Source organism: Lissotriton helveticus, chromosome 8, assembly GCF_964261635.1.
Source record: "Lissotriton helveticus chromosome 8, aLisHel1.1, whole genome shotgun sequence".
Taxonomy (NCBI): Eukaryota; Metazoa; Chordata; class Amphibia; order Caudata; family Salamandridae; genus Lissotriton; species Lissotriton helveticus.
Genome location: NC_136069.1, coordinates 155,138,722 through 155,427,079, shown reverse-complemented (window position 1 = coordinate 155,427,079; position 288,358 = coordinate 155,138,722). Strand labels below are relative to the sequence as shown.

Sequence of the window (288,358 nt, the reverse complement as noted above, 5' to 3'; positions counted from 1 at the left end):
TCAATTACGAGCCTTCTTAAGCAGGCGCATAGGGTAGCCTCTCTCACTCAATCTAGCAATAAGAAGAGATGATTCCTCAAAGAAATCCTCTTTCTTTGTACAATTTCTGCGTACCCTCAGGAATTGCCCAAAGGGCAAGTTATCCCTGAGGTTACGCGGGTGGTGACTCGAGTATCTAAGGAGCGTGTTCCACTCACTGCTTTTTCTGTATAAACTAGTACATAAACACCCAGAGTCGGACTTGATTTGTATATCCAAAAGGCCTGCTCACTTACTGTAGAATGTACCACCTTCGCATAGTGCAACACTTCACCACCTTTGCCCATGAGCCTGATAGCCTTAAGTGGTGGATAATTGAAAAGGTGGTAGTGAACCAGAGAGGAGGGGACCTCCAGAGTTTCCTGAGTAGAAGGGAATGTCGTTGGATATACCTTCTTGACACAGCCAGCAAAGGACTCAATGAGTTAGAGGAAATAAACAGACAAGTGGCAATTCTTTGAATTAACCGATGTCTAGCTTTTGTGATGGTACTGTATGAGGAAATATTTTGGTAAACATCAACATGTGCTGTATAGATGTAAATTTGTAGAATATGCGTAATATTTGTATGTGAAATGTATATATGTAAATAATGGATCCTACACTGTTGTAATTTTTAATTGTGTACACCTAGCGCTACCATGGGATTCGATACCAATCTGGTTCATAAATGGTAACATATAGAACATCTTCCCAAACCAATGCTATACTGTTGTAATTTTTAATTGTGTACACCTAGCGCTACCATGGGATTCAATACCAATCTGGTTCATAAATGGTAACATATAGAACATCTTCCCAAACCAATATGGCCAACGCATCTCTTTACCGGTTCTTCGGTATATGTACCAGCACTAACTATCCTTAATTTCAAGTTCGAGCCACGGATGACAATTGTAGTTGGTGGAGTTTGGACATTTAACTGAGTACATATGCTTACTAGGGGATACGAAGATAAGATTGTCCCGGGCCAAGATGGCCGATGGCTTTATTAATATCGAATTATCGTCAATAAGATTTTACAACCCTGACATTGACACAGTGATCTCCTTATACTGGCCTTAGTGACTGTGATTAAGTTTGAAAACAAGCGCCTCATTATTCTTTAAGACGCTGTCACTAGTATATGCACAGTCCCATTTTGTTGTTTACTATCGTGAGTGACGGTGATGATAAAGTGCCCGGATTAAACGAGTCGTGTTGCTCGTCAGACGCGGTTCACCTGAGATTCGGGTTATCGACTTTGTATACGGTAAGCGTCCTCTTGATGTAGGCGCCTCGTTTTCTCAGATAGAATTGCATAAATAGCTACATGGGAGTTATATCTGCTGTTGCATTATTACAGCCTCCTGGTGACTTGAAAAAACTGTCGTGTTGGGCACCAGCGATTTGAGGATAAAATTGAAAAAGAAGAATAATAGAGGAAGAAGAACCTCATAACAAATTAGGTAATGGGGGTTTAAATGAGTTTTCATTGCTCGATATGGAATAGTCTATTGTTGGGAATTTTCACATAGGCTGTTTATTCGTTACAGCGTGATGATTATCTCATAAAATGCACTCGACAGAGGTCTCGTGGTAGACGCTTTAAGCCAGGATTGAAGTGTTGAATCACTACACGGTGAGCCCTTAATACATGCAGGCAGTTTTTAAATTACCGTTGTTGTTGCCGTTTGGTTTTTACATCTGCTGTTTATAATATTACAGCTTCCTGGGGGCACGAAATGAAATACTACGGTGTACATCTTCTTATGGTTGAAAACCGAGACACAAGAATTCTAGACCACTGAAGAGGTAACTGCCATTCATTCGTTCTTGGTTGGCTTGGGCGAAATGGTCTAGGGCTGTAGAGTCTTATATAGGCTCCTTATTGTTTTTACAGAATCCTGGTTTAACCATCGTACCAGTACATACAACAGGAATTCTTTTAGAATTAAATTGTTTGATCCATCCAGTGTGGGAATTATAACGACCTAGACTTCGAGAAGGGTAAGCAAGTAAATTCTTGGGCATGTATCTATGATCTATATGCCCGGCAATGGCTCCAATTCACGGTCATCTATCTTCCTTACAGGATCATCATAAAGATCCCTGTTTGCCCCATACATTATGTCCTGAAGGAGACTCGCATGGCCCAGGCATAACTAACCGCAAGGCCGTAAGACGAGTCGAAACGTCGACACTTTACTAAAACCTGGACCACGATTTTCTCTCTCCATGATTATGTGCAGATATTAATGACATATAATTTTGTCTTAAGACAAGAAAGAGAGAGTGTTGATTAATGAATTAAGTGGCTAGGTTGTGCAGATCCGGGATTTATAGGCCTGATACTGTTCGTTAAAAATTATTGAAATTGTATTTCACTTCTTTTGATTTTTTCTTTTTCTTTCTTCTTTAATCACCTTCACAACTTCTTGGCACCCTTTTGCTATGCTGCACGCTCTATACGGGGCAATGTATATATTTTTGTATTGATTTGCAAATTGAAGCTTTGAATTTTATATTCTTGGTTGAAATTGATACAATAGATCAAAATATTGTACTGTTTCTGGAAATGGATGCTGTTGCCTTATTCATGTGTCTATCATTAATTGAGTGGAGCTGATCAATGGGTACATGCTCCTTATTTGTGAATCTTAATTGTTAATTTGTTTGGAAATATAGAGGTCTCGGTCCATTGTTGTTAAATATCGATGTGTGTGTGTGTGTGTGTGTGTGTGTTTCGATTTATATAGCGCACTAATCACCCAGGGGTCTCAAGGCGCTTGCTTAGGGAACCCGTCCTGGTATTCCCCTGTGAGATACCCCGGCAGGGTATTCACAAGGTGAAAGCCAGGCATCCCGCCGCGAGGGGCCGTAGTGGAGATTAAGCAAGCTATTGCCCAGAGTTGCAGAGTGTGACCCCATGAGTCGAGTAGGCACCGGAGCGAGAATTGTCGAGTCCGTGGAATTTTTGAGCCCAAGACCCGCCGAGGTGGGGAATCGAACCCTGGTCCACGGCTGATCTCAGCTTCCGGGTCTGCCGCCTCTAACCACTGAGCCACGCTTCTCCACAATACCCAGGTCCAGTACCTTATGGGTTACCCCATTTTTTTTTAATGGGGAACAGCAGGAAGCAGGGCAGCACAGCAAGGAAGGAGTACGGCAAAGCAGCAGTCCAGCAGAGTGGCAGTCCTTCAGCAGCACAACAGTCGTTCTTCCTGGAAGAGTCTTCACAGGTCAAAGAGTGTACTGAAGTGATGGTGTCAGTGGTCCAGTACTTAAACCATTTTGTGCCATGGAAGTGGAGAAAACATCAAAGACAGGCCTTTGAAGCGCACATAGGTCCTCCCTTCCTGCCCTGGCTCAAGACTCACTCAATGCAGGGGGTATGCAGCCATTTGTGTGAGGACAGGACACATATTCAGGTGTAGGTGTGAAGCTGTGCTTACGTTCTCCCTCCCATCCTTCCAGGATGGCCCATCAAGTCACACCTAGGCTCCCTTTGTCTGTGGCTGTCTAGACGGAATACACACAGCCCATTTGTCACCCACCCCACACATACAATCAGAGACAGGATGCAGGCATACAGGACTAAGAGCAGGAAAACTCCCATTTTAAAAGTGTAATTTTCAAAATTGTAAAGATAAATTCGACTTTACCATTAAAGAGGATTCGTCATTACAATTACAGAGGTATGAAACATGAAAGACCTATCTCCTCTCAATCAGGAATTACAGCTTATTGGGTGTTTTTTTAACACAAAATGTATTGAGTTTTTGATCATAATAAAGTACACGTATATTAATCATTACTTGGTCTAGTTGTCAGCAATGGTACATTGTTTCAGGAACATAAGCTTATTAGTTGGCATAATTAATCTCCAACATCCTCCTATGAGAGGGGTAGGCCTCACAATAGTTAAAAATGAACTTGGAAGTTTTTCACTACCAGGACATGTAAAACGTAAAAGCACATATCCTACCTAATAAGTACATAGCACCCTGCCCTATGGCCTACCGAAGAACACCTTAGGGGTGACTTATATGTAATAAAAGGCTTGGCAAAGGGTTTTAAATGCCATGTGTAACTCTATTTTCAAGCGGCAACGGCAGTCCGAGGACAGGTTTTGAGTGCTATTTAGGTGTGTGGCACAATAGGTGCCGCAGGACCACTGGTAGCATTTAATTTACAGGGTCTGGGTATATGGTACACCACTCTACAATGGACTTGCAAGTACAATAAATAAGCCAGTTCAGTATATGTCAATGCCAACATCTTTAGTGGCTTGGGCACAAGCACTTTAGCACTGGTTAGCTGTGTTAAAGTGCACAAAGTCCTAAGTCCAACAAAAAATATATTTAGCAAAACTGGAGGCAAGCAGGCAAAAGGTTTGTGGAAAGACCACCCTAAGGTTGACAAGTCCAACAACAGAGCTGACTGTAAGCAGTCAGTCATGTCTAAAAAAGACGTAATACTAATATGCAACTAGAAACCATGCAGTGGAGTTTTGGGGCTCTCCCCTAAGGCAACTGATGCATTTGTAAGCAAATGATGGCACTAACATTAATTTAAACATGGTAAAATTTGAAGACTATGTGATAGTGCAAATTGCTTATTGCATGCGGTGGCATGACTGGTATGTTATGTTTCATCCCGCACTTTTATACTCTCTACATTGAGGTGAGGTAAAATAGCTCTTGCATTTCCTTGATATTTTATATACTGCATCTCTCCTTTGAATGTTTACTGTTCTACAGCATTGAAAGAGTAACACCTGTAAATTTCGAACTTTTTGTACAGTGCTCCGACTCCCATGAGACCTGGTGCTTCCATACAAATCTATGTAAATAAAGTAAAAATATAACACGTAGTACATCACTAATGATTTATTCCTTTAGTAAACACATATTTCACTCTTTCTGTTGAGATTCCTTCGAGATTTTACGTTGATTCTTCAGAAGAGAAATGCCCCTGTGATAGCTCACATTGTTTGCTTTCGTTCCAAGAGATTTAAGGTAAGAATTTTATTGGAGTAAATTGTTTTTCCTGAACTGTGTGTAGAAAATACCTTTCATTCCATTGGGTATTTATCGATTGCATACCTAAAACTCTCACTTCAAAATTGCAGTTTCTGAATTGATTTGATTAAAGTGTGATTAATATTGCTACTGCTTGTGCTCCCATTCTGTATTGTGGAGCTATCCTAGTGATTCACCTCCTGTGGTGCTCTTCAGTTGCCACCTGGAATGGCTCTTTGCTCTTATCGGGTGTTAGGTCTCTATTCTTGACACTATTCCTCTCCCTTTCACCCTGTAGTAGCCTCTGGCACTCCCTTCACTCCCCGTAGTGGCACTGTGTGCCTCTCCTCAATGTTGTACAATTGATACCACCTCTCCCTTGCTACCTGTCAAGGAAAATAGTAGAAATGAGGTGATGGCCCATGTGCCTCCCTTTCAATCCATAGCTCCTCATTGTCTTCTCTTCCCCACAACCCTCCCTACCTGGTTTTATAGGCATTAGGTTCCAGGGCAATGTACCAAGCCTCCACAAATTCCCCTGCCTGCCTGCAGGAGGCTGAGGGTGAAAGAAATCACAAAACATTGGACATTTGACTGGGGAAGGACTTGGAGTAAGTAGCAGAATGGTCACTTTCAGCAAGACTGACCTCTATGGTGATATTCCAATAATATTTTAAAATATTATTATGAAATGCCCACATGGTAGATTGCCATGCCACTACAACCCCATAACTGTGTCTCAGATTCCTGTGATCTAAGCATCTACTTGCACATTCAAATTGAAGTTAGTGAGAATAGCTGGTGCCAGTGCACTACTTGACAGCGTGGAAAACAAGTGAAAACAGAACACATACATTCAGACTTTGAGATATGCCAGATTCCACTTCAACAGACTTGGTATGTTTCATGCTCATTCGTCAGTAACTTTACAAAAGTGTCCACAAGCCCTGCTAACACTTTCTCACGCACTACCCTAGGTCTAATGACAGCTGGTAATGTTAAACTCTTAAACAGTGTCTCATCAGTGAGAGACAAATTAACTGTGTCATCTGAAATAAATTGGAATAAAGCCACTATGGTGGAGATATTCAAATAATATTTTAAAATATTACTATGAAATGCCCACATGGTAGATTGCCATGCCACTACAACCCCCACAACTGCATCTCAAATGCCTAAGATCTAAGCACCGACTTACACATTCAAATTGAAGTTAGTGAGAATAGCTGGTGCCAGTGCCAGTGAGATTTACTGTATTCAGAACAAAATAGTTTGCTCTCCTTTCAGCAATAAAAATGTAAAATAATAAATTATGTGGTTTAATTCTTGCTCATAACATCACAGTCACAAGCTGCCTGGTTGGATCCTCTTGTCTCCTGGCCAAGGAGGATGAGCTGAGCAGCTCTGGATCAGTCATGAAGAATACCTACCTCTTAGCCCCGTCCTTTCCCACTCAGTTACAGAATAAGGTATGTCATCAATGGTGACTGAGCACATCACAGACAGTGACTAAAATAGACATCTAATTGTTTCTGAAAACAAAAAAAAAGGTTTCCACATAAAGAGTTCTTTTTCCCTGTAAGTGGAGGTCAATCTTACTTGTTTGGCATGGCCAAGCCTGATTGGGTTATGGATGAGGAAACCCACCTACAGTAGGGCAGACCTCTCTGATATATTCATGGCGGGGACCCTGTGGTGGTGGACCACCTCCTATAGTAGACTGCTGGCAGACTAGAGCTCAAAGTGTAGTACCTATGTACTCTGACATCCAGAGTTACTGGCAACTCAAGTGGAATCATCAGAATTACCAGGTGCTGTACCCCCAAAACTCTTAGGCCTTAAATCGAAAGGAGAACTATCAGTCACGTAGAATGGGGGCTTCATGAATTTATGTAGATTAACTCGCTCTGCCAACATTGTCACCTTTTGGTGGTTAGCTTTAATTTGAATCAGAACATCCATTTTAAACCTACTCCCATATTTAAGCGTCAGTGACACAAGCATACACTCAGCCCCTAAAGTTCAATTTTATTTACAAAAATAATAATATTATAATAAAAAAGTGAACATAACAGAGTGCGTGTTTGAAGGGCATGCTAATCCCACAAGGCTAGTTTTTTGCCCTTGGTGCTGAATGTATCATGGAAGCAACTGCAGATGTCCTGTGGGTGCAGGGAGCAAAGGTGAAGTACTTATTTAGGGTGGTTAGTGACTGCAAGGGGACAGGCATTGTCAGCAGCTCCCACACTATTTCTTGGGGGAGGGTCCTAAGGTTTTTTAATGCCACTGACTCAGGCTGACGAAACGCAACTTCATGCAAATGGATCACAAATTGCAAACAAGTTGAGACACCACAGATAACAACATCTTCAAATCAGTCCTAACACTCTACCATCAGCAGATATGAAAAACCAAGTGCACATCTCTTGTAGATCGCCTTAATGTCAGCACTAACAGCAGCAAGGAAGTCTGTACCATCATTAAAGATTTTACTGCACTTCCTGCCCCCTCCAGCAATATCACTGCCTCACAAGACCTGTAAAACAAATTATCCAAATTCTTCTGTAACAAAATCATTTCCATATACAAGAACCATCAACCGAACCCCGTCACAATCTCAACTCAACTTCCCATCAAAGCCAATGAATAAATCCTGAACTTGTGACCGGCCATCATCATCGTCGAAATCGCTACTACCATGAATGCCCTCCACTAAGAGACTATATCTGACACTTTGTCATCATCATGCCTTCACCAAAGGATTCCTACCAATCAGCGAAGCACTAACACATACTCAATGCCTCCATCGGCTGAGCCACATTCCTGGACAGCTGGAAAAATGCCACTGTCATGTCTCAACTCAAGAAACGATCCGCTGACCCAGCCACCCTTTCAAAAAAAAAGACCCATCTCCCTCCTACCATACCTATAAAAGGTATTAGAGAAACTATTCAACTGATACCTAAATGTCTACCTCAGTAACCGTAACTCCTAGACTCCACATAGTCTGAATTCAAGCCCAACCACAGTATTAAAAAAACTGCTGATCAACTCCACAGTCGACATCTGCATGGTCCTTGACAGAGGATGCATGAAAGCACCTATTTTCTTGGAACTCTGCAGCATTTGACATGGCCTCGGATACCCATCCTCATCAAGCACCTGCATGAGTTTGGGATCTGCCCCTTCTTAGAGGATAGAAAACAAGCTGTCAACCTGGAACTTTACTCCTCAGAAGCCCACAAACTTATCTGCAGAGTTCCTCAATGCTCCTCACTGAGCCCCACCCTTTTCAACGTATACATGATTCCTCTGATCAGCATCATCCAAGCACTTAACATCAACATTCTCTCTAACACGGATAACACAACTCATACCCTCCCTTGGACTTTGACCAGACCCCCAACATTGGAATCAAATTCAAGGCCTGCATTACCGAAGTCGCTAACTAGATGAATGCCACTGCCTCAAGCTCAACACCAACAAGACAGAAGTACGGATCTTCAGCAAAAGCACCACACCATGGGGTAGAGTCTTACTCAGCCCGGGCACTCGCCAAAGACTACGCCACACTTGGAAAGTAGTTATAAATGTCTTTATTCTTCAGCTTGTAAGCAAAACACTTTTCCTTGAGCATTCACTTTATTAGCTGTCAATGCCTATGTCACATGTCTATGGAGTCCATCAGCAACCAAAAGTGTTCTGCCATTCTTCATTTCCCCGTATGTTAAATTGAAAGTTACAACTTTATTTATAATTAAATAAGTGAATAAATAGATGAATAAAAACAACTAATTACAGATACATATATACTTATAACTCTTCAATGAGCCTTCATGGCGCTTAGATGACATGCATGATCGGGTCATCGGAAATTGGGAGCTGGCAGTCGAAGTCTGCATAGGTGAGGTGGAGACAACAGCAGTCACTGATGTTTTGTGAGTAATGAGCCACATGCCTGAAGTAAGAAGAGTATCTTGTAAGGGACTTCCCAGGCCATTGGGCAGTCACCATGTGTCCTTTGGTGGTTGTGACAGTAAAGGGCTCAGCCTTCGAAAGGGGCATCAGATTTTTGCTGTTTGGATTGTCGGACTAGTACTCGATCTCCTCTCTTGAAAGTGAGGTCACTTGTCAGCATAGTTTTTCATTTTTTATTTGTGACCAGAATCCTTGGTGTAAATGTTTTACTCTTTGCTCTCCATTGGGGCAACTTGGCTGTCATGGCTGTTCTGAACATTAAAGTTGCAGGGCTTTCCTTTGTAGTTCAGTGAGGAGTCAATCAGTGAGCTGGAAGAGTGGTATTTAAACAACCTTGAAGATTAGCTTCTCCAATACAGCATACTGCACAGCTTTCTTAAGAGTACTCATGAACCGTACTACCAGGCCATTTGCCTGGGGCCAAAGAGGAGTACTTTTCTGATGCTTTACATTGAGATTGCTGAGAAAGTCTCTGAACTCTCAACCATTGAATGGTCGGCCATTGCCAGATTTCAAGATCCCAGAGACACCCCATGTCGCAAAGATGCCATCTAATGTTTCAATAACTTTTTCATGAATGATGGATGAAAGATCTAAAAATGGAAAATGGGAGTACTTATCAACAATGACTGTTAGATGATGTCCATTCTCAAGAGGACCAAGGAAATTAACAGCAATTCTCTTGAAAGCATGGTTAGGCAATTATGACATATTTAGAGGGTGCTGATGAACGTGAGATGAGAGACAGTTGCATAAATGACACGCCTTTAACTCTCTTTCAACCCTTTCGTTGAGATGAGGAAACCTGACTCTGTTTGGAAGAGCTCTCTTTGTGGCAACTATTCCTCGATGTCCCTTAAGGGCCATTTCAATTATTTGTTGTCGTAGACTTTCCGGAATGACAGCAGGAATCTGGCCAAAAAAGGCAGAGGAGTTTTGTACAGGGTAAATGCAAGCATACGGTCAATGAGTGATAGGAGTGGTATTTTTTTACTGCATTGTGATGTACTATTCGTTAAATAAGTGTCTACAATCTTTTCTAAATTACAGCATTTTTGGGGTGGTGTTAATGTATTTGTTTATTTTCCTTTTTACACTTCTTATTCTTCAGTCTGATAGTATCCTGGATGATCACTCCCCCTTCGAGCCCTCCTTATTTATTGAGCTTGCATGCTTCACTAGTTATCCTAAAATGTTACGCCTCACCACTGCGAAATGTCACCAGATTCCACTGCTTGGTATCCCCCACACATTTCCTGGTGATGGGTGATCCAGGCGACTTTCAGGATGTGCAAAGTTAAAGGGGGCAGTTGAATGCCTGAGGCCTGGCTCACCAATTTCTGGAATTCTCTAGTGTTATTTCTTCTGGAGGCCCGGAAAATGTTACATCAGTACCGGTCTGCTTCTGATTTAGCTCACTTCCATGTGGCATTTTTGTACAGTGACCACAGGTTAGGGATGGTACCCCTGTGTAATTTCAGGCTTGAGCTATTTAAAGTAAACACAGTGCATGGGTTAGTTTCTTTCTAACTGTAATAACTTGATTCTCAGATATTTTGAGAAACCAAAAACAGCTGTACAGAAGAATTGAAAAACAGTGGAGGTCAAACTACAACAAGGATCTGAAAAAGAAATATGCTCTGTCACTGGCTAAATATGAAAAACTAATCACTGAGGAAAAGAGCGAATATTATACAGCTAAAATCTCTAGGGCAAAAAATTCTAGAAAGGAACTTTTTACTACCGTCAAAAGATTAGCTAAACTTCCGGCCAAATCCAAAACTGACAGCAGCCCAGATTTCTGTAATGTGTTAGGCCAGGCTTTTGTCGATAAAGTGGAGACAGTATACAAAACCTTCTTAAACAGAAATCCTCCTCCTAACAAATCCCCTTACTTAGGGTTAGACTACCATCCGACACTACCGTTTCTCCTTCTCCTCCCCTGTGAGGGAACAGATTGTCCAAACATTAAAGGAAACTAAATCTGGAACCCCTAGAGATCCTTGCCCCCCAAAAAAATATTTCATCTTTTTTCCAAAATACTCAGTGAACAATTAAGGCCATTGTTCTCTGGGATAATAGACTCCGGACAGTTCCCTGGAGTCTGGAAGTCAGCATCTGTGCTACCTTTACTAAAAAAAACTCACTTGGACCCAGATGATCCTAATAACTATCGGCCAATCTCTAGAATTCCATTTCCTTCTAAGGTCCTGGAGAAGCTGCTTAATATCCAGCTCACCACCTTTATCTCTTCGAACAATCTCCTTGACCATTCGCAATATGGGTTCAGAGAGGGCAATGGAACAGAAACTGCCTTAATCACAGCGAGTGAGGAACTCAGGAAATCATTGGATGAAGGAGGTAAGGCCACCTTGATACTATTAGATCTATCGGTGGCCTTGATGCCGTCATCATAAAATACTAATTGACAGACTGGCTGAGTTGGGATTACAGGAATCCGCTACCACCCTTATGACGTCATATCTCAGGGAGAGATCTTTTCTAGTCGATATGGGCGTATCCAGCTCCCAAGCCTTCAATCTGCCGTGCGGGGTGCCCCAGGGCTCGTCACTGAGCCCCACGCTCTTTAATGTCTATGTGGCACATGAGGAGAAAATTACATAAGAACAAATTACACAAAAGCAAACATTAAGTTACATGAGGCAAAAGTGACAATTGTGAGCAAAAAAATACAAGAGGTAGCAAATGGTAAAATACAGGAGGAAAAAGTGGCGTGTATGCAAGTTACAAAAGCGCATTGATCAGATAGTTTGGGTTTTCTATAATATCCTATGCAGACGACACACAGGTGGTCGTTTCAATCACCAACAAAGAGGATGAGACTGCCGATCATTTTAACAATTGTATGTCTCATCTGGATGCAATCCAATTGTTTAAAGCTGAACGGTGAGAAGACTAAAGTACCGTTGTTGGGATCTGACCTTCCTGTCTGGTCATCAAAATGGTGGGCGACGGACTTGGGTGATTGTCCAGCACCAGTCTCCAAGGCAAAAAACCTAGGGGTGATTCTTGATAGTAGGCTGACCTTTGATAGCCAAATCAACAGTCCCACCGCCAGCTTTTGGGGCATACTAAAAATGATCAGGAAGATTTGTCCCTTCATTCCCCCTAACGCGCTAAAACATTAGTAACCACCCTCGCACTTTCCAGGCTTGAATATGGCATTGCCCTTTACGTGGGGATTTCAGACACAACACCTGAAAAAACTTCAACGTCTGCAGAATGCAGCAGCCAGATAGATTTTAGACATTCCCAAATATGAATCGGTATCTCAACAACTAGGAGTACTGCACTGGCTGCCTGTGAGGAAAAGAATAATTTTAAAGTCACTGTGTATCGTGTTTAAAGCGCTCCAAGGCAGGGGCCCTTTATACTTGATGTCACGTATGAAATACTGTGCGCCTTCCAGGAACCTAAGATCCGCTCAGTTAAAACTGCTGCAAGTCCCCAGGTACAGACAGGCACGTTGGGGTAGTAGGAGCTTTTTGCTAGGAACTGCAAAAACATGGTCCCTCCTCCCACTAACGATCAAAAACAGCCTGAATCTCAGACGTTTCAGGAAATCATTAAAAACATGGTTGTTTCTTTCCGATCTATAAACATGTTTTCAGTATTTTCTTCTTACACACGTCCTTCAGAGTCCTGAGCGCCAAGACACCCCCGGGCATTCGATGCGCTTTATAAATTTAAAAATCAAATCAAATCAGTCAAAGCCCTCCTGTGCCTGCTCCATGTTGGAGCTGGAGCATTTAATGCCCCCAGGATTGATAACCAGGAGGAGTGCTGGGAGCTGGGCCCACTGTTCCAATGGGTCAGAGGTTGATTTGCAAACAAGCTCCCAGTTGTGTCTGCCTTTGCATTTAACTTGCGCTTTGGATTCTGTTGACCAATAAAGCCTTCTAAAGTTAGCGGTGGAGACTGTGCCTATTGCTGGCTGGGCCTGGTCATACACTGAGCAGTGTGAACATAACAGGGCCCTTTGAGGTAGATGGTCGCTTTTCAGTTGGCTTCCCACTTCATAGTGGGAGATCATGTGAAATAGAGCGAGGGACGCAAAGGTGTAATTGATGATTGAGTTGGAAGTTGCTGAGTGATATATTGGCTGAGCTGGAATATCTGGATTAATGTGACCATTCAAAGCTCTCAAACCCAGATACTCCACATTGTTTGCGAATAACCCACCTGAGCAGCCTTCCTCTGCATAAATGGTTGAAATGAAGGTATGTGGGAGATCTGATCATGTATTTCCACGACTTGATCACATATTGCAGCCTGCTGTAATTTCATATTGAAGTCACCGGTCATAAAATTTATGTGAGCCATGGTTTAAGTTGTTTAGGCAGGAATGTAAGTCAGTAAATTGTTGATTATTTCTTGCTTCTTAGCTGGCGAGGGACTGATGAAGACATTTATGATGAACAAGGGGAAAGCAGTAGTTGATAAGCATTCCGGGAACTTTACAGCTTCCAGGTTAGGGTTTTCAATATTGATCCCGTCTATTTTTATACTGATTTTAGCCGCTACTTAGGTGGCACTCAGCAGGGCGGCCTAGTATGTGAGTTTTGATTGGCGGTTTGCTGCATCCCACAAAGGCTGGAAGGTCTAGAGCCTCTAGCACCCAGGTTTCTTGGAATAGTCCCCTCTGCAAGTGATGAAACATTGTCACATATTAGTGAAACTTATTTCTGTGATCGAAACACAAAGCAATACTAAGTCCCAGATAATTTAGTTTTTCTTCTTAACTTCTATCTTTATATCTTAAATGCTCATAATAGCATTTTCTCACAAATTGTGAACTATTGTCCTGATTTACAAATAGTAGATCAAAGTTACAAATGCTGTCCTATAAGGGTTATCCCAATGTTTTGAGCAGATTTCGTTTTTGTTATGATTCTCTAATAATTTAAATACTAGTCTAAGAAATCTGCTGTGGATGAAGGTCGTCAAAGCTTTCTGGCAGCGGAATTATAGCAGGTGCACAATTTCATCAGCTGTAAATTGTATATAAATGTGCCCAATCATTACTTCTGCAACTCCAGGGTATGTGAGGTTTTCACTATATTTTTTGTGCCATGACACAATTTTTGATTGTGCACCTGAGTTGAACTTATGAGTGTAAAATTATTTATGAATTTGGTCCGTCATATCATTTGAATCATTTTAACAAAAGAACCATAAAAATGTCGCCTGTCCTAATTAAGATGCTAGCAGACTAAATCATAACCCACTGAAAAATACAAATCAATAAATCTAAGCGCAATTGCACCATTGCTACATTATTGACAAGTCTCATCTTCGTTATTCTCAGGGTTTACTCAATAGAAGTCTTGCTTCTCTCCCTTCTAATTACCAGTGCTACTTCTTAGGACTTGCTTCACAATCTCCATGACACATAACATCCAGAGAGGAATGTGGTCTGTTTAGGACTGGGGATCTACACAAACACACAAACCATTGCCAATATCCCCAATGCGCTTTTATCCTCTAATGTGATTCCAAAGTATAGCAAAATAAATTCTGAATGAAACTAACTTTAAAATATACTTTGGAAACAATAAGAATAATAATTGATGCATGAAAACTGAAGGACATCTGAATCTAAAGTTTATATGTGAACGGCATTATGTTGTATAAAAATGAACTTAATATGTTTAACACTTTGATTACTGGATGTAAACTAATATTGAATTGCTCCAAGGTGGAACATTGTTTGGTTTGGACAGGGGGGAGATGTTCCTTAAGACTTTTAAACATAGAAAATATACCTGCCTATTTGAGGAAGTTCAAGCTGCCATCTTCTAAGCTGCTTGCTTTCAGCCACGTCTCTGGGCCAGCTGCTTCTTTTGTAAGCATTCTGTTCCATACCATAAGGTTCATGGTTGGGTAGGAAAAAAGCCATGTGTTCAGACACTGGCTCAGAGGCAGCAGCAGACATTCCAACTATGTGGCCCCTCAGCTGCCACAGATTCTGGTGGAGAAGGTCACTTTCACCAGTTCAGGACTTTATGGAAAAAGTCCTTAATTGCTGTCAATTGTAGCCAATGACTATCACTCTAAATGTAAAAGTAGTTTGGCAGGGGTCCACTTGCTGACCTGGGAATCCCTCAAGTTATGAAACTCTTTCCTGTGTGGTAAAGCTGGGGATTTTAGAAATGGGGAAGATGCTGGACCTAGTATCAATCACACTGGACAAATCGGGAATATGATTCTGCTCCATAATCCTCATGGTGCAAAAAACATCACAAGGGTTCAAGATGGCACTCAATCTTAAGACCCGCAGTGTCTGGATTCTCAGTGTGAGTTCAATATGGAGACATTGCAGCAAGCGAATCACTATGGTTTGGTTTAAATTCTTCATGATGTTAGTAATTCGTAAGGATGGCTATTCCCATGTACCCACATTTATAATTCATAAAAGGTTTCTCTGGTTCCCCTATCATTGGAAAGCTTTATTAAATCAAGTTGTGACCCTGCTGATGGGTCTATTACATGAGGAGGGCATATTGTTCCATTTGTATCAGGACAGCGGAAAGGTGAAAGTTTTGTCTGCACCTCTGACAGCCCTGCATCTGGATGGGTTGTGTGGAATGCTAACTGTTACAACGTGGGTTTCGACGGGCAGAGGTATGCACCCTGTCCAAGCAGGAACCATAATCCTGGTCAGGGTAAGTCACAAACACACCCCAATTTAACATGTGCTCACTCTCTGGTAGCTTGGCACAGTGAAAACACCACACAACAAAAAAATCCAAACCAGGTAAGAAAAATAGCTCTTAATTTAATTAATAACACAAGACCAAAACTAGAAAAACGTAATAATTTGAACTTAAGAGATCAATTTCTAAAGAACAAACTGTAAAATAGTGCTATGAGCAATAAGCTCTTACCTGGAATATCTTGTAATGCTGGACTGAGTCGAAATCGAAAGTTCAGGCAAAACTCATGGACCAAAGGTGATGCAATGGTCACGAGATGCGGTGGTTCTGAAGGGGATGTCCCGAATTTCTCCACACAATGGCAGCGATGCATTGGTTCCGAAACTGTGGATCAGAAGGTGATGAGCTGGTTCTGAGGACAATGAGCCGCTCCTGTTCCTACAACAGGGCTATACGTTGATTCTGCTCTCGCAGCAGAGGATGTGTTGGTTCCACTGGATCAAACACCTTAGGTCCACTCCAAGGATCCAGGACAGGAGTGGTACCACTTGGCAGGACAGACTTACAGATTGCATAGTCCAGGTGTATGAGCATGATGGTTTGAAGTATTTTATGTCCCTGAGGCTTCAGATCAGGAGGAAAGCCAGCTAGCCATTTGAGTCATTCTGAATTCAAGTGATGAAGGTCCAGTTATTCTCACCCAGGCTGCGGAACAGCAGGAAGCAGGGCAGCACAGCACGGAAGGAGTACAGCAAAGCAGCAGTCCAGCAGAGTGGCAGTCCTTTAGCAGCACAACAGTCCTTCTTCCAGGTCCAGGAGTGTACTGAAGTGATGGTGCCAGTGGTGCTGTACTTATACCCTGTTGTGCCTTTGAAGTAAGGAAAACATCAAAGAAAGGCCTTTGAAATGCACATAGGTCCCCCCTTCCAGCCCCGGCTCCAGACTCATTGCAGTGGGTATGCAGCCCTTTCTGTGAGGACAGGACACCTATTCAGGTGTAGGTGTGAGGCTGTGCTCACTTCCTCCCTCCCATCTATGGCCCATCAAGTCACACCTAAGCTCCCTTTGCCTGTGGCTGTCTAGAGGGAATACACAAAGCCCATTTGTCACCCAACCCACACATGCAATCAGAGACAGGATTCAGGCACACAGGGCTAAGAGCAGGAAAAATCCCACTTTCCAAAAGAGTCATTTTCAAAATTGTAAAGATAAATTCGACTTTACCATTAAAGGGGATTTATCATTACAATTCCATAGGTATTAAACATGAAAGGTCTACCTCCTCTCAATATGAAATGCCAGCTTATTGGCTGGGTTTTTTAACACAAATTTTATTGAGTTTTTGATCATTATTTCAGGAACAGAAGCTTAGTATTCTCCTATGAGAGGAGTAGGCCTCACAATAGTTTAAAATGAATTTGGAAGTTTTTCACTACCAGGACATGTAAAACATAAAAGCACATATTCTACCTATTAGGTACATAGCACCCTGCCCTATGGGCTACCGAAGGACACCTTAGGGGTGACTTATATGCAGGGGCGGTGGGTGAGATTTTAAAGTGGTGGGGCGCAAAGTGATTTGCATACAGCACCGTAGCGAGCAAGCCCGAACCCCAAAAGGGGGGTTTGGGTGGGTTACCCCCCCCAAGAAAATTTTGAAGAAAAATCGTGCATTTTCAAGCACATTTGAGAAAGCAGGAAGGTTAATAAAGCAATTGTGAAAGTGTAGTTATTACATTAATAGATGGCATAACATAGGTAGCTGCTTATTCAGTATAACCACAGAGCTTCATACATTCCGTCCTATTATGCTCAGGTACTGAATTCAGACTATAAGACTTTCATGTCGGCCGTGTGCAACTGCAAGCACAATGCACCGCCCAGGTCAGGACTAGCCTAGGAGGCTGGAATGGCGGGGCCGGACAGGGTCTTCTGGTCTTCTATTAATTTATACGTTATTATATAGCGCAGGCTTTACCCAAAGGCGTCAGAGCGCTTCACAATAGGAACAGTAATGAAACATGAGGAGAAAATTACAAGTGAACAAATTACAAAATCAAACGTTAAGTTACAAGAGGCAAAAGTGACAATTGTGAGCAAACAAAATACATGAGGTTGCACACGGTGCATTACAGGAGGAAAAAATGACATATGTGCACACAAGTCCTTAAAAGATGACTGAAGGCAGGGTTTGAATTTTCCAATCCCTGAATGTAAGAGCTTCACATCCACTGTCTGAATGCTAGATGCATTATCTACAAGAGTAATTAAACTAATAACAGTGTATAAAAGCAACTACTACTAATGCGTCTTTATTACTAAAGGAACACTTTTGTGAAAAATTTGAATAATGAAATACTGAGCAAAAAGCACTGTTTCTAAACTTATACCTTGCAGTTACCGTCCATGCAATTCCTTAGAGATGGTTCATAATTCATTAAGCAGGTATATTACAGGTGGTAACCTGAGACCTATCTCACTCAAGAATGTATGCAATGAAAGCAGTAACTCATGAGCTGCCTACGTAAAATACAAATCTGTGACCTGCATGGTGAATGCTTCACTTTGAAGCTGGACATCACATTTAACTCTGTCTCTTTATACTTTGTATGAGTGAGGCCGGCCTGTAACTAGACTGCACACAGATCTCGCCAGCAAGTGTATTCACCACCAAAGTTGTCTTACAGCTACAATGCTTTGGAATTTGTTGGGTAAACGAAGATCTCTCTGCACCAGGTGTCTACAGTCTAATCCCAATAAACTATTTTAAAGTGAAGTCTGCTCGAGAGAAAACAAAGTATAATTAGAAGAGGTAATGTATAATACTGCAATATATGGTAGACACTCGAGCACAAGAACAAACGTTACATTCGTAGGCAATGGTGGTGGCACTTCTGCAAGTATCAAAGCAAACAAAATGCCATTACCGCGCAGTCCCCGGCAACACTCACTAGAAAGATCTGCCAAGGTGCCCTTTTTGTCAACTGGAGAGCATCGTTATATTCCCACCCAGCCAGGTAGATTTGTCCACACACGCCCACTGCGTTAATCTGAAGAGGATCAGCATAAAATCTGATAGTCTTTCTGTAGAGCATGATCATCACCCCTATTGGGCACACCATCACCATGCCATGCAAGGCGTAGATGGCAAGGGGTCATCTCTGAGGGGGGACTCTATGCAGGCAGTAGAAAGCAAGTTGTCTTCTTTTCTGGGCAGTGCTGTGCCGAGAGTAGAAGGCAGGGGTCATCTCTGGGGGGCATGCTACGTAGGGAATAAACAGAAGGCATGGGGGGTGGAGTCTTCTCTAGGGGCTCGGTGAAGTGGTTAGATAAAAGGGAAGTGCTTTAAATGGGTAGATACTGCCCGGTACTGCGTGCCTGCACTACCTGAATGTGAAGGGTAGAGTATCTGCACCCCTCAGCAGCACTGCTGTAACATATTTAATGTGAGAGCACCGGCACTTCTCAGGAGCAAGCAGGTACTCTAATTAGTGAGTGCCTGCAATTCAATATTTCCAATTCACACACTGAGGCCTGAACAAGGGGTATTTTCCTATGGAGGTCGTCTGTCACAATTTCTAGCATATGTCCATTTGCTGTTTTGAATACATCGCCACAGATGTGACTGGTGGTGCAGTTTACTGACAAACGTGACGTGACCGTGACGTCGAAGATCAACAACCGACTAACAGCACACAATTACACTTCAGAAAAAAGCCGTCTTCTGACCGGCAGCGTGTGAAATTGGAGCCACCCTTCAGGGCACCATTTAGGACCAGAGCACATGTGTACAGAGGAATCATGAAGACCTTTCGTTGTATCTTTATTTTTGCTGTTGGCATAAATGAGCTCCTAAGGGTAGTGGAAGCATGCAGGGTTCAAGCTGTGAAATATTCAACGGAGGTAGCCAGTCCAAGCCAATACTTTCTAAAGTAGATGCATTATTAGGTATGTGTATCTCTTACCAACATGACCATTCCTACAAGAAGCACCGTTGCTTGCAAACTCAATCAAAGACATGAACATTATAAGCTCAGAGGAACACTCATAGTTGAGGATGTTCTCCGTGGGGGGGGGCGCGGAGTTCATAGACTTTCACTTCACGGAGTTGCTAAAAAACTCCCCAAGTTTCACGTGTGAGTGGAGTAATGTGGAAGTAAGAGAAAGCGGCCTCAAATGCGCTGCACTGACTATACCATAAGGCCCTGCCTGGCCGATCGCAATATGCCTGCGCATGGCCACAGAAATTGTTTTCAAGTTACCTTACCGTCACGTAGGTAAGGGTGCCGCTCTCTTGTATGATTATGTCCAGTTGTCCACACAATATTGGCATGCTCCAGCAACAGCTTTAGCCAGCATGCATTATCTGTTTTGGTCACTGCAGCTGCACACAGCACGACCCTTAGAAGCTGCGTGGAAGACATGGGCTGTCAGACCTACTGAGAATATCCTCCACTGTCACCAAAGCCCCTGGGGACCGAAAGCGGATATGGGAGTTATGGCAGCACGTGCTGAGGATGAGGAAATGCCAGTTATCTGCACTCCGCCACAGTCACCTTGCTCCTTGGCCTTGGCCTTGCTTTGTTCGCGAGTCTCGACTTAGTACAGACCAGGGTTGGACGGATCCGTGTTTTTGAGATGGAGCCAAGGGACGAGCCTTCCACGCAGCAGCCTGGTATATGCATAACTGGGGTATATGCATAACTGGAATGGGTTTGTGGCTTCGGTTTCGTTTCGTCACACTCACAGAACGAAACCCTTCCCTGGCTGGTTGTGTCTGTGTGAGTGTGACACTTCTGTGACCCGCCCATGACAATGCTATCCGTGCAGAACGGCACAGATGGCGGATGGTGCACCGCACGTGCGATCAGCTGAGCTACAGGCCGGGCCGGGGTGCGGTGACCGTGGTGGTGGCGCGCAGTGTAGATTGTGTCACAGTCACCCCCAGATGGGGTGACCCCCGGTGCGGTCCGCACCCCCCGCACACCCTAGCCAGTCACGCCACTGTTGAGCGGTTTCCGTTTCGGTTTTACCGAGGCCCCCCAGCCGAAAAAACAACTGAACTCAACGGAACTAATGATACTCACTAAAAGAAGAAGTCAATACTTCGTGATGATGAGGACGGCCGACGGGTCGAGCTGGAAAGAAAGGCAACGAACACTGACAGGCAGCAAAAGGCAAGCACAGGCTGCCGGCCTTGATGCGCACACACTGTCTCCACACAAGTCAACTCCACACACAACCACGAGGCGAGTCGGAGTGAACCGGATCCAACGTACGACAGCAGCGCCGTGCGCCAATGGCCAATCACTGCATGACTACAAGAAGTCAGACACAGTGATTGGCCATTGTGCACTGCGGCTCAGCCACCCACGCGCGGCATCCAATATGGATTGCCCCTGCTCTGCGGCGCGGTGACCAGCCAATCCTGGTGCTGCATGCAGGGTCAGGATTGGCTTGGAGGGCACACTAACTTCTCACCCTGTCGCCCTTTTACACCAGGGCTGCCGCACGAATAAACCTGCACCCCCTCCTAGTCACTAGCTAATGTGGGGGGACTTAATGCGCATGCTCGGGCAAGTTTCTGCCCCAAGCTGTACATGCGCGTTCTAAAAAGGAGGACTCGTCTCGTCTCGACTCTCGACTCGCCTGCGGTCAATCACACCAGCCCACCCCCCTGCGCACTCCCGTTTCAGTCGGGTGCTGCCCGGCGGCGCTCGGATAAATATCATGAGAAAAGTTATTTAATACACTGTGAGTCAGGAACATTTATTTAAATTATTTTACTTGGCAGCCGCGGGTCCATGGGCTGGTCGGGCTACGCCCCTACGCCCCAATGGACGCACCGCGGCTGCTTATATGTAATAAAAGGGAAGTTAAAGGCTTGGCAGGGGGTTTTAAATGACAAGTCGTTATTGCAGTGCAACATTGTATTCAGGCTACAATGGCAGTCCGGGGACAGGTTTTGAGTGCTACTTAGGTGGGTGGCACAATAGGTGCTGCAGACACACTGGTAGCATTTAATTTACAGGGTCTGGGTATATGGCATACCATTCTACAATGGACTTGCAAGTACATTAAATAAGCCAGTTAAGTATATGGCAATGAAAACATCTTTAGGGGCTTGGGCACAAGAACTTTAGCACTGGTTAGCTGTGTTAAAGTGCACAAAGTCCTACAGTGCTCCGACTCACATGAGACCTGGTGCTTCCATACAAATCTATGTAAATAAAGTAAAAACATAACAAGTAGTACATCACTAATGACGTATTCCTTTAGTAAACACATATTCCACTCTTTCTGTTTAGATTCCTTCGAGATTTTACGTTGATTCTTCAGAAGAGAAATTCCCTTGTGATAACTCACATTGTTTGCTTTCATGCCAAGAGATTTAAGATAAGAATTTTATTGTAGTAAATTGTTTTTCCTGAACTGTGTGTAGAAAATACCATACATTCCATGGGGTAATTATTGATTGCATACCTAAAACTCTCACTTCAAAATTGCATTTTCTGAATTGATTTGATTAAAGTGTGATTAATATTGCTACTGCTTTAAAGATAATGTGGTCAGAAATATTTGGCTATCAGTTGGTAATGTATTTACTTATTAAGAGGATCAGGATGCGATAGGCATGAAATTAATGATAGCAGTTTCTTTTAGATAAAGTCATCACGTCACGGCTAATCACATGTACAAAAATGTTCTTCACTGCTAACTTGGTACAGTATTTGTAGCTGCACAGATGGTTCCAAATCGTACGTTTCGCTGACATCCTAGATACAGATATGACCTCTTAGTTCTCATTCTCCTCTCAGGTTCATGCATGGCCCTGGCACAAAAATGACAATCAGGTGGAAATTAGTAGGATCTGCTGGTGAGTGCCATGGCCTGGTTCTCCTAGGGCAGGCGAGTGCTCAATTTGAGCCAGTGGATGCCGGTGGGGGACACCGGCACTCATTTTTGAGGACTGGCACTTAGTTTTTCCTCATCAGACATTTCACAAGGGCAAGAGAGGAAAGCATGTACAGATGGGAGAGAAGGAGGAAGAGAAAGAAGGAAAACCTTCACGAAAGGAGGAACATGCAAAAGTGAACTAAAGGGGCAGAGAGTGTCTGGTAGTCTATTAAACAGGCCTGAAGTGGCTTCCAAGCTACTTGGTCTTTACTGCGCTGACATTCAATAGCACTGGCAGCTGGCAGCGTCTGAGCAACTATTTGGAGATCGGCACTTATAATTTTACAAATTCAGCACTGATGCAGGCGGCATGGCAATATCATCTGGGAAGCTTTGCCACATGCCCCTTGGCCTTCTTTCCTCCAACAGGCCTTGGGATGGTATATGAGGCCGGTTGTTACTGCCAGCTGCTATCTCCTGCTCTACATCATTGGTCTTGAAGACGCTGACTCTCTGGCCTGCTATTCCTTGCTGGTCATCCTCTAACTGAGGGTGGACATGGCCCTCATGCTTATGTGGGTATTATGAAAACATGTTCTCCCATTCTGTATTGAGGGGCTATCCCAGTGATCCACCTCATGGGGTGCTCTCCAGTTGCCACCTGGAATTGCCCTTTGCACTTATCGGGTGTTAGGTCTCTGTTCTTGACACTACTCCTCTCCCTTCCACCCTGGAGTATCCTCTGGCACTCCATTCTCTCCCCTTAGTGGCACTGGGTGCTCTTCCTCTAGGATGTATTATTGACACCACCTCTCCCTTGCTACCTGTCATGGAAAATAGAAGAAAGGATGTTGTTGGACCTGGCCCTTTTGGCAGGTTCACCCCAAAACTTTTTGCTTTTTCCTAGCCTGTTTCTGGAACCTAGTGTTGATGGTTTTAGGCCTTTGCGCACTTTTTCACTGTGGTACAGTGTAAAGTGCGTGAGCTCTCTGTGTATGTGTGGTGAGTGACCTGCCCTCCCGTAGGAATGAATGGGGAATATGTATGCCCATGGTAGTTCCTGATGTGTGGGGAGTGCAGGGTCGAGGTTGATATGTGCGAACTCGTGAGATTGAATCCTGCGTAATGGTGTATGCGGCATGATTGTGTCTAGTCTAGAAGTGCCACTTTTAGAAGTTGGCATATTTGTGTAGTCTGTGGCTGGCGTGTGATTGGCTGGTGAGCCTGGCCCAGAGTGCCTGGGCCTGCTTGTGGATTGACTGTCTGGTTTGAGGGTGACAGGGGCTGCAGAGCCCCCAGGAGGTTGTCTGAGTCAGCCCGTGGATGAAAGGCTGCATCTTCTGCCAAGGAAGTGGGAGGAGATGGCACCTAGGAGTGAATGAGGCTGTGCCTGCCTGCCACAATGCTGGCTCCACCTCCCCGCTGGGCGACTGTCACCTCTGTCCCTGATACTGAAAGAAAGAAGGAAGCCAGGAAGCCCAAGGGCTCCAGCAACACCCAAGAACTGGTTTAGACCGGGTTCAGAGCCCACTTGCACAAAGACTTCAAAGACTTTTCTCTGTATAAGAAGGGGCTGTGTCCCCTTCCAAAATGTTCTTGTTTTTGGACTTGAATCTGCCAGGGGCGTGCTGCTGCTTGGGCCCAGGGGAATCCCTGAGCCCTGCCCAGCCCCTGGACTCCTGAAGGACTTTGCTCTGCCCTGGGATCCTTTGGACCATCTTCCTATCCCCCACAGGACTTGCTACATCCCCTGAAGAACTTCGGTGGACCCTTCTTGTTATAGGGGTCATTTCTAGGGGCCTGTGGGTGCTACCAGTGCCCCCAGCGCGATGGAAGCGCTTTATAATATCTCCTAGCGCTTGAGAGCGCTTTTGCTGAAGGGCGAGCGTGTCGCCGTCACGCATTTTGCGTGAGGATTGGCAGGTGCCTACCCTGCGACTTGGCCCGCTGATGTGATCGTTTTGCGAGTGCCCACCTCGCTTCTCTATTTTATTTTAATAGCGAGGGTGCCCACCCCTCGTTATGCCCCTTTGTTCACCGCCGCGGCACGAGCTGTGTTTTCATGGACGCCGGAGATGCCGCGCTGTGATTGGCGGGCCTGGGAGGCTCGCCCTGTGAGGCCGCGAAGTGATTGGGCCGCTGGTGGAGGTTTGTCTCGGAGCGCCGCGCTCCGATTGGTGGATGCTCCAGAAGAGGCTGTGGCGTTGAGAGGGGCTCGTCCAGGAGCCGCGACCGGATTGGCCTGTGTGCTCCGAGCATTGCTGGGAGCCGCCGAGAGCCGTGACGAGAGGAGCGCCTTCGGGGGAGATGGGCCCGAGTGATCGGCGTGACCCGGTGAGTGCCTGAGAAGGGAGAGGGGCGTCGGGGCACATTGCCGGTGCCTGCCCCTCCCCTCGAGTGTGAGGCTCGTGTGGGCTCTTGGTTTGAAGAGCCTATCCCGGCCCAGCGAGGCCGCAATTACTTAATGTTAAGAGCCCAGCGAGGCTCGTGGCCGCAATTATTTAATGTTAAGAGCCCAGTGAGGCTCGTGGCTGCAATTACTTGGTGTTGAGAGCCCAGCGAGGCTCGTGGCCGCATTTACTGTATTTAGAGCCCAGTGAGGCTCTTGGGGGCATTTGATATTTAGAGTCCAGAAGGGCTCACCGCCCACATGATGTTTAGAGCCTAGTGAGGCTCTTGGGGGACACCAGTGCAAGAGCCTGTGTGGCTCCAACGTGGACGTATGTGTTTGGAGAGCCTGTGTGGCTGCAACCCCTGCGGCGCAGTTTGTCTAGGGCCAGTGAAGGCCCTTGCCGCAGTTTGAAGTTCCCAGCTGCCCAGCAATTAGTGGGCAGCTGCACCGTTTAGGTCTTGGGATTGTCCACAGGTGCCCAGCAAGTAGTGGGCACCTGCACCGTTTAGGTCCCTGACATTGAGACACAGGGCGTCCTAGCCCCAACAAGGCCAGTTGGCCTAGGGACTGACACAGGTGGTGGCTTACGTAGGTTTTGCGCAATTGTGTGGTTTTTCCTTGCACCTCTGAATGTTTTAGGCATCATGTGTCTTTCTTTCCTAACGCTGCACCTCTGAATGTGTTTGTGATACATCATGTGCTTTGTTCTTAACACCGCTGAATGTGTAGGTTTATGCATCATGTGTTTCCCTTTACTACTCCTCTGAATGTATATTTATGCATCATGGGTAATGTGTTCTTTTCTAGACCCCTAAACGCTGTGTGATAATAAGGTGGTTGTCCGTACACCTCTGAATGTTTTTAGGCATCCTGTGTTTTCCTTTACTACTCCTCTGAATGTGTTTCATGCATCATGGGTAATGTGTTCTTGCTTATACCCCTAAATGTATTTTATTCTTAGGTGGTTGTTCTTTCCAGTACAGGTGGACCTAGTGAGGTCCTGGTTCCCTGCGTGACATTCTCCTAAGGTGGTTAGGGTTGCGTAGGTGGTACTTACCTGTTCCCAGTAGTTACCGGATGTGATCTATAATTGTTACTTTGTGATACAGTGATTTTATATCCTTTTATTCTAATTTCTGACAGTATTTCTATTTCTAAAAAGTGTTGATTCTGACAGTGGCCTATGTGGCCCTGTCTTGTAAATAATCCCTTCCGAATATTGCCCGTGCCAGTTGGCACAATGTACATGTGTGATTTTTATCTGATATGTTTTGACAATACAAAAGTTATTTTAATATAACCTTGTGTGGAGTTCCTTTTGTGGTGTGCCTTCGATGTTGTTGCTGTTGTGTGCTGGCGCAAATGCTTCACACATTGCCTCCGAGTTTAGCCTCACTGCTCGTGCCAAGCTACCAAGGGGTGAGCAGGGTTATCTTGACGTGTGACTTCCTTGCCCTGACTACAATGGTGGTTTCTGCCTGGATTTGGCGTCAGCCTTAGCCTACCAGAAATAGCCAGTTCTAACATTGTTGGTCAGCGGTGCGGATTTGGACTTGTGTTTGCGCAGTGCCACAGCCACAGCTGGCTACATTACAAAAACTCTGCATTTTTTTCAGATAGTCACATGTTTGGGATTATTGTTTATGATTTTGTTTTTCCTCAAGAGTGTCATTTTCAGATGGTGTTCCTGCGCGTTGTTTAGTGGCAGATGAGAGAAAATGACAGGGCGGGATGCCAGTAGAGGGGGAGGTTCCCATAGATTAGGAATCCCTTGCTAGGTCCAGTGTCCAATCCCTATTCCTGTCCCTGTGTTGTGGAAAAGTAAATTTTGCCATGTTCTGTGTCCCTACGCCTCATCCATCATGTGTTATGTGTGCATGATCAATATGCATATGTTTTTCCCCATTTCTGATTAAAGACGCAATTACAGTTGTGTCCACCTCTGGTGTGCTATTTTCCAGTCCTCGTGAATACTACGAATATCAGGCCTATGTAAGTAATGTTGCCACGTTTCTCCGTGTGCACGTTATTCAATTATAAAATCCCCGTTTCCAGGCCTCAAAAGGGCCCGGACCACAGATTCAGCTCCTGTCTCCTGAAAGCCTCGCTGAGGAGCGATACAGCCCCCACCTGTATCCTCGACCCTTCACTTACTTCCTGCCTCGCAGTGCCCGGTGCACCCCGGCTCTGCCTCTGAGTCTGCCAAAAGTATGTTATAGTTCCTGCTATCAGTTCAGTCCTCCTCTTCTGCATTCCTAAGCTACTGAACTGCATCAATAGTTTCCGTCATTGTCTAGCCTTCTCGGCTCCACGTTAGAGAAATACTGTATTTAATAGTCATTTAATATTCATCACGCACTACATGTAGAATAATGCATGGTCCAGTCTTAAGAGTCAGGTTAGCCTCTCCCCTCATGACTTCTAGTTCATATCAACATGTTCCCTAAACATTAGATACCAGATAGGGTTTAAGTACATGTCGCTCCGACCCTCCAGACTCTAGTCTCTGCTCCTAGCACAGAGTTCGTAGCCCCCAGCTTCTCCTAGTAACACGTCATTGCTAGTTTTCGCGCACCATTAGGTTAGAGGTCCCGGCTCCTTAGGTAGCCCCCTCCTATGTTTCCGCCCATCCATGACATATTCTGTTACGTTCGCATCACATGTCTATGTAAACTCCCAGTTACACCTACTTTTACTGTTATCTCTCGCGACTGCTACACGTCACGCCTTCTACTCCACCCACTGCTACGCCTACTGCAATGTAATGCTATGTGTTTGCGCTATGTATATATGCCTATGTTTTGTCATTAAATGTTAGCGCGCTCATCCCAGACCCAGCCCCGGCAGCTGCCGGGCCTCTTTTCCCCTGCTAGGCCCCAGTTGTCCTGCCGGGCCTTATTGTCCTATTCCTATGCAGGTTGTCCTGATCCTGTCCTTATGCTGTAATAAACCTGCAGAAACTCCTACTACCTCGAATCTTGACTCTTATTTATTGAGCTATCTGTTATTCATTCATTCATCCAAAAATAGGGTATTATTTATTTATTTACCACATAATGGCGCCCGAATAGGGACTTGCCCTTTCCCCACGCGTCGGTGAAGCCACGCCGACCCCCTGACCCTCTGCAGTCGTGACGGAACCATACCGTGCACTGGCAGATATTTCTGCTCCAAGTATCCCTCAGGCCCACGGAGGAGACGGAGGAGGCGGTCCAGCATCCAAACGAGACGGTGGAGGAACGCGGCGAGTCCCGACCAGAGCCCAAGCCGAGAGTCCAAGGTCCGAGGTATCCGGAGGTCCACCCGTAACTGAAGTCCGAAGCCCGAAGTTCGTCGTCACAGTCCAGTCCCGTCCGAGGCCTTCCGTTCCGTGCTGCCCGGTGAGTACCATTGCTGGGGTAGTGTCTAGACAGGGTCAGTCTAAATTGACTCCTGGTCCGTGGGTTGGTGGTACCCAAGCTCACAAACGAAGTGTTCACCTAGGTGGATACGGGTCTTGATGTGTTCCTTTATGGGACCGGTATGTTCCGTACTGTTATAGCAGTGCATCCAGTAACTCTAGTCTGTTCCGTTCTCGAGAATTCTGTTCTGTTTCTGTTTTCAGTATTTTTCAGGTAGTATTCTGTTCGAACTGTTATTTATAATGTTGTTCAATGTATTTCCAATGTCGTGGTATGCCTGAATTGTTTTCCCAATTGTTATTGTTTTTCGTGTATTGTATTGTGTTCCGATTCAAGTTTAGAATGCCGCTCTTTTCCAAGTTACGTCAGTTAAGAACTAGAAAGGGTCTGCTGGAAGCAGCAGTTCCTGTTCCGCCTAGGGACAGTCCAGGTCACTTTATGTATCAGAAACATGGCATAAGCGCCATATTGTATCTAGATTTATGGGTAGAGTATACCAAACAGTTAGAAGAAAAGTATAGATGGCCCGTATCGGGTACATGGGATGCCGAATGTATCATGCGAGTAGAAGAAGCATTATGGAAAAAGAAAGCCAGACAGTCACAGAAAGATGCCATCGAGTTATGGCGTAAGGAAGCGCATAGAAGAACGGAAAAGGAAGTCAGAAAGTCAGAGTTAAGTAGAGAATCCCAAGAACGAGCCCAAGAAAGAGAATTGATCGAGATAGGTGAACAAGTCAAAACCGAACAGTCAGACAGACAGAGGCATGCCCTTATTAAGGGTATGTATCCTCTTCTTGCCGAAGGTTTGCCAAAAGCGACCCCAGAGGCATCCAGTAATTTCCCGCCACCATTAGTTCCGACCAAGCTACGTCACAAACCGACCGCAGCTGATATTTTTATTTCGTCCTATTTGGACGACACAGTTCCCGAATATGCCAATCCTGTTCGCGCTCCGCCAGTCCCTGTAAACCAGGTAATTCATGTTCCTCCAGACACCGGAGTACCTGTTACGGTACCCCCGGGTCAGCCTGTCATACAAGTTCAGCCCACGTTACAATTACCGACCCTGCAAGCACGAAGAATGTCAGTCGACGATTCTAGTCTAGGGGCCGCAGGAGGAGGTCAAATCAGCACTCGAATTACATGCTCAAGCATCACAGCGTACTCCTAAAAGTAATAAGTCGGTTACAGAAATCAGACAAGCCCTTAACGAATGTGTTTATGATCCAGTTCCAGGCGAATATAATATGGTTTTATATTCCGTACGCGTAAGAAGGGTGACCGAGTATCTAGTCACCTTGCCGAATATGAAAGAAGATCTAGACAGAATATATCGTTTCATCCGTACAGGGGATGATCCAGAAAGTATTGGCGAGATTATGTCTCAAAGGAAAGCCGAGATTCAGCTCATGATATTAAAGTTCCTGATCAATTGTCTAATAAGAGAACAAGATTACCCGTCTAAAGATCCCGCCGAAATGAGAATCCTGACAAGGTGGAGTGATAATATAGCCGAGGGTAAGCACAAGACCATTAGTGCCATGGAAAGTATGTACAAGAAAATTCGTAAAGAAATAATAAGGTTACACGAACAGCGTAAAGCAGCACAAGTAAGCGAGAAAGAAAGTATCTCTGATCCTGAAGAGGAAGAGAACGAGAATCCCGCCAGAATAGCGTATGTAGGAAAATCCAGATTTCCAGATCGCCATTTACGTCTAGAACCCAAGTCTGTTTTTCATCATCCAGCACCAGAACAAGGTTCTCTAGAACAAGTATTTCAAGCTACCGATCACATTCTGAAATCACGAGTCGGTTATAGTGAGTTAAGTACCATGCACGAACAAGAACTAGCCCGATCAGCAGTCCGATGGATTACTGATTCTACCACTTTTCCAGACGAAATAGTGGCACAAATGTTTCTGAAACTGCCCCCAGCCGAGCAACGACTGGTGGGTATGTATATGATCCAGCACCTCATTACCCTGTATGAGGGTCAACATTCTGATCCAGGCCCGTTACACGATATCCTGAACGAGTTACTCCAGTATAGATGGAGAGGTCTAGGTACCGATTTAATTATTGTCATTCTAGAACAGCGTCACAAATATAGAACGTTTTTGAACCCGCATTTTGTTCATGTCTCACCCCCAGAAAGTAAACCATTTTACATAGACAGACAGAATCCGTTACGAGAAGTCCACCCAGTCCAAGGGGCGGGTGGCGTAATGCAACGAGTGTTTGTATACACTCCAATTTCAAAGATGGAACTCCTAGAAATGAAGAAATTAATTCCCTGTCATGACAAAGATCCAGCAGGGTTCCATCGAGAATTAAAAGACATGCTCCGTATGGGAGAATACACTTACCCAGATATCATTAAAATGTTAAAGGTCCTGCTACCCGCAGGGGTGTATGAAAAGTTAAAGGAAAAAGAATGGGAGGTGGGAGAGAAAAAGATCGATTGGACAGCTCTAGAAGCTGAAGACAAGGCACGAGTACCAGGTACCGGTCTTGGAGATAAATGTAAAGAATTACCAGAATTATTGATTCAAGTTTTACCCAGATTATTGACAACTAGGAAAGAAGACTGGGATGCAATCTCAGCCTGTAAACAGAAACAAGATGAAGACATTAGTGATTTTTATTCTAGATTCGAGAAATGTTTCAGTATTAACAGTGGTCTTAAGACAAGTAGTGAGTCATACCCTCATCTTTTCGTTACCAAATTAGTCGAGAATTCAAGTCCACAAATTAAAAACCGAGTTTTGAAAGTCGAAAGCACCTGGCAAGCAAATACTCCGTCCCAGATGCTCCAGATGCTCCAGTATCACCAGAATAGAATTAGAGAAGAGCAAGAACACGAAAGAAAACGTATGAAAGACACGAAAATGAAAGTGCTAGTTGCACAATCTGTTCCTCAAGACAGTCAGAAGAGGGGTCCGAATCAAGCCAGTCATCCTGCGGCTCCCGTTAAAGGGAACTGCAATTATTGTAAACAGCCAGGTCATTTTATAAACGAGTGTGCAGTTCTGAAACATAATATAGCTACTGGTAAGACTAAAGAAAGACCACGTCCGCCTAGACAAGAACAAGTTTCACAGACTCCTCAGCCACAGAATGCACCACAGACAGTTACAGTACCGCAGCCTATTGCTGCAACACAGCATGTTACATCACAGATGTACCAGTATGCACAGTCTGAGTATCCAGAGTACCAGTCATATTCATGAAACAGCCTAGAGAGGGAGGTAGGCTTGCCTCTCATCGAGATACCTGTAGACCAAGAAGGTCCCTATGTTCATAGTCAAGTATTAGGGAAAGACAGAAAGTTTTTGATCGATACAGGGGCAAGTAGGACCACAATTAGTCATGCCGAAGTTCCAGGGGCTCCGCTCTCAGGCTCAAGAAATGTTTCCCTTGGATTTTCAGGAAAACCCATAGTTAATGAGATTTCAAAGCCAGTTACTCTAGAAGTAGGTCCATTGTCCCGTACTACTGACCTGTTACTTACTAAGTCATGTCCAGAAAATCTATTAGGCATTAAGACACTGAAAGAATTAGGTGCAGTTATTTGCTGTTCCCCAGAGGGAATACGTCTGTTCCTACGTGACTTTAAGGGTCACTATGTATTACGAGATTTTGATTCAAGATTGTCTAATGTTCCGCAGCATTTATGGGCGCAAGGTCCAACTGATGTAGGTTACATGCAAATCACACCCTATCGTGTGACTCTCAAACCAGATGTAGTGTTACCCCGAATCAGGCAGTACAGATTGCCACCTGAGGCTGTAGCAGCCTTATCCAAAATTATTGACGAGCTCATGGCTCAAGGAGTAGTTGTAGAAACTGACTCCAATGTATGTAATTCTCCGATCATTCCAGTCATGAAACGTACTGATCCAAATGCACCGCCAGTATATCGATTAGTGATTGATTTACGAGAGCTTAATAAATGTATTATTCCTCAGTATCCAGTTGTCCCAGATATTTCTTCCCTGTTAACAGCCATTGATTCCGAAGCCATGTTTTTCACTGTTATTGACCTCAAGAATGCATTTTTTAGTGTTCCAATTCATCCAGACAGCCAGTTTCTTTTCGGATTTTGTTTAAATGGAAGGAGCTATATGTTTACACGCGCTCCTCAAGGTTTCACAGAAAGCCCTAGTATTTACAGTCAAGCACTCAAGAGACAACTAGACAACATTCACATGCCAACTGACACTGCCCTGCTCCAGTATGTCGATGATCTACTGATCACAGCCCGTTCTGAACGTGCTTGCGAGCGAGCATCACTTACAGTCCTGTATTTTCTTGCCGAGATGGGGCACAAGGTGTCACCTTCGAAGCTTCAATTCTGTGTCCAGCAAGTGGTATACTTAGGACACTTGCTGTCCAAGAGGGGTAGGCAGTTGACACCCGATCGTATCCAGTTAATAGCGAGTCTTCCCCAGCCCAGAACCCAGAAGGAGGTACGTGCCTTTATCTGCCTTACTTCTTATTGTAGACAATGGATTCCCCAGTATGCATTCTTAGCCAAGCCATTGATACAGTTAACGACACAGGAGGCAGCCGTATCGACTGTCCTCCCTTGGACATCTGACCATACACTTAGTTTTAACGAGTTAAAGAAAGCTCTATGTCAAGCTCCAGTTCTAGCTACACCGAACTACAGTAAGCCTTTTACACTTTTCGTTACAGAACGCGAAGGTACAGCATTATCTGTTCTCACACAAGATCAAGCAGGTCAATACAAGCCCTGTGCTTATTTTTCGAGCACATTAGATCCAGTCGCCCAGGCGTTGCCTGCGTGCCTCAAGTCAGTTGCAGCCACAGCACTAGCTATCAGACAAAGTGATTCTATAGTTTTAGGACATTCCCTGACAGTACAAGTTCCACATTCAGTAGAAGTTCTTTTAAACCGAACACAAACTCAGCACTTGACAATTGCACGTTTAACAGGTTATGAATTGACACTGTTCCAGCCACACATAGAAATTAGACGCTGCAACGTTCTGAATCCTGCTACACTGTTACCATCAGTTAGTTCAAATCCAGACCCACATGATTGTGTGGAAGTAGTTAACATTACGACAAAGCCAAGACAAGACCTGACAGATATTCCGTTACCAGATCCTGACCTGACACTTTATGTGGATGGTTCATGTATGAGAACTAGTACAGGAGAACTAGTCGCCGCGTATGCAGTGACTACTGACACTGAAGTTATTGAAGCACACCGTATTGATACCCTGTCCGCTCAAGCAGCAGAGCTAGTTGCTCTGACACAAGGCTGTATACATGCCAAGAACCTGAAGGTTAATGTTTACACAGATTCACGTTACGCATTCGGAGTTGTACACGACTTCGGAGTGCTCTGGCAGGAGAGAGGTTTTATGACTTCTCATGGAACCAAGATTCAGCATGGTCTCCTTATTCAAGCCCTGTTAGATGCCATACATTTACCGACATCTATTGCTATCATGAAGTGCAAAGCACATACGAAAGTTACTGACATTATTTCCCAAGGTAATGATCTAGCAGACCGCACAGCCAAGCTTACAGCACAGACTCCAGACATTCCAGTAAACAAGACACATACTCCAGATCTGATTACATGCATGACAGTTAAGGACCCTACTCAAGATGTCATAGATATACAGTCACATGCTACTCCTGATGAAATCAAGAAATGGTCTGTACAAGGAGGGGTCCAGACAGATCAAGGATGGTTAACGAAGGGTAGAGCCACATGGTTTCTCCCCGATTCTATGGTTCAAGTCATTATCAATACCGCACATAGTCCAGCACATTTAGGAGAAAAAGCTATGTTAGACAGTATCCAGAACATTTGGTTCAACAAGCATTTACGAGCTGCAGCCAAGCAGAAAGTCCGTACCTGTATGATATGTTGTCAGTTTAATCCAGGTAAAAGTGTCCCGGTGGAACAAGGTGGTTTCCAGCCCCCTGACCACCCTTTTGAGGTCCTCCAGATGGATTATATTCAAATGGAGCGATGTCGAGGTTTCAAGTATGTCCTTGTAGTTGTATGTGCCTTGTCCAGGTGGACAGAAGCATATCCAGTCCCAGATTACACAGCCGCGACCACTGCCAAGCAGTTGGTTCGTGAATTTTTCCCTAGATACGGACTCCCTAGAGTCGTATATTCTGATAACGGTCAGCCATTCTCATCCGAACTCATGAAACACGTTTCCCTGTTGTTAGGGTACCAGTGGAAGTTCCATTGTGTACGCCATCCAGAAGCAGCTGGACTAGTAGAAAGACATAATCAGACTCTGAAAATCCGTATAGCAAAAGTCTGTAAAGACAAGGGTGTGGACTGGTTAGTAGCTTTGCCAGTCGCTCTGTTTTACATGCGTATGGTCGCACATTCCAGATCAGGTCTGTCCCCGTATGAGGTCGTTTTCGGCCGCCCCCCTAACATGTGGGGTACTCCTAGACCCCGAAGTATTACCGATGTTTCATGTAATATGCTGACAGATTACCTAGCTTCCTTGATGTCTGCCCTCAACTCATGTCGTTCACAGGTTGCTGCCGCATTTCCAGACAATACCGAGGTGGCACCGCACGAGATCGTTCCAGGTTCCTTGGTGATGATCAGAAATTTTGACAGATCAAGTCCGCTGGAACCACGTTGGAAGGAGCCACGTCAGGTCCTCTTGACCACCCGAACTGCCGTCAAGTTGGAAGGCAGGAAGGGGTGGGTCCACCTTTCTCATGTAAAACTTTTCAAAGGACCAAAGCCAGTCTTCAAAGACATTGCCAAGAACATTTCCCAGGATTCCAAGGATTGCCAGAACATTGTTTTAAAGGACTGTCCCGCACCAGACTTTATTACAACCCCTCCCTTGTTAGAGAAAACTCCGCAACAGGAGTATAAGTTAAAGCTCAGGTCTAATAAGTCAGCCAGTTTGATTGTATAAGTCCTCCCCTAGGTGAAACGGTTAAATTGTTTCTGACATGTATAAAATAGACCCCCATAGTGAGAGAGTCAGTCGAAGTTCACTACAATGTATCGTTTTTCTGAGTTTCATATTATTTCTCAGCATAATGATTTCCTGCACCAGCTATGCTTTCTATCTGTGTTTTTCAGTTCCTCATGTAAATATGTCTGCTCATGCTACAGTAGAGCACACGTTTAGTGATCTGCCTCCTCACGAATATTCATACCGCCTCGCAATGCGTAATAACACATTCATCCGTATGTTACATTATTCACACCAGACCAGCAATGCCACTAATTGTTGGGTGTGTGGTCGACTCCCCCCTTTCCAGACACCGAAGGGAGTTCTGCCACTCTTTCCTTATCCATTCTCACATAATGGTTCGTGTGGAGCATGGTCCACGTTAATGTCATCCTCAACAGATATGTCTTTTCTTAACAGTACATGTTTCCCAGACAAGCAAGGTTTCCCCCACAGAACAGGTTTAGATCTAGAAAACGAAGTATATAATATAGGAAATTATTCGTCGAATTTCATGGTCCTGAATGTTCAGTCTGATACTACTCCAGACTCACCCGCTATTTCAGTACTACCAGTCAAAGGCGAATTATGTGTCCGTAGTTATGGTTCTGTACATATAGGTCATAGTGAATGTACTACTGTTATCCAGTATAGTGACAGTAGGAAATCTATTTTTAAAGCTTCACGTCATTCTTATTTTATTTGTGGTCAAACTGCATATGTCCGTCTGCCCCTCGATTGGGAGGGAACCTGTTACATTGCTTTCCTACTGCCACCTGTTTTTCTAGCCCCGCCTGACTATCATAGGAATTCTTTCTTAGTACACACTAGACACAAGAGAAATCTCCCGATTGTCGATTATACTGAAACCGCCGCAGAGCAATTCATTGATATAGATAAAGGTGTTTTCCCTTATTTAGGTACAGTTGTAAATAGTAAGCTAATTCGTAGGTTAACCAGAACCCTCGAAGCAGTAGTAGATGAGACTGCCTCTGCTCTAGGTAACTTAACTGAAGAGCAATCCTTTATGAGAATTGTCGTTTTACAGAATCGTCTCGTCCTTGACGTCATACTGGCCGATAGGGGCGGGGCCTGTAGAATTCTCGGATCCAGTTGTTGCATTTTCATTCCAAATAACGCGCCGTCTGTTTATTCAGCTATAACCAGACTCCATAAAATTGCCCATCTGTTACACCAAGATCCAGGCACCTGGACATGGTCCGGTTGGTTCTGGAATGTAATTTCCGCATGGGGATGGAAAGTTCTGTCCTTTCTAGGTATTGCAGTAGCGATCATATTTAGCTGCTGCCTCTGTATACAATGTGGCCCTGCGATTTGCAACATGTGTGCTACCTCTTGTATTCCTAGTCCCAAGCCCCGTTCTAAATCCCGTTCCAAGACAATTCGAGACGAACAAATGGTACTGTATGAAATGATAGACGGTATCATGAAAATTGATGTTTCCTGATGGAAACGTAGTGACAAGGAGGGAATGTGGAAAAGTAAATTTTGCCATGTTCTGTGTCCCTACGCCTCATCCATCATGTGTTATGTGTGCATGATCAATATGCATATGTTATTCCCCATTTCTGATTAAAGACGCAATTACAGTTGTGTCCACCTCTGGTGTGCTATTTTCCAGTCCTCGTGAATACTACGAATATCAGGCCTATGTAAGTAATGTTGCCACGTTTCTCCGTGTGCACGTTATTCAATTATAAAATCCCCGTTTCCAGGCCTCAAAAGGGCCCGGACCACAGATTCAGCTCCTGTCTCCTGAAAGCCTCGCTGAGGAGCGATACAGCCCCCACCTGTATCCTCGACCCTTCACTTACTTCCTGCCTCGCAGTGCCCGGTGCACCCCGGCTCTGCCTCTGAGTCTGCCAAAAGTATGTTATAGTTCCTGCTATCAGTTCAGTCCTCCTCTTCTGCATTCCTAAGCTACTGAACTGCATCAATAGTTTCCGTCATTGTCTAGCCTTCTCGGCTCCACGTTAGAGAAATACTGTATTTAATAGTCATTTAATATTCATCACGCACTACATGTAGAATAATGCATGGTCCAGTCTTAAGAGTCAGGTTAGCCTCTCCCCTCATGACTTCTAGTTCATATCAACATGTTCCCTAAACATTAGATACCAGATAGGGTTTAAGTACATGTCGCTCCGACCCTCCAGACTCTAGTCTCTGCTCCTAGCACAGAGTTCGTAGCCCCCAGCTTCTCCTAGTAACACGTCATTGCTAGTTTTCGCGCACCATTAGGTTAGAGGTCCCGGCTCCTTAGGTAGCCCCCTCCTATGTTTCCGCCCATCCATGACATATTCTGTTACGTTCGCATCACATGTCTATGTAAACTCCCAGTTACACCTACTTTTACTGTTATCTCTCGCGACTGCTACACGTCACGCCTTCTACTCCACCCACTGCTACGCCTACTGCAATGTAATGCTATGTGTTTGCGCTATGTATATATGCCTATGTTTTGTCATTAAATGTTAGCGCGCTCATCCCAGACCCAGCCCCGGCAGCTGCCGGGCCTCTTTTCCCCTGCTAGGCCCCAGTTGTCCTGCCGGGCCTTATTGTCCTATTCCTATGCAGGTTGTCCTGATCCTGTCCTTATGCTGTAATAAACCTGCAGAAACTCCTACTACCTCGAATCTTGACTCTTATTTATTGAGCTATCTGTTATTCATTCATTCATCCAAAAATAGGGTATTATTTATTTATTTACCACAGTGTGGGTAGATGGAAGACAGGGAGTGTGGAGGAGAAATGGCTTGCTTTGGAGGGTGGTTATCCCCTGAGTGTAGTGTGTGTGTGTCTGGATTCCCCAGTATGGTAGGATCCAGTGGTGGCAGCTTAAATGTGTCCAGTGTGTAAAGTCCCATTCCCAGTTCCCAGAGTATGGTGCCTGGTGCTCAATAAGAGGGGTACAGGTTGAGAGTCAGAGGCAGTGAGGAACTGTCTCACCAGTCTGGAGGGGGAGTGTGGGGATGAGTGGTGTCTTGAACTGGAGGAGTTGGTGTGAGTTTTTTTTAAGGAGCTTGCACGTGAGGTGTACCTCTGGTGGTGTGCAGGAGGTCCTGCAGAGGCACTGGACAAGAAGGTGGATGTCTGGCGGTGTGCTAGATGTCTTGCAGAGGCATTAGGGAGTGATTCTAAAAGTAGTGGCTTGTGTATCTGATGATCCTGTGTAGGTGAAGAGGTTCATGTGTAGCCCAGCTAGGTCCTAGTAGGATGGTAGGGGTGCATGGGGCTCACGTCCTGTCTCAGTGGAGGCGGAGTGAGTGTGGGACGGTGTGTCCCACGTTTGCCCGAAACCCTATCTCAGGGCCTGAAGGGTTCCCTTAGTGAGCGCCAGGTCAGGGGCCTAAGCTGTACTTACAGGTCATTTGAGGAGGATCTTCCTGTGTCTAGAGGACAGGGAGTATCTGTAACCAGAACTCCAGCAGTCCTGGTGTTTGGCTTCCAGAGGTACTGCTCCAAGGTGGGAGGGTGCAGAACTCTGGAAGGGGGTGCAGAGGGACGGTGTCCTTACTTCTGACTCCGGTGCAACCTGAGGGTTTAGATCCTAGGTTGGGAGATTAGGAAGCTTCCAGGTCAAGAGGAATCTCTGCCAAAGTAGATCAGCTGAAGAGACTGAGGAGGCTGCCCTTGCTGTGTGTTCTGGGGCCCACCTGCAGTCTGTTGTTTCTACTAAGGTGGAGGAAAGGGGGCTTTGCTGTGTGCTGTGTCCCCCCACCTGCTGGAAGAGGGACTGTGCTGTGTGCTTTGTACCTCAGGAGTGAAATAGTTTCCAGGTGGTAGACCGGTGATGTAGTGAGGTCCTGATCTGGTGTCAGAGTTGTGTTCTGGGGAGTGCTTCCCTGTGAGGGTGCGGAAACCCAGAAGTAGAGGTAGGGTGGGGCATGCTTGCCCGTGACCTCTGGTCAGCCTGAGGGTGTGGACCCTAGGTTGTTGAATCAGTGGTAGTTGTAGCTACCCTGAGAGGGAGAGTGGAAAGTGGCTATTGTGTGCCAGGGGTTACTGCCCCCCACTGTGTGGATTGGTTAGGACCTGTGATATTTGGATGGCCTAGGGCCTGGTTCTGGCTGTGGATGACTAGTGTGTACCAGTGGGGTATCCTAGTTGTGCCAGAGAGCTCTTGTTGAGAGAAATACATGTAGGTTCAGAGTGGCGAAAAACTGGAGGGTGTCCCTGCCGTGCGGGCCCGTGTCCGTGTTTTGTCGCCCAAAGCAGTGAAACCCATCAGTGGAGTGATTGGTCTACCCTGCGTTTTGGCTGGAAAGGGGTTGTGTTGGACCTGGCCCCTTTGGCAGGTTCACCCTGAAACTTTTTGCTTTTTCCTAGCCTGTTTCTGGAACCTAGTGTTGATGGTTTTAGGCCTTTGCGCACTTCTTCACTGTGGTACAGTGTAAAGTGCGTGAGCTCTCTGTGTATGTGTGGTGAGTGACCTGCCCTCCCGTAGGAATGAATGGGGAATATGTATGCCCATGGTAGTTCCTGATGTGTGGGGAGTGCAGGGTCGAGTTTGATATGTGCGAACTCGTGAGATTGAATGCTGCGTAATGGTGTATGCGGCATGATTGTGTCTAGCCTAGAAGTGCCACTTTTAGAAGTTGGCATATTTGTGTAGTCTGTGGCTGGCGTGTGATTGGCTGGTGAGCCTGGCCCAGAGTGCCTGGGCCTGCTTTTGGATTGACTGTCTGGTTTGAGGGTGATAGGGGCTGCAGAGCCCCCAGGAGGTTGTCTGAGTCAGCCCGTGGATGAAAGGCTGCATCTGCTGCCAAGGAAGTGGGAGGAGATGGCACCTAGGAGTGAATGAGGCTGTGCCTGCCTGCCACAATGCTGGCTCCACCTCCCCGCTGGGCGACTGTCACCTCTGTCCCTGATACTGAAAGAAAGAAGGAAGCCAGGAAGCCCAAGGGCTCCAGCAACACCCAGGAACTGGTTTAGACCGGGTTCAGGGCCCACTTGCACAAAGACTTCAAAGACTTTTCTCTGTATAAGAAGGGGCTGTGTCCCCTTCCAAAATGTTCTTGTTTTTGGACTTGAATCTGCCAGGGGCGTGCTGCTGCTTGGGCCCAAGGGAATCCGTGGGCCCTGCCCAGCCCCTGGACTCCTGAAGGACTTTGCTCTGCCCTGGGATCCTTTGGACCTTCTTCCTATCCCCCCAGGACTTGCTACATCCCCTGAAGAACTTCTGTGGGCCCTTCTTGCTGTAGGGGTCATTTCTAGGGGCCTGTGGGTGCTACCAGTGCCCCCAGCGCGATGGAAGCGCTTTATAATATCTCCTAGCGCTTGAGAGCGCTTTTGCTGAAGGGCGAGCGTGTCGCCGTCACACATTTTGCGTGAGGATTTGCAGGTGCCTACCCTGCGACTTGGCCCGCTGATGTGATCGTTTTGCGAGTGCCCACCTCGCTTCTCTATTTTATTTTAATAGCGAGGGTACCCACCCCTCGTATGCCCCTTTGTTCACCGCCGCGGCCCGAGCTGTGTTTCATGGCCGCCGGAGATGCCGCGCTGTGATTGGCGGGCCTGGGAGGCTCGCCCTGTGAGGCGGCGAAGTGATTGGGCCGCTGGTGGAGGTTTGTCTCGGAGCGCCACGCTCCGATTGATGGATGCTCCAGAAGAGGCTGTGGCGTCGAGAGGGGCTCGTCCAGGAGCCGCGACGGGATTGGCCCGTGTGCTCCGAGCATTGCTGGGAGCCGCTGAGAGCCGTGACGAGAGGAGCGCCTTCGGGAAAGATGGGCACGAGTCATCGGCGTGACCCGGTGAGTGCCTGAGAAGGGAGAGGGGCGTCGGGGCACATTGCCGGTGCCCGCCCCTCCCCTCGAGTGTGAGGCTTGTGTGGGCTCTTGGTTTGAAGAGCCGATCCCGGCCCAGCGAGCCGCAATTACTTAATGTTAAGAGCCCAGCGAGGCTCGTGGCCGCAATTACTTAATGTTAAAAGCCCAGCGAGGCTCGTGGCCGCAATTACTTGGTGTTGAGAGCCCAGCGAGGCTCGTGGCCGCATTTACTGTATTTAGAGCCCAGTAAGGCTCTTGGGGGCATTTGATATTTAGAGTCCAGAAGGACTCACCGCCCACATGATGTTTAGAGCCCAGTGAGGCTCTTGGGGGACACCAGTGCAAGAGCCTGTGAGGCTCCAACGTGGACGTATGTGTTTGGAGAGCCTGTGTGGCTCCAACCCCTGCGGCGCAGTTTGTCTAGGGCCAGTGAGAGCCCTTGCCGCAGTTTGAAGTTCCCAGCTGCCCAGCAATTAGTGGGCAGCTGCACCGTTTAGGTCTTGGGATTGTCCACAGGTGCCCAGCAAGTAGTGGGCACCTGCACCGTTTAGGCCCCTGACATTGAGACACAGGGCGTCCTAGCCCCAACAAGGCCAGTTGGCCTAGGGACTGCCACAGGTGGTGGCTTATGTAGGTTTTGCGCAATTGTGTGGTTTTTCCTTGCACCTCTGAATGTTTTAGGCATCATGTGTTTTTGCGCTATTGAGTTGTGTTTACCTTCCTGGCACCTCTGAATGTTTTTGATGCATCATGTGTCTTGTTATTACACCGCTGAATGTTTTAGGCATCATGTGTCTTTCTTTCCTAACGCTGCACCTCTGAATGTGTTTGTGATGCATCATGTGCTTTGTTCTTAACACCGCTGAATGTGTAGGTTTATGCATCATGTGTTTCCCTTTACTACTCCTCTGAATGTATATTTATGCATCATGGGTAATGTGTTCTTTTCTAGACCCCTAAACGCTGTGTGATACTTAGGTGGTTGTCAGTACACCTCTGAATGTTTTTAGGCATCATGTGTTTTCCTTTACTACTCCTCTGAATGTGTTTCATGCATCATGGGTAATGTGTTCTTGCTTATACCCCTAAATGTATTTTATTCTTAAGTGGTTGTTCGTTCCAGTACAGGTGGACCTAGTGAGGTCCTGGTTCCCTGCTTGACATTCTCCTAAGGTGGTTAGGGTTGCGTAGGTGGTACTTACCTGTTCCCAGTAGTTACTGGATGTGATCTATAATTGTTACTTTGTGATACAGTGATTTTGTATCCTTTTTTTCTAATTTCTGACAGTATTTCTATTTCTAAAAAGTGTTGATTCTGACAGTGGCCTATGTGGCCCTGACTTGTAAATAATCCCTTATGAATATTGCCCGTGCCAGTTGGCACAATGTACATGTGTGATTTTTATCTGATGTGTTTTGACAATACAAAAGTTATTTTAATATAACCTTGTGTGGAGTTCCTTTTCTGGTGTGCCTTCGATGTTGTTGCTGTTGTGTGCTGGCGCAAATGCTTTACACATTGCCTTCGAGTTTAGCCTCACTGCTCGTGCCAAGCTACCAAGGGGGTGAGCAGGGGTTATCTTGGCGTGTGACTTCCTTGCCCTGACTAGAATGGTGGTTTCTGCCTGGCTTTGGCGTCAGCCTTAGCCTACCAGAAATAGCCAGTTCTAACAGATGTGAATAGGTGATGACCTCTGTGCCTCGCTTTGAATCCATAGCTCCTCATTGTCTTCTCTTCCCCACAACTTGTGAACATGGTGCTTTAAGGACAAGGGCAGCTATAAAGGTGATGGAGAAGAGAGGGTGGCGATAAAAGGAGAGAGAAAAACAGAGAAGTAATGGAGATCATGAGAACATTGAACAAGAGATATGAACGATATAGACTAAATGAAGAGCAGAAACAGTGGGAGAAGTAGGGCAAAGAAGATCTGAATAGCATAATGGAAAGATAGCAATGGGATGGGAGAGAAAAATGGAAGATATGAATGAGAGAGAGATGGGAAGGAAAGGGAAAGGCTTTGGGGCTTTGCTTGCATTAGACTTTGACATGACACCCCTGCTACCCCACTGCTCTACACTGCAAGGAAACAAAACCTTCTCACGAGAGGATACAAAGCTCTAATCCCAGTGGGCTAAATGTGCACAATACCATTTTCAAACAAAATGCATTAGAAGCTGTGGGATAAGCATGGGCCACAGGAGGCACAGACACAACAATTAGTTGCTTAGCCTTGCTTAGTCTCCCTTTCACCTGCTTTTACTGCAAACTGCTTTGGGCGTCAGCACAATCCTGCAACCATAACGGGCTGTCATCAGCGAGGGCACAGAACACCGAGCAGCCCCGTAGTCCTCCCGCCGCCGCACCTGCAATCTGCGGCCGCCGAGCGGAGGACTACGTTTCCCTATCGACATCGCGGCAGGAGCCGCCACCGCCGACCCCGCCCGCCCCCGGACGCGCTACTAAAGCGCACGCCAGCGGTCAAGCGGGTGTCTCCCTTTCACCTGCTTTTACTGCAAACTGCTTTGGGCGTCAGCACAATCCTGCAAGCATAACGGGCTGTCATCAGCGAGGCACAGAACACCGAGCAGCCCCGTAGTCCTCCCGCCGCCGCACCTACAATCTGCGGCCGCCGAGCGGAGGACTACGTTTCCCTATCGACATCGCGACAGGAGCCGCCACCGCCCAACCCCGCCCCCGGACGCGCTACTAAAGCGCACGCCACCCGCCTCGCGGGACGCCGGGCGAAGCCCGGACAAAGGGTGGGCCCTCCTAGGCCCTCACAAGCCAGAGGAGGCCGGGCGGGGCCACCTCCCTGACCAGTTGGGCTTTGGTCTACATCCACTGGTACGTGACATTCCTTTTATTGTCCAAAAAACCACCTCGTGTTATCTCATAACCTTTTGCTGTTGACTTTTGTTGAATTCTGCTGGACAATGGGACGGATACTGCGAAAAGACCGCAAAGGGGGGGTTGCAACAGGTACTATTGACCAATTTTTGACATGGGCCAAGGTGGTCATTGAGAAAGAAATTGCACTAGTGGAGAAGCGTTTTTCATTGGACCTTTTAACTGGGAAGCGTTCGTCGCTTGGCAAAATAGCATCTTCTGTAACTCCAGATTCTGCTCCAAACCTTATCCCACTAGTTACAACAAGTCCAATGTCCCGCCCTTTATCAGAGGTAAACGATGGTACTGAGTTGTTTTCTACAATGAACTCCACCCCTATTACTTTGACCAATCATGCCTCCCATGTTTCCTCCCCTGCATTATCTATCTCGCCTGCCTAATCTATATTATCTTCGCGGCCCCCTCGCGCCATTACCCCTGTACATGATAATACTGATACATCCAACACCACCAATAATAGTATCAGCATTGTTAATCCACCTGTATTACTGTCTCCTCCACCTATCACTCCTGTGCATGTAAATACAGATCCCCCGGAGATTACTGTTATCAGTAACATCTGTAACATCGATCCAGCTGGCAAAAGAAAAAGAAGTGTCACCCCACCTAAGAAGGTGTCAGCAAAAAGGCGGAAAAAAGTGCAAAAGGCCCTTCGTGAGCCTTTATTTCATGCCACTTCATCCCTAGTAGTTACCGACAACCCTCAACCACTTCATCAAGGGTATAATGAGACGAGTCTATTGGAGAACATGGAAAAGCTCGTCAGGTCTTTAATGTTACCCTTAATTGAGAGGACGAAACAGCTCATTTCTAAATTAGATCATATAGAAAGATTAGTCACTGGCAACACAACTAGACCAGATGCCACTATCACTGCCTCAGAACACTCAAAGACCTTATACTCCAACACTGTAAAACAACCTACAGCACATAATCCTAAAAATATAAAAAAGAACCCCAATACTAGTACGGCCCCGGTTACCCGCCCTGTGACAACTGCGATTGATAAAAGCACCCCAGAACCCAACTCTAAGGGACCTACTAGCACTTTAGCCATTAGACCAGGCACTACACCGAAGATTCAGCCAAATCCACGTGTTCGCTCAGTAACTAATTTGCCTAAGACATCAGGCGACACGAACAACAAATATATACATCAACGAGCCCCCTGTGTAAATCTCCCTCCGGAAGCGTTCCCCTACACAATCATCATGGTAGGGGTACGCGGAATTGGAAGTGACAAGTGGGAAACATATAGTGACCTGAAGCACAAAGTCATCTATTGGCTAAACATTAATCGATCACTTCCCCCCTCTTCTAACACAGAGATCCTTAATGTTAGGAGGGTAAACTGGGTAGGGAAGACAACTAAGGATTTGGAGGGTGACTGTGTCATTGTGAGCTTTAAAGATCCATGGGTGGTTGATTTCATCCGCAGAGAACCAAGGTTTGGCAGAGAGGGGGATATTCAAACATTGGATTTACACTACTTTTACCCTGACATGAGACACAGACCACCCCTATACCATCAACATGTACACGGTAGAGAACAATATGCATACAGAAGAGATCGATATGCAGGGAATACATTTAACAGGGCTGGGTTTCATCTACCCCTATTAAACCGTTTCGAGCCATTCTCAAATTTAGAGGGAGTAGATTGACCATCGGGCAAGGTGGGATTGGCTGTAATTACCAACTCTAATCCAGATGATATGCCCCAGCGGGATTTAAAAAAAGGAGAGATTGTAGAATCCATAGTAAATGGGCTGGAGGAGGGTAATGAGGTAGGGCAGGTCATGAATATCTGCTACCAGTACCCCTTTGGGGAATTAATGGCTGATACCACAAATCTTTTAACTTTGGCTATGGTTCCCTGTGCAAATCTAAAGATAGATCAACATATAAGTAATCATGTAAAAATTCTATGCACAGAGACACATGCCTTAACAAACACCAATAACACGCCTACCATCGCCAAATTACCCAAAGGCAGTGAGGAGTCATCTGTACTGCATCAACCCCCGTATGTAACAGGAGCAGGTTTGAATTTTTTAACTTGGAATATAGCGGGTATAAAGAGCAAATTAGACACCCCGTTTTGGAATGACTTCATTTTACAAGGGCATGACATAATATGTCTCCAAGAGACATGGTACATAGATCCAATCATTGTGGAAGGTTATACGTCATTTTGTATTCACGCCGAGGAATCCATTGCTGGTAGGGCAAAGGGCGGCCTAGTAACACTGATTTCTACTGGGCTTACCGAATTTAAATTAAGCAAATATATAGAGGTCGGTTCCCATGCCTTAATAACTTATCTCGAACACAACCAAACTAATTACTTGGTGATAGTTAATTTTTATAACAATATTTTTAATTCAAATAGAGATTTAGTGGTACAAGAAGTAGATATAGCCATAGATAACCTCCTTAATAATTATAGAGATTGCCCTGTCATCTTGTGGGCTGGGGATTTTAATCTAGAAGCCTGTGTTGATGCCCAAAAGGGGATCTGTGGAACTATTCATGATATGGAGGATAGAAGTATCCAAATCCTAAACCATTTCCCACATGACAAATATGGGTTGGCTCTGAATAGTTTGGCAGCTAAATTAGATCTAGAGCTCTTGGACTGTTCCAAAAAGAGAGGTGAAATTAGTTGCCCAACTTTTAAGGGCAGGAACTATAACACCAACATTGATCACATTTTACTATCAAGCGGTACTGCTTATCGTGATCTTTGGAACGAGGAACAAGCTGTAAGTGATCATAACAGCATTTTATTGACCTTACTTGGTTGGGGTCCCAAAACTCGTATATTTAGTATGCCGACCCAAGATATTATGGCCTCTAGACCAAATGGCCCCAGAATTAAGTGGGCAAAAATTAACCCGCATCAACTGTTAGTGGAGATAATGGACATATGTGGTGAGGACTTAACCTATTGCCTCAAAGACGAGTACCATCCGATAGATATGTTGTCCCGGTTAAACAAGATCCATGTCACTATAGAGGAATTACTAACTGTCAAGAAGTGCAAACACAGACCCAGCCCTTCTGGCTGGGTCGATAAAGATTGCACCGAGGCATTATCTTCATTAAAACAAGCACTGTCATCTAAACCAAGAGATATGGAACTAATCAGGGAAAAACGGTACGTGTACAAATCCAAGCATGTAATCAGGAAAAATCAACTACAAGATGAGGCATGGGAATAATTAGATATGGCAGCAACCCTAAAAAATAGTAAACTTTTATGGGAGACAATTAATTGCCCTTTCCTAAAAAATTATACAATCCCCGTAGTGACTTCAAATGTTAGTTGTGCAGATTGGATAGAGCACTTTTCAAAGGTTTTTAACACGGATGTTCCGATTTTGCAAAGCTTAGGCACTTGGCCGATTATCACTTTATCCATTACCTTGAACGAGGTCTTGGCAGGTTTGGAAAAAAGCAGTGGCGGCAAGGCCCCCGACCCGGATGGAGTGCCAACTGATTTATATAAACATGAGAAATCACTATGGGCACCCATCCTCACTCGTTTTTTTAATGCAGCCATCGAATTTGAACTCCCACAGACATGGGGTCAATCAATTATAATTCCACTTTTCAAAAAGGGTTCCAGGGCCGAGGCCTGCAATTATAGGCCTATCTCCCTCCTAGACTCCTCTATTAAAATACTAAGTAGGGTCCTTCTGGCCAGACTAGAAACCTGGGCAGAAGAGGAATCCATTTTATCACCAATACAGTATGGGTTTAGGAGGGGGATAGGCACGATGGAGCAATGTGTTAACCTCAATCGTATAATTAATAAATACACTTTAGTCAAGGAAGGAAATATTTTTTTATGTTTCGCCGATCTTAGCTCCGCCTTTGATCTGGTCGAACATTCGCTTTTATGGCCTGTTTTAATTGACATGGGAGCACCGAAAGATATTATATATTATCTGGCTAGATTGTATGAAACTTTGACATGCAAGGTACGCTATGGAATGTCTGGTGAATGCACCCCTTTTTTTAAAGTTAATAGAGGTATAAGGCAAGGATGCGTTTTAGCACCACTTTTGTTTTCATTGTTTATTAATGGTGTAGGTAAGATACTTAGATCTATCGCGGCAGATGCACCTTACATACATGGAAAACCCATCCCAATTCTGCTCTATGCAGACGACGCGGTACTTTTATCGCGAACTCAAAATGGTCTGCAGCACCTTATTGATAACTTTTCTGTTTTTATAGCCTCAAGGAAACTGGTAATTAACAAGGGCAAAACATTCACTATGGCATGTGGCAAAAAGACTAAACACAATAGGACCTTTGTTTTAGATAACGTCAGGCTAGAACCCGTCAAGAAATTTTGTTATCTAGGGATGACTTTTTCTGGGGACGGGGGCTGGTCTAGTGAGCAGGAGTTCGTACATTTAAAGCTGACAATGAATATTAACAGCATTTTTAGATTTGCAACCAAGTTGGGGAACCGGAGAATTAAAGAAATGATCCATATTTATATCATGAGGTGCCTGTCATCTGCGTTGTATGGGGCCGGTGTCTGGGGACATAATACAAGTAGCTGTAAGCTGCTTCAACATCAGGAAAATCTCTTCCTTAACCGTTTATTATGTACCCCGGCATCCGCTTCCATAGAGATTCTACATAGGGAAGTAGGTTTAGCCTACATAGGAGATTTGGCAGCATTACGTCCCTTATCCCTATGGAGATCCATTTGGTCTAAAGCAGAAATGGAGTTTACGCAAACTGTCATCCAGGACTGTCTAAAATTAGACAATCATATGCGTATTCCCTGGTTCAGGCACATTCGGTTCTCGTTTCAGACTTTAAATCGGAAATGGGCGTCCCGGTTTCTAAAAAGGAATTGAAAGATCTGTTTCTAGAAAACGTCAAGAAGGCCAGGTCTACCAGATATGCTTCCCAACAAACATTTGCCTTTTATAATGAACACATTGTCACTGAGGGTTACCAACAGTATCTGTCAACTGTTACCAGAAGTTCTCATCGCTTTGTCTTGACACGGTTGAGATTGGGCACTGTGCATCATCTGGTGTCTTTCCCACAAACTAGAAGGAGTAGCACTTTGCCCTGCCCTTGCGACGGAACATCCAAACAGAACTATTGTCATTTTATGCTTTTTTGTAAATTTTATATTCCTTATAGGAAATTGTATTTAAAGCCTCTATTTTTAAAATGTAACATAAGAAGTACCAAAGATGCTTTGCAGTTAATGTTTGGTTTGAGTAGCGCAGATGTATGCTTCCATGTAGCTTCATTTATTTTAAAATGTGTTCTTAGCAGGAAATCCATCATTATATGATTTATTACCTTGATATGATTCCAGTAATTATTTGTCACTATTGGTGTATTAGCTCTATTCATTTGAACCAACATTTTATTTTAACTGGTTGGACCTGTTATATATTATGAATTTTAACATGCTCCTAAATTTTGTAACGATACTTGAACGCATATGTATCATTCCAACTCTATCTGATAAGTTTTAGAACTATGCACTTTGTCACTTTGTTTATAGGAAATTCTGTAGGCTCTATAAATTAATGTAACTATTGAATTTTGTGGATATTCCGTATATGTAATATGCTAACGGATTGTTTTTATCAAATTTCTGATGTATTAAAATGTATTTTTTTCATGTATGCTATATGGTTATACCTATATACCGAATAAAGCATTTGAAATTTGAATTTGAATTGCTTAGCCTATATCAAAGCTTAAAAATGACATAAGCTTAGCCTGTAGGGTAAACATGCCGAATGTGTGTTCTAGAGTGAGTGTGTCTTGGACACACAGTGAGCCATGCTCTGTTACTCAGCGTTTCCCAAACTGTGTATCACGACACACTGGTAAAGTTCAACACAATTTTTGGTGAGCCATGAAACTTCAAGAAATAAATAAAAGATGCCTTAAAATTCTTCCTATATTGTGTTATATTTGCTGTGCTTTAAAGAAAGAGGTCACATGTCAAGCTGTCTTCTGACAAATTTCAGCTTATTTATTTTACAATGGGGATTGGTGTTTACAAACTCTTCTGACTTTGCAGTCAGAGGAAGAAAAGTAGTGTGAATTGTGTGACAATCTTTCAGGGGTACATGGAGTGTTAAAGGAAAGTCTGTAGGGGGTAATCTGCTTGTTACTCACAACTCAATGTAAATACCTGTACATAAGCTTTACACATTCAGCACTTAGAAAAACAAAAAATGAAGCACCCTTATTTTGTAATTCTGAAGTGTGATGGAACCAAAGATTTTAATAGGATCTAAACACATCAATAAACTTTACTTGATGATGCACAAATGAGAACACTAAGTGAAACCCAGTTTCCATACAATCTCATTTGTGTGAAATTTAGGGGTATATTACCAACAACTAGCGATAGTTTTTGTCTCTACCTTGTTTAGAGACAAAAATTATCGCCGCAAACCGGCGATTTTTATCGCAGATAAACCTTGCTATTAGCAAGGTTTATCGCAAATGCGATAAAAAACGGCCGCAATGCATGAATATCGCTGAAAAGTCAGCGATATTCATGCATTATCGAGCAAATGCTCTTAGCCATGTTATCCACCTCCCATTGGATAACATGGCTAAGAACTGCTCAGGGCAGGTGTTAGCTTTTGGAGATATTCGCGCTTAGCGCGAATATCTCCAAAAGTTGGTAATAGGAGATAGCGATGTTAGCGACTGTTTCCAGTCGCTAACATCTTGGCACGCCCACTTTGCATGTCATTAGTGATAAATATCACTGACATGCAAAGTGGGGCCCATGATGGTCGCTATCTCCTATTAGCTGTCGCTAACTGGTGTTAGCGACAGCTTGGTAATAGGGAGATAATTTTATCTCCGCTTTCTTGGCTTTTAAAGCCAAAAAAGCGGAGATAAAACCCCTTGATAATATACCCCATAGTTTTATCAGTAAAACTGTATTTCTGTACAAATTTAGTGAGCCTTTCAATGGAAAATGTGCTGTCAGTAAGTATGCTACCGCACAATGCTTTAGTTTCATAACAAAATCACCGTCCTGATGTCAGTTAAAGGTATGTGGGTCACAAAGGTTTGTTCCTCTAAAAATTGGGCTGTGGTTCTAAAACGTCTGGGAATCACTGCTCTAACTGCATCTTTCTCAATACTTAACACCACTTTTAACACCTACCATGCCCACTCCCTACCTGATTCTATAGGCATAAGGTTCCAGGGCAATGCTCCAAGGCTTCAAAAATGTCCCTGCCTGCCAGCAGGAGGCCCGGGTTGAAAGAAATCAGAAAACATGGGACATTTGACCGGCGAAAGCCTTGGAGTAAGTAGCATAATGGTCACTTTCAGCAAACTGACCTTTTTGGAAATCCAGAGGTATTTCACAACATGCCGGCATCTCATCTCTAAAAGTCAACAAGGGTTGGAATTGAGTCAGTCATGTCTAGTAGACGCTTTCTAGATGTAACTTATTCTGCCTTAGCCATACCAGCATTTTAGAGATACCAAATCTGCAAATGTTCATTAAACCAAGGTAGCACTACGGGGCGTGGCTAAGCCACCTAAGATGGCGGGCCAATCTTCCTGAGGCTCCTGCTGCCGGCCCACTTCAAAGGCCTGCTACGAGATCCTCCATGAGGCAACAAGGACATTGCAGGCAAATCTAGCCGTCGGAACCTCTGGGGACGGCTGAGAGGTGCCCACAACAATAAAAAACAACCCACAAAGCCACGCTGTGTTTCCCGGGAGCGCTCGGGCAAGATGGCGACTGCGGAGTGAAGCAGCGCCACTGAAGTGTCGCGAATTCCGACAGTACAGAGGCTGGGAGGCCCCGGCCCAACACCGGCGAGGCAGCTGCTGATGGCGCAGAGAATCGACGGTGAGGAGCCAGCAATGTGAATGGGGGGAGCGAAACGCGGACAGACCTGACTTGAAGGCGGCCCCTCCCCCACTGGGCGAGCGCCTCATCGCAAAGACCTTGCCCGCCTGAAACTCTGCCGTGGGAAAAACGCGGGCTGCTCACTTCGGCGGAGACCTGTATAACGCGCCGGGGGCCTAGACTCGGGAGGAAGCGGTGGTGGATGGCCATCTCAGCGCCCTCTGAGGTCTGAGGACACTCCCGACCCGGGAAAGAGACGGGGTGCGTCCCCGTGTTGTGAATAGTAGCAAACCCCTAGCAAGACACCCACAACTGCATGACGGGTGAGGAGGGAGGCGGCTGGGGGGACAAGCGCGCACCATACGCCCCCCCGCAATGGGAGTGGTCTGCGGGACCTGGGCAGCTCGCGCGACTGAAGGCGACCCATCCCCCACGGGCAGAGCCCCTCGCCCCCCCTACCACATCGGCGGCCGGGAGTACTGACGGAGTACAGCGGTGGTCATCCCGGCCCGACAAGGATCCCCCCCTCGGTGAGTCCCCCACTTGAGATGCGGCCCCCGGCACGTAGTCCATAGACCAGCTGCACCGACAGGAGGGAGCACCCAGCGGAGGACTGACAGCGGTGGGGGAAACGGGAGACGTAGGAGCGGAAACCGTCCTCGCTGCGACTCTGGGACTACTCCGCCATTGCCGCCACTAGCCCATCAGCCGCGGCGGCAGATCATTATCGCCAAACCCCAACCCCACAAAGCACGGGACACCCCTGACGCTGGGTGGTCCCCCCATCCACCACCTGAGAGGTCCGTACGGACTGAAACCGGGAGAATACCCAAATAACGAAGGGGTCCACCCGGGACCAAACACTCTGACGGTTGTACCGCACCCGTGCCCACCGCCCCAGGGACGCCAAACCAACGGAGACCCCATTGCCTTACACTATGGGTCGCCGGACAGCGCCGCCCATGCAGGGTGCAGACTCACAACAACTGCAAAGCCAAGCACAGACACGGACAGTACAACAGAACGAACAGGACAAGATGGACTCCACGTCCAGAAAACTGGGCCAAGTGCTTGCAGCAATAGAACACTCGAGAGTGGTGATGGAACAAAAATTCGACTCTTTAGCTACGGACCTTAATCTTCTCCGAGACGATCACAGGAAATTGTCGGATAAAGTGTCTCAAGGGGAACAGGAATTACAGACGCTCCACCCGCAGGTACAACAACACCACCGCGACATTGCAGACCTCCAATCTAGACTCAAAACCCTGTAGTACAAAACGGACGACTTGGAAGGACGCTCCCGTAGGAGCAACATCCACATCATGAACCTGCCGGAGGGGGCGGAAGGGAAGGACCCCATTCAGTACATCACCGACTGGATCACGTCCTTCACACCATCCACAGACCTGACCCCCTTCTTCTCGGTGGAACGGGCGCACCGAGTCCCAACACGCAAGCCGAAACCGGGCCTACCCCCAAGGCCGTTCCTGCTGAAACTCCTCCACTTCAGAGACAGGGACGCAATCCTCCGAGCGGCCAGAACACATGGGCGACTGCAAGTGGAGGATAAGCAAGTCATGCTCTTACCCGACTACTCCCGGGCAGTTCAGCAGCAAACAGCCACCTTCCAAGCGGTGAAGAGGACACTTCGACAAAATAACATTCAATATGCCCTCTTATTCCCAGCCAAACTGAAGGTGATCCACGAGGGCACCACACACTTCTTCACTGACCCGAAAGAAGCAGACACCTGGGCAGAACAACACACTCCGCGCCACTCGGCACCAGTGATCTCACAAAACAATCCACCTGGGCGGCGATCGCGAGGCCAGAACCGCAAATTCACCCTGACACAACTCAGCACCCGCTCCACCCCGCCGGGGAAGGGCTCCCCAGATCACTATCAGATCATAGCGGAACGTAGAAAAGCGATCAAATCCGTGGCTGCACTAGGCCCACCTGAGGAAGCATCGGACTTTGACAATGGACCGCATTTGTTCAGCTCAGAGGAAGAAACCAGTGACGCTCGGGCCTCCCGTGAAGGGTCCCAAACACCCCCGAGGGTGACACCCCAGACCTCAAACTTGCTGATGTAACATTGGTCACAAACGCGCAGATCACCCATCACAGCAGCAGGACCTGCGCTGCCCCGCCTCTCGGACCCTGAGAGGCCCGGACCAGTGTAAAAGACTTTAAATCCGATGGCTGGACCCTGAGCGCAGCTAGGTGGACGTTACACTGCCCCGGACTCACCTGGTGGCAAACACGATACTTATGGAGCCACTTCCATAGTCACTCAACTTCTCATTTGATAGTGGAGCCGGCAGCGCCGGAGAGGAAACCTAGCCACCACCCCTCTGCAATGAATTATCGAATTTACATGTTCTACAGTTTGGACGTATTGCCCCGAGCGATAGGTCCCCCTAGTTGGGAATGTTTCCCAAAGTTACAATTTATTCCCCCTGTATGTTATTATTTTCCTAGTCACAGAGCAGTCAACGGACATGATGGTGTGGACTCGGGGCGGGGATTGCTGGGGCGGCGGGGGGGCCAGGGGGGCCAGGGAGGTCGGGGGGGCCAGGGGTGTGGGGGGTGGGGTGAGGGCGGGTGGCCCACGAATCCCTCACGTGACACAACTACATCATGACACCCACGGAGCCACACTCGGATCTTAGTCATAACATTAAATGTCAGGGGGATGCACACAGCCGCTAAACGATACTCCATCTACGCCTACATTAAACGTCAACAGGCGCAAGTGGCCCTCCTACAGGAGACCCACCTGACAGACCTAGAGGTCGGCCACCTTCACCGTATATGGTGGGGAATCATATGCGCCACGAAATATTCCGCCTTCGCAAGAGGCGCATTGGTGTGGATCAGGCCCGGTGTACCATTTAAAGAACAAACTAGACTAGTAGACAGAGACGGACGATACACCTTTATTAGTGGCCTAATAGAGGGCCAGCCTATACTACTTGGTAGCATCCACGCCCCAATACAGAGCAGGGCCGATACTGGGATGAGCTAACGGGAATCCTGGCCCGCTATACTGCGATCCCCTGGCTATTAGGTGGGGACTATAACTGTGTATTAGATTTACTCCTCGACAGATCGCACCCCCCCCGCGCGAAGTTCCCCGGTGCACAAACAAACTGAGAGTTTCTGTAATTGGGTGAGACGCTGGGCACTGATAGACACCTGGAGAGCGCCACCCAACAACCAGACTATACTCCTTCCACTCTATCCCATACTAATTTAGTGTGCGCCTAGACAGATTCCGATGCTCCTCTACACTCTTACCAACCATACAACACACTGACTACCTTGGATGCACAGTATCAGGCCACGACGCACACGTTGTGACCCTCCGATGGTGGCCGCCCCACCCCCCAGTCCCCACATGGCGACTCCCCCAGGAATGCCTCATTGACCAAAACTTTTGCCACACGCATGGGGACTTCATCAGCCCGCACTTCCAACGCAACGCGGGCTCTGCTTCCTCTCGAGACATAGAATGTGACGCATACAAGGTAACTGCACGCGGACACTCCATCCAACAGATAGTGGGGGTAAGAACACTAGAAAGGGCATAGAGCGAATCGGAACTGACCCGGGCAGGATTATCCAAAGATTTGGACCAGGACAGGGCCTCCCCGGAACGAATAGGGGCGGCAAAGTTGACCTACGCGGAAACACTCCAGGACTTACGGAAATATAACCTCCGTAAATACGCGACCCGCATGCACAGGGAGGGTAACAGGTCGGGAGCCCTCCTAGCATGGATGGCCAAACGGGACACAACTCCGCAGCCCATAACGGAGCTGATGGACGAAACAGGTCGACTCCACTGCACTCAAGCTGGCATCCTTAATACATTTCACACCTACTACACAGAAATATACCGCAACCCAGCGCCGACGCCACACAACGCACTACAACAATTCCTAGGTATTCATAGACTTCCCGCTATATCCCCAGAAGACCAAAGAGACTTAGACAGCCAAATCACAGCAACAGAGATTAAGCATGCCATAGGGTCCCTCGCCTGAAATAAATTGCCGGGGATGGATGGACTCCCGCTGGAATATTATAGCAAATTCAAGTCCCAGATAGTGCCCCATCTTGCACTCACATACGAGGAGGCCAGGTCCACAGGGATTCTACCCGCATCGTTCTGGGAATCCATTATGGTAACGGTTTTGAAACCAGATAGGGACCCCACACACCCTTCCTCATACAGACCCATTACACTCCTAAATGCGGACTGTAAAATCCTGGGAAAAATCTTAGCTGACCGCTACAGCCCACTCATGCCCACATTGATCCACCCTGACCAATGCGGATTTGTGCCCGGACTCAACACCTCACACAATTTGAGGAGGCTCTTCCACATCCAGGACAGTGCGTGTGAGAGGTACCCCCGAGCAGCATGCCTAATATTTGATCTCGAGAAGGCGTTTGACACACTGTTATGGTCACACCTGTTCGCGGTCCTCCAATCACTGAATTTTGGCCCGACCCTGCTAGCATACACGCGGCTCCTATACAAGGGACTCACCTCTAGGGAGCGAATCGGTAAACTAATGTCAGATCCCTTCCCGATCGAAAGAGGCACCAGGCAGGGGTGCACACTCTCTCCCCTCCTGTTCGCACTAGCGGTCGAACCCATGGCCCTGCGACTACGAAGAGAGGGTGAAGACTGGGGGATACCGATAGCGGAGACAATGCACTGTGTCTCCCTGTACGCAGACGACCGGTTAATCTACGCCCGTGATGTGACAGGAGATCTCACCCCCATCTGGGGCACCCTACAAGCCTTTGGCGCTATCTCAGGACTCAATGTCAATTGGGAAAAGTCAACCATTTACCCACTCAGCCCCCTTGGCGCCGCATTCAGTGACGCTAGGCACACAATCGCTCCATTGAAACGGAGCGACCCCCGATACCTAGGAGTACGACTGTATCAATCCCCGGCGGACTTGTACGAGGGAAACCAATGCAAGGCGCTTTCTGGATTACGATCGGCAGTGGCCTTATGGAAGACTCTGCCCCTAGCACCCATCGACCGGGGTAGCACTGGCGAAGATGATAATGGTGCCCAGGCTACTCTATCATTTCGCCAACTTACCGGTGATCCCGCCCAGATCCTTTTTCCGGGAACTGGACACTCTACTAACGACGCTCATATGGGGCGACGGCCGGCATAGAGTAGCGCTCAGTAAACTACAGTTACCCACCACAGAGGGCGGCCTAGGTGCCCCGTCCTTCGAATCATGCTTTTTGGCAGCGCAACTACAATGGCTGTCCCACTGGACGGCAGAACGCCATGTCATGGAAACTATAGCGGATACCGCCAAGATACCTCTCCCGGTCCTCAGACGCATGCTTCTGCCGGGCACCAAACCGTCCCGCACCCACCCACTCCAAGTATCTATAGCACGCAAGTGCATGATGCACGTTCACCGATTCTCCAAAGATGCACCGCTCTACTCCCCACTATTGCCGCTAGTGGGTCTCCCCCGGGGGGAACACCACTCACCACCAGGAGTTTACAAACCTGGACCGATCATGGCGTAATGGAGGTGGCGGAGTTGTTTAAAGATGGACAACTGCGTACTTATGACCAGATGGTGGAATGGTATGACCTACCGATAGGCCAATTCCTCAAGCATAGACACCTACTTGAGAGCACATGACCGCTCTGGGACTGGCGGGATGGGCAACCTCCCACACACCCACTACTACATACAATACTTTGTATGGGCTCCGGCAGACATCTAATAACATGGCACTATAAAGCTATCAGGGAACTAGTAAACGTTTCCCTAGACACCCTACGACAGGCCTGGGAGGACGATGTGGGCAGGGTGTTCCACGACGCGGAATGGAAACGCACCCTGGAATACACCAAAAAAGTATCCAGAAACGCGAGATTTAAAAATGTACAATTTAACATCCTCCACCGGGCCTACCTCACGCCAGATAAGCTTCAACGATACTACCCGGACACCCCATTTCTATGCCCGCGTTGTGGCCTACCTGCAGCACAATTCAAACACATATTCTGGGATTGCCCCTCCCTGGGCCAATACTGGACCAGGATACACCAGACTCTTCGCACGTTAGTCAGCCTACCACAAATAGACACCTGGGAAGTCTGCGCGCTAGGGACCTACAACAGAAAGAAATCGGAGAAGCTGCAATGGAAGTTTGCCTCCTTTGCACTCTCACTGGCAAAAAGGGATATTGCCATGCACTGGAGAGCCCCCTCGGACCCCCCCCGGAAGCAGCCTGGATAGGAGCGGTGCACAAGTGGGGGGCGGCAGAAGAGGGGCTTCTACGGGAAGAGGAAGTGAAGGGAATGCGAAAAAACCCCATCTCTCTAGAATGGGCACAGCTGCTCATACAATTTAAACATGAAACAACCCCAGAAGTCATACCGGATCCGTCTCTCCCCCTACACCCAGACCTCCCCGCGGCACCCCTCGCAATTACCAGACCCCTGAGCCCCCTACTTGCTAAGCGGCAAGGATCGGCCGAGGGTCTCCCCCGCGGCTTGATTGCCCCGACCCCGGAGGATAGCCCCCCCCTCCTTGGCGCCCTCCGTGCGCCGCGCTTGTTGACCCGCATCAATGAGCCACACACGTCCAACACTGCATGTTACACTAGGAAAAGATTCCCCCATGGTTACATGATTTCCCTTTCATTACAGACCGGTAGTTCTGAGGCCGGTGCACATTTTTCCTCACCAGTATTCATCACGGATTACAGGTTACGGGAACGACACCCACACACGCCTCTACTGACACACGAGTACGCACGCATGGAGTCCGGGGCCCCCGTATAACACACCCAAACCTTCACTTTAAATGCTAATGGACCCACTGGTTGCGGCCAAGTCAGGCGAGGTTACTGCTACTTGACACCAGAAGACCACTACATGTACTTATATTCTTTGTTATGATACCCTCTAATGTGTGTAAAGATGTGTAATAACCTTGTGCCTTACCCCCCTTGGGGGACGTGATATGAGAAATCTCAATAAAAAAATAAAAAAAATAATAAAAAAATAAAAAATAAAAAACCAAGGTAGCACTACTAGACAGCATGGAAAACAAGTGAAAGCAGAACACGTACATTCAAACTTCGAGATATGCCAGACCTCTCCTCAACAGACTTGGTATGTTTCACGCTCATTCGTCAGTAACTTTTCAAAAGTGTCCACAAGAAGTGCTAACATTTTCTCAAGCACTACCCTAGGTCTAAAGACAGCTGGTAATTTTAAACTCTTAAATACTTTCTCATTAGTGAGAGACAATATAACTGTGTCATCTGAAATACATTGGAATAAAGGCAACTATGGGGGAGATATTCAAATAATATTTTAAAATATTACTATGAAATGCCCACATGGTAGATTGCCATCCCACTACAGCCCCCATAACAGAATCTCAGATACCTATAATCTAAGCACCGATTTACACATTCCAATTGAAAGTTAGTGAGAATAGCTGGTGCCAGTGCATTACTGGACAGCGTGGAAAATACGTGAAAACAAAACACATACATTCAAACATCGAGATATGCCAGACCTCTCCTCAACAGACTTTGGTATGTTTCACGCTCATTCGTCAGTAACTTTACAAAAGTGTCCACAAGCCCTGCTAACACTTTCTCAAGCACCACCCTAGGTCTAAGGACAGCCGGTAATGTTAAACTCATAAATAATTCCTCATCAGTGAGAGACAAATTAACTGTGTCATCTGAAATAAATTGGAATAAAGGCCACTATGGTGGAGATATTCAAATAATATTTTAAAATACTACTATGAAATGCCCACATGGTGGATTGCCATGCCACTACAACCCCCACAACTGCATCTCAAATGCCTAAGATCTAAGCACCGACTTACACACTCAAAGTGAAGTTAGTGAGAATATCTGGTGCCAGGGCCAGTGAGATTTACTGTATTCAGAACACAATTATTTGCTCTCCTTTAAGCAATATAAATGTACAAGAATAAACTTTGCGGTTTAATTCTTGCTCATGACATCACAGTCACAAGCTGTCTGGTTGGATCCTCTTGTCTCCTGGCCAAGGAGAATGAGTTTAGCAGCTCTGGATCAGTCACAAAGAATACCTACCTCTTAGCCCCGTTCTTTCCCACTCAGTTACAGAATAAGGTATGTCATCAATGGTGACTGAGCACATCACAGACAGTGACTAAAATAGACATCTAATTGTTTCTGAAAACAAAAAAAAAGGTTTCCACGTAAAGAGTTCTTTTTCCCTGTAAGTGGAGGTCAATCTTACATGTCTGGCATGGCAAACCCTGACTGGGGTATGGATCAGGAAACCCACCTACAGTGGGGCAGACCTCTCTGATATATTCATGGCGGGGACCCTGTGGTGGTAGACCACCTTCTATAATAGACTGCTGACAGACTAGGGCTCAAAGTTTAGTACCTATGTACTCTGACATCCAGAGTTACTGGCAACTCCGGTGGAATCATCGGAATTACCAGGTGTTATACCCGAAAACTCTAAGGCCTTGAATCAAAAGGAGAACTATCAGTCAAGTAGAATGGGGGGTTCATGAATTTATGTAGATTAACTCGCTCTGCCAAAATATAAATGAACTGCTTAATTGTCACCTTTTGGTGGTTAGCTTTAATTTGAATCAGAACATCCATTTGAAACCTACTCCCATATTTAAGCGTCAGTGACACAAGCATATACTCAGCCCCTAAAGTTCAATTTTATTTACAAAAATAGTAATATTATAATAAAAAAGTGAACATAACAGAGTGCGTGTTTGAAGGGCATGCTATTCCCACAAGGCTAGTTTTTTGTCCTGTGGGTGCAGGGAGCAAAGGTGAAGTACTTCTTTAGGATGGTTAGTGACCGCAAGGACACAAGCATTGTCAGCAGCTCACACACTATTTCTTGGGGAAGGATCCTAAGGTTTTTTAATGCCACTGACTCAGGCTGACGAAACGCAACTTCATGCAAATGGATCACAAATTGCAAACACGTTGAGACACCACAGATACAAACATCTTCAAATCAGTCCTAACACTCTACAACTAGCAGATATGAAAAACCAAGTGCACAGCTCTTGTAGATCGCCTTAATGTCAGCACTAACAGCAGCAATCAAGTCTTTACCATCATTAAATATTTTACTGCACTTCCTGCCCCCTCCAGCAATATTACTGCCTCACAAGACCTTTAAAACAAATTATCCAAATTCTTCTGTAACAAAATCATTTCCATATACAAGAACCATCAACCGAACCCCGTCGCAGTCTCAACTGAACTTCCCATCAAAGCTGGAAAAATGACACTGAAATGTCTCAACTCAAGAAACGATCCGCTGACCCAGCCACCCTTTCCAAAAAAATAGACCCATCTCCCTCCTACCATACCTATCAAAGGTCTTAGAGAAACTATTCAACTGATACCTAATTGTCTACCTCAGTAACCGCAACTCCTAGACTCCGCATCATCTGAATTCAAGCCCAACCACAGTATAAAAACACTGCTTATCAACTCCAAGGTTGACATCTGCATGGTCCTTGACAGAGAAGGCATGAAAGCACCTATTTTCTTGGAACTCTGCAGCATGTGACACGGCCTCGGATACCCATCCTCATCAAGCACCTACATGAGATTGGGATCTGCCCCTTCTTAGAGGATAGAAAACAAGCTGTCAACCTGGAACTTTACTCCTCAGAAGCCCACAAACTTATCTGCAGAGCGACTCAAGGCTCCTCACTGAGCCCCACCCTTTTCAACTTATACATGAGTCCTCTGATCAGCACCATCCAGGCACTCAACATCAACATTCTCTGTAACAGGGATAACACAACTCATACCCTCCCTTGGACTTTGACAAGACCCCCAACAGGAATCAAATTCAAGGCCTGCATGACCGAAGTCGCTAACTAGATGAATGCCACTGCCTCATGCTCAACACCAACAAGACAGAAGTACGGATCTTTAGCAAAAGCACCACACCATGGGGTAGAGTCTTACTCAGCCCGGGCACTCGCCAAAGACTACGCCACACTTGGAAAGTAGTTATAAATGTCTTTCTTCTTCAGCTTGTAAGCAAAAACACTTTTCCTTGAGCATTCACTTTATTAGCTGTCAATGCCTGTTAGAAATGGGGATTTCTGGCTGGCTAAGGCTTGCGCCAAAGCCAGGCAGAAACCACCACTCTAGTCAGTGCAAGGAAGTCACCCACCAAAGATAACCCCTGCTCACCCCCTTGGTAGCTTGGCACGAGCAGTCAGGCCTATCTCGGAGGCAATGTGTAAAGCGTTTGCGCGCGTACCCAGCAACAACACCCAAGGCCCACCACAAAGGAAATTCCACAAAAGGTTATATATAAAAATAGCCTTTGTAATATACCAAACACATTAGATAATAAACACACAATTTACACTGTGCCACTGGCACAGGCGGAATTTACAGGGCATTATATACACCAAATGCGATGCAGTGCGTTCAACGAAATTTGTATTATTTATTTATATGTTTACTTACCTGTTAAACTCCGTAATCCATACATTACTAACCCCCACCCTGCCCCTCCCCTCCCCATGTCACCGCCCGGCCGGTACTCCCACTACCGGCTGCGGCTGCTTTCAGACCACTTTCGCAAAGGACTTATACCGGATGAGGTTTCTCAAAAAAGTCCAATCACAAAAAATGGAACAGAGAGACAAAACCATGACAACTGCTTTGAGTATAGCACAGTTCCAGAGGACCAAATTGAAAGGCAGATAAAAAAGGGTCGGAATGACGGGGCCCCAGGACCAGTTGGTATTCCTCCAGCTGTGTTCAAGGAGGATCCGGCCTTCTGGTCTTCTAAATTAGCTCCACTTTTTGCTTCAATTTGAGCAAAAAACAACATTCCACTCTCATGGCGAGGTTCGATTCTTGTTCCAATTTTTAAAGGAGGGGACAAAAAATCCCTAGGCAATTATCGGTTAGTCGCTATTATTGACAACGAAGCAAAGTACTTTGCAGTGATTTTGCTGAACTCACTGCGGGACTGGGCCGAGGAACACTCAATAATTCCCCCAAATCAAACTGGCTTTACAAGCGGAACTGGTACTGCGTTTAACCTTATGACTCTATTGTGTCTGATAGATCAGGCAGAGCTTAGCACCAGCTCAGTTTATATGGGGTTTATAGACTATAGTTCGGTGTTTGATAAAGTCAATAGGGCCAAGCTATGGCAGAAGCTTTTCGCACTGAACATCCCATATGGTTTACTGAGAGCCCTACAGCTACTGCAGCAGGACACATGGGTCAGGATTAAGATTGGCGACGGTTCCAGACGGTCACAACCAATTTTTACAACAAAAGGACTCAAACAAGGATGTGTCTCGGCCCCTACACTTTTTAATCTATTTTTATCAGATCTCCCGGAAGCCCTAAACAATTCTCATGCTCCCAAACTAGGCAGATTACAGCTGTCTAATTTATTATATGCTGATGATGTGTTCCTACTAAGTAATACAAAGGTTGTCTTGCAAAGGCTCATGGACGCAACTGCCGCATACTCAAACAAAAACGAGCTCCAGATAAACAACAAGAAAACAAAAATCTTGGCGGTTCGCCCGGGAAGGCCTAAAAAGCTGGCATGGGTCCTAAATTCGGAAAGCATCCCAGATTCTAAATGCCACAAGTATTTAGGAGTCCTATTCAACAACAATGGAAGATGTAATAGCCACCTGGAAGAGCAAAAAAAGAAAGGAACAGCACTAGCATTTGCTCTTAGCTCCATTCATAAGAAACTACTTGGCCCAACATTCGCTCCTACACTCCAGGTGGCACAGGCAAAAGTCATACCAACCTTAACATACGGAAGTGAGGTGCTAAAAGGTCTGGATAGTGCCCAACTAGACACAATTGTAGCAAAAATCTTCAGAACAGTCTTCCAGCTGCCACCTTTTACGTCACCAGCACAAATTAGGCTGGAACTGGGCATGTGTAAGCAAACATTAGGCAGAATGATGAATTTCCTAATGTGCTGCCACAAGCTGAGGTCATCAAAAGAGGGCAGCTTAGCGGAACACCTATGGTCCAAACTGAATACAAAGCTGGGCATTGCTATTTGTTAAGTGGGCTAAAAACCCTAGGTCTGAGTGATGTATGGGACCTACACGTTACACAAAATGAGTTTAAAAGCCTAGCAAAAATAAGTGCAAAAAAACTCTCCTCAATGGAAGACAAGGCTAGTTTTGCAAAAAGAAGCCACGGCTGGATGACCCTCACTTCATACAATCAGCTGACACCTCAGAGCTACCTAACTTGTACTTTTAACGCAGGAACCAAACTCAGTTTTTTAAAACTAAGATTGGGGGTGATCAATTTGCCCTGCCATCTTTCCAAATGGAAAAGGGAACAAGTTTCGGAGCCATGTCGACTTTGTGGCAACCATAGGGAAGATATAATTCATGTACTGTGTCTGTGTCCAAGCCTTCTGAAAGAAAGAAGGTCACTCCTACGGAGGGCCTAGAACAACAAGGAAGTTAGATTGTGTAGAACTACAGTATTGGCCTGCTTCGACCCATGGAATACACACTTAAACTGCGCACTGGTGAGGTTTATAGACAGCGCAGTTAAAAATCTAGAGAGGGGGGGGATTGTTCGCTACCTCAGCCAGAGGCGCAGATCCAAGGTCCTCCACAACAAGGGGCAATTCTGCCTTGCGGGCCCTGTTAGATCTGGGGATCTCTAATTGGCAGAGGTAAGTACCTTAGACCAAGTAGGGACCCTTGCTTCTTGTCAGGGTGAAGGAATACACACAGTAGATAACCCCTGCTTCCCCCTCTAGGTAGCTTGGCGCGAGAAGGCAGGCTTATCCCCAAGGCAATGTATATAATAAATGCCATTAACACAAACAATGACTCCCAATCCACCACAAACTGAGACCACACAGGTAAGTATATTTATAAAAAAATATAACTTTATCTAGTTGCAGCAATTAAAAATTAACAATACACAATGGTTGCTTCTTTGATAAGAGCTTGCACTTAATATTGATGGTTGCACTTGTATTTAGGAAATTCTTATTATAAAAAAATAGTCTTTAGTCTCTGTAAATCCGTGTTAAAAATAATACTACTGGAGGAGCCTAGCGCGCATCCAAGATGGTCGCGTGAGCTCAGATCTCCCGAGACCCTCGCCGCCTCCCGCATATATCCTGTCTTTTATCCTGCCACAGATGACGGGTTATGGAAGATACAACCCTACTGACTTAAATGCTCTTTTCCGAATTTGATTTGGATGCCGGGAACCGGACTTAATCCGTTTGAAAGTTGACGGCCCACACCAGGGAGCAGCCTGGGACTCGGGTCCCCGAAGTGCCCGGGTGGTAATTGAATAACAACGGCCAGTGGAGGTTGCCTTGTGCCCTCGAGGTACTTTCGGTTTCGTTTTTGGACTCTCTGGGCTGAACCCGGTTTCCATCTCGCTTCAGTCGTCTAAGGTCTGTACTCGGCTTATACGCTGGCCCACCGTACCTCGTATTCTGGACTTTTCTGAGATTCACCTGAAGAGAAGCCATTCATACCAGGTCTCAAAGGGCCCTCAGGGGCGATTGGCACACTATGGCGGGCAAGCCTGACAGCGACAAGCGGACAACCAAGGTCACGCACCGAGGAGGTGCCACTCAATCGAATATCAAGGACCGCTACACCCGTCCTAAAGGATCCCCCAGTGGTGCGGGCAAATTTCCGGATGAGATCGGAGATGGTTCTGCGTCGACGGAGGAACTGACCTTGCGGGATGTCATGAGTGCCATTGCAGAAATTAAGACTTCCATAGGCCAGCAGTATGAGACACGGGCCTCGAAGTTGGATACGGTGGCGTTCGATGTTAACTTGCTCAGGACCGACCTGGCCAAGACCAATGAACGGATCAAGACCGCCAGCCTTACCACCGATATGTCTGATCTCTAAACCGAGGTCCGTAATCTACGCTTCGCTAATGACTGGTTAGCCCGCCGGCTGGAAGACTCCGAGAGCCGTGCTAGGCGCAACAATGTCCGCATTATTGGGGTACCGGAGAAGTCCTCTGAGATGACCACAGATCTCCTCGTGGAGGACCTGATACTGAACCATCTAGCCCCCAAAGGCCTCAGTAACTTTTTTGCTGTTGAGCGCGCCCACCGTGTTCCGGGTGGAGATCATAAGCCAGGCGCTCCGCCAAGGCCCATAATAGCCAGGATTTTCAATTTTAGAGACAGGGACACAATTCTACAGGCATCGCGAATTGCTGGCCCCACGAAATTTGAGAACGCCACTATCAGCTTCTACCCAGACTTCACCCAAGCGGTTCAGAAGCAGAGGATGGGATTTATGGGGGTCAAGCGGAGGACGCGGGACATGGGAGTGAAGTACTCTATGCTCTTTCCAGCCCGACTACAAGTTGTACATAACGAACGAACACTTTTCTTTTATCGACCTGAGGTTGTCAGTGACTGGCTGGACTCTTTACCAACGTGTCGAGACCGCCCGGATCATTCGGAGGGCGCAGAAAGTGGCCTGCAGGAACAGGAGTGAGAGGTGACTACCGGCACACGCGGTGAATGGAGTTTGCAGCAGTGGTTTGATGGCTTTCTACGTTCATCCATATGTTTGCTGGGCCTGGAGGTGGCGGGGGGGTACGGAACTCTTTCTCCTTCTGGGGTTTTTCTTCTTTTTGTAGACTAGTTTCTTGTGAGGGTGACAGGCACACTGCAAGTTGGGGTGGTTCTTCGGACTAGCGCAGGGGTGCAGGGCGGGGGGATTTGTGCGGGGAGTTTTCTTGGGGGTGGGAGGGGGAACTTTGTTTGGTGTTGGTAGGTGTAGAGGCAATGTACTACGATTCACTTCGATTCTGATGTCCGCTTCGCTGGAGGGGGGAGCCGATTCTTACTGTTGGGATGGGGGGTAGGGGGCTGAGGGTTATCAGTTGGAATGTCAATGGCCTGGGGGATAGGATCAAACGGGGCATTGTGTCGCAGTTTCTGAAACGTCTTTCCCCTGACGTGGTGTTGTTACAGGAAACGCATTTGATTGGGAATACATGTCATGCAATAAACCACCATTCTGGATTTACCACTGGGTCGAGGGGGGCGGGGATTCTGGTTAGGAACTCCCTCTCCCTGGCGATAGACGGGACCACTCTCGATGATAGAGGCCGCTATGCTGTTGTCACTGGCAGATGGGAGGTGATCTCTATACTCTCTGTATATGTCCCGCCTGGCTTACAAACTACGACATTTGCCGACCTAGGGGAGGTGGTATTGGGACTTCCGGAGGGTGTTCTAATTGTGGGCGGAGACTTTAACTCGGTGGTTTGTGGTAAAGAGGATCGTAGGCCCCCTAGAGACCTTGCGAGATCGCAGTCTTGGTTGGGTAACTTCTTGGAGACACTGGGTCTTGTAGATTGTTGGAGGTTGATGCACCCTGGACAGGCACAGTACACCTTTCACTCCGGAGTACACGGGAGTCTCGCCAGACTTGACTACATACTTGTACCGGCGGCACAGGCCGTCTCGGTGAAGGAGATTAGACACTTAGCCAGGGGCATCTCTGATCACTCTCCAGTGTGGCTCTCCATTGATGCTCAGTTCGGGGCGGAGGGGCGAGTGGCCCCGATTAATCCCTGGCAATTCCGTTATCCTAAAATCAGGGCGGGTGTGGTCAAGTCCATTGATCAGTACTTTATTGAGAATGTGGGGTCAGTATCCTCCTCCGTTTCATTATGGGAGCCTTCAAGACTGTGGTCCGTGGTCAAGCCCTCTCTTTGATTGTTGATGCTAAGAAAAGGAAGAATGAGGAGGTGGAAAGATTGGAGGCTGAACTTGGTGACTTGGAGAGAGAGTTGGAGGCTAGTGTTACACAAGAGAAATGGCATGCTCTGCACCTTAAAGAATCGGACTACCGAGCCCTGGTGATGGACGCTGCCAAGGCCATGAGCCGGGAGCAGAGGGGACGGCTGTATGATGTGGGGGACAAGGCCGGGAAGTTGATTGCCTGGCTGGATAAGAAAGAGAGGGCAAGTCGTGTTGTGCCTGTGGTAGAAAATGCTGATGGAGTGCGGGTGGTTGACCCAGTGGATATAGCGGAGAGTTTTGCGTGTCATTTTCAGAGGGTGTATGCACCAGTCTCGGACAGACCGGAGGAGGACTCGCATCTGTTACTTAGGGATATCGCTTTGCACTGTCTGTCAGATTCGGACAAAGAGCTCATGGAGTCGAAATTTTCCAACGATGAAGTGGCGCTAGCCATCCGCTCCATCCGCTCAGGTAAGGCCATGGGCCCGCATGGTATCCCCATCGAGCTGTACAAGTTACGTCCGGACAAAATGGCGCCTTATCTCCGCAAGATGTTCCTGGAGTCGCGGGAAGCTGGATCACTCCCCCGAGACCAGCGACTTGCGTCCATAGTTACGATCCACAAGGAGGGTAAACCCCGGGATCAATGTGCTTCATATAGACCGATATCGCTTTTAAACGCCGAACCCAAAATCTTGGCGAAACTATTGGCTAATCAGCTAATAAAGGTGATCGGCAACTTGATACACCCTGATCAGTCTGGTTTTATTCCACACCGCAATACCGCACTCAACTTGCGTCGTCTCCGTGGCGTCTTGGCGAGGGCGGGGTCCTTACGTGAGCCGGCCATCTTGGTGTCCTTGGATGCCACGATGGCCTTTGATACCGTGGAATGGCCGTATTAATGGGCCGCCCTTGCGAAGTTTGGGTTCGGCCCTGGGTTCATCGGTTGGGTTAGGCTTCTATATGAGGAGCCGCTCGCCCAGGTCGTAGTGAATGGTAGGGTCTCGAGGTCCTTTGTGCTCGGGAGAGGTACACGACAGGGTTGCCCGTTGTCTCCTCTGCTGTTTGCGCTTGCCCTGGAACCCCTGGCCGCTTGGCTGCGGTGGGAACCGTCACTTAAGGGAATCAGGTGGACCCCTGACTATGAAGATCGCATATCGCCCTACGCGGACAATATTTTGTTGTACCTCACATCCCCACGGAAATCGCTGGGAGTGCTTTTCGATGTTCTTCGTTCGTTCGGCAATAACTCTGGCCTGGTGATTAGCTGGGCTAAATCTAGCATCTACGCACTCACTAGCGATGTGATCCCATTACCTCACACGTGCCCGATACCTATCACGCAGATTGGATTTAAATACTTAGGGATTTTTATATCATTAGACCCTGCGGTGCGATATGAACGCAACCTGCTCCCCTTGCTGCTCCGGCTTAAATCCGATGTAGCGGCCTGGAGTTGCCTGCTGTTGTCCCCGCTCGGAAGGGCTGCCCTCTTTAAGATGATGTCCCTGCCCCGGTTCCTTTACGCCCTCCAGAATACACTCGATCTCGTACCAGCTCGATACTTCCGCGAGGTAGAGAGTCTGCAGAGGCAATTAGTTTGGGGCGGTCGTCCTCGTATTGCCTTAACAAAATTGACTCTGCCTTGGTATGACGGGGGCATCGCATTGCGGGACATCAGGCGCTACTACTGGGCATCCCAACTGAGTGCTATTAACCACGCCACTTATGGCCCAACGCCCAATCCTGCGTTTGAAATGGATAAATGGCAGTTACCAGGTGGGAATTATAACAGGGCCTTATATTCTAAATCGACTCTCATGGCTTTGTTAGGGCCCACCGGGGTGGCTGTGCGGGTGTGGAGCAGTGCAAACGCAGCCATGGCATGGTCTGATAAATTGACCAGGGCGACCCCGCTCTATGCGGCGGAGAGGTTAGGTAGTCTATGGACGACGAAGGGCTTCGAGAAGTGGGACCTTATCGGTATCAGTACTATTGGGGATTTATGGGTCAAAGATAGGATTAAGACCTTTGAGGAGTTACAATCGGAATATGCACTTAGTGATAGGGAGCATTTCCGTTATATGCAGATCCGACATGCGCTCCACTCGGTTTTCCCGACCGGAACTATCATTCCGGACTCCTCCCCCCTCGAAGATAGGGTGCTGGATGGCCATATCCCCGATTGCACCATATCTCTAATATACAAAAAGCTGATTAACGACCGAACAGATCTGCTTCTGCGGATCCGTGAGGCATGGACTGCCGATGGTCTGGAATTGGACGATGAAGATTGGCAGGCAGCGGTATCCTCCCCCAAAGAGGTCGCAATCCCGGCTCGTCTCCGGCTGGTGCAACTGAAGATCTTACACCGTGTCTATGTAACTGGTCCCCGTCTGGTTTGCATGGGTCTCTCTGCGGATGGAATGTGTAGGCGTGGCTGTGGTGCGCTGGGTACCTTCCTACATATCATATGGGAATGCCCGGCTGTGACTGTGTTCTGGAACCGTGTGCATGTGATTATGGAAGAAGTCACGGGAATTTCTTTGCGGCCTGAGGCCCGCCGTTGTCTGGTGAATGTATGGGAGCCGAATGACAACACTGTGGCACAGACACAATGGGCTACTCTTGGGAATATGGTGGCAAAACGAGACATTGCACAGCTATGGGGATCTCAGAGGGCACCTACGACTTCAGCTTGGGAAGAAAATATGGACTGGTGCATGTTCAGGGAAAAAACGGTATATGTTGCACGTGGTAAACCTAAAAAGTGGGGTAGAATCTGGAACCAATGGAATTCGTATCGAGGGGAGATTTGTGCCCCCCCGTTTGTAGAGGCCCCGGTGCTGCCACAATCCCCATGACCTGACGTTCCTATATTACACTGCTTTTTGTATTACATGCCCAATTACCCTGGTGGCCCCCCCTCCCACTTTTCACCTTATCCTTTTCACTTTCTCTCTGTTTGCTATGACTCTTCCCCCCTGAGACGGACATGCGCTGGATTGCCTCTTGTTTAGTTTGTTAGTGTTGTTTTTCTTTTTTATGTTTCTATATAATTAAAATAGTAAGACCTTCATTTTCTCCTACGCCACTACGCCGAGCAGAGCAGACTTTTACTTAGCCCCGGCCGGTCCCGGCAGCCCACCGCCTGCTCTCAGCACTCCAGGGAGCGGCGGGGAGTTAGCTCGGCTCTCCGAGCAGGGACGACAGGCCAGGGGCAGAGATCACTTCTGTGGCTCCCTCGGCGAGGTCGGGTCACTCTTCCCCAGCTTCGGCGCTCGCAACCACGGTTCCAGCAGCTTCCCCAGCGGTCCCGGTGACGCGGACCAATCAGTGCGCGGCTCGGCCGACGAGCCTCCTTGGTGACGTCGCGGCTCTTCACAGTGGAGCAATCAGCAGGCCGCTCCACATGCCGAGTTTACCGCAGCACGCCAATCACAGCGCGGCGCTCGGACGAGCCCTTCGTGACGTAGGCACTTCTGCGGGGGGGCTCAGCCAACCAGAGCGCGGCGCCTCATGACCAGCCTTAGGTCAACAGCCATTCAGAGCGCGGCTCCTTCGGTGCTGCGAACGGACCCTCGAGGTTGATTTCAGGGCCCCGGCCCGCGGCGGTATTTTGGCGGACAGGCTGAATTAACACGCCCCGCACTGGGGAGGCTCACAACCCTTTGGCCACCTCAAAACACGTGTCGATGAACACCTCGATCTGTAACACGGCAGGCAGCAGTCAGGGCAGCGCTCTTAATCAGATCAGAGAGCAGCCAGCGCGCTTTACGGGGCACGCAGCAGGTCTTAGTCGAGCAGCCCCCGATTTCCACCACACACAGCAGCTTCAGGGGACACAGCAGAGCTTTGTAGTCCTTAACAATCTTTCTGTTCCTGGGTTGTAAACAGGAGGCCAGCTCTTCTCAGGCCCTTGGAGATTCAGAGACACACCACACAGCAAAGTCTTTCTATAGGTCAAGCAGGCAGGGTCACAGCACACAGCAAAGTCCCTCTTCTCCTCAGCTTCAGTTGGTCAGCAGAAGAGGTCAGCCTTTAGAGCACACAGCAAGGTAATCTTCCTTCAGTTCTCCAGCAGTCCTTATTCCAGCAGAGGTTCCACTTGATTGTAGAATCTAATTTTCTGTTGTCAGAGGTCCTTCTCTTATACCCCAAAAAGTCTTTGAAGTCTTTGTGCAAGTGGGCCCTGAGCCTGGTCTAAACCAGTTCTGGGTGTTGCTGGAGCCCTTGGGCTTCCTGGCTTCCTTCTTTCTTTCAGTATCAGGGACAGAGGTGACAGTCGCCCAGCGGGAGGTGGAGCCAGCATTGTGGTCAGGCAGGCACAACCCTATTCACTTCCAGGTGCTATCTCCTCCCACTTCCCTGGCAGCAGATGCAGCCTTTCATCCACGGGCTGACTCAGACAACCTCCTGGGGGCTCTGCAGCCCCTGTCACCCCAAACCAGACAGTCAATCCACAAGCAGGCCCAGGCACACAGAAAGGTTAGACAAGAGAACAGCCACTTTCTAAAAGTACTATTCTCAAACACAGAATTTAAAAACAACCTTTCCTAAAAGATGTGTTATTAAATTCTGAGTTCAGGGATATCAATCACTTATGTCCCATCTTGTTCCTATGGGAAGATAGGCTGGTATCCATTGGGGCCAGCCTCCCCCATGTTAGTTCATGGAGCAAGATAACCTTGCAGCAGTGAGCACACAAAATGGCGGCTGCTCACTACCAGAGCATGTGACCTGCACTAGTACATGCTCTACCTTACCCATACACTGCACCCTGCCCAGGGGGGTACCTTGAGCCTTCCATAGGGGTGACTGATGTGCACAGACAGGGAAGGGTTAGGCCCAGCCAGGCGGACATGGCAGTCCACTAACTGCACACAGGCACTGCGGTGGCAGGCCTGAGACACCATTTTAGGGCTACTTATATGGGTGGCGCAATCAGCACTGCAGGTCCACTAGTAGCATCTGTCATCACCAGCCCTGGCACACATAGTGCACTTTACTAGGGACTTCATGGTGATACAAATATGCCAATCAGGTATACCCAATCAATATGACAATTTACATAGGGAGCACTTACACTCTGGCACTGATCAGCAGTGGCAGAGTGTCCAAAGCATCTAAACCAGCAAAAACAAAATCCAGCACAGCATCAAAAAATACAGGAGGCAGAGGCAAAAAGATGGGGGAAAACCACGCCAAGGGTGTCAGGTCTAACAGGCCCACTGACATGAAAATCGTTAATATTGTCAAAGTATATTGATATAAATAAAGGGATGTGCGCATAGGCTGGTCACCTTGGGTCTCAAAATATAACTGTGGACATAACTACCCTAAAGGGATTGTTTCCAGCGCACCAACAAGAGCGCACCCATATGGGGGTGGGGGGAGTGCTTCTTATTACTTGATCCAGGGTTCTATTTTAATCAAGCCTAATTTTTTTTTTGTTTGAATATATTTTATTAGTTTTTCAGCATTCAATTACAGTATACGAGTATGCATTTTGTAAGAGGTAATGGTACATATAACCTGCATAACACCATAACAACAATACAGTACAGTGACTATACATATTGGGTCATTGAACACACATCACGGTTCTTGCCGTAAAACTGTTAGGGTATAGGAGAATGAACGTGCATTTCTGAGAGTGTGATGTTGTATGGTGCTATAAGCAGTGTATCTCGGGGTATGGGGGTGAGATGTGGTGTGGGGCGGCATGTTCTTGCGGCTGCGCGCCTTCCCCAGGTCACTCCCATCAGCCAATGTGCAATGTGTCCCCCAGTATATGGTCATATCAAGAATGTTGCGGATTAATTGTATATCAGTAACTAATATAATATTCATAACTGTATAACAGGCATGTCACAGGTAAAATTGCCTTGACATCCGAACGGAGCCAGGAGGGAAAGTTGAGGTAGGGACAAAATAAGAGGAAAGGACTCACCAACACTGTGAGGTGTGGGAGAAAAATTAAAGAGGGAGAAGATAACTTAAAATGGGGTGGTGAGGGTAGAGGGCTAATAGATCTAGAGGAGTGTCAATGTGTGTCCGTGGAGGTGTGTCTCCGAGTCCGGGGCAAGGGTATATGTCAGGTGGAGCTCCGTTGAGTGCGGGCCTTTCTCAGAGGGGGGGGAGGGGGGAGAGCGGCCCAGTGATGCCCAACAGGCACCGGAATGTCTGTGCCGGGAGGGCAGGGGTCCCGGGCGGCGGTCATGCTGCGTCTCTGCAGCAGCACCTCTCAGTGTAGGTATCGGTTATGCCTTTCACTTATCTAAAATGGCTAGGTGTCAATGGGGGCATGAGGGTGTCAGTCCCATCTACCGGCTATGGCCGGCCTAAAGAGATGTATACTTTAAGTGATTCCTTGATCTAAACTTGCCTGCTGGAAGGACCTCAACGTATCATCCCAAAGTTGCGCAATGGGAAATTTCCTATGCCCCGCCATCTCCTCCCTGTGCAGCATGACACTCTCCGCTCTCGCCCAGTTATAAAAAGAGGCATACCAGTGTTTGGCTTGCAGGGGTTCGCCCTTCTTCCAACGTTTGGTGAGTAAGCGTTTGGCTGTGACGAGGCCCAGTTCCCAAAACCTAGCCGACACCCTGTTGAGTTTTGTCCTCTTATAGAGTCCCAAAATGCAGGCCTCCCAAGTGTGTGGCATGTCTTCGCCGGCACTCTGCCATAGTAGGGCAGTCACTGTGCTGCAGTATGTGTGTACGTTGGGGCAGGCCCAGAGCATGTGTAGTATGTCCGCATCGACTAGGGAGCATCGTGGTGCAGTGGTGGTGATGAGAAGTATTTGTTGATTTGTTGATTTTGTCTGGTGACAGGTATGCACGGTGTAATATATAAAATTGTATAGTTTTGAAGTGGGAGTTGCGAGGGACATTAACTGGGCCAGCCAGTATCATTGCCCACTCTTTGTCCGTCCATATCCTCCCCCTATCTGCCGCCCACTTGTCCCGTATCTGTTGGGTGGAGTGTTGCTTGTGCATCAGGAGAGCCTGCACCAGCCAATGAATCCCATGTGACCCGTTGCCCATAACATGGAGGTATTGTAGGAAGTGGTGTGTTTGCAGCTCTACAGTCATGTGTCCCCAGGGTTGCGCAAGTGTGCGCACTATGGACGCGTGAAGGAGAAACTACCCAGCTGGTAGGCCCGTGTCCCTGGCCATCGCCTCAAAGGGAAGCAGGACGCCATCCGCATATAGGTCGCCCAGAGTCTCCACTCCCGCCTGCATCCATCCCTCCAGCATAGCCACCGTCACCACTTCACCCTCTCGGGGTGTGCCCAGCAGTGGAAGCGCCGGGGCATAAGGCTTCACCTCACGTGTTAGTTTCAAGCAGCGCAGAAAACATCTGCGAGCTACCGCCACGTGCAACTGCGACGGGCAGGGAGTTCTGGTCAGGGGGTGAAATAACGTGCAGATCTGCATATGAGTCCAGATTGTATCTTCTGTGGCGGTATCGCCTAAGTTCCTACCACCCAGCCATCCCGTCACCCATTGCATCTCTGCTGCCAGGTAATACAATTGCAGGTTGGGAACCGCGAGGCCTCCAGCCTCCGTGGGTATATAGAGCTTCGTCAGAGCTACGCGAGGTCTCCTGGTGTTCCAGATGAGGTTCCGGAGCGAGGTTTCCAGCTCCCGAAACACCCGGGTTGGCATATATACTGGGATATTTGCATAATAGTATAATAGTCTCGGTAGGACTATCATCTTCATTAGTGCAACTCGGCTGGGCACGTTCAGAGGAAGGGTCCTCCAAAAGGTCTGTGCGCGCAAGGAGGAGATAGCCCGGGTCAGGTTTCCCTCCAAGATGTCAGACGGGGATCTATATATGTGTATACCCAGGTACCTAAACGTGGTAGGGTACCAGACAAGTCTTCCGCCATTGATGCGGATATCGCACTCCTGTGTATCTGTGCCGAAAGAGTTCGCTCCAGATTTCGTCCAGTTGACTTTGAGTCCCGACATGGTCTCAAAGGTGCGAAAAGTATCAGATAGAGACTGCGGTATACGAGTCAGGTCTTTAATGTATAGGAGCAAGTCGTCCGCATACAGCGAAACCGCATGTAAGCCATCCGCCAACGGGATCCCCCACTCCCCCCCTCGGCCCTAAGCAGGGCTGCAAGAGGTTCCATGGCCATTGAGAAGAGCAGCGGAGACAGGGGGCAACCCTTCCTAGTGCCTCTCCGCACCCGGATGGCGTCAGACAACAGCTTGCCCGTGCGAACACGTAGGTTTGGTTTTTGGTAAAGTAAACCCATCATGTCGATGTAGTTGTCCCCGAGGTCATATTTCTCCAGCACTGTCCTAATATAGGGCCACTCGACAGAATCAAAGGCCTTCTCAAGGTCTAGTACGAGGCACCCCGATCGGGGCCATTGGTGGGTGGCATAGGCCTGCACCCTAAACAGCCTACGGATGTTATAGGAGGTGCTGCGTGTTGGTACGAAGCCGTTCTGGTCATGGTGCACGAGGGTGGAGACTAGGATGGGCCAGACGCTAAGCGAAGGTGGAAGCTAGTATTTTGTAATCGGTATTTAGCAGGGCCAGCGGTCGGTAAGAGTCCATGCGTGTGCCATCCCTGCCGGGTTTTAAGATGGAGATGAGTGTGGCTTCGTTTAGCGTGGCGGGGAGAGAGGAATCCCCCGTGGCAGCCGCGTACATTTTCAGCAGCTCGGGGATCAGAATGTTAGAGCAGGCTTTGAAGTATTCGGCCGGTAGCCCGTCTGGGCCGGGGGACTTACCATTCGACAGGGCGAAAATAGCGGTGCGCAGCTCTTCGGACATAAGCGGCGCCCCTAGGTCGCCTTGCTGCGCGGCAGTCAATCTCGGTAGCTGTATGCCCGAGACATAGTCTACGATGTCCGTAGCGGGGACCTGCAGTTGAGAGCGGTACATAGCCTGATAGTGACCCGTGAAAGCCGTATGTATCGCAGCTTGTGTGTACACCATCTCGCCCCTGTCAGTGCAGATCGCCGATACAGGCGCTGATCGGTCCTCCTGTTTGATGAGCCAGGCCAGCAGTTTCCCAGGCTTATCACTGAGGTGATGTGTGCGCACCGAGTGGGCTGCATAGTTGATGTGGCGAAGCCGCTCCAGTAGTTGCGCATGTTCCGTGCGTGCTGTGAGTAACGGCCCATCCGCTCCTCCCACCGCCTCCTGTTCCCGTTTTGCAGGTCCGTTTCTTTGTGTGTCAGCTCCCCCTCTGGCTGCTTCTGTATGCGCCCCTGCATGCCCAAACAGTGCCCTCTGATTACAACCTTGAAGGCGTCTCATTCAATCTGGGGGGAGGACGCCGTACCGGTGTTATCTTCAAAGTATTGCGCTGTTTGCGCTGTTAGGGAGTCGCGGAAAGGTGCATCGAGGAGCAGAGCATGCTGTAATCTCCAAGTGGGGATGGGCGGGTGCGAGCGTATCCATGCTATGGCAAGTATGTGCGGGTTGTGGTCAGAGTGGGTGCGGCCCATGTTGTATGTGTCCGTGGCTAGAGGGAGAAGATCCGCAGATATCATATATCTGTCTAATCTTACGTGCAAATTGTGCGCTCCTGAAAAGTAGGAATACACCCTAGAGGTGGGGTTACGGGTGCGCCAAATATCGTGCAGGCCCCATTGTGTTGCCCAATGGGTGAGAGCCTTCCTGGGGCCATGCGACGGTGTGCCGGTCTGGGGTGGGGAGGAGCGGTCGAGTGTGGCGTCAAGTATGCAATTGTAATTGCCCCCCAGTATCCAGGGGATGCCGTGCCAGGGTGCTAGCTTCGTAGACAGCTGCGCAAAGAAATCTCCCTGGTCTGTGTTTGGGTCTTACCCATAGGAGCGCTCCGTGGGCATAGGAGGAGTATTCCGTGCCGTAGAGTTGTCCGAGCCATCTGTGGCGTAGCGTTTGCACTTCCGCCTTGTTTAAATGTGTCTCCTGTAGGAGTGCGATGTGGACCTGATGACGTTTGAGGTAGGAATAAATTTGATACCTGCACGATGGTGTGTGCATTCCCCTGATATTCCAGGTGCATATTTTTATCTCTGTCATTTTACATTGTTAGGTGATCCCTGTTACCACGCCCCCCTCCACCCCAGGAGCCCGCCCCCGGAGCCTCTGCGCATATCCACTGCCCATCCACAAAGACGTTTCCATTGACATTAGGATGACATTTTTAAAATAACAAAAGGTCCGTAGGGTAAAGAACAGAACAGACCATAGAAGGCTAAACGAATATAAAATACCAAAAGGTCGGTTGCTAAACATGCCGCCGTCCAAACTCTCAACTGAGATAATTAACCTTTCAGTTCAGGGGGTCGCTATGTAATAGGCATTGCTACGGTGTTCTAGTAGTGTGGCCAGCAAAGGAGGCCTCGCCCTTCCCCAGGCCGCAGGAAGCAGGCGTTATCCGGCAAGATGTATGTTAAACTATCGTAGCCTGGCTCGCTACGCACATGTCTATGCAAGGCCGGTCATGATCAGGCAAGGTATACATGGTTGTACGCCTCGCAGGGGGCCAGGCCACCCAGTGTCGAGGCCCAACTGTCTGGGGCAGCGAAAAGTCATCAGTGGTGCAGCGACGTGGTGCCGTTCAAGCTCTGAGGGTGTTACTCACTGTGTTCCGTGTCCATCGTCCCTCGGCAAGCTGAGGGCCCCGTCTCAGGTAATCGCCAAGTCATACTCCAGCAGGGCTATGCGTTGTGTTCAGAAGTAAAAGCGTTGCTATTCCGATGCTCCCCGTGAGGTCCAGTGGCACCTGTCAGTTGATCAGATCCGCTGTCTGTGGCGTGACGTCCGGCTGCTCCGTCGATATCTGGGAGTCGGGCAGCCCATAGATAGCCTCGTCATCACTCAGGAAGGTCCGAGGGCTGGTGCCCGGGGCAGGATTCGAGGCTGGAGAGCGGCTAATTTCTGTCACTCTGCGGAGCGCATCTTGCTGTTCGAGAAGAACTAGTTCCACGGCTGGGGAGAGGTCCATCGACCCCTGCGACAGGTGGACCGCTGGTGATCAGTGCCTGCGACGCCGTCGCGGTCCGCGAGTGCGGGTCATTGTGGCGGACCCCGGTGCTCGTCTGGTTGCCGTATCCACGCCGCGGTCCAGCCAAGCTTCAGTTTCCTCCGGGCTGGTGAAGAAGTGTGTTTTATCCTGTGCCACCACCTTCAGCTTGGCAGGGAAGAGGAGGGAATATTTGAGGCCTATTTGTCGCAGCCGCTGTTTCACAGGAAGAAATGAGTGTCTCTGGCGTTGCACCTGGACCGTGTAGTCGGCGAAAAACATAATTTTAGAGTTCTCGATCTGGACATCCGCAAGTTTTCTGGATTCACACAGGATTGAGTCTCGGTCACGGTAGTTCAGAATCCGAAGGAGCAGTGACCGAGGGTTAGATCCCGTGGGAAGAGGCCTCGTCGGCACACGGTGCACGCGTTCCACCACAAAATGTGGCGACAGGGCTCCCCCCGGCAACAGGGTCCTCAACCAGTCTTCCACATGTTGCGTTGGTTCACTACCCTGCCATCGTTCTGGCACTCCTACTATTCTGATGTTGTTTCTCCGTGCCCGCCCTTCTACATCCTCGGCGCGATCTTCTAAGAATTCCACTCTGTTCAAGAGATCTTTCACCTGTTTATCCGTCTGGCTAACTCAGGGCTCAAGGTCTGTCAAAGCCCCCTCCAGCGACGTGGTACGATCTGCCAGTTTCTTGTGGTCGGCACGAGGATGGGTGAGGTCGATTGGAACGCTGTCTATTTTGGTTTCTAGAGAGGTGCGGGTGAGCTGAAGCGATTCTTCGAGCCGCTCAATGGCAGCTAGCATGGTGTCCAGTTTAGTCGCCACGTGGTCGGCGTCAGTAGGCTTTGGGAGCTTGTCCATTTTCCCCGTGAGTTGCGCACCTCCAGTGCCTGTGCGTGTCTTCACACCCCCGACATGAGCAGGGTGATAGGCCAGGCAGCCCGCAGTATCAGCCAGACCTCCTGGCCGCAGGGGCTGCTTTAACGGACGGCCCAGGCAGTGCAAGTCCAGATGTATGGTGGCTCCGCAGGGCCTCTAGGGCGGGCGGCGCCCCTGACGCGGCTACCTCGTGTTGTCTCCAGCCACTGATATGTTTGTCCCCTGCGGCTCGTGGTGTCGGGAGTCGCCCACGTCATCGAGGGCGCGTTTGGGGGTCGTGGATAGTTGTTTAGCATGCCTGCAGAGAGTGCCAGCTACCACCAAGTCGTGCTAAGCTCTTGCAAGTGTGTCCATGCGCAGTGTCCACTATTCGTCGGCCCCCCCTTGTTGTGCGAGGCGAAGTACCTGTCGGGGTGGTCCCTGGCGTGGTAGCACCAATCCTGTGGGCCCTGGAAGCCCCCCAGCGGGCGAGGTGGTTTGAGGGGGGCAAGAAGGCGTCCTGCTTCAGCGCCTAGAGCCAGAGGCGGCTACAGCGTGTGCATTGTGGTGTTCCGTGGCCTTCGCAGCATGGGCCGCAGTTGTGCTTCACCTCTTCCAGCGTGGGGCTCCACCTCGGCTGGCAGCGTGGGGTCTCACTCCTGTGGAGATCACGACTTCCTCAGCAGCAAGGACTTAAAGGTTTCGGGGGGTAGCCCCACAGTTCGGTCTCCCACCAGGAGCCAGGCGGCAGGAGTTATGGGGTGCAAGAGCGTCAATGCGTGTCAGCAGTCGCCGGGACCCCCGGGGCGCAGCGGCGGCCGCCCAGATTTGATTGAGGGTCTCTAAGAGGCCTCCCGCACCTTGTGCTATAGGCCTTGCCCTCAGGCCCCGTTTCTCACTGTAGGTCCCAGCGTCCCGTGGTCGCGTCAGCTGGCTAAGCGATATGCGGCGTGGCAATGACACCCACCGAGCACCACAGCCGACAAAGGAGCAAAGGATGGCGTCTGTGTGCTCCGTCCGCAAGTCACAGGCAGCTGCGGTCCGCGCTGCACATCGCGTGGCAATTGCTGCGTGCCAAGGTGTCGCACCACGCCCTCGTGTGCACGGGACTCCAGCCCGGTCTGCGACGTGTCACTGCACTCACCGGATGCTTGCGCCACTCACAGCAGTGGCTCCTCGCAAATGTTGTGTGTCGCTTTGTTGTAGTGTTACTCTCGTTTGTGGGCCTCAAGCGTTGTGGGGTACAGGGGCGCTGGTATGTGCCTTTGAAAGCTGGCTCCCCAGAGTGTCGGCCTGTCTGTTCAGGTTCCGAGTTTAGGCTCGCTGGAGGCCTCCGGCATCTCTCGGCTCAGGCTCCGCCTCCAGGCCCGGTCTCCAGGCCCGATCCTCGACCTCGCGTGATCGCGCTCGCCGACCAGGTGGCGCGCGATGTGGCTGAAAGGCCTCTGAGGGGCCCGGAGCGGCTAGAGGCGACCAACTTGCACCAGAGCCAGTGGAGGGGTGGAGGACGGTGTCCGGTCGCTCCGCTTGTAGTTTAATCCGGTTTCGGATAATAGTGTCGCAGGCCGGAGCTCTACCCGTGTGCTTCTGCAGCCATTGTGTGCCTAGCCACGCCCCTATTGTAATCAAGTCTAATAAGTGTTATCTTTTTATCAATTTTATTAAGTGTCATCATTTTATCTTTTGTACCTTGTAAAGGTTTCTTTTTAAATCATGCCTCCTGGGCGTTGCACTTGGGGATTTTAGAAAATGGGAAGATGCTGTCCCTGGTATCAATCACACTGGATAAATGAGCATTATGATTCTGCTCCATAATCCTCATGGTGCAAAAAACATCACAAGGGTTCAAGATGGCACCCAACCTTAAGACCCTCAGTGTCTGGAATCCCAGTGTAGGCTCAATATGGAGACATTGCTGATAGTCAATCATTATGGTTTGGTTTAAGTACTTCCTGATATTAGTAATTCTTAAAGATGGCTATTCTCATGTTCTCATATGTAGAATTCATAAGAGGTTTCTCTGGTTCCCCTATGATTGGAAAGCTTTAATAATTCAAGTTGTGACCTCCTGATGGATCTCTTACATGAGGAGGGTATATTGTTTCATTCGTATCTGGACAACGGATAGGTGAAATTTTTGTCTGCCCTCTAACAGCCCTGCATCTGGATGGGGTGTGTGGAATGCTAACTGTTACAAATTCTTGTTTCTACTGGCAGAAGTATGCACCCTGTCCAAGCAGGAACTACAATCCTAGACAGGGTAAGTCACAAACACACCCTAAATTAACGCGCGCTCACCCTCTGGTAGCTTGGCACAGTGAAAACACCACACAAAAATAATCCAAACCGGGTTAGAAAAATTGCTCTTAGTTTAACTAATAAAACAAGACCAAAACTAGAAAAGTCCAATAATTAGAACTTGAGAGATCAATTTCTAAGGAATAAACTGTAAAATAGTGCTTAGAAGCAATAAGATATTACCTGGAATATCTTCAAGTGCTGGACTGGGTCAAAGTCAAAAGTTCAGGCCAGCCTCATGGACCAAAGGTTATGCAACGGTCCCGAGAGACAGTGGTTCTGAAGGCAATGTCCCGAGTTTCTCCACACAATGGCAGCGATGCATTTGTTCTGAAACTGCAGATCACAAGGCGATGACCTGGTTCTGAGGACAATGAGCTGGTCCTGATCCTGCAACATGGTGATGCGTTGATTCTTCTCTCGCAGCAGAGGATATGTTGGTTCCACTTGATCAAACACCTTAGGCCCACTTCCAAGGATCCAGGACTGGAGTGGTACCACTTGGCAGGACAGAATCACAGATTGCATAGTCCAGGTGTAGGAGCAGGATATTTTGAAGTATTTTATGTCCCTGAGGCTTCAGATCAGGAGGCAAGCCAGCAAGCCCTTGGAGACATTCTGGGTTCAAGTTATACAGGTCCAGTCCTTCTCACCCAGGCTGGGGAACAACAGGAAGCAGGGCAGCACAGCAAGGAAGGAGTACAGCAGAGCAGTAGTCCAGCAGAGTGGAAGTCCTTTAGCAGCACAACAGTCCTTCTTCCTGGAAGAGTCTTCACAGGTCCAGGAGTGTACTGAAGAGATGGCGTCAGTGGTCCAGTACTTATACCATTTTGTGCCTTTGAAGTTGGGAAAACATCAAAGACAGGCCTTTGAAGTGCACATAGGTCCTCCCTTCCTGCCCTGGCTCCAGACTCATTGCAGGGGGTTTGTAGCCCTTTGTGTGAGGACAGGACACATATTCAGGTGTAGGTGTGAGGCTGTGCTCACGTCCTCCCTCCCATTCTTCCGGGATGGCCCATCAAGTCACACCGAGGCTCCCTTTGTCTGTGGATGTCTAGAGGGAATACACAAAGCCCATTTGTCACCCAGCCCACACATACAATCAGAGACAGGATGCAAGCATACAGGACTAAGAGCAGGAAAATTCCCATTTTCTAAAAGTGTCATTTTCAAAATTGTAAAGATAAATTCGACTTTACCATTAAAGAGGATTTATTATTACAATTCCATAGGTATTAAACATGAAAGATCTACCGAATCTTAATCAGGATTTTTTTTTTAAACACAAAGTATATTACGTTTTTGATCATAATAAAGTACACGTATATTAATCATTACTTGGTCTAGTTGTCAGCAATGGTAATTTTTTTCTGGAACTTAAGCTTATTAGGTGGCATAATTAATCCCCAATGTCTTACTATGAGAGGGGTAGGCCTCACAATAGTTAAAAATGACCTTGGAAGTTTTTCACTACCAGGACATGTAAAACGTCAAAGCACATATCTTACCTATTAAGTACATAGCATCCTGCCTACAGAAGAACACCTTAGGGGTGACTTATATGTAATAAAATGCTTGTCAACGGGTTTTAAATGCCAAGTCGTTATGGCAGTGTAGCACTATTTTCAAGCTGCAGCAGTAGTCAGAGGACACGTTTGAGTGCTATTTAGGTGTGTGGCACAATAGGTGCTGCAGAACCACTGGTAGCATTTAATTTACTGGTTCTGGGTATATGGTACACCACTCTACAATGGACTTGCAAGTGCATTAAATAAGCCAGTTAAGCATATGTCAATGAAAACATCTTTAGTTGCATTGGCACAAGCACTGGTTAGCTGTGTTAAAGTTCACAAATTCCTAAGTCCAACAAAAAAGATATTCAGCAAAACTAGAGACAAGCAGCCAAAAGGTTTGTGGAAAGACCACCCTAAGGTTGACAGGTCCAACAACAGAGCTGACTGTAAGCAGACAGTCATATCTAAAAAAGACTTAATACTAATATACAACCAGAAGCCATGCCTTGAAGATTGGGAGCTCTCTCCCAAGGCAACACATGCATTTGTAAGCAGATTATGGCACTAACATTAATTTAAACCTAGTAGAATGTGAAGACTCTGTTATAGTGCAAATTGCTCATTGCATGCAGTGGCATGACTGCTATGTTATGTTTCATCCCGCACCCTTATACTCTCTACAGTGAGGTGAGGTAAAATAGCTCTTGCATTTCCTTGATACTTTATATACTGCATCTCTCCTTTGAATGTTTACTGTTCTCTAGCATTAAAAGTGTAACACCTGTACATTTCAAACGTTTTGTACAGTGCTCCGACTCCCATGAGACCTGGTGCTTCCATACAAATCTATGTAAATAAATTTAAAAAATAACATGTTGTACATCGCTAATGATTTATTCCTTTAGTAAAGATATATTCCACTCTTTCCGTTGAGGAGATTCCTTCGAGATTTTACGTTGATTCTTCAGAAGAGAAATGCCCTCGTGATAACTCACATTGTTTGCTTTCATTCCAAGAGATTTAAGTTAAGAATTTTATTGGAGTAAATTGTTTTTCCTGAACTGTGTGTAGAAAATACCTTTCATTCCATTGGGCATTTATTGATTGCATACCTAAACCTCTCACTTCAAAATTGCAGTTTCTGAATTGATTTGATTAAAGTGTGATTAATATTGCTACTGCTTTAAAGATTCTGGGCCCGATTCACAGAACTAACTTAAGACAAAATCCTAAACTTACTACTTTTGGTATTCACAGAAGTTAGGATTTTGTCTTAAGTTTGTCTTAAGACAAACTTAAGACAGACTCAAGTTAGGATTTTGTCTTAAGTCTGTTTTAAGTTTGTCTTAAGACAAATTTAAGACAAAATCCTAACTTCTGTGAATACCAAAAGTAGTAAGTTTAGGATTTTGTTTTAAGTTAGTTCTGTGAATCGGGCCCAAAGTGGTTAGAAATATTTGGCTATCAGTTGGTTATGTATTTACTTATAAGGATGCGATAGGCATGTGATTAATGATTGAAGTTTATTTTAGATAAAGTCATCACATCACAGCTGGCCACATGTACAAATTTTATTCACTGCTCACTTGGTACAGTATTTGTAGCTACCCAGATGGCTCCAAATCGTACGTTTCGCTGACATCTTAGACTCATCTATGACCTCTTAGTTGGCAGCGTCTGAGCAACTATTTGGACACCAGCACTTATAATTTTACAAATTAAGCACTAATGCAGGCGGCATGACAATAACATCTGGGAAGACTTGCCACATGTCCCTTGGCCTTCTTTCCTCGAACATGCCTTGGGATGGTATATGAGGGACGGTTGTTACTGCCAGCTGCTATCTCCTGTTCTACCTCATTGGCCTTGAAGACGCTGCCTCTCTGGCCTGCTATTCCTTGCTGGTCATCCTCTAACTGGGGTTGGACATGGCCCTCATGCTTATGTGGGTATCATGAAAACATGTTCTCCCATTCTGTATTGTGGAGCTATCCTAGTGATTCACCTCCTGCGGTGCTCGACAGTTACCACCTGGAATGGCCCTTTGCTCTTATCAGGTGTTAGGTCTATATTCTTGACACTACTCCTTTCCCTTCCACCCTGGAGTAACCTCTGGCACTCCCTTCACTCCCCTTAGTGGCACTGTGTGCCTCTCCTCAATGTTGTACAATTGATACCACCTCTCCCTTGCTACCGGTCAAGGAAAATAGAAGAAATGAGGTGATGGCCCCTGTGCCTCCCTTTCAATCCATAGCTCCTCATTGTCTTCTCTTCCCCACAACCCTCCCTACCTGGTTTTATAGGCATTAGGTTCCAGGGCAATGTACCAAGGCTCCAAAAATTCCCCTGCCTGCCTGCAGGAGGCTGAGGGTGAAAGAAATCACAAAACATTGGACATTTGACTGGGGAAGGACTTGGAGTAAGTAGCAGAATGGTCACTTTCAGCAAGACTGACCTTTATGGTGATATTCAAATAATATTTTAAAATATTATTATGAAATGCCCACATGTAGATTGCCATGCCACTACAACCCCCATAATTGTATCTCAGATTCCTATGATCTAAGCATCTACTTGCACATTCCAATTGACGTTAGTGAGAATAACTGGTGCCAGTGCACTACTAGACAGCGTGGAAAACAAGTGAAAACAGAACACATACATTCAGACTTCGAGATATGCCAGACCCCTCTTCAACAGACTTGGTATGTTTCATGCTCATTCGTCAGTAACTTTACAAAAGTGTCCACAAGCCCTGCTAACACTTTCTCAAGCACCACCCTGCGTCTAATGACAGCTGGTAATGTTAAACTCTTAAATAATTCCTCATCAGTGAGAGACACATTAACTGTGTCATCTGAAATAAATTGGAATAAAGGCCACTATGGTGAAAATATTAAAATAATAATTTAAACTATTACTATGAAATACCCACATGGTAGATTGCCATGCCACTAAAACCCCCATAACTGCATCTCAGATACCTAAGATCTAAGCACCGACTTACACATTCCAATTGAAGTTAGTGAGAATAGCTGGTGCCAGTGCCAGTGAGATTTACTGTATTCAGAACACAATTGTTTGCTCTCCTTTCAGAAATAAAAATGTAAAAGAATAAATTATGTGGTTTAATTCTTGCTCATAACATCACAGTCACAAGCTGTGTGGTTGGATCCTCTTGTCTCCTGGCCAAGGAGGATGAGTTTAGCAGCTCTGGATCAGTCATGAAGAATACCTACCTCTTAGCCCCGTCCTTTCCCACTCAGTACAGAATAAGGTATGTCATCAATGGTGACTGAGCACATCACAGACAGTGACTAAAATAGACATCTAATTGTTTCTGAAAACAAAAAAAAAGGTTTCCACATAAAGAGTGCTTTTTCCCTGTAAGTGGAGGTCAATCTTACATGTCTGGCATAGCAAACCCTAACTAGGGTATGGATCAGGAAACCCACCTAAAGTAAGGCAGACCTCTCTGATATATTGATGGCGGGGACCCTGTGGTGGTAGACTGATGGAGCAAGGATTCGCATGTGAAGTGACTTGCTTGTATTAATGAGCCTCGAATGACGTTAAAACACTAATTAATATGTTTGTCTTACTAAAATCGCATTTTTATATAAACACTGGGTGTCCGAGAGAAACTTGCTTATGTGTTTTACTAACCATAATATGCTTGCATCTAAGATGGCTGCTGTAACGCGAGGGTTTCTACTGCGCATGCGTCTGTCATACTCACGTGACATGACGTACTCTATGCTTTGGAGGGAATCTTTTCGCTTCTGCGCACTAGTATTAATATGGCTGCTCTATGTCTTCACTTGCAAGAAGCTTGCACTGCTGCTTTTGCCAAGCTTTTCGTTCTGCCTAATCCTAATGCCATAGTTAAATATAAAATAATGGGTATAGAGCAGAGATACATGGTATACAGTGGATTCATTTATTCTGTGTTCTAATATTGTTTATTTTCTACTTTTCATATATCGTAATCTTTGGGCCCGAGAGATTCTATTACTCCATCTTGAAAAGCCAAACTGCGCATGCCAAAACTCCAGAAGGAGCTATGTCATTTGTCATTGAAACTCGGCCAAGGCACGACTTGCTAGAAGATGTTCTAGCAGAAACTGAACTGAAATATACACTACATTGTAATCATTATTGATACATTCACTGCCGGGTGGAATAAAACATACGTGAGAAAAATAAAATGATGGGCGGGAACGTTATTTGAATATTCAAGGAAAAAGTTTCAATTTTGGTGTGGTGTGATGACCTCTCCTCACTCTTTGCCCAATCGAAATTGGGGATCCTTACATTTGCAACATTAACTCTGACATCCAGAGTTACTGGCAACTCCGGTGGAATCATCAGAATTACCAGGTGATATACCCGAAAACTCTAAGGCCGTAAATCGAATGGATAAATGTCAGGCAAGTAGAATGGGGGGTTCATGAATTTATGTAGATTAACTCGCTCTGCCAAAATATAAATGACCTGCTTAATCGTCACCTTTTGGTGCTTAGCTTTAGTTGAATCAGAACATCCATTTTAAACCGACTCCCATATTTAAGCGTCAAGCATACACTCAGCCCCTAAAGTTCAATTTTATTTACAAAAATAATAATATTATAATACAAATGTGAACATAACAGAGTGCGTGTTGGAAGGGCATGCTAATACCACAAGGCTAGTTTTTTGTCTTTGGTGCTAAATGTATCATGGAGGCAACTGCAGATGTCATGTGCAGGAAGCAAATGTGAAGTACTTCTTTCGGGTGGTTAGTGACCGCAAGGACACAGGCATTGTCAATAGCTCCCACACTATTTCTTGGGGAAGGGTCCTAAGGTATTTTTATGCCACCGACTCAGGCTGACGAAATGCAACTTCATGCAAATGGATCACAAATTACAAACGTGTTGAGACACCACAGATAAAAACATCTTCAAATCAGTCCTAACAGTCTACCATCAGCAGATATGAAAAACCAAGTGCACATCTCTTGTAGATTGCCCTAATGTCAGCACTAACAGCAGCAAGGAAGTCTTTACCATCATTAAAGATTTTACTCCACTTCCTGCCCCCTCCAAAAATATCACTGCCTCTCAAGACCTTTAAAATAAATTATCCAAATTCTTCTGCAACAAAATCATTTCCATTTACAACAACCATCAACCAAACCCCGTCACAGTCTCAACTCAACTTCCCAACTTAGCCAATGAATGAATCCAGACCCTGCGACCTGCCATCGTCATCGTCGAAATCGCTACTACCATGAGTGCCCTCCACTCAGGCACTATATCTGTCACTTTGTCATCATCATGCCTTCACCAAAGGATTCCTATCAATCAGCGAAGCACTAACACATATTCAATGCCTCCATCGACTAAGCCACATTCCTGGACAGCTGGAAAAATGCCACAGTCAGGTCTCAGCTCAAGAAACGATCCGCTGACCCAGACACCCTTTCCAAATAAAGGCCCATCTCCCTCCTACCATACCTGGCAAACTTCTTAAAGAAACTATTCAACTGATACCTAATAGTCTACCTCAGTAACCACAACTCCTAGACTCCACATAGTCTGACTTCAAGCCCAACCACAGTATAAAAACACTGCTTATCAACTCCACAGTCGACATCTGCATGGTCTTTGACAGAGGAGGCATGAAAGCACCTATTTTCTTGGAACTCTGCAGCATTTGACAAGGTCTCACATCCCATCCTAATCAGGCACCTGCATGAGATTGGGATCTGCCCCTTGTTAGAAGATAGAAAACAAGCTGTCAACCTGGAACTTTACTCCTCAGAAGCCCAGAAACTTATCTGCAGAATGCCTCAAGGCTCCTCACGGAGCCCACCCTTTTCAACGTATACATGATTCCTCTGAACAGCATCATCCAGGCACTCAACATCAACATGCTCTGTAATACGGATAACACAACTCATACCCTCCCTTGGACTTTGCCAAGATCCTCAACACAGGAATCACATTCAAGACCTGCATGACCTAAGTCGCTAACTAGATGAATGCCACTGCCTCATGCTCAACACCAGCAAGACAGAAGTACGGATCTTCAGCAAAAGCACCACACCATGGGATTGAGTCTTACTCAGCCCAGGCACTCACCAATGACTACGCCACACTTGGAAAGTAGTTATAAATGTATTTCTTCCTCAGCTTGAAAGCAAGAACACGTTTCTTTGAGCATTCACTTTATTAGCTGTCAATGCCTATGTCACATGTCTATTGAGTCTATCAGGAACCAAAAGTGTTCTGCCATTCTTCATTTACACAACACTACATCTCCCCGTATGTTAAATTGAAAGTTACAACTTTGTTTATAATTAAATAAGTGAATAAATAGATGAATAAAAACATAAATAATTACAAATACATATACACTTATAACTCTTCAATGAGCCTTCATGGCGCTTAGATGATATGCATGATCGGATCATCGGAAACTGGGAGCTGGCAGTCGAAGTGTGCATAGGTGAGGTGGAGACAACAGCAGTGACTGATGTTTTGTGAATAATGAGCCACATGCCTGAAGTGAGAAGAGTATCTTGTAAGGGACTTCCTAGGCCATTGGGCAGTCACCATGTGTCCTCTGGTGGTTGTGACAGAAAAGGGCTCAGCCTTCGAAAGGGGCATCAGATTTTTGCTGTTTGGATTGTCGAACTAGTACTCAATCTCCACTATTGAAAGTGATACCTTTCACATGAGGTCACTTGTCAGCATAGTTTCATTTTTTATTTGTGACCAGAAATCCTTGGTGTAAATGTTTTACTCAGTCTTTGGTCTGAGATTGGTCCATTGGGGCAACTTGGCTGTCATGGCTGTTCTGAACGGTAAAGTTGCAGGGCTTTCCTTTGTAGTTCAGTGAGGGGTCAATCAGTAAGCTCGAAGAGTGGTATTTAAACAACTTTGAAGTTGAGCTTCTGTAATGCAGCATGCTACAGAGATTTCTTAAGAGTACTCATGAACCGATCTACCAGGCCATTGGCCTGGGGCCAAAGAGGAGTACTTTTCTGATGCTTTATATTGAGATGGCTGAGAAAGTCTCTGAACTCTCAACCATTGAATGGTCGGCCATTGTCAGATTTCAAGATCACAGAGACACCCCATGTCGCTAAGATGCCATCTAATCTTTCAATAACTTTTTCATGAATGATGGATGAAAGATCTAAAAATGGAAAATGGGAGTACTTATCAACAATGACTATTAGATGATGTCCATTCTCAAGAGGACCAAGGAAATTAGCAGCAATTCTCTTGAAAGGATGGTTAGGCAATTCTGACATATTTAGAGGGTGCTGAGTAATGTGAGATGAGAGACAGTTGCATAAATGACACGCCTTTAACTCTCTTTCAACCCTTTCATTGAGATGAGGAAACCTGACTCTGTTTCGAAGAGCTCTCTGTGTGGAAACTATTCCTCGATGTCCCTCTTGGGCTATTTCAATTATTTGTTGTTGTAGACTTTCCGGAATGACAGTACATTTACCTTGCAAGATGAGACTTTCCTGAGTCACAGACAGTTTATCTCTGACATTTCTGAATTTTAAGTACTCACTGTCACTGGTGAGAGGTTGAGCATGTTACTGTCTTGTTTTGTGGCAGTGACAATTTGTTCAAATAACATGGCAGCTCTTGTATTTGATTCTACAATAAAATGTATGTAGGCTTCATCTGTCTGAGATCGGGTATCAAGTCATTGCATGGGCACCCTTGAAAAATAATCAGCAGGATCTTTCCCTGTACGATGAGCGATGGTGTAGTTGTATTCCTGCAATCTCAAACCCCAACATTCAATACGAGGAGGCATCTTGACCTTTGGATGACCAAATAATGTCAATTGTGCTTTATTATCAGTCACTACTGTGAACGGTTTCCCATTTAAGAACAAATGGAAATATTCACAAGCCCTCGACACTGCCAAGCTTTCTTTCTCAGGTTGTAAATTATTATTATTATTATTATTATTAATAAAATTTTATAAAGCGCGTAGTCACCCGTGAGTATCCCGGCGCTAAGATCCATACCACTGCAGGTCAGGGGGGGCAGGGGGGGGGCCGATTAAATAAACACGTTCAGTTTGTGCCAAGCTTTCACTGGCGTATGTCACAATATGCCTTTGAACATTTGTCTGTACATTGTGCTGTATAAGGATTGCACCTAGACCAACAGGGCTAACATACATTACAACCTCGGCATGAAGCTTGGGATCAAAGTAGACCATTTCAGTGGCATTCTTGATGGCTTGCTTGATCCTTTTGAAACTCACCCGGTACTCATGCGACCAATGAAACACAACATTGTTTTTCAGTACTCATAATGGTGCACTGACTGTGGCATAGTCTTATATGTAGAACAGTAACTGGCCACCCCAAGGAATGAACGTAGCCTGGAAATGTCTAGTGGGGGATTAGCAGTAGATAGCACTTGTACTTTGGCTGGATCAGGTGTCATACCCCCATCAGAAAGGATGCGGCCAAAGAATTTCAAACTGATCATGTGAAATTCACATATGTCAGCATTCAAAGTTAATCCAGCATTATTTAGCAAATGACATACCTGCACAAAAGCTTTGTCATGCTCTTTCTGATTAGCTCCAAAAACAAATGTTGTCACTATAGTTGAAGACATGCACAGCAGGTTGTATTATATTATATGTCGAATGGCATCTTGGGAAAATTCTGCAGCAGAGGACAAACCAAAATGCAGTCGCTTATAGTAAAACGGACCAATGTGTGCAGAAAATGTTGTTATGTACCTGCAATCTTCTTCAATTTCCAACTGGTGATATACTTTGGTTAAGTCAAATTGGGGGAAAAACATAGCACCATTCAATTGAGCTATCATATCAGCAATGTGCGGACATGGGTATCGTTCTCTCTCGATTGCATTGTTAGCCTAATGCACGTCAACGCAAAGATGTACAACTCCTTCACTGCCTCTTTTAGGCACTACTACAATGGAGGAAATCCATGGTGTTGGACCAGTGGAGCGTTCAATGATACAGTGTATGGGCAATTCATTAATTTTGCTTTCAACAGCTTCTTGCAAGTGAAATGCAATTTGTTTCTGTCTTTAGGCAACAGAATGAACATTCTCCTTTATAGGTAACTGTACTTTTGTAGCCTAAAACTTTCCTAGCCGATGAAATAATGAAGGAAATTGACTTACTATTTCATGATGAGCACTCATATTGTAGTTCACTGATAACAGTCCCATTTCAGCAGCAATGGTAAAACTAAGCAAACAGGCGCTGGAAGTCCTGCTGGGAAGCACAGGAATAGATGCTCATACCACAGTTTTCTTGGGTTTCATCGTGGCTACAAAGGAAACTTGAATTTTTAAAGGTGATGACGGTGCCCATGTATATACCTTAGTTTGTGACCGCATACGTTGTGGTAATGGAGACAATTCACAATATTTCTCTTCAGGCATAATGTTTGTCGATGCACCGCTATTGATATTAAAAGATATCCAACACCCATTATTCTTCAGACAATGTTTGTAAGTCTTTGGTGTTTTTTCATGTCGATTTTTCTTTAGTCTGTGGTGTGTCTCACATTCGACGAGTCCCATATTTGCATGACTCTCTGAAGTAAACATCGACAATGCACAGTTATCATTGTCACTTTCTCTGGAAACCAACACTGAGGAACTCTGTGATGATAACTTAGATGACAATTGCCTTCATATGGTGATGTTTTGTCTCAGTTAATGTGAATACTTGGCCTTGTGGGAACTCGTCGAAGGTCGTTGATGCAGCTCTTGGTCACCCATTTTATCTTCACGCTGTGAGGCACTCACTTTTCCTTTTGCTTTGCACATCATCACAGAACAGATCTCTTTGCCACAGTCGCTGCATATCTGTCCAATGGCAGGACATCTACTGTTATGTGGAAATGGCAATCCACATCTGAAACCCAGTTTCATTTTCTGTGGAGACACTGCATTATGTCCTTCAGCTTTAGGCATCGGCCTACTTTTCCATTTCATGACTAATAACTCTGGGCATCTCCTGCCTCCATGTCAGTCACTTATTGATTAGCACACTCCTCAGTTCAAGCAGCTGTGAGGACTTGCTCTAAGCTCAGAGTTTCCTATAGCATTCCTTGTTGAAAGGAATCTGACATACATACATCTATAATTCTGAGGTGGATTGCTTCCTCATCATTACATTAATTGAACATACAGTGCATTATGAGGATTTACAGTCTCCCAATATATTCATCGATGGTTTCACCTACTCTCTGGCGTTATTGACTTAAGATGTATTGTTTGTAATCTACATTTAGCACTAGATTGAACTTCACATTCAAGGCTGCTTTGATTTGAATATACAGCGGTTCATCATCATGTGGTATCTTTTTTATGGCTTCCTTTACATCTTCACTATCTATGTTTTTTCAGATACTTGGTAATCTTTTTGTCATCCGTCTCATCTATGGCATCTATGGAATCCTCAAAATTCTCTATACAGGCAGACAATTTTTTGTCAATATTGTGTTTTTCGCAGTATCAAATGCTGATGGCGATTTTAAGAAGGCAGCAGCAATATAACTAGTTGTGTTTCTTACTGACACTGAGAGTATATGCTGTTCACTTGGACCTGTACCATTCATACCATCTGTAAGTCCTTGCGAAGTGCTGGCTTCAGGATCATCTTTGACAGTTGTAGGAAGTTTGACCTCACCCTTTCTCTGCCTTAGGGCTTGTTATCCTGATTAAAGTATGTGGAGTTGTTCTGAGACCCCACATGGCAGCTTTGATGGAGGGCCACTTCGTTTATGGACAGCTCCACAAGGACAACCCCGGTCTGGGCTCTAGGGCCACTTCACAGCAGGCCGTGGTGTGGTGACTCTCTTGAGTTGTTTCGGTAAGTAGAGAAATCTTTTTCACATTCAAACAACTTGATAAGCAGATAACACTATGATATTCAACTTGCTTTGTGCTTAAATGTCTCTTCTTAAAAACCTGGTTAATCTCTGCTTCAGAGTACATCAGATTACAGCTCAACACACACTGGACTATTACCTTACACAGTCTTTCAAAACCTGGTTGTATCTGCCTTTAGTGTTCTCACTCCAGATGATCTGTATCATTAATTTGAGTGGTAGTGCGGTACCTCTGGCTGATGCCTTTTCAGTTTATTCTCATCCATCGATGCACAGATTTTTAGTGATGCTTTCTTTTTCCTTGAAAGCTCTGTACGGTCTGGCAGTGCTCTTAGACTCCACAGGTGCCACCATTGATTCTGCGCATCGACTGCAACACGTGGCATGCACGTGCAGTTTTGCTGGACCACAGCAAACTCTCTGGAGGAGCACTGTAGATCTACAGGTTACTATCCCCTCCCTTTTGCCAGTTGTAGCATCCTACCCATACTCATACACTCATCAGAGACTACGCCACACACAAAGAGCAGTTATAGACGCCGGTATTCTCAATCGTGTAAGCAAGAACACGTTCTAAACCTGCATTCACATAATTACCCTCCAGCACCTACATCACAGTCTCTACAGAGTCCATCAGAAACCAAGAGTTCTTTATTTACACAGCACTACATACATAACTCCATGAACTCGGACCCACACCTGAAACCCACTCCAGGAACCTTGGAAAAATCATGAACATAAAACCGGGCATGACTGCACATATTTTTTCTATCACTGCATTCTGTTTTCACAACATGAAGATACTGAGGAAAATCTTCAAATGGCTCCCAAGCAACACTAAAAAACTGCCACTCATGTTGGACTATAGAATCATCACTTATGCTGGGATCACGAAGCCACTCACTAGAAGATTACAAACCACCCAGAACTCAGCAGCCAGACGCATCCTCAGCTTCCCACACAGAATCCACATTGCAGCACACATCATGGAACACTGGCTCCTGAGTCACAAACGCCATCAATTTAAAATCTCACATACACATTCATGGCACTACACTCGGGTCCCACCTAGCTGGAAAAGCTGCATCTTCTTCTACCAAGCAGCCAAACACCTCCCCTCCACAGGACACCTCGCACGTAGTCCATGCAAATGCAGAACCAGATCAGACCAGGCATTTTCTTACATCAGTCCTAAAGCATTAAACAACCTCCCCCTGCACATCAGAGCCTCCTCCTCTCTTCTTAAATTTGCAAAGAGCTGAAGCCCTGGCTTTTTAATTAATCAACCTATGATAGGCAAGGCTAGGTGCACATGGTTGCTCAGCACCAGGATACCCTCGTGGGTGATAGTTCATGTACAAATACACAGACAATAACATAACATTTGTTGACTGTATAGAGGAAGTGCTTACTTAACAGGGAAAAATGTTTTACCCGCAGAGAAAAAAAAGTCTAAAATGTGCATTTTTACAGCAACTCCACCCCTCATGCTAAAATTTCCCATATATAGATTTCTGCGCAGTTGTAATAGGAGTCCATCAGACATATCACAAAACATTCCCAAGTTGGGAAACCTGTGTCTAGTACAGCTTTTCAGGACTACCACAGGGAATGTTAGTGAATTAGAAAAAAAAGAGAAATATGTTCAATTATACATTCTCTGCATGAACTTTTACTTTTTTGTTGTGAATTGGGAACAAAGTGGTTACAGTATCACTGACTAATTAATTTTGCCAGCATACTCAGACAGCTTTAGATAATTTGGAACTTTGTGAAACAGAGGAAAAAAACTGGTTTGCCTGCGGCATATATCGTTTCATTTAACCAACCCTGTACTCCGGAGCCAGATGTCCTGATCACCATGAAGGGAACATCATTCTGCAAGACTTTGAAACACAATGTCAGTTACTCTCACATGTCATTTTTAGATCGAGCTTCAGTGCGCAAGCACTGTCTGCAAGACCTGCTGTAATCGCTACTACTTCTCTATTCCCACCTGCTGCTTACCCATTGGCTCATTGCAGCATCGGTCTACTTTCCTGCCTCCTAATTCGTTCCTGCAGCCGATGCCTCACTTCCGTTTAAGGGTGAAGAGCACCGGGCAATTACAGTTTACGTCCACCATCATTCTTCATATGCTGTTTGCAAGAACTCTTTTCAAAGATGTTGCTTTCCGTCGCTCACTGCTTGCCACCACTCACTGCTTGCATAGTTTGCCTTCTCTCTTCCGCATTATGTTTTAAGCCTTCTGCACATTGGCTGCATACTCCAGAAGCAAGTGTATAAACAGACGCGCTGTTGATTTTCTTTAAATCTTAAAGTTGCAAGTGTATAAACAAATCCCTGTCCTTTGCCAGCTTTAGCCATGCAAATTTCTTTTTAACTTTTAAGTTGAGTGTGACACACGCTAACCAACAGACACTGCCAACTTTTGCCCGTGTCTTCGCCTGCATCCCTTCCGCTACAAGATGGTGACGAGCAGAGAGAACAGCTACACAGGGAACTCGGGCCTAAAAGGCACTTGACGGCAGGTACTGCAGGATAGCTGACCGAGGCATGCTTATAACAGCAGCACCATGCTTAGTCTTGATGACTTCAGTCATCTCTGTCCTGCACCAAACTCCCTTTGGCTCACCTGACTCCCACTTTCACTCCCTTATCTGACCGTGACGTCCTTTTGTCTCTTAGGATCCCTGATGCCCTCCTTCCATATATGCCTTCCTTCCCTATGCCCTCCTTCCCTGTAGTGCAGGAATCCTTGGCAGTTGGAGAGGAGTAGGAAGGCGTTGGTGGAAGTCCCTCAAGTCGGCATAGTGGTGTATCGGGACTGGGCGTGCAGAGAGCATGTGGGTGGCGACAGTGTTTGGTATGTTAGGGTTGTTCATTTCTCTTCACGCCCAGACATGCAGGGGCATATTACCAAGGGTGGCGATATTGAATTATCGCCGCTTTAGCGGCCGTTTTCGGCCGCTAAGCGACGATGATTCCATTGCCCTATTACCAAGCTGTCGCTAACACCAGTTAGCGACTGCTTGTAAGCGATAGCGAGCGGTTTGGGGCCCGCTTTGCATGTTAGCCAAACGCTAATGCCTGCAAATACCAGTTCTTAGCCATGTTATCCAATGGGAGGTGGATAACATGGATAACAGCATTTGTACGCTAATGCATGAACACCACTAGTTTTCCAGCGATATTCACGCTAACGCCTGTAATATTATCGCTTTTGAGATAAACGTTGGTAATAGGACGTTATCTTAGCGATAATATTGGGCGAAGCGCGGCGTTAAAAAAACTAACGCTAAACTCAGTTAGCGATAAATATCGCTAACTGTTGGTAATATGCCCCGCAGTCACTCACTTTGCTTACTATGCTTGAATGCACAAGTGTAGGTTTTTATGTGCGCAGTAGAAACAAAGCTCCGAGAACGACTCATACTTTATTGCTGCTACTATTCATAAGCTAAATATGCACAACTTTAAATAATTGTGCTCCCTAGGAATGATGAGACCGGGAATCTAACCATAAAAAAGGCCATCAACCTACAAGCATTTGTTTTTAAAATGTGCTGCTGCATCTGTTGATTATTATTAATCATTCTAAGCGTGTTTGCACAATAACATCTGTTTTTAAGACGGTGATGCAAGAGTACATGGAGAAGCAGCACGAGGAGAAAAAGTTGTCATGTTAAATTTGTTTTGCTCTCATTGCAGGAGTGCAGAACCTATTTCCACCCTTTCCTAAATATCTTCACTGGCCCCTTGCGACTAGGCGGCAGGCACCAAAGAGTATAAACGTTTGTTGTGGCCACTGCTGTTTGAATGGGTGTCAATTTTCCATATTAGAGTAGAGATATGATGTAGAAAATACCTCCAATTTTCAAACTTTGTTTTATAAAAGAAAATCGTGGCAATTCACCTGCATTTAATTTGCAATTACTCCAGGAGAGCTGATGAGGTATATTTGATCATTGTTCTAATAGTAACATCTCTAAGACCAGCTCGTAAAATACTTACGAAACTGGAACAGTTTCTAATTACCAGGTCTCCCTCAAGGGAAAAACACATTAAAATAACTCTATTGTTTTGTTTGGAAACAATATAATTTTGCTTGAAAATAAGGATAATTCAAATACAGCAGAGTGTCACACAATGTTGAAGTTCCTTTACAGTTTAGTGGATGGGCGCAGACGGATCCAGGGGTTACCCTTTCCCAATCATCTGGGACCTGGCAGAAAAGCTGCGAGGCCGAACTCTCACGCCAAAACCTAAATGATTCAAGCTCTAATTCCTTTTGCTTTTTGAGGCCTTTCTAAATAGCCAACATTAGTGTTAAAGCTGCTGTATGCTTTGTTTTCAATCCTCTGATCTATATCCTAAACAAACCTATTCGTAAACTTTACAAAACAAGCATTGGCATAGCCAATAAGTCTCGCCTTTTGGACCTTATAAGCGTGTAGCCATTCAGCACATTATCCAATGTGTGCATCAGGGTGCTCTATTCAGGGAGTGTGGCCCATTCCTGACTGTACTAAGAGCACCCTGTGAATAATGCATTGTTTACAGTCTGTGTCTGGCTGCACTGAACAGAACACTAATCGAAAGGACAACGAAAAGGCGAGTACAGTTCTTCCGCATTGTGGCAGATTTATTTCAACTTACAAAACCGTACATTAATGTCTTTCTAACAAGATACATTTCTGTAAAGGGTATCTCAACAGAGAACCCTGTTCTGGTTCTCTCTCTGTCCCAGCAAATCCCAATACAACTTCATATAGTAGGGAGGTAAGGAGCTCGGTTGGTGGCAGAATAACTGCAGCTACCCAAGGACATGCCTCAGCCAAAAGCGCAAAAAGCTTGAATAACGTCAGCAGAACATACCCTTCGGTCAAAGATGAATGCTGCATTCTTCATAGCAAATGCTCTGTGCAGGGGCTGTCGGAAGGAACTCTGTCTCAAGCTCGATACATTTCAGAACTGCACAGAATAGAAAGTTATAAAACAAGGAGCCACACATTGAGGAAATGCTTCACTTTGAGGTCCAGTTAAGAATTCGTTTTTAGGTGACCGGTTGACTCTTAAACATTGATACAGAGACACTATACAATTTGCATGTATTTAAGAAAAATCTTGCTACAAATGCAGTTCGGATTACACAACTGCCTTGAGGGGGGATGCCATTCGCTGGACATAGGCACTAACATAAAAAGTCAACGGATCAAACGGTTGTTCACATTGCCAGAACAGCGCATGGAAATTGTGGAATTTGCAAATAATGAGCGCCCCACCTCCAGCGCTACTAGTAAGCAGAGGCCATGACGCAGCAATCTGAAGTAATTGCTGAAAAGACGTGTGGAGTGCACATATTACATAATGGCAGACTTCTAACTCCCTCCTGAAGGGCAAAGCTTTGCAGCTGTGCAGTTATCCATGAACTAAAGTCTCTCAATGGGACATTGAATCCATTACCATCCACAGGATGTTCATTGTGTTGCGCATCCACCTTTGTTCCCGTGCCATCTAAAGCAATATGAAAAGATACGAACGTGATTTACAGCCCTGTTTACAACTGCACTCAGAGCAAGTGAACGCGCCTTGACAATGCAAAAAACAAGAACACGCAAACAATCATGCAGTTCCGAACGGAGCATGATTGCAACTGAAATTTAAAAAAACAATCCTCAAATTTTAAGTTTGGAGCCTGGAAATTAGCTATTGCCTTCAGAAGAACGCAAGGGAGAGGATCTGGCGTAATGGCCAAAGCAGCCGACTTAGAAACTGGGGAACCAAGTTTGCGTCGGATGTATGTCTTACAACGCATGCTTTTTCCATGCATGCCCTTACAACACAGGTATTACAACAAAAGTCGTTATAATGACTTGCGTTGGGGGGCGCTGGATAGTGAATAGTTTAATTTACGAATCCAACTCCAGTCCCCGTGGATAGTAGGGAAGGTTTTGGATAGTAAAGTAAACTATTCCCTATCCTACAGCGCCCTCCAGCGCAAGTCGTTGTAACGACTTGCGTTGTAATACCTGCATTGTAAAGGTACTGCGTGGTAAAAGTTTTGTTGTAAAGGATGCTTCCCGTTTGAGTCTCAGCTTCATTCTGCAGCCTGTTATTCTGAGCAAATCACTTAATCTTCTTGTGCTTTTCGAAAAGTTAGTCAATGCGGCTAGAACGTTTGGAGAGCTAACTGCAATGGTCTATGCCATTGAAAAGCTGCAATTTGCAATATTACTACCAACACAAAGAAGCACTTTAGCCTTAGCGCAAGATATGGAATGAACTATATAAATACCAATACAATAATTGCTGCGGCCGTGTTACAGTGATAAAAGTGACAGTCCACTTGTGTTAATTCAACAAATTGCAGATTTGATGCATCTTGCAAGAATGCGCTATTAATTTTAAGCAACTAGCTCAAGCACAGTAAGAGTTCACTTCAGGCATCCACTTAACTGCTTTGAGGCCAGCAGGAATTCCTAGGGGTGCCTCATCTTGGCCTCAATGACTCCAGCGGCAACCGCTGGCCTGGGCATGATTCTGAGGCTCAGCAGCTGCACAGTGTGATCTGGTGTGCCTTGGGCTGCTGAACCACTCCAGTGGCTGCCACGGGGGGGGGGGGGAGTTCACTCAGCAGCCAGTGCCCCAGTGGATTAGGAGTGGTACTTAAACAGACTTCAACTTCACCTCGTCATCGATCATAGGGTTTATTGTTGTAAAGTGCCATAAATAAATATTGAGAGAGCTGCCCATATGTGTCTTTATGCCATTTCAACTCGAACAAGGGACTGACTACCTTTTACATTTTCTCACAGTGTAAAATGTTGTGGTTTTTGGCCGTGTGGCCCGAGTGCTTCATTTGAAAGAAGTACTCCTTTCAATGAGTATTAACACTGGCCGTGCCCGCTGGCTGTCAGGACCGGCTGTGAGTCATCAACCTACATTGGTCACCCTGACGTGCCCCAGTCTGGGCCACAATTCGGGATATTCTCCCTAATGTTACTGCAGCCTTATTTCTATTGTTTTGTTGAGGTACTGGTGGGTAGGTTTTCATGCAACACAGACTATTTGCTGTGTGCACGAATGGCGCTGACCCCTATGCCGGGGTTTAAATCGTCTTTTGTCCCACTGACCTAATTTGGTAGTTTAATTGTTGCCCATGGCACGTTAAGTGTGCAAGCTCTCTACTTAAATGCAGCTCCTGCCTGTGAGGCCCCTAGGAGGAGTCACAATCAATCCACACATTCCCGAATTTGTCCACGCAGCCTCTGTGCACGTGGAACCGACTGAGCAGGCTAAGAGGCACCAGCGTGGATCTCAGCTCTGCTGCCATTTAACCAACATTACACCGCGGCACCGGCTGAGGTGAGCATAGCAGACAGGCTTCAAAATAAAAATGCCCATCAATACTGTCAGAATTCACACAGACCTGTCAGCTCCGTCTCACTATCCAGTGATTGCCATGGTGCATGAAATGACGAGGCACAATGTAAGTATTGCGGCATGGCTGACAGTGGCAAACTAATGTCTTTCATCCGAGCTGCCTTGCCTCAAAGTAAACACACCGGTCCTCGCACACGCACCTTCTGTAAACTCACTGCCAGCTGCCCCCGGGCAGAACAGTGAGGAGATGTTCGCCTAACGACCAGAGCTACTGACATTGCAGCAGTCCGGAAGTCCAGAGCGATTCACAGGCATGGTAGCAAAAGTAAAAGCTGCTAATTAAAAGAAGCGCAGCCACGCGGCCGCGAAAATGAAAGTGCTGCAGTGTCCTCTGGACTTCCAGCCTAAGACTAGCGGTTATGAGCAACACGAGCGAGGAATGCAGCTGCAGCATCTCACAAGTGGTGCGCGCGCACTCATGTTGCTCGTAACAGCAAGCCTAAGGCCGGAAGTCCAGAGCAATTTCAAGAGGACGTTTTCCTAGTGTAGCGCATGAGCGCTGCCTAGGCTCGACCTAAAAAAGTTCAGTGTTTTCCAGAAATGGCAACACTATTTAAAGCATCTACCCTTAACCTAAAAAAAACGAGAGGTTTCATTTTCTTTTCAGAAGTTGTAAAACCTTACAATACCACTGGTATAAATCCCCTTGGGTTTGTGCAGACATTTTGTGATCTTCGAGCGTCTGCAAAAAGCAACATGGTGTTTCTGCCACATTTTCCGGTGCTGCATAACCAAAAGCTTCAGGAATGTGATAAGAAGCTTTGGGGCAGATGTATCAAGATTCCATTTTGCGAATCCTAAATAGCGATTTTTTGCGAATCGCTATTTAGAATTAGCAAAATGGAATGTATGAAAAAATTCGCAATTTTTTAGCGATTCCTTATTATTCTTTATTTGCTCATTCGCATTTTGCGAATTCGCAAATAAGGAATAATTTCCCATGCATTCCTATGGGCCAGCAGGCCCATAGGTATGATTGTGAAGTAATTCTCAAATTGCGAGTTCGCAATTTGCTAATCGCAATTTGAGAATTATTTCAAGGGTGCAGGGGTGTCTCAAAGACACCCTGCTGCACCCCTGAAATGTACATGTGTGTGCATATGGCGCACATACATGCCCTATGGACATGTGTGTGCGTCACATGCCACCTTGACAAATGACAAATTGTGTTCTTTTAAAAGAATTCGCAAATTACCATCTACAACAAGTTGGTGGTAATTTGCGATTTCTTAATCAAAATTCGCAAATTGAAATTGCTACATACATGATTCCTTAAATGCTATGGCAAAATAAGGAATCGCAATTTTTTGCGATTCCTTAAAATGCAATTTTTTCTTATATTCCAAATCATGCAAAAAGGCCGTTTGCGAATTGCAAAGGCCGAAGTTCGCAGAAGTTCGGCCTTTGCGAGTCGCAAAAGGCTTGATACATCTGCCCCTTTATTCCTAGGAAAAATCGTTTTTCTGCTCTTTGGTCACAACACCTCTGGCAGTCACTCACTAAGTAGTCCTGCCCCTGCAAGCGTCTAAAAGTATTCCAGCTCACCTTACCATCATTCTGGGTTAATTACCCCCACCTCTTTTCTTTTCCATGGCATTCTCCGCCTTCCATGTACCTCTTCCTCTTCCCATCCCTCCTGCTCTCTCTGTCACTGTCCCACTTGATTTCCATTTCCTAGCCCTTCTTCCACTCTTTTTCTCACATATTCTCTCTTCCACTCCCCTCCTCTTTGGCCTTCAGGTTGCAAAAATGTATACAGCAGACAAGGAACCTCTCAAGTGGTCTCATTAGAGAGCAGTGTAGACATAATACATAACTCAAAGTTTCTGTGCCTTTTGCTCAAATCACTAAACTATGTATGACCACTTTTTTCAAACTTTTCCATGTATATGTATTGTCACACATTATTTGTTACATGTATGCATTTTACGACAATCCCTGTATTACTGCATCAAGGTCGCTTTACCATACATTTCTTATGTGTTTTCCTTTCTGTCAATATCTACCCAGCACCTGGTTTCCATTGTGTGCTTGACAATGTACAGTTCTCCACAGCCATGTGGCTAGGTTCCTGCTATAGAAATACCACATACATAAATACATACATAATGCAGTCCAGCTACATTAAGAGAGAAAGCCGAGCAGGACTAGTCAGCAGTAGATGGCTTTTGAGTCAACTAGGATTTCAGCTCTGATATCTCTCGCTGTGAGGCAGTGGTGGAAGGCTGTGCAGAATGACACCACGCCAGGCAGCTTGGTGATGCAGATACCAACTCCGTCTCTGCAGCACTTTGAATTGGTTAGTGGCGGGGAGCACAGGCAGATCATACTGGCAGTGCTAGAGTCCACTTAAGAGAGATTAGTGTAACAACAGCATGGGACTGCATGCAACACGGCTGAGTTTCTCATAACCAAAACCCTCAGCCTGCAACACAGCACACACTTCACACCACATATCAAGGATCTCCACTGGCTCCCTACACACGAGCATGCACAGTTCAAACTCATCAACCTCACTTTCAAAGCACTACACAACATCAGCCCTGGCAAGCCATGTCTCCTTTCACAAACCTTCCAGCCGGACTCCTACTCACACACATCCCAAGCATGCACAGAACCAGATCCAATGTTCAGGCTTCCTCCTACATCGCTTCTAAAATGACAAGCATTTGCAATGCAATAAATCTCGTATTTGCAAGAGTTTGAGCTATTTGCATTGTAAATGACAATACCTTTTATTTTTATTTTGAAAACTTGAAGGTGGTGCGTAAACACACAGTTTGAGCTTACAGTTGTTGCTTATGAGAAGCAAGGCAGGGTAACAGCACACCTTCTACTTCCAGCCTTGCTTCTCCTAAGCAAGGACTATAAGTACTAGGTGCATGTTTACGCACCGCTTGCAGATTTCAAAACACATAAATAAAAGCCATTGTCATTTACAATGCCAATAGCTCAAACTCTCGCAAATGCAAGACCTATTGTATTGCAAGTGCTTGTTTTCTTTGACAGAAGTCTCAACAATTAAACAATGGCAGCAGATCGGAGACATGAAGTACAGCATTACCACTGAAAAAGCCAGTAGCTGTCGTTCCCAGAACTGTGTAATTTTGTAATTGTTGTAGTGTCCTTCTGGGCAAGGCATGCAGCAGTCCCTTTCTAGGGGAAGGGCTAATATCTGTCCCACACACATCCAACACAGGCGTCACGAGTCAGGTGGCCTGACTAATAAATGGGGCCAGATGCACATGCCCTGGGACAGTTATGTACTCTGTTTACAAAGAAGGGAGACAGTGAGGGGGTGGGTTTGCCACTCTCAGAGGGAGTGGTAGGTCCAGCTAGGTGTTCGCCCCAATTGTTATGAAATACAAAAGGTACCAGGCTGTTCCTATTACAAGGGGAGGTTTGGTGTTGGTGACACCCGTGCATAGTGATAGAACGCTTGGGTATCCAATTTGTTGGATATAATGGCCTCACACACCCTTGCAGGTGTCATGCTTCATCATCGGCAATGCTCCTCGTTGGGTCGGCGGTGCAATACCCAACGGGCAACACCTTTGGCGGAGATCTTTTACCAACTGCCATATGGGTGAAGTGTGGGTGAGGGGCCAGTACTATGTAGACGTTTTCATGGGGGTTAAAATTGGGGTAAAGGGTACCAGGATCAGGTTTATTCTAGCGGTCCCTTACTCCAAGTTAAAAAGGAAATAGAATAAACTCGGAGGGAAATAATGCTCCCTGGTGCGAGTCTAGACTAGTGAATAGATAAATAGGTCGACATGTTTCTCGCTATGTGTCTACTGACAAGCGATTCTTCAGGACCGTATATAGAAAAGATAGTATGTGCTATTTCAAACTGTCTACAAAGAGCCTTTACATTACTAAGGTAAGGTATTCCAATGTGAGCAAAGGTTCAAAGGTACCTGTGTTGTGCTGTAATTGCCTATCAGAGTAGATGTAAGCTACAACATCAGTCCCCGGCAGGTCAAGTTCCGGGAGCAACCGCTTAATTTTCAGGTTGGGAAATCCCGTGTCTCCACTGGTAGACCTACCCCTCTCTGCCGGGTCCGGGAGGTAGTTGAGGTGTTGCCTGTTGGGTATTGCACCACCATTATATCCAACAAATTGGATACCCAAGCGTTCTATCACTACGCACGGGTGTCACCAACACCAAACCTCCCCTTGTAATAGGAACAGCCTGGTACCTTTTGTATTTCACAGTTATGTACTCCCCACACAAGTGCACGTGTCATTATTTGATTTATTATGTGGGCCTAGGGCCCACTACTTTACAAAAGTTAATGCTAAAGGGGAGAACACCTTTTAGATGATTTTTTAAAAATATCATGAAACTAGCAAAGTTTTAAAACATTGGTTAAGTTAAGATGCACCTCCTTCGCAATTCCACCTAACCTGTGTTTAAATATTTCATATTTCATTATAGATCTCTTCTGTCAGCTTCGCAAACTCAAGGATTGAAAGACCCTGGAGGAGGAACAAAAATGTATATCCCAAATACTGGCACTGTCAGGAACTCACACTGCACTCCTCCTCAAAGCCAGAGCTCTCTGCTGTGCGACCATGGACACCCATCCACTTTCTGAACTCCCCTGACTCCCAGAGGCAACTCTGTTTGCAGTATGCTACATGCAATATGGGCTTTTAATATCTTACATGAAGAACACAACTGCAGATACACAGCATTTGGGTAAAGAAAATACTCTTAAGAAATAGGGACATGTGCACTGTTCATCAAGAAGTACAATGGGTGAAATTAATAGTGAATGCTTCTTTCACATGGATTGCGTTATGGGGTTGATGTACTCATTGCTGATAAAGAAATCATTGTGTTTGCTTGTACAGTTAAGGCCATAAACGAAAGGGCCTGATTGGGGCTCATTTCGATGTCTGTTTTGCTGAGCACGCACCCCACACACAGCCCTGACTCACTACATACATCATCATATGATCTCTCTCTGTCTCTCTCTCTGGCAGAAAAGCCAGACTGCCCATTACTGTTGTTGAAAGAGAGCAGCATGTGTCTCGCCCTGTTTACACGGCATAAATGAGCTGTCAACAAGCTGTTTATCAGGATCAAGAGAGTCCTGGTCCCCTAAACAGAGTGCCAGAGGGTTCCATCATCAAATACAGTAAAAGTCATCCTCCTGTTTGCCAATGCACCAAACAACAGCTGACTAGTTTTACTACCATATTATGTGGCTTACATGACAGAGATGACACTGATGCAAACATATCAAAACATTAAACAAACAAATCTGAGGATATAACAGTGGCGTCAACACCTCGGAGAGCAATCCACGTTCAGAATCTGCCAAACAGATTGAATTAAGGAGACTGCACTAAGCCATGGCTCTCAAGGTGTTCAATGGCCTGGCTCTGGCCCTTATTTTGGGAGTCATACTTGTGAATTGCGAACCTGCTGAATCTGACGAAGGTAATGTATGATCAATGTATCCATTTTGTGTAGATCAGCCAACTTGAAAATAAAGTTCATCAAGGCAAATCTGTAGGTTGACCCATCCTTTCTTGAGCAAAAAAAGAACACAAATGTAGTTGGTTTGTAAAACAGAATAAGATGTTGGTTTTATTTTCACATCATGTATTCCTTCATTTTATCTACGTGGCACATGGGTACTTTCTTAGTAGCTTAGAGAAGAAAGGAGTTTATTTCAAGGTAAGACACATCTGAGAGATCTTTGATTTAGTATGTCTTTGAAAGAATCAGCAAAAAAAACCATGTCAGTGGATGTTTTAGCAAAATACAAAAACATTTGAACACTAATAAACGATTGAGCGCTAATAGCTCTGTCATGGTCCAAAACTGATAACTGTATCATGACTTTATTAAAGCTTTGCGCAATGTGACATCAACAGTACGATATTTAGACGAACCTTTGGTTCATTCTTGAAAACTTTCAGTTGTTTATTCTTGAAAATGGTTTCAATTCAGCAAAGTGTAAAATGTAAAAAAAGGCAGTAGTGGTGACACAGCAGGTGCAGCCCTAAAGAGCAGTGAAATACAACGTGCAGCACTGGGGTCTGAATGGGCATTTGCATAGCAGGAGTGGAGGTCATGAGGAAACACAAACTATGTTGTTCACCCTTTTAAACTTTATGAGATGATCTGTCATTGTCAGTGTATGTGTCTATATTTAAATGGTACTTTATAGCACAAACCTAGTCAAAAGGCAGCAGAGTGCTTCACTGGGTCAAAGGCAAATATATAATGACCCAGTGATTGGAGAGGAGCTGGGCTCTTACTGTGGTGGTGACTATTAGTAACCTGTGATCAATGGATCTGGCTACATGCCATGATTGCAACCAGGTGCAGCACGCCAGCTCCGAGTAGTGTAAATGTGTTACTCTAATTTAGTCATTCATTTCAAATCTCTCTGTGCCGAGGGTTAAGGGTGGTCTCCACAAAATCACCTCCGGTGGAGGCCATGTGAAAAGTATAACTTTAAACATGACATTTATCTGCAAATAGATTCCCATTTCTCTACACATCTACTCCAATAAATTACAGCTGAAGGCAGAAAATGCCCTCTTTGGTCTTCAAAAACTGCGTTATTATTATTTGAAACTGATGAAGTGGTAAATAAAATGGATATACTGGGGAAACAAACAAGGGAAGAGAATGGTACCATCACACAGTACAAAACAATGGGTCTTATTTGTGAGCCCCTGCGTCACTTTTGCGCCACCGGAGCGTCACTTTATGTGACGCACCAGTGGTGTAACTAATGCGCCATGTTGCGTCATATTTACAAAGTGACGCATGTATGGAGACGAGTTACTTTGTAAACCCCTGCGCCACATTATACCTGCGCCAGGTATAATGTATGCAGGGGGGGGTCGTTCCGACGCAAGAAAGGGTCGTAGAAGTGGCGCAGTGAAATCTATGCAATTTCACTGCGCCACTTCTAGGACTCAAATACGTCAATATCTTACGCCTGCCTCACGGCAGGCTTAAGACTGACGCAGGCACATTGAACATGGGACTTGTCCGTGTGTAATGACTCATTGCTGGAGTTGCGCCACTTTTGTGACACTCTCCAGCAATGCGTCATTTTTGCGCCTACAGATACGTCAGAAATAATGACGTATCTGTAACCCCTTGCATCATGATGCATCATACAGTAAATATGATGCATCATAGGGGTTGCAATGAGGGCAGAATTAAAAGTGGCGCATTGCTGTTTTCATGCAGCGATGTTTTACTTTTCATAAATGAGGCCCAATGTGTCTATTTCCATCGTTTTGCTGATCTTTTCCAGTAGTCTGCTCCATCTGAAATGCAGTAAATTCAACGTCTCCAGTTCTCTTAACATGGAGTCAACGAGTGCCAGATGTGCGCTCTATCCTCTTTAAAGGATGCTAGTACTCTAGAGTTTAGATCATTGCTGAACGTCGGTGACAAAACCATAAAAGAGCAGTAGTATTTCCTAAGGCCCCTGCTCTGTTAGCTGATGCGGGAACATAAGGGCTGCTTTCGGGGTCGGCTGAGCTGATCAGACAGCCTCTAATGCCACTAGCACTTGTCGGAATAGGGCAGCCAGCAAGGCAAGGGTTCACAGGCAGCGGTTATTTAACATAACCTAGGTATTTGTAAAGCTCACGTTCACCCAGAGGTACCTTGGCGCTGAATAACAGATGTTTATTGTTACCCAACTCAATGATACTCATTTTATCGACCTCAGATGAATGAAAGGCTGAGTGGATCTGTCTGGATTTGAACCTGCGACCATGAAGTCGAACATGGGCTCCTGTAATGGATGCATTAGTCCACTGAACCACCCACACCGGCTTAAGGCTCAGCATCTTCTTGGGGGTTGTGGTCTTCATGTGTCATCAAAAAACACCAGTGAAGGCTGAGCAAAGGTTGGTAGCATGGGGTGATCACAGGGATCGAGAGAAGGCAGTAGAAGAACTGTTCTTAAGGATGTCCGAGTCTTGTTCAAAACCCATCACTGAATCGGAGCTCTGTTCAAGTTTTCCCTCTGCCTCTTGAGCCATGTTTGCATGTAACATGACAAGAACACAAGACAAAACTCACTTAGGTATTGGCATAAAAAATGTGTGGTATGCCTCCCTCTGTTTTTTTGGAAGAATTGGTATGTACCTTGAAAAAACAATCATGCAAAGATAATCAATAACTTGTGGATGAGGAGAAAAGAGGATGGGTCAGAGGGAGCCATGAAAGCAGAAAAGTAAATACTGCTTCAAACATTTCGACTACTCTGTCTTTTGGGACACCTACGCCAATGGCCTTACATCCGAACTAGGTGACTAACTGCTAGAATAGCACTGAGTCCATAGAAATAACTTTGCTAGTGCACCTCTCCCCTAGCCTGTGACAACTGATGCACACTTGCCAACATTACGAGTTTCATATTCCATTAAAATCATTGTAAGAAAAATATTTTCTGCAAATATCTAACGATATTGAGAGAATCCTGCTTCAAGGCTTTTCAACCGATAGATCAATTTAGCTTAGCGGGTTTAAGCATGTCATTTTCATGGGTACATAATATTTGCATCAAGCAACAAGGGGATGAGAGCTCGATGAGAGACTGGCTCAGAGTGGTGTCAGGTCCTGGTTCCCAGGCAGTCCTGGGACAATGTATGGTCTAAAGGAGAGGTAGACACAGGTGACGTTGATTCCCCGGTATGGGTGCTTGGTGCACCAGGTTTCACAACTCATGGTGAGAAGGAGGGGGGGCGTGGATTGCTCACGAGTTAGAATATCTGTGGCAGATATCTCTGCATACATCTGTGTGTTGCTTATTAAAAACCTTATGAAACCGTGGCCCCATTTTATCACAAGAATTCTTGCAGGAGAACTTTACCTGCTCAAAACAACTTGATGTGTTTCAGGTGGGGTATTTTTTGCCTGGGTACTCCTCTTCAATTGAATATTTGAATTTAAATACCAAAACCTGTTGTAGTGGGTACATCTTTTGCTCAACATACAATACTTTTTTCTGTCAGGGTGAGGAAGAGCATTCTACTGTTAGAGACACTTTCCCATCATTTTACTTGTTTAGAATATAATTACATTTTTGCTCTTAAAATGTTCTGAGTGAAACCGTTTTCATTAATAGACAATTTTGCAGATGAACAATTTTGCCATGCTGAATGTACCTTTAAGTTCATATCCCTAAAATCAGAGTTGCGCTCCTGACAAATGATTAAATGGTACCTAAAAGCTAATGGTTATCCATTTGAATGCATTGCGGTTTGAGGTGCTTAGCAGAATTAATCATCCTAGGGTTTAAACATCAGCAGCATGTCAGCACAGGTTTGGAAACTTCCAAATAAATGCATCTAACATTCTACAAAAAAGTTTGTGAGCAATCTGATTTAAAATAGCGACGTTTAAGGCAATCTAATGCAGCTATTGATCACAGAAGAGGGAGAAGTCTGGGCTGACCCTTGGACTCTAGTGCTCCAACCCTGTTCACAAACTGCCTGGGATTGCTCTGTCCCTTGGATATTAATGTTGATATTAATTAGTTAATGACTTTTGCTCTATTATTGTTTATCTCCTCCCACACCTCTGTTCATTGTAGATGGGTTTATAGATGCTCTTGCTAGTGCACTAATCATAGTCTTTCTTTAATTCTCAGTTAGCACTGTACAAAATCCTACACAATTTGTTAACGCTGCCCCTTCTCCATTTTCTCTCTCAGAAAGAAGTTCGACACGTGAGGCGGATAACCGAGTAGGAGACCGAGAACAGCCAGGTAAGGAGCATGTGGGGACTCTAGGGAGAGTATGAGGCTTCCAAGTTGGAGGTCTTTGGGCGTAAATGCAGATTTTCAAGCAAGGAAGGAAAGAGAGAACTACTCTCTCTCCAAAAGGAATGAAGCAATGCAGGGCATTGTGGTTTGGGCACAGTATTTATACAACGCAAGCAAGATGGCCACTGCTAATGCAGGACACCCAAACTCTTGGGAAATTTTGGCTATCACCGATTTTTTCTTGGTAGATTGGATCAGACACTCACTAGGCATAAAGGGCCCTGGGAAGTGAATATGTCCTTAATGCGGGTTTGGACCAACAGGGACATAAAACAAATGTCCCAGGGGATTAAGGTATGGCAGCATAAAGGCTGTTTGGAATAGAAGACCCCAGGGAATCATCTATTGGAGCATATAGGGCCCTTGGAAGGAATGGCCTGGGATACCAATATGAGCGACAGAATGAAATGCCAGGGCACACATCACACTAGAAGTGTGGTATCCCTCCCTTTGTTTTTTTGGAAGAATTGTTATGTACCTTGAAAAAACAATCATGCAAAGATAATCAATAACTTGTGGATGAGGAGAAAAGAGGATGGGTCAGAGGGAGCCATGAAAGCAGAAAAGTAAATACTGCTTCAAACATTTTGACTACTCTGTCTTTTGGGACACCTACGCCAATGGCCTTACATCCGAACTAGGTGACTAACTGCTAGAATAGCACTGAGTCCATAGAAATAACTTTGCTAGTGCACCTCTTCCCTAGCCTGTGAGAACTGATGCACACTTGCCAACATTACGAGTTTCATATTCTATTGAAATCATTATAAAAAAATATTTTCTGCAAATATCTAATGATATTGAGAGAATCCTGCTTCAAGGCTTTTCAACCGATAGATCAATTTAGCTTAGCGGGTTTAAGCATGTCATTTTCATGGGTACATAATATTTGCATCAAGCAACAAGGGGATGAGAGCTCGATGAGAGACTGGCTCAGAGTGGTGTCAGGGCCTGGTTCCCAGGCAGTTCTGGGACAATGTATGGTCTAAAGGAGAGGTAGACACAGGTGACGTTGATTCGCCGGTATGGGTGCTTGGTGCACCAGGTTTCACAACTCATGGTGAGAAGGAGGGGGGGCGTGGATTGCTCACGAGTTAGAATATCTGTGGCAGATATCTCTGCATACATCTGTGTGTTGCTTATTAAAAACCTTATAAAACCGTGGCCTCATTTTACCACAAGAATTCTTGCAGGAGAACTTTACCTGCTCAAAACAACTTGATGTGTTTCAGGTGGGGTATTTTTTGCCTGGGTACTCCTCTTCAATTGAATATTTGAATTTAAATACCAAAACCTGTTGTAGTGGGTACATCTTTTGCTCAACATACAATACTTTTTTCTGTCAGGTGAGGAAGAGCATTCTACTGTTAGAGACACTTTCCCATCATTTTACTTGTTTAGAATATAATTACATCTTTGCTCTTAAAATGTTCTGAGTGAAACCGTTTTCAGTAATAGACAATTTTGCAGATGAACAATTTTGCCATAGTGAATGTACCTTAAAGTTCATATCCCTAAAATCAGAGTTGCGCTCCTGACAAATGCTTAAATGGTACCTAAAATCTAATGGTTATCCATTTGAATGCATTGCGGTTTGAGGTGCTCAGCAGAATTAATCATCCTAGGGTTTAAACATCAGCAGCATGTCAGCACAGGTTTGGAAACTTCCAAATAAATGCATCTAACATTCTACAAAAAAGTTTGTGAGCAATCTGATTTAAAATAGCGACGTTTAAGGCAATCTAATGCAGCTATTGATCACAGAAGAGGGAGAAGTCTGGGCTGACCCTTGGACTCTAGTGCTCCAACCCTGTTCACAAACTGCCTGGGATTGCTCTGTCCCTTGGATATTAATGTTGATATTAATTAGTTAATGACTTTTGCTCTATTATTGTTTATCTCCTCCCACACCTATGTTCATTGTAGATGGGTTTATAGATGCCCTTGCTAGTGCACTAATCATAGTCTTTGTTTAATTCTCAGTTAGCACTGTACAAAATCCTACACAATTTGTTAACGCTGCCCCTTCTCCATTTTCTCTCTCAGAAAGAAGTTCGACACGTGAGGCGGATAACCGAGTAGGAGACAGAGAACAGCGAGGTAAGGAGCATGTGGGGACTCTAGGGAGAGTATGAGGCTTCCAAGTTGTAGGTCTTTGGGCGTAAATGAAGATTTTCAAGCAAGGAAGGAAAGAGAGAACTACTCTCTCTCCAAAAGGAATGAAGCAATGCAGGGCATTGTGGTTTGGGCACAGTATTTATACAACGCAAGCAAGATGGCCACTGCTAATGCAGGACACCCAAACTCTTGGGAAATTTTGGCTATCTCCGATTTTTTCTTGGTAGATTGGATCAGACACTCACTAGGCATAAAGGGCCCTGGGAAATGAATATGTCCTTAATGCGGGTTTGGACCAACAGGGACATAAAACAAATGTCCCAGGGGATTAAGGTATGGCAGCATAAAAGCTGTTTGGAATAGAAGACCCCAGGGAATCATCTATTGGAGCATATAGGGCCCTTGGAAGGAATGGCCTGGGATACCAATATGAGCGACAGAATGAAATGCCAGGGCACACATCACACTAGAAGTGTGGTATCCCTCCCTTTGTTTTTTTGGAAGAATTGTTATGTACCTTGAAAAAACAATCACGCAAAGATAATCAATAACTTGTGGGTGAGGAGAAAAGAGGATGGGTCAGAGGGAGCCATGAAGGCAGAAAAGTAAATACTGCTTCAAACATTTCGACTTCTCTGTCTTTTGGGACACCTACGCCAATGGCCTTACATCCGAACTAGGTGACTAACTGCTAGAATAGCACTGAGTCCATAGAAATAACTTTGCTAGTGCACCTCTTCCCTAGCCTGTGACAACTGATGCACACTTGCCAACATTACGAGTTTCATATTCCATTGAAATCATTATAAAAAAATATTTTCTGCAAATATCTAACGATATTGAGAGAATCCTGCTTCAAGGCTTTTCAACCGATAGATCAATTTAGCTTAGCGGGTTTAAGCATGTCATTTTCATGGGTACATAATATTTGCATCAAGCAACAAGGGGATGAGAGCTCGATGAGAGACTGGCTCAGAGTGGTGTCAGGTCCTGGTTCCCAGGCAGTCCTGGGACAATGTATGGTCTAAAGGAGAGGTAGACACAGGTGACGTTGATTCCCCGGTATGGGTGCTTGGTGCACCAGGTTTCACAACTCATGGTGAGAAGGAGGGGGGGCGTGGATTGCTCACGAGTTAGAATATCTGTGGCAGATATCTCTGCATACATCTGTGTGTTGCTTATTAAAAACCTTATGAAACCGTGGCCTCATTTTACCACAAGAATTCTTGCAGGAGAACTTTACCTGCTCAAAACAACTTGATGTGTTTCAGGTGGGGTATTTTTTGCCTGGGTACTCCTCTTCAATTGAATATTTGAATTTAAATACCAAAACCTGTTGTAGTGGGTACATCTTTTGCTCAACATACAATACTTTTTTCTGTCAGGGTGAGGAAGAGCATTCTACTGTTAGAGACACTTTCCCATCATTTTACTTGTTTAGAATATAATTACATTTTTGCTCTTAAAATGTTCTGAGTGAAACCGTTTTCAGTAATAGACAATTTTGCAGATGAACAATTTTGCCATGCTGAATGTACCTTAAAGTTCATATCCCTAAAATCAAAGTTGCGCTCCTGACAAATGCTTAAATGGTACCTAAAAGCTAATGGTTATCCATCCATCTCTGTTCATGGCCGTGGTGCCTCGCGTGAGGAAGGCCCGCATTGGGGGTCGTTCCTTTAGCCTTAAGGCCCCCCAGCTGTGGAATTCGTTGCCCCTCGCTTTACGCAGCATTCCTAGTTTGCTCCTGTTCAGGAAAAACCTGAAGACCTGGCTTTTTAATCTTTAGGTTGTTTCTTTTCTATTCCACTTTTTTCTCCTTTCTGTCTACTGTTATGTTTTTTAACTGCTGAGCCGCCCTCTGAAAGCGCCGGGACACTCTTGTTAAGTAGCCGTGCGCTATATAAATAAAAGTTAACATAACATAACATAACAACATTTGAATGCATTGCGGTTTGAGGTGCTCAGCAGAATTAATCATCCTAGGGTTTAAACATCAGCAGCATGTCAGCACAGGTTTGGAAACTTCCAAATAAATGCTTCTAACATTCTACAAAAAAGTTTGTGAGCAATCTGATTTACAATAGCGACGTTTAAGGCAATCTAATGCAGCTAATCACAGAAGAGGGAGAAGTCTGGGCTGACCCTTGGACTCTAGTGCTCCAACCCTGTTCACAAACTGCCTGGGATTGCTCTGTCCCTTGGATATTAATGTTGATATTAATTAGTTAATGACTTTTGCTCTATTATTGTTTATCTCCTCTCACACCTCTGTTCATTGTAGATGGGTTTATACATGCTCTTGCTAGTGCACTAATCATAGTCTTTGTTTAATTCTCAGTTAGCACTGTACAAAATCCTACACAATTTGTTAACGCTGCCCCTTCTCCATTTTCTCTCTCAGGAAGAAGTTCGACACGTGAGGCGGATTACCGAGTAGGAGACCGAGAACAGCCAGGTAAGGAGCATGTGGGGACTCTAGGGAGAGTATGAGGCTTCCAAGTTGGAGGTCTTTGGGCGTAAATGCAGATTTTCAAGCAAGGAAGGAAAGTGAGAACTACTCTCTCTCCAAAAGGAATGAAGCAATGCAGGGCATTGTGGTTTGGGCACAGTATTTATAAAACGCAAGCAAGATGGCCACTGCTAATGCAGGACACCCAAACTCTTGGGAAATTTTGGCTATCATCGATTTTTTCTTGGTAGATTGGATCAGACACTCACTAGGCATAAAGGGACCTGGGAAATGAATATGTCCTTAATGCGGGTTTGGACCAACAGGGACATAAAACAAATGTCCCAGGGGATTAAGGTATGGCAGCATAAAGGCTGTTTGGAATAGAGGACCCCAGGGAATCATCTATTGGAGCATATAGGGCCCTTGGAAGGAATGGCCTGGGAAACCAATATGAGCGACAGAATGAAAAGCCAGGGCACACATCACACTAGAAGTGTGGTATCCCTCCCTTTGTTTTTTTGGAAGAATTGTTATGTACCTTGAAAAAACAATCATGCAAAGATAATCAATAACTTGTGGATGAGGAGAAAAGAGGATGGGTCAGAGGGAGCCATGAAAGCAGAAAAGTAAATACTGCTTCAAACATTTCGACTACTCTGTCTTTTGGGACACCTACGCCAATGGCCTTACATCCGAACTAGGTGACTAACTGCTAGAATAGCACTGAGTCCATAGAAATAACTTTGCTAGTGCACCTCTTCCCTAGCCTGTGACAACTGATGCACACTTGCCAACATTACGAGTTTTATATTCCATTGAAATCATTATAAAAAATGTTTTCTGCAAATATCTAACGATATTGAGAGAATCCTGCTTCAAGGCTTTTCAACCGATAGATCAATTTAGCTTAGCAGGTTTAAGCATGTCATTTTCATGGGTACATAATATTTGCATCAAGCAACAAGGGGATGAGAGCTCGATGAGAGACTGGCTCAGAGTGGTGTCAGGTCCTGGTTCCCAGGCAGTTCTGGGACAATGTATGGTCTAAAGGAGAGGTAGACACAGGTGACGTTGATTCGCCGGTATGGGTGCTTGGTGCACCAGGTTTCACAACTCATGGTGAGAAGGAGGGGGGGCGTGGATTGCTCACGAGTTAGAATATCTGTGGCAGATATCTCTGCATACATCTGTGTGTTGCTTATTAAAAACCTATGAAACCGTGGCCCCATTTTACCACAAGAATTCTTGCAAGAGAACTTTACCTGCTCAAAACAACTTGATGTGTTTCAGGTGGGGTATTTTTTGCCTGGGTACTCCTATTCAATTGAATATTTGAATTTAAATACCAATACCTGTTGTAGTGGGTACATCTTTTGCTCAACATACAATACTTTTTTCTGTCAGGGTGAGGAAGAGCATTCTACTGTTAGAGACACTTTCCCATCATTTTACTTGTTTAGAATATAATTACATTTTTGCTCTTAAAATGTTCTGATTAAAACCGTTTTCAGTAATAGACAATTTTGCAGATGAACAATTTTGCCATAGTGAATGTACCTTAAAGTTCATATCCCTAAAATCAGAGTTGCGCTCCTGACAAATGCTTAAATGGTACCTAAAAGCTAATGGTTATCCATTTGAATGCATTGCGGTTTGAGGTGCTTAGCAGAATTAATCATCCTAGGGTTTAAACATCAGCAGCATGTCAGCACAGGTTTGGAAACTTCCAAATAAATGCATCTAACATTCTACAAAAAAGTTTGTGAGCAATCTGATTTACAATAGGGACGTTTAAGGCAATCTAATGCAGCTAATCACAGAAGAGGGAGAAGTCTGGGCTGACCCTTGGACTCTAGTGCTCCAACCCTGTTCACAAACTGCCTGGGATTGCTCTGTCCCTTGGATATTAATGTTGATATTAATTAGTTAATGACTTTTGCTCTATTATTGTTTATCTCCTCCCACACCTCTGTTCATTGTAGATGGGTTTATAGATGCTCTTGCTAGTGCACTAATCATAGTCTTTGTTTAATTCTCAGTTAGCACTGTACAAAATCCTACACAATTTGTTAACGCTGCCCCTTCTCCATTTTCTCTCTCAGGAAGAAGTTCGACACGTGAGGCGGATAACCGAGTAGGAGACCGAGAACAGCCAGGTAAGGAGCATGTGGGGACTCTAGGGAGAGTATGAGGCTTCCAAGTTGGAGGTCTTTGGGCGTAAATGCAGATTTTCAAGCAAGGAAGGAAAGAGAGAACTACTCTCTCTCCAAAAGGAATGAAGCAATGCAGGGCATTGTGGTTTGGGCACAGTATTTATACAACGCAAACAAGATGGCCACTGCTAATGCAGGACACACAAACTCTTGGGAAATTTTGGCTATCACCGATTTTTTCTTGGTAGATTGGATCAGACACTCACTAGGCATAAAGGGCCCTGGGAAATGAATATGTCCTTAATGCGGGTTTGGACCAACAGGGACGTAAAACAAATGTCCCAGGGGATTAAGGTATGGCAGCATAAAGGCTGTTTGGAATAGAAGACCCCAGGGAATCATCTATTGGAGCATATAGGTCCCTTGGAAGGAATGGCCTGGGATACCAATATGAGCGACAGAATGAAATGCCAGGGCACACATCACACTAGAAGTGTGGTATCCCTCCCTTTGTTTTTTTGGAAGAATTGTTATGTACCTTGAAAAAACAATCATGCAAAGATAATCAATAACTTGTGGATGAGGAGAAAAGAGGATGGGTCAGAGGGAGCCATGAAAGCAGAAAAGTAAATACTGCTTCAAACATTTCGACTACTCTGTCTTTTGGGACACCTACGCCAATGGCCTTACATCCGAACTAGGTGACTAACTGCTAGAATAGCACTGAGTCCATAGAAATAACTTTGCTAGTGCACCTCTTCCCTAGCCTGTGACAACTGATGCACACTTGCCAACATTACGAGTTTCATATTCCATTGAAATCATTATAAAAAATATTTTCTGCAAATATCTAACGATATTGAGAGAATCCTGCTTCAAGGCTTTTCAACCGATAGATCAATTTAGCTTAGCGGGTTTAAGCATGTCATTTTCATGGGTACATAATATTTGCATCAAGCAACAAGGGGATGAGAGCTCGATGAGAGACTGGCTCAGAGTGGTGTCAGGTCCTGGTTCCCAGGCAGTTCTGGGACAATGTATGGTCTAAAGGAGAGGTAGACACAGGTGACGTTGATTCGCCGGTATGGGTGCTTGGTGCACCAGGTTTCACAACTCATGGTGAGAAGGAGGGGGGGCGTGGATTGCTCACGAGTTAGAATATCTGTGGCAGATATCTCTGCATACATCTGCGTGTTGCTTATTAAAAACCTTATAAAACCGTGGCCCCATTTTACCACAAGAATTCTTGCAGGAGAACTTTACCTGCTCAAAACAACTTGATGTGTTTCAGGTGGGGTATTTTTTGCCTGGGTACTCCTATTCAATTGAATATTTGAATTTAAATACCAATACCTGTTGTAGTGGGTACATCTTTTGCTCAACATACAAAACTTTTTTCTGTCAGGTTGAGGAAGAGCATTCTACTGTTAGAGACACTTTCCCATCATTTTACTTGTTTAGAATATAATTACATTTTTGCTCTTAAAATGTTCTGAGTGAAACCGTTTTCAGTAATAGACAATTTTGCAGATGAACAATTTTGCCATAGTGAATGTACCTTAAAGTTCATATCCCTAAAATCAGAGTTGCGCTCCTGACAAATGATTAAATGGTACCTAAAAGCTAATGGTTATCCATTTGAATGCATTGCGGTTTGAGGTGCTTAGCAGAATTAATAATCCTAGGGTTTAAACATCAGCAGCATGTCAGCACAGGTTTGGAAACTTCCAAATAAATGCATCTAACATTCTACAAAAAAGTTTGTGAGCAATCTGATTTAAAATAGCGACGTTTAAGGCAATCTAATGCAGCTATTGATCACAGAAGAGGGAGAAGTCTGGGCTGACCCTTGGACTCTAGTGCTCCAACCCTGTTCACAAACTGCCTGGGATTGCTCTGTCCCTTGGATATTAATGTTGATATTAATTAGTTAATGACTTTTGCTCTATTATTGTTTATCTCCTCCCACACCTCTGTTCATTGTAGATGGGTTTATAGATGCTCTTGCTAGTGCACTAATCATAGTCTTTGTTTAATTCTCAGTTAGCACTGTACAAAATCCTACACAATTTGTTAACGCTGCCCCTTCTCCATTTTCTCTCTCAGAAAGAAGTTCGACACGTGAGGCGTATAACCGAGTAGGAGACCGAGAACAGCCAGGTAAGGAGCATGTGGGGACTCTAGGGAGAGTATGAGGCTTCCAAGTTGGAGGTCTTTGGGCATAAATGCAGATTTTCAAGCAAGGAAGGAAAGAGAGAACTACTCTCTCTCCAAAAGGAATGAAGCAATGCAGGGCATTGTGGTTTGGGCACAGTATTTATACAACGCAAGCAAGATGGCCACTGCTAATGCAGGACACCCTACCGATTTTTTCTTGGTAGATTGGATCAGACACTCACTAGGCATAAAGGGCCCTGGGAAATGAATATGTCCTTAATGCGGGTTTGGACCAACAGGGACATAAAACAAATGTCCCAGGGGATTACGGTATGGCAGCATAAAAGCTGTTTGGAATAGAAGACCCCAGGGAATCATCTATTGGAGCATATAGGGCCCTTGGAAGGAATGGCCTGGGATACCAATATGAGCGACAGAATGAAATGCCAGGGCACACATCACACTAGAAGTGTGGTATCCCTCCCTTTGTTTTTTTGGAAGAATTGTTATGTACCTTGAAAAAACAATCATGCAAAGATAATCAATAACTTGTGGATGAGGAGAAAAGAGGATGGGTCAGAGGGAGCCATGAAAGCAGAAAAGTAAATACTGCTTCAAACATTTCGACTACTCTGTCTTTTGGTACACCTACGCCAATATCCTTACATCCGAACTAGGTGACTAACTGCTAGAATAGCACTGAGTCCATAGAAATAACTTTGCCAGTGCACCTCTTCCCTAGCCTGTGACAACTGATGCACACTTGCCAACATTACGAGTTTCATACTCCATTGAAATCATTATAAAAAAATATTTTCTGCAAATATCTAACGATATTGAGAGAATCCTGCTTCAAGGCTTTTCAACCGATAGATCAATTTAGCTTAGCGGGTTTAAGCATGTCATTTTCATGGGTACATAATATTTGCATCAAGCAACAAGGGGATGAGAGCTCGATGAGAGACTGGCTCAGAGTGGTGTCAGGTCGTGGTTCCCAGGCAGTTCTGGGACAATGTATGGTCTAAAGGAGAGGTAGACACAGGTGACGTTGATTCGCCGGTATGGGTGCTTGGTGCACCAGGTTTCACAACTCATGGTGAGAAGGAGGGGGGGCGTGGATTGCTCACGAGTTAGAATATCTGTGGCAGATATCTCTGCATACATCTGTGTGTTGCTTATTAAAAACCTTATGAAACCGTGGCCCCATTTTACCACAAGAATTCTTGCAGGAGAACTTTACCTGCTCAAAACAACTTGATGTGTTTCAGGTGGGGTATTTTTTGCCTGGGTACTCCTATTCAATTGAATATTTGAATTTAAATACCAATACCTGTTGTAGTGGGTACATCTTTTGCTCAACATACAATACTTTTTTCTGTCAGGGTGAGGAAGAGCATTCTACTGTTAGAGACACTTTCCCATCATTTTACTTGTTTAGAATATAATTACATTTTTGCTCTTAAAATGTTCTGAGTGAAACCGTTTTCAGTAATAGACAATTTTGCAGATGAACAATTTTGCCATAGTGAATGTAGCTTAAAGTTCATATCCCTAAAATCAGAGTTGCGCTCCTTACAAATGATTAAATGGTACCTAAAAGCTAATGGTTATCCATTTGAATGCATTGCGGTTTGAGGTGCTTAGCAGAATTAATCATCCTAGGGTTTAAACATCAGCAGCATGTCAGCACAGGTTTGGAAACTTCCAAATAAATGCATCTAACATTCTACAAAAAAGTTTGTGAGCAATCTGATTTAAAATAGCGACGTTTAAGGCAATCTAATGCAGCTATTGATCACAGAAGAGGGAGAAGTCTGGGCTGACCCTTGGACTCTAGTGCTCCAACCCTGTTCACAAACTGCCTGGGATTGCTCTGTCCCTTGGATATTAATGTTGATATTAATTAGTTAATGACTTTTGCTCTATTTTTGTTTATCTCCTCCCACACCTCTGTTCATTGTAGATGGGTTTATACATGCTCTTGCTAGTGCACTAATCATAGTCTTTCTTTAATTCTCAGTTAGCACTGTACAAAATCCTACACAATTTGTTAACGCTGCCCCTTCTCCATTTTCTCTCTCAGAAAGAAGTTCGACACGTGAGGCGGATAACCGAGTAGGAGACCGAGAACAGCCAGGTAAGGAGCATGTGGGGACTCTAGGGAGAGTATGAGGCTTCCAAGTTGGAGGTCTTTGGGCGTAAATGCAGATTTTCAAGCAAGGAAGGAAAGAGAGAACTACTCTCTCTCCAAAAGGAATGAAGCAATGCAGGGCATTGTGGTTTGGGCACAGTATTTATACAACGCAAGCAAGATGGCCACTGCTAATGCAGGACACCCAAACTCTTGGGAAATTTTGGCTATCACCGATTTTTTCTTGGTAGATTGGATCAGACACTCACTAGGCATAAAGGGCCCTGGGAAATGAATATGTCCTTAATGCGGGTTTGGACCAACAGGGACATAAAACAAATGTCCCAGGGGATTGAGGTATGGCAGCATAAAAGCTGTTTGGAATAGAAGACCCCAGGGAATCATCTATTGGAGCATATAGGGCCCTTGGAAGGAATGGCCTGGGATACCAATATGAGCGACAGAATGAAATGCCAGGGCACACATCACACTAGAAGTGTGGTATCCCTCCCTTTGTTTTTTTGGAAGAATTGTTATGTACCTTGAAAAAACAATCATGCAAAGATAATCAATAACTTATGGGTGAGGAGAAAAGAGGATGGGTCAGAGGGAGCCATGAAAGCGGAAAAGTAAATACTGCTTCAAACATTTCGACTACTCTGTCTTTTGGGACACCTACGCCAATGGCCTTACATCCGAACTAGGTGACTAACTGCTAGAATAGCACTGAGTCCATAGAAATAACTTTGCTAGTGCACCTCTTCCCTAGCCTGTGACAACTGATGCACACTTGCCAACATTACGAGTTTCATATTCTATTGAAATCATTATAAAAAAATATTTTCTGCAAATATCTAATGATATTGAGAGAATCCTGCTTCAAGGCTTTTCAACCGATAGATCAATTTAGCTTAGCGGGTTTAAGCATGTCATTTTCATGGGTACATAATATTTGCATCAAGCAACAAGGGGATGAGAGCTCGATGAGAGACTGGCTCAGAGTGGTGTCAGGTCCTGGTTCCCAGGCAGTTCTGGGACAATGTTATGGTCTAAAGGAGAGGTAGACACAGGTGACGTTGATTCGCCGGTATGGGTGCTTGGTGCACCAGGTTTCACAACTCATGGTGAGAAGGAGGGGGGGCGTGGATTGCTCACGAGTTAGAATATCTGTGGCAGATATCTCTGCATACATCTGTGTGTTGCTTATTAAAAACCTTATAAAACCGTGGCCTCATTTTACCACAAGAATTCTTGCAGGAGAACTTTACCTGCTCAAAACAACTTGATGTGTTTCAGGTGGGGTATTTTTTGCCTGGGTACTCCTCTTCAATTGAATATTTGAATTTAAATACCAAAACCTGTTGTAGTGGGTACATCTTTTGCTCAACATACAATACTTTTTTCTGTCAGGTGAGGAAGAGCATTCTACTGTTAGAGACACTTTCCCATCATTTTACTTGTTTAGAATATAATTACATTTTTGCTCTTAAAATGTTCTGAGTGAAACCGTTTTCAGTAATAGACAATTTTGCAGATGAACAATTTTGCCATAGTGAATGTACCTTAAAGTTCATATCCCTAAAATCAGAGTTGCGCTCCTGACAAATGCTTAAATGGTACCTAAAATCTAATGGTTATCCATTTGAATGCATTGCGGTTTGAGGTGCTCAGCAGAATTAATCATCCTAGGGTTTAAACATCAGCAGCATGTCAGCACAGGTTTGGAAACTTCCAAATAAATGCATCTAACATTCTACAAAAAAGTTTGTGAGCAATCTGATTTAAAATAGCGACGTTTAAGGCAATCTAATGCAGCTATTGATCACAGAAGAGGGAGAAGTCTGGGCTGACCCTTGGACTCTAGTGCTCCAACCCTGTTCACAAACTGCCTGGGATTGCTCTGTCCCTTGGATATTAATGTTGATATTAATTAGTTAATGACTTTTGCTCTATTATTGTTTATCTCCTCCCACACCTATGTTCATTGTAGATGGGTTTATAGATGCTCTTGCTAGTGCACTAATCATAGTCTTTGTTTAATTCTCAGTTAGCACTGTACAAAATCCTACACAATTTGTTAACGCTGCCCCTTCTCCATTTTCTCTCTCAGAAAGAAGTTCGACACGTGAGGCGGATAACCGAGTAGGAGACCGAGAACAGCGAGGTAAGGAGCATGTGGGGACTCTAGGGAGAGTATGAGGCTTCCAAGTTGTAGGTCTTTGGGCGTAAATGAAGATTTTCAAGCAAGGAAGGAAAGAGAGAACTACTCTCTCTCCAAAAGGAATGAAGCAATGCAGGGCATTGTGGTTTGGGCACAGTATTTATACAACGCAAGCAAGATGGCCACTGCTAATGCAGGACACCCAAACTCTTGGGAAATTTTGGCTATCTCCGATTTTTTCTTGGTAGATTGGATCAGACACTCACTAGGCATAAAGGGCCCTGGGAAATGAATATGTCCTTAATGCGGGTTTGGACCAACAGGGACATAAAACAAATGTCCCAGGGGATTAAGGTATGGCAGCATAAAAGCTGTTTGGAATAGAAGACCCCAGGGAATCATCTATTGGAGCATATAGGGCCCTTGGAAGGAATGGCCTGGGATACCAATATGAGCGACAGAATGAAATGCCAGGGCACACATCACACTAGAAGTGTGGTATCCCTCCCTTTGTTTTTTTGGAAGAATTGTTATGTACCTTGAAAAAACAATCACGCAAAGATAATCAATAACTTGTGGGTGAGGAGAAAAGAGGATGGGTCAGAGGGAGCCATGAAGGCAGAAAAGTAAATACTGCTTCAAACATTTCGACTACTCTGTCTTTTGGGACACCTACGCCAATGGCCTTACATCCGAACTAGGTGACTAACTGCTAGAATAGCACTGAGTCCATAGAAATAACTTTGCTAGTGCACCTCTTCCCTAGCCTGTGAGAACTGATGCACACTTGCCAACATTACGAGTTTCATATTCCATTGAAATCATTATAAAAAAATATTTTCTGCAAATATCTAACGATATTGAGAGAATCCTGCTTCAAGGCTTTTCAACCGATAGATCAATTTAGCTTAGCGGGTTTAAGCATGTCATTTTCATGGGTACATAATATTTGCATCAAGCAACAAGGGGATGAGAGCTCGATGAGAGACTGGCTCAGAGTGGTGTCAGGTCGTGGTTCCCAGGCAGTTCTGGGACAATGTATGGTCTAAAGGAGAGGTAGACACAGGTGACGTTGATTCGCCGGTATGGGTGCTTGGTGCACCAGGTTTCACAACTCATGGTGAGAAGGAGGGGGGGCGTGGATTGCTCACGAGTTAGAATATCTGTGGCAGATATCTCTGCATACATCTGTGTGTTGCTTATTAAAAACCTTATGAAACCGTGGCCTCATTTTACCACAAGAATTCTTGCAGGAGAACTTTACCTGCTCAAAACAACTTGATGTGTTTCAGGTGGGGTATTTTTTGCCTGGGTACTCCTCTTCAATTGAATATTTGAATTTAAATACCAAAACCTGTTGTAGTGGGTACATCTTTTGCTCAACATACAATACTTTTTTCTGTCAGGGTGAGGAAGAGCATTCTACTGTTAGAGACACTTTCCCATCATTTTACTTGTTTAGAATATAATTACATTTTTGCTCTTAAAATGTTCTGAGTGAAACCGTTTTCAGTAATAGACAATTTTGCAGATGAACAATTTTGCCATGCTGAATGTACCTTAAAGTTCATATCCCTAAAATCAAAGTTGCGCTCCTGACAAATGCTTAAATGGTACCTAAAAGCTAATGGTTATCCATCCATCTCTGTTCATGGCCGTGGTGCCTCGCGTGAGGAAGGCCCGCATTGGGGGTCGTTCCTTTAGCCTTAAGGCCCCCCAGCTGTGGAATTCGTTGCCCCTCGCTTTACGCAGCATTCCTAGTTTGCTCCTGTTCAGGAAAAACCTGAAGACCTGGCTTTTTAATCTTTAGGTTGTTTCTTTTCTATTCCACTTTTTTCTCCTTTCTGTCTACTGTTATGTTTTTTAACTGCTGAGCCGCCCTCTGAAAGCGCCGGGACACTCTTGTTAAGTAGCCGTGCGCTATATAAATAAAAGTTAACATAACATAACATAACAACATTTGAATGCATTGCGGTTTGAGGTGCTCAGCAGAATTAATCATCCTAGGGTTTAAACATCAGCAGCATGTCAGCACAGGTTTGGAAACTTCCAAATAAATGCTTCTAACATTCTACAAAAAAGTTTGTGAGCAATCTGATTTACAATAGCGACGTTTAAGGCAATCTAATGCAGCTAATCACAGAAGAGGGAGAAGTCTGGGCTGACCCTTGGACTCTAGTGCTCCAACCCTGTTCACAAACTGCCTGGGATTGCTCTGTCCCTTGGATATTAATGTTGATATTAATTAGTTAATGACTTTTGCTCTATTATTGTTTATCTCCTCTCACACCTCTGTTCATTGTAGATGGGTTTATACATGCTCTTGCTAGTGCACTAATCATAGTCTTTGTTTAATTCTCAGTTAGCACTGTACAAAATCCTACACAATTTGTTAACGCTGCCCCTTCTCCATTTTCTCTCTCAGGAAGAAGTTCGACACGTGAGGCGGATTACCGAGTAGGAGACCGAGAACAGCCAGGTAAGGAGCATGTGGGGACTCTAGGGAGAGTATGAGGCTTCCAAGTTGGAGGTCTTTGGGCGTAAATGCAGATTTTCAAGCAAGGAAGGAAAGTGAGAACTACTCTCTCTCCAAAAGGAATGAAGCAATGCAGGGCATTGTGGTTTGGGCACAGTATTTATAAAACGCAAGCAAGATGGCCACTGCTAATGCAGGACACCCAAACTCTTGGGAAATTTTGGCTATCATCGATTTTTTCTTGGTAGATTGGATCAGACACTCACTAGGCATAAAGGGACCTGGGAAATGAATATGTCCTTAATGCGGGTTTGGACCAACAGGGACATAAAACAAATGTCCCAGGGGATTAAGGTATGGCAGCATAAAGGCTGTTTGGAATAGAGGACCCCAGGGAATCATCTATTGGAGCATATAGGGCCCTTGGAAGGAATGGCCTGGGAAACCAATATGAGCGACAGAATGAAAAGCCAGGGCACACATCACACTAGAAGTGTGGTATCCCTCCCTTTGTTTTTTTGGAAGAATTGTTATGTACCTTGAAAAAACAATCATGCAAAGATAATCAATAACTTGTGGATGAGGAGAAAAGAGGATGGGTCAGAGGGAGCCATGAAAGCAGAAAAGTAAATACTGCTTCAAACATTTCGACTACTCTGTCTTTTGGGACACCTACGCCAATGGCCTTACATCCGAACTAGGTGACTAACTGCTAGAATAGCACTGAGTCCATAGAAATAACTTTGCTAGTGCACCTCTTCCCTAGCCTGTGACAACTGATACACACTTGCCAACATTACGAGTTTTATATTCCATTGAAATCATTATAAAAAATGTTTTCTGCAAATATCTAACGATATTGAGAGAATCCTGCTTCAAGGCTTTTCAACCGATAGATCAATTTAGCTTAGCGGGTTTAAGCATGTCATTTTCATGGGTACATAATATTTGCATCAAGCAACAAGGGGATGAGAGCTCGATGAGAGACTGGCTCAGAGTGGTGTCAGGTCCTGGTTCCCAGGCAGTTCTGGGACAATGTATGGTCTAAAGGAGAGGTAGACACAGGTGACGTTGATTCGCCGGTATGGGTGCTTGGTGCACCAGGTTTCACAACTCATGGTGAGAAGGAGGGGGGGCGTGGATTGCTCACAAGTTAGAATATCTGTGGCAGATATCTCTGCATACATCTGTGTGTTGCTTATTAAAAACCTATGAAACCGTGGCCCCATTTTACCACAAGAATTCTTGCAGGAGAACTTTACCTGCTCAAAACAACTTGATGTGTTTCAGGTGGGGTATTTTTTGCCTGGGTACTCCTATTCAATTGAATATTTGAATTTAAATACCAAAACCTGTTGTAGTGGGTACATCTTTTGCTCAACATACAATACTTTTTTCTGTCAGGGTGAGGAAGAGCATTCTACTGTTAGAGACACTTTCCCATCATTTTACTTGTTTAGAATATAATTACATTTTTGCTCTTAAAATGTTCTGAGTAAAACCGTTTTCAGTAATAGACAATTTTGCAGATGAACAATTTTGCCAAAGTGAATGTACCTTAAAGTTCATATCCCTAAAATCAGAGTTGCGCTCCTGACAAATGCTTAAATGGTACCTAAAAGCTAATGGTTATCCATTTGAATGCATTGCGGTTTGAGGTGCTTAGCAGAATTAATCATCCTAGGGTTTAAACATCAGCAGCATGTCAGCACAGGTTTGGAAACTTCCAAATAAATGCATCTAACATTCTACAAAAAAGTTTGTGAGCAATCTGATTTACAATAGGGACGTTTAAGGCAATCTAATGCAGCTAATCACAGAAGAGGGAGAAGTCTGGGCTGACCCTTGGACTCTAGTGCTCCAACCCTGTTCACAAACTGCCTGGGATTGCTCTGTCCCTTGGATATTAATGTTGATATTAATTAGTTAATGACTTTTGCTCTATTATTGTTTATCTCCTCCCACACCTCTGTTCATTGTAGATGGGTTTATAGATGCTCTTGCTAGTGCACTAATCATAGTCTTTGTTTAATTCTCAGTTAGCACTGTACAAAATCCTACACAATTTGTTAACGCTGCCCCTTCTCCATTTTCTCTCTCAGGAAGAAGTTCGACACGTGAGGCGGATAACCGAGTAGGAGACCGAGAACAGCCAGGTAAGGAGCATGTGGGGACTCTAGGGAGAGTATGAGGCTTCCAAGTTGGAGGTCTTTGGGCGTAAATGCAGATTTTCAAGCAAGGAAGGAAAGAGAGAACTACTCTCTCTCCAAAAGGAATGAAGCAATGCAGGGCATTGTGGTTTGGGCACAGTATTTATACAACGCAAACAAGATGGCCACTGCTAATGCAGGACACACAAACTCTTGGGAAATTTTGGCTATCACCGATTTTTTCTTGGTAGATTGGATCAGACACTCACTAGGCATAAAGGGCCCTGGGAAATGAATATGTCCTTAATGCGGGTTTGGACCAACAGGGACGTAAAACAAATGTCCCAGGGGATTAAGGTATGGCAGCATAAAGGCTGTTTGGAATAGAAGACCCCAGGGAATCATCTATTGGAGCATATAGGTCCCTTGGAAGGAATGGCCTGGGATACCAATATGAGCGACAGAATGAAATGCCAGGGCACACATCACACTAGAAGTGTGGTATCCCTCCCTTTGTTTTTTTGGAAGAATTGTTATGTACCTTGAAAAAACAATCATGCAAAGATAATCAATAACTTGTGGATGAGGAGAAAAGAGGATGGGTCAGAGGGAGCCATGAAAGCAGAAAAGTAAATACTGCTTCAAACATTTCGACTACTCTGTCTTTTGGGACACCTACGCCAATGGCCTTACATCCGAACTAGGTGACTAACTGCTAGAATAGCACTGAGTCCATAGAAATAACTTTGCTAGTGCACCTCTTCCCTAGCCTGTGACAACTGATGCACACTTGCCAACATTACGAGTTTCATATTCCATTGAAATCATTATAAAAAATATTTTCTGCAAATATCTAACGATATTGAGAGAATCCTGCTTCAAGGCTTTTCAACCGATAGATCAATTTAGCTTAGCGGGTTTAAGCATGTCATTTTCATGGGTACATAATATTTGCATCAAGCAACAAGGGGATGAGAGCTCGATGAGAGACTGGCTCAGAGTGGTGTCAGGTCCTGGTTCCCAGGCAGTTCTGGGACAATGTATGGTCTAAAGGAGAGGTAGACACAGGTGACGTTGATTCGCCGGTATGGGTGCTTGGTGCACCAGGTTTCACAACTCATGGTGAGAAGGAGGGGGGGCGTGGATTGCTCACGAGTTAGAATATCTGTGGCAGATATCTCTGCATACATCTGCGTGTTGCTTATTAAAAACCTTATGAAACCGTGGCCCCATTTTACCACAAGAATTCTTGCAGGAGAACTTTACCTGCTCAAAACAACTTGATGTGTTTCAGGTGGGGTATTTTTTGCCTGGGTACTCCTATTCAATTGAATATTTGAATTTAAATACCAATACCTGTTGTAGTGGGTACATCTTTTGCTCAACATACAAAACTTTTTTCTGTCAGGGTGAGGAAGAGCATTCTACTGTTAGAGACACTTTCCCATCATTTTACTTGTTTAGAATATAATTACATTTTTGCTCTTAAAATGTTCTGAGTGAAACCGTTTTCAGTAATAGACAATTTTGCAGATGAACAATTTTGCCATAGTGAATGTACCTTAAAGTTCATATCCCTAAAATCAGAGTTGCGCTTCTGACAAATGCTTAAATGGTACCTAAAAGCTAATGGTTATCCATTTGAATGCATTGCGGTTTGAGGTGCTTAGCAGAATTAATCATCCTATGGTTTAAACATCAGCAGCATGTCAGCACAGGTTTGGAAACTTCCAAATAAATGCATCTAACATTCTACAAAAAAGATTGTGAGCAATCTGATTTAAAATAGCGACGTTTAAGGCAATCTAATGCAGCTATTGATCACAGAAGAGGGAGAAGTCTGGGCTGACCCTTGGACTCTAGTGCTCCAACCCTGTTCACAAACTGCCTGGGATTGCTCTGTCCCTTGGATATTAATGTTGATATTAATTAGTTAATGACTTTTGCTCTATTATTGTTTATCTCCTCCCACACCTCTGTTCATTGTAGATGGGTTTATAGATGCTCTTGCTAGTGCACTAATCATAGTCTTTGTTTAATTCTCAGTTAGCACTGTACAAAATCCTACACAATTTGTTAACGCTGCCCCTTCTCCATTTTCTCTCTCAGAAAGAAGTTCGACACGTGAGGCGTATAACCGAGTAGGAGACCGAGAACAGTCAGGTAAGGAGCATGTGGGGACTCTAGGGAGAGTATGAGGCTTCCAAGTTGGAGGTCTTTGGGCGTAAATGCAGATTTTCAAGCAAGGAAGGAAAGAGAGAACTACTCTCTCTCCAAAAGGAATGAAGCAATGCAGGGCATTGTGGTTTGGGCACAGTATTTATACAACGCAAGCAAGATGGCCACTGCTAATGCAGGACACCCTACCGATTTTTTCTTGGTAGATTGGATCAGACACTCACTAGGCATAAAGGGCCCTGGGAAATGAATATGTCCTTAATGCGGGTTTGGACCAACAGGGACATAAAACAAATGTCCCAGGGGATTAAGGTATGGCAGCATAAAAGCTGTTTGGAATAGAAGACCCCAGGAAATCATTTATTGGAGCATATAGGGCCCTTGGAAGGAATGGCCTGGGATACCAATATGAGCGACAGAATGAAATGCCAGGGCACACATCACACTAGAAGTGTGGTATCCCTCCCTTTGTTTTTTTGGAAGAATTGTTATGTACCTTGAAAAAACAATCATGCAAAGATAATCAATAACTTGTGGATGAGGAGAAAAGAGGATGGGTCAGAGGGAGCCATGAAAGCAGAAAAGTAAATACTGCTTCAAATATTTCGACTACTCTGTCTTTTGGGACACCTACGCCAATGGCCTTACATCCGAACTAGGTGACTAACTGCTAGAATAGCACTGAGTCCATAGAAATAACTTTGCTAGTGCACCTCTTCCTTAGCCTGTGACAACTGATGCACACTTGCCAACATTACGAGTTTCATATTCCATTGAAATCATTATAAAAAAATATTTTCTGCAAATATCTAACGATATTGAGAGAATCCTGCTTCAAGGCTTTTCAACTGATAGATCAATTTAGCTTAGCGGGTTTAAGCATGTCATTTTCATGGGTACATAATATTTGCATCAAGCAACAAGGGGATGAGAGCTCGATGAGAGACTGGCTCAGAGTGGTGTCAGGTCGTGGTTCCCAGGCAGTTCTGGGACAATGTATGGTCTAAAGGAGAGGTAGACACAGGTGACGTTGATTCGCCGGTATGGGTGCTTGGTGCACCAGGTTTCACAACTCATGGTGAGAAGGAGGGGGGCGTGGATTGCTCACGAGTTAGAATATCTGTGGCAGATATCTCTGCATACATCTGTGTGTTGCTTATTAAAAACCTTATGAAACCGTGGCCCCATTTTACCACAAGAATTCTTGCAGGAGAACTTTACCTGCTCAAAACAACTTGATGTGTTTCAGGTGGGGTATTTTTTGCCTGGGTACTCCTCTTCAATTGAATATTTGAATTTAAATACCAAAACCTGTTGTAGTGGGTACATCTTTTGCTCAACATACAATACTTTTTTCTGTCAGGGTGAGGAAGAGCATTCTACTGTTAGAGACACTTTCCCATCATTTTACTTGTTTAGAATATAATTACATTTTTGCTCTTAAAATGTTCTGAGTGAAACCGTTTTCAGTAATAGACAATTTTGCAGATGAACAATTTTGCCATGCTGAATGTACCTTAAAGTTCATATCCCTAAAATCAGAGTTGCGCTCCTGACAAATGCTTAAATGGTACCTAAAAGCTAATGGTTATCCATTTGAATGCATTGCGGTTTGAGGTGCTCAGCAGAATTAATCATCCTAGGGTTTAAACATCAGCAGCATGTCAGCACAGGTTTGGAAACTTCCAAATAAATGCTTCTAACATTCTACAAAACAGTTTGTGAGCAATCTGATTTACAATAGCGACGTTTAAGGCAATCTAATGCAGCTATTGATCACAGAAGAGGGAGAGGTCTGGGCTGACCCTTGGACTCTAGTGCTCCAACCCTGTTCACAAACTGCCTGGGATTGCTCTGTCCCTTGGATATTAATGTTGATATTAATTAGTTAATGACTTTTGCTCTATTATTGTTTATCTCCTCCCACACCTCTGTTCATTGTAGATGGGTTTATACATGCTCTTGCTAGTGCACTAATCATAGTCTTTCTTTAATTCTCAGTTAGCACTGTACAAAATCCTACACAATTTGTTAACGCTGCCCCTTCTCCATTTTCTCTCTCAGGAAGAAGTTCGACACGTGAGGCGGATAACCGAGTAGGAGACCGAGAACAGCCAGGTAAGGAGCATGTGGGGACTCTAGGGAGAGTATGAGGCTTCCAAGTTGGAGGTCTTTGGGCGTAAATGCAGATTTTCAAGCAAGGAAGGAAAGAGAGAACTACTCTCTCTCCAAAAGGAATGAAGCAATGCAGGGCATTGTGGTTTGGGCACAGTATTTATACAACGCAAGCAAGATGGCCACTGCTAATGCAGGACACACAAACTCTTGGGAAATTTTGGCTATCACCGATTTTTTCTTGGTAGATTGGATCAGACACTCACTAGGCATAAAGGGCCCTGGGAAATGAATATGTCCTTAATGCGGGTTTGGACCAACAGGGACATAAAACAAATGTCCCAGGGGATTAAGGTATGGCAGCATAAAGGCTGTTTGGAATAGAAGACCCCAGGGAATCATCTATTGGAGCATATAGGTCCCTTGGAAGGAATGGCCTGGGATACCAATATGAGCGACAGAATGAAATGCCAGGGCACACATCACACTAGAAGTGTGGTATCCCTCCCTTTGTTTTTTTGGAAGAATTGTTATGTACCTTGAAAAAACAATCATGCAAAGATAATCAATAACTTGTGGATGAGGAGAAAAGAGGATGGGTCAGAGGGAGCCATGAAAGCAGAAAAGTAAATACTGCTTCAAACATTTCGACTACTCTGTCTTTTGGGACACCTACGCCAATGGCCTTACATCCGAACTAGGTGACTAACTGCTAGAATAGCACTGAGTCCATAGAAATAACTTTGCTAGTGCACCTCTTCCCTAGCCTGTGACAACTGATGCACACTTGCCAACATTACGAGTTTCATATTCCATTGAAATCATTATAAAAAATATTTTCTGCAAATATCTAACGATATTGAGAGAATCCTGCTTCAAGGCTTTTCAACCGATAGATCAATTTAGCTTAGCGGGTTTAAGCATGTCATTTTCATGGGTACATAATATTTGCATCAAGCAACAAGGGGATGAGAGCTCGATGAGAGACTGGCTCAGAGTGGTGTCAGGTCCTGGTTCCCAGGCAGTTCTGGGACAATGTATGGTCTAAAGGAGAGGTAGACACAGGTGACGTTGATTCGCCGGTATGGGTGCTTGGTGCACCAGGTTTCACAACTCATGGTGAGAAGGAGGGGGGGCGTGGATTGCTCACGAGTTAGAATATCTGTGGCAGATATCTCTGCATACATCTGCGTGTTGCTTATTAAAAACCTTATGAAACCGTGGCCCCATTTTACCACAAGAATTCTTGCAGGAGAACTTTACCTGCTCAAAACAACTTGATGTGTTTCAGGTGGGGTATTTTTTGCCTGGGTACTCCTATTCAATTGAATATTTGAATTTAAATACCAATACCTGTTGTAGTGGGTACATCTTTTGCTCAACATACAAAACTTTTTTCTGTCAGGGTGAGGAAGAGCATTCTACTGTTAGAGACACTTTCCCATCATTTTACTTGTTTAGAATATAATTACATTTTTGCTCTTAAAATGTTCTGAGTGAAACCGTTTTCAGTAATAGACAATTTTGCAGATGAACAATTTTGCCATAGTGAATGTACCTTAAAGTTCATATCCCTAAAATCAGAGTTGCGCTCCTGACAAATGCTTAAATGGTACCTAAAAGCTAATGGTTATCCATTTGAATGCATTGCGGTTTGAGGTGCTTAGCAGAATTAATCATCCTATGGTTTAAACATCAGCAGCATGTCAGCACAGGTTTGGAAACTTCCAAATAAATGCATCTAACATTCTACAAAAAAGTTTGTGAGCAATCTGATTTAAAATAGCGACGTTTAAGGCAATCTAATGCAGCTATTGATCACAGAAGAGGGAGAAGTCTGGGCTGACCCTTGGACTCTAGTGCTCCAACCCTGTTCACAAACTGCCTGGGATTGCTCTGTCCCTTGGATATTAATGTTGATATTAATTAGTTAATGACTTTTGCTCTATTATTGTTTATCTCCTCCCACACCTCTGTTCATTGTAGATGGGTTTATAGATGCTCTTGCTAGTGCACTAATCATAGTCTTTGTTTAATTCTCAGTTAGCACTGTACAAAATCCTACACAATTTGTTAACGCTGCCCCTTCTCCATTTTCTCTCTCAGAAAGAAGTTCGACACGTGAGGCGTATAACCGAGTAGGAGACCGAGAACAGCCAGGTAAGGAGCATGTGGGGACTCTAGGGAGAGTATGAGGCTTCCAAGTTGGAGGTCTTTGGGCGTAAATGCAGATTTTCAAGCAAGGAAGGAAAGAGAGAACTACTCTCTCTCCAAAAGGAATGAAGCAATGCAGGGCATTGTGGTTTGGGCACAGTATTTATACAACGCAAGCAAGATGGCCACTGCTAATGCAGGACACCCTACCGATTTTTTCTTGGTAGATTGGATCAGACACTCACTAGGCATAAAGGGCCCTGGGAAATGAATATGTCCTTAATGCGGGTTTGGACCAACAGGGACATAAAACAAATGTCCCAGGGGATTAAGGTATGGCAGCATAAAAGCTGTTTGGAATAGAAGACCCCAGGGAATCATCTATTGGAGCATATAGGGCCCTTGGAAGGAATGGCCTGGGATACCAATATGAGCGACAGAATGAAATGCCAGGGCACACATCACACTAGAAGTGTGGTATCCCTCCCTTTGTTTTTTTGGAAGAATTGTTATGTACCTTGAAAAAACAATCATGCAAAGATAATCAATAACTTGTGGATGAGGAGAAAAGAGGATGGGTCAGAGGGAGCCATGAAAGCAGAAAAGTAAATACTGCTTCAAATATTTCGACTACTCTGTCTTTTGGGACACCTACGCCAATGGCCTTACATCCGAACTAGGTGACTAACTGCTAGAATAGCACTGAGTCCATAGAAATAACTTTGCTAGTGCACCTCTTCCCTAGCCTGTGACAACTGATGCACACTTGCCAACATTACGAGTTTCATATTCCATTGAAATCATTATAAAAAAATATTTTCTGCAAATATCTAACGATATTGAGAGAATCCTGCTTCAAGGCTTTTCAACTGATAGATCAATTTAGCTTAGCGGGTTTAAGCATGTCATTTTCATGGGTACATAATATTTGCATCAAGCAACAAGGGGATGAGAGCTCGATGAGAGACTGGCTCAGAGTGGTGTCAGGTCCTGGTTCCCAGGCAGTTCTGGGACAATGTATGGTCTAAAGGAGAGGTAGACACAGGTGACGTTGATTCGCCGGTATGGGTGCTTGGTGCACCAGGTTTCACAACTCATGGTGAGAAGGAGGGGGGCGTGGATTGCTCACGAGTTAGAATATCTGTGGCAGATATCTCTGCATACATCTGTGTGTTGCTTATTAAAAACCTTATGAAACCGTGGCCCCATTTTACCACAAGAATTCTTGCAGGAGAACTTTACCTGCTCAAAACAACTTGATGTGTTTCAGGTGGGGTATTTTTTGCCTGGGTACTCCTCTTCAATTGAATATTTGAATTTAAATACCAAAACCTGTTGTAGTGGGTACATCTTTTGCTCAACATACAATACTTTTTTCTGTCAGGGTGAGGAAGAGCATTCTACTGTTAGAGACACTTTCCCATCATTTTACTTGTTTAGAATATAATTACATTTTTGCTCTTAAAATGTTCTGAGTGAAACCGTTTTCAGTAATAGACAATTTTGCAGATGAACAATTTTGCCATGCTGAATGTACCTTAAAGTTCATATCCCTAAAATCAGAGTTGCGCTCCTGACAAATGCTTAAATGGTACCTAAAAGCTAATGGTTATCCATTTGAATGCATTGCGGTTTGAGGTGCTCAGCAGAATTAATCATCCTAGGGTTTAAACATCAGCAGCATGTCAGCACAGGTTTGGAAACTTCCAAATAAATGCTTCTAACATTCTACAAAACAGTTTGTGAGCAATCTGATTTACAATAGCGACGTTTAAGGCAATCTAATGCAGCTATTGATCACAGAAGAGGGAGAGGTCTGGGCTGACCCTTGGACTCTAGTGCTCCAACCGTGTTCACAAACTGCCTGGGATTGCTCTGTCCCTTGGATATTAATGTTGATATTAATTAGTTAATGACTTTTGCTCTATTATTGTTTATCTCCTCCCACACCTCTGTTCATTGTAGATGGGTTTATACATGCTCTTGTTAGTGCACTAATCATAGTCTTTCTTTAATTCTCAGTTAGCACTGTACAAAATCCTACACAATTTGTTAACGCTGCCCCTTCTCCATTTTCTCTCTCAGGAAGAAGTTCGACACGTGAGGCGTATAACCGAGTAGGAGACCGAGAACAGCCAGGTAAGGAGCATGTGGGGACTCTAGGGAGAGTATGAGGCTTCCAAGTTGGAGGTCTTTGGGCGTAAATGCAGATTTTCAAGCAAGGAAGGAAAGAGAGAACTACTCTCTCTCCAAAAAGAATGAAGCAATGCAGGGCATTGTGGTTTGGGCACAGTATTTATACAATGCAAGCAAGATGGCCACTGCTAATGCAGGACACACAAACTCTTGGGAAATTTTGGCTATCACCGATTTTTTCTTGGTAGATTGGATCAGACACTCACTAGGCATAAAGAGCCCTGGGAAATGAATATGTCCTTAATGCGGGTTTGGACCAACAGGGACATAAAACAAATGTCCCAGGGGATTAAGGTATGGCAGCATAAAGGCTGTTTGGAATAGAAGACCCCAGGGAATCATCTATTGGAGCATATAGGTCCCTTGGAAGGAATGGCCTGGGATACCAATATGAGCGACAGAATGAAATGCCAGGGCACACATCACACTAGAAGTGTGGTATCCCTCCCTTTGTTTTTTTGGAAGAATTGTTATGTACCTTGAAAAAACAATCATGCAAAGATAATCAATAACTTGTGGATGAGGAGAAAAGAGGATGGGTCAGAGGGAGCCATGAAAGCAGAAAAGTAAATACTGCTTCAAACATTTCGACTACTCTGTCTTTTGGGACACCTACGCCAATGGCCTTACATCCGAACTAGGTGACTAACTGCTAGAATAGCACTGAGTCCATAGAAATAACTTTGCTAGTGCACCTCTTCCCTAGCCTGTGACAACTGATGCACACTTGCCAACATTACGAGTTTCATATTCCATTGAAATCATTATAAAAAATATTTTCTGCAAATATCTAACGATATTGAGAGAATCCTGCTTCAAGGCTTTTCAACCGATAGATCAATTTAGCTTAGCGGGTTTAAGCATGTCATTTTCATGGGTACATAATATTTGCATCAAGCAACAAGGGGATGAGAGCTCGATGAGAGACTGGCTCAGAGTGGTGTCAGGTCCTGGTTCCCAGGCAGTTCTGGGACAATGTATGGTCTAAAGGAGAGGTAGACACAGGTGACGTTGATTCGCCGGTATGGGTGCTTGGTGCACCAGGTTTCACAACTCATGGTGAGAAGGAGGGGGGGCGTGGATTGCTCACGAGTTAGAATATCTGTGGCAGATATCTCTGCATACATCTGTGTGTTGCTTATTAAAAATCTTATGAAACCGTGGCCCCATTTTACCACAAGAATTCTTGCAGGAGAACTTACCTGCTCAAAACAACTTGATGTGTTTCAGGTGGGGTATTTTTTGCCTGGGTACTCCTATTCAATTGAATATTTGAATTTAAATACCAATACCTGTTGTAGTGGGTACATCTTTTGCTCAACATACAATACTTTTTTCTGTCAGGGTGAGGAAGAGCATTCTACTGTTAGACACACTTTCCCATCATTTTACTTGTTTAGAATATAATTACATTTTTGCTCTTAAAATGTTCTGAGTGAAACCGTGTTCAGTAATAGACAATTTTGCAGATGAACAATTTTGCCATAGTGAATGTACCTTAAAGTTCCTATCCCTAAAATCAGAGTTGCGCTCCTGACAAATGCTTAAATGGTACCTAAAAGCTAATGGTTATCCATTTGAATGCATTGCGGTTTGAGGTGCTCAGCAGAATTAATCATCCTAGGGTTTAAACATCAGCAGCATGTCAGCACAGGTTTGGAAACTTCCAAATAAATGCTTCTAACATTCTACAAAACAGTTTGTGAGCAATCTGATTTACAATAGCGACGTTTAAGGCAATCTAATGCAGCTATTGATCACAGAAGAGGGAGAGGTCTGGGCTGACCCTTGGACTCTAGTGCTCCAACCCTGTTCACAAACTGCCTGGGATTGCTCTGTCCCTTGGATATTAATGTTGATATTAATTAGTTAATGACTTTTGCTCTATTATTGTTTATCTCCTCCCACACCTCTGTTCATTGTAGATGGGTTTATACATGCTCTTGCTAGTGCACTAATCATAGTCTTTCTTTAATTCTCAGTTAGCACTGTACAAAATCCTACACAATTTGTTAACGCTGCCCCTTCTCCATTTTCTCTCTCAGGAAGAAGTTCGACACGTGAGGCGGATAACCGAGTAGGAGACCGAGAACAGCCAGGTAAGGAGCATGTGGGGACTCTAGGGAGAGTATGAGGCTTCCAAGTTGGAGGTCTTTGGGCGTAAATGCAGATTTTCAAGCAAGGAAGGAAAGAGAGAACTACTCTCTCTCCAAAAGGAATGAAGCAATGCAGGGCATTGTGGTTTGGGCACAGTATTTATACAACGCAAGCAAGATGGCCACTGCTAATGCAGGACACACAAACTCTTGGGAAATTTTGGCTATCACCGATTTTTTCTTGGTAGATTGGATCAGACACTCACTAGGCATAAAGGGCCCTGGGAAATGAATATGTCCTTAATGCGGGTTTGGACCAACAGGGACATAAAACAAATGTCCCAGGGGATTAAGGTATGGCAGCATAAAGGCTGTTTGGAATAGAAGACCCCAGGGAATCATCTATTGGAGCATATAGGTCCCTTGGAAGGAATGGCCTGGGATACCAATATGAGCGACAGAATGAAATGCCAGGGCACACATCACACTAGAAGTGTGGTATCCCTCCCTTTGTTTTTTTGGAAGAATTGTTATGTACCTTGAAAAAACAATCATGCAAAGATAATCAATAACTTGTGGATGAGGAGAAAAGAGGATGGGTCAGAGGGAGCCATGAAAGCAGAAAAGTAAATACTGCTTCAAACATTTCGACTACTCTGTCTTTTGGGACACCTACGCCAATGGCCTTACATCCGAACTAGGTGACTAACTGCTAGAATAGCACTGAGTCCATAGAAATAACTTTGCTAGTGCACCTCTTCCCTAGCCTGTGACAACTGATGCACACTTGCCAACATTACGAGTTTCATATTCCCCTGAAATCATTATAAAAAAATATTTTCTGCAAATATCTAACGATATTGAGAGAATCCTGCTTCAAGGCTTTTCAACCGATAGATCAATTTAGCTTAGCGGGTTTAAGCATGTCATTTTCATGGGTACATAATATTTGCATCAAGCAACAAGGGGATGAGAGCTCGATGAGAGACTGGCTCAGAGTGGTGTCAGGTCCTGGTTCCCAGGCAGTTCTGGGACAATGTATGGTCTAAAGGAGAGGTAGACACAGGTGACGTTGATTCGCCGGTATGGGTGCTTGGTGCACCAGGTTTCACAACTCATGGTGAGAAGGAGGGGGGGCGTGGATTGCTCACGAGTTAGAATATCTGTGGCAGATATCTCTGCATACATCTGCGTGTTGCTTATTAAAAACCTTATGAAACCGTAGCCCCATTTTACCACAAGAATTCTTGCAGGAGAACTTTACCTGCTCAAAACAACTTGATGTGTTTCAGGTGGGGTATTTTTTGCCTGGGTACTCCTATTCAATTGAATATTTGAATTTAAATACCAATACCTGTTGTAGTGGGTACATCTTTTGCTCAACATGCAAAACTTTTTTCTGTCAGGGTGAGGAAGAGCATTCTACTGTTAGAGACACTTTCCCATCATTTTACTTGTTTAGAATATAATTACATTTTTGCTCTTAAAATGTTCTGAGTGAAACCGTTTTCAGTAATAGACAATTTTGCAGATGAACAATTTTGCCATAGTGAATGTACCTTAAAGTTCATATCCCTAAAATCAGAGTTGCGCTCCTGACAAATGCTTAAATGGTACCTAAAAGCTAATGGTTATCCATTTGAATGCATTGCGGTTTGAGGTGCTCAGCAGAATTAATCATCCTAGGGTTTAAACATCAGCAGCATGTCAGCACAGGTTTGGAAACTTCCAAATAAATGCATCTAACATTCTACAAAAAAGTTTGTGAGCAATCTGATTTAAAATAGCGACGTTTAAGGCAATCTAATGCAGCTATTGATCACAGAAGAGGGAGAAGTCTGGGCTGACCCTTGGACTCTAGTGCTCCAACCCTGTTCAGAAACTGCCTGGGATTGCTCTGTCCCTTGGATATTAATGTTGATATTAATTAGTTAATGACTTTTGCTCTATTATTGTTTATCTCCTCCCACACCTCTGTTCATTGTAGATGGGTTTATAGATGCTCTTGCAAGTGCACTAATCATAGTCTTTGTTTAATTCTCAGTTAGCACTGTACAAAATCCTACACAATTTGTTAACGCTGCCCCTTCTCCATTTTCTCTCTCAGAAAGAAGTTCGACACGTGAGGCGTATAACCGAGTAGGAGACCGAGAACAGCCAGGTAAGGAGCATGTGGGGACTCTAGGGAGAGTATGAGGCTTCCAAGTTGGAGGTCTTTGGGCGTAAATGCAGATTTTCAAGCAAGGAAGGAAAGAGAGAACTACTCTCTCTCCAAAAGGAATGAAGCAATGCAGGGCATTGTGGTTTGGGCACAGTATTTATACAACGCAAGCAAGATGGCCACTGCTAATGCAGGACACCCTACCGATTTTTTCTTGGTAGATTGGATCAGACACTCACTAGGCATAAAGGGCCCTGGGAAATGAATATGTCCTTAATGCGGGTTTGGACCAACAGGGACATAAAACAAATGTCCCAGGGGATTAAGGTATGGCAGCATAAAAGCTGTTTGGAATAGAAGACCCCAGGGAATCATCTATTGGAGCATATAGGGCCCTTGGAAGGAATGGCCTGGGATACCAATATGAGCGACAGAATGAAATGCAAGGGCACACATCACACTAGAAGTGTGGTATCCCTCCCTTTGTTTTTTTGGAAGAATTGTTATGTACCTTGAAAAAACAATCATGCAAAGATAATCAATAACTTGTGGATGAGGAGAAAAGAGGATGGGTCAGAGGGAGCCATGAAAGCAGAAAAGTAAATACTGCTTCAAATATTTCGACTACTCTGTCTTTTGGGACACCTACGCCAATGGCCTTACATCCGAACTAGGTGACTAACTGCTAGAATAGCACTGAGTCCATAGAAATAACTTTGCTAGTGCACCTCTTCCCTAGCCTGTGACAACTGATGCACACTTGCCAACATTACGAGTTTCATATTCCATTGAAATCATTATAAAAAAATATTTTCTGCAAATATCTAACGATATTGAGAGAATCCTGCTTCAAGGCTTTTCAACTGATAGATCAATTTAGCTTAGCGGGTTTAAGCATGTCATTTTCATGGGTACATAATATTTGCATCAAGCAACAAGGGGATGAGAGCTCGATGAGAGACTGGCTCAGAGTGGTGTCAGGTCCTGGTTCCCAGGCAGTTCTGGGACAATGTATGGTCTAAAGGAGAGGTAGACACAGGTGACGTTGATTCGCCGGTATGGGTGCTTGGTGCACCAGGTTTCACAACTCATGGTGAGAAGGAGGGGGGCGTGGATTGCTCACGAGTTAGAATATCTGTGGCAGATATCTCTGCATACATCTGTGTGTTGCTTATTAAAAACCTTATGAAACTGTGGCCCCATTTTACCACAAGAATTCTTGCAGGAGAACTTTACCTGCTCAAAACAACTTGATGTGTTTCAGGTGGGGTATTTTTTGCCTGGGTACTCCTCTTCAATTGAATATTTGAATTTAAATACCAAAACCTGTTGTAGTGGGTACATCTTTTGCTCAACATACAATACTTTTTTCTGTCAGGGTGAGGAAGAGCATTCTACTGTTAGAGACACTTTCCCATCATTTTACTTGTTTAGAATATAATTACATTTTTGCTCTTAAAATGTTCTGAGTGAAACCGTTTTCAGTAATAGACAATTTTGCAGATGAACAATTTTGCCATGCTGAATGTACCTTAAAGTTCATATCCCTAAAATCAGAGTTGCGCTCCTGACAAATGCTTAAATGGTACCTAAAAGCTAATGGTTATCCATTTGAATGCATTGCGGTTTGAGGTGCTCAGCAGAATTAATCATCCTAGGGTTTAAACATCAGCAGCATGTCAGCACAGGTTTGGAAACTTCCAAATAAATGCTTCTAACATTCTACAAAACAGTTTGTGAGCAATCTGATTTACAATAGCGACGTTTAAGGCAATCTAATGCAGCTATTGATCACAGAAGAGGGAGAGGTCTGGGCTGACCCTTGGACTCTAGTGCTCCAACCCTGTTCACAAACTGCCTGGGATTGCTCTGTCCCTTGGATATTAATGTTGATATTAATTAGTTAATGACTTTTGCTCTATTATTGTTTATCTCCTCCCACACCTCTGTTCATTGTAGATGGGTTTATACATGCTCTTGTTAGTGCACTAATCATAGTCTTTCTTTAATTCTCAGTTAGCACTGTACAAAATCCTACACAATTTGTTAACGCTGCCCCTTCTCCATTTTCTCTCTCAGGAAGAAGTTCGACACGTGAGGCGTATAACCGAGTAGGAGACCGAGAACAGCCAGGTAAGGAGCATGTGGGGACTCTAGGGAGAGTATGAGGCTTCCAAGTTGGAGGTCTTTGGGCGTAAATGCAGATTTTCAAGCAAGGAAGGAAAGAGAGAACTACTCTCTCTCCAAAAAGAATGAAGCAATGCAGGGCATTGTGGTTTGGGCACAGTATTTATACAATGCAAGCAAGATGGCCACTGCTAATGCAGGACACACAAACTCTTGGGAAATTTTGGCTATCACCGATTTTTTCTTGGTAGATTGGATCAGACACTCACTAGGCATAAAGAGCCCTGGGAAATGAATATGTCCTTAATGCGGGTTTGGACCAACAGGGACATAAAACAAATGTCCCAGGGGATTAAGGTATGGCAGCATAAAGGCTGTTTGGAATAGAAGACCCCAGGGAATCATCTATTGGAGCATATAGGTCCCTTGGAAGGAATGGCCTGGGATACCAATATGAGCGACAGAATGAAATGCCAGGGCACACATCACACTAGAAGTGTGGTATCCCTCCCTTTGTTTTTTTGGAAGAATTGTTATGTACCTTGAAAAAACAATCATGCAAAGATAATCAATAACTTGTGGATGAGGAGAAAAGAGGATGGGTCAGAGGGAGCCATGAAAGCAGAAAAGTAAATACTGCTTCAAACATTTCGACTACTCTGTCTTTTGGGACACCTACGCCAATGGCCTTACATCCGAACTAGGTGACTAACTGCTAGAATAGCACTGAGTCCATAGAAATAACTTTGCTAGTGCACCTCTTCCCTAGCCTGTGACAACTGATGCACACTTGCCAACATTACGAGTTTCATATTCCATTGAAATCATTATAAAAAATATTTTCTGCAAATATCTAACGATATTGAGAGAATCCTGCTTCAAGGCTTTTCAACCGATAGATCAATTTAGCTTAGCGGGTTTAAGCATGTCATTTTCATGGGTACATAATATTTGCATCAAGCAACAAGGGGATGAGAGCTCGATGAGAGACTGGCTCAGAGTGGTGTCAGGTCCTGGTTCCCAGGCAGTTCTGGGACAATGTATGGTCTAAAGGAGAGGTAGACACAGGTGACGTTGATTCGCCGGTATGGGTGCTTGGTGCACCAGGTTTCACAACTCATGGTGAGAAGGAGGGGGGGCGTGGATTGCTCACGAGTTAGAATATCTGTGGCAGATATCTCTGCATACATCTGTGTGTTGCTTATTAAAAATCTTATGAAACCGTGGCCCCATTTTACCACAAGAATTCTTGCAGGAGAACTTACCTGCTCAAAACAACTTGATGTGTTTCAGGTGGGGTATTTTTTGCCTGGGTACTCCTATTCAATTGAATATTTGAATTTAAATACCAATACCTGTTGTAGTGGGTACATCTTTTGCTCAACATACAATACTTTTTTCTGTCAGGGTGAGGAAGAGCATTCTACTGTTAGACACACTTTCCCATCATTTTACTTGTTTAGAATATAATTACATTTTTGCTCTTAAAATGTTCTGAGTGAAACCGTGTTCAGTAATAGACAATTTTGCAGATGAACAATTTTGCCATAGTGAATGTACCTTAAAGTTCCTATCCCTAAAATCAGAGTTGCGCTCCTGACAAATGCTTAAATGGTACCTAAAAGCTAATGGTTATCCATTTGAATGCATTGCGGTTTGAGGTGCTCAGCAGAATTAATCATCCTAGGGTTTAAACATCAGCAGCATGTCAGCACAGGTTTGGAAACTTCCAAATAAATGCTTCTAACATTCTACAAAACAGTTTGTGAGCAATCTGATTTACAATAGCGACGTTTAAGGCAATCTAATGCAGCTATTGATCACAGAAGAGGGAGAGGTCTGGGCTGACCCTTGGACTCTAGTGCTCCAACCCTGTTCACAAACTGCCTGGGATTGCTCTGTCCCTTGGATATTAATGTTGATATTAATTAGTTAATGACTTTTGCTCTATTATTGTTTATCTCCTCCCACACCTCTGTTCATTGTAGATGGGTTTATACATGCTCTTGCTAGTGCACTAATCATAGTCTTTCTTTAATTCTCAGTTAGCACTGTACAAAATCCTACACAATTTGTTAACGCTGCCCCTTCTCCATTTTCTCTCTCAGGAAGAAGTTCGACACGTGAGGCGGATAACCGAGTAGGAGACCGAGAACAGCCAGGTAAGGAGCATGTGGGGACTCTAGGGAGAGTATGAGGCTTCCAAGTTGGAGGTCTTTGGGCGTAAATGCAGATTTTCAAGCAAGGAAGGAAAGAGAGAACTACTCTCTCTCCAAAAGGAATGAAGCAATGCAGGGCATTGTGGTTTGGGCACAGTATTTATACAACGCAAGCAAGATGGCCACTGCTAATGCAGGACACACAAACTCTTGGGAAATTTTGGCTATCACCGATTTTTTCTTGGTAGATTGGATCAGACACTCACTAGGCATAAAGGGCCCTGGGAAATGAATATGTCCTTAATGCGGGTTTGGACCAACAGGGACATAAAACAAATGTCCCAGGGGATTAAGGTATGGCAGCATAAAGGCTGTTTGGAATAGAAGACCCCAGGGAATCATCTATTGGAGCATATAGGTCCCTTGGAAGGAATGGCCTGGGATACCAATATGAGCGACAGAATGAAATGCCAGGGCACACATCACACTAGAAGTGTGGTATCCCTCCCTTTGTTTTTTTGGAAGAATTGTTATGTACCTTGAAAAAACAATCATGCAAAGATAATCAATAACTTGTGGATGAGGAGAAAAGAGGATGGGTCAGAGGGAGCCATGAAAGCAGAAAAGTAAATACTGCTTCAAACATTTCGACTACTCTGTCTTTTGGGACACCTACGCCAATGGCCTTACATCCGAACTAGGTGACTAACTGCTAGAATAGCACTGAGTCCATAGAAATAACTTTGCTAGTGCACCTCTTCCCTAGCCTGTGACAACTGATGCACACTTGCCAACATTACGAGTTTCATATTCCCCTGAAATCATTATAAAAAAATATTTTCTGCAAATATCTAACGATATTGAGAGAATCCTGCTTCAAGGCTTTTCAACCGATAGATCAATTTAGCTTAGCGGGTTTAAGCATGTCATTTTCATGGGTACATAATATTTGCATCAAGCAACAAGGGGATGAGAGCTCGATGAGAGACTGGCTCAGAGTGGTGTCAGGTCCTGGTTCCCAGGCAGTTCTGGGACAATGTATGGTCTAAAGGAGAGGTAGACACAGGTGACGTTGATTCGCCGGTATGGGTGCTTGGTGCACCAGGTTTCACAACTCATGGTGAGAAGGAGGGGGGGCGTGGATTGCTCACGAGTTAGAATATCTGTGGCAGATATCTCTGCATACATCTGCGTGTTGCTTATTAAAAACCTTATGAAACCGTAGCCCCATTTTACCACAAGAATTCTTGCAGGAGAACTTTACCTGCTCAAAACAACTTGATGTGTTTCAGGTGGGGTATTTTTTGCCTGGGTACTCCTATTCAATTGAATATTTGAATTTAAATACCAATACCTGTTGTAGTGGGTACATCTTTTGCTCAACATGCAAAACTTTTTTCTGTCAGGGTGAGGAAGAGCATTCTACTGTTAGAGACACTTTCCCATCATTTTACTTGTTTAGAATATAATTACATTTTTGCTCTTAAAATGTTCTGAGTGAAACCGTTTTCAGTAATAGACAATTTTGCAGATGAACAATTTTGCCATAGTGAATGTACCTTAAAGTTCATATCCCTAAAATCAGAGTTGCGCTCCTGACAAATGCTTAAATGGTACCTAAAAGCTAATGGTTATCCATTTGAATGCATTGCGGTTTGAGGTGCTCAGCAGAATTAATAATCCTAGGGTTTAAACATCAGCAGCATGTCAGCACAGGTTTGGAAACTTCCAAATAAATGCATCTAACATTCTACAAAAAAGTTTGTGAGCAATCTGATTTAAAATAGCGACGTTTAAGGCAATCTAATGCAGCTATTGATCACAGAAGAGGGAGAAGTCTGGGCTGACCCTTGGACTCTAGTGCTCCAACCCTGTTCAGAAACTGCCTGGGATTGCTCTGTCCCTTGGATATTAATGTTGATATTAATTAGTTAATGACTTTTGCTCTATTATTGTTTATCTCCTCCCACACCTCTGTTCATTGTAGATGGGTTTATAGATGCTCTTGCAAGTGCACTAATCATAGTCTTTGTTTAATTCTCAGTTAGCACTGTACAAAATCCTACACAATTTGTTAACGCTGCCCCTTCTCCATTTTCTCTCTCAGAAAGAAGTTCGACACGTGAGGCGTATAACCGAGTAGGAGACCGAGAACAGCCAGGTAAGGAGCATGTGGGGACTCTAGGGAGAGTATGAGGCTTCCAAGTTGGAGGTCTTTGGGCGTAAATGCAGATTTTCAAGCAAGGAAGGAAAGAGAGAACTACTCTCTCTCCAAAAGGAATGAAGCAATGCAGGGCATTGTGGTTTGGGCACAGTATTTATACAACGCAAGCAAGATGGCCACTGCTAATGCAGGACACCCTACCGATTTTTTCTTGGTAGATTGGATCAGACACTCACTAGGCATAAAGGGCCCTGGGAAATGAATATGTCCTTAATGCGGGTTTGGACCAACAGGGACATAAAACAAATGTCCCAGGGGATTAAGGTATGGCAGCATAAAAGCTGTTTGGAATAGAAGACCCCAGGGAATCATCTATTGGAGCATATAGGGCCCTTGGAAGGAATGGCCTGGGATACCAATATGAGCGACAGAATGAAATGCAAGGGCACACATCACACTAGAAGTGTGGTATCCCTCCCTTTGTTTTTTTGGAAGAATTGTTATGTACCTTGAAAAAACAATCATGCAAAGATAATCAATAACTTGTGGATGAGGAGAAAAGAGGATGGGTCAGAGGGAGCCATGAAAGCAGAAAAGTAAATACTGCTTCAAATATTTCGACTACTCTGTCTTTTGGGACACCTACGCCAATGGCCTTACATCCGAACTAGGTGACTAACTGCTAGAATAGCACTGAGTCCATAGAAATAACTTTGCTAGTGCACCTCTTCCCTAGCCTGTGACAACTGATGCACACTTGCCAACATTACGAGTTTCATATTCCATTGAAATCATTATAAAAAAATATTTTCTGCAAATATCTAACGATATTGAGAGAATCCTGCTTCAAGGCTTTTCAACTGATAGATCAATTTAGCTTAGCGGGTTTAAGCATGTCATTTTCATGGGTACATAATATTTGCATCAAGCAACAAGGGGATGAGAGCTCGATGAGAGACTGGCTCAGAGTGGTGTCAGGTCCTGGTTCCCAGGCAGTTCTGGGACAATGTATGGTCTAAAGGAGAGGTAGACACAGGTGACGTTGATTCGCCGGTATGGGTGCTTGGTGCACCAGGTTTCACAACTCATGGTGAGAAGGAGGGGGGCGTGGATTGCTCACGAGTTAGAATATCTGTGGCAGATATCTCTGCATACATCTGTGTGTTGCTTATTAAAAACCTTATGAAACTGTGGCCCCATTTTACCACAAGAATTCTTGCAGGAGAACTTTACCTGCTCAAAACAACTTGATGTGTTTCAGGTGGGGTATTTTTTGCCTGGGTACTCCTCTTCAATTGAATATTTGAATTTAAATACCAAAACCTGTTGTAGTGGGTACATCTTTTGCTCAACATACAATACTTTTTTCTGTCAGGGTGAGGAAGAGCATTCTACTGTTAGAGACACTTTCCCATCATTTTACTTGTTTAGAATATAATTACATTTTTGCTCTTAAAATGTTCTGAGTGAAACCGTTTTCAGTAATAGACAATTTTGCAGATGAACAATTTTGCCATGCTGAATGTACCTTAAAGTTCATATCCCTAAAATCAGAGTTGCGCTCCTGACAAATGCTTAAATGGTACCTAAAAGCTAATGGTTATCCATTTGAATGCATTGCGGTTTGAGGTGCTCAGCAGAATTAATCATCCTAGGGTTTAAACATCAGCAGCATGTCAGCACAGGTTTGGAAACTTCCAAATAAATGCTTCTAACATTCTACAAAACAGTTTGTGAGCAATCTGATTTACAATAGCGACGTTTAAGGCAATCTAATGCAGCTATTGATCACAGAAGAGGGAGAGGTCTGGGCTGACCCTTGGACTCTAGTGCTCCAACCCTGTTCACAAACTGCCTGGGATTGCTCTGTCCCTTGGATATTAATGTTGATATTAATTAGTTAATGACTTTTGCTCTATTATTGTTTATCTCCTCCCACACCTCTGTTCATTGTAGATGGGTTTATACATGCTCTTGTTAGTGCACTAATCATAGTCTTTCTTTAATTCTCAGTTAGCACTGTACAAAATCCTACACAATTTGTTAACGCTGCCCCTTCTCCATTTTCTCTCTCAGGAAGAAGTTCGACACGTGAGGCGGATAACCGAGTAGGAGACCGAGAACAGCCAGGTAAGGAGCATGTGGGGACTCTAGGGAGAGTATGAGGCTTCCAAGTTGGAGGTCTTTGGGCGTAAATGCAGATTTTCAAGCAAGGAAGGAAAGAGAGAACTACTCTCTCTCCAAAAAGAATGAAGCAATGCAGGGCATTGTGGTTTGGGCACAGTATTTATACAACGCAAGCAAGATGGCCACTGCTAATGCAGGACACACAAACTCTTGGGAAATTTTGGCTATCACCGATTTTTTCTTGGTAGATTGGATCAGACACTCACTAGGCATAAAGAGCCCTGGGAAATGAATATGTCCTTAATGCGGGTTTGGACCAACAGGGACATAAAACAAATGTCCCAGGGGATTAAGGTATGGCAGCATAAAGGCTGTTTGGAATAGAAGACCCCAGGGAATCATCTATTGGAGCATATAGGGCCCTTGGAAGGAATGGCCTGGGATACCAATATGAGCGACAGAATGAAATGCCAGGGCACACATCACACTAGAAGTGTGGTATCCCTCCCTTTGTTTTTTTGGAAGAATTGTTATGTACCTTGAAAAAACAATCATGCAAAGATAATCAATAACTTGTGGATGAGGAGAAAAGAGGATGGGTCAGAGGGAGCCATGAAAGCAGAAAAGTAAATACTGCTTCAAACATTTCGACTACTCTGTCTTTTGGGACACCTACGCCAATGGCCTTACATCCGAACTAGGTGACTAACTGCTAGAATAGCACTGAGTCCATAGAAATAACTTTGCTAGTGCACCTCTTCCCTGGCCTGTGACAACTGATGCACACTTGCCAACATTACGAGTTTCATATTCCATTGAAATCATTATAAAAAAATATTTTCTGCAAATATCTAACGATATTGAGAGAATCCTGCTTCAAGGCTTTTCAACCGATAGATCAATTTAGCTTAGCGGGTTTAAGCATGTCATTTTCATGGGTACATGATATTTGCATCAAGCAACAAGGGGATGAGAGCTCGATGAGAGACTGGCTCAGAGTGGTGTCAGGTCCTGGTTCCCAGGCAGTTCTGGGACAATGTATGGTCTAAAGGACGGGTAGACACAGGTGACGTTGATTCTCCGGTATGGGTGCTTGGTGCACCAGGTTTCACAACTCATGGTGAGAAGGAGGGGGGGCGTGGATTGCTCACGAGTTAGAATATCTCTGGCAGATATCTCTGCATACATCTGTGTGTTGCTTATTAAAAACCTTATGAAACCGTGGCCCCATTTTACCACAAGAATTCTTGCAGGAGAACTTTACCTGCTCAAAACAACTTGATGTGTTTCAGGTGGGGTATGTTTTGCCTGGGTACTCCTATTCAATTGAATATTAGAATTTAAATACCAATACCTGTTGTAGTGGGTACATCTTTTGCTCAACATACAATACTTTTTTCTGTCAGGGTGAGGAAGAGCCTTCTACTGTTAGAGACACTTTCCCATCATTTTACTTGTTTAGAATATAATTACATTTTTGCTCTTAAAATGTTCTGAGTGAAACCGTTTTCAGTAATAGACAATTTTGCAGATGAACAATTTTGCCATAGTGAATGTACCTTAAAGTTCATATCCCTAAAATCAGAGTTGCGCTCCTGACAAATGCTTAAATGGTACCTAAAAGCTAATGGTTATCCATTTGAATGCATTGCGGTTTGAGGTGCTTAGCAGAATTAATCATCCTAGGGTTTAAACATCAGCAGCATGTCAGCACAGGTTTGGAAACTTCCAAATAAATGCATCTAACATTCTACAAAAAAGTTTGTGAGCAATCTGATTTAAAATAGCGACGTTTAAGGCAATCTAATGCAGCTATTGATCACAGAAGAGGGAGAAGTCTGGGCTAACCCTTGGACTCTAGTGCTCCAACCCTGTTCACAAACTGCCTGGGATTGCTCTGTCCCTTGGATATTAATGTTGATATTAATTAGTTAATGACTTTTGCTCTATTATTGTTTATCTCCTCCCACACCTCTGTTCATTGTAGATGTGTTTATAGATGCTCTTGCTAGTGCACTAATCATAGTCTTTGTTTAATTCTCAGTTAGCACTGTACAAAATCCTGCACAATTTGTTAACGCTGCCCCTTCTCCATTTTCTCTCTCAGGAAGAAGTTCGACACGTGAGGCGGATAACCGAGTAGGAGACCGAGAACAGCCAGGTAAGGAGCATGTGGGGACTCTAGGGAGAGTATGATGCTTCCAAGTTGGAGGTCTTTGGGCGTAAATGCAGATTTTCAAGCAAGGAAGGAAAGAGAGAACTACTCTCTCTCCAAAAGGAATGAAGCAATGCAGGGCATTGTGGTTTGGGCACAGTATTTATACAACGCAAGCAAGATGGCCACTGCTAATGCAGGACACCCAAACTCTTGGGAAATTTTGGCTATCATCCATTTTTTCTTGGTAGATTGGATCATACACTCACTAGGCATAAAGGGCCCTGGGAAATGAATATGTCCTTAATGCGGGTTTGGACCAACAGGGACATAAAACAAATGTCCCAGGGGATTAAGGTATGGCAGCATAAAGGCTGTTTGGAATAGAAGACCCCAGGGAATCATCTATTGGAGCATATAGGGCCCTTGGAAGGAATGGCCTGGGATACCAATATGAGCGACAGAATGAAATGCCAGGGCACACATCACACTAGAAGTGTGGTATCCCTCCCTTTGTTTTTTTGGAAGAATTGTTATGTACCTTGAAAAAACAATCATGCAAAGATAATCAATAACTTGTGGATGAGGAGAAAAGAGGATGGGTCAGAGGGAGCCATGAAAGCAGAAAAGTAAATACTGCTTCAAACATTTCGACTACTCTGTCTTTTGGGACACCTACGCCAATGGCCTTACATCCGAACTAGGTGACTAACTGCTAGAATAGCACTGAGTCCATTGAAATAACTTTGCTAGTGCACCTCTTCCCTAGCCTGTGACAACTGATGCACACTTGCCAACATTACGAGTTTCATATTCCATTGAAATCATTATAAAAAAATATTTTCTGCAAATATCTAACGATATTGAGAGAATCCTGCTTCAAGGCTTTTCAACCGATAGATCAATTTAGCTTAGCGGGTTTAAGCATGTCATTTTCATGGGTACATAATATTTGCATCAAGCAACAAGGGGATGAGAGCTCGATGAGAGACTGGCTCAGAGTGGTGTTAGGTCCTGGTTCCCAGGCAGTTCTCGGAAAATGTATGGTCTAAAGGAGAGGTAGACACAGGTGACGTTGATTCGCCGGTATGGGTGCTTGGTGCACCAGGTTTCACAACTCATGGTGAGAAGGAGGGGGGGCGTGGATTGCTCACGAGTTAGAATATCTGTGGCAGATATCTCTGCATACATCTGTGTGTTGCTTATTAAAAACCTTATGAAACCGTGGCCCCATTTTACCACAAGAATTCTTGCAGGAGAACTTTACCTGCTCAAAACAACTTGATGTGTTTCAGGTGGGGTATTTTTTGCCTGGGTACTCCTATTCAATTGAATATTTGAATTTAAATACCAATACCTGTTGTAGTGGGTACATCTTTTGCTCAACATACAATACTTTTTTCTGTGAGGGTGAGGAAGAGCATTCTACTGTTAGAGACACTTTCCCATCATTTTACTTGTTTAGAATATAATTACATTTTTGCTCTTAAAATGTTCTGAGTGAAACCGTTTTCAGTAATAGACAATTTTGCAGATGAACAATTTTGCCATAGTGAATGTACCTTAAAGTTCATATCCCTAAAATCAGAGTTGCGCTCCTGACAAATGCTTAAATGGTACCTAAAAGCTAATGGTTATCCATTTGAATGCATTGCGGTTTGAGGTGCTTAGCCGAATTAATCATCCTAGGGTTTAAACATCAGCAGCATGTCAGCACAGGTTTGGAAACTTCCAAATAAATGCATCTAACATTCTACAAAAATGTTTGTGAGCAATCTGATTTACAATAGCGATCAATTTAGCTTAGCGGGTTTAAGCATGTCATTTTCATGGGTACATAATATTTGCATCAAGCAACAAGGGGATGAGAGCTCTATGAGAGACTGGCTCAGAGTGGTGTCAGGTCCTGGTTCCCAGGCAGTTCTGGGACAATATATGGTCTAAAGGAGAGGTAGACACAGGTGACGTTGATTCGCCGGTATGGGTGCTTGGTGCACCAGGTTTCACAACTCATGGTGAGAAGGAGGGGGGGCGTGGATTGCTCACGAGTTAGAATATCTGTGGCAGATATCTTTGCATACATCTGTGTTTTGCTTATTAAAAACCTCTGCGTTATGATGCTCAGCAGAATGAAACCTTGACCACATTTTACCACAAGAATTCTTGCAGGAGAACTTTACCTGCTCAAAACAACTTGATGTGTTTCAGGTGGGGTATTTTTTGCCTGGCTACTCCTTTTCAATTGAGTATTTGAATTTAAATACCAAAACCTTTGTAGTGGGTGCATCTTTTGCTCAACATACAATACTTTTTTCTGTCTAGGTGAGGAAGAGCATTTTACTGTTAGAGACACTTTCCCATCATTTAACTTGTTTAGAATATAATACAATTTTTGCTCTTAAAATGTTCTGAGCGAAACCGTTTTCAGTAATAGACAATACAGCTAATGCTTTCAGATGAACAATTTTGCCATGGTGATTGTACCTTAAAGTTCATATCCCTAAAATCAGAGTTGCGCTCCTGACAAATGCTTAAACTGTACCTAAAAGCTAATGGATATCCATTTGAATGCATTGCAGTTTGAGGTGCTCAGCAGAATTAATCATCCTAGGGTTTAATCATCAACAGCATGTCAGCACAGGTTTGGAAACTTCCAAATAAATGCTTCTAACATCCTACAAAAAAGTTTGTGAGCAATCTGATTTACAATAGCGACGTTTAAGGCAATCTAATGCGGCTATTGATCACAGAAGAGGGAGAGGTCTGGGCTGACCCTTGGACTCTAGTGCTCCAATCCTGTTCACAAACTGCCTGGGATTGCTCTATCCCTTGGATAATAATGTTGATATTAATTAGTTCCTGACTTTTGCTCTATTATGGTTTATCTCCGCCCACACCTCTGTTCATTGTAGATAGGTTTATACATGCTCTTGCCAGTGCACTAATCATAGTCTTTGTTTAATTCTCAGTTAGCACTGTACAAAATCCTACACAATTTGGTAACGCTGCTCCTTCTCCATTTTCTCTCTCAGGAAGAAGTTCGACACGTGAGGCGGATAACCGAGTAGGAGACCGAGAACAGTCAGGTAAGAAGCATGTGGGGACTCTAGGGAGAGTATGATGCTTCCAAGTTGGAGGTCTTTGGGCGTAAATGCAGATTTTCAAGCAAGGAAGGAAAGAGAGAACTACTTTCACCACAAATGAAATGGAGGAATGCAGGGCATTGTGGTTTGGGCGCAGTATTTATACAACGCAAGCAAGATGGCCACTGCTAACGCACGACACCCAAACTCTTGGGAAATTTTGGGTGTCACCGATTTTTTCTAGGTAGACTGGATCAGACAATCACTCGGCATGAAGGGCCCTGGGAAATGAATATGGCCTTAATGGGAGCTTGGAATAATAGGGACATAAAACATATGTCCTGGGGGATTAAGGTATCGCAGCATAAAGGCTGTTTGGAATAGAAGACCCCAGGTAATCATTTATTGGATCTCAAAGGAACCTTGGAAGGAATGGCATGGGATACCAATATGAGCGACAGAATGAAATGCCAGGGCATATATCACACAAGAAGGTTGTGAGAGAACGTAAATCCTTGACAGTCTCCTCACCTGAAAAAGACCGACATGCCAGGTGGCTTGGTGGAATAGCACGCATGAAAGTGCCGCAAAAGACGGAGTGTGCATACAATGGCAGCAGATACCCATGAACAATCATTTGGCCCGGACCCTTTGCAATCCACCAAATAAAATACATGACCCTTGACTCTCTTGTGATGGACCTCAAATTCCATGTGATCATCTACTTATATTAGAGGACGCGGCATTCAAGACAGGTTTGAGCACAATAAGGTAAAAACAAAGGAGCATGAAACACTGGATGCATTGCCAAATCATCAGGAAATTAGAGTTTCATTGCCCCCGGGTTGAGGAGCCTGACGATAGTCAAAGGACCACAATACCTGGGCTGTAATTTGCAAAGTCCTTCCAATTTAATGTTCATGACGGAGAGCCATACCAGATCTCCTCCTTTGTAATCAGACTGCTATTTTTGATGTTGATTAACTTGCACCTCCATGTGTTCCTTCGACTCTTGTTACCGTTCTTTAATGTGATTTCGGACTTGAGATAGAGATCATGAGAGTCCTGAATAGATGGAATAGTGCTTGGGGTTCTTGGTGTACCTACTTTTAGAGCTTGTAGGATGCTTTCCTGTTACACAGTAAAAAAAGGGAAGTACCAGTGGCACAATGCTGAGAGTTATTGTTTGGATATTTTTCGAAAGGGAGCATCAGTTCCCATTCTAATGAACTAGTGATTAACAAACATTGAATATTCTGTTCCAGCGACTGATTTACTTGCTCTGCCTACCCATCAGTTTGCCATGATTGGCAGACAAGAGTCGAGCATCAGTGTATAATGAAGTGCACAAGTTCTGCCAGAATTTAGCGATTAATAGTGCCCTCCTATCAGAAATTACAACAGAAGGGAGACCATGATGCTGCATGATATGCTGAAGTAAAAGAGAGGATAGATCCTTTGACGTCAGGAGTTTCTTTAGAAGTACAGAGTATGCCATTTTAGAAAACAGGTCTACAGTTACCCAACCTGTAGTGTGTCCATTGAAATTGGGAAGGCCTGTGATAAAATGTATGCTTATGTTACGTAATGGGTATGGACGTACTTCTAGAAGAAATAAGAGTCCCACTGGTGCTGAGTGGGGAGACTTATTTCAGATGTGTTTTAGAAAAGAATGAACATAGTTGTGAATGTCCTTAGACAGGCTGGTCCACCGGACCATCTTTTGCAATTTGCTTAGGTTTCCTAATTACCTGGATGTCCAGTGGCAAGGGTATCAAGACACCAAACTAAGGCTTCCGGAACTTGCTCTGGAGTAGGTAGAAATACATTTTTATGGTAAAATAGGCCATCCTATGTGGTCTTCCCTTCATCAGTCAACCTTTCTCGCCAGTCAATCTGATGTGACTCCTGTCTTACTCTTTCAAAAAAGGCTTCTGTTTGGCAGGCTCTAGAACCCTTTCTGGGGAGATGATGTTTGGTGGAGGCACAAAGTCCATATCTTAGATGGTATATCCCCACTGTGACAGGGTATCCGCTTTTAAATTGTGAGGTCCTAGGTGATAGGTTATTATAAATTCAAATCCACTAAAAACATTAACCACCAAATTTTCTTTGGGTTTAAAGCCTTGAGACATTTAAAAAACGGTGAATTCCTGTAGTCTTTGGATATCATGACCAAATGAGCAGCACATAAATAATGTATCCATTCTTGAAAACCCATCTTGATGGTAAGTAACTCTCTCTCAGCCATCGTGTAATTTGTTCTGTGGGTAATAGCTTTTTAGATGTTAGCAATAAGATGAATGTGTCCTGTAGAATTTATCTAACTCTCAAAGAAGCCTCCCCCTCCACCCCCACTGCTACTTGAGAGGCATCTGTTTTGTCTAATAAAGGCTGCATAGTATCAGGGTGCCTAAGCATCTGGGCTGATGTGAATTTCTTGTTAAGCAAGACGATGGTACGACAGATTCCTCGGACCAGTAAAAAGGTACTTTCTTCTTCAAAAGCCTTATAATGGGAGTAACAGTTTCTGAAAAATGGGTAATAAATCATCTATAAAAATTTACGAACCCTAGGAAGCTCCGTATTTCATTAAAGGTAGTAGGTGTTCACCAATCCAAGATTGTGGTTCCCTTTTTCTTATCCATAGTTATGCCTTTGAGGGACAGAGAATAACCCATATATTCTACTGTTCACATGTGGAAGAGACAACGTACGATGAGTGCTATTGGGTCAAACGAATCAGCCAACAAGAAGTGGCAGCTCGCAACAGCACCCCTAGCAAAAACCAGCTGGTGCGGGAAGATCAATACCAAGGCCAAATCTTGGACCTCCACCAAGATTTAACCCTCACATCATGGAACATCGCAGGGTTAAATAAAAAAAGCAGGGATCAAGAAAGTACAGGACTACTTTGCAAAAGGGAACATTTTCTGCTGTCAGGACACTTGGTCAATGACCTCAACACCTATAGTGGGCTTTCACGAACATCAGATTAATGCAACAAAAAGAAAAACATCTTTGGACGTCCATCGGGGGGTTTCTATCTTTATAAGCCACACGAGAAAACTCAAGCCCACAGAAATAAGTGTAAACTCCCTAGACCTGCAAGCAATGACAATCGCTGGGCTAAGGGAGGGCCACCTGCCGTTTAATCTGCTGCTCATAAACTGCGATATCAACCCTGCTCTGACTATGGCCAGTATGACATCTTTTGCCAACACGCTGGAAGATATATTAATAAAATATGAGCACTACAACGTAATCATCGCAGGAGACTTTAACTTGAGAGGCTTGGAAAACGCCCTGGGAAAACAAAATAAACAGCAAAAGGCAGGCCCATTGCTTTGTCTTCTTAAAAATGTTAAACTCCACTCAACTCACTTCCTGATGAAATTAAGATTACCCTTGTGGTGCTCCAAACCATAGTTCCGGAATATATCTACCATAGATTATATTTTAATCAATGAGAAAACAGTGGAAAGGTTGGAGGATTTCCGGGTCGATGATAGAGTGGAAAGTGACCACAGGCCTCTATGTGCAAGATTCAACTTAGGTATGGAAGCAACAGACCTCCAGAAAATGTTGGGAGAAACTACAGGGGACGAACGCTTCAGAGATATCTAAAGGATAAAATGGTCAACCATGCTTGAAGGGAAAATGCAGGAGTGGGTATTAACATGGCAGGCTCAGGAATCACGGGAGACCGACATAGAGGTGGTTGGTTGCTGTGAGGAACTGACAGAAGATCTGTGGCGGAAGCTGGGTAAAAAACCCTGTAAAAAAACTCTGTCATAAGGCTCACTCTTCAAAGAACCAACAGACATCGAAGAGCCTGAGACAATGTAAAGGTGCACTAATGAAGGCACTTAGAAGCAGGAAGAAAAGAGGAACACCGACAGAGGGGGCCTCCATAGCAACGTTAAGAACCTCCTTCAGGAGGTAAGTAGGTGAGCAGAAGGGGAAAGAGATGGAACAAAAATGGTTCACAGTATTTGCCCTGCTAAAGGAAAAGAATAATGCTAAATTATGGAGGTATATCAACCGCCTAAGCTCTCAGCCCAGGAGTAATGAGAACAATATTGAAAGCAATGAGTGGGAAGAGTACGTTAGGGGATTAAATACCAAAGGTACACTAGTTACCCAGCACGAGCCTTTGAACATTCGGGAAACAGGCTCCCACATTGCCACTCTCCCCAGGCACACAGAAGAGGGGGGACAAAGGATGCTTGAGGACGAGGGATTCACGGAAGCCGAAATAATGATGGAGATTAGGAAAATGTGGAATGATAGAGCGCCAGGTCCAAATGGCATTCCAGCCATGTGCTTTAAAACAGCCCAATCATTCTTTTTCATAGTCCTCACCCCCTTATACAACTTTTCATATGCAACGGCAACAATTCCACACTCATGGAAAGGATCCATCCTCTTCCCCATTCACAAAAAAGGCGACCACTCCAACCCCGCAAACTACAGACTAGTAGCCCTGGCGGATGTAGAAGCCAAAGCTTTTGCCAAATTACTACTGAGAGAGCTAGAGGACTGGGCTAATAACAACTAAATATTCCCATTCTTTCAAACTGGCTTCAGGAAAAACAGTGAAAGTCAGGCACCCTCCGTTGGTCTGCTGTTTTATTGACTACAGTTCAGCTTTTGACAAAGTCGATAGGGGCAAACTCTGGAGAAAAATGTCATCTTGGGGGGTACCCCCCAAGTTATTGAAAGCCATCATATCCCTTCATGGGGGGACCTGGGTACAAGTCAAATTAAGCCCCACAGCTCTATCTACAAAAGTTGAAACCAACAACGGACTGAAGCAGGGCTGCGTCCTGGCCCCCCTATTGTTTAATCTTCATACGACAGATATGGGGGGAGCCCTGAAAAAGGCAAGTCTAGTTCCACCGAGACTGGGCACGGCGAGCATGGCAATTCTACAATAAGCAGACAATACTGTAGTGATGGACCACACAAGAGTGGGCCTACAAAGAGCACTTACAGAGTTGGGGGAGTATAACAAGGAGAATCACCTGACAGATAATGAAGTCCGTTAACTACAGTCATTTGGCATTCCCAGGAGCCCTGGTTAAACTTATAGCAGCAGCGCAGGTCAAAGCCCACAAGATTGTGCTGCAAGCACCTAGGAATGCAAGGAACACAAGATTACAGTTGGAATTAGGCCTCTGCAGACCCAAACTGGCCCTCCAGGGAGATCTAATAATATACTATATCAGAGTCATCAAAGCACCACACAACTCTCTCAAACACCATCATGTAACAATCTTTAGAGAAGAGGACTCCCCCTGGTTTACCAAACTGGGTAAAGCAACAGAGACCCTAAATATAGATTCCAACAGTCTGTCCCTAACAGACATCCCGCTTAAGGCTTGGTCAAACATCAGGAGACAGCAGGTCCGCTCCATTTCATACGATAAGGATCTAACTGCACTCCAACACATCACCTATACAACGAATGGTCGAATCGGACGAATCTTACATCTTGGGGAAAGCCCAACCATACCTAATTGAAGCACTAGGGGCCCAGGCACGCAAAAAAATCCTTTTTATGAGGCTAACGTCACTTAGAATTGGGGACTTCAATCCAGCATGGGCACGAACAGATGTAGCCGTTTCATGCCACCTATGCAACTACTAACGAGAATCCTGGCTCCACTTACTATGCTGTTGCCCCAAACTCACCTGCGACCGTCAGAGGCTGCTTCGTCCCATTCTCAGAGCTCTTGGCCTTAGAACTTGCAAGGAGGCATCAGACTAGTGTTTTTCAGAAATAAAAACACACCACCTGGCAAGAGCGGCACAATTTACTTATCAGATTGGTCAAGCACTAGACGCTAGAGTAAAATAATTTCCTGCCCTTGAAAGTCTGAGCCAGATTAATGTGCCATCAAGGTGTCACTGTAACATTCATGAGCAAAGAAGATCTTGGCCGCCACCTCAAGTACTATGACTGGAACATCGCCTTATTAAAATTAAGCTCCTGGACTAAAGGCAGAAAGTTCCCTGCAACACAAGTTTGACTGTTGAAAACGGGGTTTTAAATTTCACAGGAGGTCATGGGGAGGGGGGACGAGTGGTAGGGTAAGGGGGGTTGGGTTTTAATTTTAGCTTTTACTGTAGTGGTTTTAAATAATCGAACAGTCAATAATAAAATCAATCAATCAATCAAACAATCAATCAATCATATGTGTGAAGGTATATTTTTCTAATTTAGCATTTAGAATGTTTTCATGAAGCCATTATAGAACTACCTGAACATAATTTGCATGGTCAGTCATATTCTGGGAGTAAATAGTGACGTCACTTATTCACTCAATGACACATATCTTTAATAATTTTCATAGGACCTTGTTAATAAATAACTGTACCTCTGCATATATGTTACAGAGTTCGAACGGCATTACTGTTTATTTAAAGAGGCCGAAGTTAATGTGGAAGAACATATCTTTCATTCATCGCCTTCTAGAACTCTGATGAGGTGGTAAGCCATCACAGGTCCAACTTGCTGTAAATGGTTCTATTCCACACTTGATTTAACAGAACTGAGATCAAGGGTAATAGATAGTGATTTTTAAACAAAAGTTTATTAAGGGCCCTGTAATCAATGCAAGTGTACATTTTACAATTATTTTTAATGAAAGACAGCAGTGGGAAGGATACAGGTAAGAAAAAATGTTGGATGAAACCAATGTCTTGTAACTCATATAGATAGCTCTTTAGATTATGATTTTCTGGTTCGGACAGGGCTTAAATTCTACAACACACAGTACAACTGCCCCACAAATTAGATTGAACCTACAGTCAAACTTCTATGGGGAGGTCACTGAATGGCCTTTTTTTGTCAAAGACATCCTGTAGGTCTTGATATTCGATGGGTAAATCCGGATTCGCTCCCTGGTCAATAATAGCACAAGTCAAAGGAGATATTAGGTCATGAGCGGTTTTATACCACATGGATTGAGAATGTTGCAAACCCAAGGTCAAAAGACACACAGCTCAATAAATATGAGGGTTGTGGGTCTGCAATCAAGGCGCCCCAAATTTGTCACAAAGCTGGGAGTGTCTATGATGTCAAAATTCAGGGTCTCGGTGTTACCATTTTCATAAACCAAAGACAAAGGTATAGTTTGGTGTTCATTGCAGATGGGTTTATACATGCTCGTGCCAGAGCAAGCTAGTGCACTAATCTTGGTCTTTGTTTAATTTTCAGTTAGCACTGTACAGAATCCTACAAAAATTTGTTAATGCTGCTCTTTGTCCATTTTCTCTCTCAGGAAGATTTTCGACACATGAGGAGGATAACCGAGCAAGAGGATATGATCAGTCAGGTAAGGAGCATGTGGGGACTCTAGGCAGAGTATGAGGCTTCCAGGCTGGAGGTCTTCGGGCGTAAATGCAGATTGTCATGCAAGGAAGGAAAGAGAGAACTACTCTCTCTTCACAAATGGAATGAAGCAATGCAGGGCATTGTGGTTTGGGCGCAGTATTTATACAACCCTCGAGCAAGATGGCCACAGCCAATGCAGGACATGGGAGATTTTAGGTGTCACCGATTTTTTCTAGGTAGACTGGATCAGACAATCACTCGGCATGAAGGGCCCTGGGAAATGAATATGGCCCTAAATGGAGCTTGGAATAATACGGACATAAAGCAAATGTTCTGGGGGTTAAGGTATCACAGCATAAAGGCTGTTTGGAATTAAAGACCGCAGGGAATCATCTATTGGAGCACAAAGAGTCCTTGGAACGAATGGCCTGGGATAACAATCTGAGCGACAGAATGAAATGTCAGGGCACACATCACACAAGAAGGAGTGAGAGAACGTAAATCCTTGACAGTCTCCTCACCTGAAAAAGACCGACATGCCAGGTGGCTTGGTGGAATAGCAGGCATGAAAGTGCCACAAAAGACGGAGTGTGCATACATTGGCAGCAGGTTCCAATGAACGCTCATTTGTCCCGTACCCTTTCCAATCCACCAAATAAAATAGACGACCCTTGACTCTCTTGCGATGGACCTCAAACTCCATGTGGTCATCTACTTATATTATAGGAGACGACCTCAAGACAACTTTGAGCACAATAAGGTAAAAGCAAAGGAGGATGAAACACTGGATGTATTGCCAAATCATCAGGAAATTAGAGTTGTATTGCCCCTGGGTTGAGGATACTGAGGATAGTCAAAGGACCCCAATACCTGGGCTGTAGTTTGCAAGGTCCTTCCATTTTAATGTTCTTTGTGGAGAGCCTTACCAGATCTCCTTCTTTGTAATCAAGCTGCTATTTTTGATGTTTATTGACTTGCACCTCCATGTGTTCCCTCCACTCTTGTAACCGTTTTTTAATGTGATGAGGTGGTAAGCCATCACAGGTCCAATTTGCTGTAAATGGTTCTATTCCACACTTGATTTAACAGAACTGAGATCAAGGGTAACGGATAGTGATTTTTCACAAGAGTTTATGAAGCACCCTGTAATCAATGCGAGTGTAAATTTTACCATTATTTTGAATGAGAAGACAACAATGGGAAGCATACAGGTAAGAAAAAATGTTGGATGAAACCAATGTCTTGTAACCCATATAGATAGCTCTTTAGATTATGAGTTTCTGGTTCGGACAGGGTGTAAATTCTACCACATGGTACAACAGCCCCACGAATTAGATTGATCCTACAGTCAAACTTCTATGGGGAGGTTACCGAGTGGCCTTTTTTGTCAAAGACATCCTGTAGGTCTTGATATTCAATGGGTAAATCCGGATTCGCTCCCTGGTCAATAATAGCACAAGTCAAAGGAGATATTAGGTCATGAGCGGTTTAATACCACATGGATTGAGAATGTTGCAAACCCAAGGTCAAAAGACACAGAGCTCAATAAATATGAGGGTTGTGGGTCTGCAACCAAGGCGCCCCCAAATTTGTCACAAAGCTGAGAGTTTCTATGATGTCAAAAGTCAGGGTCTCGGTGTGACCATTTTCATAAACCAAGGACAAAGGTATAATTTGGTGTTCATTGCAGATGGGTTTATACATGCTCGTGCCAGAGCAAGCTAGTGCACTAATCTAGGTCTTTGTTTAATTTTCAGTTAGCACTGTACAGAATCCTACAAAAATTTGTTAATGCTGCTCTTTCTCCATTTTCTCTCTCAGGAAGAATTTCGACACATAAGGAGGATAACCGAGCAAGAGGATATGATCAGTCAGGTAAGGAGCATGTGGGGACTCTAGGCAGAGTATGAGGCTTCCAGGCTGAAGGTCTTCAGGAGTAAATGCAGGTTGTCAAGCAAGGAAGGAAAGAGAGAACTACTCTCTCTACAAATGGAATGAAGCAATGCTGGGCATTGTGGTTTGGGTGCAGTATTTATTCAACCCTCGAGCAAGATGGCCACAGCTAATGCAGGACACCCAAACTCTTGGGAGATTTTAGGTGTCACCGATTTTTTTCTAGGTAGACTGGATCAGACAATCACTCGGCATGAAGGGCCCTGGGAAATGGATATGGCCCTAAATTGAGCTTGGAATAATACGGACATAAAGCAAATGTTCTGGGGGTTAAGGTATCACAGAATAAAGGCTGTTTGGAATTAAAGACCGCAGGGAATCATCTATTGGAGCACAAAGGGTCCTTGGAAAGAATGACATGGGATAACAATATGAGCGACAGAATGAAATGTCAGGGCACACATCACACAAGAAGGAGTGAGAGAACGTAAATCCTTGACAGTCTCCTCACCTGAAAAAGACCGACATGCCAGGTGACTCGGTGGAATAGCAGGCATGAAAGTGCCACAAAAGACGGAGTGTGCATACATTGGCAGCAGGTTCCCATGAACGATCATTTGCCCCGTACCCTCCTTTCCAATCCACCAAATAAAATAGACAACCCTTGACTCTCTTGCGATGGACCTCAAACTCCATGTGGTCATCTACTTATATTGGAGGAGACGGCCCTCAAGACAAGTTTGAGCACAATAAAAATCAAAGGAGGATGAAACACTGAATGTATTGCCAAATCATCAGGAAATTAGAGTTGTATTGCCCCCGGGCTGAGGATACTGAGGATAGTCAAAGGACCCCAATACCTGGGCTGTAGTTTGCAAGGTCCTTCCATTTTAATGTTCTTTGTGGAGAGCCTTACCAGATCTCCTTCTTTGTAATCAAGCTGCTATTTTTGATGTTTATTGACTTGCACCTCCATGTGTTCCTTCCACTCTTGTAACCGTTTTTTAATGTGGTGAGGTGGTAAGCCATCACAGGTCCAATTTGCTGTAAATGGTTCTATTCCACACTTGATTTAACAGAACTGAGATCAAGGGTAACGGATAGTGATTTTTCACAAGAGTATTTGAAGCACCCTGTAATCAATGCGAGATTAAATTTGACCATTATTTTGAATGAAAAGACAACAATGGGAAGCATACAGGTGAGAAAAAATGTTGGATGAAACTAATGTCTTGTAACTCATATAGATAGCTCTTTAGATTATGAGTTTCTGGCTCGGACAGGGTGTAAATTCTACCACATGGTACAACGGCCCCACAAATTAGATTGATCCTACAGTCAAACTTCTATGGGGAGGTTACTGAGTGGCCTTTTTTTGTCAAAGACATCCTGTAGGTCTTGATATTCGATGGATAAATCCGGATTCGCTCTCTGGTCAATAATAGCACAAGTCAAAGGAGATATTAGGTCATGAGCGGTTTTATACCACATGGATTGAGAATGTTGCAAACCCAAGGTCAAAAGGCACAGAGCTCAATAAATATGGGGGTTGTGGGTCTGCAACCAAGGCGTCCTCAAATTTGTCACAAAGCTGGGAGTTTCTATGATGTCAAAAGTCAGGGTCTCGGTGTGACCATTTTCATAAACCAAAGACAAAGGTATAGTTTGGTGTTCATTGCAGATGGGTTTATACATGCTCGTGCCAGAGCAAGCTAGTGCACTAATCTAGGTCTTTGTTTAATTTTCAGTTAGCACTGTACAGAATCCTACAAAAATGTGTTAATGCTGCTCTTTCTCCATTTTCTCTCTCAGGAAGAATTTCGACACATAAGGAGGATAACCGAGCAAGAGGATATGATCAGTCAGGTAAGGAGCATGTGGGGACTCTAGGCAGAGTATGAGGCTTCCAGGCTGGAGGTCTTCGGGCGTAAATGCAGATTGTCATGCAAGGAAGGAAAGAGAGAACTACTCTCTCTACCAATATAATGAAGCAAAGCAGGGCATTGTGGTTTGGGTGCAGTATTTATACAACCCTCAAGCAAGATGGCCACTGCTAATGCAGGACACCCAATCTCTTGGGAGATTTTAGGTGTCACCGATTCTTTTCTAGGTAGACTGGATCAGACAATCACTCTGCATGAAGGGCCCTGGGAAATGAATATGGCCTTAAATGGAGCTTGGAATAATACGGACATAAAGAAAATGTTCTGGGGGTTAAGGTATCACAGCATAAAGGCTGTTTGGAATAGAAGACCCCAGGGAATCATCTATTGAAGCACAAAGGGTTCTTGGAACGAATGACCTGGGATAACAATATGAGCGACAGAATGAAATGTCAGGGCACACATCACACAAGAAAGAGTGAGAGAACGTAAATCCTTGACAGTCTCCTCACCTGAAAAAGACGGACATGCCAGGTGACTTGGCGGAATAGCAGGCATGAAAGTGCCACAAAAGACGGAGTGTGCATACATCGGCAGCAGGTTCCCATGAACGATCATTTGCCCCGTACCCTTTCCAATCCACCAAATAAAATAGACGACCCTTGACTCTCTTGCGATGGACCTCAAACTCCATGTGGTCATCTACTTATATTATAGGAGACGCCCTCAAGACAAGTTTGAGCACAATAAGATAAAAGCAAAGGAGGATGAAACACTGGATGTATTGCCAAATCATCAGGAAATTAGAGTTTTATTGCCCCCATGTTGAGGATACTTAGGATAGTCAAAGGACCCCAATACCTGGGCTGTAGTTTGCAAGGTCCTTCCATTTTAATGTTCTTTGTGGAGAGCCATACCAGATCTCCTTCTTTGTAATCAAGCTGCTATTTTTGATGTTTATTGACTTACACCTCCATGTGTTCCTTCCACTCTTGTAACCGTTTTTTAATGTGAAGAGGTGGTAAGCCATCACAGGTCCAATTTGCTGTAAATGGTTCTATTCCACACTTGATTTAACAGAACTGAGATCAAGGGTAACGGATAGTGATTTTTCATAAGAGTTTATGAAGCACCCTGTAATCAATGCGAGTGTAAATTTTACCATTATTTTGAATGAAAAGACAACAATGGGAAGCATACAGGTGAGAAAAAATGTTGGATGAAACCAATGTCTTGTAACTCATATAGATAGCTATTTAGATTATGAGTTTCTGGCTCGGACAGGGTGTAAAGTCTACCACATGGTACAACGGCCCCACGAATTAGATTGATCCTACAGTCAAACTTCTATGGGGAGGTTACCGAGTGGCCTTTTTTGTCAAAGACATCCTGTAGGTCTTGATATTCGATGGGTAAATCCGGATTCGCTCTCTGGTCAATAATAGCACAAGTCAAAGGAGATATTAGGTCATGAGCGGTTTTATACCACATGGATTGTGAATGTTGCAAACCCAAGGTCAAAAGACACAGAGCTCAATAAATATGGGGGATGTGGGTCTGCAACCAAGGCACCCCCAAATTTGTCACAAAGCTGGGAGTGTCTATGATGTCAAAATTCAGGGTCTCGGTGTGACCAAAGACAAAGGTATAGTTTGGTATTCGATTATATCTGATGAGAGTTCTGAGCCATCAACTGCTCACAGAGGATCAAGTTTGTCTTTTCTTATTCAATTGATTTTTAAGGAGGTTGCAAGAGTGATATCTAAGAAATTGCCAGTAGCTCCTGAATCATGTAACATAAGGAAGACATTTTGTTGTTGGTTAGCTGACATGAATACTTCCCATGGTGTTGGCAAAATATTTGGAGGTCTCTTCCAAAATGCTTCTCTACAAAACAAACTCTTCAATACCAATCTTTCTAGTTTTCCGGAATCTGTTGATTGACAACTCCTACAGCCCTGCACACAGCTGTAGACTCCATTAGGCAGTCCCGGGCAAAGTGCCCACCATTCAATCAATCAATCAATGAATCAATCAATCAGGGAATTGTAAGCACGCTACTTACCCCTGAGGGTCTCAAGGCAATGAGGGGAGGGGGTCCACAGATCTATTTACCGAACAGCCAGGTCTTGAGGGACTTCCTGAAGGTATTCAGGGAGGGGGCGCGTCTGATGTCTGACGGTAGCTCTCTCCCGGTCTTTATAATTGTATGTATTAGTTTTCCAAAATAAACAAAAAGTATAGCCAAGGCACAAGGTGCCAACCAATAGCCAGCGAACAGTGCAGTCACAATACATCGAAATTACAATCGTTTAGTATGTCCATCCTGGTAATGTCGAATAATCATGCAACGCATTTACAACTTGCAGAGGTCAGACATAAAGGGTGTACATGACAGCATAAGAGGCACAAAATTAGGAGAAGAAAGGTGGTGCAGTGCTAAAGGACTCATGAGGTGTACATTGCTTACAAAACTTTATGTAGTCTATAGATATAGCAACATTCGTTACACATAGGCATACAGTGTTATATACATTATTTTGTCATTACAGTCAACATGACTCCACTAGTCCCCAGCAGGTTCATCCTGGACAGTCGGGTCTACACATGTACGTGTCCATTCCAGAAAAGGCTCCCATATATCTTTAGGACGGGAAGTTAAGGGTATCTGGTCCCAATATACACTAAGTCGGGTGTGACCATAAGTTACATCAGATAGCCAATCTTTGAATTTCGGAACCCGATTCCTGCCCCACCGGATAGCCACCTGTCGACGTGCATTGAGTAAAAGGAGAGCATGTAATTTGCGCCGATTAGGCAGTGTGTCACGTACATACCCCAAAAGGCCCAATATCGGGATTGGCTTATCAGCCCTGCCAATCATTTGAATCACTGCACCAAACACCACCTGCCAAAACATACACAATCTCGGGCATTCCCAGGCCATAGGCAGGAAGGTAGCCTGCGCATATCCACACCTCCAGCACCTGTCATCCTCTTTCAAACGCATGCCACACAGACCGATCGGTGTACGGTAATATCTATGCAGGAATTTGAAATGTATCAGTCTAAGGGGATAGTTGGGGGAAAGAACAGTCAGCTGCCCACAAGAACATTCCCACTGGTCCTCCGTCACCTGCGGATCTCGTTCGCAATCCATAGCGCCAATGATTTAGGCTGTGTAACCGGATGAGCAGTTGCATGGTTTTGTAAAGGCACGTGGCTAACTGACGTGCCAAAGGTGTTTTAAGAACACTCTCCAGCGCTAACATCGTCGGAGGGGCTTCAGGGAATCCCGCGCAGAGCGCGCGACATGCAGTGCGTAGATTCTGATATAGGAATTGTTCAGCAAATGGGACAGCGCGCTCCTCTGTGTCAAGCGGGGGTGGTCTAAATTTACCGTCTGGATAGAGATCCGCGAATGTTCTCAACTTCATGTTTTCAATCAGGGTCCTTCCCACACCCCTCTCCATGCATGGCAGCATAGGGTTATGTTCTAACAACATGGATGGTGGATACAATATCGGAACGCCAGCCCTCTTTTGCAATGCACGCCACACCCAGCGCAATGTATCGGCGGTATCAACTTCCCCTCGGGGGCGCTGCGCCTTTTGATATAGAGCAACAGCCAGGGGCACCGGAGCTACTGCATCAATTTCAACCGCTACATGTGGTTGAAAGGGCGTCTTATGTATCCAAAAATGGAGAAACTGTGCTTGCGTGCATAAAGCATATAGTTGCATGTCCGGGGCGCCCAGCCCACCCTGTCTCAAGGGAAGGGTCAGGAGATTCCAGGACACCCTAGCCTGCCAATTTGCCCACACCAGGGATAGCAATATTGAGCGTAAAGTCCTGAAGAAGTGTTGAGTGAGGGGAATCGGCACATTTACAAGCAAATGAAGAAATTTGGGTAGAACGATAATTTTCGCCAGCGCTATCTTTCCCGCAATAGACAGAGGCAACCTGGACCATATTGCAACCTTCCCCTCCAGCCATGAGTAAGCCCTTCCAAAATTCAGGCTCCAAATATCCTGGAGATTCCTGCTCAGCCACACACACAAATACTTGACCTCGCTTGCTTCCCATCTCAGGGGGAACTCAGAGATCACTTCTTTTGTGGCATCCGTTAGCGGGAAAATTACTGATTTTGACCAGTTGATAGATATGCCAGCGAGCCCCCCGAATCTGATAAATTCATGTAGCACTGGGTTTAGATTGTCTTCCAGGTTGTGTATGTATAGAGTTACATCATCCGCATATAATTATATCAGAAGGCTTCGGGTACTATACCCTATGCCCCTAGCAGTATGGTGCTGTCTTATCCTAGCTGCTAGGGGTTCCATTGCTATAGCAAATATCAATGGTGATAGCGGGCATCCCTGCCGGGTGCCTCTTGATATTGGAAAGGAGTCCGTCACCAAGCCATTCACTCTAATGCGGGCAGTGAGATTCTCATAGAGAAGCTCAATTCGCTTAATAAATAAAGGACTTAGACCCATGCGCGACAGTACCAGGAATAGGTATGGTCATTCTAGTGAATCGAACGCTTTCGTTGTGTCTAAAAATACAGCTGCAGCCTGGACACTGGGGTGCAAATAATGAATCACTGAGAACAGAGTGCGTAAATTATGCGACGTTGATCGTCCTGGGATAAATCCTGACTGATCAGGAAGCACGATCAGTGGGAGCATCGGCTGAAGACGGTTTGCTAACAGCTTAGCATAGATCTTTACGTCAACATTTATTAAAGATAGCGGCCTATATGAGTCCAACTCCATTTACGCTTGGTCTAGCTTCAACAGAGTTATAATCATTGCTTCCCTCATTGACGGTGGTAAGATCTCCGTCTCTAGTGCCTCCTCGTAAGCAGCCGAGGGGCCAACTCTTCCGCATAAGCATTGAAAAATGCGGTCGTTAGGCTGTCTGGTCCCGGGGCTTTATTCAGAGGAAGACTTTTTATCACTTGTACTACATCTTCTGTCGTTATGGGTAAATCCATGTAAGTTCTGAGATTGTCATTAAACCAGACAAGTGCAATAGACTCCAGAAATTCAAGCGTATCTTCAGAACTTGTCGCACCCGCTGCCTGGTAAAGGGTAGATAAAAGGTATAAAATTCACTAAGCACTTCCTTTTGACCCCTGATAATAGCCCCGTTGACACCCCGTATCTCATGTACAAAGGTAGCACTTCGGGGCTACCTAATCATCCCCGCCAAGGTGCGCCATGGCCTCTCTCCTTCTCCGTACCTCCTCGCCTCCGCATGCTTACCGAGGAACTTCACCTCACGGTTCGCTCCCTCCTCAAATTAAAGTAGCTTTGATTTCAAAAGACCTGCCGTTTCAGGACCTGACTTTGAATAAAACTGCCCCTCCAAAGCTTTAATTTGCTTTTCAAGCTCTGCAAGTGTACCTCTTATTGCCTTAAGGACACCTGCCTGTCGCGCTATGCATTGCCATCCAATCACGACCTTAAACGCATCCCATAGCATGCCTTCAGTGTCGACCGATCCCGATTTTGCGGCAAAGTAATCCACAATATCCGACCTTATGTCTTCTTTAAAAGCCTCATCTAGCAATGCATGTGGTGGCAGTCGCCAGGCAAACGCGTGTGGGGGCACTTTGGGCAAGGACTATTTAAGTAGGCATGGCGCGTGATCTGACAGTGAACGCGCCATGTGTGATATCTCCACTGTCCAAGCAGCTACATCGCTCGTGACTAGCCAAAAGTCCAAGCGTGACCAGGCCGCATGCTGGCTCGTAACGCATGTACCCTCTCTGAGCCCAGGATGCCTCACCCTCCAAATATCCAAGAGCTCTCCATCAGATATTATGTCGTGTAGTGCAGCGCTCGCCTGGGGGTGCAGGGATCTAGCTGTGCCATGTCTGTCAGCAGTATCGTTGAGAACAGCATTGAAGTCTCCCCCCCAGATGATAGTGTGACACCCCAGTGCTCTAATCCTGGACCATACCTGCCTGAAAAAGTCAGGCGAGTCAGTGTTCGGGCCATATACAGCGGCTAGCGACACCTCATTACCACCCAGTCTCCCGTTCAGTAGAAAAAATCGCCCCTCCGGGTCCACATAAGAAAAGTCACATTTCCAGTCTAATCCTTTCTTTAAAAGTATGGCCACCCCTTGTGCGTAATAAGAGTAGATGGCTGAATACACGTCCTCATACATGCCATGTCTCAGCCGCTGTGACGGTGTCACGTTAATATGTGTCTCCTGCAGGAAACAGATATCTATGCAGTGCCTCGTCAAATAGGCGTGCACCAGTCGAACTTTCTGTCCATCATTTAACCCCCTTATGTTCCAAGTTAGAATATTCAATACGTTCATGAGCGTTGCCATATGATGAAATCACAGTTCAATGTCCCACCCAACCAGTGTATCCCAAGAATCTGACAATATACCTTTGCTTTGTTTGTGACTGCTTCATACTGGCAATGAAGTAAACATTCAACCCACAATACCAACCCGCCTCCCACTCCAACCCCCAAATCAGGTTGTAGCATACCCCTCACACCAAAAACAAGATGCATTAACAATTACAATATAGGGAACCTTCCCTGGCGGGCGAGGTTAGGCAAGGCATACACCCCCACTTGCGCAGGGTGGCCGGGATGGTGTTGCATAGGCCAAACACTGCGCATTCTTAAACAAGTAAAACATTCACTCTTTCTCTTCAGGGGGCCCAGGTGACACCGGAGCCACTCAGTTTGAAGCAACAGGAGCGGAGCAAAATAGAATATCATAGAACATTAAACAAAACAGTAATACGTTTGCGTTACGTAATGGCAGGTCAATCGTTATCACTCAGCCTGACCTCAGATTGCTTTTCCTTATCCCCTCGCCGTTTGGGTACTTTGCCCACAACGTGCTTGGCAAACTTGAGTGCAGATTTTGCATCTGTGAAATAGTGAGCGGTGCCGTCATGAGACACTTTTAACTTAGCCGGGTACAACACGGAGTATGGCATTTGCGCCTGTAGCAGGAGTCGCTTAGCTGGGAGAAATTCTCTCCGTGCGGCCTGTACCATCGGGGTGAAGTCTGGATAAAGTGATATAGAGTTTCCTTTGTGCGTGATCTGTCCCTTCTCCCTTGCCAGGCGCAAAATCAAATCCCTGTCCTAGTAATTTAGTATCTTGGCCAGTATAGGGCGAGGTGTTCCACCCACGGGGGACCTCGGGCGCAAGGCTCTATGGGCCCTCTCCACCACAAATACATTGGACAGATGAGGGTCAAAACGCTTGTGCAGGAGTTCCTAGACAAAGTCTCCTATTTTTGAGATCGCTGTGGTTTCCGGAATGCTTGTGACTCGCAGGTCATTCCTAGTGACCTCGCCTCCAAATCATCATTCTTTGCTCTTATAATGCCCAAGAGTTTGTCCATTTGTAAAAGTTGTTCTTTCGTCTCAGTTTGAAAGTTGTGAAACTCGGTGTGTCTATTTTCCAGACAATCTAGTCGTGTTTCATGCTCGGTAACTTGTGTCTTCACACTGTCTAACTGCGCGGTGAGTGTGTCCAACTTAGTGTCTATGTTTCTAAGACTAGTGCGCATTTCTAGCAATAGTGACCGCAGATCTTCTCCCCCTTCTCCGGTCTGTACATCTGTGTCCGAACCCCCATGTGCTCCAGGTTCAGTGTTTGTCTGTCTAATCGATTGCCTGGCATCAAACGTGAGTTTCGACTGCTTGGCGTTTGGTTTACCCATGATGGCACGGATGTCCAGGGCTCGCTGTAGTGAAAGTTCTAAACTGTGGTGCTGTCTGCAATGTGTCCACTACAATTTCCAGACGTGGTTTTGGCCTGCTCGCGCCACATCTAACAGTGTCCATCTCATCACATTGCCTGCAATCAACCCACTGCCCAGCCGGGCGGTATATGATGAAGTGATATAACCTTCGCCGCCAGCCACCCGCGCACCTTGCGACAGAGCCACCGCCCCGCCGATCTTACTGCCATTATGATGCAACAGGCTTCCGGTGCCCTCCACTCAATCACCCAGTCGTAGCACACCAGACGAGACGTGAATCTGGGACGTGGCTCACACCCTCCAGGCGCCGCTGCATCCACTGCCCAATATCGTCGCCAATGCCCGACTCCACCTGAATCTGCCCTGCAAGGGTGGCAGACCTACCAGGCTATAGATGCCCACAGTTCCGTTCTGGCAGTACCTCCGTTTCGCAGTTAGCCTAGGTCGGGAGGAAGTCACAGCCAGTATCCAGATTCCCCCGCACCATCAGCAGAGCAGGCGCAACACCAGCAGGCCACCACACCCCAAAAGGCACATCACAGTGGCGTCTCAGTGCACCTTAGCAATGCACCATGTATCACCTCCCCCACAGGCTCTTTCGTGGTATGCTCCCTCAAGGGTACACCAGGGCTAGGGCACAGTCCCCCTAGGCGGCCTCTCTACCGGTAGCCCGCAAGGGATGGCTCGCGCGTGCGTTTGGCCTTCAGGGGTACCTCGGGCAATGACGATGGTCCCTCAGCGCACCGTCGTGTCTCGACATGCCACCACCTTGTGACACTTTTGGTGCAGAGCGCTAAATTTTCCAGCCAGGTATCCTCCACAATGTGCTCCCGGTCATGGTCTGCGCTGCTCGTCTTGATGTTAGGGCAGTCTAGCGCTGTTCGGGGAGCACTTAGGGCGCTGCCATTTTCCCATTAGCGACTTTTCAGTATGGTGCCAATCCACGCATATCCCCAAAGAAGGGACCTCGCCCCCGCGCCACTAGTGTAGGATTGTCGCAGTCAGGGCTACAAAGCCCTCCAGGCCCAGTCACCTCACCTACAGGCAGCGCGCCGGGCAGATCCCGCTCCGATCAGCATTTGCTCAGAAGGCCCACTCCGCCCCGGGCTCTAGTGGAAAGGCAGCCCGACTCCCGGTTGATCCGGTCTCCGCAGAACAGCCGCTCCGCAGTTCAACACCTGCAACTTCAGCTAGACACTCGTGAATTGCCTGGAAATGCCACCGCTGTGTGCCCCCTCCCTTCCCCTGTCAGAGGTGGTAGTTTAGCGCAGAATTAGTCGCACCAAAGTTAGGATTAGAGTAGGATTATTATCCCAGCCAGCGGAGCTCGCTTAGAAAGCGGCCATTTCGCAGCTCGGCCAGCCACGCCCCCCGCTCGTTCCCGGTCTTGGCTGCAATGTGAGAGAAGGATCTTCCACCTGCTCTGGCTCTGTGGATGTGCAGGGTTTTGGCTAGTGTGAGATTGGAAGTTCGGAAGTTTCTTTTGGGTATGTGGAAGTTGATTCTGTTGTTGAGGTATTTGGGTCCGTTGTTGTGTAGGCATTTGTAGGCGTGAGTGAGGATTTTGAAAGTGACTCTTTTCTCCACGGGGAGCCAGTCGAGACTTCGTAGGTGTTGGCTGATGTGTTTGTGTCGGGGGATGTCGAGGACGAGTCTGGCAGCTGTGTTCTGTATTGTCTGGAGTATGCGTAGTAGGGACTTGTTGATGCCGGCATAGAGTGTGTTTCCATAGTCCAGTCTGCTGGTGATGAGTGCTTAGGTGACTGTCTTCCTTGACTCAGGGGGGATCCACTTGAAGTTCTTGTGGAGGATGCGGAGGGTGTTGAAGCAGCTGGAGGTGACAGCATTGACCTGTCGGTTCATAGTGAGTGATAAGTCGAATAACATGCCTAGGTTCTTGCTGTGGTCTGAGGGGGTAGGTGGGCTTCTGAGAGTGGTCAGCCACCAGGTGCTCTCCCATGCAGAAAGGGTGGTACAGAGGATGAGGACTTCTGTCTTCTCTGTGTTGAGCTTCAAGCAGCTGTTGATCATCCAGACTGCGACGTATTGCATTCCTTTCTGGAAGTTGAGTTTGGCAGTTGTGGGATCTTTGGTGAGGGAGAGGATGCGCTTGGTGTCGTCGGCATAGGATTCAATGTTGAGGCTGTGTTGTCGGATGATGGCTGCGAGGGGGGCCATGTAGATGTTGAAGAGGGTGGGGCTCAGGGATTAACCCTGTGGGACTCTGCAGGTGATTTTTGTTGGGTTGGAGAGGAAAGGTGTGAGTCTGATCCTTTGGCTTCTTCCGGTGAGGAATGATCAGATCCAGTCCATGGCTGTTCCTTGTATGCCTGCGTCGTGTAGTCTGACGACTAGTGAGCGGTGGGAAATGGTGATGAAGGCCGCTGATAGGTCAAGTAGAATAAGGTCTGCGGAGTGGCCTTGGTCGGGGAGGGTGCAGATGTCGTCTGCGGCGGTGAGTAGGGCGGTCTCTGTGTTGTGGTTGCTTTGGAATCCGGATTGGACGGGTCGAGGATATTGTTCTCTTCAATTAATTGTGTCAGTTTCCTGTTGACTGTTTTCTCTGCATCGTTGGCTGCAAAGGGGAGGAGCGGGATGGGCCATTATTGAGGTCGGTGGGTTCAGCTGTGGGCTTCTTGAGTGGGGTCTGACTTCTGCGCACTTCCAGTCGTCTGGGAAGGTGCCTGTTTTGAAGCTGGTGTTGATGGTGCGTTGTAGTTTGGGTACGATGGCAGCCGCAGCTCTGTGGTAGATGTGAGGGGGCAGGGGTCAGTGGGGGCCCCCAAGTGGATGTTTTTCATGCTTGAGGCAGTGTCTTTGGCAGTCATGGGTGTCCAGTTGGAGATGGTGCGCTGGCTGGTGTTTCTGGGGAGCGGGGGGCGTCTGTGGCGTTTGGTGGATGGTTGATGAAGTTGTCGTAGAGGTTTTTGATCTTGAGGTGGAAATAGGTTCCAAGCTTGTCCCAGAAGTCTTGAGATAGGATGATGTCTGTGGCTTTGCTGCGTGGGTTTGTGAATTCTTGATGGGCACTAAAAAGTTCCTTGGAGTTGGTGGAGTTGGCCAGTATTTTGTTGTGGATAAAGTTCCTCCTGGTGACTCTGATCTGGTTGTGGTAGTCCATCATGGTGCCCTTGTAGGTGGCGTGGTTTTTGGTTGTCTTGGTGTTTCTCCAGTTCTTCTCCAGGCATCTGCAGGTGTGTCTGACTTCTTGGAGAGTGGTGGTGAACTGGGTGGCTTTCCTGGGGAGTTGTCTGATGGGGTTGCATAGCGGGGCAAGCTCGTCTGCGCAATTGGAGGTCCAATAGGAGTTCCCTGGCTGCGTCGTTTGCGTCAGGTGCCCAGGTGTGGTTGTCTCGGGTGAGGGTGGAGTTAAGTTGCTCATCCGTAACCTTCCTCCAGTTCCTTCGTGGTGGGCGTGGGGCTGGTTTTGGTGCCTTGGGTTTGTTAATGGTGAAGTGTATGCAGTGGGGGTCGGTCCATGGCAGCTGCATTGTGTGGCTGAATTGGACGCTGTTTCCTGGCGTGAAGATGGGGTTGAGGGTATGTCCTGCTCTGTGAGTCGGTGTGCTGATGAGTTGTTTAAGTCCAATGCTGGCGAGGTTGTCACGTAGGAGAGTAGAGTTGAGGTTGCTAGGGTTGTCGAGGTGGAAGTTCAGGTCTCCAATGAGTATGTAGTTTGTTGAGGCGATGGCGTGGGGTGCGATGAAGTTGGTGATGGTGGTGGCGAAGGGTATTCGGGTGCCGGGGGGTACTGTAGATGAGGGTTCCTCGGAGTGTGGCTTTGGGGGAGGTCTGGATCTAGAAGTGCAGGTGTTCGTCGGAGGAGAAAGTTTAGCTGGAGGTGGTGAGGCAGAAGGGTGCTCTTGTGGGCGATGGCGAGGTCCCCTCTTGGGTGGTTGGGGCAGTCTTGCAGCAATAGAGGCATAGATTTAACTTTTGTCTTCATTCTTTTCCCTCACTTGATAAGGGACCTCAAGCTCCTCCTATCTGCATAGGTTCTATGGTATCAGGGACCATACTGTCCACTTCTTTCCTGTCTGTCTTTACTACAAGGAATTCAGTCTCGCCTTAGGGTTGTTTGCCTTTCTTCTCATTTGGTCGGTGACCTAATTTGAAAAGCTGGGGCTTTATTATGGAAGTGCCCTGGGGGCACAATGGGTGTTTGCGCCCGCTTTGAATGCCCCCGGGGCACTTTGGTGTTACATTACAGGCCGCAGGAACTAGTGCAGCCCCTTCTGGAATACTGATTGCGCAGGCGCACATAAAGCTCTGGCGCTATCTTCAGAGACTGCTCCCTCATTTGTATGGGGGTATGTCCCTTTGCAAATGAGAAAATCCCTTTGCTTCCATGCCCATGCCTTACTACCAGCACGGGTGCTGAGCCAAAGAAGCTGTCAGTGCTCCCCTCGATGACAGCCCTCTGTAGGGTGAAAAGGGGTCCTACAGACCCCCAGACATCCCCTTGAAGGCGGGTGCCGTCATTCACTGCACCCGCCTGAAGGGGGATCTATAATCCTCCTTCAAAGTGCAGACGGCTTGCACTTTGAAAGGGGCAAAGCTTTGAGGCAGCCACTCCCATGGCAACGCAGGTTCGCAGGTGCCCTAGGGGCAGCGCATTCATTTTAGTTCAGGTCATTCTCTTTGTTTACGCTGGGCACACCTTTTAAAATGCGCGCCTGGTGCAAAAAATGAAAATGTGCCATTTGTATAATGTGGCCCATGGTCTAGAAAAAGGGACCAATTTATGGGAAAGGTCGACTATGTGAGCTAGGAACTCCTTTAAAATGTTTAATGCCCCATATAGAAGTTGTTAGACCTGGCATCATTGGCATGAGTCTCCCCTCCATTTTTTCTGTTTGCCTCCTCTGTTTACGATGATTTTTGCTGGTATATGCTTTGGGCACTGTGCCACTGCTGATCAGTGCCACAGTGCAAGTGCTCCCTATGTGAAATTGCTGTATTGATTGACTTCCATGTTTGGCTTATTTGGTTTACTATCAGTCCCTAGTAGCGTGCACCAGGAGTGCCAGGGCTTGTAAATACAAATGCTGCTAGTGGGCTTGCAGCACATGTTGTGCCACCCACAAGAGCGGCCTAGTAAAAGTATGTCTGAAGGTCTACCATTGCTAGACCACGTGCAGTCTGACTGTCACGAGGACTGCGCAAGTACACCTACTTGCCAGTCCCTAAACCTTCCCTGAACTTCATGTTAGTCACCCCTATGGTAGGCCCACGGGCAGGGTGCATTGTAAGCATAAGGTAGGACAAGCCTGACAAGGTTGGCATGTCCTAATAGTGAATTACAGCCATAGTCGTTTTTCACTATTGTAAGGTAACCTGCTCTCCATCAGTTAGAATGGGCTGCCAAGATTATAAATGCTATAATCCTAGCGGGCTCGGGGAGCATGGTGCCATGTCGAGTTTGGTATCCCTGAACTCAGGGTTTAATAACGCATCCGTTTGTGTGGATGGTTTTTGGACTCTGTGTTTGAAAATAGCACTTTTAGAAAGTAGCTATTTTCTTGTCTAACTGTCTACCGGTCTCTGCTGGTTCTGGTGTGCGTGTGACAGGAGCTGGGTGGCTCCAGAGAGTCTGAATGAGTCAGTGTGGGATGAGTGGGGCATTAGCATTGAGAGTAGGGGAAGAGTAGCTCTTGATAGCCTGCCCTGCCTGATACAATGTTGGCTCCGCCCCCCTGCCAGGCGACTGATGACTCTGTGCCTGGGACTTTCCTGGCCCGCCTCCTGCCGGGCAGCTGATGGCCCTGCCCCTGCCAGCGACAATGCTGGCTCCGCTCCAAGGGCTGGAAGAGTGCCAGTCTCCTGTTGAAGTCACAGGGCTAAAGGACTTCATCTGCTTAAAGTGCTATTTGCTGGAATTTGTGAATCTAGCACCTCTGAAAGAATCCAGCAATCTCGACGCCGACGGACGCCGCCGAATCCAGCTCGACATCGTGAGTAACGGCTCCAGTGTCCCGCTTCCTCGACGCCGGCCGCCGGGCCCGATCGACGCCAGCAGCAACGCCAGTGAGTAGTGAGTTCGGCTCCAGCTCCAAGTGACCTCGTGTCTGCACCGCTGCTGATCGCATCGACTTCGAGCCCTCTCGACGCCGTGAGCGCTGCTCACTCTTGCAACATCGACATCGACGACGTCGTATCCCGCTTCATCCCGTGAGCGCTGCTCCCGCCTGACTTCGGTCGACGCCGCTGCAGATCGCCCCGACTCCGAGGCCCGATCGACGCCGAAGACGCGACGCCGGACATCTCGACGCCGCTGATCATCGAGTGCTTCACTTTTCCAAGGTACTGTGTTGTGGGGGTCTGTGCGACTCCGGGCTCGACGTAGCGCTCCTCGCGGTCGACGCCGAACCTTTGGATTAACTTTGCCTCGACGTCGTGTGACTCCCGTGTGGGTTACATTGTTGCCAAGAACTGTGTTTTAGAGAAGAAGAGTTGCTTTTGATACTAAAGACTTTGTGCTAAGAAGAAACCGTGCTTGAACTATTATTTTTCCTTCCAAGAGTGTTTATTACGATTGTGGTATATTTTTGTCGTTATTTGGTCTTGTGCTAAACCTTATATAAAAATACTTATTTTTATAATACTACTGTGTCGTGTCCATTTGTAGTGTATTCACTTTATTACTGTATGTGGTCATAAATGCTTAACGCACTGCCTCTGAGATAAGCCTGTCTGCTTTGCCAAGCTACCAAGGGGGTGAGCAGGGGTTATCTAAGTGTGTGATCTCCTTGCCCTGACTAGAAAAGGTGTGTCCCTATTTGTCAGAAGTGTATACCTCTGCCAACTAGAGACAGCCGCTTCTAACATTGGTGGGTCAGCGGTGGGATTTGAACTTTGCATTTATGACCCATGTGCAGTGATTAGTGTGCGCTACATAGTGAAAGCAGACCATAGCGCAGCCACAATCTGTTTTGGTTGGATATTCTATTTTTTTGTTCTCCAATTTCCTGAAGCTTGATTTTTGAAACTGCCAGTTTTGACCATGAGTGACGCCGGAGTCACTGCCCCTGTTGCTGTTGTTGTGGAGGAATTTGATAGGAGCAAGATGAAGGATTACAAGCTACAGGAGCTGAAATCCTTCTGCAAACAATTTAAAGTTCCTACAGCAGGCCTCAAAGTTAAGGAAGATTATTTTAAAGCATTGCAGGCCTGGTTAGAGGCCAGAGATCCCTCTGATCCGGTGGTGGTACCGACAGAGGAAGGGGAGGAGGAAGTGCCCGTGAATGGGCCTGTATCCCCTCCTGGCAGCAGTGTTTCCTCCAAAGGTCTTTCCCCTGAAGAAAGAGAAGAAAGGGCGAAGGAGCGAGCTTACAACATGGAAATGGCAAAACTTAAGATAAATGGGCAGTTGGAGATAGAGAATGCAAGAGGCAGGAGAGAAGCTGATTTGGAGATCAAAAGGCTAGAGTTTGAAAGAGAGAAGTTAGCTTTTGAGCGTGATACCAAGTTGAGGGAGTTGGAGCTCCAAGCTAAAAAGTTAGAATTGAATCCCTCTGGTGGCAGCATCCCATCTGTGCCTGCAGAAAGTAGGTTTTACTTTCCCAAAGATGTGATCAAAGATTTTCAGAAGAATGAGGATATTGGTCAATGGTTTAAAGCATATGAGTTAGCATTGTTGGCCCACCGGGTCCCTGAGAAGGATTGGGGAGCGGGGTTGTGGGGTCGCTTTGTGAATGAGGGGAGAGATACCCTGTTAGACATGCCTGTTGAGGATAGGATGTCTTATGCTCATATGAAAGATGCTTTAATGTTAAGGTATGGCCTAACCCCAGAAAAGTACAGACAGGCCTTTAGAGAATGTAAGAAGTTGCCTGGTACTACGTGGGTGGAGTATGTGTCATATTTTTGCAGAGCCATGGATGGTTGGGTAAAGGGCAGCAAAGTGGAAAGTTATGATGCTCTTTATGATTTGTTTGCTTGGGAGCACTTGTCTAATAACTGTTTTCCAGAGCTGCGCCAGCACCTTATTGATAGCAAGATATCTAACCCTAGAAAACTTGCTGAAGAGGTGGACCGCTGGGTCAGTACCAGGGTCCACAAGGGTCTAGTGGGAGACTCAGCCAAAGGTGGGCAGGGTCCCCAGCAGAAGAGTGGGGGGGACAAGGGTAAACAGAAGGAGTTCCAGAAAGGGCCCCAAAGTAATCCCCAAGGGAACCAAGGGAAGGGTTCCCAGCCTCCCCCAGATAAGAAATCAGAGGCCCCGACAGGTAAACCTGTTCGTAGGGGCCCCATGACTTGCTTCGCTTGTAAGCAGGTGGGACACCGTTTTTATGACCCTCAGTGTCCCTTGAAGAACTCTACTGCACCACCACGTGCAGCTCCCCGTCAGTTGGCGAGTGTAGCCCTGGGAGGGGAGGAGATGGTTGCCCATGGTGGGGAGGGCCCCGCAGAGATGTCCCTGGTCTCTCTAGGAGACATGGAATTGGTCCCTCCACCCCCTCTGCCTAGTAACACTAAGAAATATAGGCAGTGGGTGACCATTAATGGCCATAGAGTGGAAGCTCTCAGAGACACCGGAACGAGTGTGACAGCTGTCAAGTGTCACTTGGTGTCCAGAGAGCAGGTTGTTCCCCACGCATTCTACCCTGTGATAGCTGCTGACAACTCCCAGAGAGAGTGTGAGGTAGCTCAAGTTTCCTTTGAATGGGGGGGAGTTTCAGGTACTCTTCAAGTTGCTGTAAGGCCCGCCATGCCTGTTGATTGTGTCATGGGCAATGATTTAGAAGACTCCCCTTGGGCTAAGGTGGAGAGGGAGACACATTTGAAAATGTTGGGTATGCCAGAGTGGGTGTCTGCAACCACTCGATCCATGACAGCAAGTAAGGGTGTTGATGGGGTTCTGGAGCCTGAAAGTATGGCCCAGGACCCAGCTGTGAAGAGAAGAGGCAGGGGGCGCGGGAAACCGTCCCCCGTAGTTCCCGTGGTCCAGGAGGAGGCAGACCTTGAGGGGTATGCCCTGGAACCCACAGGTGAACAAGTTGCTGAACTGGGAGACCTGCCCGAGCTGACCCACTGGCAGCAGGATGGTGGTCCCTCCAGGGAAGAATTCTGTGCAGAACAGAAAGTGTGCCCTTCTCTTGTGGGTATGAGGCAGCAGGCCTCAGCCCAAACCTCAGGTGATCAGTCAGGGTCACATTTTGTTTACTGGGAGAACGACCTCCTGTATAGCGAGCCTAAGGCTGCTGAGCCTGGGTCAGCCCGTGTGCTGGTGGTACCCCAGCGCTTCAGAGCCTTCCTACTGGGTTTGGCTTATGACGTTCCGTTAGCTGGACATCTGGGGCAGGACAAGACCTATGACAGGCTTGTCACCCATTTCTATTGGCCTCAGATGCGAAGGGATGTAGACATCCAGTGCAAGACCTGTCAAACTTGCCAGGCAAGTGGGAAAAGCGGGCGGAAGCAGAAGGCTCCCCTCCAACCTTTTCCCGTGGTCAGTACCCCCTTTGACCGGGTGGGGATTGACATTGTTGGGCCCCTGGACCCCAAGACAGCCCTGGGCAACAGGTTCATCCTGGTCTTGGTGGACCATGCCACACGGTACCCGGAAGCCATCCCTCTCAGAACAGTGACTGCCCCCGTGGTGGGACGGGCACTGATGGGTGTTTTCTCCCGAATGGGGTTCCCCAGAGAGGTGGTGTCAGACCGGGGCACCAACTTCATTTCCAACTATATGAAGTCTCTGTGGAAGGAGTGTGGGGTAACTTATAAGTTCACCACTCCTTACCACCCTCAAGGTAATGGGTTGGTTGAAAGATTCAACCGTACCCTTAAAGGCATGATTATGGGTCTTGAAGAACCAATGAGGCGTAAATGGGACGTCCTCTTGCCATGCCTGTTGTTTGCTTACCGTGAGGTGCCACAGAAGTCTCTAGGGTTCAGCCCCTTTGAGCTTTTGTATGGTCACCCGGTAAGAGGACCTTTGAGTCTGGTCAAAGAAGGCTGGGAGCAATCTCCCAGGAAACCTCCCCAGGATGTATACAGTTACATGCTGGCCTTTAGGAACCAGACTAGGCGCTTCAGAGATCTTGCTCAGGCAAATCTGGAGGCCAGCCAGGAGGAGATGAAGCGGTGGTACGACCAGAAGGCCACTCTGGTAGAGCTTCAGCCTGGACAGAAAGTTTGGGTCATGTCCCCTGTGGAACCTTGTGCACTCAAGGACAGGTGGACTGGACCATTTGAGGTTGTGGAGAAAAAGAGCGATGTCACCTACATGGTGGACTTGAAGTCTCCCAGGAACCCCTTGCGGGTCCTGCATGTCAACCGTTTGAAGCCCCACTTAGAAAGGTCCGAAGTGGGCATGCTCCTAGCTACAGATGCTGGAATGGAGGAGGAGAGTGAGCCTCTTCCTGACCTCCTGTATGCAAAAGAGCAAGATGGGTCAGTGGATGGTGTTGTCCTCTCTGACACACTGACCCCTGAACAGCAGCAGGATTGTCGCCAATTGTTGGGACAATTCCCTGATCTGTTCTCCTTGATTCCTGGTGTCACTCAGTGGTGTGTCCATGATGTGGACACCGGGGACAGCACTCCTGTCAAGCACAAGGCTTACAGAGTGACTGACAAGGTCAGAGCATACATCAAGGAGGAGGTCTCCAAGATGTTTGCCTTAGGGGTGGTTGAGTCCTCTAGCAGTCCTTGGGCCAGCCCAGTGGTCTTGGTCCCAAAGGCTGCAGCGCCTGGTGCTTCACCGGAACTTCGGTTCTGTGTGGATTACCGAGGACTCAATTCAGTCACCAAGACTGACGCGCACCCCATCCCCAGAGCTGATGAGCTCATAGATCGGTTAGGGGCTGCCCGGTACCTTAGTACGTTTGATCTAACGTCTGGGTACTGGCAGATCGCCTTGACTGATGGGGCAAAAGAGAGGTCAGCATTCTCCACACCAGATGGGCACTACCAGTTCCGGGTTATGCCCTTTGGGATGAAGAATGCCCCTGCCACCTTCCAGAGGTTGGTCAACCAGGTCTTGGCTGGACTGGAGGATTTCAGTGCCGCCTACCTGGACGACATCGCAGTGTTCAGCGCCAGCTGGGAGGAACACTTGCGCCACCTCCAGGAAGTGTTGTTGGCCCTGCGCAGAGCAGGCCTCACAATCAAAGCCAGTAAGTGCCAGATTGGGCAGGGTTCAGTGGTGTACTTGGGGCACCAAGTAGGGAGCGGAAAGGTGGCCCCCCTGCAACCCAAGATTGATACCATCCTGGCATGGGCACCGCCCAAAACCCAGACTCAGGTGAGAGCCTTCTTGGGTCTCACGGGTTATTACAGGAGGTTTGTCAAGGATTATGGTAACATTGTGCACCCCTTGACTTCGCTGACTTCCAGGAAGCAGCCAAGACTTGTGAACTGGACTGACGCCTGTCAGACGGCCTTTGACACCCTGAAAACTGCAATGTGCACAGCACCCATACTCCAGGCACCCGACTTTTCTAAAGAATTTGTTGTCCAGACGGACGCTTCAGAGCATGGCGTGGGGGCTGTTCTAGCTCAGGTGAATGAAGAGGGCCGAGACTTACCTGTAGCCTTCATCAGCAGGAGGTTACTTCCCAGGGAACAGAGGTGGAGTGCGATAGAAAGAGAAGCATTTGCTGTGGTCTGGGCGCTGAAGAAGCTAAGACCCTACCTGTTTGGGACTCACTTCCGGGTTCAGACAGACCACAGGCCCCTCAGATGGTTGATGCAGATGAGGGGTGAGAATCCAAAGCTGTTGAGGTGGTCCATTTCCCTACAGGGGATGGACTTCACGGTGGAACACCGCCCTGGCACAGATCACGCCAATGCTGATGGTCTGTCCAGATTTTTCCGCCTTAGTGATGAGGACTCCCTAGGGTAAAGGTAGTTCTCCCCACATTTCAGCTGGAGGGGACACGTGTTAGACCTGGCATCATTGGCATGAGTCTCCCCTCCATTTTTTCTGTTTGCCTCCTCTGTTTACGATGATTTTTGCTGGTATATGCTTTGGGCACTGTGCCACTGCTGATCAGTGCCACAGTGCAAGTGCTCCCTATGTGAAATTGCTGTATTGATTGACTTCCATGTTTGGCTTATTTGGTTTACTATCAGTCCCTAGTAGCGTGCACCAGGAGTGCCAGGGCTTGTAAATACAAATGCTGCTAGTGGGCTTGCAGCACATGTTGTGCCACCCACAAGAGCGGCCTAGTAAAAGTATGTCTGAAGGTCTACCATTGCTAGACCACGTGCAGTCTGACTGTCACGAGGACTGCGCAAGTACACCTACTTGCCAGTCCCTAAACCTTCCCTGAACTTCATGTTAGTCAACCCTATGGTAGGCCCACGGGCAGGGTGCATTGTAAGCATAAGGTAGGACAAGCCTGACAAGGTTGGCATGTCCTAATAGTGAATTACAGCCATAGTCGTTTTTCACTATTGTAAGGTAACCTGCTCTCCATCAGTTAGAATGGGCTGCCAAGATTATAAATGCTATAATCCTAGCGGGCTCGGGGAGCATGGTGCAATGTCGAGTTTGGTATCCCTGAACTCAGGGTTTAATAACGCATCCGTTTGTGTGGATGGTTTTTGGACTCTGTGTTTGAAAATAGCACTTTTAGAAAGTAGCTATTTTCTTGTCTAACTGTCTACCGGTCTCTGCTGGTTCTGGTGTGCGTGTGACAGGAGCTGGGTGGCTCCAGAGAGTCTGAATGAGTCAGTGTGGGATGAGTGGGGCATTAGCATTGAGAGTAGGGGAAGAGTAGCTCTTGATAGCCTGCCCTGCCTGATACAATGTTGGCTCCGCCCCCCTGCCAGGCGACTGATGACTCTGTGCTTGCCTGGGACTTTCCTGGCCCACCTCCTGCCGGGCAGCTGATGGCCCTGCCCCTGCCAGCGACAATGCTGGCTCCGCTCCTGCTGAGCGGCTGAGGACTCTGCCCTGCCCAGTGAATAGGCCAGGTGCTTCGGCCTGGCAACACCCACAACAAACCCAAGATGGGGGGAAATTCCCCTGCATGGACAAAGGGATCAAAGCCAAAAAGGGGTATAAGAGAAGGACCCCTGAACCAAGAATTCAGATCACTTCTGACAAGGAAACCTGAACCAAGGACAAGAAGCCTGCTGATCTAAGGACTGCCTACCCCTTCTGCCAGAGTGCTGTTTGTTGGGGGAATCCTGCATTGCTTCTTTATTTTTGCCAAGGAACCAGGAGAGAGGAACTGTGTGTGTACTCTCCCTCTTTGCTAAGAAAATCTCCAAGGGCTGGAAGAGTGCCAGTCTCCTGTTGAAGTCACAGGGCTAAAGGACTTCATCTGCTTAAAGTGCTATTTGCTGGAATTTGTGAATCCAGCACCTCTGAAAGAATCCAGCAATCTCGACGCCGACGGACGCCGCCGAATCCAGCTCGACATCGTGAGTAACGGCTCCAGTGTCCCGCTTCCTCGACGCCGGCCGCCGGGCCCGATCGACGCCAGCAGCAACGCCAGTGAGTAGTGAGTTCGGCTCCAGCTCCAAGTGACCTCGTGTCTGCACCGCTGCTGATCGCATCGACTTCGAGCCCTCTCGACGCCGTGAGCGCTGCTCACTCTTGCAACATCGACATCGACGACGTCGTATCCCGCTTCATCCCGTGAGCGCTGCTCCCGCCTGACTTCGGTCGACGCCGCTGCAGATCGCCCCGACTCCGAGGCCCGATCGACGCCGAAGACGCGACGCCGGACATCTCGACGCCGCTGATCATCGAGTGCTTCACTTTTCCAAGGTACTGTGTTGTGGGGGTCTGTGCGACTCCGGGCTCGACGTAGCGCTCCTCGCGGTCGACGCCGAACCTTTGGATTAACTTTGCCTCGACGTCGTGTGACTCCCGTGTGGGTTACATTGTTGCCAAGAACTGTGTTTTAGAGAAGAAGAGTTGCTTTTGATACTAAAGACTTTGTGCTAAGAAGAAACCGTGCTTGAACTATTATTTTTCCTTCCAAGAGTATTTATTAAGATTGTGGTATATTTTTGTCGTTATTTGGTCTTGTGCTAAACCTTATATAAAAATACTTATTTTTATAATACTACTGTGTTGTGTCCATTTGTAGTGTATTCACTTTATTACTGTATGTGGTCATAAATGCTTAACGCACTGCCTCTGAGATAAGCCTGTCTGCTTTGCCAAGCTACCAAGGGGGTGAGCAGGGGTTATCTAAGTGTGTGATCTCCTTGCCCTGACTAGAAAAGGTGTGTCCCTATTTGTCAGAAGTGTATACCTCTGCCAACTAGAGACAGCCGCTTCTAACAGAAGTGTGTAGTCCTTTTTTACTCCAGCCACTGGGTGTCAGCAACCAGTCTACAATCAGCAGGTGCCAATGTCCAACTCCCCACCTACCTCTGTGGGCCCTTGGTCAGCTTCAGGATCTATGTTCTTCCAGGCCCCTCTCCTCTGCTGCATTCTTCTTCCTCTTCCTGCTTCTGTGCCAGTCTCTTCTCAAGCCATTTCCTGCATGTTTTTCTGACCTTTTTGCAGCTCCTGCACTCATTCCCTTGCTTTTTGCTTCTTCTCTCACCCGTTTCCCATCCATTTTTCTTACTCTCCACTTCAGTCTTTTTCCTAGTCCTTCGTTCTCACCTTCTTCCTACATTCTTCTTTGCTATATTTTTGCATTTTTCTTCCCTCTTAGAGCCCATTAAAACTGCTTTTGCCCCTTTTTGCCATTTCCCCACCCCTTTTTCCCACCTCCTCCCACCTTCTCATTTCCTTCAAGCCTTTTTGCCAGACCCGCCTATTAACTCGTAGTGCCCCTCCTACCTACCAGGACCTACTTAGTGGCAGGTGCAGAGCAGCCGCGCAGCCTGCACGCCTCTGACACACCGATGGGGCACCAACGACAAGCCAGTCTGCACCCGCGTGAGCCTATGGAGCAACCACATCACTAAGACATCCCTGATTGCAGCCACAGATGACATTCCGGCCCTTTTTGACAAAGGAGAGACACAGTTGCCCTTATCCTCCCCGATCTCTCAGCAGCCGTCATCACCATCTCCAACCACATGCTCATTGCCAGACTGCACGGCATAGGCATAGGCATCTAAAGAGCCACTCTCAGATGGATCTCCTCCTTCCTCCCCAGTAGAAATCAAGAAGTCCACCTTCAACCCTTCCACCCTTCACCTCCAAACCCAAGCCAATCATCTGCGGAGTCCCTTAAGTCTCATCACGCAGCCCCACACTTTTCAACATCTACCTGTCCACCCTTGGCAATGTAGTCAGATCCAACGACTCAACATTATATTCAATGCCAATGGCACACAACTCATCCTCTCCCTCTCTGAAAAATCTGCAGCTGCCAGAACCAACTCCCATTAATGCACGACCTTCGTCAGCAATTGTATGTGAAATAACTGGCCCAAATTTAATACAGACATCGTTGCCCATGGAACTGGGGCCCACTCCAACCTCAATAGAGCATGCCAGGAACCTCTGCATCATCCTGGACTGCAAACTCACCATGATGTCCCAAGTGTTATCCTCCTGCTTCTTCATCTCTACATGGGAATCGAGGTCCACCTACTTCAACGACTACAGACAATCCAGAACTCTGCAGCAAGATTCATCCTGGATCTCCCTTGTTGCACCCACATCACCCCCACCTCAAAAACTCAGCTGACTCCCAGTTCAGAAGAGATGCCAGTTTAAGCTCCTCACTAACATGTTCAATGCACTGCACGACTCTAGACCCACCTACAACAACCAACCCCTGAGGTTCCACTAACTCTCTGGACATCCTTGCTCTTCCTTACTCACTAGTACCTCCTGCTTATAACGCAGCAGAGTAGGAGGACGCTCCTTCATCTAAATCGCAGTCAAATCCTGCAATGGCCGACCCTTGCACCTCAGGGCTTGCCCTACTCTACGGTTGTTCTGTTGGATCCTAAAAACCTGGCTCTTTGACTGAGACCCTGGACACTGCACACACCTGGATAACCTCAAGGGTGACAGTTGCACTGTGCAAGTCGACAGATAGGAAATAATGAATGCTACTATGGTTGCATCGGAAGTGACTGCCCCAGGCTTGCAAAAGAATTGCAACTGACATTGACTCCAGAAGGCATCGAATTTGGAACTGCCCCCATAAAATTGCTCAGTGGGGCCAGAGGGACAGGGGTAAGGTTTGCTCGGGTCACATTCATAGGCTGTTTCCCTCCAAGGGCAGGGAAAGACTTGGGCTTTTGATCTGGGTTTCCAAAATGTTATGGTTGAATTACTGGGCGTGTCTTTTGTTGCATTGCTCCCAAGTTACTTAACCAAGGGGAGTGCCGCACATGATACCTAACTGTCTGATTCTCCTGCCGTAAGGTCTGGACCTCAGTTTTCACGTCTGCCATTGCTCATACCAGGTCCAGTGCACTAGTAGTCTCCTTTGTTAAGGCTTGGGCTGAATCATGATTTTGGAAATGATCACTAGAGTCCATATCATCCAAGCAGAAAAGGCAGTTGTGAGTTGGCTTTCTGTTCAGGCCTCTAACTTGTAATACTTGTCTGCGGGGACAATGCTGGACCTCCACTCTCCTCTAGGACGAAACCCAATCGGGGCTACAACTCCATATATTCCCCCCAGCAGGGAAGGGGGGAAGATACAAAAGAAGGAGAAAGATCCTTGACCTCAAGATCTTGTATAGGGGAACCTCTGGAAAGACTTCTCTTAATCTGATTGCTGCGGGTGCTCTTACTGACCATTGCTCATCTCAGACTGGTGCTGTTTAGCAGTTAACGATTCACAAGAGAGAGAGAGAGAGACCTTAGTTTACTCAAAGTGATCAAGTTACAATACATCAGCTCTCCTTACAAAAAAACAATAATTCAGTACAAATATCTGTGGGCCAGATTCACAGAACTAACTTAAGACAAAATCCTAAACTTACTACCATTTTGGTATTCACAAAAGTCACTTACTCATTTCGGTATTCACAGAAGTTATTTAGCGGTCCTAAAGTTAGGAGTCCTAACTTTACTACTCCTAAACTGAGAAAAATCCTAACTTTAATACTTTCGGTATTCACATAAGGTATTTAGGAGTCCGAAAGTTAGGACTCCTAACTTCTGTGAATACTGAAATGAGTAAGTGCCTTCTGTGAATACCAAAATGGCAGTATGTTTAGGATTTTGTCTTAAGGTTGTTCTGTGTTTCGGGCCCTGTGTTCTTACGGTCAATAGCTTTAACCACTACTTTGGTTTCTGACCCTTACTTCAGGACCACTCTTTATACTGGAGTAGAGAACATCCTTGCTTGAAATTTTGCTCATAATTACTGAATCTCTTTCTCAATACTGAGCAGGAGAGGATAAACTTGTTAGTTCCGTACATTAGATTAAAATTTCTCCCAAGATTTAGTCCCATGAAGAGCTCATGAATGGAAAGGAGGCAAATATTCAGGTAAGAAGCTTGTGGGGTCTCCAGGCGAGTATCAGGCTTTGGGAGGGAATGCAGATTTTCAAACCAGGAAGGGAGGAGAGAACTTCTTTCTCCAAAAGAAATGAAGTAATGCAGGGCGTCATAGTTTGGGCAAGATGGCCACCGCTACTGTGTGATACCCCAAATCACCGATTTTTCCTAGGGACAGTGTGCCAGACAATCTTGGTTCAGTAGTCTGTAGAGGTATGCACCATCTCTTCAACAGGTTAATGCAAAGAGGTCAAGCCTACCCCATTTGGAAGTTATGATAAGCAGGGCCAATCAGAAGGCGATTCTGTTTTGTGTAGGCCATCTTTATGTGGCGGTGTCATGCACATTTATCTTAGAGATACATCTTTCCATACACCTGCTTTATGGACCAGTCTAGTGTACCCAAGCAGACCATTGTGTAGGCTCACCAAGGATATGCCTTGCAAAAAACACCCAGCCTTTAGCCTCGATTGTGACCTTGACCACACATGCTTAGCTCTGTGTAGCGTCAGATACTGTTTTTCATTGCTATTAACTATCCTTTTCTTACAATTACTTTCTGTCCTCTTAGGTATCTCAGAATCTTTCCTCTCTTGATCGAGCCAAAGGTGACTCAGTTATCAGTATAACACTGCAGACTCTTCCTGTGTGCACACGTTTGCCCTGGGGTCCTATTTAAGATTAATATTCTGCAGAAGAAAGAATGTGGAGTGACATATTTAAGTAACCTGATGGTTCTAAAGCGCTGAAGCCTGTGGTAACAGTTAAAAATATACGTATGACATAAACTACCTATTTTCATTAGAAATTGCAAGAAAATGGAAGTAGGGTGTGTTGCCAAAACGAGTTTAAAATATTAAGTTCACACAAACTTGTCTTTGAATTTGGTGGTTATTTGTATAGTTTGATTAGCCTTCTTTATCACGCCTTTTTGATTCCGGGCTATTAGAATACTCATTTGATTTCTATATGAGAAACTCATTCCAGGGTTGCCGGTATAGGTCTAGGATGGCCAAGTACATTTCATATTTACAAGTTAACCATGTACTATGTAAATTGTTTGTGTATAGATTTGTGGAATGTACTTTTAGCCTATGTGGATATCCTGAACATTTGACATGCCTCTAACACTCTTCGCTCTACATTGGACATTCCTGATTTACCCCTTCCAGATTTTCAAATTCTCTGAGGTGTGGAAACACTTCTTCCAGATGGGAGGTCCATTTAGTCTAGTGCTGTTCGGTGGTGAATGCACAGTGCCACACTGTACACCTGTGTGTGCTTATTCCTTCATTGGTTGTTCTTTGCCAATCAACTGAAACCTATTTCTTTTAAGCTGAAACATCTAGTTTGGCCGAACTTGTTTCCAAACACTTTTTTGGCCTTTGAGACAACTTAAGCTTTCCCTCAAAACTATTTGGTGTTCTTTAAAAAAAAATCACACATAAAATACATACATAGATATGCTTTTGGATCGCCGGTTACATCTATTGGTTTATTTAATTGTCATTCACATTTTACTTACATCCATGCAGCGTACAGCAGCCCACTTTACCTTTTGGCTTCTTTCACCTTGAGTGACAGCGCAAAGCCAGGGTACATTGTTCACATTCACCTAACAATAGTTTGTTCCTCTTCAGTAACAGACCTGATACTATGTGTGCTTTTTTTTTTACCTTCAATACTGGCCTTTAATTTTGTCGGAATTTAGGGGTGGAGTTAGATGGTGATTTATTTTCCGTACATTTTTTAAAGATGCACTTATAATGTGTTTAAAACGAGCCTTTCGAAACCCTTACTTAGGACTCTTTCCCCTCCAGACCCCTTTTTACTCATCCTGAGCCTCCTCCTACTGTTATGACCTCCCAAAAAAAAGAGAAAAGAACAAAAAAATTCTAAATCCTTCCTTCTTTTATCCCTCCACTATCCTTTTCAATCGAAATAAAAGACTAACATGTCAACCTCTCAAAATAATTTCATATTTCACTATACTAATTCACCACTAATCCTTTATGGGTTCTGGAGTAGCGTGCTAATCACCAAAAAAGCTTTTCGACGCCTCGTCAGGGGTAGTAAGTGCTATATAAATGCAATTACAATACAATAAAATACAATCAGTTGGCAAAAATGAATGAATGTGGACTTAATGGGGGCTTGGAGCAACAGGGACAAAAGACAAAAGACAAAAGGCCCCAGGAGATAGTGTATGGCAGCACAAAGGGTCTTTGGATTAAAAGACCCCTGGAAATGATCTATTGGAACATAAGGGGTCCTTGGAAGGAATGGCCCCGGGGATGGCAATTTGAGCGACAGAACAAAATAACAGGGCACATATCACAAAAGAGGGAGTGAGAGAACCAAGGTATGCGCCTGGCGTGGTTTGGACGGATAGCAGCGGTGAGGTTGACCATTCTTCCCCGCATCCTCTATATTTTTCAGCTGCTTCCCTTGTCTCCAACACCCGCACCCCAGCAACTGCAGGTTCTCATCAATAAGTTTGTATGGAATGGGAAGAAGCTGCGTCTTCCAGAGACGGAATTGGGTAGGCCACTGACATCCAAGGATTGGGAACACATCCTATACCGCACGCATCACACAGCGCACAATACAGCGGGGTGGAATCCGCTTTCAACGATTGTCCTATTGGTATTACACGCCTGCTCGCATCCAGAGTTGGGACAACAGTAAGACTGATCACTGCTGGAGGGGGTGCGGGATGTCTGGGACCTTAGCACACCTACTGTGGCACTGTCCGAAACTTCAGCGCTACTGGACTGAGGTTCTCGATAACATAGATACTCCGGAAGTTGTGCTACTATTCAGAAACAGTCCTGCTCACTATGCGGCCTGCCTCCGGGTTGTTGGCTATACACGCTGTGTCATGTACTATTTAATCGCTCTGCCGGTGTGATGATGTAGGCAGGAAGCTGTCTATCAACTATGCCTTCTGTTAATACAAGCATTGGAAATGCAATAGGTCTCGCAGCATTAGAGTTAGTGCTTTTAGAATTGTTTATGGGTTTTTGTGTAAATCTTTAGCATTTTTGTTTCCTCTAGCCAATGCTAAAGAATTAAAAAAAAAAGCCATAAACATTTCTAAAAGCTCTAACTCAAATGCTCCGAGACCTATTGCACTGTGTGAGGGTGAGGGGTTGAGGGTGAGTGAGGGTGAGTGAGGGTGAGGGTGGGTGAGGGTGAGTGAGGGTGAGTGAGGGGTTGAGGGTGAGTGAGGGTGAGGGGTTGAGGGTGAGTGAGAGCGAGGGTGAGTGAGGGTGAGTGAGAGTGAGGGTGAGTGAGGGTGAGGGTGAGTGAGGGTGAGGGTGGGTGAGGGTGAGTGAGGGTGAGGGTGAGTGAGGGTGGGTGAGGGTGAGTGAGGGTGAGGGTGAGTGAGGGTGAGGGGTTGAGGTTGAGGGTGAGAGGGTGAGTGAGGGGTTGAGGGTGAGTGAGGGTGAGGGTGAGTTAGGGTGAGGGGTTGAGGGTGAGTGAGGGTGAGGGGTTGAGGGTGAGTGAGGATGAGTGAGAGTGAGGGTGAGTGAGGGGTTGAGGGTGAGTGAGGGTGAGTGAGGGTGAGTGAGGGTGAGGGCGAGTGAGGGTGAGTGAGGGTGAGGGTGAGTGAGGGTGAGTGAGGGTGAGGGTGAGTGAGGGGTTGAGTGTGAGTGAGGGTGAGTGAGGGAGGGTGAGGGGTTGAGGGTGAGTGAGGGTGAGGTTGAGGTGTTGAGGGTGAGTGAGGGTGAGGGCGAGTGAGGGGGAGTGAGGGTGAGGGCGAGTGAGGGTGAGTGAGGTGTTGAGGGTGAGGGTGAGTGAGGGTGGATTAAAGTGGATGTGGCCATTTCACAACTGTCCTGCTTTATACTCAATAACCACTCTAAATAGTTCTGGTCTGCGCCCACTTATGAAAAGGGGGCAATATTTGGTCTCCAAATAGCTAAGAGCTCAAAACCTATATCAGGGTCCTGGTTTGTCCAGTTCCAAATACCTTTCTATCCACTATGCACCAAAATATCATCGTGGGGTCAAACTAAACTGCTTTGTGTCAGAAACTTCAAAGACAGCAGTCCCAATTTAATAGAGTCTAAGATTTCTTCCACTCATAGGAATATACCAGATTAATGTGAAGTAAACTATCATGACAAACAACGTTGTCTGGATCAAGGTCAGCAAAAATATAGACCAGCAAATGTGCTATTAGGGCGATGGAATGCAGTTTGAGATAAAATCCTTCAAAACATCTCTCACCTCTTTGAAAAAAATTATTTTTAATGAAAGTAAAGCAGCTTTCTCCGATATTACCATGGAAACAAACAGATCTTTGCAAGACTTCAAAAGATTCTAAGGTTTCAAAACACTTCCTTTGAATCTTACTGCAGAAAAAGAGAAAACGGACTTCTTTAATGCAGTAAGCCAAAATGATCTAATCAACACAATCGACATGGCATGTCTCACTATTATCCTAGGTGGGCAGAAGTGGATGACTTGACATTTCAAACAGCAGGAAAAACGATGGGAGTATCTTCTTATATCAATCTGCCTATTTGAACACTCAAGAGTGCATGCCTGACTAGATGCATCAAAATTATCATGAAAAAGCAGGAAAACTAATTTACATGAATATCGACTTCACATAGAAACAAGATGTTTCTTCAAGTGAATAAGTGTTAAACACAAGATAGCAAAATAAATAAATCTGCTTAAGAGTGCGCCACTCAGTGCAAAGTTTGGACTCTGCCAGTCTGTGAATTTCCAAAAAGGCTTTACTTTTGTAATTTGAAGAGTCAGGATAAAGGTGAATGGTGTATGTGTAGAATGAATCAGCCATCTTGAAATTTTTAACAAACTCCCTAAACCATTTGAAGAAATACATTTGTGGCAACGGATTTTTTAAACGTCTGAAAATTAATCCAGTTCTCCGATCAAAAACAAACGTATTTTGTTTTTTACTCAAATATGACGAATACATGCAGTAAAAAATGTTTCAAACCACTCCAAAATTAGAAGGTTTTTTTAATTTCTTCTATACATTTTGTTTCAATCGTAGAGAACACACGCAATTAGGGATTAACGATCTTCGTCAATTTGCTGCCGCTAAATGTAAACAATAAGTACAACACACTTAAATTGCCGAGAACGCTCTTCATATCTGGAAATGGGATTAGGCGTGTTTCTTGTCCTTCCTTGATTTCTATTACATTCAGGGGTGTCGCGAGAGCCGAGAGTTGCTAGCGAGGAAGTTTTGATTTTCATACAGGGCACTTAACTTTTTCAAAGCGGCACCTGGAGGAGGAACAGAAGTTGCAGGTGCTTATTGACGATTCCTCTGGAGTATTTTATTTACAGCCAATGTCTAGTGAGTTTTTAGTGCTTTAGACTTGGAGATCCGAGAACAGGCTACTTCATAGGCAGAAGTGAAAGACTCGGAGTATCAGTCCTTTCGAAGGAGCACCAGTATCCTCTCGTTGGGCATGGGCACCCATCGCTTCCAAGAGCTTGTCATAAACTAATACTACCTAAAGATACCGTAGCAGAGAGCGCCCTTCCCTTGCAATAACCGAGGCGGGAATTAAGGGTGCACTGCAGCAGAGTCCTTCAAGATTCTAGTTGTGAGTTGCTTATCGAATTGAGAGTGTTTTTTGTATATCTGTAACCCTGTTAATCCCATTACACATACAGATTTACAGTAACACGATGCCACGAAAGAAATGTGAAGTGGGTGGAATTTGGAAAACCAGAGCGAGGGAGGACTCAGCTAGCGGCAGGCAGGCAGGGGAGGAGGGGGGAGGAGAGTAGGGGAGGCACGGCCTAGCGGCCGTGCAATCAAGTAGTGAGGGGGCGGAGCTGGGGGAGGCTGTGGAAGAGAGTAGGCAAGGCGACACGGCGGGAGGGGGCGGAGCGGGTAAACAAAGACGGACATGCACGCGCCCGTGACTTTTAAGGTCAATGCGCATGCGCATAAGCTTAATGCGCATGCGCATTGACCTTAAAAGTCACGGGCACTGCAAGGAATCGCCACGATTCCTTGCAGTGTGGATAAAGAGTGGATGAGCCCCTATAGTCTCGCTTGCTCGATGCGCATGCGCATCGACAGGCGAGACCTAAAAAACGATTGATTCCTAAAAGAGGCCATCCTGTAATCTATTCCCATTATCAGTCAACCATTCCCCCTGTCATTCTGAAGGGCGTCCTGTCTTACTCTTTCAAGAAAGGCTTCTTTTGGGCAACCTCCTGGAACCCTTTCTGGGCACAACGTCGGTTTCTTGGGCGGTGTATTCCCACCGTGACCTGGTATCTGCTTTTATTTCTTGAGCCCCTGGGTGATTGGTTAATATAAAACCAGTAGTAGCAACCAAATTTTCCTCGGGGTTACAGCCTTGAGAGATTTTTAAAAAATGCAAATTCTTGTGGTTTGTGAATATCATGACAGTAAGAGCAGCTTCTAAAAAGTAATGTTGAAATTCTTGAAAACCCAACCTGATGGTGAGTAACTCTCGCTCAACAATCGTGTCATTTGTTTCTGCAGCTACCAGATTTTTAGATAAATTAGCTATGGGATGCATATGTCCTGTAGAATTATTTTGCTGCCAAAGAACCTCATCCCAACCTCTACTTGAAAGGCATCTGTTTTGATGTAAAAAACAATGCATAACATCAGTGTATCTAAGCACAGGGACTGATGTGAACGTGTCACTAAGCAAGGCGAAGGCTTGATCAGCTATCTCGGACCAGTGGAAAGGTACTTTCCGGTTCAAAAACCTGGTAATGGGTATAATAGTTTCAAAATAATGGGTAATGAATCGCCTATAAAAAGTTGCAAACTCAGGAAGCCCTGTTTGCCTTTAATTTTAGTAGGTACTCACCAACCTAAAATTGCAGCTACCTTTTTCTTATCCAAAGTTATGCCTCCCAGGGAGAGAAAATAACCCCAGATATGTACTATAGTGGTGTGGAAGGTATTTCAAATTTAGCAAACAGATTGTTTTCAAATAGACTTTGGAGAACTGCGAGTGGTCAGTCAGATTCTGTGAGTAAATTAGGATGTCATCAATGCACAAATGGTACATGTACGAAAATTATTTTAGGAACGTGTTAACAAAGAACTGGAATGCCACTGGGGTTTTACAGAGTCCGAAAGGCATTACTATGTATTCAAACACACTGAACTGGGGGGCATATTACCAACAACTAGCGATAATTTTTGTCTCTAACTTGTTTAGAGACAAAAATTATCGCCGCACATCGGCGATTTTTATCGCAGATAAACCTTGCTATTAGCAAGGTTTATCGCAAATGCGATAAAAAACGGCCGCAATGCATGAATATCGCTGAAAAGTCAGCGATATTCATGCATTATCGAGCAAATGCTCTTAGCCATGTTATCCACCTCCCATTGGATAACATGGTGAAGAACTGCTCAGGGCAGGTGTTAGCTTTTGGAGATATTCGCGCTTAGCGCGAATATCTCCAAAAGTTGGTAATAGGAGATAGCGATGTTAGCGACTGTTTCCAGTCGCTAACATCTTGGCACGCCCACTTTGCATGTCATTAGTGATAAATATCACTGACATGCAAAGCGGGGCCCAAGAGGGTCGCTATCTCCTATTAGCTGTCACTAACTGGTGTTAGCGACAGCTAGGTAATAGGGAGATAATTTTATCTCCGCTTTCTTGGCTTTTAAAGCCAAAAAAGCGGAGATAAACCCCCTTGATAATATGCCCCTTAGTTTGGAAGGCAGTCTTCCATTCATTGCCTTCTTTAAATCTGATTTGGTGGTAAGCCCCTCGCAAGTCAAATTTGGTGTAAATGCTTAAATTCCACACCTGATCAAATAGAACCAGGATCAAGGGTAGAGGATAGCATTTTTTTATCATGACTTTGCTAAGCACACTGTAATGAATACACACGCAATTCGTCATTCTTTTTAAGGGACACAGAACAATGTTGAGGATACAGGTCAGGAAGAATGGTGAGTAAAACGAATGTCTAGTAACTCATCTAGATAATTCATTAGATGATGAGTTTCTGTATCGGACCGAGCGTAAATTCTACTACAGGGTGACTGTCCACCACAGGAACTAGATCGATTCTAGAGTCAAACTCCTTACGGGCAGGTAACTGAATGACCTTATTTTGTCAAACACATCCTGGAATTCTTGATATTCGATAGGTAGGTCCGGGAGGGTTCCGTGGTCAATAACTTCACAGGTCAAATGAGATATTAGGGTGTGTGTGGTTTTAAAGAACATGGATCGACAATGCTGCAAATTCAAAGTCACAAGATGCAAAGCCCAATCAATATGAGGGTGGTGGGTCTGAAAACAAGGCTCCCCCAATATTACCATGAAGGTGGGAGTGTCTATAAGGTCAAAAGTCAGGGTCTTGGTGTGACCGTTTTCACAAACCAAAGGAAAAGGTAGAGCTTGATATTGGATTTTATCTGATGAGAGCTCTGAGCTGTCGACTGCTCACACAGGTTCAAGTTTGTCTTTTTTTATTCAAGGGATTTTTAAGGAGATTGCAAGAGTGAGATCTAAGAAATTGCCAGTAGCTCTTTCATTCATCTAGGAACATAAACAACACCTTTCGTTGTTGAGGTCAAATGATTACTGTGACCAGGCTGGTTATATGACATAGAATACTTCCTATGGTGTTGGCCAAGTATTGGGAGGTCTTTTCCAAAACTCTGCTCGACAAGACAACCTCTTCAGTGCTGATCTTTCTAGTTTTCTGGAATCTGTTCATTGTCAACTCCTACTGTCTTTCACACGGTTTTAGGCTCTGTTAAGCAGACCCGGGCAAAGTATCCAGCTTTGCTGCAATAGAGACATGAATGTAACTTTTTCCTTCACTCTTTTCCCTCACTTTAAAGGGACTTCGAACCCCTCCTATCTGCATAGGTTCTTGGGTGACAGGGACAAAAATGTCCACTTCTTTCCTGTCTGTCTTTACTACAAGGAATTTAGTCTCACCTCTAGGTAGTTCGTCTTTTCTCTCATTTAGTCAGTGATCTAATTTGACAACCTGGTCTACAAACTTAGAGCAATTTATTGTGGTGGTTCGACAATATGATCTAGGGACTCCTTTAAATTGTCCCTCAGCCCCCTATAGAAGAGAGAAGTCCTTTTCTTCCTCTGGACACTGGGTCTCAGGAGCAGTCTACAGTCAGCATGTGCCCTGGTCCACCTCCTCATCTACCTCTGTTGGCCCTCAGCCAGCTCCAGGATCTGTGTTCTTCCAGGCCCCCTCTCCTCTGCTGCATTCTTATTCCTCTTCCTCCCTATATGTCACGCTCTTTTCCAGCTTCTTCTTGCTCTCTTTCCCATACGTTTTGCCGCTCCTGCTGGCTTTTACTCCCTTTTTGCTGCTGCTCCCTACCTGTTTCCCGACCGTTTTTCCTATTCTCCCATTCAGTATTTTCCCTACTGCTTCATTCACGCTGTGTTCCTGAATCCTTTTTGCTCTATTTTGCTTTTTTCTGCCCTCTTTGGGACATTATAGTCTGCTTTTCCCCTTTTTTTCCCTTGCCCCGCCCCTTTCTTCCACCTACTCCTCTCCGTCCTGCCTTTTTGCGAGCCCCGCCCATTGCCTCCTAGTGCCCCTCCCAGATCCTTCTTAATGGCAGCTGCAGCGCGGCCGTGCAGCGTGCATATCGCTGGCACGCCGAAGGTGAGCCAATGGCAAGCCTGTCTGCACCTGTGTAGCAACCACAGCACTGAGACAGCCCTGATCATGGCCACAGATGCCCAGCCTTCCTGCAATGGAGGCATAGTTTTAACTTCTGTCTTCGCTCTTTTCCTTCACTTGATAAGGGACCTCAAGCCCCTCCTATCTGCATTGGTTCTATGGTATCAGGGATCATTCTGTCCACTTCTTACCTGTCTGCCTTTACTACAAGGAATTTGGTCTCACCTCAGGGTTGTTTGCCTATTTTCTCATTTAGTCAGTGATCTAATTTGAGAAGCTTGGGCTGCATTAAGGAAGTGTCCCGGAGGCGCAAAAGGCATTTGCGCCCGCTTTGCTTGCCCCCGGGGGCACTTTGTTATTACAGAAGGGGCAGCAGACACTAGTGCGTCCCACTCTGTAATACCGATTGCACTGATGCACATAAAGCGCTAGTGCTATCTTCAGAGACTGCTCCTTCATTTGTATGGAGGCGTGGTCCTTTGCAAATTAAAAAAATCTCTTTGCCTCTACGCCCATGCATTATTACAGACGTGGGCATAGAGGCAAAGAGGCTGTCAGTGCGCTCCTTGATGGCAGCCCTCTTGAGGGGTTAATGGGGTCCTGTGGACCCTCAGACAGCCCCCTGCAGGTGCGTGTTGTCACTCACTGTAACCACCTGTAAGGAGATCTATAATCCCCATTCAAAGTGCACGAGGTTTGCCGCCTGCACTCGGAAAACACAGAGCAGTTCAAAGCAGCTGCTCGGTTTTTCACAGGAATTATCTCCCTACACTGTAGCGCGAGTTTGTGGCTGCCCTAGGGGCAGCACGTTCACGCTGGTACAGCACATTGTCATTGTTTATGCTGTGCGCACCTTTTAAAAGGTGCGCCTGGCTCAAACAATGTAAATCTGCCATTTGTATAATACGGCCCATGGTCTATAAATTCGGACCAATTATTTGGAGGGGTCGACAATATGAGCTAGGGAGTCATTCAAAACGTCCCTCGGCATCCTATAGAAGTGTGTAATTCTTTTTTACTCCAGCCACTGGGTGTCAGCAACCAGTCTACAATCTGCATGCGCCCCGGTCCAGCTCTCCAGATTCTTCTGTGGGCCCTTGGCCAGCGTCAGGGTCTGGGTTCTTCCAGGCCCCTTTACTCTGATGCATTCTTCTTCCTCTTCCTGCTTCTGTACCACTCGCTTCTCATGCCTTTTCCTGCTCTCTTTTCTGCCCTTTTTGCAGCTCCTGCTCTTTCCCCTGCACATTTTGCTTCTTCTCCCACCCGTTTCCCGTCCATTTTTCTTACTCTCCATTTCAGTCTTTTCCATAGTGCGTCATTCGCAACTTGTTCATTCATTCTTTTGTGCTCTTTTTACTTTTTTCTTCACTCTTTGGGCCCTTTTAATCCGCTTTTGCCCCTTTTTACCCTTTCCCCACCCCTTTCTCCCACTTCCTCCCACCTCTTCCTCTCATTCGAGCCTATTTGCCTATTACCTCCTAGTGACACTCCCACCTCCCAGGACCTACTTAGTGGAGGCTGCAGTGCAGCCGCGAAGTGTGCACACCACTGACACGCCAATAGTGCGCCAACGGCAAGCCAGTCTGCACCACATCACTAAGACGGCCCTTATTGCAGCCACAGATTACACCCGGGCCCTCCTTAACAAAGGAGAGACAGCTGCCCTTATCCTCCTTGATTTCTCATAAGCCATCAACACCATCTCCAACAACATGCTCATTGCCAGACTGCATGACAAGAGTTAGTCCCATGTTTTTAATTCTTGGGACAATAACATAGCTAGTCTACTAATCTTAGTCTTTGTTTAATTTTCAGTTCGCTCAGTACAGAATCCTTAAAAGAACATGTTAACACTGCTCTTTCTCCCTTTCCTTTCATAGGAAGAACTCACAAAGGGAAAGGTGGCAAACATTCAGGTAAGACGCTTGTGGGGACTTCAAGTGGAGTATCAGGCTTCCAGGCTGTAGGTCTTTGGGCAGGAATGCAGATAGATTTTCAAGCAAGGACGAGAGGAGAGAACCACTGTCTCCAAAAGGAATGAAGTAATTAAGGGCATCGCCGTTTGGGAGTAGTATTTATACCGTGCTCAAGGAAGATAGCTACCACTACTGTGTAATGCCCAAAATCTCTAGATTTTTTGGGTATCACCGATTTTTCATAAGGAGAGTGTGCCAGACAATCAGTAGGCAAAAAGTGCCCAGGGAACAAATGTGGACTTAACGGGGGCTTGGAACAACTGGGACAAAGGACAAAAGTCCCTGGGAGATAGTGTATGACAGCACAAAGGGTCTTCGGATTAAAAGACCCTGGGAAATGATTTATTGGAACCCAAGGGTCATTGAAAGGAATAGCCCTGGGGGGATGGCAATATGAGTGACAGAACAAAATTCCAGAGCACAAATCACAAAAGAGGGAGTGAGAGAATTAAGGGCCAGATGTAGGTAAATTTTATTTTCCGACCTCTTAAATACCGAGTCATACCGACTCGGTATTTCAGAGGTCGGAAAATAAAAATACCGAGATGTAGGTAATTGCAGATGTGCAATTACCGAATCGGAAACAGTCGGTAATTTCCGATGCGGTAAATACCGACCAGTTAAGGCCCATGCATTCCTATGGGCTTTGAAGCCCATAGGATTGATTGGGCATTTACCGGTCGGTATTTACCGCATCGGAAAATACCGACTGTCACAAGGGTGCAGGGGGTGTCACTTTGACACCCTCTGGCACCCCCAAAAGAGGCTCGGGTGCCATGTGGCAGGCATACCTGCCCTAAGGGCAGGTCTGCCTGTCATATGGCATAGGTGTGCATGCACACATGTGCATGCACACCAGAATCGGTATTTTACCATCAAGTATTATTTGATGGTAAAATACCGATTTTGTACTGCTTGTGGGACTCAGAAGAGTCCCACCTACATACCAATTTACCGGAATCCGTAATGTTACCGACTCGGTATTTTACATACTCGGTAAATTTACCTATCGGTAAATTTACCGAGTCTGTAAATTACAGGGACCTACATGTCAAATTGCTTTTACCGGGTGGTAACGGCCGAATTCGGCCGTTACCAGCCGGTAAAAGCCTACCTACATCTGGCCCTAAGATCCTTGACTGCCCTCCGCCCCCAAAAAGAGGGACCTGTCAGGCGGACTTGGTGGGATAGTAGGCCTGGAAGCATCACAAAAGGTGTAGCATGCAGACATTGGCAGTGGGTTCCCATGAACAATCGTCTGGCGCATACCCTTTCCAACCCACCAAATAAAATAGACGACCCAAGACTCTCTTAGCATACATGGATGCCATGGACCTCAAACTTCACGTTACCCTCTACTCATATCGGAGGGGAGGGGCACTTAAGACAAGTTTGAGCCCGATAAGGTAGAAGCAAAGGAGCATGAAACACTGGTTGTATTGCCAAATCTTCCACCATTTGGCGCTTCATTGCCACCGGGATGATGACCCTGAAGATAGACAAAGGACCCTGATACCTGGGCTGTAGCTTGCAGCCATGCAGGCTTCATGGTGGTGAGCCATACCATATTTCCTTCTTTGTAGCCAGCCTGCTGTTTTTGATAATTCTTGGTCTACATCTCCATGTGTTCCTTCAACTCTTGTAACTGTTTTTTAATGTATTTTTGGACTTGATATTGCGCCCCTTGATGGCAGCCCTCTTGAGGGGTTAATGGGATCCTGTGGACCCTCAGACAGCCCCCTGCAGGTGGGTGTCGTCACTCACTGTAACCATCTGTAAGGAGATCTATAATCCCCCTTCAAAGGGCAGGAGGTTTGCCGCCTGCACTGTGAATACACAGAGCAGTTCAAAGCAGATGCCCAGCCTTCCTGCAATGGTGGCATAATTTTAACTTCTGTCTTCGCTCTTTTCCTTCACTTGATAAGGGACCTCAAGCTCCTCCTATCTGCATTGGTTCTATGGTATCAGGGATCATACTGTCCACTTCTTTCCTGTCTGCCTTTACTACAAGGAATTTGGTCTCACCTCAGGGTTGTTTGCCTATTTTCTCATTTAGTGAGTGATCTAATTTGAGAAGCTTGGGCTGCATTAAGGAAGTGTCCCGGAGGCGCAAAAGGCATTTGCGCCCGCTTTGCTTGCCCCCGGGGGCACTTTGTTATTACAGAAGGGGCAGCAGACACCAGTGCGTCCCACTCTGTAATACCGATTGCACTGATGCACATAAAGCGCTAGAGATTAGAGATCATGATAGTCCTGAATAGATGGAATGTTGCTTGGGATTCGTTGTGGATCTGTAGGTAGAACCTGTGTATGCTTTCCTGCTACACAGTGAAATAGGAAAGCACCAGTTCCACAAGACTGAGAGCTAGTGTATACAAATTATTGACTAAAAAACAACAAATAATCTGTTTCAATGACTGATTTACTTGCTCTGGCTGCTCATCACTTTGTGGGTGACAGGCTACCAAGAGTCGAGTATCAATGTCCACCAAGGTGCACAAGCTCTGCCAGAATTCTGAGATAAATTGTGCCCTCCTATCAGAAATTATAACAGAATGGAGATCATGAAGCAGCGTGACAAGCTGAAGGAAAAGAGAGGACATGCACAGCATCAGGGTTCATAAGCACCGGGGCTGATATGAACTTGTTGTTAAGCAAGGCAAAGGTTTAATTCGCTTTTTCAGACCAGAGGAAAGGTACTTTCCTGTTAAAAAATCTGGTAATGGCTGTATTAATTTCAGAAAATGGGTAATGAATCGCCTGTAAAAAACTACTAACCCCAGGAAGCCTTGTAGGTCCTTAATTTTAGTAGGTGCTCACCAATCCAAAATTTGAGCTACCTTTTCTTTATCCATAGTATGCCTTGTGGGGAGAGAAAATACCCCAGAAATTCTACTATAGAGGTGTGGAAGGCACACTTTTCAAATTAGAAAACAGATTGTTTTCAAAGAGACTTTGTAGAACTGCCCAGCGGGAGTTACAAGGGCAGTCAGATTCTGGGAATAAATGAGGATGTCATCATTGTACAAATGACACATATGTGCAATAAGTCTCTTAGGAATTCGTTGACAGAGAACAGGAACGCCGCTGGGGATTTACAAAGTTCGAACCGCATTACTAATATATTCAAACAGGCTGAACTTAGTTAGGGAGAGTGTCTTCCATTCATTACCTTCTTTAACTCTGATGATGTGATAAGCCCCTCACAAGTCCAATTTGGTGTAAATGGTTCAATTCCAGACCTGATCAAATAGAACCAGGATCAAGGGTAGAGGGTAGCAATTTTTTATTGTGACTTTGCTAAGCGCCCTGTAATCAATACTCACACAATTTGTCATTCTTTTTAAAGGACAAATAACAATTTATTTTGAAAGTTTCATAGAGCGCGAACAAGACCCTTGCGGATATCAGAGCGCTTTACAATAAGTAAGGTTAATTATACAAAAAATAAATGCAAGTTAAACACGTATACATAACATCTTGTAAAAGTAAAGCAGTAGGGTACAACACAGAACAATCCAGTTGAAACGGGTATAGGATAGATATAATGTCTAGGTTGTCTAGTTGGACCCTTGTCATAGTAAGGATTAGTAGCGAGGGTACGTTTGGTCTCGAAATTTCTTTAGTCTATGCTCAGGTGAATTTTGCCATGGGACTCGATTTGACTTCCTTTTTGAAAGATGCAGTAGAAGAGTTCAGTCTGGTTTCTGGGGGTAGTGCATTCCATATCCTGGGCGCCATCCCTGAGAAGGTTTGTTTATATGTTTTCTTCTTGTTGAATCTTTATGGTTCCAACAGTAGGTTTTCCGCACTTCTTGAAGATTGGGTCCCACCAGAGAGCATCAGTTTCTGTGCCAGATAGCTGGGCGCATTGTAATGCATGGCTTTATGCGTCACACATGCTATTTTCAAATGAATTCTGGCTTCCAGTGGTAGCCAATTCAAGGATTTTAAGTCTGGGGAGATGTGGGAACTTCTTTTCGAACCTGCAGCATTTATTGTTGCCCTTAGAGGTGCTGTTGTAGCTTTTAGAAGGCCATTCAGATAGACACTTCATACTCCACTCGAGGGATAACTAGAGCTTGTACTTCCAAGTTGAAGTCATTGACTGGCAGGAAGGGTTTTAACGTCCTCAGTGTGTTTATCTGGACGTTTGCTCCCTTTGTTGCGTTGCTAATGTGTTTTTGCATAGTGAGATTACTGTCAAGAGTTATTCCCGGTGATTTCGCAGAGTCCACAATGGTTGGTTGAACATTGAGTACCGTTAGATGTTTGATCCAGTCTTGCATTATGGGGACTTTGGCGGGCGGAACTATTAGGAGGAATTAGTTTTTTAGGGCGTTCAATTTGAGATGGTTTTCTGCCAGCCAAATCTGGGTATTCCTAAGCATTGTGTTTAGCAATTTAATGTCTTCTAGGGTGTGGATCTTAAGGTATAGTTTTGGGTCTTCAGCGTACATGTGATATTGCACGTTAGACGCGTGTAGCATTTCGGTGAGTGGTTCCATGAAAAGATTAAACTGTGCCTGGATAGTGACGACTCTTGCGGGACTCCCAACGTTACTGGGACGGGGTTTGGACAGGGTAATGTTGACCTTGAATTTTGGAGTCCGGTTTTGGAGAAATGAGGTAAACCAGTTTAGCACTGACCCTGATAGACCCATTCTATGTTTCAGAAGATCTATCAAGTTCTCATGTTTGACCGTATCAAAGGCTGATAAGAGGTCTAGCAGGATAAGTAGGCATGTTCCGTTCTGATCAAGGATTTGTAGCTCGTCGTCAATTATGTGTGTCATGGCTGATTCAGTGCTGTGACCTGTTCTGAAGCCTGATTGGTGTTTGTTAAGAAGGTCAAAGTGATCGATATGCCTTGTCAGTTGATGGTGTCCACATTTTTCCAATAGTTTGGCCACGGTATGTGTTAGACCTGGCATCATTGGCTTGAGTCTCCCTTTGTATTGTATTGTATTTTTTATTTTTGTATAGCGCATAACTCACCGTTCGGTCCCTTCCATTTTGAAGGATTGCCTCCTCTGTTTTGATATGCTTTTGCTGGTTTTATGCTTTGGGCGCTGTGCCACTGCTAATCAGTGTCACAGTGCAAGTGCTCCCTAAGTTAAATGAATGTACTAATTGGTGATTCCATGATTGGGTTATTTGATTTACCTGTCAGCCCCTAGTACAGTGCACCATGTGTGCCCAGGGCTTGTAAATCAAATGCTGCTGGCGGGCTTGCAGCACTGTGTGTGCCACCCACAGAAGCAGCTTGTAAAGTGTGTCTCAGGCCTGCCATTGCAAGGCCTATGGGCAGTCTAGCACTGCCATGTCGACTTGGCTAAGTGCGCCCACTTGCCAGTCCCTAAACCTTCCCTTTGCTTCATGTTAGACACCCCTATGGGAGGCCCAAGGGCAGGGTGCATTGTAAGTATAAGGTAGGACATGCTCTGGTGTGTGTAGCATGTCCTAATAGTGAATTAAAGTCATTTTCACGTTTCACTGTTGAAGGCTACCTGTTCTCCATAGGCTAAAATGGGCAGTTAGATTATTACATTCTTATAATCCTAACTGATTCAGGGAACATGGTAGACATTCGTATTTAGTATGCCTCAACTCAGAATGATAAAATACATCTTTTAGTAAAGTTGGTTTTAATATTCTGTGTTTGAAAATACCACTTTGAGAAAGTAGGTATTTTCTTGCCTAACTGTCCAGGCTTGCCTCTGCTAGATTGTGTATTCCTTGTCTGGGTTTGTGAGTGACAGGGCTGTGGGAGCACGGTGGTGAATAGAGAGATCTGCATCTAGATGGGAGGGAAGAGTAGTACCCTGGGACCTGAATAGGGCTGGGTCTTCCCTCGACAATGCTGGCTCCACCTCCTGTGGCTTGTCTGATGTCTCTGCCCTGCATTTTGAAAGGAGAGAAGGAATCTTGTCAGCAAAGTGCTCCAGAGCTGTATCTTCCCTCCTCTGTGCTGGCTCCACCTCCTATGGGGCGGCTGATGTCTCAGCCCTGCACAGTGAGTCCTGTAAACAAAGTGCTTAGGAACTGGTTTGGACTAGGCAGAGGCCTCTCTGCCTTCAGAGAACAAAGGATTTTGAGGTATAAATATTGGGACCCTGATCCCAAGACATTAGATCACTTCTGGAACAAGAAACCTTTTGCCAAGGAGAAGAACCAAGGAGTTTTTTATTGTCCCTCTGCCAGTGTGCTGTTTGCTGGGTTGGCCTGCATTGGTCTCTTCATTGCCAAGGAAAGGAGAAAGAACTTTTTAAGGACTTTCATCATTTACAGAATATTCTCCAAGGGCGTGAACTGTGCTTGCCTTCTGCTGAAGTCTCAGGGACAAAAGACTGCATCTCCAGCTCTCCTCTGAATTTCCTTGCAGGGAATTCTCAACTCCAGACATTTGTGTGTCACTGGGAGCTGGAAGCGCGACGCATTGAGAGGAAGCGTGTCGGCGCCGCAGCCGAGATCGCCGCATCGCCGGAGAAGCGAGCCTTCGCCACTTCTCCCTGGAAGCGTGTGTTCATCGAAGCTGCCTGCTGTCGCATCCCCGGAGAAGCTTCACGCCATGGAGAGAGTCGCCATCGCATCACTGGAGAAGCGTGTTGCAGGGCCTGTCGCGGCTCTAAACTACAGAGTCGTCGCAAGGCTGCCAGGGCGTCTACGTATCGTTATCGCATCGCTGCATCAAGGGTGCCATCTTCTTGCATCACAACTGGATCATCGCATCGCATCAAGGCGCCATCTTGCGCACCGCAACTGGCCCACAGGCCGAGAATCTATGCATGACCTCCGCACCGGTAAGGATCACGACGCATCTCCTACTCTGCGCAAGCATTGAGGCATGACGCATCATCTCCCCCGGATCACAGAACCAACACATCTCCCCTTTTGTGAGCCTTTTCTTTACTTTGCGTTAAGCATCCAGGTACTTTGTTGAGACCTTTGTCGCATTTATCATCAACTTGTACTAAGCAACATTTTATCATCGCTAAGCAATCTTAAGTGTAGTATTGTGGATTTTTGTGGTTTGTGGTCTTGTGTTAAGTCTATATAAAGAATACTTATTTTTATAAAACCTGATTTGTGTCCATCTGTAGTGTTTGCACTGTATTACTGTATATATTCACAAATGCTTAACACACTGCCTCTGAGATAAGCCTGTTTGCTCGTGCCAAGCTACCAAGGGAGTGAGCAGGGGTTATTAAGGAGTGTAATACCCTTATCCTGACTTAGAAGTAGGGGTCCCTATTTGGACAAATGTGAATACCATTGCCAACTAGAGACCCCCAGATCTAACAATTGGAATATTGGAAACAGGGCAATAGTTGTTTAGGTTCGTAGGGTCAGCCGTGGGTTTCTTTAGAAAGGGTGATACCTGTACAACTTTGAGGGTGTCCGGGATGTAACCTTGTTAAAGAGAACTGTTAATGATCTTGGTACAGAGAGGCAGAAGCAGTGGAGTTAAGTCTTTAACAGCGTTTGCCGGGAGGGAATCTTGCATATAGCTTCTTCAGTGTAAATAGCAAAGGATGACCAAGCTGCATCATTGTTTAGGTCAAACTTTGAAGGGATTTGGTGTGGCACAATTGGGAGTGCTGGTGAGGTTTTCGTATGAGGACCCGAGTGTAAGATTAGGACATTGAGGAGATCCTTCTTGATGTTATCAGACTTCTGATTAAAGAAGGCAGGAAATTCTTCACAGTTGGGTTGCAGGCGGGCTATGTCTTGTAGACGTTGAGGTGCATCCTTGGATTGGGTTTTGATTAATTCAAAAAGTTTTTGGGGACAATTTCTTGCTTGGTCTAGTTGGTGGCTGAAGAAGTCTGCTTTAGTGCGCTTGACCTTTCTATAATATGCATTTCTCTTTTTCCATATTATCTTGGGTGATTGGCAAGTAGGAATGATCTCCAATTGTGTTCAGAAGTTCTGAGAGACCGTCTATCCTTGTTGAGTAGACCATTGTACCAGGGCTTAGAGACTTTTGTGGAGACTGTCTTTAGTTGAAGGGGGGCTACCTTGTTTATTATCGAGGTCATGGAATTGAGGTAGTGGTTGGTGAGATCATGGAATTCGGAAGAACCTGCAGGGGGCAAAAGTAGGTTGTAGCTGGAAGAAGGTAATATGTTAGGGTTGAGTTTTTTCATGTCTCTTTTCCATACTTGTTGTCTTGTGGATTGAACCGAGTTAAGTTTCACTGTTTCCTTGATAAAGAAGGTGATAATATGATGGTCTGACCAGTCACAGGGTTGGATTGACTTACGCTGAATGGAATCACTTTTGGAGATTACTAAATCCAGGATTGAGCCTTTATTATGTGTAGGGCTGTTGCAAATGTGGGTGAGGTCTTGAGCATCAAGGACATTTTTGAGACTATTGACCACTGAATCGTTGTGGTTGCTCCAATGGAGATTGAAGTCGCCAAGGAATATTTGGGATACAGTTGAGGATACAGGTATGCAAGAGTGGTGTGTGAAACGAATGTCTAGTAACTCATCTACATAGTTCTTTAGATGTGGAGTTTCTGAATCAGACAGAGCGTAAATTCTACTCCTTGGTGGAACAGCTCCAGAAATTAGATTGATTCTATCTATAGTCAAACTCCCTATGGACCTTATTTTGTCAAACAAACATGGAATTCTTCAAATTCAGTGGGTAGGTCCGGGATAATTCCCTGGTCAATAACTTCACAGGTCAAAGGAGATATAAGGTCGTGAGCGGTTTTATAGAACATAGAACGACAATGTTGCAAACCCAAAGTCACAAGACATAGAGCTCAATCAACATAAGCGTAGTGGGTCTACAAATAAGGCACCCCCAACATTGCCATGAAGGTAGGAGTGTCTATAAGGTCAAAAGTCAGGTCTTGGTGTGACCATTTTCACAAACCAAAGGAAAAGATAGAATAGAGTTTGATATTGGATTATATCTGATGAGAGCTCTGAGCTGTTGACTGTTCACACAGGTTCAAGTTCGTCTTCTTTAATTCAAGGGATTTTTAAGGCGGTTTGTAAGAGTGAGATCTAAGAAATTGTCAGTAGCTCTTTCACTCATCTAGTAACATAAGCAATACCTTTCTTTGTTGAGGTCAAATGATTACTGTAACAAAGGCTGGTTACCTGACATAGAATACTTCCTATGGTGTTGGCCAAGTATTGGGAGGTCTTTTCCAAAACACTGCTTGAGAAGGCAACCTCTTCAGTGCTGATCTTTCTAGTTCTATGGAATCTGTTTATTAACAACTCCCACTGTCTTTCACATGGTTTTAGGCTCCATTAAGTAGTCCCAGGTACAGTATCCTGCCTTGCTGTGATAGAGGCATAAATGTAACTTTTGTCTTCACTCTTTTCCCTCACTTGATAAGGGACCTTGAACTCCTCCTATCTGCATAGTTTCTAGGGTGACAGGGAGAATACTGCTCACTTCTTTCCTGTCTGCCTTTACTACAAGGAATTTAGTCTTGCTTCATGTCGTTCACCTTTTCTCTCATGTAGTTGGTGATCAAATTTGACAACCTGGTCTATAAACTCATAGCAATTTGTTGGGGTTCAACAATATGATCTAGGGACTCCTTTAAATTGTCCCTCAGCCCCTATAGAAGAGAGAAGCCTTGTTTTCCTCCGGACACTGGGTCTCAACAACCAGCCTACAGTCAGCAGGTGCCCTGGTCCAGCTCTCCATCTACTTCTGTTGGCCCTCAGCCAGCTCCAGGCTCTGTGTTCTTGCAAGCCCCCTCTCCTCTGCTCCATTCTTATTCCTCTTCCTGCTTATACGTCACTCTCTTCTCAAGCCTCTTCTTGCTCTCTTTCCAACACTTTTTGCTGCTCCTGCTGTTTTTCATGCCCTTTTGCCTGCTGCTCCCACCTGTTTCCCACCCATTTTTCATATTCTCCCATTCAGAATTTCCACTATAGCTACATTCTCACCATGTTCCTTAATCCTTTTTACTCTCAATTGCCTTTGTCTGCCCTCTTTGGGCTATTTTAGTCTGCTTTTGACCCTTTTTGCCCTTGCCCCGCCTTTTTCTCCTGCTTCCTCCCACACACCTCTCTCTGTCCCGTCTTTTTTCCAGCCCTGCCCTTTGACTCCTAGTGCCCCGCGTACCTCCCAGGACCTACATAATGCCGGCTGTAGCGAGGCCATGCAGCTTGCATATTGCTGGCACACCAAAGATGCGCAAAAGGCAAGCACATGTGCGCCTGTGCAGCAACAACAGCACTGAAGTAGCCCTGATCACAGCCTCAGACGACACCTGGGCCCTCCTTGACAAATGAGAGACAGCACCCCCTTATCCTCCTCTCAGCAGGGTGAACTGCGTTTACAACGAAACGTTTACAACGCACTACCATTACGACGCAACTTTTACAACGCAAACTATTACAACGCATAGCGCTTGGGGGCGCTCTAGGATAGGGAATAGGTTAATTTACTATCCAATAACCTTCCCTAGTGTCCACGGGGACTGGAGTTGGAATAGTAAATTAAACTATTCACTATCGAGCGCCCAAGAGCATTATGCGTTGTAATGGTATGCGTTGTAAAAAATGCGATGTAAAGGTAGGCGTTGTAAAAGTATGCGTTGTAACGTCATACATCCCTCAGCAGCCTTCGACATCATCTCCAACATACGCCCATTGCAAGACTCTATGAGATAGGCATCTAAAGAGCTAACCTCACATGGATCTCCTCCTACCTCACCAACAGAACACAACAAGTGTACATTCAATCCTTCACCTCCGAACCCAAACCAATCCTTTGCGGAGTTCCTTAAGGTTCATCATTCAGATCCACTCTCTTCAACAGCTACATATGCACCCTTGGCAATGTAGTCAGATCCAACGGACTCAACATTATATCCAGTGCCAATGGCACGCAACTCATCCTCTCCCTCTCTGAAAATTCCACCACTGCCTGAAACAACTTTAAAGAATGCATGACCAACGTTGCCAATTGTTTGTAGAATAACTGCCTCAAGTTCAACACGGGCAATATGGAAGTTTTGATCTTAGGCAGTGACAACTCCCTGTGGGATGCCTCCTGGTTGCACACAGACCTGGGACTCGCACCAACCTCAACAGAGCATGCCAGAAACCTCGGTATCATCCTGGATAGCAAACTCACCATGAAGTCCCAAGCAACATAATGTCATCATCCGCATACTTTATCCTGACAATATTATGTAAGATTTTCAAATTTCTTCCACAAAACACGAGATACCAAGCCCTCGTCAACAGTTGACTGGACTACTGAAACACCCTCTATGTGGGAATCGAGGCCCACCTACTTCAAAGACTACAGAAAATCCAGAAAGCTGCAGCAAGGCTCATCCTGGTTTTCCCTTGTCACACCCACATCACCCCGCACCTCAAAAACTCCACTGACTTCCTTTTTAGAAAGATGCCAGTTTAAGCTCCTCACTCGCATGTTCAAGGCACTTCACAACTCCAGACACTCTTTGGACGTCCTTACTCTTCCTTACTCATGCTGCCTCATACCCCCTGCTTTTAACGCAGCTGAGCAGGAGGATGCTCCTTCACCTACCTCACAATCAAAGCCTGCAATGGCTTGCCCTTGTACCTTGGGACTTCCCCTACTGTACAGGAGTTCTGTAGGATTTAAAAAACCTGGCTCTTTGACTGAGATCCTGGACCCTGCCAACTCCTGGATAGCCACAAGGGTGACAAGTCACACTCTGCAATTGGACAGACAGGGAATAACGAATGCTACTTTGGTTGCATCGGAAGTGAATGCCCCAGGATTGCACAATAAGTGCAACAGACATTAGCTCCAGAAGGCATCTCATTTGGAACTGCCCCCATAAAATTACTCGGTGCGGTCTGAGGGACAGGGGTATGGTCTTCTCCGGTCACATTAAAAGACTGTTTCCCTCCAAGGGTAGGGAAAGACTTGGGCTTATGATCAGTGTGTGCAAAATGTGTCTTTTTCTGACATTGCTCCAAAGTTACTTAACCAATGGGGAGTTCCGCAAATGATCCCTAACTCATCCCTAAATGTCTGATTCACCTTCCATATGGTCTGGACCTCAGTTTGCATGTCTGCCAGGGCTCAGACTAGGTCCAGTGCACAAGGGGCCTCCTTTATTGAGGTTAGGGCTAAATCATGTTTGTCTATATGATCAGTAGGGTCCATATTGTCCAAGTGGAAAAGGTTGTTGTACCTTGGCTTTCTGTTAAGGCCTCTAACTGGGCATATTTATCTGTGGGGTCGATGCTGGACCTCTACTCTCCTCTGGGACACATCCTGACCAGGGCTACAACCCTAAATCAGCAGGTGTCTCAGAAGGGAATGGGGGAGGATAAGAAAAAAGAGAAAGATCCTTAATCAAGATCTTGTATAGGGGAACCTCCAGAAAGACTTCTCTTAATGTTATTGCTGTGTTTGCTTTGTCAGACTGTTCCTCGTCTATACCTGTTAACGATTCACAAGGGAGAGAGAGACCTTAGTTTACCCAATCTGTTCAAGTTACTGTACATCAGATCTCCTTACACACAAACAATCATTCAGTACAAATATCAGTGTACCTACTGTCTAGAAGCTGTAACCACTACTTAGGTAGAGAACCCCCTTGCTTGAAATTTGCTAATAATCTCTTAGTCTCTTTCTCAATACTTAGCAGGAGAGGATAAAATTGTCAGTTCAGTACATTAGATTAAAATGTCTCCCAAGAGTTAGCCCCATGTTTTCAATTCTTAGGAATTCTCAATTTTAGTGCACAAATCTTAGTATTTCTTTGATGTTCAGTTAGCTTGGTACAGAATCCTTAACATACAAGTTAATGCTGCTCTTTCTCCCTTTCCTCTCACAGGAAGAACTCATGAGGTGAAAGGAGGCTCATATTCAGGTAAGAAGCTTGTGGGGACTCCAGGGGATTATCAAGCTTCCAAGCTGCAGATCTTTGGTTGGGAATGCAGATTTTAAGCAACTACAGGAAGAAAGATCCACTCTCTCCAAAAGGAATAAAGTCATGCAGAACTTTGTCATTTGGGCGCAGTATTTATACTGCTGTCAAGCAATATGGCCACCGCTACTGTGTGGCACTGATTTTTCCTAGGGAGTGTGTGCCAGATAATCAGTAGGCAAAAAGGACCTGAGGAATGAATGTGGGTTTAAGGGGGGCTTGGAGCTACAGGGACAACAGGCCCCTGTAGATAATGTATAGTGGAATAAAGGGTCTTTTGATTAAAATAACCATGAAAGTGATCTATTGGAACATAAAGGGCCCCTTAGAAGGAATGACCTGTGGGGGTGGCAATATGAGCAACAGAACAAAATCACTTACAAAAATCACAAAAGATGGAGTGAGAGAACCAAGATCCCTAACAACCCCTGCAAAAACAGTGACCTGATGGGCTGACTTGGTGGGATAGCAGCCATGAAAGCATCACAAAAGGCAGAATGTGGAGACATTGGCAGCCGGTTCCCATGAACCAATATCTGGCACGTACCCTTTCCAATCCACTAAATAATATAGACGACCCATGACTCTCTTGGCATACAAGATGCGATGGACCTCAAACTTCATTTGATCATCTACTCATATCAGAGGAGAGGGGCCCTTAAGCCAAGTTTGAGCCCAATAAAGTAGAAGCAAAGGAGCATGAAACACTGGATGCTGTGCCAAACCATCTGGCAATTAGAGTTTCATTGCCACTGGATTGATGCCACTGGGTTGATGCCCCTGAAGATAGACGAATGACCCTGATAACTTGGCTGTAGCTTGCAGGGTCATTCCATTTTAGGCTTCTTGGAATAGAGCCATATCATATTCCATTCTTTGTACTCAGGCTGCTGTTTTTGATGGTTCTTGGTCTGCAACTCCATGTGTTCCTTCAACTCTTGTAACCGTTGTTTAATGTATTTTTGGACTTGTGATTAGAGATCATGATAGTCCTGGATAGATGGAATATTGCTTGGAGTTCTTGGTGGATCTGAAGATAAAGCTTGTGGATGCTTACCTAGTAGACAGTGAAATAGGGAAGTACCAGTGGCACAAGACTGAGAGCTACTGTATGCACATTTTACTAAAGGGAGTATCTGTTCCCATTCCGCGGAATTAGTGACTAACAAAAATCAAAAAATCTGTTCCATTTACTGATTTACTTGCTCTGCCTGCCCATCAGTTTGTGGGTAATAGGCAACCAAGAGTCGAGCATCAATGTCCACCGAAGTACACAAGCTCTGCCATAATTCAGAGATAAATTGTGCCCTCCTATCAGAAATTATAACACAATGGAGACTATGAAGCAGTGTGACAATCTGAAAGAAAAGAGAGAACAAATCCTTCAATGTGAGGAGTTTCTTTAGAGGTACAAAGTGTGCCATTTTAGAAAACAGGTCCACAGTTACCCAGATTGTAGTGTGATCATTGAAATTGGGAAGGACTGTGATAAAATCCATGCTTAAGGTATGCCATGGGTATGGAGGTACTGGGAGAATATATAAGAGTCCTTGGCACTGAGTAGCGAATCTTATTTTGAATGTGTGTTCGACATGAATGATTATAGTTGTGCATGTCCTTAGACAGTCCGGGCTATCAGAACTATCTTTTGCAATTTACTATGGTTTTCTAAATACCAGTATGTCCAGTGAGAAGGGTATACAATTTCCTGCACTAGCTCTGGGGATGTTAGAAATACATTGTTCTATTGTAAAAGAGGCCATCTTGTATTCTATTCCCATTATCAGTCAACCATATCCCTTATCAATCTGAAGGGCGTCCTGCCTTACGCTTTCAAGAAAGGTTTCTTTTTGGCAACCTCCTAGAACCATTTCTGGGCACGATGTATGTGTCTTGGGAGGTATAACCCCACTGCGGCAGGGTATCCGCTTTTCTTTCTTGGGGCCCTGGGTGATAGGTTGGTATAAAACCAGTGGCCACCAAATTTTCATTGAGTTAAAGCATTGATAGATGAATAAAAATGCAAAATCTTGTTTTTTATGAATATCATGACAGAGTGAGCAGCTCTCAACAAGTAATGTTACAATTCCTGAATACCTAACTTGATGGTGAGTAACTCTCTCTCAACAATCATGTAATTTTGTTCTGCAGGTAACAGCTTTTAGATAACTTAGCTATGGGATGCATATGTCCTGTAGAATTATCTTGCTGCCACCTCCACCCCACCACTACTTGAAAGGTATCTGTTTTGATGGAAAAATGTTGCATAGCATCAGGGTGCCTAAGCACCGGGACTGGTGTGAACTTGTCGTTAAGCAAGGCTAAGGTTTGATCAGCTTCCTCGGACCAGTGGAAAGGTACTTTCCTGTTCAAACAGTCTGGTAATGTGTGTAATATTTTCAGAATAATGGGTAATAAATCTCATATAAAAAAAAAGAACGGTGAACCCCAGGAAGCCCAGTAAGTCCTTAATTTTAGTACGTGCTCACCAATCCAAAATTTCAGCTACCTTTTTCTTATCCATAGTTATGCCTTCCAGGGAGAGAAAATAACCCAATAATTCTACTATAGAGGTTGTCGAAGGTAAATCTTTCAAATTTAGCAAATAGATTGTTTTCAAAGAGACATTATAGAATAGCCCAACGTGAGTTATGTGGTCAATCAGGTTCTGGGAGTAAAGTAGGATGTCATCTATGTAAACAATGGCACAGATATGCAATAAGTCTCTTATGCCTAGATGCATTAAACAGAATTGCATTCGCAAACGGTGCGAATCGCAAAAATCGGCCGTTTGCAAATGCAATTCTCAAATTTTGAATGCATCATGCTTTTCGCAATTTTAGGAATCGCAACCATGTTGCGATTTCTAAAATTGCGATTGCATTTAAGAAATCGCAATTTGAGATTTCTTAAATGCAATGCATGATTATTTTTAAATTGCGAATTCGCAATTTGGAAGGGCTAAATTAGCATGAAGTTGAACTTCATGCTAATTTACCGAAAACTTTCAAACATGCGCAAGTTACATATTTGAAACTTTTAATTTACACACACACATGTCCTTGGGGCATGTGTGTGTGTAAATGGATCTTAAAGTTAAATTTCAGAGGTGCAGGGAGGGGTTCTTTGGACCCCCCCTGCACCCTTGAAATTGCATTCACATTTTGTGATTCGCAAAATGCCCATAGGAATCAATGGGAAGGGTTTCCTTAATTGCGATTCGCAAATTGTGAATCGCAATTAAGGAAAAATACCGAATCGCAAAAAAAAATGCGAATTTTTCATGCATTGCCATTTGCGATTCCTAAATTGCGATTCCTTAATTTTCGCAATTTAGGAATCTAAAAAAAAAACGTTGATGCATCTACCCATACGGACCTTGTTAACAAAGAACTGGAACGCAGCTGGGGATTTACAGAGTCCAAATGGCATTACTATGTATTCAAAGAGGCTGAACTTAGTTTGGAAGTCCCTCTCCCATTCATTGCCTTCTTTAAATCTGATGAGGGGGTAAGCCCACAGGATCAAGGGTAAAGGGTACTAATTTTTAGGTCTCGCCTAGACACCGCGCATGCGCTGCATAGGAGGAGACCTTTAGGAATCGATTCAGTTTTTGGCTCAAAAATGTGCATGTGTTGCATTGCTTTCAATGGCAACGCGTGCACATTTGGCGATTCCATGTGGGAGCGAGCTTTGAAACCATCTGCTTGTAATTAACAGATGGTTCCTGCTCGCACCCGCAAGGGATACAGGCGCAGGCCCCTCCTTTCTCCCCTCCCCCTGCTGCCTCCTACTCTCCTCGTCAAACCTGTTGTTCTTATGTGTGCTTAGTCAATATAAACAGGGGAAACCCAATAACCCAAAGGCATCTGGGAGTAAAACAAACAGTAGGAACAATGATGTCCACGGTGTAGTTATTTTTGTATACATTAGTTATAGGACCGATACTACTAATTATCTTTCCTTGACACAATACGTTATCTTCAGAATTAAATCAATCTTGCATTCTGGATAACCTTCATTCCTATACATGCATGTCCAACAAATTAATAAATCAGAAAGGATTCAAAATATTGATTTCTATATTCTGTTTATCTTTCTTTTTTTCTCTTATTTTGAAAATACATATATATATACAAACATTTAACAAATATATATACACATATATACAATATTTATACAAACTATAAACATGGAACAAATTCAAACATAAATCTTGAACCTTACTTTAGGTTCAAATGCCCCCAATAAATTCAAGCAAGGGATGTAAACCTATTGTTATATCAATACATTGCCTGCACTTAGGTCACCAACAACAAGTATAGAGGAGCTTATGAAGGTCTAATCATTTCTCTCGTCCCTTTGTATCAAGCTCCTTTCTTGTAATTTCATATGTTTACAACCAATTATCTTATGTTGATGCCGTAAACAAGCAGTCGACGCGTTTCAGCCTCTCTTTTACTCCAGGCCTCTTTAGGACTTAGGGCAATTCAATAATACTACCTTTGCTCCATATCTACCTGCATCTGCAATTCCATCTTATTTTTCTATTTGCAGGGTAGATTACACCGCAGTGTCTCACGGGTAGGTGCTCGCTCTTTCTATCAGCGGCCAGACTTCTTGATTCAAGTATCGCCAAGTCCTATCTTCTCACTTCATGCACCGGGAGTTGCATTCTTACGTGTGCTTAGAGCAGCTGTGGAAACACTTATTTCACCTATACCCGCTTGTATTGAAGTCAACTATAGACTTGTGCATTAGGAGAGCTTGTGAAGACCTGTCTGTCACCGTACACGGCGTGCGTGCACATCCCTCGGGTTAAGAGCGAGTTTGCTGGGTATGTTCAAAAGTTTTTTCTGCCCCCACCACTTGCCTATTTGCAAAGAGGGGCGTATGAGACTTTTGGCGGATTGTTTATGTTTTGTTGTTCCGCCTCCCGTAGTGTGTGACTGGGGGGAACAAATCTGGAGGAGAGCGGTCTCCCTGTCTCACAGAGGTATGTGTGCTACCAATGTTTTTTCTGGCGGGTTGTTTGGTTGCCCCCCAAGGTGCCCACGGCGAGAGAAGTTATATAGTTATCTTCGCCTGTTGGGTGTTTGTGCACTTCTAAAACGTTTTACATTATTCCACATCGCACTCTCGTGTGTGCGCCCTTCCTGTTGCGTGTGTCAGAGCTGCAACGTGCTTCCACTGGCATGCTTTGACAGGTTGAATGTTTTGCAGCGTTGCAGTTGTAAACCTGCATTTTTTGTCTTGAATCAAGCGTAAGCGAGCGACACACTTTGACCTGCGGGGGTCGCCTGGAAGCCTGCGCGAGAGTGCGGTTGAGGCGCTTGTGAAGCCCAAGGTCTCGCACGAGGCCGATACTCATTCCCGCTAAGTGCGTAGCACCATTAAAGATTTATGCATCTGGGCGGACACATACATTTTTTGTTCACAGCAATTACTTTGTACAGGATGCAGGGAGAGCCCAATGGGAAATAAAGCAGAGAGAAGTACCCCCCCACCTTTCTAAAGCGGCTTCTACGGATCATTAATCTGCGTTCCTCTCCTCAGGGTTGTGGTGTGCGCCTTTTATATGGTGTGGTATATACGCCATCAAGAATCTATGCATCGATGGACATTCACAGGGCACTGCCATTTCCAACAGCGTGTGCATGTGTTCAAGTGCTGTAGTGCCATATTAACACCCGGTCACGAGCTGTACGAATGCCAATTATCAATAATTAATACAAACAGAATTGTATTAAGAGTTTGAACTTTGCTGCATATCAGGTTTGATTCGCTCCTCAATACAGAGCGAAGGTAGAATAGCAAAACTACTAGTGACCATAAGTAAATACAAAAACCAGACTGGATTAAATTTCCACTCCTGAACTTGGACAACCTTTGATTTCATTGTAAAGAATTTTCCTCTAACATTCGCCTTGCAGCAGAATCGAGAAGTGGGGCGCTTTGTTGACATTTCTCTTTTAGTCAAGTGCCTAAAACAGCGTCAGTGATTACTCGTGTAGAGGTCAGTGGTAGCTTGCATCATAATGTGGTGAGGACAGATTATGGACTTCAAAGTTGGAAAAGTGTGTCCACAAAGTGTTTAGCAAACATATGATGGAGTTCCTCAGTGGAGGCTCTCAGCGCATGAAGAATCAAGGGTAGGCTCGAGGTGCGCACCTTGTCAAAGACTTTTGCACATCTTCAGGGTATCTCAAACTGTGAAAAATAAACATAAAGCCTAGCAGTTTGCAAAGGCCCAAAACCTTTATTCAGCTTTATTATCACAAATAAATGTCCCTGTTTTGTATTGATCTCGCTGCATTGTTTTAAGTCTTTGAACTTGTGGAGTGAATAACTAATAATCAACTGGTGCAGGCTCACCACTTCGTCCACGGGTTTGTAATAAGTAAGAAGGAATCGACACTGGAGCGAAGTTCAAACCATAGGTCCTTTATGAAGCATTCATTAATGGGGCTCCGTCCGAAAAGCACCATAGAGATACTCAAGGAGAGAGCCCCCTGAAAAATGGTTACATGGGTTTTTGTAGCAAAGATCACAGACAAGGGACGCACAGAGGTAAATTGACCTTTGGGAAGAACACACAAATGAAACAATCAGTAAGAATCAACAATCTTGGTGTCTTGTGTAACGGTCGCGTCCTGAAGCTGCACAACAAGATAGGCTATCTGAACAAACTTTATCGAAGGCTATACCATTGTTCAAAAAACTCAGTGCAGACATCAGCTGTTCTTTTGTGTTGACCTTGCATGTTCGAGCAGCCTACAATGTCCCAATCTAGATTCTTTTCCAATGTTTATGCAGGTGCGATGTCAAGGATAGTGCCAGGCTGAAAACAGGGAAGGGGTAAAAATTGATGAGGCACAGGTTAATATAACAAGCTTTGGCATAGCCAAAAAGGTCTCGCCTTTGGGACATTATCAGTGTTTAGCCATGCAACAGTTGATGTTGCACCAAGGATAACGTGCTGCATAATTAAATACTTATAAGGCCCCAAAGGCGAGACCAATTGGCTATGCCAATGCTTGTTTATAGTGAGTTTGCCAAGCACCTTGTAATCAATATACACACAATTTTTTATTCATTTTAAGGGACAAAGAACAATGGGGAGGACACAGGTAAGGAAGAATGGTGGATGAAATGAATGTCTAGTAACTCATCTAGATAGTTTTTTAGATGATGAGTTTCTGAATCAGACTGGGTGTAAATTCTACTACACAGCTGGATGGCCCCGGGAATTAGATCAACTCTACAGTAAAACTTTCTATGGAGAGGTAGCTAAGTTGCCTTTTCTTTGTCAAAGACATCCTGTATGTCTTGATATTCGATGGGTCGGTTTGAGATAGTTCCCTGGTCAATAACTGCACAGGTCAAAGGAGACATTAGGTCTTTAGCAGTTGAATAACATATGGTTGACAATGTCACAAACCCACAGCCATGAGACACAAAATCCAATCAATATGATGGTTGTCGAGCTGCAACCAAGGCACCACCAAAAATCGTCCGAAGGTGAAAGTCTCTATGAGGACAAAAGTCTTTGTGTGTGACCATTTTCACAAACGAAAAGTTAGAGTTTGATATTGGATTATATCTGATGAGAGCTCTGAGCCATCAACAGCTCACACAGGTTCAAGTTTGTCTTTTTTTATTTGAGGAATATATTGGGAGATTTCAAGAGTGAGATTCTGCTCTTGAGTCTTATACATAGACAAGACCTTTCGTTGTTGGGGTTAAATGATTACTGTGCGCAGAATGGTTAGACAGTGTGGGATTCTCTCTCTAATGTGGGCCAAATATTGTGATCTTTTCCAAAACACAGCTCAACAAGATTACTTTTTCACCAGTAGGCAAAAAGTGTCATAGGGGCTGATTAAGGCCCTAATGATGGATCGGATTAAAATGGACAAAAGACAAAAGGCCCTTTGTATAGTTTATGGCAGCACAAAGGGTCTTATTAATAAAAGGGCCCTGGGAATGATCTACTGAAACACAAAGGATCCTCGGAACAAATGGCCCTGGGTGATGGCAATAGGAGTGACAGAACTAAATCCCAGGACACAAATCACACAAGAGGGAGCGAGATAACCTAATTGTTTCGTCTCGATAGAAAAACCTGCCGGATGGAGTTTGGTGGGATAGCAGGTAGGCAAGCACTGTAAAAGGCAGGGTGTGTGAACGTTTGCAGCGGTTTCCCATGAACAATTGCCTGGCCCGTACCCAAAAGGCTCCTAGATCTTTGAGTTCCTCTCATAGATTAGACTTTTCTAAATGTCACTTTTACACTAGATTATGGCCATAGCTAAAGAATTTTGGAATATTTGGGATAAATCCACAAAATATTATTGAGTTTCCGCACCCAGTAATCATGATACTAATGTGGATCAAGTTTAAAATATGATTGACCTGTGTCAACAGTGTTTCTGCCTGTTTTTCACATTTAATGATCTGAAGTTAACACTAGCATTGTACTAACATTAGGGAGCACAGCTTTCCCATGCCATACAATTCATTTACTGCAGCTATGCCCCATATTCCAAAGCCATATGAAAGGTGAGCTTATTAACTGAATGTACAATGTACAAAATGTTTTCCTAGCTCCAACCTTCTCTAAATGAGGGTGCACATTGTACAATTTTTTAAACATCTTTACATTTCTTAATTGCATCTTTGTTATAGAACTATGTTTAATTTTAAATTGTGGTATTTGAGCAGATAATGCTTTTAAGAACCGGAAATGAGGAACTTCCCCTTACTTGCCATTTGCTATCTCCCAGAAGACCATGTTTAGGTGAGCAAAAGAGTAGTCCAGATTGTTGTGTAAAGTACAACTTTGGCGTAGTTCTACAAGGTTTACTAACCAACCTACAGGTAACACAGTTGAACTTTGTTCAATGAACCGGCGCTAAATGTATAAGACAGGTTATCCTAGCCCCCCTGTCCCCACCCAAAACATCTTGAAGTAGAGTTATTGGTTTTGAGTTATTAACAATCTTTTGCAATAGGATCCGTGGCACTGTGGTAGGAAAAACAAGCCTATTTCGTTATTTACAATATCACACACACACACACACATTGGACTAAGAAGAATAGACTGATTTAACTAAAAGCATTTATTATAACAGGACAAACCTGTCTCTCAGCACATCTAAAATAACAACACAATATATCCCAGAACCAGCAAGAAGACACTTTGTAAACAACAAGATCAACATGAACATTTCAAACATGGTTAAAAACCTACTTTGATGCGCTACACTAGAAGAGCATGGAGAGTAGAAGAACCCGCTATTTAGAGTTTTTTAGGGAGAAGCAACGCACTGCATACCCTGCTGACAGCAAGAGATGTCTTTATCATTGGATGCATGAAGGCAGTGTTCCCTGTGAAAGACAAACACGTGCTATGGTAGCTACCTTCTTCTGTGACTCAGCCTTATCAGCATCAGGCGAGATGCAGCATCTTTGAAATGCATTGCCAGTAGGTGAGACTGCATTTTGTGCGAGAATCTGGGTAAAGGATCTCTACTCTCAAGTGGTTGAGTGCCAGTCTTTATATAGTAAATCCCCTCAGAGATTGGAATTTCTGACATAGGTTTAGGAATATCTGACTTAGATTATGTGCATCAAGGTGTACGCCCGGGATATTTCCTTATAAACATATAAGGTTAACAGACTTCTATTCCAACTATGCTGTTTTAGCTATATGTCTGTATTTGTCTGTTCGATCTGGGAGTCTCTAGTTGGCAGAGGTAGGTACCACTGTCCAAATAGGGACCCTTGCTCCTAGTCAGGGCAAGAAGGAAACCCTCTGAGATAACCCCTGCTCACCCTCTAGGTAGCTTGGCACGAGCAGTCAAGGCTAATCAGAAGGCAATGTGTAAAGTATTTGTACCAACACTCACAGTAACACAGTGAAAACATCACAAACTGACTTAACAACAGTTTAGAAAAATAAAGGTATTTAATCTAAACTACACAAGCCCAAAGCGACAAAAATCCAACATACACAGTTCAAGAATATGGTTTCAAAAGAGTTCTTAAGTTTGAGATAAAGTTCTTTAGGTTGCGATAAAATAATCCACAGTTGTGTGAAAAGTTCACAGTTGTGTCACGTTTAGCTCACAGTACCTTTAGTTGCGACAAAGTTCCAAAAGCAGAAGCTGATGTGGTGGAAAACAAGCGATGCCTTGCTCCTGAGACCCTGGGGAGGCGTTTGCGACAGCCCCGCTGCAGCAGCGGGCGTGTTGCGATGAATCTGTATGGGGAGGAAGGCCACTTGTCTGGATTCCGGTGCGTAGGTTCCGTAGGAAGTTTGTTCTTGCAAAGGCACGATGCGGCGATCTTTGGAGATGCGGCGATCTCCGGGGCGACGATGCGTGGACCAGCGGTGATCTTTTCTCTCGCAGCTCCTCGATGTGATGGCTTCGGGGATGACTCTCGCAGTGACGTGATGCGGTCCGCAAGCAGGTGGTGCAGAGATCTCACCCAGCGATGACAGGCTCTGCGACGACACTCGCAGCGATGTTAGACTTCCCGCACCGATCGGGTGCGTCCCGCAAAAGAAGGATGTGACGGCTCTGACAGCAGCAACAGGCGCTGTGACGATCTCGACCTTTATAGCGGCGGGAATTTCCTAGCACTGTCAGGGATGCGCTCCACAGCGAATGATGCGATAACTTTTCTGTAGCAAAGTCTCTCAAGCTTAGTTTCCAGCTTCCCAACAGAGGTACAACTTCCAGAGGCACCACACATGGGCCAAGCACTCTAGGAAGGACAGCACTCTCTCAGTAGAGCTCAGGGGAAGCTGGGGGTGAAGTCCTTTTGTACATGGCATGATAAGGCGGGACTAACAAACCTCATTATCAATCAGAAGACAGAATTTAGGAAGGACAAACACAGAAGCCAATGAAAAATATGGGCATAGTGAGGGAAGCTTGTCTCCCCATACTGGACTACTGCATACCTCGCAGAGCGAGCAGCGCATGCGCAGCAGTGCTAGGCCCGTCCTAAAAACAATGAAAAATGTTAGCATACATAACATGCAGTCATGATGTCAACATATCTGCTTGTGTTTAAAACCTCCCACTTCCTAAAAAGATATAACAGAGTCTTAAAGCAAGCTCTGAATATAAATAGAAGAGGCTTCAATAGGAACTGTCACAGTGCTAACCAAAATATGACCATGTAGCTGTGACAGGCCATCAGCCAAAGAGTTTTCACCTGTTAAATAAACTAAGGCTTCTGGTGGAAACCATCCTATTCCTCCACCTCTAAACAAGGTTGTTTAACTGTGAGTTTGAATGCGTAGAAATGAGAATAAAACGAATTTTTAACGTTCAAACACTCTGCCATACTCTAAATGACTAACTACATATATTAAACTGACCTTTACAATTCATCTTCATTGTTGGCATAACATTGTCTTGGTCTCATGAGGCCTCCATCCCTTATGGCGCACACACTCATCCAAATACTGACTGAAGCATTAACGGACCACTCATAATGAGGGCCTAGGTTACAACTGATGATAAAAGGGTGCTCAAACACATGAGTGAGTGCAATTCGGACTCATGTCAAAGGTGCTATTATGACCTCATACAAAATGATTTGCACCTCTTTTTTACTTATTTACTGGTGTGTATCTGGCTCTAACAGCTCCCTTCACTCCAAATTATTTTGCTTGTTTAGATGCTCTTGAATGAATGAATAAATGAATGAAGGAACATTTATAAAGCGCGAACTAAGCCCAAGGGCATCAAGGCGCTAGTAAGGAACACTCTGGAAATATATTCAATATCATTTACAAATATTTTAGATTGTTGAAACTTAATTTTGTCATTTTAGGGAAAATGTAAATACATTTCTATTACTGTATGTTTGTTTCTTTTCTGATGACTTTGCATTGTCAGGTGCTGTGTTTTACAGTCAGCCTTTCTTAGTAGCTCTACATGATAATTGTATGACTTAGTTGGACTTTATAAGCTTTGGGCAACTGAAAAAACATGGGCTAACTTATTCAAATCTCTTATTTCTGTGTACAGAGACAGACACAATCAAGGTCAGAAACTAAATGGGACCCAACTTGGATAACTCATTCCAGCATGGTAAGAATTTAGGTAACGCAATGGAAGTAGGTATAAGTAATCATATTGTATATGGCAGACCTTCCCTGGAAATTGATTTAACTCTTCCCATCAGAAGCATGTGAACAAATCACCATTGCCATGGCCACCTTACTGATCAAATATGCTCTCTGCGGTTCTAGTTGGTGCATTGGCAACATGTGCTGTTTCCCAGGATCACCAGAGCTCGAAGATGCACCGCCACCATAAATACAGTGAAAATATAGGAGTGCTTTTCAAAACAAATGGTAGCTGTCTTGTTTAGTCAAAACTTTCCAACCATTTTGCCAAAAATGGTGCCCCTTAGCATGCAAATGGACAATAACATTGAACATAATAAGGCTCTGGTATGGTCTTGATGGATAAAAGATAAGACATAGTGTACGAGGGGGAAATGAAAAAGTGAACCACACATCAGCAAAATTGGGAAGGGTTTAAAGCAGCGTGTTATTATCTGGCTTCTTCTAACTCAAGCAGAGTCTAGCTGCTTGGTTCGGAAACCTCTAGAGGTTCGTATTTCTTTTTGAGTCGCCCATTCTGTGGGTGTTGTTAAGAGTTATGGTGGGTGGCCTGCCATCTTTCAGTAGGGTAGAGGCCATACCTTGAGCCAACCTGGCAGAATACCGCCTGCCATATTTAGAGATCTCTGTTTGCCTGTTGCAGACCTCAGTGCATTCAGAGATGCCGCCGCCACCATGAGGACTCTGAAGACATTGTAAGTTTTCTGAGCAGCCGCCATGTTTCAGCCGGCCACTCAGCTAACTTTTTTGTTTTCAAAACTAACTTTCAAAGGAGGAGTTTGATTTGAGAAACAAAAACTAATGAGCAATACTCTCTGGGAAATTCCCCCGGGTTATGGGTGATCCTTTAAAAAAAATCCGTATGGCCACCAGGCTTTCCTGGTGGGCTCAGACAGGGAAAGGAATACATCCGATTGTTTGCCCTGAATGAGGCGAATTGTCTGAGATATATTTAGAATGATGACTGGATGTCTGTCGGATCATTAGTCGAATGTTTTTCTCCGGGGGCCTTCACTGCACTAATTATGATAGTTCATTCAACTCTAAATAGAGAGGGTGGACCATCAGTTTGGTGGACAGGGTACTCCACCACATTTATGGCTGGGCACCCTATCCACCAATCTGTAAGTACGATACCATGCCAAAAGATTCCAGTCTGGGAAATAGCAGAGCCTTATTACATGTCATGCATCTCTTAAAGGATGCTAGGGTGTTTAGTGTTCTCAGCAAGGGGTACCTGTTTCCCTGTAGATTTGCAGCCACAACCATGGTCTGGAAATTCTAAATTAATCATTTATTTCAGATTCAAGTACAAGAAATATTGTAGAACAACTCTAATGTAAGTGGCCCACGATTCTCAAGCACACTGTGTACCAGTTGAATCTACTACACAGCTCACCCCATTCATGACACATCTGTTTCTTTATACTCTACTCGAAGTATCTTCCCATGCCAAGTTCTCTGTCATTCCTATCACCAACACTTAGACACCTACCCACAGAGTTCACCTGTTTCCCTGCCTCTATCCAATCAACCCACCCCTCTCCTTGATCTACTGGTCCCCGTTAGTTCAAATTTTCCCTATTGGTTTGGTGCTGGTTTTGTGTTATGTAAATCCATATACCTACCCACATACATGCAAAAATCCCCCGAAACCTGCCCTTCGCATGGAAGCCTTTGACACTCTTTCAGACATCACCAGGCTCACAAGAGAGATTAAGCTCTACTGATTCCACAACTGCTCCACCGAGACAGTTTATTAATAGCATCGAAAAGTTGCAGAACTTTGCCTTGAAACTCCCCTTAACTTTACCTGGTATCACACATGGCCAAGACACCCAACAGACCATCAGTGCTGCAATTCACTCAAGAAATCATTTACATAAATTAACACAGACATCAGTGACTCTACCTACATGTGTGATTTACAACTAAATATATAATACAATGGTCGACTACATTTTAAAGATGAATACTAGCGATGAGAAATGAGTTCTGTCCTACATTTATAAATATGATGCTGTCAACCCATGAAACGGCAGGGCAGAAATGCTGGGAACAAGAAATGGGGCGATAACTGAATGGCAAAAAATGGAAGGGCATTTTCAACAGGTCTGCAACTAGTGCTTTCAGGAAAGCAATGATAGAAACCCTTATAAACATAGCAAGCACATTGGTACTACACCCCACAACGGATTCATCAGTGGAAAAGGGGTAGAAGCGCTGTCTGTTGGAGGGGGTGTGGAAATACAGGGCCTTTGCTATGTTTGTTGTCAAAATGCCCAAAGCGGATAAGATAATGGGCGGATGTATGACATTACAACGCATGCTTTTACCACGCATGCTTTTACATCGCGAGTTTTACAACGCATGGTATTACAACGCATAGTGCTTTGGGGCACTGGATAGTGAATAGTTTAATTTACTATTCCAACTCCAGTCCCCGTGGATAATAGGGAAGGTGTTGGATAGTACATTAAACCTATTCCCTATCCTAGAGCGCCCCCCAGCGCAATGCGTTGTAATGGTTTGCGTTGTAAAAGTTGCATCGTAAAAGCACTGCGTGGTAAAAGTTGCGTTGTAAAGGATGTTTCCCGATAATGGGCAGAAGTACTTGAAGAAATAGACTTGGGGCTTATTCAAGAGAGCCCTGCGCCCCTTTTGCACCAGTGGTACATACGTGGCACAGGGCTCTCATTTCAATTTAAGAAGCCACCCTGAATGGCCTTGAGTGTGCTCATAAATCATGAGTAAGGTGAAGCTGCGCAAACTGCTGTGTTGTCTTACTCTTTGCCCGGGAGGCGTTCCATGGGCGTTGCGGTGGGGTCTACCACATAACACCCATGGAATTTGACCCTGACCAGATTTATGAAGTGATGTAAATGTGGGGAAGCACCAAATCCATGCACCTTCCTCTATGAGGTGTAATGAGGAGAAATATGTTCATTTTTTCCTCCTTTGTCATGTGTGCTGCACTCTGTTTTTGTGCAGGAAGGTGTGCTTGCACAGGGAGCAAGGGCAGGAATGCACTGTATTGCTTAAATACAGTACATGTTGTCCCTTTCACTTCGCCGTAGGGCAGCGCAGCAAGTGCCTTGCTGCGCTGCCTTACGCCAAAATCCCATGAATGTGGCCCCTAACGCTAAACACTGCATTGATTGGATTGCCGCATTACATAATTTTGGGATGTCTGGCAATTTATCATACACTGCTAGTTGTCTGAGTTGGTGTCTGATTACTCTGCCCCTCTGTGAAGGTATGCAGGCAGTGCTGGGTATGTGAGGTAGAGCTGAGGTACCCAGTTATAGGACATGGTTGAGCAAGATTTGGGGGCTCATAGGAATGGAGAAAATGTCTATGTCAGTGGAAGGGAAGAGAGAACAATTTGGAGAAACGTGGAAACCATGTGTGAATATTTTGGAAACAAAACTGTAGGAGATCACTTAACCAAGGTTCGTGAGATTGCTTAAAATCCCTTGATCATAACAGTAGAATTGATGGATCAAACCCAAAGTTGGGTAGTTATTAGGAACGCATAAAAGACAGGTAGGAGGACAAATTATGCTCCAGATCCGATGAGTGTTGGCGTGGACATCTAAACGTTTGGCGGCACATTTGGGGTGGATTTAAGGGAGGCTAATACTGCTATTTGGAATTTATGGATGTTAACTGAATACATACATATGCACTACATTGGACATTTGTAGGCTTATGATGGTCGACACAGGATGTTTGTATTTTTTGAAAATGATAATAAAAATATTTAATCCACTAATACACAATACAGCAGCTGAACTGCACGCTCACCGCAATTAGTACTCGCCACAAGATCGGTTAAGACCAAAACACCTTACCTTGTTACACCTAATATGTTTTGTTGTCAACAATATGATGGTCTGTTATTACCAGCTAATTTTGTGTTTTTTCAATCTGCAGAGTTCGATGAGGTGCAATGGAAACTGATTGAGGCTGTTACTCTCTACCAGCTTTTATGATTTCATTGGCTAGTGAATTAAATAAAAATTCAAATTGACCTCTATCCTGAAAGTGTTTTATTTGTGTTCTTTTGGGTCAAATAGTTGGAATCACAAGATTAATCCATGTCCTCACCTCAGAGATTCAGAAGAAGAATCAAATCCCACCTTGTTTACCTTGTATCCGAATATTTCTTCAATGTTGATGATTGTGTCTCAATCACGTATTTTCTTTTAGGTTGGTGCCATCATGCATGCTTCTAAATGAGATCATTATGCAGTGCATTGTGTACACTTTGCACAGCACCACACAGACCCAACATCAAATATCCAAGGATATGGTTCAGAGTTAATATTATAGCTGTGCACAATGAAGCATCTGGTGAGCAACAAATGTCAATGCCTAGTAACTGATAGTGTATATTTGTATGGCACGTTTTCACAGTAGCTTGTCAGTAACAGCCAAAGTACTGACAAAAAACAGGCAAATGCAAATTCAAAAAGACCCCCCATGCGTTCAGAACCATCAATTCATCTTGATTTTTGGAGAAAAAAAATATTTGGTTACCAGATAAACCATCATTATATGGGCAATGTTAATACAGTGCCTAGGCATATTCATGAAGACCAACAAATAATGCTTCCAATATTTTTTTAAAGGTATAACTCTAGATTTCACTTATCAGACAATATTACCCACATCACCAGAACATAACATCATATTACAACAGATGATACATCATGTCATGAGAATTGGCTCAGCAAAATCAAGTTCATACAGGTTTCCATGACCAGTGTGATATTTTACTCCCACACGCACACACACAAACTTTATACTCATCGTCATCATCTGAAAAGAAAAACACAAACTGCTCACTACGATGCAGAGTACAGAAAACCCCTGAAGGAAGAAAAAGTTGCTTAACTTCTGTAAAGAAAATTCTGGTGGATATCTAACTACAGATTCCTCACCTCTAGAACATTCCCAAGTGCCAGACCTAATCCAGAAAAAATTTCCAGCAAAGTTTCAGCGCACCGGAAGGTGGAACAATGTGGCTTTGCAGTGACTCTATCCCGCCCTAGAAGTGACAGTGCCTCAACTGCACCTGACATTAGTCACTTCAATCTTCCCCTTCTACAGAACGAAATTGGGACCTTATTATGATGTTCAGGAGGACACTTGACAGCATGGAAAGGCAGTCGGGGATCTGTTTTTAAGAGTAATATATACTAAAGTAGTAAATTTCAAAATCACAGGGGTCTTGGGACTGCGCCGATCAAAGGGACCTTTCAGCCCAATCTGACCATGAGGCAGTCATACTTTGGTAAAGTATGCACCAATGCACATGTTGCAGCCTTACAGGTGTCCAAAACCAACACTGCTTCAAGCAGTGCCACCATAAAAGCCTAGGCTCAAAAGGAATGAGGCTGAAAACCTTCGAGAGGCTGTTTATTGGCCAATGCGCAATAGGTTTTGATGTAGAGGACTATCCAGCTTGACAAGCTTCTGCCCTACCATCCATTTCTTTGCTCTAGAAAACCCTACAAAGAGCTAATTTCAACATTATGGTCTTTGGTTTGGGCAATGTAGAAGCTCAGTGCCCTTTTTGAGACAGTGGAATATTTAGTCCTTTTATGAGAGCTGTGAGGTATAGATAAAAACTTTTCAGAGTAACCGATTAGCCAATGAGAAATCACACATTTTGATCAGAAGGCCCCTCCAAGTGCTCAGCACCACTGAAAACAAGCATTGGAAAAAGCTAATAGGTCTGGTGTCAGGCTTTGGCCACCAGACTTTAGGCAATTCTTGTTTTGTTTTGTTGGATCCTTGCAAAACTTTATTGTTTGGGAAGCTGGTGGGCCCTCATTAAATCTAAAAGAAAACAATGGCTAAAGGCAAAAGTGTTTTTCAGGTTTCAAAAAGGTAAACACTATCATGGTACACCTGGCACTGAAGGGAACTACCTTGTGTTTGGATGTGGTCCATGTGCAAAGGCATCATGCCGTAACTCATAATGAAGTAAGTCTATGGCTGAAGTGGGTTAAAAATGGCCCTTGATGTATGCTGGTGAGGGTGGAAGAAAAATGTGAATGACACAATCCTAGACTAATTCATGAAGTCTGGCTGAAAACCCTATAAATACCTGTGTTATAGATACATTTAATAAAATCAAAAGGTCATGGCTAACGCACACCTAAAAAGCCATCAGCCTTGGCTTCTAGCCTTTCCTTTGAGAAAGAAGCCAATAAATATGGGAAGAAAGTAAGGAAGGATGGATGGAAAAAGGAAAGAAGGCAAACAAAAAGGAAGAAAAGCAGACAAAAAGGAAGAAAAGTGAAAACGAGTAAGGTAGGAGGGACAAAAGGAAGGAAGACAGTGAGGGGAACAAATATTGAAGGCAGCAAGGCAGAAATAATGACAGAAGTAAATTGGGAAAAAGCAAAAAAGAAAGAAGAAGAAAAGAAAAAAGAAAATAATTCAGCAAATAAAAATGGAAAGAAAGAATGCAAAAGGAAAGCACAAAGGGAAGTAGGCAAAGAGAAAAAGAAAGAAGGCAAAAAAGAAAGAAAGAAAGCAAAATAAGAAAAAAGAAGGTAGGGATGTAAAAAGAAAGAAGAAAAGAAAGTATGCAAGTAATAACGAAAAGGGCAAAAAAGAAAGTAAAAAGGAAAGATTGCAAGAAATAAAAGCGTAAAACGGGAAAGCAAACGGATTGAAGGCAAATAAGAAAGGAAGGAAAGAAAAAATATGTAAATAAAGCAATAACAGAAAGAACAAAGGAAAGGAAGATCAAAAGGAAGAAAGCAAAAAAGAGAGAAAGAAGCAAAGAAAGGATGAAGGAAGGCAAAAGCGAAAGAAAGAAGGAAAAGAGAAAAATGAATAAAAAAGTAAAGATGAAAGAATGAGGGAAAGAAGAAAGGAGTGAAGCAAAGAAAAAGGGAAAGAAGGCAAAAAACAAAAAAGAAGGAAAGAAAAATGAAAGGCAAAAAAGAAATAAAGAAGTAAAAAAGAAGTCAAAAATGCAGAAAGAAGAAAAGATAAAAGGAAAGAATTAAAGCTAAAAGAAAAAAGGAAAGAATTAAAGCTGAAAGAAAGAAAGAAAGAATAAAAGAGAAGAAAGAAAGAAAGAAAGAAAAGAAAGAAAGAAGATGGAAATAAGGAAGGAAACAAGATTCCCAGCATAAAATATTGGGGGGCACATTTATGACTAGAGTTGCGTCAGTCTTGCACCACACTATGTGGCACATACACGACGCAAGCCCAAAATGCAATTTATGAAGCCAGGCAAGGCCACATTGTGTTGCCCTGAGTAGCTTCATAAATTCAGGGTAATGTAACACATAACAAGGCGCTGTGTAACGTTCCTCTGCCCTGGGAATGCGTACCATGGGTGTTGCATGGGTGTTCCCATGCAACCATAATGGATTTTGACGCATTCCCAGATTTACCATTGCTGGTAGACCTGGGAATGTGCCAAAAAATACATCTCCCCAGGTGAAGCGTAACAAGGAGAAATATCTTGATTTCTCCTTGTTACTTCTTCTTTCTATGTGTGCTGCAGTAGAGGAAAATGCCTCAGGGGATTGTTTTTGTGCAGGAAAGTGCCCCTTCACTACACAAAACAATACTCCTTACAAGGCAGGCACCCTTGCACACAGTGCACAGGTGCCTGCATATGCTCCAGGCAGCCAAAATGGCACCAGCACAGGAACAAAGGCAGGAATGTGTCTTATTCTTTCAAATATATCACATTCCTGTCCATTCCCTGTCACGAAGCACAGCGCAGCAAGGTGGCTTTCTGTGCTGGGTGGCTTTCTCATAAATAATGGCCCTGGACACTAAAACCCAATTTGCACCCCACCTATGTTTAAATGAAATGAAGTGTGCTGCACATTTAACACCATAATGTTTCGTTTTATTTTTTGGACAACGTTTCTCAAAGAACCTTGGTCCAGGAACACAAAATGGTATGGTGTGAAATAGCAGCTGTCCACTTCAAAAATAATTTGCACAGTATTTGAAAGAGACAGGAACAGATAAAGTTGGAATGTGCTATGTGCTCACTTTAAATGTGTCCTACTATCACATTAGGCAACCCTGAGAGGAAATGGAACCTGTTGTACATGGATGTGCACCTCGTGAAAGAGCAAGGGGCAATCCCTCAAGTGACATTACCAGAGACTGAAGTAGGCACCCCTATTGCCCCCCTGCTGTGTGCCGTAGCAGGCAGAAGCAAAATAGGAATGACACTACTACCAACCAATGAGTGAAGAGAGCTGGCTGAAAGTCCATTTAAGTATATCTTACATATTATTTTAAGTAAACCAAAAGGTCTTGGCTAATGCCATATCTAAAAAGGTGGTGTGTGGCAGTAGTAACAAAAGTACCAGCAGTAAGCTCATGTGGCAGGCTGATGTGATAACAATGAGGAAACAGTATTAATCGTCAGAAGGTGCATCAAGTCACCATGCAATTGCTCAAAGGTTGGGCACATGAGAAATGTCGGCATTACATTTAAATCCCATTGCAGCGTAGCAAATGCCGTTGGGAGAAACATTTGAGTCAAAACTTTCATGAGACACATCACTATCAAAGAGGTCAAAAGGGCGTGTAAATAACCTTTTATAATGCCCGCCACAAGGCCTTGCTGGGCCGATAAAAGAATAAATAACAAAACCTCTAATAACTTGGCATGCTGAAAGACTGTATGTGTCAGGCATCACAACTGGCAACACATTCCTCCCAGCTTAGATGGACCTCATGGAAGGGCGTCTGGTAAGAAGGAAGACATCAATCACCTTAGTCAGCATATTACAAGCATTCATTTGCCACTGATCAATTCGCATGTATGGAGGTGTATGGCATGCTATGTGTTGCTGAGACAGGAGAGCCTCTGGAAGTGGTAACTGTTAAGAGGACAAAAATGTAAACTCTTGGTACTTTTCTGCCCCAGTTTGGGGCCATTAAGATGGTTTGGGCTGACACTGTCCTGTTTTTCCTCAGACACTGTACATTCTTGACCAATGGCAAATAGATCTAACCTAGGCTTTCAGGGCCAGATGGAGTTTCTGAAGCTCCAAAAGGTTGCTGTGGAGCTAGCTGTCTGTCCGAAACCAGAGGCCTCTGATCGTCACCTCTCTCAGGTGACCCCAAATCCAGCAGCAATGCTTCTGTAACAACCATGAAGTCCAGGTGGAGGAGGGAGAGTTACAGGTCAGGTAGTCATTATTCTGCCATCACAGAACACACTGAGCTCCTGGCTGTCCTCTGTGAGACCTGGATGGAGTTGGAGAGGCAGCCTGGTGCTGGGTTCACTGAAATCTGAGGTTTCACTACATGGCCTGCTTATGTCATTTGGCTTTTGGATGAGGAGAATGCAGAAGGCTAGGAGCCCAAGATGCCTCATTGATCCTACCAAGACCCAGGATTGAGCCAGAAATATTGGGATCATAACCTAAATGTCCTGGACTTGCTGTAGTAGTGTGAAGGCCTTCAACACCATTGTTTCAGGGCAGTCCCAGTGAAGGGTGTCCTCTGAGTGGGGCAGAGGTGGGACCTTGATTCGCTAACTGAGAACCCCAAAGATGTTGAGAGATCAGCCAGCCAGCATTCAGCGGACTGTGGCAAGCCCACCTTGAAAATCCAGTCATCGAGCTAGAGCACCACGTTTATCCCTGACCTACAAAGGTGGGAAGCGATCACTGCCATCATTTTTCCCCAGTGACCAAGGGAAGGCCAATGGGGAGAATTGCAAGTTGAAAGTGTTCCGACCCCTCCAGGAACTGCAAATAAAACCTGCAAGACTACAGGATGGTATATGAAAGTAAGCATTCTGCAAGTCCACAGACACCATTCAGTCTCTTGGATCCAGAGTGGTTAGAAGATGAGACAGAGTGAGTAATTTGAACATCTATTTCCTTAAAAAGGTATCCAGTGGCTGGCGACAAAGTGTTTTCCTAAGGCCTTCATCTTTCTTTGAACCAAGTAAGTAATACTAGGTGCACCCTTCTCCTCTGTCCGAGTCTAGTACCAGCTCACTGGCACCCTTGGACAGAGAAAGCATTGCTTCTTGCATCAAGATTGCAGAGTGATCCTCTAAAAGTCACCCTGGTGTGACAGAAATATGGGGTAGGGAGGAAATAAAAAGTAGGGTGTAGCCATATTGAATAAATTGCAAGACCCACCTGTGTGATGTGATGGATCTCGATAGAAAAAATAAAGTATCCTGCCTTGTGCCGGCTGGTCTTGTGCCTGTGAGTGCAAAGTAAAATGGCTTACAGGGCAATGCAGGAGTGTTACTATCCCTGCTGATGCTAGCTTCCTCGGCTGCTGCCACATCCTGCTCAATGATGCAGTCTGCTGTGCTACAGGATGGAAGTGGTGGTGTTATTTGTAAGCCAGCCCTCTAGAATGGCCTCTGAATATTTTGGTATTGTTGGTGAAACTGCTTTGCAAGAGACAATAATCTCAATATTGTGCTGTGATTTACCTAACCTTAAATTGATGTAGTGCTCAACCGGCTTTGAACTAAACAATCTAGATCCATCAAAAGACATATTTAGCAACAACACTTGCAAGGCCCCTCTAAATTTGCTTGATGGCTTCCAGGCCTGCTTTCTCAGCACTACACTGGTGCCGATTGTTCTTCCTATGCAGTCTGTCATGTCCTGGCTGGCACGCAGAACATACTAGACTGTGTCCTGTTCATATTGTATTGTTTGTTCCACTGAGGTCCTGAGGTCACCCAGGATGTCCAGCAGGGCAGTTCTAGCCATACCCCATGAAGCATGGGTGCACCTACCCAAAAGGCATATTGCATTGAGAAATCCGCGGTCCAAGCTTTTTGACTCCCAATCCGGAGGGTTGATCGGAAAATAATTTTGATCGACCTTGCTAGTTTAAGCTTGAACATACAAGGCTTTAAGGTGTTGATAGTCTAGTTAAGAAATGTAGATCTAGCTTATTCTGCCTTGCAGATGCCAGAGAACATGTCTTAATCATTATCAAAATTTCCTTAAGGGCTCGATTGAATGGCAAGACTGATTTGGATAAAGTGGACCTAGGTTGGAGAATTTAGGTTAGTGAATTCACCTTTGTCCGAATGGGAGGCAAGACTACTGAGAATAAGGGCCTGATTTACAGTTTGGTGGATGGGTTACTCTGTCACAAATGTGGCAGATATCTCATCTGCGGCATTACAAGTGCCTTAGGATATAATGGACTTGTAATATGACGGATGGGATATCCATCACGTTTATGATGAGTAACCCATCCGCCAAACTCTAAAGCAGGCTCAAAGGTTTCTGCTGCACTTCATACCACTACTACAAACTAGGCCCTTTTTTCAATGGTGGCACTGGTCTAGCTCTATCCGAGGGGCGTGTTCAGGCCACTGGCATTTTGTAGGTCAAATATAAGCAATCATCAGCGTGATGAGAGGAAAGTAAATTACAATGAGAACAGTATTTATGTTCTGAACCTCATCAAAATCAGTAACAAAAAGAGCCTCAAGCCTCTAGTAATACTGGCACTGAGACAGAGGGTGAGGATTAGAGTCTGCTTGCATATTAACTTGCTGCACTTTTGTCAACTTGTTGCAATACATAGACCTTCCATTGACTCAGGGTCAGAGAGTGGTACCGGCTCTGGACCTGGGACTGTGGAAAAAGAGTCGGTGTTGGTGTCAACAGCCATGGAAATGGCCTGAACATAGAGGTTGATATGTGGCAGTCTAAACCGTTTTTGGTATAGCTCCGTTAAGGGATTCCGAGGGTCCAGATGGCATTGAGTCAAGACCTACCTTTGGAAGTTCAACTGGTGGTCATTGCGGCTGTGTGGGGTCCTTATGTACACCAGAAGGAGCTAGAAGCACTTAATATTTGCAATATGGCCTCTTTGAAGGCTGCTGTCTTCTGAAAGGTCAACAACAGCCCTGCAAATTTGGAAACGTATGGACTAGTTTTGGGACTGGGTCAGATTCGGGTGACATTGAAGTGGTAGGATCTTTAGAATTAATAAATAGGGCATTTCTAAAGTGAGATTGTCACTCATGAATGAGCATTCTGGTACTATGCTAAGCAGTAGTGTGGACCTTGTCCTGGAACTGAGTGAATCAATTACATGAGTATGTAACAGAGCGTGTCAGGGCTTGAAAAACAAGATCTTCAGTTTTTTTAAAATCTGTTTCCATGTCTATGAATCAGAGGTGCAATGGCAGTTTATTCTGGGCTTTGGTGCCTAGCACCATAAAGGATTTTCCTCCTCGATTTTTTTTATCTGAAGGATGGGGGCGTCAGTAAATTTGCACTTGAGGATCTCAATGTTCTCAAGGTTGAATGGTGGGTGAATCTGGCCATGAGGTATTTGGACCCCGTAGCTTTGAAAGCTCTGAATACAAGCAACAAGATTCTTTTATGTATTGGCAGCCAATAAAGGTGTTTTAATCTGGCTGATGCAGAGCTCTGTTTACGGAGCTGTAGCACCACTCTAGCTGCTGTGTGTTGGACCATCTAAAGTTTCTAAACTAGTTGGTATGAGGAGCCCACATATAGGCTGTTGAAGTACTCGAGTCTCGACGTAATGAGGCAAACACTACAGTTTTCCTAGTAATAGGAGGGAGGAAACGAAAAAAGGTTCTCAGAGATTAAATAAAATTGAATCACATCCCGGATACCGCTGCTACTTGAGGTTGAAAAGAGAGTTTGGTCATTGGCGTAATACAGGCCCCCGCAGCCCCCGCAGTGCAGTGGGCTCCCCAGCTCCGAAGGGCCCCCTCAGCAGAGAACTCTGGCGGGAGATCTTCTGATTGAGTCTGGAGGGGGGAGCTTTGTTACGCCAGTGAGTTTGGTGTCACATTTGACCCCAACATTCTTTGCTACCTTAACTTTGTCTGGTGGAGGGAGGACTGAGTTTGGCCACCAACGTATAGGATAGAAAAGTTTAGATTTTCCAAAGAGAAGAATTTCGATTTTCTTTGAATTACACTTGAGATGGTTGTTTTGCATCCATAAAATGACATTGGAAAGACATTTTTGGAAATCCAATTCAGGACCAGTAGACTCCTTGTCTAGCGAGAGGATTAACTGGGTGTCACCAGCCTAAGAGGTGGTTGCGATTCCATCAGAGTCAATCAGAGATATCAGGGGGGCAATATAGATATTTAAAAGGGCAGCGCTGAAGAATGCTTCTTCCAGTACACCCCTAGTGATCAGTTTTTAGTTGGACGGAAATTCTCTTGGGACTACAGTTTGTTTCCTATCAGTTAGGAATTATTTAAACTAGGATAGTGCTTTGTGGGAGGTCCATACATCTTGGATTCGCTGGAGTAGGCTGGTGTGTAAACTTGGTACAGAATGCTGCGAGGAGGTCCCACGGTATCAATACGGCATCATTCCCAGCATCCAGGGTCCTTTTAATAGTCTCTGAGATCTCAAGTAGGGCCGACTCAGTGGAGTGTTTGGGCCTAAAACCATATTAGTGGACATGAAGAGAATTGAAGCTTACAAGAAAGATAATATGTTGCTGATTCACAATTTTAGCTTGACTTCCTTGCACCTTCTGCCAGCATTCAAGTGATGGGATGGGTTTGAGTCCCGCTTTACTTGTTGTGTTCATAAAGCATTGTGAAATTAGACTTCCTGTATTACATTGACCAGGAAATTGACATTTGCACGTTACTTTCTCATGACTGGAGCCATAAGTGGCCCAAAGACTTGGAGCGGAAGAGGGACTAGTGCTTCGACTGAAACTTCTTCTTATGCTCAGTGATATAGAGCTTCACCATCCATTGTCAGATGACCTTGGGTGTACAAGGGCACACTTGTCCCATGATTTCCAGTTGTGACCAGAGCCCAGGCAACCGAGACACAAGGGTTCCTACTGCCCCAGAATGGCTTGAAGCCTGTCATCATTGATGGAGACATTTTTCCTGGTACACTGTTGTAGTAGAATTAAGTTGTTGAAAAACCAACAAAGTTGGAAACACCATCTCGGGTCTATATTGAAGAGTGCAAAGAGGAAGAAAATGACATTACTGAACAAAATGTCTGACATATGAGAGTATTTGCACGGTGAGAACTCTGCAGTTAGAAGTATCAATCAGAACAGGCTCAAATATATTAAAATAAGCAACATAAACCAAAGCTTTTTTTAATGTACTAAGGCAACAAGTAGATGAATGTAAAATTGAAGCACCTTTACAAGAGAAATAGTTCATTCCAATTCATATACTATTCAGTCCTGCTTATCATTCTCTCCCACTGTATAGGAACCTGGCTCTGTATATGATATCGCCACTGGGTGGTAACACTGTGCACAGGGTCCAGGGGTTCCCAAAAAGTGTACAGGGCTTAATGTAAAACTCAAAGTGCTCTATTTGTGGTAGTGTGGTCGAGCTGCCTTAGGCTTACGCCTAACACAGAGGAGTCTAAGACATTCATTGCGCAACAGTGATAAACAATGGACACACGTCTCAAGAAGGAGTTTCAGACAAATTTCAGAAAAATAAACTGTATTTGCACTTCATTTTAAGACCAAGGTATTCACGATCAGCGAGTACATTTTCAATTAGAAATCATTTTCAGGTTCAGAAGTTGACTGTACAATCTAACAACAGTTCAGTATACTATTATCCTGGGTAGAACAATATTTATGTTATGTAAAATTCAGCGCCAAGACGCCCGTGGGCATTCGCGCGCTCTATAAAATTATAAATCAAATCAAATCAAATCAAATCAAAGGCAAGTATGCCACTTACAGTTCCAGTCCAGTCTGCGGGTGTCTCAGGCCAACACTGTGGCTAATGTGGGTCATGGGGAGCTCAGGCACCCAAGAGGTGCGGGATTCAATATCTATTGAGCAAACTGCCAACACAGCTACTGTCACAGTTGTCGGCAGCAGACTGCTGTGAATAGGATGGAGGAGTTTCGTCGTCATCGGATTGTCATGGAGCACTCTTGGTCAGGCAAGCTATGCAGGCTGCACCGGAAGGGTGCTGACAGGTCCATTTGCAGGAGGGTACAGGCTCTCTGACATGGAGCTGGGCACAGCTGGGGTCGTGGGGCCAAGAGATCCCTCGAGATCATGGAGGCCGTGAGGCTAAGATGCTTTATTTTGGCAGGGTACAGTCACGTCGACACAAGTGCTGGTCTTCAACCATTGCAGTCGGGGGTTCTTTCATAGCAGTGAGCCACGTCGACACAAGTGTCAATCCTCACTGCAATTGTTGTTGTACGGGCGGATGCCGGGGACTAGAGCCTCTGGTCTGAAGGGATGTTCTTGGCACTTTGGGGAAGGTTGCAAGGTCTCTGGGGTTTCTTGGAGGGCTGGCAACATTCCTGGAAGGGCAGCAGGTCCAGTGGTCAAGCCGTTTGCAGGTGGCTGGGGTTTAGCTGGGTTTTCCTGCAGAGGATCAGTTCCTGGTCCTTCAGCTGTCGTCTTCTGTTGTCTTCTTCTTTTGGTCCATCAAATCTTCTGGACAGGTCCAAGAGAGATTGGAGTCATTATTGAAGGCGACAGTCCTTTCAGGGGTTTCAGAGGTCACTGGTTCAAGACAGGCCGTAGGGTCATCAAAGCAGGAGGCTGGACAGTAGGGCTGGGGCTAAGACAGTTGTTGTCTTCTGGCTTCGGCTCCATTGTGTCTTCTCTATTCTTAGGTCATCGCAGATTTAGTTTCTTGGTATTGGAGAGCCACCTAAATACTAAATGTAGGGACTTTTTAGGTGAGTAGCAGCTAGGGTCAATGGGCACCTTACCTGGGGTGGCTACACCCACTGCTATGCCACCCTCCTGTGGGAGGGGCATAGACCTAGCCCTGATCGGAAGGGTCCCTTCATCTTCAAGATGGCAGGGATTGAAAGTTGTATGTCACCTCGCTTCTCCGCTGGGATTGACAGAGATGGGCACACCTCCTTTTCTTCTAAGTTTTCCCACTGGTTTTCCCACCCAAAGTGGGGGTGTAAACCAGGGGCTGCTATCTGCTGCTCGCAGCAGAGGCTAGGGGTTGCAGTACAAAGGCAGAAGGCCTTTGAAGCTTCTGCCTTTGAGCACTGGCCAAGATGTGCATTGTTTCTGGTCCCAGCAAGCAGAGGCTCTCCATCCAGGGGTCCAAAACATATCTGTGGGTGGCAGGCTGCCTAAAGACTGTCAGCATCCCACACAAGGTTCAGTAGGTTTTGAGGGGCACCTCTGATGTGCCCTCTGAGTACATGTTTTAATAAATCTCACACTGGCATCAGTGGGAATTTATTACAAGGATCTGTTTGGCACCAAACACCCCAGGGTTCAGTGAAGCCATCATGGCGCAGTGGAACTCGAGTTGTCAGGTCCCAGCCGATATACTCTCTATGGCTTACCTGGCACTTACAATATGAAGGAATAGACCCGAATACTATAGGGACATATCTGCTCAGGGACCCATCACTACATCAGCCGGGGCAGGAGACTACAGCCCCCTGACTGCACCACTTCACTTTGTTGGCACCAGGAGGTGCATAAAAGCGCCCACTAGGCCCCGCTGCATGGGACCCATCACTCCACGAGCCAGGACAGGAGACTACAGCCCCCAGGCTCCACCGCTACATAGTTGGCGCCAGGAGGCGCATAAAAGCACCTACAAGGCCCCGCTGTGCATGACACGCCAGAGCAAACCCTGGCCAAGGGCGTCCCATCCTTGCCCGTCATTGCCACTTCCTTTGCGATTCGTTCTTTGGAGGACCCTGGGACTCAGTTGCCATCCCACGAGGTATTGCAATTTTATTTAATTTTTTTGCTTGAGCCTGGGTCTGTGGCCCCCATAGACTAAATGTACAATTCTTGCAACTCTACAATTCTGGGGATGTCCTGCAGTGTGGACTATTACTTGTGCTCAGCGACATGCACATATAAGTTCAGCACCACTCTATCGCTTATTTTTGGACTGGTTAACAAATAGTGATGGGGAAAAGGAAAGTAGTGGAGGGCGTAAGTGGCGGGGCGGGGAAAGGGGAAAAAAGCCAAGAAATCGGCCAAACGCGCAGGTAGCAACTGCGTTTTAGCCGGCATTGACGCCCTGTTAGGGGATTGCTAGTGCCTTCTAGACACTGAATCAGCAACCTCCCCATGCACTGTGGCTAGTCAGACCTCCACCAATAACACCAGCCCTAGAAGTGTGCTGGTCGTCCCAGATATGTTTAAAAGATGTGCCAACATGAGTGCCACCCAGAGTACAGGGAGCTGCAACACACATTGCGAGAATCCACCCACCCCCTATCAACACCCATCCCTCAAACCAGCCTGTCCCATCACCCCCATGTAGCAATAGAGGATCCGAAGGACAATAACATCCACCAGTCACTTAAGGCGATGCATAAGCCAGCACTGAATTCCCACAGTTGGGACCAGGGCACCCATCAACTCATTAGTGATCCAGGGGCAGAAGTGGGGGCAATGAGATCCATAATTGAAGGCCTCACAGGGCTACTGAAGCAATTACTGGAGAACAACATCACACATCGGGGGCAGTCCGGCCTGTCAAGACAGGATGCAGGTACTTCACCTAACTCCCTCTCTACCGTTGCCTGTCCAGAACATTTATATGGCAAACGTCCTCAAACTGTAAGGGAGGAAGGGGTTCGAGGGAGAAGACTCACTGACTAACAAAGCAATTCACGGGATCCGCCATGTTAGAGGATGTCGCTGTGTGATCCGCTATGATATCGTAAAGGCAAGAAGATGCGCAGCCACTGACCAGCTTACTGATTGTATCGCCTTAAAGGAGACGGACCAGTTGAAAACCTTCTTGCCCTAGAACTCCGAAGCTACCCAAGCACTAACCTCCCCCACTATTGATGGGACAACTTTCAGTTCACACTTGGGGGCCATTGATTGACTTCTAGCGAAGGATAATCAGCAGTACAGGCTCCCTCTTATTCATTCCATAAAACCTATTGTTAGTGCCAGCCAAGAGGGCACCTAGCTCTCAAATCAAAAGAGGGAGACAGACATGGCTCAAGAATCAAAATGGCATGGTCTAGTGAACAACTATAGGGGGGTAGTTTCAGGGATGGACCAAGCCCAATAGCAATGACCCAGGCCCCCACTAGTTCCTCCTCAGCCATCCAGAGCATTATACTTTACCCTAGCCCAGAATCTAATTGCCAGCTTAACATAGTATCCTGGAACGTGGCAGGGCTAAGCAGCAAACGGTCCCTTCCTCACTGGAACAAACTAATTTGATATAGGCATCTTCCAGGAGACCTAGAACCTTGCCCCTTATACAAAACAGGGTAGGCCTGTTATTGCGCCTCAGCAACTACAACGGGGATAGGACAACCGGTAACAAGACAAAATATTGAATTCAAAATATAGAATTACCAAAATATCGAAGTCAAAATATAGAATGGACGAAATATCGAATGGACAGAATATAGTGGTCAAAAATATCGAATTGAAGGTAAGTAATATAATATAAATTGTTTAAAATATAGAAAGCCAAAATATCGAAGTACATAATATAGGTATTAAAATATATCGAATTTTTAATAATATCGACTTTTTTAAGGTGTTTTGTATGTTAGTATATGTGTGAAAAGTGTATATTATTTTTGCAATTTATTTTAAGTAATGAATTTTATGTTATTTAATTTTTGCGTAATTTAATTCTGTAGCGGGTTGTGGGTTTATAGGGAAATAGGGTGGGAAGTAATTTAATTATATTAAATTAAATATTAATTTTTAGAAATTACTAATTATTTTTAATTTAATTTTGCGTTTTAGTTCTGTAGCGGGTTGTGGGTATATAGGGGAATAGGGTGGGAAGTAATTTAATTGTAATTAATTAAATAGTTTTATTTATTTATTGGTATTCATTTTGAATGAATTGTTAATTAATTTTTAATTGGTAATTCATTTTTATGAATTGATTAATTGATAATTATGTTCATTTTATTAATTTATTTTTGGTAGCAGGTTGTGGATTTATAGGGGAATAGGGTGGGAAGTAATTTAATTGTAATGAACTAAATCATTTTTATTTATTTATTGGTATTGATTTTTTATTTATTGTTAATTAATTGTTAATTGGTAATTCATTTTTATTATTTGGTAATTAATTTGTATTAATTTATTAATTGATAATTACGATAATTGTATTATTTATTTTCTGTAGCAGATTGTGGGTTTATAGGGAAATAGGGTGGGTAGTAATTAAATTGTAATTAATTACATCTTAAAAATAATTTAAGTGTATTGATAATTAATTTACTGGCAATTAATTATTAATTAGTTGTTGTTATTGAAAATTAATTAGTTGTTAATTAATCATGAATAGGTAAATAATTTTAATAAATAATATTTAGTTGTATGTATAATTGATTAATTATTACATAATATTAAATTGGGAATTAATTTTAATTAATGTTTTATTGGTATTGATATTTAATTTATTTTTATTAATATATTAAATCATTACTTTTCCTACTGTTAAATTCACTAGAGTAGGAATAGTAATTTTTACCCCTACGCTATCCAACGCTTTCCCTACTGTTGCACTCTCTGGAGTGGGAATAGTAATTTTTACCCTCCCGCTATCCAACACTTTCCCTACTGTTGCACTCTCTGGAGTGGGAATAGTCATTTTTACTCTCCCACTATCCAACGCTTTCCCTACTGTTGCACTCTCTGGAGTGTGAGTAGTAATTTTTACCCCTATGCTATCCAATGTTTTCCCTACTGTTGCACTCTCTGGAGTGGGAATAGTAATTTTTACCCCCAAGCTATCCAACGCTTTCCCTACTGCTGCACTCTCTGGAGTGGGAATAGTAATTTTCACCCTCCCGCTATCCAACGCTTTCCCTACTGTTGCACTCTCTGCAGTGGGAATAGTAATTTTTACGCTCCTGCTATCCAACGCTTTGCCTATTGTTGCACTCACTGGAGTGGAAATAGTAATTTTTACCCCCACGCTATCCAACGCTTTCCCTACTGTTGCACTCACTGGAGTGGGAATAGTAATTTTAGCCCTACGCTATCCAACGTTTTCCCTACTGTTGCACTCACTGGAGTGGTAATAGTAAATGTTACCCTCCCGTTATCCTACTGTACAAATATTGTATATTTTTGATTAATATTGCATTAATATATATATATATATATGTATATATGTATTAAAAAATAAAATTGTGTTTTTTTTATAACTTGAATAATTATTTAATAATTTAAGGTTATTTAAGTATTTTTAAGTATGTTTTAGTTAATTACATTTATTATTTCATTAATTTTAAAATACTTTTAAGACATTTTAAAAAATTCGATATTTTGACTAATTATATTTTTTAAAACGATATTTATGATTCAATATTTTTGTACTTACCTGTTTGGAGATAGGAATACGATATTTTTGTATTCTATATTATTTCCTCGATATTTTGGTAATTCTATATTTGTGTATTCGATATTATGTCAGTGATCCAGGACAACCGGCAGGGGGATTGATAATATGGGTTATGATCACATTGGGTGGTCAAATTACCACTCTTGTTACTGGTAGCCCGGATATTCTGAGAATCCGCATTGAGGGCCCCCTGGGGAAACACATCAAGGTATTTGACATATATATGAGGGGGACTGGAGGGGGCAGACCTTCTACTACACTCACGCAATTGGAGGAGCTACTGGTCAGGAGCCCCCCAAAATCAAGACTAATAATAGTGGGTAACTTCAAAACCACCCTTGAACCTTTAGATAAAGATTACATAGTAGGGACAAGCAAAGACAATCTTAAGTGGGGCGTTCCTTCCCTAGATCTCCCCCGGTTAAGAAATGGACGCAGTTGGTGCACCAGGTAAATGCTCTAAACCAAGAGCATGGATTAAGGGCTGCGAATGGGAGAAAGCCATCTGATAGTCTGGGTGTGAATACCTTAAATAGGATAAGTAGCCCATCTCATTTTGATTACATTCTTCTAGATCTTAGGCTCCGGAGAAGCGTGGCCGACATGACTGTGGGGTGCACATCCGATAGTGACCATAACCCTCTTTGTTTAAGTATGAAGCCACTTTGGGGCGGCCTTCCTAACGGAATTCACTCCCCGAGCATTCCCAGGGAAGGCTTTCCATCCAACAACTGCTGCAGTGTCTTAAATTATATTTACTAGCTGGTAAATACACTATAGCTGAAGCAGGGATGCTTCAGCTGGCTTTTATGTAACTGTCGTTGGCTTTCGACCTGGTAAAAAGGTCTAAGCTCTGGCACAACCTGTTAGATACTGGCATTGATCCTAGTTTAGTCTACTTCTTGGCCGACCTACACAGGGATCTCACCGCAAGAGTGAGGGTCAATCAAGAAGGAAAATGCACAAGACACTTTACATCAGACAGAGGTGTTCGCCAAGGATGCACCACTGCTTTTTACTTTGTATATTAATAATTTGGGCAAGTTTTTAGAAATGGCTAGTCTGGACATACCTCGGGTAGGGGACAGGCACATTCCGGTGCTTCCCTACGCGGAAGATGCCGTCCTATTGGCCCGTACAGCAAAAGAGCTCCAAAGGCATTCAGATTCCTTTGGGGCCTACATGAAATCTCTAAACTTAGCGATAAATATAGCCAAATCTCATGTAATGACTATGGGCCGGAAACCCAAAAAAACAAAAACTTTTCTTTGTGATACTGTAGAATTGACTATGGTGACCTCTTTCACTTATCTGGGAGTACTTTTTGATGAGAAGGGTTCCTGGGTACCTCAACAAAAAGTTAAAGCTAATGCGATGGCTAGGTCAACAGCTGCTGTGAATGATTTTGCGCAGCGACTGGGGGCTAAACCGATGGATGCAATGCTTAATATCTATAAATCTAAATGTATAGCGATTGCATTGTATGGCTCAGCAAATGAGGATATAAACCGATGGAGGAGATACAAACAGTTCCTACGCCCCCTCCTGTCTTTACCCGAATCCACTCCTACTTTTTCTATTCACCAGGAACTAGGGGTTGGCTATGTGACAGACAGGTTGAGGCAGGCTCCTGTGCTTTGCTGGCTTAAAACCTGGCCTAACCCCCAATTAACCCTGAACCATAAGATAATCAGGGATTGTGTCACTCTGGACAAAGTCAACAAAATTCCATGGCTGATTTATGTCAAGAATATTTCAACTAAGCTTGGTCGTCCAGACTTATTCAATTCTCCGGATAATGTAACTAAAGATGATTTGGTATGGGTAAAAATACACTTATTGGATCGGATGAAGGTAGAGAGGGAGGAAATTGAAATAATGAAACCTACGGTTAAAATCCATTTCCTGTGAAAAACTATCCCTGTGATTGAACCCTATTTGAGGATTGTTGCCAAATCATTTCAAACCTGCTTCTAACGAGATTACGCTTTAACTTAATTAATTTTTATCTGGGAAATTCACAAGGCTGGAGCAGGATGTGTTATTTAGGAGGTCCCCGTACCTGTGATAATTTTTCGATACAGGACACAATGCACTCTATTATGTTTTGTGACCATTATTGCGCTATCCTCAGGAGATTTTTAGTCCCAATTTTAAAAGGGAGAGGCTTTATTCAGGTTAAACCCGGTCTATTGTACTTACAAAAGCTTAAAAATCCATGGGAGATTTTTAATATTGCAAGCTTTCTTGTCGCAGCAGTGAGACTTAGAAAAATCCAGCACCCCATGCTGGTATAAGAATACTGTAAAGCCCATGTTACTACTTTTTTAATACTTGCCTTTTTATCACTAAATTAATTTTTATTGTAATGGTGTATTGCCCTTATTGTTTTAACCATACTGAACATTTTATGTATTCATGAATTTTGTTTTATTCCCGCCCTAATTTAATTAAATCGCCCTATTATTGAAGAATCGGTTATGACATTTTATTGTGAAATATATGTGTTTTTACTGTGTACCGTTTGTGTTTTATGTAATGTATTGTGATTTAATGAATAGTACTTTTATGGTTTTCAGTAACCGAATAACGTGGTTTGATAATGAACTGCCGCAGACTGAAATGGAGGAATGTAGCATTACATGAAGATAAGATTATCCAATTCCAATTCCAAAAATTCTTTATTTCGGCCACAAGTGCCATAAAAGATGCAATAAAAAAACAGTACATACTTTTAAAACACAGTATTTACAATAAAAGTAGAAATGACCTGCTAGGCCTGCATAGGTACAGAATACAAAATAGTGTAAGTCAGGGGGACATTTTCTTCCTTATTATCCATGCTGCCATTAGAAGTTTTGAGACCGCAAACACAATATGGCCCAGAGTATTAGTCTTCAAAACCCTGTAAGCCTGTGGGTACTTCCTAAAACCCAAGTTCCGACACAAGGGTGCTATCCAGCGCCTCCTCGGGCTCCGGTAAGCATGACAACAAAACATAATGTGCAGATCATCTTCGTCGTGGGCTTTACAGCATGGACAGAGTTTGTCACCCCCTGCAGACCATTTATAAGTAAAAACTTTGGTGGGTAGTGTACCAAACCTCCATTGCAGGAACAATTTCCTTGCCAAGAGAGGAAAAATAAAATCCATAAAAGGTTCAAATACGTAGGAATTTTTGGATTCTAAAAAACGTCCCGTCAAGGTGCCACTATCATGAGCATTAACCATGGCAGCAAGGTGTTTGTTCTTGTACAGCTGGGCAAGGGTTTTTCGCGAAATCCTTTGGCATCCCTGAGCTGGGTCATCCCATAAGTCTGGCAGGTTCAAGCTAAACAGTTCCGACTTGATAAATGCCAGCCAGGGAATTTTGCTGTTGGCATTCAGCCTCATGACGTGAATAAGGTCCTGTCTATAGTAATGCAGTTCCTCGGTGGTCCAAATCCGATGCCAGAACTTCACAGGCTTGGACAGAAGATCCTCAGCAATAGAAGGAAGGCCCAGGTCGAGTCTTAAGGGGAGGAGTGGCGTACCTTGCGAAAGCGCAAGTAGGCGTCTGAGAAAACAATTTTCCACCCCTGCCATGACCTTGCCTGCTTTGTGACCCCACAGCTCACTGCCATAAGAGGCTGCTGCCTTCGCTTGTGACCTGTAAGTTTCCAGGGCCGGGCTTACAGGCTTAAAGGAGGACTTATTGGCCACCTTCAGGAGTGCGCCCGACAGCTGGGAGAGTTTCAGCCTAGATCTAGCTACCTGGGAGTCCCATGACAGGTTTTCTTGCAATGATACCCCCAGATATATAAAGGTCGAGACCCTCTCAAGAGTGGTATCCCCCAGTGTAGGGTTGGGTCTGGTTTTGGTGGGGGGGTTGAAGATCATGAACTTAGTTTTTCCCGTGTTCACCTCCAACCCATGCTGGCGACAAAAAATGCCAAAACCGTCCACAATCCTCTGTATCCCCATAGGGGATTTGGAAAGCAGGAGGGTGTCGTCGGCAAACATTATTGCCGGGACCCTCCTGCCTGCCAGGAGCGGGGCGTCATTGTCTTTAACAGCGTCAAGATGTTGAATGACGCTGTTGATGTACAGACAGAACAGGGTCGGGGCCAGGACACAACCCTGTCTGACGCCTCGGCGGACCGGGAATTTGCCCGAAAGCTTTCCATCCCTCCCACACCTTACTTGTGCAAAGTTTTTCTCATGCAACCTGATGATGATACTAAGAAGGTGGGGGGGTACTCCTAGGTTGTTCAGAACCTCCCATAGCTTGCCTCTAGGGACGAGGTCAAAGGCTGACCTCAGGTCCACGAAGACCATGTACAACCGTCCTCCCTCCAGCGTGACCGTCTTCCAATATAGGAGAAGGAGGCGGAAAATTTGGTCCATGGTCGACGTGTTCTTCCTGAAGCCAGCCTGAAGGGGGCTCATGATGTCGTTGTCCTCCACCCAGTCTGTAAGATGGTTTAAAATGAGGCGCGCAAAAAGCTTTTGGGGGACATCAATTAGGCTAATGGGCCTGTAATTGGCGGGGAGCAGAGTAGATCCCTTCTTGTGGATTGGAACAATCTCTGCCCCCAGCCATGACCCGGGGTTCGCCATACCTCCTAAGATGGCATTAAAAAGGATAAGAAGGTATGGGCCCCAGATATCCGGGTGATGCCTAAAGAGGTCCCCGGGTAACCTATCCAGGCCTGGCGCCTTCCCCAATGGTAAATGCTCCAGGGCAACTTCCACTTCCCCCAAGGATAGTTCCATACCAGAAACCTGGGAGCCCGGAGGGACTTGGAAAACTATGTCAGGGCAAGAGTCAGTGTCATGATAAAGTACCCCGAAATAGGCCTCCCAAGCCGCGGGGGCAATATTAGGTTCGATTGCTTTATTGAGCTCCCCTGTCCCATTGTTTACAAGGGCCCAAAATTTCCGGGAATCCCTGGCTTTTAGGGCATCATGGAGATCCTGCCAGTGGTTCCAGTCCCACTCGGCCCTGGCAGTCACCATCACTGATTTATAGTATTTCCTGAGGTCACATACCTTGGCCTTATTGGACCCCTCTTTAATTGCAGCAATAAGCTCAGATTTTGCTGCCCTACAGGAGGAGGTATACCAGGTGGGAACATGAGTCTTTTTCTTTCGAGTAGGCACCCCCGGGTGGAAAACCTCAGCCAGATCCCTCACTAGGTCCTGGTGTATATTACCCAGTTTCTCATTAAATTCTGGGATCCTTGGCTCAACCAGAAGTGCGTCCACCTCCATGAACCTTGGGAGTGCCCGCTCATATAGATTGATAATGGCCTCTTCTGAGCTCACCAGCTTCCCCCACTTGACCCGGCGCCTATTTGTCGTGAGGCGCAGTTCCCCCACGTCTTCCCCTCGCTCTACTAGGGATACAGCCGTCGAGGGGAGAGGGCACTGGATGTTTAGACAGAGGGCATTGTGATCACTATCTGCCCTGTTTAACACCACAAAGTCAAGTACTTTTGGCCAGAGTGTAATGTCCACCATGATGTAATCTAGCCTCGACTCATGGCCCCTTCTGTTGAAGGTGCACACTGAGGGGGTATCGGAAGGAGTACGACCATTACAGGCCCTCAGTGCGCAATTCAAGGTGAGGGACATGAGCTGAAGTGCTAGGGGGGACCAGGCTTTGGGGTGGGGAGAGGACGAGGGTGGCACCCCCCAATGATCATCCTCGGCCGTAAGGGCACCATCCAATAACCCCTCCAGAGGTTCAAAGTGGCAATTGAAGTCTCCTCCAAGCACCACCTTGAGGTCTCCTGGAAGTTGGCCCAGAAAGGAGGACAAGTCGTTTATGGTTGGTGATTCATTTAGTGAGGCTACTGGACGCGAGTAGACGTTAACAATGGCCCACGATGATTTGCCGGGCCATGTAAGCCGAACACACTGAATGTCCTGCGAAGACATGTGGACCTGCTCCGCCCGGCACCCAGTGTGACTCGCAATCCAGATTGCCAAGCCACCCGATGGCCTCCCCCTCCCACTCCATTTGGCAGGGATTTCAAATATTTCGAACCCTCTCCTGGACTGGGTATCCCTCGCCCATGTTTCTTGGAAGAGGAGAATATCACTGCCAGCTATTAGCTGATCCCACTCCGGTAGGCCCTCCTTATTTGCAATTCCTGCCACATTCCAGGAGAGAATTCTCAACCCCTGGTCAGGAGGCAGGCTACCTTGGCTTCCAGAAGGTGGTTGCACAGCGACCAAGGGTAGATTAGTATCTAGGGGGCCAGTGCAACAAACCGCGCTGGCAGAAGGCCCGACCAAGTCCGCCACCCCAGATTGCAGAATGTGGGCAGAGCTGATATTAGGAAAGGGTCCCAGTTGTCCCGCACTATCAGCCGTATCAGCCGTGGCAGGCAGTCGCTCTTTGGCGTTATCATGCCGATTAGGATCAGTCACAGGGGCTGTGCCCGTACCCACGAGACTTTGCACCACCTCATCCAACCTCTTCCCAGGGCCAGAAAAAATTTCCCTGGCTTGTGGTCAATCGACCTGATCCAAGCAGGAAAATCTGTTAGGATGTATAAAATTGGTCTGGGCAGGTGGTAGATAATGCCTAGGTCTGTAACGCGAGCCATCCACAGCAAAGCCTACTCTAGTCCACCCCTTCTTGCTCCCTGTCACCGTGTTACTGTCACTAGGGTAGAAATATAAGAGGGGTACTAACTCAATATTGGACTTATCAGGCCTTACAAGCCAGTTGCAGATGTAGTTTGCAACATGTGGGCTTTTGAAGCTTAGGATGATGCAGTCCCCTATCCTATTCTTTGGGGTAGTACCAATCCATGGTATCCTCCTTACCATCAAGAGCTCGCCTTTCAGGTTCGGAGGCAGCGGCCTATTGATACTAAGCCAACTGATAGCCTTATTACGTAAAGAATCTTGGGTCTCCCTTGTACCACCGGTTAGCTCAGGAACTCCTACCATAATTGCCGTATAGGGGACCGCTTCTGGCGGCAAGTTAACCACCCTGCGCCTATCGGGCGGGGGAGCGATACCACCAGTCGGTGCATTGGTGGCACCCGCTACCCCCCCTGGTTGCGGCGCAGGAGGCGGCTTGGATCTCCTGGGAGCCGGGACAGGGGGCCTAGGCGCTAGAGGTAACAAGGGGCGCGCCTGGGAAGCAGACGCACCGATTGTGCTCAGCGATACCCTATTAGGGGCCTTAGACGTCGCAAGAGACAAAGATCTATTCCCATGTGGATCCCCGGTGGCTGTAGGAACATTTGCAACTGGCCCCGGGCTTTTTCCAATATGATTATTTCCCAGTGACTGAAGTCGATTCTCTATGGCATCCAATCTCACTGCAATGGGGGTTAGCAGATTTTTAATAATAGCTGCGAGTGAGTTAATTATTGTATCTGCACTGTTTGAACTTGCCCCCCCAAAAATGAATGGGCCCGGCGGCAATGGAAGTGAGACCGGGGCAAGAGAGCCCCCGAGATCTGACCTAGAGCCCGCTACGCTAAGATCAGGGGAAAGCGAAATATCTGTGCTATCTTCATGGGTTGATTCGACTATATCAACTCTTGCCCTTTTTGCCCCCTTTGATTCCCTAGACCTTTTCCTTTTTGGCGGATGTTCCACCCCACTGTCTGCAGGTTCTAAAGGGAGCTCAACCTGTCCCGCTTCAAGCATGTCTATTCCCATATTATCCGACGTGGGGGAATGGTTGGTAGTCCCAAGTGGGCGGGGGGAGTTCCTATCCCTCTGTGTTAGGGGAGTTCTTAATTGCTGGAGGACCGACTCAATTGTCTGATCTATACTGTCGAGTAGTGACATGTGGGTAACGTCCAGGGGGATCGGTGTACTAGCATCTGTTGAGGATGTTTCCCCATGGTCCAGAAAGACGCTTTCAGGACCCATCAGGAGGTGAGAGTCTGTAGATGAGTGACAAGTGCTAATTTGGGAGCTCGCTTTTGGGAAGAATTTCTCCAGAGTACTTAAGCCTTGATGGGCCGACTTGCTCCGTAAAGTTCTGGTCGCCATTGCGGGGTAAGTTACAAGGGACAGGAGCTGAAAGCGTTAGAGGGGTGGCCCGGTCCGGTCTCTCCCGGCCTCTAACGGCCTAGAACGGCCCGCTCTTTGCCCGGTCTTCGCCCCGGTGACCGCCCCGCGCGCGTCCCGCGGTGCGCGTGAGGAGGTTCACCTAAGTATGATAATGGGGCGTGGCACTGGGAGGGGGCGCGAGGCGCGGCGGGAAGAGGAACCAGCTGGCGTTGACAGATGGACTGCTGGTCCTCGCAGATAAGATAAGATTATGAATATACAGCAAGAACTGGTAGTAGGCACACTTGAACTACCGTTCTCGCCCAAAGTGCAGGAGGAATGGCAGAAGTAAATTCAGCTGACTCTCGCCACTTCGATGGATTAAGCACCTACTTCACTGCCCCCTGAAGTAATTTAAGGGCTAGTAAATCAAAAGGGGCCCAGCTTCTTGGTACACAAAGTACTGCAGAACCGAACGTCTAAAACAAGCCCTGGCCATTAAATCAAAAGACACTGACCAAATTAGAACTTCTAGAAGGCATTATAAGGAAACCCTACCCCATGCTAAAAGGGTGTGGGATGAGTCTCGTTGGCAGTAACTTAAGGAAGCTTGCACGGACCAAAAATCTAGGCCCTATTTACTTGGGTTGACGATCTAGTGCACACCCCCCTAACCACATTGCAGCCCAAAAATGATATGAACACTTCAAAAAGCTCTAGTTTAATGCTTATCCTCACCAGATGGAGAAAGTTGTCTGCCCTATTCAGTCGCTGGAAGGCTACTTCTTCACCTTGAGCGAGATTCAGGACACCATCGGCCGAATAGTACCATCTAAAGTCAAGGGCCAGATGGCATCCCGGGGGATCTCTTCCTCTCTGACATTGTCAACTGGGCTAGCTATATTCTACTCCTCGCTAATACCATAGCGAGTGGTGCTCCAATCCCAGGGTCCTGGAAGGGGGCAGAGGTGGTACCTATATTAAAAAAAGAGGATTGAGGAGAGCCCTGCAACTACAGGCCTATAAGTCTGATAGACCCGCTATAAAAGGTTTTCTGCAAAGCTACTCTCTCTAAGATCATGACGTGGGTGGAAGACAATGCCTAAACCTAAGAGCTGACCTCAACATCACAATCTATAAAAATGGCACTATTCTGATCCAAGCCCCTGTAGTGTCTGAGGTCAATGATGACAGACACTAGGTTTATTCTGAAGGAGCTTTATTGTATGCTTCCTATCTCTGTCCTGTCCCTACACTATCTCCCTTCATCCTGTCCCTACTCCGCCTCTTCCTTTCCCTGCCCACCTAACTCCTCCCACCCAGCTACTAGACCGCTAACACATAACATCGCCCCCTTTCTTAACAAAACAAACGATGTGTGCCTTCATATCTCTTCAATGAGTCTCTTTGGTCGCTGGGCATTTTGACGCGGCCTTGCGTTCACTTCATCAGTGTTCACATCAGTCTGGGGTACACCCAATTGGCCCAGATCCTCTGGAGCGTCCCGTTCAGGGGTTTCAGTACTGAGTGACGCAGTTGGGTCGAGCAACGATCCTGTTGAGTCTCTGGAGCACTTCTTAAAGTGAGACACGTTTCTCGTAATTCTACGGTGGTCAGACTCCGCAGTCAGCATAGTGCCTTTCTGCTGAGTGACCAGTAGGGGTTCATCGGGAAAGCGACAGTCAGTCTTCTTCTGTTGGTCTTGTTTCACCAATACGTAGTCTCCTTCCTGTAAAGAGGGTGACCTCGCTCTTCTCTTGGCGTCGGCGTATGACTTCATCTTGTCTTTGTTGCGCTTGTCCGTTTCTGTCATCTCTATATGGTTGTGGGTGGGTGATACAGCTCGCAGCGCTCCATCCCAGGTTGGGATTCGGTTTCTCATGGGGCGACCCAACATCAGCGTGGCAGGACACTTGCCGGTGGTTGAATGGGGAGTTGTCCTGTAGGCTCTGAGGACCTCGTTGAGGGCTATTTGTAGGTCCTTCTTTTCGGCACAGGCCTGCTGGAATGTTTTCTTGATCGTGGCCAAGAAGCGTTCAACAGTGCTGTTTGCTTGTGGCCAAAGGGGTGTGACCTTCCTGTGATGGAAGTCCAAGTGTCGGGCATATGCACCAAACTCATGTCCATTGAAGGGGGGACCATTGTCTGTCTTCACCTCTCTGGGGACACCCCAGGTTGCAAATAATTCATCCAACACCTTAAGGGTACTGGAGGCACCAGTGGAAGGCACGAACTGTGCGAATGGGAAGCGAGAGTACTCGTCGATTATGACTATCACATACTTGCCGGAAGGTAATGGTCCATAGAAGTCCACAGCAATTTCTTGCCATACTCCAGCCGGTAAGGTGGTCATTTGCAATGGGGCCAGGGGATCACCTTTGCTTGTCAGTTGGCACGGGTGACAGTCTTTCAGGGTGGATTCCACCATTTGGTCGAGTAGGGGAAACCACACACGTTCCCTGAGTGCTCGCTTCGTGGACACGACTCCCCGGTGTCCTTCATGGGCAAGATCGATAACACCTTGCCGTAGGTTACTGGGGATCACAATCCGCTGTCCCCGCAGTATGATTCCATCTGAGGTCACTGACAGTTCCTCGTGGACGTGCCGGAATGCTTGCAGCTCTTGCTTGGTGTCCAAATCATTGTCTTCATCATGAGGGTCATGCCTCCACCTGTTGGTTCGAATCTTGCAGAGTATCTTTTTCAGGACGGCGTCCTGCACGGTGGCGTCTCGGATTTCATCCATGGGAATGGCAGGAGGTAGCGCCTGATCAGCCACGAACTGGATATATTCCTCTGCAATTGAAGGACAAGAACTGGTTGATGCAGGCGGATGCCGAGACATGTAGTCCGCCGGGTTTTCAGACTTTCCCGGCTTGTGTACGATCGTGAAGGTGTACTCCTGAAGCCTCAGGCCCCCCCTCTCAATTCTAGGGGGCATTTTAGATCGGGGGTTGCCGTAGATGGTAACTAGCGCCTGGTGATCAGTGATCAGCGTAAAGTGCTTGCCGTAGAGGAAGACATGAAAATGTTCACATGCCCAGACCACTGCAAGACTCTCCTTTTCGGGCTGTGAGTACGCCTTCTCAGGGTCGGACATGCTGCGGCTGGCATAAGCAACTATGCGTCTCTGGTCAGAGTCATTGTCATATTGTGCCAGAATGGCCCCCAACCCTACGGGGCTAGCATCTATGGTGACTTCAGTCATACGCCTGGGGTTGAAGTAAGAAAGGTTATCCGCGGACTCCACGGCCCGCTTGATCTCTGTGAATGCTTGTTCACACTGGGGAGTCCATTCAAAAGGTTGTTCTTGCTTGGTCAAGGTGCGGAGCGGGTGGCTGATGGTCGCGTAGTCCCGGATATACCGGGCACAATAGCTGGCCATCCCCAGGAAAGATCTTAGATCACTGACGTCCTGAGGGCACTTGGCGTTGTTTAAGGTTGCCACTTTTTCCGGATCAGGTTTCATTTCCGCTCTTGAGAAGATATGGCCGAAGAATTTTAATGTTGACTGGTGAAATTCGCACTTGTCCTTGTTCAGAGTCAAGTTCGCATCTAGCAGGGCATGGCAGACACGGTTAAGTGCAATGTCATGCTCACGGGTGTCGGAGCCATATACAAGGGTGTCGTCGCTGTAATTAAGCGTGTTGGGGATGTGTTGGATGATCTGCCGAATGGCCTCTTGGAAAATTTCGGCAGCCGATGATACACCGAAGCTCAGTCTCTTATACCTAAAGAGTCCTAGGTGTGTTGCAAAAGTTGTGATGGGGCGTGACTGGGCATCCAGCTCCAGCTGGTGATAGCCCTTGTTTAAGTCCAATTTGGAGAACACCTTGGCTCCGTTTAAGGCAGAGATCATGTCACATAGAAGTGGCCCTGGATGGCGCTCACGTTCTATCGCAGTGTTGGGTATTCGCATGTCAACACACAGTTCTACTTTGCTGGTGGTGCCCTTTTTTGGTACAACGACCACTGGCGAAACCCACGGGGTCGGACCGTCCGTGCGTTCGATGATGTCGGCAGACAGGAGGTCATTGATCTCATCTTCGACAGCCTTTTGAAGATGGAAGGGAACACGCCGGGGGTGCTGAGCGACGGGTCTAATCTGTTTGTTGACGTGCAGATGTATCTGACGGTCCTTCAACTTCCCCAGCCCGATGAAAAGGCGAGGAAAGCGGTTGACGATGTTCTGGTCATCACAGACTTTGAAAAGGATCTCAACAAGACGGAGACGTTCCGCAGTCGGCAGGCTGAGCAGACAGTCAGCTTCGGGGCCCTTGATGACATGAATGACTGCATCAATAGTGACGTTGTCATGTGCAAGTGTAGTCGGGAATTTGCCAAGACATTGCAGCGGCTTCTTGGACATCCAGGTGAAGACCCGGACGGGTGCATGAGCAAGCGGGGATACTTCTTCAGTTGATCTGGGTCCGCGATCATGTATGCATGGTGAGTCGTGTATGCGGAGTCTCGAGATGAAGATCTGGAGCCCCGGGACGGAGATCTGCGCTCCCATCGCGATCTGTGCGACTCCCTGCTGGAGTGTGTCGAGCTGGAGGACCCCGTGTTTTTGTCATGGACGGCTCTTATGTGGTGCTTTCTGGTGCCCGACCGGGACGACCTCCCAGTTCCACTTCGCCTCTCTTTGTTGTACTCGCCGCACATTGCCTCGAAATGGTTCGTCCGACCACATTTTCTGCACCGCTGGCCCATGGCTGGGCAGACGTCCACGTGAGGATAGTCATATCCGCACCTGTAGCACCTTCTTGCTCTCTCTGGTCTCCTCTCTCTCTGGCCAATTTCCCGCCTTCTGTGTTCTGAGCGTCTCGAGCGAGACGACGGTCGTGATTTCCATTGATTGTCTCTCGAGCTTCTTCGACCGCCACCATGGTCTTGAACTCGATGTGCCTGCTCATGGCTTACCTTGCGCCCAGATTCAATGGTCGCGGCATGCTCCTCAGCCTGATCGTAGACGCAAGTCAGTTCCTCAATGTCGTCCAGTTCCTGAGGCTTTCTCAGCAGTCGCCTCCTGAGGGATTCTGAGTGGCACCCCTCTATGATCTGTGATTTGATGGCAGCGTCGGTTGAAAAATTGTCAAACTCGCAGTGCCTCGATAGTCGCCGCAGGCGAGTGATGAAGGTGCTCATTGCCTCCTCTTTCCCTTGACGTGCCTGATGAAAAGCATGACACTCATAGTCCACGTTCCTTTTACGGAGGAATCTCCTGTTCAGTGCGTCGCGCACTTTGTCATACATTCCGGTATCCGCAGCAGGGAGATCCTTGATCAGTTTACTTATTCCACGCCCCGCCAGATTCCGGAGTGCTATCAGCTTGTCCTTATCAACGGTCACTTTGGATCCCTCGATGTAGTCTTCAAAGTCTTCGAGCCATTCCTGCCACTTGGGGCCCATGCTTCCACCTGTCGTTAGGGTGACTGGCTCTGGAGCCCTCAAATGCGACCCTCCTGCAATGATGGGCTTGACCTCATCTCGTCGCGGTGATGTCGACATCGTGGTACCGCAAAATCCTGCTCTGGTTACTTTGGCACTGTTTCACTTCAAACTTCTGCGCAGTTAGCTTCTGAATGTCTGTTTGGTTGGCTTGGCTCGTGCTTGTTTGCTTGTGTTACACTTTCACTGTGTTATCTGTAGCTTGTTGTGCTTTATTTACTTTTGTTTGCTCTTTATCTGGCTCTTTATTGCTTTGCCTGACTTTAAGATGGCCGCCCCACAGAGATCGTGGGGTCTGTCCCCGCAGTTGCCTGACCCCAAGATGGCCGCCGTCACTGGCTGCCCACGAGGTTCACTTCACAGACCATTCAGCCCCACTCAGCACATGGGACTCACCAGTCACTGGTTTCGGGGCAATCACGGTTTTCTTCGGTGCCCACACTCAGAGCCTCGGCAGCTGGGCTCAGGTAAGGTCAGGTGGGCCCCTTCTCCTCGCTTCCGCAGCTTCGCGCGCTCGATTAGCGCTGCCCGGCTAAACCTCACGCATCCGGCGTGAGGCGCGATTTCGGCGCCACCAGATAAACGGGTTCCTGGCTTCCTAAGCGAGTTGGCGCTTGCTCCTTCGGCCCCTCTCAACTCCCGCTCGTTGGCTAAGCTGGGAGCAGGGTCACCGGCTGCTGGCTCCTTACTTTGTGCAGCAGCTCTGTATTCAGCAACAGCGCTCCTCTTCTCAAGCGCCACATGGGACAGGGTGTCTCGTTGGGGTTCCGCTACCGGTGGGGAATGTCGCATCCCACCCTCGTCGCCAGTTGTAGTGTCTGAAGTCAATGATGACAGACACTAGGTTTATTCTGAAGGAGCTTTATTGTATGCTTCCTATCTCTGCCCTGTCCCTACACTATCTCCCTTCATCCTGTCCCTACTCCGCCTCTTCCTTTCCCTGCCCACCTAACTCCTCCCACCCAGCTACTAGACCGCTAACACATAACAGCCCCTCAAAAGGATCCAAAAAAATATGATGTCTATTGTCCCACTCTAATTGGGCAGGTACTTGCCTCCCACCCTTTAACGCACCCTTTGTCTCAACCCAAAGCATTTCGGAGCAGTGTCCACTACAGCCCAAAGTTAGCTCCGGAGGGTAGGAGCCTCCTGCCCTCATCTAACATAGCACAAGCTACTCCTTCTCGCTTCTTTAGCTCCTTATCACCCTCTCCCAAAGAATGGTTTGGCACTAATCTCCCCACTTTGTTGTCCCTACAGCACGAGACTCAAGACAGCTTCTCCCCAAAAGCCAATAGAATACCACTTACCCCACCACCTCTATCTTCCAATAAATCCATTACCGCCTCAATTCATCAAAAAGGCAATGCCTATAACCACACCATCGCTCATTGTCTCCATCCCACATCCCTAGTGGAAAACGCTCGGACCATCTAGAATTTGTTGCCTACTCTCCCCCCAAAGGCATCTCAACCTCCCTGCATAGCACAATAGGCCCTCTGCTCACGTCTCCACAAAGAAACGCAGCCACTTGAGAACTGAACTCCAATTCTCCTACCAGGATCCCTGACTATGCCACCCCAAGCCCTGACTCCTTTGTCCTTTCGCCACTAGTACACTATTAACTAACGTACCTTGAAGCTCTGAACCTCCGAACAGCCAGCCTAGCTCAGAGCATCCATACGCGACTCTTGAACTGAGGAACCTCCCACTCATTGCTGAAACACTCCCTCGCTAAATTCAAGAATAGTTTAAATTCAGTACTCTGCCCGCATATTAAACCTTCTCTTCAACCACTGTCGATGGTTAATAGACAATACTGCCCTCCTAATCAACTTAACTATCTATTAGAGGATGATATCCTCGCTCTTTTTCTATCCTATGGGGAGACACCTGCTGCCTCTAATCCCCTTGCTAAGGAAGGCGAAAAAAGATCAATAAGGTCTCAATCAACACGAACAGATACTCTAGTTGCAAAAACAGGGGTAATCAGCAGTAATCTAAAACAAATACCCTTATCCACCCCTACCCATGACTCAACCCCGTGGAACTGTGCCTCTCCGCTCTCTGGTCTCCTTCTTAACTGCCGATCAGCAGTGTAGCATGCTTCTGACATTGCCAAACTCATCTTGAGTCAAGAAATTGATGTGGCAATCTCAATCGAACCTTGGCTTAACAACGCTTCTTCATACTGCATATATCTACTGGTACCTCTAAACTAACATTAAAAGACTTGACAGACAAACTAAAAAAGGGGGAGGTATCGCCTGCATCCATTTTTTCCAACTTCTCCGTTACCCAGTTCCGCTCCAACCCTCTTGACTCCTGCAAATACCTCGCACTCTCCATAAGTAATAACTCAAACCGATTATGCAAACTTCACACCTCCTACCACCCCCAGGTAAAAATGACCCATTCATTGTACACCTCTTGGAAATTATTATAGCAAATGCCTCCCCACACTCCAATGATATATTCCTAGGAGACTTTAACCTTAATTGGAATGATCTCAATGAGATTCAGGTCAACATCATCAAAGACTTCCTGGATGACCAATCAACTACTCACACCTGCACTCTTCCTACACACTCGAAAGGCACCACACTAGACTAGATCATCTTAAAGGATACGGCGATCAGGCTAAACTCAAATGCCCCTTACAACTGGTCAGACCTCTATGCTATTTCCTTCCAATTACTGGGCGTACCGAAGAAAAGATCAGTGCAACCAGTGAAATTGAAACTATGGCTCCGGGACACTAAAAGCCTAGACTCAGAGAAGCTGGCAGGGCGATGCAAGAAGGATTTCCCCCCACCCCCAAACTATCAACTGTCTGTGAACCTACAGGTCACTGCAACTCAACAATGTCAGATATAATTGACTCACTAGCCCCGTTAAAACTAAAAAGAACTCAGACCAAGACAAAAATCCCTGGTTCAATGCGTCTCAAAACACTAAAAGGAGAAATCTGTGGTTAATAGAAAGGAATTGAAGACAACACCCCTCCTCCCCCCAGATAAAACTTCTTAGAAAGACCAGCAATGCGTACAATAGAAGCATTCACAATTCAGAAAATTATTTTTCAGAGTAGAATTTCGAAAACGCTAAGAATAGACCTCATAAGCGCTTTCAATTGATAAAACAACAATCAAATAAATTGGCTAAAACCTCTAAAGAAACCACCAAATCCCTAATAAGTTGTGTCTTCTTGGCTAAAATCAATTAATTAGGTAACGAGTTGTATTCCGCCGCTAACATTCTCTCACAGCCCGCGGTATCACTTCCAAACGACGCTACACACTCCCCAAAGATGGTACCCAGAAACCAAGCCCACTGGATCACCTTCAACTTATAAGACAAGCATAGCATATGAAAAATTCTATCATCTATTAACCTGAACAACCACTTCAATGACCCGCTTCCATCTAACCGCTTATCCCCAACCAACCATTTTATCATACCCATCTGAACTGCAATAATCAACGCTTTCCTAATGCAATGGTCTATACCAGCCTCGTTAAAAACTGGACAAGTCGTCCCTATTCTAAAAAAAGCCCTCGCTAAACCTTGCTGAACCAGACAATGTCAGACCAATATCTAATAATACTCTACTTGCAAAACTACTTGAGAAAGGCATGCACCAACAAATTAGCCTACACATCGCCACTTTTAACTTGCTGGATGAGTGGCGATCCGGTTTCAGGCCAAATCACAGTACTCAAACTACAATTCTCCACATAGTAGATGATGCCCTCCAAGCTCTAGACCAAGACAAAACATGTCTCTTAATTCTATTCTATTGAATCTATCATCGGCGTTCAACACAGTCAACCATGAAAAGCTACTAGACCAACTGGAATTCAGGATGGGGCTAGGGGGAACCATTCTCCAGTGTTTCAAATCCTTCTTACAGAACCGCTCCCAGAGATTCTTAGTTAATCGCAATCTATCCTCCCCTTCCCCGATTACGATTGGTGTCCCCCAAGAATCAACTCTCTCCTCAACTCTCTTTAACCAATAGCTGAAATTCTAAGTATCACCAACATCTCTTTCCACATGTATGCAGACGACACTCAGAGCTAGAGGTGTGGAGAGGTGTGGTGCAGCGGCCAGGGCTGCTGACTTCGGAGCATAGTGTTCACGGTTCGACCATGTGACTCTGGGCAATAGCTCACTTAATTTCCACGACAGCCCCCAGCGCGTTGAGACCCGTAAGGATGAGTAGTTTGCGCTTTACAAATATGGATTTACATTATATATCTACATCAAAATGTAATCTCTAGAGGAGGTCAAAATAATGAATAATGCCCTGAAACAGACTGTTCAATGGCTTGCTAGCAACCAGCTCAAACTTAATGCACAAAAATAACAAATTCTTATTAATTTCCCCTCCAAAAAGTTCTCCTGACATACTTGAATCGACGAACTCGATCACCGCGCTGACCTGCACCCCGACCATAGTAGACTCAGCCAAATCACTAGGAATCACACTGGACAAAAACCTGAACATGAGAGCCCACATAAACACACTGACCAAAAATGGCAGGTTTCACCTGAGCTACCTGAGAAATCTCAAACCTTTCCTAGATACTTAGGACCTAAAAATGGGAGTTCAGGCTTTAGTTATCTCTAGGATCGAATACGGATGCTCAACCATTTCTGTCTACCCAAGATCTCAACTACTCCCCTAAAATCCTGTCTTAATGCAGCCGCTAGAAGCCTAACTGGCTCAAACAAATTAGATCCCATTTCACCGAAATTAAAGGCGCTGAATTGGCTGCCGTACGAAGCCAGAATCCAACTCAAACTGGACTGCATCACTCATAAAGCTGTACACTCCAAGTCTCCTGCATATCTTGCTCAGAAAATTGTGATTTCCAGAGGAGGTAGGCACTCATGGTGTGCCAGGGATTTTGTGTTGAAACCACCTCTCTTACGGAAGAAGAAACAAACACACAACAGAGCTTTCTCTGGGGCTGCCCTCAGATTCTGGAACAGGCTGCTGCCTTACATCAGAAGAATACCTGCTCCATCTAAATTCAAAAAGGGAGTGAAGACTTTCCTAATGAGCAAATTTGTACCCTAATCTCTCTCAGTGCTTCTGCAGTTTCAGCAGTCCAGCGATTTGCTTTATTTTGTACTTGAACCCATCCAGGATTGTCGACTCTGCTCTCATATATGCAACCAACGTTACTCCTTTTTCAGTGATGTGCCTACCACTCAGCTTACTTTCCACCTCACTGTCACTTTAAGGGCAAAGACTGGTGCCTGCAGTCTCCCTCTGTTCTTACCAACGTCCTCCTGCTATCTCCCCAACTGTTCTACTGATCGACTCCCCTATTCCCTGTGTATAGCCTGTTTTTCCCTGCAATGTGTTCTCATGTTTGCATGCTACAATTTGTATCTAACTTGTTTTTTTTTGTTGCTAATCCTTGTACATAACTTGCTACTGCTGTAAAGCGCTCTGATACCCTAATGGGTCATGTTCGCACTATACTAAACACTATTTTAGGGAAAAGTTAGGGACTATTGACCAGGTATTTCGCCTCCTGCTTCTTTATTGGAAGATCGTAGTGATCAGTCAGGGCAGCCTGTACTTTATTGATTTAAAGACCGCCTTTGACTTAGTTTCCAGGCAGAGGCTATGGCATGTGCTCAAAGATATGGGTATTCCACCGCCCATCTCTAATTTGGTTGTACGCCTGCACAAAGACAATTTTGCCCGGATAAGATGGGGTTCGCAGGGGCAGTTTACAGACCGTATTCCTGTTAGTATGGGAGTCTGCCAAGGCTGCGTCCTGGCACCCATGCTTTTCGCCCTGTACATGAATGGAATTGTGAGGAGTTTTTTTTTATCACAAGAGCCTGCCAATGCTCCATCTATAGGTGGGGAAAAGATAGTAACCCTTTTAATTGCAGACAACACCCTGCTGGTGTCTAAAACGCTGGCGGGGTTACAGCTAGTATTAAACAGATTCAAACGTTTCTGTGACATTAGGGGCTTGATAATGCACACCTCAAAAACCAAATATATGGCTTTTAATCCCCATAAATCATACAATGGCAAACAGGCTCTGGGAGGGGCTCCCCTGGAAAGAGTCAGCACTTTGACTATTTAGGAGTTAGACTCTCTCCGAGAAAATGTTCTGGAAGCCCCGAGAAAATGTTCTGGAAGCCCCATCTCACAAAGATGGTACTGAATCAGAAGCGCTTCACAGGGGCACTAGGAAAAGAACATTGCTCCTCCCAAATATACCTATTGCCGCTGCTCTGCGTGTGTACATTTAAAGCAGTTAGCTCTGCCCCGTATGGGGCACAGCTATGGGGTTTTGACATTATAATAGAGCTCAGCAGATCAAAGAATACATTCCTAAGGAATTTAGTGATGTTTCCTTAAAGAACCCCACTTTTCCCCCTAATGCTAGACAAGGGGCATCACGTCATCAGTGACATTGCTAAGCTTCGTCCTTTGCTGTTTTGGGCTAGAATCCGGAGGTCTCTGGAGCTTCTGCCTCATGCTGAAGCCCTGACAGAGGTTATTCGTTTGGATACCAGCAATAAGGTGGGGTGGATATGAAATGTAAGAAAGCTCGGGCCAATGTAGGGCTACGAGAAGTATGTGAAAAATCAGACTCACCCCTGCTTCACAAAGCTACAGTAAAGCGACACTACTGTGAATGGGTAGCGCAACAACATACTACCAGGTCCGCTCAGGGGACACTGACTACAGAATTCTTAATGCATAAACTCCTGGAACTTTATCTCGACTTAATCCAGGCCCCCAGGACAGGAAATTGTATATTCAATTCAGGTCCGGTGCTACGAGGTATCAGCTAAGTGGCGCACCAGCGAACCGAGCTCCAGCAACTGCCCAGGTTGCAAGGAACCAGTGGAGTCTGTTGCCCACGTGCTGTTCGCTTGCCCAGCATACGTGCACTCAAGACCCAAATGGATGAAACCCATTTGTCAGCAAATGGGCATACGGAACCACCGGGAAGCCTTGCGTATCTTTATATCGGATACCAGACCTCTGTTTGTCTGCACAGTAGCTAAGTTCCTAGTCTGCATATGGGCCACCAGGAGAAAGGCCCAAGAGAGTAGTATTGCATAATGTAGTGATTCGGTCCTCAATACTATTCGGCCTGGGTATCAGGCACCACTCCTCTTGGAAACAACGTCAATAGTCGAGGCAGCACACATGCACTTTACTGTACACAGCAGACAAGCTGACCCACCTCACACCTTTAAAACTCAAGGTTCTAGAGGGTGAGTATCCTGATTTATGATTGTTGAGCACTTATAGTCTAGTATTTTAACCTGTAATACTGTGATTGTTGTTTTAATCTTTCCTTTTATAGGCACTACCTCAATTTTTACGGATTTAATCTTGTTTTAACCAATTTTACAGAAGGCAGTGTTCACACTGTGGAACCTACTCACAAAACGGGCAGGGGAACCTTGTAGATGTTGCTTGGGGGGGGTGGGATCAGCATTGGGAGGAGTGGGTTTGGTTTTGGAAGGGGTGGTCCTCCCTTTCGGCACGGTGTCTTTAGTTTTGAGAGGGGTTTGGTCTTCTTAGGGGTTCGGCTGGAATTAGTGGTGGGGGATCAGGTTTCTCGGGGTGGATTGGGTTGTGGACGGGATGGGTTAGGGTGTGGAAGATGTTCTTTAGGATTTGGGAGGGTTGTATTTTTGACATAGGTAGGGGCAAGTGGCAAATACACTTTCATTGGGAAAATTACAAGGATGATCGGGGGGAGACGAGGGGTTGGGAGGTAGAATGAGTGGAAGTGTCAGGTGCACATGGGTGTGTTGTTGGTGCAGGTGTATGTGTGTCTGACGAATCCTATTCATGTTTTGTAGGTGTCTGTTGTGTGGGTGAGCGTGTGTCCTTGTGTTTTTTTTGGTGGGTGTGATTTGGTAGTGCTGGGTATGCTGTTTATTGTGGATGGGCCATGTGGTGCTGATGCGGTATCTGGGGGAGTGCTCTGGGTGGTTGATGGGTCAGGTGGGGCAGGTGTGGTGTCTGGGGGAATGGTGAGTCGGTTTTGGTGAGAGGGGTTGTGTTTTCTAGTGTTTCTGTTTGTGTCTGCTGCTTGGAGCTGTTAAAGTGCGTGTTTTGGTATGTGTGAGTGTGCTTGGGACAAGCATGTGTGTAGGGACTTTCGATGGAGAAGAGGCAGGAGGTGGGGAGGAAGTTTGGGATGGGTTGAAGGTGGCCAAGAGGGAGGGGCCAAAGCCTGAAAAGATCTTTGTACGACAGACATAGAACTGGGGATGCCTTCCAGGTAGACCACTATCTGATGCAGATGGGTGCCTTGTCCCTATATGGCATGCAATAGTGCTCTCTGATTCACAGAGATGATTCTCAGGATGTCAATAGCCTCCTCACTTAGGGCCGCAGGGATAACATGGGCAAGGGCTGAGGTGTCTGGAGTGAAGGAAATGGCTCCCTTCTTAGGGAGTGGGCTTGGCCAACTGGGTGGGGAGCAACAGGGAGGGTAGAGAGGGAACTGGGGGTGGGCGATGAGGATGAAGGTGGAACAAATCCTGTGGGGTTGGCTGCTGCTCAGGAGTGTCCCGTGGAGGATGACTCTGATGCTGAGAAAGTCAAAAGTTCATCCACCATGGCACTCCCCTCACCCTTTTGGTCACTGGGTCCCTCCGTGTCTGTACTCTCACAACTGGATCCACTGGGACCAGCTGTGTCCCCAACAATGTTGGCCCCTTCGCTTTCACTTGTCCTGGATGATTCTGAAATGACATACAAAATTGGTTTATTGTAACTGCATTACCACACCTGACCATCAGATATAAACACAAAAGATTTCTAAGGTGCTCAGATCACACCAGCTGCATGGTTCACAACATAGGCTTCAACGTTGGCATGAGCACATGCATGCATGCTACATAACCTGGAAACAATTGCTCACAACAAAATCATAACCTGAGACAGCTCCAATTGCATGAGTGAAGTAATCTGATCTCCATCCTTGTGTATCTAATAGGATACATCATCACCTTGTATAGGTTGGCTCTTTTAGTATACCTTAGTAACCTGATGCCATCAAATATGATGGCAATGACAAATTCATTCCTACAGATTTAACTCAAGACCATGAAATCAGCAAATGGGCATATACCTAATACCACACCATGATGAAATGATGGTCAACTAATATAGCTATGTTGCACCAATATGTACAGTAGCAAGAAGAAGGTGACATGGAAATGCTTAATTCACACTGTTGACACTTCCTAATAGAAACTTCCTCATATGTCCATTGTCGGAATAGTCTCAGGAAAGCTGCAGTTAAGTGGCTTCACTGTGTATCGCATGTAGTTCAGAAAAGTAGACGGAGACAATCTGGCCCAAATATTGTGGAGAATTATCTACAAATATTCATAGCATAATGAATCAGCTAGGCTTAGGGATGTCCCCAGTCCAGATTGGTACTGGTGAGAACACCATTCTTACATTGCATACCTAAAAGCCAATAGACCATTGAATGTTGTTGATGCTCAGGGAATCTGCATTACATGAAGAGGTGGTTTAATCTGTGTCCTAATAGGAAGGCACATCACAGTACCTTTTTGTCTCACAAACACAAATTCCATTGTATTACTGAATATAAACACTCACATATGCTCCCTACATGTCTGCATGTTACTCCGTGATGCATATCACCTGTCAGTAAATGAACCTTGACAAATCCACATGTGTAATTCACATGACTGGATACAATACTCCCAATTCAATGGCACAGAAATTCACATTGTGAGAAATTACTGTAAGTCTAGCTGGCATGTTGTTCATTGCTTCATCAATTGGACCTGTCCAATGACACTGAGTCCAGTGTTCATCTCCAATCACAATTTCAAATTCTTGCCGTACTACTCTGTCAGGTAGTGGGTACAGAGCATCATCTTGCTTTGTAATTTCACTGTACACAATAATTAGCTTCAGTTCTCCAATAACACATTTATGTACATAGGCCTCTTTTCCAATAATGGCATTGTTTTTCAAATTGCTGTTGTTGGCATAGCTTACTTTCCCATCTGCCAAAGCTTTCAGACTCACAAGTGGAGCAGCCCCACCAGCAGAGCACGCAAGGCAGCAATGGGTACAGCAATAGTAATTTGAATTCACTCCGGACTCAGAGGTACATTGTAACCTGTGGGAATGAAAAGGATGGGGTTGAGCAAAGTAAAATATGTATGTGAGATAGTTACATGTTCCTCAGTTGAGCCATAGAGCTGGCCTTACGAGGGAAGGACCTGTTCAACAAGATTCTCTAGCTCCTCTGGAGATAAGGCAGTGACCTTCACGCCTGCTTGGCTTGGTATGATTGCTCCCGGAGGTGACAAACAGCAGCTAAATTGGAGGAGGCGTTGATAACAGAAGTGTCAGGAGGCAAATAAGTTCTTTTTAAACCGCTGTGTACCTGTACGCCATGTACACAGTCATGAGCGTAGACAGACACAGCCATTGGTTCAGGACCATGACAATCACCAATGTTGGCTTATGTCTGTGCCTGCTGTGGATGACACTGCCCACCATATGGTCGACTTCCATCATCGACGGTAGGTTCCTAATGTCCTATATGCAAGGTCAGGCATCCAATCTTTTAGAGGTTGGAAGTAGAGTATTGGCGACTGTTAAGTGCATCATCACCACACCAAATGAGGACTACTCCTTTGCCTCATGATTTCTATGACACAAATCATCTGTATAATGCATTGCTGTCCATAAGTGCATAATGTTTGTGATGCACTGTACACCATGGTTGAGGGTTTTTTACCTAAAATTAGCATTTTGTGGTAAGAATGCATTTGTGAATGTATAATTTGCACATTTATGTTATAAATGCATGTGAAGGCCACAGTGGGGATTGTTGGAGGATGTTGGACAGTAGACACTAATCTTATGGATAATGTGTTATGCTTTCTGAACCAATTAGGTGTCATCACATGACTTTTGACTTACTCTTCATATATGTTACTATGGACACTGTGACTAATGTTAAAAATTGTTGTCACTCCACACTAAGGTATCCTGGGAAAGGGAGGAGACAACAGCCTCCAGTGTATTGCCCATTAACAGACCTTTAGACTAAGGAAGAACTGGATGTCATCAAGAAGTTTTGTTTGAATAGGCAAACAATACAGGCTTTACATATTCAGTTGGAGCCTAATCTCCTTCCTCAAAATACTAATCCTACATGTATCTCGCCAATTGTGAGACTTATGGCAGTATTGCATTTTCTGGCCACAGGTTCCTTCCAATACACTGTGGCTATATCTTTTGGTATGTCACAACCAATGCTCTGTGGTGTATTGCAAGACATGCTTTCAGCAATGATGAAACACATTGACAGTTACATTCAGTTCCACAGACGTGAGGATTTAGAAGATGTGAAGGATGACTTCCATGGTTTTGGTCACACCCCAAATGTTGTTGGAGCCATTGATGGCACCCATATTGCCTTAGTACCACCGCAACTCAAGAAACAAGTTTAATCTTTCACTTTGTCAATGTGCAAGTTGTCTGCTTATCGGATTTGTACATCTCAAACATGTATACCCGTTTTTCAGGCTCAGCCGAGCCGATGTTTCCTCCATACTGCGGAACAGCACCATACCCCAGCTGATATCACAACTACTACTGAAGAGGGACTGGCTTGTAGGTAAGTTTGATCTATCCCATTTATGGGGTCTATTAGGATGGCGGACGGACCTGCGTCTGTCTGCCACCCCCGAGGTGGAGGGAACGTCCGCAGGGGCTGCGGCGTTCCCTCCATGCAGATTAGGTTGTGACCGCCTGGCGGTCACATACCCTATGTTTCACATTGCGGTGGGTGCTGCTTGAAGCAGCGCCCGCCGCAAGGTTAAAAGTGCATGCTTTGCATATGTATGCACAATGCGGCAGGCACCGCGCGGTGCCTGCCGCTTTGTGCATGCATATGCAGGGGGGTACCATAGGTACCCCTCATGTGCATCCCCCACTCCCCAACACCCTGGGGGCTCGCAACGAGACCCTGAAAGAAAAGACCACATGCTTTTCCACGGTGGAAAAGCCGCCGCGGAAAATCATGTCTTCTGCCTAATCCTAATATGGCTGGCGGTGTCTCATAGACACCGCCACCATATAAGAGCTTTTCCGCCGCGGTCGGAATGCGACCGTGGCGGAAAAGCGGCGGACGGTCTTCCTGACCCACAGCCATCCTAATCTGGCGGTGGGTCTTTGGAGCCTCCGCAGCGGTGAATCCGCATCCTCTGGGCCGGCGGTGGCTTCCGCCGGCCCGGAGGATGCGGATTCACCGCGATCCTAATCAGCCCCTTTGTGTTGGGGATGTTAGGTAGTATGATCAGAAAGTGTGTGACTTATTGGTGCACCTATGTCTGTCTTCCATCTAGGATAAGATAAGATAAGATCATTTTATTTGCACAGTTAATTAAAACCAATGCAATACGATACAAAATACGAGTTAAGATAAAACACAATATAAAATCACATATATTTTAAAACCATCATAGTGTGTACATTGATGTTCTGTTCGTTATAAAAATCGTATTAGCCTTGCATTTGACACACAGTATTTAAACAGTAGGCATAATTTGTATTATAAACAGGTTAAAATCAAGTCATTTCAAGATTCTAGTCCCGGCATTTTTTCCTCCACAGCCTTTAAAAATTTTACAAGGCTGCAGCTCAGTTGAGGGTCCTGAGATGAGAAACAGGTAAGTACTGCGGTCCTTCGTGTACGTGTCCCAAATCGAATAAAATGGTGTTTCAAAAGTAGTTTTCTCTCCTCTTGCATTTTCTCGCAAGAGCATAGCAGGTGGAGCATATCTTCTTGCATGTTACCACATAACCGGCATAGCAAACCTGCTTTCTTTTTTAACCAGTGTGGGAGATGCTGAATGCAGGGCAGCAACCCAAGCCTGTATCTTAAGAAGCACATTTTGGTATTTTTGGCATAGCCCAGTCCAAAATAGTTCTGAAGAGCTTTTGCTGAATATGAGTTCAAAATCATCCAAGCGTGCGTTCTTTTTGAGAAATCTGTTTTGTCTTGTACCCACGACTGATGTTTGATAGATTTCTTTACCAGTTTGTTGAAAGTTTTGTGATCTGAGGAGGAGGCCCAAAGCCGTTCCAGCCCGGTGTTTGCAAGGCTTTTTCCTAAATATTTAGCTGCGGGCGAAGTCGGTGACTGCTCTATCTCCCTCCACAGATATTCGTTCAAAGTTCCTTGTGCAGATTTCCTCACTTTATCCCATACACAGATATAAGCCCCCTGGCGTGCCAGGAGCTGTTGTTGGATGCCAAACTCCAGCCTAATCTGTGGTGGGGAGGTCTGCTTGGGTAAGCTAAAGATGATTCTATATGCGGCTATGATTGTACTGTCAAGTATTGTTGCATCTCTGCCTCGTAGGGCCTCACTTCCATAAGTTATTGTGGGTAGTAATTTGGCTCGGATGACTTGTACCAAAGGTGTTAATGAAGGGCCAGATAACTTATTATTCAGTGTTTTTAAAGCGATTGCCAAAGCAAGCCCTTTGCCTTTAATGCTAGACCTTTGTACGCTGAATCGACCGCCGTTGTCAATCTTCACGCCTAGATATTTATACGTTGGCGTGTCTTTGATGCGAGATTTATTCCAATACCACGAGAAGATTTTTCTTTTTCTATTCCCAATAGACATAGTTTTAGTTTTCTCGAGATTTACTTTAAGATCATTTGCCTCGGAATAACTCTGTGTGCTGTTCAGGAGGTTTTTGGAGCCCTACTTTGGTGTGGCTTATTAGAACTATGTCATCCGCATATAAGAGGCATGGTAGATTAAGCCCTCCTAGTTTAGGAGCATGTGAATTGCAATTGGTCAAAATTGGCGCCAGGTCGCCCAAAAACAGATTAAACAGTGTTGGGGCCAAAACACAGCCCTGCTTGAGGCCATTGTTTGTCGGTATGCGCCTAGACAGTAGTGAGCCATCCCCAACCTTTATCTGTATTCAGGTCTCCGTATGCAGGTTTATTAGCAGGCCCAGCAGCGGTTTTGAGATCCCCCAGCTCTTTAGTTTTGACCACAGAAGATTCCGGTTAATGTTGTCAAAAGCCGCTTTATAGTCTATGTAGCAGAGGTGTAGGGGCAATTTTTTCGTCTCTGCCTTGTCTATTAGTAGGCCCATAGTTAGGATGTTGGTCGTCGTGCCCACTGTTTTAACAAAGCCTGTCTGATAAACCGGTATCAGGGATTTCTTTGTAGCCCATTCCTGTAGTTCCTCCAGCAGTAGACCTGCGAAATACTTCGCCTCATTGTCAATCGGGGCCACTAGTCGGTAGTTTTGAGGGAGAGCCCTATCCCCTGCTTAAATAATGGAGCCCTTCCAAGAGTCTGGCAAGATGTTCGAGCACCTAATTTCCAAAAAAAGGGGATCAAGAGCTGCTGCCCAGTAACCCACATCTTGCTTGAAGAGGATTGGCGGGATCCCGTTTGGTCCTGGAGCTCCTTCCCTTCTGCCTTTTTTAATTTGGCATTTAATGTTGTGTTGTGACTTTGAGGAATTTATTAATTCATATTTGTCTTTAGTGTTTGTGCACAATTGTGTTTGTTGTGCATTGTCAACGTTATGGTCTGTTCTGATATTGAAGTTAGATAAATCCTGGTTTTTGGGTGAGTCTTGATTAAAATGCTTGCCAAGATAGAGTGCCCATGTTTCCTCTGTGATGTTAGATGAAACCCCCAGTATTGCCGTACATGTTAGCGAGTTAATGGTTTTCCAAAACCTTGCCCCATCATTCTGTTTGATATCTGAGTGAAGTTCTACCCACAAGTTGTCCTCCGTTATTTTGGTTGCCTCCCATTTATTTTTTAATTTGACTTTCACTATTCAAAGATGATTTTGCTTTGTTTTTTCATTGGGGTCCAACTGTATTTCCCTCATTAAACGGTAAATCTTATTTTTTGCTTCCTTAAGTTTTTTCTCTATGCTCTCGGGATAGATTGTCCATATTGCTGATCTTTGCAGTTACTTTGGGCTGCGTTGCATAGTTCGACATGGTGGTTGTAAAATGTTCCCATTTTGTGACTTCATTTGGTCCAGTGCGCTCTGTAAAGTGTTGTTGTGCCCTTCCTGTTAAGTTTTTGCCCATCGCTACCGAGTACTTAATTTGTTTGAAATTTACAGTATAGATAGTCTCTTTTGGGGCATTTGATCGCTCGAATGTTGGTCTCGCAATATCAAAGGCAATTTCCTGAGGGCAGTGGTCACTATCAGTTTTTGATATTGAAGTATTCCAGTTCTTCGAGTGTCTGTGCTCCCAATTTTGTTTGTTTGGTTGTTTGGAGTTTCTCTTGCAGTGGAATGTCCCAAGATGTATTTTGAGCTAAAATTGCCTCTTCTTGTGGTGTACCCATGAGGTTAAGGTTGAAGTCCCCTGTAAGCACAATATTAGTTGTTGTTCTTCCCATAATGCATTCCTCCAAGAAATTGTATAATTCCTTTGCTGCTTTTTTTTCCCTTTAGGGTGGATGTAAGCATTGATAAGAATGCAGTCAGTATTGGCTTTGCCTGAACCATGGGGTGCTAGGGCCAACTTGATTGCAAGATTAGCTACTGAAGAAGGACCAATTTCTTCAGTCCTGACAAAACTAGTGGCGGCTACATTTATTTATTTATTTAATATTACATTTATTAAGCGCACAGCTACCCGGAGGTTTCCCGGCGCTAGAGCAAACTGAACGGTGAAAGAGGGGAGGAACATTAGTTGTTAAAAAGCCAGGTTTTTATTCCCTTACGGAATTTCAGAAAGCACGATTCCGTGCGCAAGGATTGAGGAAGAGAATTCCATAAGGATGGGGCCAACAGGGCAAACGAACGGCCACCCATTTTGGCTCTGTTGATGCGTGGAATTACAAATTTGTTATGCGATGAGGACCTGAGTGTACGGGGGGGAACATATTGCTGAACTAAAGCAGCAAGATATCGCGGGGCTCTATCAGTAGTGATTTTATGCATGTAGCAGAGTGCTTTAAAGTGCACTCTGCTTTCAATGCGCAACCAGTGCAAGTTACGCCTGTAATGATAAACCGCCTTTGAGATGCCCTTACTTAGCTGACCTTTTGGCTGACCTTTTGGCGCCTGTGAAAAAACCTAGATATCCCTGGAGATGTGGAGGTTTGGCGAGCCATGTTTCCTGTAGGGCCACTATGTCAAAAGATCTTATATAAGCTACAAATTCAGAATCCAGCATTTTGGTGGCTAAACCGTTGATATTCCAGGAGCATATGCGCAGTTGGTTTAGCATATGCTCCCGTGGGTTTTGGTCGATTTGTCAGTTATTGTTTTTTATGGTTCTCACAATCCATCTTTGATCTTTCAACTCGGTTGAAGCTGCCCTATCTGCTCCTTTCCAGCAGGTAATTTCAATGTGTGTCTTCCACCTAGGAGACTCAGCATATCCCAACTGTCTATGCTTGTTGGCACCGCTAAGGAATTCAACTACACCAGGGGAAGTCTGCTTCTATGAGTACTCATTGTGTATAAAGTGTATGTAGCTGTTGATGTGTCTCTTTATTGTAGTCCAAAGTGCCTGTGGCACACCACTGGCATTTGTTTGTGACATTCCACCAGATGCAGCAACACTGGTTTGGAATGACCCTGTGATCAGAAACAGTTTTACTGCCATGTGTTTGTTTATTTGTTTAAATGATATGGGATTCCTTATGAGAGGTAGGCGATATTTATTAATTTATTTTATTTTATGCGTTTTTATATAGCGCAGACTTTACCTGAAGGTGTCAGAGTCCTTCACAATAGGAACAGTAATGAAACATGAGGAGAAAATTACAAGTGAGCATGTTACAAAAGCAAACGTTATGTTACATGTGGCAATAGTGACAATTGTGCATGTATCAAGAGCAAACAAAATACAATAGATAGCAAACGATACATTACAAGAGGAAAAAAGTGTCATTTGTTCATGATTACAAAAGCGTACAAAGTACAAGTAGAGGTATAAAACTGAAATAAATGGCGGATACTCAAAACACAAGAACAAACGTTACGTTACATGAGGCAATGGTGGCTATTGTGCATGTATCCGAGGCAAACAAAATTCAAGAGGTAGCAAACGATACATTACACGAGGAAAAGTGACGTGTGCATGTTACAAAAGAATACAGAATACAAGTAGAAGTATATTACTGCAATAAATGGCAGACACTCAAACTACAAGTCTGGGAAGGCACTTCTATAGTCATGGAGTACATAATTTCCTATAATGGAAGGACTTCCTTGAGATAACAGAGAGGGCATCAATTACATTTGGAAGTGTCTTTGAAGGAGGGGAACTTTGAGGTCAGTTTTGAAGGCCTGGGAAGATGTGGTGATCCGGAGCTGAGGCGATTCTCACTGCGTTGCTTGAAAGGATTGGGCCATCGATCTTTCCTTTTTGAAAGTGGGAGGTTCAAGCAATACATTTTCCGCATTACGAGACGGTCTAGTGCCTCCAGAGAGTTTCAATTTATTCACCAGGTAGCGAGGAGAGGAGGAGTGCAAGGCTTTGTGGGTGATACAGGCAGTCTTGTAGATAGATCTTCAATCGATTGGAAGCCAACGGAGAGTGGATAAAATGGGTGTGATGTGGTTGCTTCTTTTGGTCCCATATATGAAACGAGCTGCTGAATGGAGAACAGATTTAAGGGGGGACAGGTGGGATTTGTAGAGGCCAGTAAGAAGAGAATTGCAGTAGTCCAGTCTGGAGAGAACCAGTGATTGGACCAGGGTTTTATGGTCTTGCTCCGGGAAGAAGTGATGAATCCCCCAAAGAAGGCGCAGTTGGTATCGAGCCGACTTTGCAATGAAGTTGATGTGGGAGAGTAGATTGAGTTTTTTGTCGAGTATGACACCAAGGGATTTTGCGCTGTCAACAATGATGGGTTTATTATTAAGTAGATTCATCTGATCCATCCATGATTGAATCGGCGGAGGAGAAAGTGAGGAGGAGAGGAGGAGGAATTCAGTTTTGGAGGGATTCAGAATCAGTTGATGAATTGACATCCAGTTTTGAATGGAGTCGAGAGTAGAGCTTAGGATGGAGAGATCGTGAGTGGTGGCTTCAGCTGACGACATAGACCAATGATATTTTGCCTATTCTATAGGAAAGTGTCTGATGTATCCCCTCCTTCCATGTTGTTAAGGTCTGCACCTGAAAATATGATTACTGACACAGAATATTTGAGTTATTTTTGATTTGCTATGTTTCTGACACTATCCCAGCCTATGATTGGAACCATGGAATAAAGATGACATAAGTCAAGAAATATGGATGTATGTATTGGTGTGACATGGTCGTGATGCTGAGCTAAACATTGTATACATGCAACATATCCATGCTTACACAAGTAGTTTGTTTTGGCATTGTAAAGTTCACATAGGCATGCACATTATGGGGCCGATTCACGAAGGTAGACTGAGATGAAAGTCTAACTTTATGACTTGTGGTATTGCAAAGGGCATTTATAAGTAGTCAAGTTAGACTTTTGTCTCTGTTAACATTAAGTTTTGGTCTTAAGTTTAACAGAGAGATTAACTGAGACAAAAGTCTAACTTTACTACTTGTAAATGCCCTCTGTGAATATCGAATGTCGTAAAGTTAGACTTTCACCTCAGTTTACCTTTGCGAATTGGGCCCATAGATTGGTAGATGTGAGATTCACTACAGCAGATAATGAGTTTGTGACATGTATTTATTAAAGAGGTAAAGGTGAAAGATTCATTGTGCAAAAACAAACATAACAAAAAGTGAATTAGTCATTCATAGTGAAGATTGTAGATGCCAAATTGTGTGATGTCCAATGTCCAAATGGTACAACGATCAGAAAGGGAAAAGTGTCCAGAAAGAGTCCATAGAGGGAATGTGTTGCACACACTGGAGGAAATTAAGGTTTAGGATTTTGCTGGTGGAGTTGGGTATCTTGCCATCCACACCTCCTGGATTTTTGCATGGCCATTCCCATTTGCAACCACACGAGGGATCCGCTGCTGCAGAGACAGGGGTGTCTGCAGGCATGTATTCCTCTGACAGGGCCTCCATTCCTGTGGCTGCCACAGATGTAGGTGGCCCGGATGTAGTTGGAGCATAGAAAGATGCAGATGGTGGTGGAAAAGCACTGCAGAGAGTTTTGTTGATGTCCTGCAGCACCCCAATGATCTTGCCCATGTTGGAGTTGTGGGGTAGCCAGCTCATGGTGTATGGCCCACTGCAGCTGCTTCATATCCCAGATTTCAGTTAATACCTGGCCCATCATGTCTTGGGAGTCCTGACAGGCTCCCAAACAGCAGCGGTGCGTCCATTGGGGCGTAGGGGCGTAGCCCCACCAGCCACCATGGACGCATCGCGGCCGCCGGCCTATCTAAATAAAAGACATTGCGCTGAACAATCAGCCGCCGGGAATGCGCAGGGGGGGTGTGGCCTGCTGCAGCTTGAGTGACAGACACTCAGGCTGCAGCAGACCGTAGTGGGCAGTCCCGCTGGGGAACTTATAGTGCGCATGCTTGGGAAAGTTGAAAACTTTCCCAAGCATGCGCACTGTAAGGTCCCCAGCGGGACCCAGGGGTGCTGTTCGCCTGCCACAGCCCGGGTTTACAGAGGGCGACAGGGCGAGCAGCAGATATGCCACGCTAGCCAATCAGATTGGCTGGTTCACCGGTGCAGCATCCCATTGGATGCCGCGCTTGGGGGTGGCACACACACTGTCTGACGCACGCACTGCTAGGATGTCGGCGCCGCGGTAAGAAAACTTTGGGAACCTTTCTCCCGTTATTGTTTTTTTTTTCAGGACGACTTGTAAAAAATGTTGTATTTCCAAAACCTAATGCATTTACCAATGCTTTTTAAAGCCATAACGTAGCCTGTTGTGTAAGCTGCTCGAGCCCGTCGTCCATTGTACCTGCAGCGAGTCGTGTGGACAGGGAGCGCTCATAGTTCACAGCCTGTTCCTCTTCGTTCTGCTGTACAGACAGGCATGGTTTGTCTTTGTGCCTTTGTGTCTTCAAACGGCCCCTTTATTGAGGGTTTCCAGAGCAGCTCTTTGAAGGGGCTCGTATCAGAGCCATATTATCTTATGGTCACCAGGAGGTTCACAGAGAGCCCCCCAGTGAGCACCCGCCCCGGGTGTAGTGTGGATCCTGGTCACACGGCGCATCATCTGCCGAGGGTCACAAGGCGCACAGGGACAGAAGGACTATGGCACTCACTCACCTCCCTCCCAGCCTCCTGCTCTTCTGGTGAAGCCTCTGACGCCTTCGGGGAAAGTCCGCGTGAGAGAAAAACGCATGAATAAATACAAATAAATGAATAAATTAGTTATAATAAGTTGGGGGTCAGAACAGTGTTGAGCCCCCACCTCTGTGGGGTCGGTGTTACAGTTCCTGCCTCCCCCTGTTCTTGCATTCCTTCTTCTGAAGGAATTAAGTGCTTCGTTTTGTACAGCGAGAAAGGGAAAGTCCAGGAAGAGCCAGTTATTCATCTCCTCTGCAGCATTTAGACACTCATGAAATTGAAAGTTAATGTTCAGCGACTTTCATTATCTGCTCGGCCCTCCTATTCATTAGAATCCCATAGCTCAGAAGTGCCCTGGATTCTCAGGGGGAAAGTTATAAGATGTGTGTGTTCATAAGCATGAGCCCTGAATATTTTCTCTCTGAGAGCCTTTTTATGATTTCAAACCCTTTGCCAGGTGCCTGTGCTTCGAGTCTAGATGTTAACATTCGCTGTATTTTCGCAGGGCTCTGAGAGTCTTACAAGTTATGTAGTGTTAACCCACTAATAGATCTGAAGGTGTTTTTATATGATACACATTTTATCAACATACGGGAGCGAAAGACGGAGTCAATCTCAATGCGGTTTTAACCACAATCTTGCAAGTTACAGGTATTGATGCTCGCAAAGGCTAGACGGTAATAATGACTAGGTTCCATGTAAGTGTCCGGCGGATGATGAAGAACTGCTCCCTGCATGCACCATCGCTTTGGCGCTGACCCGGCTTTTTAAATTTATTTATTTATGCAATTTCATATAGCGCGGACTTTACCCGAAGGAGTCAGAGCGCTTCACAAAAGGACCAATAATGATACACGAGTAACAAAATATAAAAGCAAACATTAAGTTACATGGATCAAAAGTGACACTAGTGAGCGACCAAAATACATGAGGTAGCAATCGGTGCATTACAGGAGAAATAAAAGTGATATGTGCAGGTTACAAAAACGTACAAAATACAAGTAGAAGTATAATACTGCAATAAAAGGCAGACACTCCAGCACAAGAACAAACGTTACGTAGGCAATGGTGGCCGGGTGCAAGTATCTAAAGCAAACAAAATGTGCGAGGTAGCAAACAGTGTGTTACAAGACGCTTCGTAGCTCGTGTGTCTGCTTGTTGGGATTGGTGGTCAGTTTGTCTGGAGCCTGTTTTGTTCGTACTGTCCACAGTCACCTTCGTTGCCAACATTTACAGATATTCCTGATGTCCGTTGTTGCGAGGCAGTTCCATGGACAAGAACTTTCTACCCTATGTAGCGCCTGTTGTACACGGGCTGGGCTGTCAGGACTGCTTGGTGAATAAAAGACTGCTGCTGAGATGAGATGATTTGGATGGCATGATTTCAAACCTGGAAGGCTGACTCAGCCTTCCACCCGTTCGATGACCTGTCTGCTGGCTATTGATCCGGCTGGGGTTCAGGCAGCCATCACTCGGATGCCTGCTCTCTGCAGCGATAAAACATGATTATCTGGAGCCCACGTGAGGATCTTCCATTACCGACATGTTAGGACGGGTGGAGGAAAGCACACTGTAAAATCAATCCGCTTCCTCGGTCACTGCATTTTATGTCTGATACATGATGATTGAAATGACAGCAGAAATAACAACACAGGTTTCTTTCTTGAGGGGTTTTAGTACATGTTCCCTCTAGATAATAATGAATATATATTATATAGTATATCTCATATATGGTACAGAGACTCTTGGCAGACTTCTGCCAGATTTTAACAGCGTGGTTTAAAAATCATTTCTTTCTACCAATCCCAACAATTACCATAGGGCATGTGAGCAAATTTTAGTACATAAGGTTGTTTGACAACATACAGTTTGCTTTTAGTTGCACAAAAATTACGTGAGTAATACAGTATTACTAAACTGGGTAATGGCAACAGCTGGTATTTACAGCGGCTTAGAAACAGCACAAGGGCGGTATGAAGCGCTTTATTAAAAGGAAATTACGGTTATTACACTGAAAAAATAGGTTTCTTCTACACTGTGGTATGTCCATGTTTATAATATGACCAACATCTCAGGGGAGTGAAAACATATTAATTTGACTTTAAAGAATAAGTGATTATGTCTGCTCATAGATAAAAGCTGGCATTTTGAACGTACACAGATGATACGTTTACAAAAATGGCTTTGATCCGAATGCCTCAAAGCACTTTCCTCTTACAGCAGGTGATTAAGCCACCATTCTGTAGGCATGCTTGTGCTTCACCTCCTTAAAGGTGAAAACCACATGCTCCCCTCAATAGCCGTTTGCGCGAGTCCTCGTGTCCGCTGCTACAGGTCAACGTTTACTCAAACCCTATTAAAGCGGCCAAATGAAAACAGCTGACCTTAACAAATGTGCTGCTAGCTGGTGGCTTAGAGTTATCAAAGAGTTGCAGAATATTGGCAACGCTAATACCGGGTGCGAGGGCACGGACTTCCAGGTCATGCCATTGCCCCAACTTGAAGCGACTACAAAGCTGCTGGTTTGAGCAAGACATGGGTCCAGATTCCATTTTGACATTATGTGATTTGGGGCATATCTATCTCAATGTGCACAGAACTGTAAATGTATATGTTGATGTGCTTTGAGTTACGTGCCGAGTTATATGCCAAGTACATGTTACTGCGTCTCTTCCATTGAACCTTCGCAGCACACATCATGCTGTTGTAGCTACCGCACCCCATACCCAACATTTTTATGGTAGAGCGTTTCAGGGCCTTTCAACATGGCAGTGCAAAAATAAATTTGCAGATGTGTGTACCAGCGATGAGGTTGATCAAATCCATGTGTTGTGAGGCAGGAGGTGGGTCTTGCAGTAGGGTTAAAGGAACAGGGGCAGCGGGACCCATGGAAGTAGGAATGTTACCAGCATCTGAAAGTGATCACATGTAGTAGTCTGGGCTTGGTGTGTTCTTGTTTGCAGAACTGCTGGCGAGAGTTGTCTGTAAGCCCTGTCTGCGCAGTGTTTATATGTACGTCATGTTTGCTGTCAGTTGACCTCTGTTGCAAATGTATATTAAACAGTTTTGGATGGGAAGGGAGTTCTGCCGAATCCCAGGATAGTACCTATTGTATTACAAGGGAAACTGGGAATTGCATTTATATAGCGCCTACTACCCCATGCCATTCGTTGGCGCACTTCACTGCGAGTATCCAGTTGTTCCGACTACCGTCCTCAATGTAGCATCCTTGTTAGCTAGGCTACCCCGGCATTCGATGGCGGCTGTATAACTAGTTATTTTTATGTAATTAAAATGATAATGGAATCGATTAGTCGTTGACTGCGAAAAGCAGAATTTGTATGATTTCCAAAGTCGTCCTAAAGAACATTGTAACAGAAAGGTGTTTTTTTTCTCGCCAGTGCACTTAAATTGGTGTGAAATCCCCTTTTATTTTGCTCAGCGGGTTAATACATCTGCTGCAGAAATATGCAAGTGCAGATCGATTTGAAGCGCCCCAAAGGGCTGACTAAGAGGTTCGTTCTTCTGTACTTAGGAAGATTTCCTTTTTTTACTAAGGGGGGTCGAGTATATCTTTTGCGACCGATACCCACATCTGGGTACATTGCCTTCCTTCCCAAAATCCCATCAGTGCCCGATAAATGAGCCGAACAAAGGGTTAACATAAACGTCTGTAAATACGCGATGATATGTAGAATGCAGGAAAGCGATTATCAGCTTTACTTTGAAACGCCTTCACCGCACCTTGGTGTAAAGGTCACTTCCGGGATTGTGGTGGTTCTTTCGAGCTTGTGCCGCATACTTGGCTCTGGAATCGACTAGAAAAGTCCGGGGTGTCTGAGAGCGCGAGTGAGTGGGTGTGTGAAAATTAGATGCACGCTGCTTCCAGCGCTGCGGCCGCGCCATGTGATCTTGTGCATGCCCATCCCCCACTGTGATCCCTGTCATTCTTTGTGCATGCTTACTGTAGTTCGTTGTCACACTTGTTTCGCTTTTGCCAAGAGGGACATGTTTTTAACGTGCCTTTTTATTCTTCCTTTTTAGTTTGAAAGATTGGAAAGCCCGCATGAACTACTTCCTGCAGCATTACCCCGCTTCCAACGACTCCCCGAAAACCGTCCAGGGCAAGAAGGGCAAAAAGTACGCCTATTGCAGGTAAGAGTGCCACTACCTTGTCTGTACATATTGCATCTCGGGTGCTGAAGTGCACTTTATACTTTGCTTTTGGGTGACACCAAGTATTGCTGGTTTAATTGGATTCAGTTTGCTGACTTGTGATGCACGGCTTGATGGGTGCATGCGTTTGTTTTCCTGTGACTAGTTTGTTCTGATATAATTGTCTTATTTGCAATAGTTTTCAGTACACAGTTTGCTCAATCAGTTATGATTTTGTGTGACTACCTGGATTCCTGGAGTGCCGCTGACTTCGTTCTGTTTCTTTACTTTTTGTGACTGTTGGTCCTGCGGGGAAACATTTTCAATTTATGTTGTCTTGTTTACTGGGAGCATTGCTTTTATTTTCCTTTAGTGTAATAGGCTGGCTGGTGAAGTGCACTTCCCATAGTGTGAAGTCACTTCAATTTGCCTTTAGGTGACTACCTGGCTTGATGGTGGTTTTCTATTTGATTTCATGTAAATCCTTGTCTTGATGAGTGCATTGGTTTTAGTTTGTTTGAGGTAACTGCTTCACATGCTGGTTTCATCACACAGCTGACACCCACCCTGAGAAAGCCAGAGCTGCCCTGTTAGTGGTATCAACACCAGTGCGCTTAGGTTCCTTACAGCTCCTTCACTTGAAGTGGGTTACCACCTACCCGTTACTTTTTGTATCCTGCTCGTATCAAGTCAGATCCAGATCCAGACCCAGACCAGTCCCCACAGTTGCTCCGGATTAAGGGACATTGTCATGTCATCTCAGGCGCGATGTAAAGACTCCCAGTGAGCTGAGGACTCTTTTGGCTCAAGAACCAACTAGCTGGAGACCCTTGTGGTTGTTTAAAGATTTAGGATCAGCCTGTAACTCAGTCTTGAGCTGGGTGGGTGACCTCGATTACAAAGTGGCTGTGCCAGATGTCCCATTATGACCCCTTTTGCCTGTCTCCCCTTCAGA

The 288,358-nt window shown here is 45.1% G+C and overlaps 1 protein-coding gene across 4 annotated transcripts; it reads left to right on the top strand.

Moving 5' to 3' along the window:
* Positions 1-94,255: 94,255 nt before the first annotated feature.
* Positions 94,256-233,198, top strand: LOC144772459 (uncharacterized). 4 transcript variants are annotated; one of them, XM_078656796.1, is made up of 29 exons: positions 94,256-94,365; positions 106,272-107,282; positions 111,541-111,594; positions 113,698-113,751; positions 116,174-116,227; positions 118,327-118,380; positions 120,484-120,537; positions 122,618-122,671; positions 124,776-124,829; positions 127,252-127,305; positions 129,405-129,458; positions 133,695-133,748; positions 135,852-135,905; positions 137,985-138,038; positions 140,141-140,194; positions 142,299-142,352; positions 144,432-144,485; positions 146,588-146,641; positions 148,746-148,799; positions 150,879-150,932; positions 153,037-153,090; positions 156,117-156,170; positions 163,457-163,510; positions 165,331-165,384; positions 167,215-167,268; positions 203,991-204,026; positions 216,916-216,951; positions 229,059-229,121; positions 233,096-233,198. In XM_078656796.1, exons 2-28 carry the CDS (start codon positions 107,195-107,197, stop codon positions 229,085-229,087), a joined length of 1,431 nt encoding a protein of 476 aa, XP_078512922.1. In that variant the 5' UTR covers positions 94,256-94,365; positions 106,272-107,194; the 3' UTR covers positions 229,088-229,121; positions 233,096-233,198. The 4 variants fall into 4 exon arrangements, with proteins under 4 accessions (XP_078512922.1, XP_078512923.1, XP_078512924.1 ...); XM_078656797.1 differs by lacking the exons at positions 94,256-94,365; positions 113,698-113,751; positions 116,174-116,227; positions 120,484-120,537; positions 122,618-122,671; XM_078656798.1 differs by lacking the exons at positions 94,256-94,365; positions 111,541-111,594; positions 113,698-113,751; ... (1 more) ...; positions 120,484-120,537; positions 122,618-122,671.
* The last annotated feature ends 55,160 nt before the right edge of the window (positions 233,199-288,358 follow it).

Excerpts from the sequence above, each read along its gene's own strand:
- LOC144772459 (XM_078656796.1), top strand. The coding sequence starts at position 107,195 with ATGGCTCTCAAGGTGTTCAATGGCCTGGCTCTGGCCCTTATTTTGGGA. Across the intron at positions 146,642-148,745 it reads AGGAGACCGAGAACAGCCAG|AAAGAAGTTCGACACGTGAG; the intron begins GTAAGGAGCATG and ends TTTCTCTCTCAG. Across the intron at positions 165,385-167,214 it reads AAGAGGATATGATCAGTCAG|GAAGAATTTCGACACATAAG; the intron begins GTAAGGAGCATG and ends TTTCTCTCTCAG.